The following is a 280,709-nucleotide window of genomic DNA, read 5'->3' as shown; positions in this document are numbered from 1 at the left end:
CATGTCTTTATGCTTCGCTGATTATTGTTTTTCATCAAGTTTTATGTTTTTTGTTGGGCGGTCTTTGAATGCACCATAGTTGTTATGAGACACTAAAGTGGAACCTCTACACTTTTCGGATTTTCCGAAGCGGTGGTGGTGGGCTGCATGGGACTGTCACCGCAAACCAAATTTGACATTTAATTCCAATTTTAAATTTTAAATTTTAAATTTTAAATTTTAAATTTTAAATTTTAAATTTTAAATTTTAAATTTTAAATTTTAAATTTTAAATTTTAAATTTTAAATTTTAAATTTTAAATTTAATTCCAATTTGAAATTTTAAATTTTAAATTTTAAATTTTAAATTTTAAATTTTAAATTTTAAATTTTAAATTTTAAATTTTAAATTTTAAATTTTAAATTTGACATTTGACATTTGACATTTTACATTTAACATTTAACATTTGACAAATAATGAGGATATTGAAAAAATGGTTTGCGGTGACAGTCCCATGCAGCCCACCACCACCGCTTCAGAAAATCCGAAAAGTGTAGAGGTTCCACTTTAGTGTCTCATAACAACTATGGTGCATTCAAAGACCGCCCAACAAAAAACTTAAAACTTGATGAAAAAACATGATCAGCGAAGCATAAAGACATGAACATGCAAAAAAAATGTTCTTTTAAAACAGTGGTACATGTATTTTACCTGTAAATTTTAAATTTTTTCAAAGTAAAAAAAAAACCTCATTATTTATTTACGTTTTTCAACAACCGGCACAGCAGGAACCAAATTGAATCTCAAAGTTTCTGAGAGCACTTAATGCGAGCCAAAAATATTGAGCCCTTTTGTCACCTGACATATTTAGTCCAATTTTAGCCCATGTGACTATTAATACAAAATTAAAATATTTTGTAGTATTTGACAGACTGAAGAGGTAGAGCTATTTTATGTGACATTTAATTCCAGTTTATTAAGTACATCTCCACTCAGTCTGCTTGTCATTAAAAATGGCCGTCACGTAGAACACGTCTATGGTGAACTTCTCATTATAAGCTAGCAATGAGCTCTACGAGTTGAAGTATGATAGCATCGCCGTCTATGAGGAATATTGAGAACATGCAAACTCCAAACACGAATGGGAATCCAGGTCTTCCTGATCTTCTGACGGTTTGTTTACAGTAAAAACATGTTTTGTGTTTTGGATTCCTGGAAAGGATTTTTTTTTTGAGGGATTAAAAATGTGAGATGTGAGGTGGCTTATTTTGGGGCCAGCATGTTGGCCACACAGTCAGGAGACTTGGGTTCGATTCTTAGCTTGGGTATCTCCGGGTACTCCGGTTTCCTCCCACATTCCAAAAACATGCTAGGTTATAATTGGCGACTCCAAATTGTCCATAGGTATGAATGTGAGTGTGAATGGTTGTTTGTCTATATGTGCCCTGTGATTGGCTGGCGACCAGTCCAGGGTGATGGGATGGGATGGCCTCCATCGTGAGGACCGGTGGCATAGAAGATGGATGAGTTTCCTTTCGTTTTTTTCGCAACGACTGCTTCCCTTTGTGCCGTTTTTTGTTTCCCCATAATTCTACCTCTGCTTGGTGTGCTCCATGTTTCTTTATGTCTTACTGAGATTATATAATTAATACAGCAATATGGGTGGTTCTGAACATTATTAAGTCAGTGCCTTAAGGATTTTTACATATGGAGGATTTTAGCTAGAAACACATGAAATCGAAACCTTTTCAACGTAATACGACATGACGAGAATAACCCCTGTGATGTCACCGTGTGTGATTTTTCCTATTCTGCCCAGAATACATTAACATTTTACACGGGGAGTAACATTTCCAAGTCGTGTAATTAGGACGTCCTGTGACTTACTCATCTGTAACGCGGGCGTCGGTGTTGTCAAAATGAGATCTTAACGTTATTACCGAATCCAAGAAGAATTCAAAGATCTGTGTATTGAATGGAGCTAGTTATTAGCGTTCGCAGCTCGGGTAGCCCGTTTATGACGAGTCATGCACCAGCAGCAAGAGACCATTTACGTTTGCTGACTGGGATATTTATTCTTTTGCGGGTCCAGTTGTGGAACCAGTCGGGGAGCCAGATCTTTCATTCAAAACCACATGACGCGTTCATGGTGGAAATTCAATTCCAAGTAGTGTTGACTCACAAAAGTACACCTCTGTTACGATTACTATTTTATAGCAATAATTTATGATTAATTGATTTTTCAATTAATTCACAACTATTATTTTTAAATGTAAAAATTTAAATATATTATTTCAGCCCATCATATTTTTCAGTATTTGTTCCTACTGATTTGGTCCCTCTCAGGCCTAACCGATTACTGGATTAATCGACACAGCAAGCTTCAGATTAATCAACTAAGAAAATAATCATCAGTTTATTAATCCATTCGATCCATCCATTCAGAGGCAACACTCTCGGTAAAGAAGTCCAGACTTGCCGGGTCTCCAACCACCAGTCGCAGTTCCACTGGCAGGATACCAAGACGCCCCCCCCCCCCCCCCCCCCCCCCAGGGCCCTTTAGCAACTAGGCATGCACAGAACACCTCACCGGGCAGGCGTCCAGGAGGCATCCGGGCTCGATGCCCGATTCCGCCTCAACTGGCTCCTCTCCATGTGAAGGAGCAATGGCTCTACTTGGAATGATGGAGCTCCTCACCGTGTTCGTTAAGAGTGAGTCCAGACACTCGTTATCTCTGCTTGTCATTTTTTTGGCCCATAGGTGGGGATGGGAATCGGTACAGCGACCGCATTAATCCGCATTGTCCATCTCACGCTCCAACCATTCCCTTTCTCACAAACAAAACCCTGTGGACTTGAATTTCTCCACCTGGGGCAAGAACTCTCAACCCAAAGGATGGAATTAACCCTATTCCGACTTTGTATCGATTATCATTTTCTGCTCCAATTTTGTGAAATGTCTACTAAATTGTCATTTAATTTTTTGACGTACCGGTTCAAAACTACAAATTTGGCACCAGTATCAGATAATATGGAAACGATAGCCGACCCGAGCCCTCTGGAACAGATTAGGTCACTTCCTGCTCACGTAGCGTTGGTTAGCTGGTATCAATGCGCCCTCGGAAAGAAGTTTTGGTCGTGTTTTAAATCATCAAACTACAACAAGATGATGCAACTATTTACATGTTATCATCAGTTTACGTGTTAATGCATGATCACAGTGTGCATATCAAACGATGCTAAGTTGTTAGCGGTTTACTTTTAAGGACTTTATTGTCAAATGTACGTACGTATCTCAAGGACAGCACCGAAAGCTTGCTGAAATTAGATGGTTTTCGAAAAAGGGATTGTGAAAGATTTTCTAAAAGAAATTGTGGTTTCGCTTTAAGAAACTATGCTATGTATGCTATGCTAGTATGTACGCCAAATTGAAATCACCATTTAAAAAAACAACCTATTATAACCCTATATATTAATAATATATTATATCATAATATTGTGACTTTTTCCCATAATAATATATTCTATTACCGAACCTAATTTTCCAAAAATTCCAATTAAAAAAAAAATTGAGGGCCAATTTCCAATAAAAAAAATAAAAATAAAAAGTTTGTTGGTTTCTCATATTACAACAAAAAAAAAACATTTTTTTATATTTTAATTATTATTGATATTTTTATTTTATTTGTTTCTTTTTGACATTATTTGTCTCATAAAACAACTTTATTCTTAAAATTTTTCCACTAAAAGAGAACTTTTCTTTACTTTTTTCTCTAAATATCTTGTAAAATTACAGCTATGTTTTTATTTCAGATTTTGTTTTTTTCCCAAATATTTCAATTTTTTTTCTAAATTGTCTTCTCGTAAGATTTATTTTATTAACTTAATATTTTACAAAATGTTTCTAACATAACAACTCCATTTGTTCTTCATAATGGTAATGGTTTTATTTCATTTGAACATACATCAGATTACAATTGAGTGCATCCCATAATCAGTTCCCAGTTCCACACGTCCAAAAGGAGTAGGAAGAAGCAAAGCTTATTAAATCCTACCCCTCCATCTGGTACTTTTACAATCAGTAACTGTTACATTTGTTCACTTCCTGCTTTCCATAATACATATGACTCTAAAAAACTGAAATCACCATTTAAAAAAAAAACTATTATAACCCTATATATTAATAATATCATATTATATTATAATATTGTGACTTTTTTCCCATAATAATATATCCTATTACCGAACCTAATTTTCTAAAAATTCCAATTTCAAAAAAAATTTGAGGGCCAATTTCAAATTAAAAAATAAAAAAAAAGTTTGTTGGTTTCCATATTACAACAACAATTTTTTTATTAATATTGATATTTTTGTTTTATTTGTTTCTTTCAATATTTTAATATTGACATTGTTTGTCTCATAAAACAACTTTATTCTTAAAATATTAAAATTCTGACTTTTTCCCACTATAAGAGAACTTTTCTTTACTTTTTTCTCTAAATATCTTGTAAAATTACATCTATGTTTTTATTTCAGATTTTGTTTTTTTCCCAAATATTTCAACTTTTTTTCTAAATTGTCTTCTCGTAAGATTTATTTTATTAACTTAATATTTAAAAAAAATGTCTAACATAACAACTCAATTTGTTCTTCATATTATGGTAATGGTAATGGTAATGGTAATGGTAATGGTTTTATTTCATTTGAACATGCATCAGATTCCAATTGAGTGCATCCCATAATCAGTTCCCAGTTCCACATGTCCAAAAGGAGTAGGAAGAAGCAAAGCTTATTAAATCCTACCCCTCCATTTGGTACTTTTACAAGCAGTAACTTACATTTGTTCACTTCCTGCTTTCCGTAATACATATGACTTTAAAAAAACATCTTTCTTCTTTGATATTTGAACTTCATGCTCCTAAAATGACATTACTTTTCTTTATACTCGTAAAATTACAACCTTTTTTATTCTCTTTTTGTGTTGATATTTTGACTTTAATGTTGAATGTCCAATAAAAAACAGCCACGGGCAGTAAACGGCCCCGGGTCCTCACTTTGGATACCCCTCCATCACTGACACCTGCAGCTCAGATAAAGTGAAAAAAGCGACCTACCGAAGAAGGTGACAGCAAAGCCTTCCACCACGCAGGCCCACTGGCCCAAGAAGAAGTAACCTCTGGCGTTGGTCAGGAAACTTATGAGTCCTCCGGTGATGGAGACCAGGAAGTCAGCAATGGCCAAGTTGACTATGATGTAGTTGAGCGGCTGTCTGAGTTGTTTGAACTTGTAGGTGACGAACATGACCAGGAAGTTCTCGCTGAGGGACAGCGAGGTGACCACAAACATGAGCAGCGCCAAGATGGTGAAGTTCCACGGCGCGATGTTCGTGATGGGTCCGCTGAACGGGTCGTCGGTTGGGCTCAGCTCGGCCGCCACGGTGTGGGACACGGCGTTCACGGAGAGACTTAAAGCCTCCATAGTCCATGACCACGGCGCAGCCTACTTACTTGTTGGCTTAAAGGCGCGCAAAATCCCGCTTTTGGTCATGAGTGTCAACTTTGCTCGCATCCGACTCTCGTCTAATAAAGTTCACATGTGGAGATCCACGCCGAAAACGCATAGTAGAAGAAAAAAGACAAGGAAAAGTTGAGTGACGTGGCGCTGTTAAAAAGCATGTGCGCAAAGCACAGGAGCGGCGAAGCGCAAACCGGACTCGAAGCCTCACAAATTCGCTTGCAGGTAGCAAGCGCATGAGTGAGCGGCCAGTGGCATGTTGGAGGCTCTTTTATAGGCTGATGATGCTCCGCTTCCCCCCACAGGAGAGCACACTGGACCCCTCCTACTTCTTCTCCTCCTCTTCTTGTGCGCCGCTCCAAGATGACATGTTGGCAACACAACTTTACGCACAATCATATGCAACTTCCATTAATCAACTCACCCACCAATGAGGTGATGGAGGTGGGTGGGTGGCTTTGTGGGTGGTAGTTTTTAAATTACCAGGACTTCTGGCCATTCATAGAGCTGCTGTGTGTCAAAATATATTTATATTATATAATGATTAATTTTGGCTTTTAATACATATTGCATCCCCTTCACATATTAAACACATTAAAATATAATAATCAGACTGCACTTCCGGAATAACAAACAAAAACAGACTATGTACATATATTTATACTGTTATTCTGTATATTTTGTATTTTCATATTTTGTATTTCATATTTTGTATTCTCATTCTTTTTTAATAGATGTGTATGCACCTACTACACCAAAACAAATTCCTAGTATGTGTTTGATCATACATGGCAATAAACCTTTTCTGATTCTTCTGATTCTGATAATGTATAGGAACAAGTGGTGTAAAGAAATGAAAATATGATGAGTTGTGACAAGAATAATGAGTCATAAATTCATTAATTCATCACATGAAAAGTGAAAATGAACTGGATCATTTTTCCCTCATCTCTTGCCTCCAAAACAGGCAGGAAAAAAGTTGACAATGGTTCCATTCCTGGATGCTCCATAGAACAATGGCGAACAGAGTGAGACCTCTTGTCAGTCTTAGTCATTTTGTCTCTGTGGGGGTTGGGGGGGGGGGGGGAGTCAGGACGGCTAGCATACAGTACACACACAAGGTAACATCGTGGAAGTTAAGAAGGAAAAATATATTTATTTTCTACCGCTTTTCCTCACAAGAGTTGTGTGGGGGCGTGCTGGAGCCTATCCCAGCTGTCTTTGGGCGAGAGGCAGGGCCAATCACAGGGCACATATAGACAAACATTCAAAATCCACACATCCACGGGGAGAACATGCAAATTCCACACAGAGATGGCTGAGGGTGGAATCGAACCCTGGTCTCCTAGCTGTGAGGTCTGCGCGCCAACCACTTGTGTGCCGTGCCGCCCGGAAAAATATATTCATTCATTCATTCATTCATTTTCTACCGCTTTTTCCTCACGAGGGTCGCGGGGGGTGCTGGAGCCTATCCCAGCTGTCTTCGGGCAAGAGGCGGGGTACACCCTGGACTGGTCGCCAGCCAATCACAGGGCACATATAGACAAACAACCATTCACACTCACATTCATACCTATGGACAATTTGGAATGGCCAATTAACCTAGCATGTTTTTGGAATGTGGGAGGAAACCGGAGTACCCGGAGAAAACCCACGCATGCACGGGGAGAACATGCAAATTCCACACAGAGATGGCCGAGGGTGGAATCAAACCCTGGTCTCCTAGCTGTGAGGTCTGCGCGCCAACCACTCGTGCGCCGTGCCGCCCGGAAAAATATATTTTCAAAGCCAAATATCAAAGCCCCCTTATGGGAATATTAATAATGAGCAAGGTGAGCCCATCAATGCTAACAAGGCATTCGGGGAAAAGAACGACACTTCGAGATGTCGAACCTTCAACCCGACAGTTCAGTAAAAATGAAATGAAATGTTGCTTTTTAATACAGTAAATAAAATTTTATGGCGGACCCGATATCATGCATCATCTCGTCCCATGAGTCGTGTGTTTCGTGACACCCGTAGTAGGTACTATTAGTGTCTCACAGCAACTACGGTGCATTCAAGTACTGTCAAAGAAAGTGGGAAATATCATGTAGTCCCTATATATCCATCTATCAATTTTCTATACCGCTTATTATACCTCACTTGGGTTGCAGGGATATGCTGGAGCCTATCCCAGCTGTCTTTGGGGCGAGAGGCGGGGTCTAACCTCTACGTACGTCGAGAAAAATGAAGTATTTCAACATAATTAATATAATAGAGTATTTCATAGAAGTAGAAGAACAGAATGTTTTAATATAATTACATTTCAGAAGTGCATTCCCATCCATCAATCTATCCATTTTCCTAACTCCACACAAAGATTCCTAAGGTGGGAATCGAACTCAGGTCTCTTGGATGGTCTCCTCCAATTTACTCATTCTTAACTTAAGAAAGTGTTTCAAACAAAGTAAGGAAGAAGGACAAAGAAGCCAAAGACTTACCACTTCCACATGGAATGAGAGGAGAACCTTTTCATTCATTCATTCATTTTCTACCGCTTTTTTTTCCTCACCAGGGTCGCGGGGGTGCTAGAGCCTATCCCAGCTGTCTTCCAAGCCGGACTGGTCGCCAGCCAATCACAGGGCACATATAGACAAACAACCATTCACACTCACATTCATACCTATGGACAATTTGGAGTTGAGTCCCTATATACATTTTACACCTTATTTATTTTTGTCTTTATTTGTTTATTTATGTAATATGACTGTGAGGCATATTATAGAACTTAAAGAGTATAATGGTATTTCATGGATGCGTTCAACAACAATGATCTACTGTAATTTCATTAGATTTATGACTGTGCTTTAGAGGCATTCGGGTGTAAGATTTTAGTTGGGAAAATTGCCTCTTACTAGCCCAGGATAGCCATAGCCTCTGAAAAGTACACCACACCAAAAGGCTGAGAGCTCTTCAGGTTTATTTTGCCAGATAGTCCAGCAGTATTTCCCCCAGCACACACAACAGCCCCCCCCCCCCCCCCCAACAATTCACCCAGCCCATTTTACCAGTGAAAGTCCAACCATAAATCCCCAATGAAAGGGTGAGGCAATTTCTATAAAAGGTATCATTTTTTATATTTTCAACACCCTTCCTTTAGAGTTCAGTCAAGGTGATGATATGCATCTGGCCTGCGCTCATATGGGCATGCCTCATTGCTTGTGCCGCAACCAATCACCTCAAAGAAAGGAGAAACCGATGAGAAATTAAAAACTTCATTCATTCATTCATTTTCTACCGCTTTTCCTCACGAGGGTCGCGGGGGTGCTGGAGCCTAACCCAGCTGTCTTTGGGCGAGAGGCGGGGTACACCCTGGACTGGTCGCCAGCCAATCACAGGGCACATATAGACAAACAACCATTCACACTCACATTCATACCTATGGACAATTTGGAGTCGCCAATTAACCTAGCATGTTTTTTGGAATGTGGGAGGAAACCGGAGTACCCGGAGAAAACCCACGCATGCACGGGGAGAACATGCAAACTCCACACAGAGATGGCCAAGGGTGGGAATTGAACCCTGGTCTCCTAGCTGTGAGGTCTGCGCACTAACCACCAGACCGCCGTGCCGCCCTAAATTAAAAACTTCTATATGAAAAACTAACTAAAGGGCAAACAAATGTGATATAGTAGCTAAAGTACTAACCAGAATGTTTATGTGTAAATAACAGAAAAAAACTACATACACAAATCCAAAACATGACCGTGTTGGTGGGGGGTACGCCTGATCGGTGAGGGAGGATTGGCAGCCCCCCCTCCCTCACAGGGGGCAAGATTGTCCAGTTTCAGCAGATGGCACTGTTTTTCTTGTTTTGTACAATGGAACCACAACTACCACTACTACTACTACTATTACTACTACTACTACTACCACTTATCCTGCTCAGAGTCACAGGAAAGCTGGAATCAATCCCAGTTGACAGTGCATGAAAGGCAGACTCCACACCGGAATGGTTGCCAGTCAATTGCGGGGCCAATTAGAAGAAGCTACCATCCCAACGTAAACCGAACGCCAGCGTCTGCTGCACAACGGAGAACAAGAAGTGAGTCTTCCTTAAACCAGATACAGATAGGTTGTTGCGTACTAAAGTCAGCCGTATGAACGTTCTGGGTAAAAAATACTCCGATAACTATGACAGAAAGTGAGATGTTCTCTTGATGGCTCCTCTTGATGCTGAAGGAGTAGCAGCTCTACTCCGAGCTTTGCCCAGATGACTGAGCTCCTCACCCTGTCTCTTAGGGTAAGTCCAGTCCCCCTGTGGAAGAAACTAATTTCAGCCGCTTGTATCCATAATCTCATTCTTTCAGTCTTGACCCAAAGTTTGAGACCGTAGTTGAAGGTGGGAACATCTCTTCACCACCGTGGTCCGGTACAGCAACCACATTACTGCAGATACTGTACCAATCCACTTGTCGACCTCACACTCCAACCTTCCCTCACTCGAGATACAGGACAGGACCTCAATCCAGCCTTTTGCGACTGAGAACCATGGCCTCGGATTTTGGAGGTGATGAATCCCAGAAGCTTCCCACTCAGATACACACTGAACCAGTAAACGCTGATGGTCACAGCATGACGAGGCCATCCGGACCGTATTATTTGCAAATAGCAGAGAGGACATCTTAAGGCCCCCGAACTGGACTCACTCGAGGCCTTGGATCCATGAAAATTATGACCAGAATCGGTGATGTCAACGTTCACTGGAAACAGGTTCAACTTAGCCAACCAGGCTCCTGCTACGGTTCTACAAGAACCGATTCGGTATTCATTTTGTGGTTTTAGTTTGGTGCTTTTCTTTGTTGGATACATACTTGAATTCCAGTATCAGTTGACTACTACGAGCCCCCCCGTACAGAGTCTAATATAGCAGTTTTCGCACTACAAAGTAATGGTAATGGTAATGGTAATGGTAATGGTAATGGTAATGGTAATGGTAATGGTAATGGTAATGGTAATTGGTAATGGTTTTATTTCATTAGAACATGCATCAGATTCCAATTGAGTGCATCCCATAATCAGTTCCCAGTTCCACATGTCCAAAAGGAGTAGGAAGAAGCAAAGCTTATTAAATCCTACCCCTCCATCTGGTACTTTTACAATCAGTAACTGTTACATTTGTTCACTTCCTGCTTTCCTAATATAGAATACGTTTTTTTGTTTGTTTTTTTTTGTCATGTACCGAAGTATGAGGTGATATGACCATACAATGACATATAAGTAGTAACTGTGAAAAAGAAGTTTGTGTAGAAGTGAAATATAAGCTTGTGAGGACAATCTATTGTGTGTCCTCCATTTTTCCATCCGTGTACTAAGCACTGTGGAATTCTGCTTGTGCGAAGTGGGAATGTGTGTATCCTGAAGGCCCCATGAGAAGTCATTATACTAAAAATGGCGATATAAATGTAATATTAATGATATTTAACAGAAACGAACCCAAGCAAGCTCAGAAAATGTTGGTGATATTTGGAACATTTTTGTTGACTTTACGGTTTATAAAATTGCGTGAAGGTTTTTTCTTTCAATTCCATCAGCCCGATACAGATATAGGGAGATAGTTTTCCTGGAAAGTCGATCGTTGTGTGTCCTAATTTTTTCACATTTTTCACAATTTTAACAATTTTCGTTTTTTCATTCATATTAAAATACCATACCAGTATAGTTATAGTATACTATAATTATTAACGTCAATTCCCAGCAGGTTTTAAATCTCTTGACAATTTTTTGCCAAATGTTGGCTCATCTCAGAGACACCGTTTATTTCACTTTTTCTCCCACGTGAATTTGAAGGTTACAAAACTAAACAGGTTTTTTTTTCCCCCCCCGTTATGAGGTGAATGACCGTCCGCTTGCCCAGTCCTTGATCTTGTTCCCTCAGGTGGAAGCCAACTTGTCACACGTCAGTGACCATCTCCTAAATGAGGATTTATTGTCTATCCTGTCTCTCCAGACCTCCGTATGACTGCATTTGTTTGGCTGGTTTGTCAAGCACCGCTGCCAAGTTCAACCTTGTGATTTGGTCAAGAAGAGTCAAAAGAGCACTTTGGATCAGTTACACTCCAAACTTTTCATCTAACGGGCCCCTCTTTTGCTTCATAAAATCCAAATGAATAAATGAAAGGGCTCAAACTGTGGTAACAAATTTAATTTAGAAAGGTTTTTTTATGCTCTAACAACAAAAGTATTCAATTTATTAATGTTGAATCCTAATTCAGAAATTCACTTATTGCAGTCGGGTCTGGAACCAATTAACCACAAAAAAGGGACAAATGTACTGAGTAAATAAAATGACAAAAGATGTCTGTTATATATAAAAAAGTCATTGTAATTCAATTGGGTGGTATTTTTGACGTAAGAACGTAGACCAGTGCCCCAACTGCCATCCATTTTCTGGACTCCTCATTATGGCTGTGTCTGAGCTGGAGTCTATCCCAGATGACTTAGAGTGAGATGTGGGGTACGTAGTATCATAAATTGAATAATTATTGACTAATCATCCTACAAAGGCATCATCAGTGTGTGTTTGTCTCATTGTGGGGAAATGATGATAAAATGAGAAAAATGGGGAATCAGTCCCCACTTTAAAAAAAATTAAACTTTTTATTATTAATGGAGAAAAAAAATCCAAACCTACATGGTCCTTTGTGAAAAAGTGATTTTGTGCCCTCTTTTGGTAATTTTCTATTAAATAAATTGTCCACAAAAGCAAATTGTTGTTTATTTATTTTAGGACAAAAGCTTTGAAGAAGCAACGTTGTTGTCAATGTTGCCCAAAGACAAAGAGGACACACTGGGTTATATGATGAGAACGTAAAAGCACATACACAAGGGCTTTTCATGCAAAACAGACGCTTCTTCTCCCCAGATAAGGAACAATAAATCAGAACAACTGCCGGCCATATCTAGGGTACCTCCGACTGGCCGAGGTCCCTGCATGACCCTGTCCGCCTCTCAACAGAAACAATAGCGGATACAAGATATAAATATAGAGGTAGTGATTATCATTATTATTATCATTAATTATTATTAATTATTACTTTACAAAAAATAGTAATAATGGACAGCAATGGACATCATTGCTTCAAAAATTGGTTTGAGCACAGACCTAAAACCTTGCTTCCTAATGCACAAGACTAGACACACACAAACGAATAAACACGTCTAAAAACCTCAGGTAGGGTTTAACAAGAAGAAACTGATGTTTGGGTTGGTCACCTGTCCAGACACAGTCTCAAGTTCTTGTTTTTTAATGCACAAGATTAGACACATGCAATACAGTAAATAAGTAAATGTCACAAAAAAGTGGGCTAATAAATTGACACAAAGACTGCAGATTTCAGTAAATAACAGATGAAATCTCTACACTCTACAAGAAGCAATGAAGTCTGTAAAATTAAATAATTACAAATAAAAAATAAAAAATCACAAAATTTTTAACTATAATGATGGTAATGGTAATATAAATAAATAAATATTAATAAAATATAAATTAATATTACCATTTTAAATAAATAAAATGGTAATATTAATGATGATTATAATGATGGTAATAATGATAAAGATTATAATGATAATAATAATAATAATATTACAATGATGATAATAATAACAGGGGAAACAAGACAGTGGCATGAACTTTTGCTTCAGCCTACTCCTTTTGGGCTTGGGATCAGATAGTTGAATACAAATGTAAATAATGGAAAGTTATATTTTGATTGATGTAAGAAAAGCACTGTAATGTTTCACATATTTGCCCAAATAAAGGAAAAATAAAAAAAGATACGTATATGAGGGCTGTTAGACTGTTTAAACTAAACTCTGGAGAGCAAAGAAGACTAAAATGTTAATTTTTCATCACACACCTCCCATTAAACCACAACTGACATTGATTGGGATCCATCAGTCTGGAAATCTTTGGGGCTCCAGCAAACCACAGTGAGAGCCATTATCCACAAATGGTGGATAATGATGTTATTCCATGTTCTCATGTTGACACTTCAGCTGTCACAGTCTCGATTTTACAAAAATGACACGTTTGCCATGTTTGCTGCTAAAGGAAAAGTTGGCGGTGAAAATCGGTAATTGAATAAAGAACGTACTGACACATTTGTCCTTCTTCCGAGACTTCATATGACAGGAGACATAAGCTTTGATGGAGATGTCCACTTTCAAACAGCAAGACAAAGCCTCCGATTTTTCACAAACATTTGGTCAATATTCAGAAATAAGAACAACAAACGTAAAAGCATTGAAATTGTCGGCTACATACAAAAATTGGAATTCTATACTTACTTTCAGATGACTGCTTAATTTTTGGCTAATTTTTGCATTTTTTTATTGCAACATTTACGTGCTTAATATATTTTCCTATATTTTAACGTTAGTAATAACTAATATTATAACTAATAACTAATATTATAAGTTTTTTTTTTTACCAAAATTTGCAAATGTCATTAAATTTTTTAAAATTTTTGTTTAGCTTTAGAAAATAAAAATGTTTTTTCATGGCAAAAAATAAAATAGCATCTTTATGTAATGTAATGTATTTACATTATAATGTATGTCATGTAATGTATTTATGAATTCAATGTTTACTTATATAATAACTGGGCTTTTTCCAAATATTAGGACTTTATTGTAATAAAATTCGAACTTTTAATTTATTCTCCTAATATTCGAACTTTATTATTGAAAAATCTCATTTTTCACCATTTCTATTTTTGCTGTTTGCTTTTTTTAAATTTTCTTTTTTAATTATTTTAATTTAATTCCATTATTTTTAGAATGTGCCACACGCCAATAAAAAACAGGCTAAAGGCTGATTCTAACTGTAGCCACTCATCTTATTATGTGATTTATTAGCGGTGAGTAGCTAGACATTTTATACTTTAAATGTGTTCAAAAAGTATGTGAGGAATATTGAGGGCTGGATTGCAAACCTGGATTGTGGTCACTGGTTCTGGAGCCGAATCCAATCTAATAATTACAACAGTCACTTGCAAATGCAAATGATGATCGGAGGAAAACGTCAACGTCAAGTAAGCAGGGGGGATTTTGAGGGGGGTGGGAGCGAGTTGTGGAAATGGAAACCATTGTGTCAAAAGAACCTTGGCATCCACAAGTGTCCATGTTTTGAATATTCAGTAATATTCAGTATATTCAGAATAACAGTGTCTTTGTCGGTACGGAGAGTTGATGTACGATGTTCCGGACTGCGGGTTTGTGACTTCCTGACAGCGTATTATCATATGAAAGCAAAGACATGAAGGGGCTAGAAATATGCGTTCAGAGATGCGAGCATTGCATCGTTGTGGTGGTGAAAATTGACGCTAGAAAAAAGACGGCAATTTCTTGTCAACGTTGTTCTACGTTTGTGTTGTGCACTTAGCGGTAAAGTACTGGGATAGATGAAGTTTTTAAGTGATCAGAACAAGAATTTTGAAAAGCTTAGGCAGCATATTTATTTTCTTTGAAGCATTTGTGTATTTAAGGGCAGACCACGTACACAAAATACTCATTTCTACATCAAGTCCAAACATATTACATATAATCTCATATGTCACATATATCGCAATGTCAGGACACAGAGTAAAAAAAAATAAAAAATTAAATTTACATCAGAATTTTGCCTCATTGTGGATACGTACGGTTGGTGTGCAATATGGCGCAATATGTGTATTTTTATCACAAAACTAATGTTTTGGGTCACTGTTATTTGTTGTTTTTTTCAACTTTATTCATTAATTTGATCTGTTTTGTCCTGCAAGTTCAAAGTTCATGCCACACACACACACTAATATATTGCGAAAAAACATATTGTGTCTTTGGGAACTGTCACTTTAAGAACCATGTCTTTACAGAAGGTGAAATTAACCTTAAATGTTCATGTATTCTTTTATATAAATGTATTAATATGCATGTAAAAACATTCATTCATTCATTTTCTGCTGCTTTTTCCTCACCCGGGTCGTGGGGGTGCTGGAGCCTATCCCAGCTGTCTTCGGGCTCCCTGGACTGGTCGCCAGCCAATCACAGGGCACATATAGACAAACAACCATTCACACTCACATTCATACCTATGGACAATTTGGAGTCGGCAATTAACCTAGCATGTTTTTGGAATGTGGGAGGAAACCGGAGTACCCGGAGACAACCGGGGGAGAAAATGCAAACTCCACACAGAGATGGCCGAGGGTGGAGTCGAACCCTGGTCCTCCCAGCTGTGAGGTCTGCGCGCTAACCACTCGACCGCCGTGATGTAAAAACATAAAAACGTGTTTTGGTTTTTCTGCAACAAATTAATTTAATTTACATTGCTTGAGATAGCATCCATTTTGGATATTCCGGAATAAATAAATAAATGACACTAACCAAGGTTTACTAACCTGAAACTTGAGTCACATTTGGGAGTTCATACCTGCTCTTAATCTGAGGCACCCAACATGTTTAAAATGATAATCTGGGTTCATTATCTCCCCTAAAGACATAAATAAATCCTTCGTGTCAGGTGACTTTTCTTTAGCGTACAGTTGTCACATCCCTAGTGACATAACAATCAGGCAGATCAATAATCCCCAGCAGCTCCTGTAACTCAGCCGGACAACCTCGGCCATTTTTGTGGCGTCACGTTTTTTTTCCAGGAATGCAACACAAAAGCGGCTTTTGAGTAATGACTTTGTAAAAGCTGTTGTCTTGATTACTCTTGAGGATCCATAGCATGGTTCACTCTCCGAGCGCTCGGGAATCGTATTACCCACACCCACTGATTGCACACAAATCCCCGGGGCGAGTTCTCCCGGTGTTACCTGTGTTCTTTGGGATCATTAAGTGCTTAAAGCGGCACTATCCGGAGGAGGAAAGATGCGCGTCATTGACACTATTTCATCATGTTTGGAAGAGACCATTCATGTTTACCCTGGAAAGCGTTAAATGCCACACTGAAACCCAATAAAAGGCGGCATCAGGAGAAAACGTCTATATAATTAGAGGTCACCTACAGCCATTGATTGTCAGATTAGCTTTTACTGACTTGAAACGTAAAAGTAATTCATTTAGCAGCGGTGATGTTTTATGCGTGTTGTTGTTTTACCAAAAGAAGGTGTGCATTGTTCTAATATGACAAAGACATTGCTGCGTTCAGCATTGTTGGAAAAGAAAATACAAAATACTAAATCTCCTTGCTGGTGTTAGTAGAATGTATTTATTTTTTCACTAAATGAAAAATATTTGTATACATTTGTATGTGAAGTACATGTACTCTATCCTTCTCCGGGCGGAACTGCTAAATGTATTCATTTATTCAGGAGAATAGAAAATATATTTAATGCATCTGACTTGCTCTCCAACTAATGTTGTCAAAAAATGAAATAAAAACTTTTTTAGTATGAGCTTTTTCTGCTTAATTTTGGGCTAATTTTTGCATTTTTTTTATTGCAACATTTACGTGCTTAATATATCTTCCTTTATTTTAACTTGAGTAATAACTAATATTATAACTAATAACTAATATTAGATTTTTTTTACCAAAATTTGCAAATGTCATTACATTTTTTAAAATTTTGGTTTGTTTGTCATAATATGATGGCTTTAGAGAATAAAAACTTTTTTTCATGGCAAAAAATAAAATAGCATCTTTATGTAATGTAATGTATTTACATTATAATGTATGTCATGTAATGTATTTACTTTAATAATTGGGCTTTTTTCCAAATGCTATATAAAAAAGTATAAAAAAGTCGGCTTTTTCTCTCTATGGAAGTACGTCAGTGACAAGCACCCCTTCAGGATAAAACAGGTACTGCAGCACCTCCCAAAATACACATTTCTGTGTATTTTATTGTCGGATTAGCAAGAATAACGATGTCGTAGTTACATTAATGACCTTACACAGGCTGTAGAAGGTCATGGTGTACAATAAACATTTTTGCAAAATTATATTATTAGCAAATAAATGCTGACAAACAGAAAGTGGCTGGTGCATGATGCCATGAAGAGACGCTCACCTTAGGTTTCTGCCCTATATTTGGTCAGGAAATGTGCACATTTTTAATTCCAAAAATGTTAAAAACAAATCATTTGACAAATGTTATTATTTGCAGTATTTTCTGAGATCATTACTATTATTATTTTTCATGATGTCTAAGTGAAGTCTAAGATGTCTAAGTCTGTGTTTTAGACACTAAATTTAGAGAGAAAAACAGATTTGTACGTACATAAGCCACTTTGGACTATAAGCTCCCCAAGTCCACGTCATAAACCTCCTATTGTGGCATGCAGGAGTCCGTGAGGACCAGGCAGCTCTTTATTTGGCGGGAGCCAATCATGAGCGATGACATAACTCATGATGAGCTTGTCGACACATTAGAAATTGGGTCGTTGAGTAATGACTTCTTACGGTTTCCAGTTGGTTGACAAGCACGTCGTGAGTTCACTTTAAGGGAGCTGATCTCGATCAGATCAGAGCCGTAGGTTCGATGCTTATGCACCAGAAATGGCGCTAAGAACTGTTGAATTCAAAGTATTCAAAGTGATGTCAATGTTCATTTATTCATGTCATTTGTGCATAAAACTACAATTATTCTCTCCTAAATGTGTTTTTTGTTTCTATTTATGGGTGTCTGGAACAGATTAATCGCAAATACATGATTTTCATACAAATTGATTTTGACCGGGACCTTTTGGAATGGATTACTAACGCAAACCAAACTACCGCTGTATGGTTCTGCTAAGCTCTTAAGCTTGTAATAGCAACCAAATATGCTCACAGTATGTGTGTTGACAATTACGTGCCCTTTTGTTGTAAACATTGCGGCAAAAGAAGTACATCTGAGAGTCTAATGCAATACATAACAACAGTTACAATATGATTAATGGTGTGCATTTAAAAGGAAAACTGCTCAAAGAAGCAATACTGACATGAGTAATGCTTAGTTTATCGTGACCTCATCGATCACAGACTCAGCAGAACGGTATACCTGGATTTATCCTCACTGTCATCGGTAAAGAATGTTTCACGAAATTGTGTTTGTGTTCCGCGTTATGATCAATGTCATTGAAAGCAACGCGGGCGGCGAGGTTGTGTCGTTTGAGTGTTTGTTTTGAGAATTTAGGGAACTGATTAACAAACACAAGGCAACTATTTCTACTATATTGGAAGGATTTTTATAGTCAAAGAACACAAGACGCCAATATGAGTTTCCTTCATAGGATGGCTGGACTGTAAGAAATAGTGAAAAATAAAGTACTGTCCAGGCTGCACGGTGGACAAATGGTTAGCACTAGGTCTCACAGCTTGGAGACCCGAGTTCAATTCCATTCTCTGGCATCTCTGTGTGAAGTTTGCATGTTCTCCCTGTGCAAGCGTGGGAATTCTCCGGGTACTCCAGTTTCCTCCCACATTCCAAAAACATGCTAGGTTAATTAGCCACTCCAAATTGTCCATAGGTATGAATGTGAGTGTGAATGGTTGTTTGTCTATATGTGCCCTGTGATTGGCTGGCCACAAGTCCGTGACCCTCATGAGGATAAGCGAAGTCGAAGTGAGGAATTTGGTCATCCAGAATCATAGTTAAGCGGTTTTTCATTCACATACAGGGAAACCGGTTGAAATGGTTTGGGCATCTAGTCCGGATCCCTCCTCAATGCCTTCCTAGTGAGGTGTTCAGGGCATGCCTGGGAACAAAGCAGGAAGTGGGCGGGCTTAGGAGACGCTCGGGTGTTTATGTCTCGTAGCTGGCCTGGGAACGCCGTGGTGTTGAGCGATAGTCAGACTCCTTCCCGAACGATCTGGATAGGTGGAAAAAAATGAATACATTTTGGGTTTTTTTTAATCATACTGAAGATCCCTCTCATGCTCACCTTATTGGTCCATTTTTAATTATTTATTAACAGAAATTAGGTTGATTCTCTGCAACAACTGTGGGCACCCCCTTGTAGTCAGAATGATACAATCATGATCTTGATCTGATTTGTATTTTCATTTTTTAATAGATAGTGTCTGCACCTACTTCACCAAAACAAATTCCTAGTATGTGTTTGATCATACCTGGCAATAAACCATTTCTGATTCTGATTCCGATTCCGATTCCGATTCCGATTCTGATTCTGATTCTGATTCTGATTCTAATTCTGATTCTGATTCTGATTCTGATTCTGACATGACATTTGTAAGCTAAAGCGTTGATAGTAGAATCAAACTCCTTCTGTATCGTCACTAGGGTAGCAGAGCTATGCTGGAGCCTATCCCAGCTGACTTTGGGTGAGAGGCGGGGTACATCCTGGACTGGCTGCCAGCCAATCACAGGGCCCATATAGACAAACAACCATTCACACTCACATTCATACCTATGGACAATTCCACACAGAGATGCCCAAGCGGAGATTCGAACCCAGATCTTCCCAATCTCCTGACTGTGTGTTACGACACCGCTATATTAAATTGAAAATAACTTTAAAATTTAAAATTTTGTAAGATTTTCTGCTATTTGTCTTGAAAGTGTTGCAACTTTAGCACGAATCAGTGATATCCAAATCAGACTCGGTGGCATACATCGCCTTTGAAGAAACGCCTAAACTGTTTGTAGGCCTCGGGGATGCGACGGATGACCTATGAGAAAGAGTCAGTATCATTTCTATACCTTCAACCTAAGCTAATTTGTTTCTTCTGCGGTCTTTGAGGGATCAAACGGCCTCAGCGCCGAAGGTGTGTCTGGCCGAGGTAATTTACGTTGCGGTTTGTTTCCATGATAGTCACTCTAGGACCTTTCTTCATATGCCAATCGTCCCAGTGGCATTACACGTTGCTCTCTCCCAGTTCATTTGCCTTCTCGCTTATCTGCCACATGAGAGGACCAGACAACTCCCTCCCATCAGGAGACAAATGAAAAGTGTCAGTGCTTTTTTTTTTTTTTCGTTCCCAGGAAGATGCAAGCACAGGAAATGGACTGGCATTTATCCCCCATCAGTTTATTGGTAGAGCTCGAAGACTGCAAGCTAGGCTTTTGGGTAGCTGAATCTGTAAGACAACCTTAACCTCTACATTTCTTTCACCAATAAATGAACAAAAGGCAAATTGTAAAGTCTTTTCTTCAAGTCATTTTCGTCCCTGTCTCATAATGTCAGCTTGGCCATAAGCGGCGTTGAACGGTGTAATGGATTGTGGCTTTAGTCGAGGTCAGCACATGTGGTTATCTTAATGATGATCCTTGGAACCTATATAAATGCTAATTCAGCTTTTGTAATTGTTCACAATGGGCACAATATTGTTCAATAATCTCATAAAGGTACGTATATACACGGATGAGTATAGTGTTACGTTTGTCGTCTTATACTCCCACTGTTGGTTCTTTTTCATCGAGTGGGATGTTGGTCATCTGATATTCCTGTCAGTGAGAGATTCCTCTGATGATGCTGTGACTTCAGTTTTACAAACAGAGACGTGCTGCATTCAAATGGCAGTCTCAAAGTGGGAATGCAACATTCAAAAACTAGTGCATTTTTGTTACCATCAAAACAATTTCAAAACACCTTATTTTGAACCTCAGGAGAGCATCATATTTTGCCCTTTTTTTTTAGCACTCTCCCTTTTTAATAGATCCCCATACTTTTATTTTCTGGTATAAATGTATAACCCGCCTGCTTCACACCTCCTGCGGCGATGCTCAAAGACAGGACCTTCGGAATGGAAGACCAGAGCGCTAACAGCTCGGCTTTTTCTCAGTCGTAAAAGAATCAGCATTAAACATCATACATCTATTTTGTATGCTGCTGGAGGTTGCTGGAGCCTATCCCAGCTGTCTTTGGGCGGGAGGCGGGATACACCCTGGACTGGTCATCAGCCAATCACAGGGCACATACAGACAAACAACCATTCACACTCACATTCATACCTATGGAAAAATTTGGAGTGGCTAATTAACCTTGCATGTTTTTGGAATGGGGGGAGGAAACCGGAGTATCCGGAGAAAGCCCACGCATGCACAGGGAGAACATGGCCAAGAGTGGAATCGAACTTGGGTCTCCTCGCTGTGAGGCCTTTTCTAACATTCAAGCCTCATCTGTTCTTGTGTGTTTTCTCCAGAACAAAAAGTAGTTGAATATTACTAATATTAAGTCTGTTTAGCTTTACTATCTAATATAATCAATTTTGGTTCCAATATTGATCCCTGGGGTACTCCACAAGATATTTCTAGCTTTGCAAATGTATATTCAGACAGATATGACTCGGTATCCGTAGCATCTGTGTGGGTTTGACCACCATGATTATAATAATGATTGCAATAATGCACCATGCAATAATTCTTTCTCTGTAAGGCCACACTTTGTTATATTGGGTGTTTGTATATTAACAATAGTTTATATATTTGCAACGTGATACTGTTGGTATTAAGTTCAGCCTTCACTGAAGGCACAGGTACCAAAAGCATGGCGCACCCCTGCAAATGGCTTCCATGTCAGTGTCACGGGCTAATGGTGAAAGACTGCCATTACAGGGATGTTTGCCTCCCTTCTGGCTGTGTTGCTAAATGAGCGCTGCCCGAGGTGAAGACTGTTTGGAGCAGCTGTCCGCCTGTTGGGACCTTCAGCGAAATCTCGTCTGGATGCCCTTGATGCATGTCTCAGGCCACAGACACTTCCAAGAAAGTCGCCCAGATTTAACACCCCCACTACCTCCTGCCCACACCCATCTGTGTGTGTGTGTTCATGCTTCATGTAACAGTACATGGATGTCCATGTAAGAAGCATATGGTGCACCTTGCGGTGATGCTGCTGCGGTGGTGTGACTAAGGACCTCCTCTATCATGTTCTGATCAATATAGATGGTCTAATATACATTCACCTAAGCCTTTATGAGGTAAACAACACAATCTGATACAAGAACTGAACCACAATAAGTGATTTTATAAGATAATGTATTTTAGATTTGATGAGATCACTGATTTGAGTGACACATGCCGGTCAAAATCAGGTGAAACACTATGAATTATGCTGATAAAAATGTGATGGATTGGTTTGGAGACACTGTGAACTTAAAAAATAAACACATGTCCTTCTACCTTGCTACATGTTCTTATAAGTGGAGAGGAACAGGAGCTAAGTAATTAATAGACATTAGTGAATGCACACATTTGTTAGCACACACAGATTATGGACGACATTAAACATTAAATGTCCGCATCTAAAATAGAGTCCAGTTGCAGATTGCTGTAAGATATTATTATTATTATCTAATAGCTTTCTTGACACACACACACACACATACATTCACACAGCACAACTGGAGTTGCACAACACCCACAGATAACCCACGGTGCACTCAAGTACTGAGCGCGAAGGCAGTGAACAGCCCCGCAATCAGCATAGTTCCAGTTCGAGCAAACTTAATTTTCACTTTTCAGACACACAAGCTTAAATTTCACTTCCCACAGGGGCATGGCAACTCCTTTCATTCAATTTTTTCCCTCAATGTTCTACATTGATGATAGACTCCAGTGCTGTATCCAAATATAGTGCTCTTATTTTTTACATGTCATTTGAAAAACTTAAAAATTGGCTACTTTTCTGATAGCAACGCTGTCCAAAGAAACAGGAAGAAAGGCTAAAAGAAGCAATAGTCCAGGGAGCCCAGACTTCCCACTGCTATGTTCAGCTTCTATTGGTGGATCCCGAGACCGCCCCAGACCGTTTGAGAGACATAGTCTCTCCGACGTGTCCTGTTGTGAGGATATACATTTTATATCTAAAGAAATATACATTGACCTGCGATTGGCTGGTGACATGTCCAGGGTGTACACCGCCTCTCACCTGAAGACAGCTGGGATAGGCTCCAGCATTTCCTTGTGACCCTAGTAACGATAAGCGATAATAACGATGAATGAATGGATTTATTTTATTTTATTTTATTTTATTTTATTTTATTTTATTTTATTTTATTTTATTTTATTTTATTTTATTTTATTTTATTTTATTTTATTTTATTTTATTTTATTTTATTTTGACTTGACTTGACTTGACTTGACTTGACTTGACCAACAATAATGTTTTGTTGATTTAAGTGCAAAATTAACAATGCAAAAGTCAATGTTTAAATTTTGGAAGTAGGAAATCCCCAAAGGCTCAATTAGGTTTGAGATGGATGGAGTTGTCACTAGGAGTTCAGAACAATCGTGATGCAAACAAATATGAAAAGCGAATAAATCGTAACATAAAATGAATATAATGCAATATACTGGTCAATGTAAAGTATTTCTTTTAATAAATAAATACAAATAGTAAGTCAGATTTGCTTTATTCAAGGTCAAAATGTATATTCAGGTCTAATAATTATCAGCTTCTTCATTCTTCTTAATGCCGGCACAGAATTGCAAATGGAGTATTGTAATTGCAAGGTCACAGGTTCTTCCATTAATCTCGTAATGAGGCATGTAACATGTTACACGTTTGAGATCAAACACTAATCACGTCGAGAGTGACGCTTGAAAAGTGGGGTTAGAAATGTGGGAAATCAGACAGCGCGTCTCAGTCTCAGCTGTTTGCCCGAAGACGCTTCAAAACGTGGGGATGGGGGGGGTTCTGTCTGCACTGTGTAAAAAACGTGTCATTTTCCACACACAACCCTCCCACTGCGGCCACATGGGGACTGGACACACATGATGTTTTTTATATGTCAATTACACAACATGACCCACTTTGACCAGCCGTGTAGACACCGTCCCTCAATAAAACACTGAATACTGAAAAACGGTTGCTTGATTTTCAACCCACAAAACCGAATTGGACATTAGGAAACGTGAAGGTCAAGTAAAATACCGCAGCAACACAACAGATCTCGCCAAGCATCTACTAAGGCGCCATGGGATTTCACACATTGACCGTGCAGGGGCGTCATGCGGTTCCCACTGCAGCAGCAGCACCAAGTTAACATTCTAAACAGTTCTCTTTACAGAGCACTTAGCTAGTTTTTCATACCTGACAGTTTGGAAAGGTAAGAGGCCAAAATCCAGCTTGAAGAACAACATGGCAACAATTACCAAGTTTATTCAAATACAATGTGAATGCATTTGACATTAATTGTTTTTAATTAATGGTTTGTTTATATCAATCACAGTCACACTGATTGAACGTTTGGCTAAAATATTACCGAATCGTTTCGCATCGTGTCATTCTAAATGAATCAATATAGTCCTTGAATCATGATACAACTTGTCTACGACCTACAAATACAGTTTTTAACATTATTAGCGCCCTCCAGCCATGAAACCTTTGCACTCATAATTCCCAGCATAGTAGACGTAACAGAAAATTAGCCATTTAAGACATACAGTACATTTAATGTCAAAGACATTGTGTTCTTTTCTCCCTTTTTTAATGGCAAATATATGTTAGCATTGTGTAACAATTCATCAGGTCAGAACTCATTTAAAGACTTATTGTCCCTTGTTTACAGCGTTTAATTGGTTTCTGACCTGGCCAAGTTATCCAAATGGAATTCAATGTTAATAAATGGGATATTTTGTAGTTAAATTATAGAAAACCTGCTTATTACTTTCTAAATATGTTTTTTTTAACATTATTAGAGCCCTGTAGACATGAAATAACACCCCTATAGTCACTTTTAGAATTGTATTATTCATTGTTTATACCGCGGGAGCGGCACGGTGGTCCAGTGGTTAGCATGCAGACCTCACAGCTAGGAGACCAGGGTTCAATTCCACCCTTGGTCGTCTCTGTGTGGAGTTTGCATGTTCTCCCTGTGCATGCGTGGGTTTTCTCCGGGTACTCCGGTTTCCTCCCACATTCCAAAAAAAACATGCTAGGTTAATTGGCGACTCCAAATTGTCCATAGGTATGAATGTGAGTGTGAATGGTTGTTTGTCTATATGTGCCCTGTGATTGGCTGGCTGGCGACCAGCCCAGGGTGTACCCCGCCTAAAGACAGCTGGGATAGGCTCCAGCACCCCCGCGACCCTCGTGAGAAAAAAGCAGTAGAAAATGAATGAATGAATGAATGAATGAATGAATGAATGAATGAATGAATGAATGAATTAATGAATTGTTTATACCGCATTCTGCAACTCGTACGGTTAGCTAGCTAGCCGGTTAGCCTCAAATTTAATTTCTGTTAAACTTAAGAAGCCAAAAATCACTTCCACATTGAATGGGAAAACATTTTTTCACTTTTTCATGTCGGACAATTGACTTCATGACTTCATGCAGTGTTAAGGTAATGCTATGTAAGGTAATGTCTCATCAATGTTTGGTATGATTACTGCCGCCTATTGACCAGAATACTTCATATCGCTTGTATTTCAATATGTTTTGATTGGCAATAACCATATCCACCACAAAATTTTAATAATTTTTTATTGAAGTAATTTCTGAAAAATCACGATATAGTAAGGGAGTGATAATGAAACTGCAATATTGATAAAAAAATTTTTTTTGTAAAATCAAAAAAAAAAGCTAACAGCATGTTTTTTTCTCCACATTTATTGCTGACCCAGATGATACAGAAAAACCAGGAAGTGGCCTTACGACAGCGAGCAGGTTAGTGACTTGAGGAGAGCAGCTTGAAGGCTGATGAGGCAATCAAGTGAATATCCTCTCCAACAACATGCCAGGAGCCGCTCTCATGTCGGTGCCGAGCTTATCTGAACTGTGGCTGAATTCCTCTTTGGACACGTGTTCTTCTTTAGACTAATGAAGCAGAATAAACCTAATGCTCTGTTGAAAAAGGATGAATATTTCCTAAACATCCATCCACTGCCACACAAGAGCAAGTCAGGTTCCAGTGTGGAAAAAAAGCAGGCTTTTAAAAAATATGATTAATTGAAGGCATCACTAAAGACAGGTACAACTCAAAAAATGACAATATTATGCAAATGTTCCAACATGTTAGAAAGTGAAACCCATATTTTATATTGATTAATTGCACATATGTGATTTTTTTTTATTTTCATAATCATGGCTTATGGATATGGATCCGTTATGTTATGGGACATGACGTTAGATTACATTATCTTTCACTGCATGGAGACTGTCATGCTTGATATCGAGTAAACAAAAGGTTCAATTCCACCCTCTTAATTCTTGTAAAAAATATATATATATATATATAGTTGTTGGTTGTTTTTTTCTTCTTCTTGTAATTTTGACTTTATTGCCATAATATTATGACTTTATTCTTGAACATTCCAACTTTTCTGCAATTTCATTTTCCCCAAATTATAGTAACTTTACTGGCTGTTTTGGTGTCTTGTTTTTCATATTCCATCTTAAAAAATTTTTTTTTTCTTTAATATTTGAACTGGGCTGAGTGGTTAACACGCAGACCTCACAGCTAGGAGACCAGGGTTCAGTTCCACCCTCGGCCATCTATATGTGGAGTTTCCATGTTCTCCCCGTGCATGCGTGAGTTTTCTCCGGGTACTCCGGTTTCCTCCCACATTCCAAAAACATGCTAGGTTAATTGGCGACTCCAAATTGTCCATAGGTATGAATGTGAGTGTGAATGGTTGTTTGTCTATATGTGCCTTGTGATTGGCTGGCAACCAGTCCAGCTTGGAAGACAGCTGGGATAGGCTCTAGCACCCCTTGCGACCCTGGTGAGGAAAAAAAGCGGTAGAAAATGAATGAATGAATGAATGAATGAATGAATGAAAAGGTTCTCCTCTCATTCCATGTGGAAGTGGTAAGTCTTTGGCTTCTTCGTCCTTCTTCCTTACTCTGTTTGAAACACTTTCTTAAGTTTAGAATGAGTACAAAGGAGGAGACCATCCAAGAGACCTGAGTTTGATTCCCCCCTCAGGCATCTCTGGGTGGAGTTTGCATGTTAGGAAAATTGATAGATGGATGGATGGGGATACACTTCTGAAATGTAATTATATTAACACATTCTGTTAACATGCTAGGCTAATTAGCCACTCCAAATTGTCCATAGGTATGAATGCGAGTGTGAATGGTTGTTTGTCTATATGTGCCCTGTGATTGGCTGGCGACCAGTCCGGCTGGGAAGACAGCTGGGATAGGCTCTAGCACCCCTTGCGACCCTGGTGAGGAAAAAGAAGCGGTAGAAAATAAATGAATGAATGAATGAAAAGGTTCTCCTCTCATCCCATGTGGAAGTGGTAAGTCTTTGGTTTCTTTGTCCTTCTTCCTTACTTTGTTTGAAACACTTTCTTAAGTTTAGAATGAGTAAATTGGAGGAGACCATCCAAGAGACCTGAGTTCGATTCCCCCCTCAGGTATCTATGGGTGGAGTTTGCATGTTAGGAAAATGGATAGATTGATGGATGGGGATGCACTTCTGAAATGTAATTATATTAACACATTCTGTTAACATGCTAGGCTAATTAGCCACTCCAAATTGTCCATAGGTATGAATGTGAGTGTGAATGGTTGTTTGTCTATATGTGCCCTGTGATTGGCTGGCCACCAGTCCGGCTGGGAAGACAGCTGGGATAGGCTCTAGCACCTCCCGCGACCCTCGTGAGGAAAAAAAGCGGTAGAAAATGATTGAATGAATGAATGAAAAGGTTCCCCTCTCATTCCATGTGGAAGTGGTAAGTCTTTGGTTTCTTTGTCCTTCTTCCTTACTTTGTTTAAAACACTTTCTTAAGTTTAGAATGAGTACAAAGGAGGAGACCATCCAAGAGACCTGAGTTTGATTCCCCCCTCAGGTATCTCTGTGTGGAGTTTGCATGTTAGGAAAATTGATAGATGGATGGATGGGGATACACTTCTGAAATGTAATTATATTAACACATTCTGTTAACATGCTAGGCTAATTAGCCACTCCAAATTGTCCATAGGTATGAATGTGAGTGTGAATGGTTGTTTGTCTATATGTGCCCTGTGATTGGCTGGCCACCAGTCCGGCTGGGAAGACAGCTGGGATAGGCTCTAGCACCCCTTGCGACCCTGGTGAGGAAAAAAAAGCGGTAGAAAATGAATGAATGAATTAATGAATGAAAAGGTTCTCCTCTCATTCCATGTGGAAGTGGTAAGTCTTTGGCTTCTTCGTCCTTCTTCCTTACTTTGTTTAAAACACTTTCTTAAGTTTAGAATGAGTAAATTGGAGGAGACCATCCAAGAGACCTGAGTTCGATTCCCACCTCAGGCATCTTTGTGTGGAGTTAGGAAAATTGATAGATGGATGGATGGGGATGCACTTCTGAAATTGAATTATATTAAAACATTCTGTTCTTCTACTTCTATGAAATACTCTATTATATTAATTATGTTGAAATACTTCATTTTTCTCGATGTACCTGTAACAGTTAGTCGTTGTTGTCTATGGACTAGCGAATGCACTACACGAACCACAGGGATGTAAACAATCCGTAGTTCCTTCTGTCTTCTGTTTGTGCACTCAGCACTCACTCTGGAGAAGAGACAGGAAGTCAACCAATTTGTTTTTGACTCACACAAAGCCACTAAGCTAGGCTGCACATACAGTCCGTATATACGGATGTTAGCTCACTTATGCAAAGGCGGCCTAATGCATGGAGATAGATTCTGCTTGCCAACGATACAAATGCACAACATACTCCTTTAGTTGATAATATTCAACATGCTCATGTTGACTTTTGCAACATTTTCTGTGCATTTTTCCGTGATTACCGTGAAGGAAAAAAGTCTTCGCCGGAGTTTATCTTGTGAATGTAGGCAGCGTTCCCCGAGCAGGGACAACCACCCAGTTCTCATGTGAATTCATGAGGCCAGAGGAGTGTTAGTGACTCTTCCCTCACGGTGACAGCACTCCTGGTGTGAATCACTAAATGGGCTGTAAGCAGCCGCCCCCGGGGGAGAGTGCTCACGGCCAAGATGCTACACACTTGGAATTGAGAGGGTCACCTGGATGAGAAATCCTGACGTTGTTTTATTGTAAAGCGGCAATAAGCGGGGTTGTTAGATTTGTGGGAGCCCTTAGCAAGATGATGTTTGGGGGGGCCCCTTGTTTGGCTATCTGCAATCAAGGGACGCTTCCAGGCCTGTGGTCCACAATCAGTTACACTTCATGAAGAAAACAGGCTTAGTGTGCATTATTATTCATGCACTGCCTGAATCCAACTGTGTTGCAAATTTATTAACTAATTCATTTCTGAAAAAAAAATGCCATAGAAAATGTGAGGAGCGATAATCGAACCACAATATTGTGAGTGATGACTGTACAGTAAATTATAATACAGTATTTTCCGGACTATAAGTTGCAATTTTTTCCATAGGTTGGCTGTTCCTGCCACTTATACTCCAGAGCGACTTATAAATGAAAAAACTGTTAATGTTCCATAAACACTGGACACCTTTTCTGTTCATGTTTATATTTTTTGTGTAGCTGAATAACCATTGTGTTAGCATATGTTAGCATGTTTTTTTTTGTTTAGCATTCTTTTATTGTTAGAACTTGCCTTCCAAGAGGATGTAATGTCTGTTTTGGTCAAGTAGTTAGGAAAATAAATTACAACTTATACTGGAAATGGAACATTTATGTAGAAAGAGCATTTAAAAAATATTTACAACCTTCTAAATACAAGTTTTAAAGGGGACCTGTTATCATTTTTCCTCTTTTCTGACCTGTAAATGTGGTTTGAATGTTGTATTTTTGTATTCTTAATTCTTATTTATTTTCATCTTGCATTGTCATTCATCAATGGTTTACTTTAAATGTGTTTAATAAATGTGTGAGGTATATTTAGGGTGGATTGCATCACCAGTGAACAACGGCAATTGAAGAGAGAAGGTGATGTTTTGGTCACTTTTTATGCAAATATTGATCCAAAATCGAGGAGAACATCAACATCAAGCCAACAGAAGGGTTTGGGCGGGTGCGAGGATGTGTCCAAAATTGATATTTTAATGAACGTATCAATGACGTGCGTTTTTTTTGCCATTCGATGGTGAAAATCAGAAAATCTGTGATCCACTCTACGCTTGTAATCCTAATGTATTTGTTGCAAATCCCTTCATGTTATGTGGATTTTCAAAAGGTTGAGAAGAAGAGTAAACGTACTGAGTGAATGCCTCACTGTACTGCATATGACTGAGCAATACCTGTGCAGCCTAACTCGCTGGCTTATTGTAGATTCTTCTTTATTACACCGATAATCTGAAGCAAAATGAGTTTCAGACTTTCAGCCGCAATATAATGTTGGTTGTTAAGTAACATCAACGATATAAACTACCTCATTTTGCTTGGCTTGCTCGCACAGCCCTTGATTTGTTCACATAAGATATGCCTTTATTCATAATAAGTACTTGTTCAACCACGTCTCTTGTGGAAAACGAACACAAGAAGGAATAAGTAAGAACCGCGCAAGAAGGAATTGTGCAGCATTTTATGCCTTTTTTGTTCTGCCTTAATCCTAAACCTCTCCAACTAGCACATAGCCTACATAAATGAGCCCTTTGTGAACTATCAAGGCCCCAACAGAAGAATATTTGCTTGTTCAATAAGACTTTTTGAGTGCAAAGTCACAATAAAATTAAGTAAAATAAAGTAAAATAAACAATAAATTTCCCACTACGTATATATGATAATAAGAGTCTTGAACCAGTCATGATGTGCTATACATATCACTATATTGACAGTTATTATATCACCTCGTACTTCGGTATGTGACAAAAATTAAATAAAATTAAAAAAAATTTAAACTATATTATGAAAGCAGGAAGTGAACAAATGTAACAGTTACTGATTGTAAAAGTACCAGATGGAGGGGTAGACCCCAACTTGGGGACAGAAATGTTTTCACGCCCCAGATTTGAATCTCAACTGTACAAATTGTCATCAATTTGTCGTCAAATGTATTTCATATTCTGGAATTTAATACTTAAGATAAGATAAGATATGCCTTTATTCGTCCCTTAGTGGGGGAATTTGCAAAGTTAGTTCATACTGAGATAGACTTGCCACCAGTCCAGGGTGTAATGGTAATGGTAATGGTAATGGTAATGGTAATGGTTTTATTTCATTTGAACATGCATCAGATTACAATTGAGTGCATCCCATAATCAGTTCCCAGTTCCACATGTCCAAAAGGAGTAGGAAGAAGCAAAGCTTATTAAATCCTACCCCTCCATCTGGTACTTTTACAATCACTAACTATTACATTTGTTCACTTCCTGCTTTCCGTAATGTTTTTTTTTTTATTTTGTCATTTTTTGTCCCGTAAGTAGTCCGTCTTTTCTCTCAGGTCAGCTGACATGGATCCAGCTCCCTGCAACCCTGAACAGGACTGAGCGTAGAACACGGATAAATGCATGGAGCAACCTCACTTCCTGTAACTAATGCAAAATAACCTGAATGGAAGCCAGTCCACTGTATTATCCGATGGCAAATATCCAACAAAAACCCGCAAGACTCTATGAGCCGAGGCTATTAATTGGTCTTAATGGCTCCCGCAGTCAAGGTCTTCACACACAATCCCTTATTTGTTCGTGCGTCTTTTGTGTCCGTGGATGTTTACTTGTCTGACTAGAAGCTGCCGTCTCACTTGCAATAACACTGGCCATTTATGCATAATGCACGCAATCTCCACCTTTTCAAAGCCTTTATAGTCATACTTTATATAATGAGATACAGTAATGAGAGTACAAGAAAAGAGCTCTCTTTTTACAGCAGGTCACCGTCATAGCAACCTTTTTTTTTCCGCACCGCACGGTCTTTATTAAGGCCCGCTTGAACAATCGGCAATGACACGGGTGTGTGAAAGCTCATCAGATTACTCAGAAAAGGAATTAGTACTAATGTTGTGGTTACATAACACTGATTTGCGCAGTTTTATCCACAATGTACAATGCATGTTTGGAATCACCGTGACCTCCAGCTGTACTGGACGTGAATGGAGATGGACCAATAGGTTTTCTGCTTTTTTTTCTCTCCCTGCCGGCTAATTTGTCTTCATTGTGAAGACACACATGGGTGTGCAACCAGCCACGCGGTACAGTAAAAATACTGCAAGGTTGCGATGGATGTATGTAATTAATTATGGCCGCAATTGCAGCCAAATGCTTTCTCTTACTTTGTGAAAGCCTCATCCTCTCGACCAGGGGGGGAGCTGTCTCGTTTTCGCTCGGACTGTCCCACCAGTTCATCTCTATTAGGGAGCAAATGAGCTGTCCAGCTGCCCGTAAAAGTGCTTAGACAGCAAAGAATGGAGCTCGGTCCTCAGAGGGGAGGTTCATGTCACTCCTCTATGGACGTATAGCTTCTACTCCTCACACGGAGGCCGTTAAACGATCAATATCCAGGACGCAAATGCTTCTTGCAAGAAAACCTGAGCCTCGTTTGGAATTTAGAGTCTTTTCTGGTCACGTCACGTTTTGAATATGTGATGCTTTCATGTGCATGGAGCTTTTTAAATCGCAGACGTGAATCCACAAAGTTGCCATTTGGGACAATTGACCATCAGGAGCGGTCGTTCAGAGTCGTTCAGTAACAGAAGCACAGAAACCCAAACAGCCACCTTCTCATTTATCTTCAGCCACATATCCTCCTTTGTCCTTCATCTGACTTTCATACTCTCACTTCCTATTTGCCTCCCTCGACAGAAGATATCAACGGCGTCCCTGACAAATGATCACAGAGCCAAAAAAAAATGCAAAAATATTTACAGAAAAATGAAGGAAATTGAAGCGACGGTAGCCTTTGAGACCTTCGTGCTGCGTCAAAGGCTGCGCTGCCCCGGCGGCGGTGACCTTTGCGTGTCAAAGTAATCAATCACCTCGATCCTGCGGGTGCTCCAAAGCTCCCAAACACACGGCCCGTACCCTTGATGTCGGCCTAACGGGAGACATTACATTAATCTCGCCGCTGACACTCATTACACAAGTGTCGCACACCGAGAACTTCCTGGGTGCTACCGTTCAAACTTTGATATTACTTCATCCAAATGACTCAGCAAATGACTCACCAAAAGGACACAGACATCATTCGTTGGAAATCGTTGACAAATGAACTTTCAGAATACTCTCGACCAGGATTTTTTTTCAAGGCATTAGCATTTTAGGAAAAGGTTAATGTTTCATGATTGACACGTATTTCATTCTTAAAAAGGCGAAATGAAAACACACAGAATCCAAAACACATCAAAATCCACCTGAAGACAAATTCCATCATTCCTCAGTGGTCATTTATTAGAAATACAGTAGCCGCTTATCCTTGCTAGGGTTGTAGGGGTGCTGGAGCCAATCCCAGCTGACTTCGAGAGGCGGGGTGCACCAATCAGAGGGCACAGTATATTGTCCTTATTAACGTACCCATAAATATATGAGGTTCAGTGATTCTACTGTAAAGTCGGTACTACCGAACTTGCATACTTGGCCACAATGGATCATTGAGTGACAGTACATTTTCAAATACTTCTACCTTCAAAACTCATCATCAGATTCATGACAGGACTACACTCAATATTCCACGCTCAAAAAATAGTCGGTAGTCCGGTCAGATTTTGAGAAAATGTCTCATGAGCAGTTCTTGAACTCACCATACCGTTATTGTTTGCTGTGACTGGCAACATAGTTTGAGTTTTCGGGCACTCACTGGTGGTCCCAGAAGATAATCCCCTTCCGACACCACTGATGCTGTCCACTTGGAAGGAGTAACCAGTTTAGAGGGTTTATTGTGTCAGAGCCAAAATAACATCTCAGTGTGGGACATGATTTAAGGCCCTGTTCTCCCATGTGCGTATAAGGGAAGGCGTGCAGCTGTACGGATTCTGACTGCGTGGGATCCCCCCCCCCCCTCCCCCCACTATGTAAGTCTGCAACTGCGCACTTTCATTGAAGATAAGCACTTTGAGTGTACCAAAAAAAAACAAAAAAAAAAAACCTAAGGGGTTAGTATGTCGTTTTTTTCTGTTTTTTTCAACTTGCTACTAATGCACTTTTCTGGTCAAAAAAACACAAAAAATCTCACACACACGCATCAGGGGCCCGAGAAGCACCAAAAAATGGCATAAAATGCCAGTGTTTGAAATTGGTGATTTTTGACAAAAAAAAAAAACGTAAGGGGTTAGTATGTCGTTTTTTTCAGTTTTTTTCAACTTGCTACTAATGCACTTTTCTGGTCAAAAAACATGGGAAACCTCACACACATGCACTAGGGGCCCGAGAAGCACCCAAAAATGGCATAAAATGCCAGTGTTTGAAATTGGTGATTTTTGACAAAAAAAAAAAAAACGTAAGGGGTTAGTATGTCGTTTTTTTCAGTTTTTTTCAACTTGCTGCAAATGCACTCTTCTGGTCAAAAAAACACAAAAAATCTCACACACACGCATCAGGGGCCTGAGAAGCACCCAAAATGGCATAAAATGCCAGTGTTTGAATTTGGTGATTTTTGACAAAAAACGTAAGGGGTTAGTATGTCGTTTTTTTCAGTTTTTTTCAACTTGCTGCTAATGCACTTTTCTGGTCAAAAAAACACGGGAAACCTCACACACACACACTAAGGGCCTGAGAAGCACCCAAAAATGGCATTCAATGCCACTGTTTGAATTTGGTGATTTTTGACAAAAAAAAAAAAAAAAACGTAAGGGGTTAGTATGTCGTTTTTTTCAGTTTTTTTCAACTTGCTGCTAATGCACTTTTCTGGTCAAAAAAACACAAAAAATCTCACACACACGCATCAGGGGCCCGAGAAGCACCCAAAAATGGCATTAAATGCCAGTGTTTGAATTTGGTGATTTGTGACAAAAAACGTAAGGGGTTAGTATGTCGTTTTTTCAGTTTTTTTTCAACTTGCTGCTAATGCACTTTTCTGGTCAAAAAAACACGGGAAACCTCACACACACACATCAGGGGCCTGAGAAGCACCCAAAAATGGCATTAAATGCCAGTGTTTGAATTTGGTGATTTTTGACAAAAAACGTAAGGGGTTAGTATGTCGTTTTTTTCAGTTTTTTTCAACTTGCTACTAATGCACTTTTCTGGTCAAAAAACACGGGAAACCTCACACACACACACTAAGGGCCCGAGAAGCACCCAAAAATGGCATAAAATGCCAGTGTTTGAATTTGGTGATTTTTGACAAAAAACGTAAGGGGTTAGTATGTCGTTTTTTTCAGTTTTTTTCAACTTGCTGCTAATGCACTTTTCTGGTAAAAAAAAACACAAAAAAAATCCCACACACGCATCAGGGGCCTGAGAAGCACCCAAAAATGGCATTCAATGCCACTGTTTGAATTTGGTGATTTTTGACAAAAAAAAAAACAAAAACCTAAGGGGTTAGTATGTCGTCTTTTTCAGTTTTTTTCAACTTGCTACTAATGCACTTTTCTGGTCAAAAAACATGGGAAACCTCACACACATGCACTAGGGGCCCGAGAAGCACCCAAAAATGGCATAAAATGCCAGTGTTTGAAATTGGTGATTTTTGACAAAAAAAAACGTAAGGGGTTAGTATGTCGTTTTTTTCAGTTTTTTTCAACTTGCTGCTAATGCACTTTTCTGGTCAAAAAAACACAAAAAAACTCACACACACGCATCAGGGGCCTGAGAAGCACCCAAAATGGCATAAAATGCCAGTGTTTGAAATTGGTGATTTTTGACAAAAAACGTAAGGGGTTAGTATGTCGTTTTTTTCAGTTTTTTTCAACTTGCTGCTAATGCACTTTTCTGGTCAAAAATCACGGGAAACCTCACACACACACACTAAGGGCCTGAGAAGCACCCAAAAATGGCATAAAATGCCAGTGTTTGAATTTGGTGATTTTTGACAAAAAACGTATGGGGTTAGTATGTCGTTTTTTTCAGTTTTTTTCAACTTGCTACTAATGCACTTTTCTGGTCAAAAAAACACAAAAAAAATCACACACACGCATCAGGGGCCTGAGAAGCACCCAAAAATGGCATTCAATGCCACTGTTTGAATTTGGTGATTTTTGACAAAAAAAAAAACAAAAACCTAAGGGGTTAGTATGTCGTTTTTTTCAGTTTTTTTCAACTTGCGACTAATGCACTTTTCTGGTCAAAAAAACACAAAAAATCTCACACACACGCATCAGGGGCCCGAGAAGCACCCAAAAATGGCATAAAATGCCAGTGTTTGAATTTGGTGATTTTTGACAAAAAAACGTAAGGGGTTAGTATGTCGTTTTTTCAGTTTTTTTTCAACTTGCTGCTAATGCACTTTTCTGGTCAAAAAAACACGGGAAACCTCACACACACACATCAGGGGCCTGGGAAGCACCCAAAAATGGCATTAAATGCCAGTGTTTGAATTTGGTGATTTTTGACAAAAAACGTAAGGGGTTAGTATGTCGTTTTTTTCAGTTTTTTTCAACTTGCTGCTAATGCACTTTTCTGGTCAAAAAAAACACGGGAAACCTCACACACACACACACTAAGGGCCTGAGAAGCACCCAAAAATGGCATAAAATGCCAGTGTTTGAATTTGGTGATTTTTGACAAAAAACGTAAGAGGTTAGTATGTCGTTTTTTTCAGTTTTTTTCAACTTGCTGCGAATGCACTTTTCTGGTCAAAAAAACACAAAAAAACTCACACACACGCATCAGGGGCCTGAGAAGCACCCAAAAATGGCATTCAATGCCACTGTTTGAATTTGGTGATTTTTGACAAAAAAAAAAAAAAAAACGTAAGGGGTTAGTATGTCGTTTTTTTCAGTTTTTTTCAACTTGCTACTAATGCACTTTTCTGGTCAAAAAAACACAAAAAATCTCACACACACGCATCAGGGGCCCGAGAAGCACCAAAAAATGGCATTCAATGCCACTGTTTGAATTTGGTGATTTTTGACAAAAAAAAAAAAAAAACGTAAGGGGTTAGTATGTGGTTTTTTTCAGTTTTTTTCAACTTGCTGCTAATGCACTTTTCTGGTCAAAAAAACACGGGAAACCTCACACACACACACTAAGGGCATGAGAAGCACCCAAAAATGGCATAAAATGCCAGTGTTTGAATTTGGTGATTTTTGACAAAAAACGTAAGGGGTTAGTATGTCGTTTTTTTTTGTTTTTTTCAACTTGCTGCTAATGCACTCTTCTGGTCAAAAAAACACAAAAAATCTCACACACACGCATCAGGGGCCTGAGAAGCACCCAAAAATGGCATTAAATGCCAGTGTTTGAATTTGGTGATTTTTGACAAAAAACGTAAGGGGTTAGTATGTCGTTTTTTTCAGTTTTTTTCAACTTGCTGCTAATGCACTTTTCTGGTCAAAAAAACACGGGAAACCTCACACACACACACTAAGGGCCTGAGAAGCACCCAAAAATGGCATAAAATGCCAGTGTTTGAATTTGGTGATTTTTGACAAAAAACGTAAGGGGTTAGTATGTCGTTTTTTTCTGTTTTTTTCAACTTGCTGCTAATGCACTTTTCTGGTCAAAAAACCACAAAAAAACTCACACACACGCATCAGGGGCCTGAGAAGCACCCAAAAATGGCATTCAATGCCACTGTTTGAATTTGGTGATTTTTGACAAAAAAAAAAAAAAACGTAAGGGGTTAGTATGTCGTTTTTTTCAGTTTTTTTCAACTTGCTGCTAATGCACTTTTCTGGTCAAAAAAACACAAAAAATCTCACACACACGCATCAGGGGCCCGAGAAGCACCCAAAAATGGCATAAAATGCCAGTGTTTGAATTTGGTGATTTTTGACAAAAAACGTAAGGGGTTAGTATGTCGTTTTTTTCAGTTTTTTTCAACTTGCTGCTAATGCACTTTTCTGGTCAAAAAAACACGGGAAACCTCACACACACACATCAGGGGCCTGAGAAGCACCCAAAAATGGCATTAAATGCCAGTGTTTGAATTTGGTGATTTTTGACCAAAAAAAAAAAAACGTAAGGGGTTAGTATGTCGTTTTTTTCAGTTTTTTTCAACTTGCTGCTAATGCACTCTTCTGGTCAAAAAAACACAGAAAATCTCACACACACGCATCAGGGGCCCGAGAAGCACCCAAAAATGGCATTAAATGCCAGTGTTTGAATTTGGTGATTTTTGACAAAAAACGTAAGGGGTTAGTATGTCGTTTTTTCAGTTTTTTTTCAACTTGCTGCTAATGCACTTTTCTGGTCAAAAAAACACGGGAAACCTCACACACACACATCAGGGGCCTGAGAAGCACCCAAAAATGGCATTAAATGCCAGTGTTTGAATTTGGTGATTTTTGACAAAAAACGTAAGGGGGTTAGTATGTTGTTTTTTTCTGTTTTTTTCAACTTGCTGCTAATGCACTTTTCTGGTCAAAAAAACACGGGAAACCTCACACACACACACTAAGGGCCTGAGAAGCACCCAAAAATGGCATAAAATGCCAGTCTTTGAATTTGGTGATTTTTGACAAAAAACGTAAGGGGTTAGTATGTCGTTTTTTTCAGTTTTTTTCAACTTGCTGCTAATGCACTCTTCTGGTTAAAAAAACACAAAAAATCTCACACACACGCATCAGGGGCCCGAGAAGCACCCAAAAATGGCATAAAATGCCAGTGTTTGAATTTGGTGATTTTTGACAAAAAACGTAAGGGGTTAGTATGTCGTTTTTTCAGTTTTTTTTCAACTTGCTGCTAATGCACTTTTCTGGTCAAAAAAACACGGGAAACCTCACACACACACATCAGGGGCCTGAGAAGCACCCAAAAATGGCATTAAATGCCAGTGTTTGAATTTGGTGATTTTTGACAAAAAAACGTAAGGGGTTAGTATGTCGTTTTTTCAGTTTTTTTTCAACTTGCTGCTAATGCACTTTTCTGGTCAAAAAAACACGGGAAACCTCACACACACACATCAGGGGCCTGAGAAGCACCCAAAAATGGCATAAAATGCCAGTGTTTGAATTTGGTGATTTTTGACAAAAAACGTAAGGGGTTAGTATGTCGTTTTTTTCAGTTTTTTTCAACTTGCTGCTAATGCACTTTTCTGGTAAAAAAAAAACACGGGAAACCTCACACACACACACTAAGGGCCTGAGAAGCACCCAAAAATGGCATAAAATGCCAGTGTTTGAATTTGGTGATTTTTGACAAAAAACGTAAGGGGTTAGTATGTCGTTTTTTTCAGTTTTTTTCAACTTGCTGCTAATGCACTCTTCTGGTCATAAAAACACAAAAAACTCACACACACGCATCAGGGGCCCGAGAAGCACCCAAAAATGGCATAAAATGCCAGTGTTTGAATTTGGTGATTTTTGACAAAAAACATAAGGGGTTAGTATGTCGTTTTTTTCTGTTTTTTTCAACTTGCTGCTAATGCACTCTTCTGGTCAGAAAAACACAAAAAATCTCACACACACGCATCAGGGGCCTGAGAAGCACCCAAAAATGGCATTAAATGCCAGTGTTTGAATTTGGTGATTTTTGACAAAAAACGTAAGGGGTTAGTATGTCGTTTTTTTCAGTTTTTTTCAACTTGCTGCTAATGCACTTTTCTGGTCAAAAAAACACAAAAAAACCTCACACACACGCATCAGGGGCATGAGAAGCACCCAAAAATGGCATTCAATGCCACTGTTTGAATTTGGTGATTTTTGACAAAAAAAAAAAAAAACGTAAGGGGTTAGTATGTCGTTTTTTTCAGTTTTTTTCAACTTGCTGCTAATGCACTTTTCTGGTCAAAAAAACACGGGAAACCTCACACACACACATCAGGGGCCTGAGAAGCACCCAAAAATGGCATTAAATGCCAGTGTTTGAATTTGGTGATTTTTGACAAAAAACGTAAGGGGTTAGTATGTCGTTTTTTTCAGTTTTTTTCAACTTGCTGCTAATGCACTTTTCTGGTCAAAAAAACACGAAAAAACTCACACACACGCATCAGGGGCCTGAGAAGCACCCAAAAATGGCATTCAATGCCACTGTTTGAATTTGGTGATTTTTGACAAAAAAAAAAAAAACGTAAGGGGTTAGTATGTGGTTTTTTTCAGTTTTTTTCAACTTGCTGCTAATGCACTTTTCTGGTCAAAAAAACACGGGAAACCTCACACACACACACTAAGGGCCTGAGAAGCACCCAAAAATGGCATAAAATGCCAGTGTTTGAATTTGGTGATTTTTGACAAAAAAAAAAACGTAAGGGGTTAGTATGTCGTTTTTTTCAGTTTTTTTCAACTTGCTACTAATGCACTCTTCTGGTCATAAAAACACAAAAAACTCACACACACGCATCAGGGGCCCGAGAAGCACCCAAAAATGGCATAAAATGCCAATGTTTGAATTTGGTGATTTTTGACAAAAAACATAAGGGGTTAGTATGTCGTTTTTTTCTGTTTTTTTCAACTTGCTGCTAATGCACTCTTCTGGTCAGAAAAACACAAAAAATCTCACACACACGCATCAGGGGCCTGAGAAGCACCCAAAAATGGCATTAAATGCCAGTGTTTGAATTTGGTGATTTTTGACAAAAAACGTAAGGGGTTAGTATGTCGTTTTTTTCAGTTTTTTTTCAACTTGCTGCTAATGCACTTTTTTGGTAAAAAAAAAAACAAAAACATGGGAAACCTCACACACATGCACTAGGGGCCCGAGAAGCACCCAAAAATGGCATAAAATGCCAGTGTTTGAATTTGGTGATTTTTGACAAAAAAAAAAAACTGTAAGGGGTTAGTATGTCGTTTTTTTCAGTTTTTTTCAACTTGCTACTAATGTACTCTTCTGGTTATAAAAACACAAAAAACTCACACACACGCATCAGGGGCCCGAGAAGCACCCAAAAATGGCATAAAATGCCAGTGTTTGAATTTGGTGATTTTTGACAAAAAACGTAAGGGGTTAGTATGTCGTTTTTTTCTGTTTTTTTCAACTTGCTGCTAATGCACTTTTCTGGTCAAAAAAACACAAAAAAACTCACACACACGCATCAGGGGCCTGAGAAGCACCCAAAAATGGCATTCAATGCCACTGTTTGAATTTGGTGATTTTTGACAAAAAAAAAAAAAAACGTAAGGGGTTAGTATGTCGTTTTTTTCAGTTTTTTTCAACTTGCTACTAATGCACTTTTCTGGTCAAAAAAACACAAAAAATCTCACACACACGCATCAGGGGCCCGAAAAGCACCCAAAAATGGCATAAAATGCCAGTGTTTGAATTTGGTGATTTTTGACAAAAAACGTAAGGGGTTAGTATGTCGTTTTTTTCAGTTTTTTTCAACTTGCTGCTAATGCACTTTTCTGGTCAAAAAAACACGGGAAACCTCACACACACACACTAAGGGCCTGAGAAGCACCCAAAAATGGCATAAAATACCAGTGTTTGAATTTGGTGATTTTTGACAAAAAACGTAAGGGGTTAGTATGTCGTTTTTTTCTGTTTTTTTCAACTTGCTGCTAATGCACTCTTCTGGTCAAAAAAACACAAAAAATCTCAAACACACGCATCAGGGGCCCGAGAAGCACCCAAAAATGGCATAAAATGCCACTGTTTGAATTTGGTGATTTTTGACAAAAAAAAAAAAAAAACGTAAGGGGTTAGTATGTCGTTTTTTTCAGTTTTTTTCAACTTGCTGCTAATGCACTTTTCTGGTCAAAAAAACACAAAAAAACTCACACACACGCATCAGGGGCCTGAGAAGCACCCAAAAATGGCATTCAATGCCACTGTTTGAATTTGGTGATTTTTGACAAAAAAAAAAAAAAACGTAAGGGGTTAGTATGTCGTTTTTTTCAGTTTTTTTCAACTTGCTACTAATGCACTTTTCTGGTCAAAAAAACACAAAAAATCTCACACACACGCATCAGGGGCCCGAAAAGCACCCAAAAATGGCATAAAATGCCAGTGTTTGAATTTGGTGATTTTTGACAAAAAACGTAAGGGGTTAGTATGTCGTTTTTTTCAGTTTTTTTCAACTTGCTGCTAATGCACTTTTCTGGTCAAAAAAACACAAAAAAACTCACACACACGCATCAGGGGCCTGAGAAGCACCCAAAAATGGCATTCAATGCCACTGTTTGAATTTGGTGATTTTTGACAAAAAAAAAAAAACGTAAGGGGTTAGTATGTCGTTTTTTTCAGTTTTTTTCAACTTGCTGCTAATGCACTTTTCTGGTCAAAAAAACATGGGAAACCTCACACACATGCACTAGGGGCCTGAGAAACACCCAAAAATGGCATAAAATGCCAGTGTTTGAAATTGGTGATTTTTGACAAAAAAAAAACGTAAGGGGTTAGTATGTCGTTTTTTTCAGTTTTTTTCAACTTGCTGCTAATGCACTCTTCTGGTAAAAAAAAACACAAAAAATCTCACACACATGCATCAGGGGCCCGAGAAGCACCCAAAAATGGCATTAAATGCCAGTGTTTGAATTTGGTGATTTTTGACAAAAAACGTAAGGGGTTAGTATGTCGTTTTTTTCTGTTTTTTTCAACTTGCTGCTAATGCACTTTTCTGGTCAAAAAAACACAAAAAAACTCACACACACGCATCAGGGGCCTGAGAAGTACCCAAAAATGGCATTCAATGCCACTGTTTGAATTTGGTGATTTTTGACAAAAAAAAAAAAAAAAAAACATAAGGGGTTAGTATGTCGTTTTTTTCAGTTTTTTTCAACTTGCTACTAATACACTTTTCTGGTCAAAAAAACACAAAAAATCTCACACACATGCATCAGGGGCCCGAAAAGCACCCAAAAATGGCATAAAATGCCAGTGTTTGAATTTGGTGATTTTTGACAAAAAACGTAAGGGGTTAGTATGTCGTTTTTTTCAGTTTTTTTCAACTTGCTGCTAATGCACTTTTCTGGTCAAAAAAAACACGGGAAACCTCACACACACACACACACTAAGGGCCTGAGAAGCACCCAAAAATGGCATTAAATGCCAGTGTTTGAATTTGGTGATTTTTGACAAAAAACGTAAGGGGTTAGTATGTCGTTTTTTTCAGTTTTTTTTCAACTTGCTGCTAATGCACTTTTTTGGTAAAAAAAAAAAACAAAAACATGGGAAACCTCACACACATGCACTAGGGGCCCGAGAAGCACCCAAAAATGGCATAAAATGCCAGTGTTTGAATTTGGTGATTTTTGACAAAAAAAAAAAAAACGTAAGGGGTTAGTATGTCGTTTTTTTCAGTTTTTTTCAACTTGCTACTAATGTACTCTTCTGGTTATAAAAACACAAAAAACTCACACACACGCATCAGGGGCCCGAGAAGCACCCAAAAATGGCATAAAATGCCAGTGTTTGAATTTGGTGATTTTTGACAAAAAAAAAAAAAAAACGTAAGGGGTTAGTATGTCGTTTTTTTCAGTTTTTTTCAACTTGCTGCTAATGCACTTTTCTGGTAAAAAAAAACACGGGAAACCTCACACACACACACTAAGGGCCTGAGAAGCACCCAAAAATGGCATTAAATGCCAGTGTTTGAATTTGGTGATTTTTGACAAAAAACGTAAGGGGTTAGTATGTCGTTTTTTTTCAGTTTTTTTCAACTTGCAGCTAATGCACTTTTCTAGTCAAAAAAACACGAGAAACCTCACACACACACACTAAGGGCCTGAGAAGCACCCAAAAATGGCATAAAATGCCAGTGTTTGAATTTGGTGATTTTTGACAAAAAACGTAAGGGGTTAGTATGTCGTTTTTTTCAGTTTTTTTCAACTTGCTGCTAATGCACTTTTCTGGTCAAAAAAACACAAAAAAACTCACACACACACACTAAGGGCCTGAGAAGCACCCAAAAATGGCATAAAATGCCAGTGTTTGAATTTGGTGATTTTTGACAAAAAACGTAAGGGGTTAGTATGTCGTTTTTTTCAGTTTTTTTCAACTTGCTGCTAATGCACTTTTCTGGTCAAAAAAAACACGGGAAACCTCACACACACACACACTAAGGGCCTGAGAAGCACCCAAAAATGGCATAAAATGCCAGTGTTTGAATTTGGTGATTTTTGACAAAAAACGTAAGGGGTTAGTATGTCGTTTTTTTCAGTTTTTTTCAACTTGCTGCTAATGCACTTTTCTGGTCAAAAAAACACAAAAAAACTCACACACACGCATCAGGGGCATGAGAAGCACCCAAAAATGGCATTCAATGCCACTGTTTGAATTTGGTGATTTTTGACAAAAAAAAAAAAAAACGTAAGGGGTTAGTATGTCGTTTTTTTCAGTTTTTTTCAACTTGCTGCTAATGCACTTTTCTGGTCAAAAAAACACGGGAAACCTCACACACACACATCAGGGGCCTGAGAAGCACCCAAAAATGGCATTAAATGCCAGTGTTTGAATTTGGTGATTTTTGACAAAAAACGTAAGGGGTTAGTATGTCGTTTTTTTCAGTTTTTTTCAACTTGCTGCTAATGCACTTTTCTGGTCAAAAAAACACGAAAAAACTCACACACACGCATCAGGGGCCTGAGAAGCACCCAAAAATGGCATTCAATGCCACTGTTTGAATTTGGTGATTTTTGACAAAAAAAAAAAAAAACGTAAGGGGTTAGTATGTGGTTTTTTTCAGTTTTTTTCAACTTGCTGCTAATGCACTTTTCTGGTCAAAAAAACACGGGAAACCTCACACACACACACTAAGGGCCTGAGAAGCACCCAAAAATGGCATAAAATGCCAGTGTTTGAATTTGGTGATTTTTGACAAAAAAAAAAACGTAAGGGGTTAGTATGTCGTTTTTTTCAGTTTTTTTCAACTTGCTACTAATGCACTCTTCTGGTCATAAAAACACAAAAAACTCACACACACGCATCAGGGGCCCGAGAAGCACCCAAAAATGGCATAAAATGCCAATGTTTGAATTTGGTGATTTTTGACAAAAAACATAAGGGGTTAGTATGTCGTTTTTTTCTGTTTTTTTCAACTTGCTGCTAATGCACTCTTCTGGTCAGAAAAACACAAAAAATCTCACACACACGCATCAGGGGCCTGAGAAGCACCCAAAAATGGCATTAAATGCCAGTGTTTGAATTTGGTGATTTTTGACAAAAAACGTAAGGGGTTAGTATGTCGTTTTTTTCAGTTTTTTTTCAACTTGCTGCTAATGCACTTTTTTGGTAAAAAAAAAAAACAAAAACATGGGAAACCTCACACACATGCACTAGGGGCCCGAGAAGCACCCAAAAATGGCATTCAATGCCACTGTTTGAATTTGGTGATTTTTGACAAAAAAAAAAAAAAAACGTAAGGGGTTAGTATGTCGTTTTTTTCAGTTTTTTTCAACTTGCTGCTAATGCACTTTTCTGGTCAAAAAAACACAGAAAATCTCACACACACGCATCAGGGGCCCGAGAAGCACCCAAAAATGGCATTAAATGCCAGTGTTTGAATTTGGTGATTTTTGACAAAAAACGTAAGGGGTTAGTATGTCGTTTTTTCAGTTTTTTTTCAACTTGCTGCTAATGCACTTTTCTGGTCAAAAAAACACGGGAAACCTCACACACACACATCAGGGGCCTGAGAAGCACCCAAAAATGGCATTAAATGCCAGTGTTTGAATTTGGTGATTTTTGACAAAAAACGTAAGGGGTTAGTATGTCGTTTTTTTCTGTTTTTTTCAACTTGCTGCTAATGCACTTTTCTGGTCAAAAAAACACGGGAAACCTCTCACACACACACTAAGGGCCTGAGAAGCACCCAAAAATGGCATAAAATGCCAGTGTTTGAATTTGGTGATTTTTGACAAAAAACGTAAGGGGTTAGTATGTCGTTTTTTTCATTTTTTTTCAACTTGCTGCTAAGGCACTTTTCTGGTCAAAAAAACACAAAAAAACTCACATCAGGGGCCTGAGAAGCACCCAAAAATGGCATTCAATGCCACTGTTTGAATTTGGTGATTTTTGACAAAAAAAAAAACCTAAGGGGTTAGTATGTCGTTTTTTTCAGTTTTTTTTCAACTTGCTGCTAATGCAGTTTTCTGGTCAAAAAAACACAAAAAAAAACACACACACGCATCAGGGGCCTGAGAAGCACCCAAAAACGGCAAAAAATGCCAGTGTTTGAATTTGGTGATTTTTGACAAAAAACGTAAGGGGTTAGTATGTCGTTTTTTTCAGTTTTTTTCAACTTGCTACTAATGCACTTTTCTGGTCAAAAAAACACAAAAAAAACTCACACACACGCATCAGGGGCCTGAGAAGCACCCAAAAATGGCATTCAATGCCACTGTTTGAATTTGGTGATTTTTGACAAAAAAAAAAAAAAACGTAAGGGGTTAGTATGTCGTTTTTGTCAGTTTTTTTCAACTTGCTGCTAATGCACTTTTCTGGTCAAAAAACATGGGAAACCTCACACACACACACTAAGGGCCTGAGAAGCACCCAAAAATGGCATAAAATGCCAGTGTTTGAATTTGGTGATTTTTGACAAAAAACGTAAGGGGTTAGTATGTCGTTTTTTTCAGTTTTTTTCAACTTGCTGCTAATGCACTTTTCTGGTCAAAAAAACACAAAAAAACTCACACACACGCATCAGGGGCCTGAGAAGCACCCAAAAATGGCATTCAATGCCACTGTTTGAATATGGTGATTTTTGACCAAAAAAAAAAAAACGTAAGGGGTTAGTATGTCGTTTTTTTCAGTTTTTTTCAACTTGCGACTAATGCACTTTTCTGGTCAAAAAAACACAAAAAATCTCACACACACGCATCAGGGGCCCGAGAAGCACCCAAAAATGGCATAAAATGCCAGTGTTTGAATTTGGTGATTTTTGACAAAAAACGTAAGGGGTTAGTATGTCGTTTTTTTCAGTTTTTTTCAACTTGCTGCTAATGCACTCTTCTGGTCAAAAAAACACAGAAAATCTCACACACACGCATCAGGGGCCCGAGAAGCACCCAAAAATGGCATTAAATGCCAGTGTTTGAATTTGGTGATTTTTGACAAAAAACGTAAGGGGTTAGTATGTCGTTTTTTCAGTTTTTTTTCAACTTGCTGCTAATGCACTTTTCTGGTCAAAAAAACACGGGAAACCTCACACACACACATCAGGGGCCTGAGAAGCACCCAAAAATGGCATTAAATGCCAGTGTTTGAATTTGGTGATTTTTGACAAAAAACGTAAGGGGGTTAGTATGTCGTTTTTTTCTGTTTTTTTCAACTTGCTGCTAATGCACTTTTCTGGTCAAAAAAACACGGGAAACCTCACACACACACACTAAGGGCCTGAGAAGCACCCAAAAATGGCATAAAATGCCAGTGTTTGAATTTGGTGATTTTTGACAAAAAAAAAAACGTAAGGGGTTAGTATGTCGTTTTTTTCAGTTTTTTTCAACTTGCTACTAATGCACTCTTCTGGTCATAAAAACACAAAAAACTCACACACACGCATCAGGGGCCCGAGAAGCACCCAAAAATGGCATAAAATGCCAATGTTTGAATTTGGTGATTTTTGACAAAAAACATAAGGGGTTAGTATGTCGTTTTTTTCTGTTTTTTTCAACTTGCTGCTAATGCACTCTTCTGGTCAGAAAAACACAAAAAATCTCACACACACGCATCAGGGGCCTGAGAAGCACCCAAAAATGGCATTAAATGCCAGTGTTTGAATTTGGTGATTTTTGACAAAAAACGTAAGGGGTTAGTATGTCGTTTTTTTCAGTTTTTTTTCAACTTGCTGCTAATGCACTTTTTTGGTAAAAAAAAAAAAAACAAAAACATGGGAAACCTCACACACATGCACTAGGGGCCCGAGAAGCACCCAAAAATGGCATTCAATGCCACTGTTTGAATTTGGTGATTTTTGACAAAAAAAAAAAAAAAACGTAAGGGGTTAGTATGTCGTTTTTTTCAGTTTTTTTCAACTTGCTGCTAATGCACTTTTCTGGTCAAAAAAACACAGAAAATCTCACACACACGCATCAGGGGCCCGAGAAGCACCCAAAAATGGCATTAAATGCCAGTGTTTGAATTTGGTGATTTTTGACAAAAAACGTAAGGGGTTAGTATGTCGTTTTTTCAGTTTTTTTTCAACTTGCTGCTAATGCACTTTTCTGGTCAAAAAAACACGGGAAACCTCACACACACACATCAGGGGCCTGAGAAGCACCCAAAAATGGCATTAAATGCCAGTGTTTGAATTTGGTGATTTTTGACAAAAAACGTAAGGGGTTAGTATGTCGTTTTTTTCTGTTTTTTTCAACTTGCTGCTAATGCACTTTTCTGGTCAAAAAAACACGGGAAACCTCTCACACACACACTAAGGGCCTGAGAAGCACCCAAAAATGGCATAAAATGCCAGTGTTTGAATTTGGTGATTTTTGACAAAAAACGTAAGGGGTTAGTATGTCGTTTTTTTCATTTTTTTTCAACTTGCTGCTAAGGCACTTTTCTGGTCAAAAAAACACAAAAAAACTCACATCAGGGGCCTGAGAAGCACCCAAAAATGGCATTCAATGCCACTGTTTGAATTTGGTGATTTTTGACAAAAAAAAAAACCTAAGGGGTTAGTATGTCGTTTTTTTCAGTTTTTTTTCAACTTGCTGCTAATGCAGTTTTCTGGTCAAAAAAACACAAAAAAAAACACACACACGCATCAGGGGCCTGAGAAGCACCCAAAAACGGCAAAAAATGCCAGTGTTTGAATTTGGTGATTTTTGACAAAAAAAAAAAAAAACGTAAGGGGTTAGTATGTCGTTTTTGTCAGTTTTTTTCAACTTGCTGCTAATGCACTTTTCTGGTCAAAAAACATGGGAAACCTCACACACACACACTAAGGGCCTGAGAAGCACCCAAAAATGGCATAAAATGCCAGTGTTTGAATTTGGTGATTTTTGACAAAAAACGTAAGGGGTTAGTATGTCGTTTTTTTCAGTTTTTTTCAACTTGCGACTAATGCACTTTTCTGGTCAAAAAAACACAAAAAATCTCACACACACGCATCAGGGGCCCGAGAAGCACCCAAAAATGGCATAAAATGCCAGTGTTTGAATTTGGTGATTTTTGACAAAAAACGTAAGGGGTTAGTATGTCGTTTTTTTCAGTTTTTTTCAACTTGCTGCTAATGCACTCTTCTGGTCAAAAAAACACAGAAAATCTCACACACACGCATCAGGGGCCCGAGAAGCACCCAAAAATGGCATTAAATGCCAGTGTTTGAATTTGGTGATTTTTGACAAAAAACGTAAGGGGTTAGTATGTCGTTTTTTCAGTTTTTTTTCAACTTGCTGCTAATGCACTTTTCTGGTCAAAAAAACACGGGAAACCTCACACACACACATCAGGGGCCTGAGAAGCACCCAAAAATGGCATTAAATGCCAGTGTTTGAATTTGGTGATTTTTGACAAAAAACGTAAGGGGGTTAGTATGTCGTTTTTTTCTGTTTTTTTCAACTTGCTGCTAATGCACTTTTCTGGTCAAAAAAACACGGGAAACCTCACACACACACACTAAGGGCCTGAGAAGCACCCAAAAATGGCATAAAATGCCAGTGTTTGAATTTGGTGATTTTTGACAAAATACGTAAGGGGTTAGTATGTCGTTTTTTTCAGTTTTTTTCAACTTGCTGCTAATGCACTTTTCTGGTCAAAAAAACACAAAAAATCTCACACACACGCATCAGGGGCCCGAGAAGCACCCAAAAATGGCATAAAATGCCAGTGTTTGAATTTGGTGATTTTTGACAAAAAAACGTAAGGGGTTAGTATGTCGTTTTTTTCAGTTTTTTTCAACTTGCTGCTAATGCACTTTTCTGGTAAAAAAAACACGGGAAACCTCACACACACACACTAAGGGCCTGAGAAGCACCCAAAAATGGCATAAAATGCCAGTCTTTGAATTTGGTGATTTTTGACAAAAAACGTAAGGGGTTAGTATGTCGTTTTTTTCAGTTTTTTTCAACTTGCTGCTAATGCACTCTTCTGGTTAAAAAAACACAAAAAATCTCACACACACGCATCAGGGGCCCGAGAAGCACCCAAAAATGGCATAAAATGCCAGTGTTTGAATTTGGTGATTTTTGACAAAAAACGTAAGGGGTTAGTATGTCGTTTTTTCAGTTTTTTTTCAACTTGCTGCTAATGCACTTTTCTGGTCAAAAAAACACGGGAAACCTCACACACACACATCAGGGGCCTGAGAAGCACCCAAAAATGGCATTAAATGCCAGTGTTTGAATTTGGTGATTTTTGACAAAAAACGTAAGGGGTTAGTATGTCGTTTTTTCAGTTTTTTTTCAACTTGCTGCTAATGCACTTTTCTGGTCAAAAAAACACGGGAAACCTCACACACACACATCAGGGGCCTGAGAAGCACCCAAAAATGGCATTAAATGCCAGTGTTTGAATTTGGTGATTTTTGACAAAAAACGTAAGGGGTTAGTATGTCGTTTTTTTCAGTTTTTTTCAACTTGCTGCTAATGCACTTTTCTGGTCAAAAAAAACACGGGAAACCTCACACACACACACTAAGGGCCTGAGAAGCACCCAAAAATGGCATAAAATGCCAGTGTTTGAATTTGGTGATTTTTGACAAAAAACGTAAGGGGTTAGTATGTCGTTTTTTTCAGTTTTTTTCAACTTGCTGCTAATGCACTTTTCTGGTCAAAAAAACACAAAAAAACTCACACACACGCATCAGGGGCATGAGAAGCACCCAAAAATGGCATTCAATGCCACTGTTTGAATTTGGTGATTTTTGACAAAAAAAAAAAAAACGTAAGGGGTTAGTATGTCGTTTTTTTCAGTTTTTTTCAACTTGCTGCTAATGCACTTTTCTGGTCAAAAAAACACGGGAAACCTCACACACACACATCAGGGGCCTGAGAAGCACCCAAAAATGGCATTAAATGCCAGTGTTTGAATTTGGTGATTTTTGACAAAAAACGTAAGGGGTTAGTATGTCGTTTTTTTCAGTTTTTTTCAACTTGCTGCTAATGCACTTTTCTGGTCAAAAAAACACGAAAAAACTCACACACACGCATCAGGGGCCTGAGAAGCACCCAAAAATGGCATTCAATGCCACTGTTTGAATTTGGTGATTTTTGACAAAAAAAAAAAAAAACGTAAGGGGTTAGTATGTGGTTTTTTTCAGTTTTTTTCAACTTGCTGCTAATGCACTTTTCTGGTCAAAAAAACACGGGAAACCTCACACACACACACTAAGGGCCTGAGAAGCACCCAAAAATGGCATAAAATGCCAGTGTTTGAATTTGGTGATTTTTGACAAAAAAAAAAACGTAAGGGGTTAGTATGTCGTTTTTTTCAGTTTTTTTCAACTTGCTACTAATGCACTCTTCTGGTCATAAAAACACAAAAAACTCACACACACGCATCAGGGGCCCGAGAAGCACCCAAAAATGGCATAAAATGCCAATGTTTGAATTTGGTGATTTTTGACAAAAAACATAAGGGGTTAGTATGTCGTTTTTTTCTGTTTTTTTCAACTTGCTGCTAATGCACTCTTCTGGTCAGAAAAACACAAAAAATCTCACACACACGCATCAGGGGCCTGAGAAGCACCCAAAAATGGCATTAAATGCCAGTGTTTGAATTTGGTGATTTTTGACAAAAAACGTAAGGGGTTAGTATGTCGTTTTTTTCAGTTTTTTTTCAACTTGCTGCTAATGCACTTTTTTGGTAAAAAAAAAAAAAACAAAAACATGGGAAACCTCACACACATGCACTAGGGGCCCGAGAAGCACCCAAAAATGGCATAAAATGCCAGTGTTTGAATTTGGTGATTTTTGACAAAAAAAAAAAAACTGTAAGGGGTTAGTATGTCGTTTTTTTCAGTTTTTTTCAACTTGCTACTAATGTACTCTTCTGGTTATAAAAACACAAAAAACTCACACACACGCATCAGGGGCCCGAGAAGCACCCAAAAATGGCATAAAATGCCAGTGTTTGAATTTGGTGATTTTTGACAAAAAACGTAAGGGGTTAGTATGTCGTTTTTTTCAGTTTTTTTCAACTTGCTGCTAATGCACTTTTCTGGTCAAAAAAACACGGGAAACCTCACACACACACACTAAGGGCCTGAGAAGCACCCAAAAATGGCATAAAATACCAGTGTTTGAATTTGGTGATTTTTGACAAAAAACGTAAGGGGTTAGTATGTCGTTTTTTTCTGTTTTTTTCAACTTGCTGCTAATGCACTTTTCTGGTCAAAAAAACACAAAAAAACTCACACACACGCATCAGGGGCCTGAGAAGCACCCAAAAATGGCATTCAATGCCACTGTTTGAATTTGGTGATTTTTGACAAAAAAAAAAAAAAAAAAAAACGTAAGGGGTTAGTATGTCGTTTTTTTCAGTTTTTTTCAACTTGCTACTAATGCACTTTTCTGGTCAAAAAAACACAAAAAATCTCACACACACGCATCAGGGGCCCGAAAAGCACCCAAAAATGGCATAAAATGCCAGTGTTTGAATTTGGTGATTTTTGACAAAAAACGTAAGGGGTTAGTATGTCGTTTTTTTCAGTTTTTTTCAACTTGCTGCTAATGCACTTTTCTGGTCAAAAAAACACGGGAAACCTCACACACACACACTAAGGGCCTGAGAAGCACCCAAAAATGGCATAAAATACCAGTGTTTGAATTTGGTGATTTTTGACAAAAAACGTAAGGGGTTAGTATGTCGTTTTTTTCTGTTTTTTTCAACTTGCTGCTAATGCACTCTTCTGGTCAAAAAAACACAAAAAATCTCAAACACACGCATCAGGGGCCCGAGAAGCACCCAAAAATGGCATAAAATGCCACTGTTTGAATTTGGTGATTTTTGACAAAAAAAAAAAAAAAACGTAAGGGGTTAGTATGTCGTTTTTTTCAGTTTTTTTCAACTTGCTGCTAATGCACTTTTCTGGTCAAAAAAACACAAAAAAACTCACACACACGCATCAGGGGCCTGAGAAGCACCCAAAAATGGCATTCAATGCCACTGTTTGAATTTGGTGATTTTTGACAAAAAAAAAAAAAAAAAACGTAAGGGGTTAGTATGTCGTTTTTTTCAGTTTTTTTCAACTTGCTACTAATGCACTTTTCTGGTCAAAAAAACACAAAAAATCTCACACACACGCATCAGGGGCCCGAAAAGCACCCAAAAATGGCATAAAATGCCAGTGTTTGAATTTGGTGATTTTTGACAAAAAACGTAAGGGGTTAGTATGTCGTTTTTTTCAGTTTTTTTCAACTTGCTGCTAATGCACTTTTCTGGTCAAAAAAACACAAAAAAACTCACACACACGCATCAGGGGCCTGAGAAGCACCCAAAAATGGCATTCAATGCCACTGTTTGAATTTGGTGATTTTTGACAAAAAAAAAAAAACGTAAGGGGTTAGTATGTCGTTTTTTTCAGTTTTTTTCAACTTGCTGCTAATGCACTTTTCTGGTCAAAAAAACACGGGAAACCTCACACACACACACTAAGGGCCTGAGAAGCACCCAAAAATGGCATAAAATGCCAGTGTTTGAATTTGGTGATTTTTGACAAAAAACGTAAGGGGTTAGTATGTCGTTTTTTTCAGTTTTTTTCAACTTGCTGCTAATGCACTTTTCTGGTAAAAAAAAAACACGGGAAACCTCACACACACACACTAAGGGCCTGAGAAGCACCCAAAAATGGCATAAAATGCCAGTGTTTGAATTTGGTGATTTTTGACAAAAAACGTAAGGGGTTAGTATGTCGTTTTTTTCAGTTTTTTTCAACTTGCTGCTAATGCACTTTTCTGGTCAAAAAAACACGGGAAACCTCACACACACACACTAAGGGCCTGAGAAGCACCCAAAAATGGCATTCAATGCCACTGTTTGAATTTGGTGATTTTTGACAAAAAAACGTAAGGGGTTAGTATGTCGTTTTTTTCAGTTTTTTTCAACTTGCTGCTAATGCACTTTTCTGGTCAAAAAAACACGGGAAACCTCACACACACACACTAAGGGCCGGAGAAGCACCCAAAAATGGCATTCAATGCCACTGTTTGAATTTGGTGATTTTTGACAAAAAAACGTAAGGGGTTAGTATGTCGTTTTTTTCAGTTTTTTTCAACTTGCTGCTAATGCACTTTTCTGGTCAAAAAAACACAAAAAAACTCACACACACGCATCAGGGGCCTGAGAAGCACCCAAAAATGGCATTCAATGCCACTGTTTGAATTTGGTGATTTTTGACAAAAAAAAAAAGAACGTAAGGGGTTAGTATGTGGTTTTTTTCAGTTTTTTTCAACTTGCTGCTAATGCACTTTTCTGGTCAAAAAAACACGGGAAACCTCACACACACACACTAAGGGCCTGAGAAGCACCCAAAAATGGCATAAAATGCCAGTGTTTGAATTTGGTGATTTTTGACAAAAAAAAAAACGTAAGGGGTTAGTACGTCGTTTTTTTCAGTTTTTTTTTCAACTTGCTGCTAATGCACTTTTTTGGTAAAAAAAAAAACAAAAACATGGGAAACCTCACACACATGCACTAGGGGCCCGAGAAGCACCCAAAAATGGCATAAAATGCCAGTGTTTGAATTTGGTGATTTTTGACAAAAAAAAAAACGTAAGGGGTTAGTATGTCGTTTTTTTCAGTTTTTTTCAACTTGCTACTAATGCACTCTTCTGGTTATAAAAACACAAAAAACTCACACACACGCATCAGGGGCCCGAGAAGCACCCAAAAATGGCATAAAATGCCAGTGTTTGAATTTGGTGATTTTTGACAAAAAACATAAGGGGTTAGTATGTCGTTTTTTTCAGTTTTTTTCAACTTGCTGCTAATGCACTTTTCTGGTCAAAAAAAACACGGGAAACCTCACACACACACACTAAGGGCCTGAGAAGCACCCAAAAATGGCATAAAATGCCAGTGTTTGAATTTGGTGATTTTTGACAAAAAACGTAAGGGGTTAGTATGTCGTTTTTTTCAGTTTTTTTCAACTTGCTGCTAATGCACTTTTCTGGTCAAAAAAACACGGGAAACCTCACACACACACACTAAGGGCCTGAGAAGCACCCAAAAATGGCATAAAATACCAGTGTTTGAATTTGGTGATTTTTGACAAAAAACGTAAGGGGTTAGTATGTCGTTTTTTTCTGTTTTTTTCAACTTGCTGCTAATGCACTCTTCTGGTCAAAAAAACACAAAAAATCTCACACACACGCATCAGGGGCCCGAGAAGCACCCAAAAATGGCATAAAATGCCACTGTTTGAATTTGGTGATTTTTGACAAAAAAAAAAAAAAAACGTAAGGGGTTAGTATGTCGTTTTTTTCAGTTTTTTTCAACTTGCTGCTAATGCACTTTTCTGGTCAAAAAAACACAAAAAAAACTCACACACACGCATCAGGGGCCTGAGAAGCACCCAAAAATGGCATTCAATGCCACTGTTTGAATTTGGTGATTTTTGACAAAAAAAAAAAAAAAAAAAACGTAAGGGGTTAGTATGTCGTTTTTTTCAGTTTTTTTCAACTTGCTACTAATGCACTTTTCTGGTCAAAAAAACACAAAAAATCTCACACACACGCATCAGGGGCCCGAAAAGCACCCAAAAATGGCATAAAATGCCAGTGTTTGAATTTGGTGATTTTTGACAAAAAACGTAAGGGGTTAGTATGTCGTTTTTTTCAGTTTTTTTCAACTTGCTGCTAATGCACTTTTCTGGTCAAAAAAAACACGGGAAACCTCACACACACACACTAAGGGCCTGAGAAGCACCCAAAAATGGCATAAAATAACAGTGTTTGAATTTGGTGATTTTTGACAAAAAACGTAAGGGGTTAGTATGTCGTTTTTTTCAGTTTTTTTCAACTTGCTGCTAATGCACTTTTCTGGTCAAAAAAACACAAAAAAACTCACACACACGCATCAGGGGCCTGAGAAGCACCCAAAAATGGCATTCAATGCCACTGTTTGAATTTGGTGATTTTTGACAAAAAAAAAAAAAAACGTAAGGGGTTAGTATGTCGTTTTTTTCAGTTTTTTTCAACTTGCTGCTAATGCACTTTTCTGGCCAAAAAACACGGGAAACCTCACACACACACACTAAGGGCCTGAGAAGCACCCAAAAATGGCATTCAATGCCACTGTTTGAATTTGGTGATTTTTGACAAAAAAAAAAAAAAAACGTAAGGGGTTAGTATGTCGTTTTTTTCAGTTTTTTTCAACTTGCGACTAATGCACTTTTCTGGTCAAAAAAACACAAAAAATCTCACACACACGCATCAGGGGCCCGAGAAGCACCCAAAAATGGCATAAAATGCCAGTGTTTGAATTTGGTGATTTTTGACAAAAAAACGTAAGGGGTTAGTATGTCGTTTTTTTCAGTTTTTTTCAACTTGCTGCTAATGCACTTTTCTGGTCAAAAAAACACGGGAAACCTCACACACACGCATCAGGGGCCCGAGAAGCACCCAAAAATGGCATTAAATGCCAGTGTTTGAATTTGGTGATTTTTGACAAAAAACGTAAGGGGTTAGTATGTCGTTTTTTTTCAGTTTTTTTCAACTTGCTGCTAATGCACTTTTCTGGTCAAAAAAACACAAAAAAACTCACACACACGCATCAGGGGCCTGAGAAGCACCCAAAAATGGCATTCAATGCCACTGTTTGAATTTGGTGATTTTTGACAAAAAAAAAAAAAAAAAACGTAAGGGGTTAGTATGTCGTTTTTTTCAGTTTTTTTCAACTTGCTGCTAATGCACTTTTCTGGTCAAAAAAACACAAAAAATCTCACACACACGCATCAGTGGCCCGAGAAGCACCCAAAAATGGCATAAAATGCCAGTGTTTGAATTTGGTGATTTTTGACAAAAAACATAAGGGGTTAGTATGTCGTTTTTTTCAGCTTTTTTCAACTTGCTGCTAATGCACTTTTCTGGTCAAAAAAACACAAAAAAACTCACACACACGCATCAGGGGCCTGAGAAGCACCCAAAAATGGCATTAAATGCCAGTGTTTGAATTTGGTGATTTTTGACAAAAAAAAAAAACCTAAGGGGTTAGTATGTCGTTTTTTTCAGTTTTTTTTTCAACTTGCTGCTAATGCAGTTTTCTGGTCAAAAAAACACAAAAAAACTCACACACACGCATCAGGGGCCTGAGAAGCACCCAAAAACGGCAAAAAATGCCAGTGTTTGAATTTGGTGATTTTTGACAAAAAACGTAAGGGGTTAGTATGTCGTTTTTTTCAACTTGCTGCTAATGCACTTTTCTGGTCAAAAAAAACACAAAAAAACTCACACACACGCATCAGGGGCCTGAGAAGCACCCAAAAATGGCATAAAATGCCAGTGTTTGAATTTGGTGATTTTTGACAAAAAACACAAGGGGTTAGTATCTCGTTTTTTTCAGTTTTTTTTCAACTTGCAGTTGAAAAAAATGGTAGTGCATTTATTATGACTTGCACAGACCTTGCATTGACAGTGATGGGAAGAAAAAAAGGTGTCTATATTTCTATAAGTACTGTACATGCGCCTCATATCCATCATCATGCAGTTTCCATGCTCACCACAACCTCCCAGTGTCTTATAGCAAACCACCGGTGTGGATGATAATGTGTAATCTTGAAGACCCCTGCAGTCCTGACCAGTCCAGACACAGTCTCTAGTCAGCCTCCTGGAAGCTCAGCCTAAAACAATGTTTTTCTATTTGTACCACCCAGCACTGTCCCAAATCCCTGTGTTATTACTCCCTGATCTGTGCTGTAATGCAGCTTTCATTGTCTGATTACCAAAAAGCCGCAGAGCATCAGACACACAGAAAAGGAGAACACACTTTGTGTTTTCAACATAAAGAGGACATTTGGGATGAATTGTGAATATTGATAATATATGGACACCTTGTTTATACTTGCATTGGATATAATAAGTCGCCGTGTATACAGTATACACAAAAATACATTAAAAATGCATTTTATAAAATACATAAAAAATTCCCCTTGGAAACACAAAAAATCCCAAATGAATAATACAACACAACATAGTGAGCAAGAGTTCCATATTGGTCTGCAGCTCTAATATGAACACTAACATAGGTTGCCATCTAGCGGTTAGAAATAAAACTTCATGTGTTGATTCATTGCTAATTCAGCAATGAATGACTGTTTATTGTCAGCAGCAGGACAGTTTAAAGCTACTGTAAACATCACATAAACACACACATGAAACATAGACATGAAATAACACCCCTATAGTCACTTTTACACTACTTAGTCTTTGTTTACATCACAAGCGACTGAGCTAACTAACTTTTTTTTCCAATCTCAGCCATGACATGTTATGTAATAGAGTACAGTAATATAACAGACATGTTTTGACCAGTGTTTTTGAATGTGTCTTTAGGGTGCCTTGTAAACTTTTCTTTCGCTACATCATGCTTGAGGAAACAAAAGCTTTCCTCCTATTTTGTGTGGAAGTGGTAACTTTTTTGTAGCATTGGTTTTGCACAATGTGCTGTAAACAAAGAATAATAGGAAAGTAAAGGGGTGTTATTTCATGCGTACTGGGCTCTAATGGTGGTAAAATTAAAAAAATATATATATTTAGAAAGCACTAAATAGGCTTTATATGCTATATAAAAATATTCAACTTAAAATATAAAAAAATAATCCTATTTTGCAGAAATTCACTTATCACAGTTTGGTTTAGAACCAATTAACAAGGGATTACTCTACTTTTATTCATTTCTAAGTGAAACTTTTTAGTGGTTACTATTGTGGTACCCTGTCGACCTTGTTACTTCACAGCCAAAGGTCTGTGGTGTATTCTGCAGTGTATTGAAGACACCAATCGAATAGAATATTAACTTGGCAAGGGGTGGCTACACTGCCCCTATTGGTGAAAAGACGAATAACACTTTCTGTGCAGAACAGTTTCCGAGTTGGTGATTTTATATTATTTTATTTGTATATTCCTTCTTATTAAATTAAATTAAATTAAATTAAATTAAATTAAATTAAATTAAATTAAATTAAATTAAATTAAATTAAATTAAATTAAATTAAATTAAATTAAATTAAATTAAATTAAATTAAATTAAATTAAATTAAATTAAATTAAATTAAATTAAATTAAATTAAATTATCTACTTTATCAACGATTTTTTGAACAATATATATTTACAACAAAAACATCCAGATACCACTCTTCCAACCTCCCTCTATTGAGTTAAATATAATTTATAATGTATGTGTAAATATGTATTAATGTTGGGCAAAAAAATACTGACTTGAAGTTTCAGAAGTCACCACTGGGTGGCGCCACTGACCCATTTTTAAAAGCGTATATGCCTTCAATGGTTATTTTCAGGCATTGGCTTTGGGAGTGTTTACATTAAAGCCGATATACTGTATATATCAATAAATGACTTACATCATCACAAAATATCTGTACTGCATTTTCAATATTTACAGAGTTATGGTAACTGTATTCTGTATCAATTCTTGAAACGATGCACAAAGAGAAAGTCATGTCCTCGAATGCAACATCTGCTTATCTTCCTTTGCTTGCCATCTGTGTCCAGATTACAAACTGATAACTTATCTTTTGCATCTTTATTAACCCCCCCCCCACCCCCCCCCCCCCAATAGACAGACAAAGGCCTCTGATGGTGCTCATTATTACAAATAACAATTCCAATGGTATAAATCTGCCTCATATTTAATTTATCATATTTATCCTCCACACCAGCAACAGGTAGAAATTGTTATTTGATGAAGCTCATTTTCATTTAAATAATTCGTCTATGGATTAGTTATTCTGGCATTAAGATATTAAATAAGATTTGCCATATTAAGGCATGTTCAAATATTAAATTACCCGATGGAAATGCGAGTCATTTATTAAGTTAAAGTGCAATTATAGTTTTATTGTGACGGGCTGGTTGGCAGGGCAGTGTTGGCTGCTGATGAACTGGGAGGGGGGGTGAGGGGGGGGGGAGAAAAAGTGCCATTTTTTTGTCATTGATCTCCTGCTGACTGCTTGATGTAGCTTAGAGATGGAAGCTGGGATTTATATGTGTTTTTTTTCTCTCCCAACGCTTATCTTTAAACGATTATTTCCAAAGGAGGAGGATGCATGAAAAATTGCATGGCTGATATTTGATATTTGCAGGGAAAACATGACAACATGAAGACATAAAGTCTCACAATTGTGAATCACCTCGCGTTGAAAGGACCCTTTTTTAATATTAAATAATAACAATATTTCCTAGGTGAGAAAATGAAAAGCAAGGTGCGTTTTGGTGCCTTTTAAAAATGACAACATGGTCATATTTCACTCTTATAACCTTCTCACATCTCCATGAAATATTACAGCACTCAGAGTGATGACTGGAGACCGACGCTTTGACTTCATACTAGATTTTGTTTATTTTTTGTAATAATAACGCTGTTTTTTTCAACAAGTCTTTCATTGTTTTCTTTAATGAATTATTTAAAAACGTGGAATTAATTTAAAATGACAAATAGTAAACATCTTCTTTATATTCAATAATAATATTTAAAATCTGACAGGTGAAACGAGGAGCTTTATTTGTTAAAAACAAATTTAATGTTAAAAAAAAACAACGCCATATCAAATGATAGTTATGTTGCAAAAACACATAAAATTAACAAATTAAGAAACTGGTTTTTATTCTCTTATAATTATTTTATAAAAATATATGCTCGTTCAAACGCGTTTAATAAAAAAAAATAATAATGTTGTATGTTGTTATACGTCATTAACACTTAATTGGTTTATGCCACATTCAAGTTACCTCTGAATTCGCAACTTCAACACGTTGCATTAGAAAAATGTACGGTGCCGACGCTTTTAAAGCTTTTCTAGATATTAAGTCGTTATTGCGATTAATTCACAAATTACTGATTGTATTTATATTCAAATGAAACGTTTGCGTGCTAAAGTTCGAAAATTACGACGGCGTTGAAGCTAAACGGTATAAAACAATAATGAAAAAAAGTGATAATAATGACATGAACTAGCCTACTTTTAATACGCTGGCCCGCAGTGAAACGTCTCTTAATAAATCCGATTCTTAAGCGAGACGTCCTCTCGGTTCACGTCAACTGGAAGCTCCCTTTTTCGACAGCACGTCGAGGCAGCACCAGCCCGCCAAAGCCTTAAGCGAGTGAACGGCGGGGACTTTGGGTCTCGTCCAATCAGAGCACAGCAGCCCCGAGTCTCGTCCAATGGGAAGGCCGGGCGTGCAGGTGGTTGCGCTGTTATCAGAGGGCTCCTCGTCACTGGCACGGAGAGTCCACGCACGGTTCTCATGAAAAGCTGCGAAAAACATCTCCACACTTCGTGCGACTTTGGCGCCCGGGGAGACATCTTGGAGAAGGAGCGAGAAGAAGTTTCCGGGATAACTCCATTGACTTTTTCTGCTGGTTTGGATCCGAGCGAGAGCGGCGGTTCATGTTGACAAATGTTAGCGGTGGGGCAGATGGAGGCTAACCGGCAGAGTGCTTTCGTCCTGGGCAGCACCCCGCTGGCGGCGTTGCACAACATGACCGAGATGAAGACGTCCCTCTTCCCGTACGCGCTGCAGCAGAGCCCGGCGGCCTTCAAGGCGCCGCCGCTCTCCGGCCTCAACTCGCAGCTCTCCGGGGCCACCCCGCACGGAATAAGCGACATCCTGGGGAGACCCATCGCCACGGCCGGGCAGCTGCTGTCCGGCTTCCCCAGGATCAACGGCCTGGCCACCAGCGCCGCGGCGGCCGCGGCCGGGATGTACTTCGGCCCGGCCGTGTCCCGGTACCCCAAGCCGCTGGCCGAGCTGCCCGGGAGGGCGCCCATCTTCTGGCCGGGGGTGATGCAGGGATCCCCGTGGAGGGACCCGCGTGTGCCGTGTCCGTGTAAGTCCCTTTTTACTCTCTAATTTCAAGTACAATTACTACTTATATAATATAATATAACAAAAATAACAATAATAAAATAGAGCATAAAAAGGGCTGCATTAATTTGTATGGTTGTTTTTTATATATTACATGATAATTTTTTATTTAAATTAATATATTTATATAGGATTGGGTTTAGCTTTTTTTGTTGTGTTTTACTACATTAAAGATATTGAAACGGTCCTTTTATTTTTTTATAATATTAATATAATATGGAAAAAGAAAAATGTTCCATCCAGATGAATTTACACTGCACTTTCATGAAAACATTATTATTATTATTACATTTTCTAACATTAGTTTTAATTTTTTTTAAATTAGACATTATTGTTTTAATTTTTTACATTTGATCCCTGCACATTTGGGTTATTTTTCCATTTTTTACTTTTATTTGGACTTCATTTATTCAATTATTTGCATGCATAATGACTCATCTTTCTCCTGTTTTTTTTTTTTTACAGCTCAGTCGAGTTTAATGGTGGACAAGGATGGCAAGAAGAAACACTCCAGGCCTACTTTTTCTGGACAGCAGATTTTTGCACTGGAAAAAACCTTTGAGCAGACAAAATACCTTGCAGGCCCCGAGAGAGCTCGCTTGGCCTACTCCTTAGGAATGACGGAGAGCCAAGTCAAGGTAAGGACCAAAGACATATGCTTTCCTTTTCCTTTGTTCATTGTGATTATTATGTGGACACGATGAGCATGCTGCGGACTTCCGTTTTTTCCCAGGTCTGGTTCCAGAACCGGAGAACCAAGTGGCGGAAGCGACACGCGGCGGAGATGGCCTCGGCTAAGAAGAAGCACGACTCCGAGACGGAAAAAATGAAGGAGAGTTCGGACAACGAGGAGGACGACGAGTACAACAAACCGCTGGATCCCAACTCGGACGACGAGAAAATCTCGAGACTGTTGAAGAAGCACAAGGCCGGCAGCAATCTGGCGCTGGTCAGCCCCTGTAGCAACAGCTCGGACACTTTGTGATAGCCGCCACCTTTCGAGAAAAGCTACAGTCCGGAGAACTCGCACTCTTTCCGAGCCCATTCCCGCCTGACGTGATCCGGGTGTCCAAGCGCAAGAAGACTCGGACGGACAGACGAGTGGAGTATTACTACGTTTAAAAAAAAACACAAAAAACATTTGTCATTTGCAACGATATGAGCCCGTGTCATTCTGCAGACTTGTTTTCTGGAATATTCATATTCTTTCACGTATGATTTGGACTTAAAAGGACATTTTATGAACGGAACCGACGCTGATCCGGATGTGAATGTTCCATATGTCAGGTGTGAACGGGCTCTGATGCTTTTAAAGCTCAGTTCAAGCAGGGTATCCACTGTCCTAAAAGGCGAGAAAGGAAAAAAAAAAAAAAAAAAAAACATTTAAGGGGTGCGAAAAGTATGATTGTATTGTATATATTTTTTACAGAATAACTTATGTTGGGGGTCAAGACTTTTCTCCCATCCTCCACGCAGCCCTGACGCGCTTACTTCCTGGCAAACACACCCGATGCTTCATTTCTACTCCTGACTGCTATTCCTTTTTCAGTCTGCACACACTTCCGATGCTGTAAATATGCCCTGTAAAAAAAAAAAAACAAACAAATGTAATTGACACTACACTTGGAAGAGTTTTTTTTTTTTGTTGCTTTTAAAGAGTATTATTGCTTTCAGGGAGGTTATAGAGGAAGGAAAAAAAACACTTTGTATAATGAATAAATTATTTAACAAACATTTCTTTTATGGTTTCTGTCTTAATGTATGGGCTTAATATAAATTAAAGACAAATTCATCACATTCCTGAATGTCATTATTAGTGATACACACTTATATTATATTTAATTATTTCCTTTCATAATGTCAACTTTTTAATTTATAGGCTCTTAATCAGGCGGGTTTTTTCACCTCATACAAAAAAAAATCAAAGGCCACTTTAATATTTTTATTATTTTTTTAAAAAATAAACAGCAAAAAAAAAGTTCATATATTAAAAGTCAAAGCTTTGTGTTATTATTAACATTTCAGGTAAAAATTTTAATTTTTAACATTGTGCCTTTTTGCTCAACTTTTCCCAATTTGCGGTTTTTTTTCGTGTGTGTTTAATTTTATTTCAATGACAGCTAATGGCATCTTGGGCCACACTTTGGACACCCTTATCTTAACATGTCTACTTTTAAATGACTATATGTATATACATAATATAAGGTTACGTGTTTGGGGGGGGGAGAAAATGCTAAACTTAACAAAAGCAAATAAAAATGTAATAAAAAAAAACACACTAAAAACATAATTGCAAAACTAATTGATTTAAATGATTAAATAACCATATTTAATACATATTGTTCTATTAATAATAATGCACTCATCATTGATTATATATATATTATATATATACGTATATATGAATATTTTTTTTAAAAAGATGGCATGACTTAAGCGAGGCCTGTTTGTAATGCGCCCCCTCCGTTCGTCAGATGGTACTGCATCTTTTATTCGTCATGTCAAGTGGAGCTTTATGCAACATTTGTAAAGATAATAATTTGAGGACGCCGTGTAAAACACGACATTTTGCATTTCTAGAAATAATATAACACTGCTACTATTATTAGAAAATAAACAAATTGGTATTGTACAGTAATTTCAGCTCTTTTTTTTGTAGTGCAAAGTTAATTTTCTGAATTTTCGTTCACTAAGAAGTTGAATTTTACAATATTTTAAGAATATTAGAACAAAAGAGTACTGACAAAGATGCGTTGAGTTCTAATGTTGTTTATTGCTTGACAACTGCATCACCTATAAAGGCCGGGCCGTCCACAGAGGCTGTACAATAAAATCTCTATTTGCTTTTTAGAAGATGGAGTGAAGGAAAAACTGCGGCTTATATTCCTAAAGTCAACTCACAATGAGCAGCAGGAACAAAACAACAACAACGATAACAACAACAACAAAAAAAAAATAACAACAACCTGTTTGGCTTCTTTCAACACACACAAAAACATCAATTCTGCAGCAGGCACAAAATCATTTTGCTGTGATTTCGATTAAAAAAAAAAACAAAAATGATCATCAGCTGATGTGTAGTGTCGTAAATTCAATCCATAAAAACAAAACAGCCTTTTTCCAGCCATTTTTTTTTTTTTTTGCACTGAAGGCTGCTGCAGGCTACATGGAACGCAAATAAAAGCAAATTCTCTTAGAGTTGTTTTTTTTTTTTTTTAAACACATCCTTATAATTTTCACACTTCATTTCTGTATACTTGGCACCATAATGCAGTAACAAAATCGGCAAAAAAAAAAAAAAAGATATTTTAAAGGATACCCACGCCTATCTAAAATATGACATTCAGAACCATAATATTATTAAGTAGAAATAAGTTAAAGAATAAGGTGAGGGTGCTATATATATATATGTATATATATATATATATATATGAAGTCTTATACACTTTTCATGGTCTATGGCACGGCTTAAAACATTCTTGGCTAGGCAATAAATCACCGCGGCTGGACGCTCTCTCCACCCAAAAGGTCATCATGGTTGCGAGGATCTCCCAAACACACTCCAGCATTTTGGTAAGAAGATTTATAAATTATGTCTTTAAAAAGTACAGCGTACAAAATGGGACTCAAATGATGTGTTAGGCAGAAAAAAAAAAAAATATATATATATAAGACACAAATGAAATGAAAAAAGAAGAGCAGTAAAAGCGGCGCCAACTCTCATGTTATAGAAATAAACTTAACAATATCGACATAAGTTGTTTTGCATTGCACGTATTTGTCTTTAAATTGTCTTATACTGTGTGGACAAGGGATGTAGTATTTAGCAGGACTGTTTTTTTTTTTGTTTTTTTTTTGTGTAGATAATTAGCGTTTCAAGGCCCAATCCCGTGCGTCCATCCTGTTCATTTTGCTTTCTCCAAGTGGAGGTCTTGGGGTTTGGGGATTGGGAGGGGGTTGCATGGCAACGGTGAGGTCAGCGATGTGTGTCTTGTCTGGAGCCGGGCCCTCGCTCTCGGGTGCTGGTCCACATTTCAACAAGTGTTTTATGGAGAGAGAGGGGGGGGGGGGGGGGGGGGAGGAAAAAAAATAGGGTAGTTTGAATTGAATGAGGTGTGGGGACGACTGGTCAGCACTGCTGGAAAGTTTCTATAGGTTCTTCTTCAGTGTACGCTTGTGCAAAGTGTGTGTGTGTTTGTGTGTGTGTGTGTGTTTGTGTGTGTTTCTCCTGGTGTTCTCACAGAGGCGCTTCACAGAATATATTCTCCCCCCTTTGGCAACAATTCCCTGAGGGGCAAAAGAAAGGAAAAATTTCAGCCTTTTTACATGTTTTTTTTTTTTACATGTTGTAAAGAAGTCGTTAATGTACAGTAGTCCCTCGTTAATGGCGAATAACTGGTTCCAGACGCGACCGTAATTAGAGCATAGAAAACATGATTATGACCTTCTAAATATGTTTTTTTTTAACATGATTAGAGGTGTCTATGGACATAAAATAACACCCCATAGTCATATTTAAGCCTTTTTACATGATTTTTTTTACATGTTGTAAAGAAGTCGTTAATATACAGTAGTCCCTCGTTAATGGCGACTAACTGGTTCCAGACTTGACCGTAATTAGTGAATTAGAGCATTAAAAACATGATTAGGACCTTCTAAATATGTTTTTTTGTAACATGATTAGAGGTGTCTATAGACATAAAAAAAACACCCCATAGTCATATTTAAGCCTTTTTACATGTTTTTTTTTTTTACATGTTGTAAAGAAGTCGTTAATGTACAGTAGTCCCTCGTTAATGGCGGCTAACTGGTTCCAGACCCGACCGTAATTAGAGCATAGAAAACATGATTAGGACCTTCTAAATATGTTTTTTTAACATGATTAGAGGTGTCTATGGACATAAAATAACACCCCATAGTCATATTTAAGCCTTTTTACATGATTTTTTTTTTTACATGTTGTAAAGAAGTCGTTAATGTACAGTAGTCTCGTTAATGGCGACTAACTGGTTCCAGACCCGACCGTAATTAGTGAATTAGAGCATAGAAAACATGATTAGGACCTTCTAAATATGTTTTTTTTTAACATGATTAGAGGTGTCTATTGACATAAAATAACACCCCATAGTCATATTTAAGCCTTTTTAAATGTTTGGTTTTTTTTACATGTTGTAAAGAAGTCGTTAATATACAGTAGTCCCTCGTTAATGGTGGCTAACTGGTTCCAGACTCGACCGTAATTAGTGAATTAGAGCATAAAAAACATGATTACGAACTTCTAAATATGTTTTTTTAACATGATTAGAGGTGTCTATAGACATAAAAAAACACCCCATAGTCATATTTAAGCCTTTTTACATGTTTTTTTTTTTACATGTTGTAAAGAAGTCATTAATATACAGTAGTCCCTCGTTAATGGCGGCTAACTGGTTCCAGACCCGACCATAATTAGAGCATAGAAAACATGATTAGGACCTTCTAAATATGTTTTTTTTAAACATGATTAGAGGTGTCTATGGACATAAAATAACACCCCATAGTCATATTTAAGCCTTTTTACATGATTTTTTTTAACATGTTGTAAAGAAGTCGTTAATATACAGTAGTCCCTCGTTAATGGTGACTAACTGGTTCCAGACTTGACCGTAATTAGTGAATTTAGAGCATAGAAAACATGATTAGGACCTTCTAAATATGTTTTTTTTTTTAACATGATTAGAGGTGTCTATGGACATAAAAAAAACACCCCATAGTCATATTTCAGCCTTTTTACATGTTTTTTAAGTCGTTAATATATAGTAGTCCCTCGTTAATTCGCGGCTAACTGGTTCTTCTAAACTTCTAAAGATGTTTTTTTTTTTTTACATGATTAGAGGCGTCTATAGACATAAAATAACACCCCATAATCATATTTACACTTTTATCAGCAAATAGAGTAGACATAATAAAAACAAAACAATAATATTGACTCATCTGTGTTAGCATTGGGAGAGTCAAACCAAGCACGAGTACTTGAACGCATCTTCTGATTGTCTTATAATAATAATAATAATAATAATAATATGACATTGTCAACCACAAAACATTTAAAGGGGACCCGTTATGCTAATTTTCAGCACTTTGCATTGAGTTGTGGGAGCTTTCTAGAGCTTCCAGAATCTGCACCTATTCCAGCTGTTTCATTTATTCCACTCCCGGGTCCCTCATCTATTGGTACGGCAACTCCGCTGTGATTGGTCAAAGAGCTGCAAGGACTTCTGGATACTACTATGTCCGTGTTTACTGAACGCAGGAAATCTTCAGCCCATATAAGGAAGTCCGGATCGCGTCGATGTCAGTTGTCAGTTGACTGTTGTAAAATTGTCACCTTTTTTTCAGAAAATGTAATTTTTTTTTGTAATTTTATTTTTTTTCCCTACTATTTCAGCATTGCCTTTCATAGTACAATGAGTTATTATTTTTTATTCTTTTTTTTTAGTGTTAGCTAAAACGGCGTAAACCTGATTATCTGATGCTTTGGCATCATTTAACACGAGAATACGACATTTTAACAACGTTTATACGTCAGAAAAGTTGAACGCTAGTTCTACGCTAGTAAAATGACATTATTTTTCCTCATATATTATACAGTTGACTGTTGTAAAATTGTCATCTTCTTTTCATAAAATGTACTTTTTTTTGTCATTTTATTTTTTTCCCTACTATTTCAGCATTGCCTTTCATAGTACAATGAGTTATTATTATTATTATTATTTTTTTTAGTGTTAGATAAAACGGCGTAAACCTGATTATCGGATGCTTCGGCATCATTTAACACGAGAATACGACATTCTAACAACGTTTATACGTCAGAAAAGTTGAACGCTAGTTCTACGCTAGTAAAATGACATTATTTTTCCTCATATATTATACAGTTGACTGTTGTAAAATTGTCATCTTTTTTTCATAAAATGTAATTTTTTTTGTCATTTTATTTTTTCCCCCTACTATTTCAGCGTTGTCTCTCGTAGTACAATGATTTATTATTATTATTATTATTTTTTTTTTTTTAGTGTTGGATAAAACGGCGTAAACCTGATTATCTGATGCTTTGGCATCATTTAACACGAGAATACAACATTCTAACTTTATTGTATTTGGAAAAAAATACGCTAAAGTGAAGGCGCATCATCGGAAGCGCAAAGTGACGAGGTGCGCCTGTATACAGATGTGATCATTCAATCATTCAAAACGAGTTGAAGCTCATGTTTGTGAGTAAACGTCTTAAAATGACTGCAGCATTTTAAGCAAATAGCAGACATGACGTGTGAACATGTCACACCATATGGACAAAAGTATTGGAACGCACCCCCATTTATGAGATCACCAATGACAGGACGATTCAAACAGTAAAGTGACGTCTATTGAAATAAATTTTCTGTATGATTCCTATGTTGGAAAAAAAAATACTTTATGTCAATATCACATCAAAATGGCGTCTGAGTTGGATCAATGCCGCTTGCTAGTTTGTTATAATATATGAAATATGATATATTTATTATGCACCGCCGTTTTCTACAGACAATTTAAGACTAACATCGTTATTATTGCTTGAAATTTAATTAGCAGCGGCAGTGCAGTACTGTCCTCATCCTGAAGGGTGCTTGTCACTGCTGTCTTTCCCTTGCAAATAAAAATGAGGCGACGTCACATGACATTTGTAGGGGGGGAGGAGTTAAATATGAACGCCGAAGCATAACAAAACCTTGCCATTGTGTCTCAATTTGCACACTTGCACACTTAAGTGTGCCAAGGGCAGACGCGTCCATGCTTTTGTCCATATAAAGTACGTAGTACACTTCAAATGTGATTAAGTGTGCTCAAAAGTGATAGAAACTCAAACAATGATGAATAATAAAGAAAGAAAGAATGAATATTTACCACGAACGACATCACTGCACCACACAACACTTGTGCTTATTTGCATTAGGTTTACCTGCCCCCGCTGCTATTCGGAAGGACAGGAAGACAGGCTGGCGGGGGGGGGGGGGAGAGACAAATCAGAGTTAGAAAATGTAAAAAAACAGAAGAAAGCAGTTCCTGCAGACTTGATTATTAATGCCCTGCTTGACAAGTGGAAGCCGCCATTGGCGCGGCGCGACACAGAGGTTAAACTCACATACCAGAGGCCGTGTGTTTTGGAGCCCCGGCGCTAAACTATACGGGACATTTTTTTTTTTAAACATAGCCAGCTGGGATTTTAGCACCCGTGTGCGGCTGGGAAGTGAAGGCTGCCGCAGTATGTGCCGGGCGAGCCGGGGGTCACCTCGCACGCACACGCCAGCGCCGATGTCGCACCGAGTCATGATGAAAGACCTGACTTGAGGCGCCTCTCTTTCAGCGCCAGATCCGATGTCTGACACGGCGCACACTGAGGCGACACTGTTTAACGCTTCGTGGGTGGGAGTTGGGGGGGCGGGGCTCATTTGCAATACATTTGTTAGTGATGCTGTACGTGCGTCATCAGCATCATCGCTACCGAGGAACGTTTTCCCACCGAGAGCCACAAGGATGCGCATGTAGATATTCTACATAGAGATGTTTATTTTTCATAATAATGCGATTTAAATGGGATGACTTACAATTTAATAAATTTTTTATTAATCACAGCATTGTTAGTGTACTATAAAAATATTTTTTTTCTTTAATATTTCTACTCTATGCTAATAAAATGACATTATTTTTCCTCATATTATACAGTTGACTCTGGTAAAATTGTCACTTTTTTCTCATAAAGTGTGTTTTTTATCGTTTTATTTTTTTTCCTACTATTTCAGCTTTCCCTCTAATAGTACAATTACTTTATCATCATAATATTTTATATTTTAAATTTTTCTGTGACCTAATTTTTCTAAAACTTTTGTTTTACATTGTATTCTTTTCTATTTTAAACAACAAAAATTACATTTCCTCATATTAAACTAAACTAAATTAAACTAAATTATTATTGTGAAATTATTTATTTTTCCTGCTACGTTACAATTTTTTGTTTTTATATATTTTTATTTATTTATTTATTTATATCAAGAATTTTCTCTTAATATTTTGACTTTATTCTTCTTACACTTTATTCTTACTATACTACACATTTTTCATTTTTTGCTGCTTCTTTTTAATTGATATTTTTGTGCTGCATTATTTATTGATGTATTTATTTATTGATGTATTTATTTATTTATACCAACAATTTTCTCTTAATATTTTGACTTCATTCTTGTAAAGATACTACACATTTTTCATTTTTTTTGCTGCTTCTTTTTAAATGATATTTTTGTGCAGCATTATTTATTAATTTATTTATATCAAGAATTTTCTCTTCATATTTTGACTTTATTCTTGTAAATGTACTACAATTTTTTCATTTTTTTGCTGCTTCTTTTTAAATGATATTTATGTACTGCATTATTTATTTATGTATTTATTTATATCAAGAATTTTCTCTTAATATTTTGACTTTATTATTGTAAATGTACTACACATTTTTCATTGTTTTTGCTGCTTCTTTTTAAATGATATTTTTGTGCTGCATTATTTCTTCATGTATTTATTTCTTTATGTATTTATTTATTTACATCAAGATTTTTCTCCTAATATTTTGACTTTATTCTTGTAAATGTACTACGCATTTTTCATTTTTTTTGCTGCTTCTTTTTAAATGATATTTTTGTGCCGCATTATTTATTAATTTATTTATTTAAAGAATTTTCTCTTAATATTTTGACTTTATTCTTGTAAATGTACTACACATTTTTCATTTTTTTGCTGCTTCTTTTTAAATTATATTTTGTGCTGCATTATTTATTTATGCATTTATTTATTTATATCAAGACTTTTCTCTTAATATTTTGACTTTATTCTTGTAAATGTACTACACATTTTTCATTTTTTTGCTGCTTCATTTTAAATGATATTTTTGTGCTGCATTATTTATTAATTTATTTATATCAAGAATTTTCTCTTAATATTTTGACTTTATTCTTGTAAATGTACTACACATTTTTTTTAATTTTTTTGGTGCTTCTTTTTAAATGATATGTATGTACTGCATTATTTATTTATGTATTTATTTATTTATATCAAGAATTTTCTCTTAATATTTTGACTTTATTATTGTAAATGTACTACAAATTTTCAATTTTTTTGCTGCTTTTTTTTTAAATGATATTTTGTGCTGCAGCCTCACTGGAAGCCCTGAGCTGATCAACAACATGTACGTATACAGTCGGCCATGTAACCATAGCAACCTGGATGCAATTTGTACACTGTAAAATGTAGCAGAAATTCACTATACACAAAAACAGTACTTTTTTTTATTTCCTTTCATTTAAGGCATCGGCCCCAACGGCCATTTTAATAAATCAGTGTTTTATTCCGCCATGAATACGTTTGGACCTTCCAAGTTCGTAGGATAGACGGCAACATAATTTTTTTTGCTGATTTTTTGTCTCCCACAGCGTCCACAGCATCCAAGTGTCACAGTCAACTATGCAAATTAAATGATGACATCATCAAGTGCTCCCAACCTATCACCACAAATACATTGCGGTCCTGTGGGAACCTGTAAATACAAATATAGCTTACCTGCAGGTTGAATATGAAGTTCACACACACTCTAATGAAATAATAACCAATTTCAATATGAAAAGGAGAAGTTACACTAAATTTCTACTCAAAATGTAATACGTTAAATTTACTAAATCATTAAAAAATTGAAAAATATAAGTTTTTGCACCCCCATGAAAGTATCCTTAATAGGAACCCATTTTAAAATGTATTACCGAATCCAACTAAATAAATAGAAAAGAAATAATCTTGGTGCTGTACTCATAATAATAATAATAATCATAATAATAATCTATATATATCATTTTTATTTATGTTTTTATTACACTTAAAAGTCGTAAAAATGGCTTGCTCTATAAAAGCATCTTCACTCTTTAAAGACGTATTGGCTCATGTCCTTGTTCTCCTTGTGTGTTTTTGGGTAGGCTCCAGCATGCCCCCACCCTGAGACCCCAGTGAGGATAAGCGGCCTAGAAAATGCATGTATATGGATGGCTGATGGTGTTTTTGGAGTTTGGTTTTGGATCCTGCAGCAACATTTTAATGATTTAATTATCAAAATGTTCCTGTTGCATGTGTTTTATGGTAGTTTAAGATTATTTCTGTGTTTGGAGTGTTGCATCATATACATGATGTACGCACGCACGGAGTCCACTGGTGTTACCTTGTGGTCCCCCATGCAGACGCTGGGTCCGATGTTATCGTAGATTAGAGACTTCTCCTCGTTTTCTGGCTGCAAACATAAAAAGAAAGAACAGCAGGCGCTTACATGACGATCTGCCTACACGTGTACACACCAAACACAGCAGCCATGTTGTTCTACACGCCATCCGTACGGTCAGCCATTTTGCCAGCGTCATTAAACACAACAATTAACAGGATGAAGTACCTGTTGCTTACCGTTGCCCCAGCGGCGTATCTTATCTTATCTCATACCAGATGCAAGCATTTGGCAGAATATGCATGGTATGGCCTGTATATACGTTGCCATGGTTACACAGCATGTTACCAAAATAAATAGGGCTTCCTCCCCATCAAGACCTACATGACATAATATTAATACAGCAGGACACTACCCACCCAAGATCAACACCTAAATAAAATAAAATAACGAATAATTATTATAATTATATAATTTATTAAATAATAAAAAATAATAAAAATATAATAATAATAATAAAATAACAAATAATTATTATAATTATATAATTTATTAAATACTAAAAAAATAATAAAAATATAATAATAATAATAAAATAAAATAACAAATAATTATTATAATTATATAATTTATTAAATAATAATAATAATAATGTATAATAATAATATACTACTAATTATAATATAATAACATTTTTTATAATAATAAAAATAAAATCAAAAATATAATAATAATAAAATACAAAATAATGTATAATAATAATATACTACTAATAATAATATAATATTTTTTATAATAATAAAAATACAATAAAATAAAATAAAAACGAATAATTATTATAATTATATAATTAATTAAATAATAAATAATAATAACAATATAATAATAATAAAATATAAAATAATGTATAATAATATACTACTAATTATAATATAATAATATTTTTCATAATAATAAAAATAAAATAAAAAATATAATAATAATAATAAAATATAAAATAATGTATAATAATAATATACTACTACTAATAATATATTATTGTTTATAATAATAAAAATACAATAAAATAAAAACTAATAATTATTATAATTATATAATTAATTAAATAATAAATAATAATAACAATATAATACTAATAAAACATAAAATAATGTATAATAATAATATACTAATAATAATAATAATATAATAATATTTTTTATAATAATAAAAATAAAATAAAATAAAAGTATGGGGAATACTAAGGCTTTGCTTGCAGGCCCATATAAATAATAAATTCTGGACACTGGATGAAAAAAAAGCTGTTCAAACTGTCCAAAAAATAGATAAAGCTATCACGCAGGTGATAGTCATATAAAAAAAAAGTTAATAGAACAGATTTACTTCCTCACATAACTTTAAAAACATCAAGTTCTTTGAGTGAAACTCTTGTGGTTGAATCCACTGAGCTGAAAACACCTTTTTTCCGATCCACTTTCAAACCCGTGAAGCGTGATGAAAAGCAGGAGTCATTTATAAAGTGCGTGTTTTGCCTCCAAAGCATCCGAGCGCCTATCTGAGGGAATCTGGTGTTCAAATTTCGCTTTGTGCACACAAAGGAGCCGCTTCCCGTGCAAGACGTCTATCTGCAGCCCGGAGAATAAATCACACTTGTCTGGTCGAACTAAAGAGTTTTTAAATGGCCGACAGTGCCCTCGTACACACACACACACACACGTATGTCGGCACGCACACGCTCCTGCCATGGTGAGCTGCACCGGCGGTTCAGAAGAAAGAGACAGAGAGCTTGAGAATGAACCATAAAGCCAAATCCAAATTAACTTCAGACCAATCCTGCAACGGAGCGGGGTCAGCACGCACAACGGCGCCACCTCCCGCTACCTTTTTCTAGCGGGCCATGCACCGGCACCTCCCTATACGTCTGCGAGCCGGGCCGTGATCCGCTTGCCTCCCGAAGCCCGCCGATACATTCATCAAACGCACACTTGATCATTTACAAAGGCGGTATAAAATTGCGGATTTTCAGGCTGCGTAATCTTTAGACAGATAAACAAATTACCCGAGGCCCTCCAGCAGAGGAGGAGCGCTCGCTCGGCTAAACATTCATTACCGCTGCTCCCGGAGCTGGTGCCGCGCCGCACAGCCAGCAGGCAACCTTTGGCGTGTTAGGGCTCGGCAAGCAGAAAATAACATGATGGCGAGTTAACCGACCGTGCCATGATAGATGACGCCGCACGCCGGCCTGTTTACAAGACCATGTCTCGACAATCTGTAACGCTCAGAGGCGGGCGGCGGGTGCTCAGTGAATCATCGGCCAATCTGTGGACACACTAACTGCCCTCCGCATTACCGGCAATTAGCTTTTGCTCCGAGGACGGAGAGCAAACAGGCGTCCAGATGCGTGGATGCCAATCTTTTAGACCGTTGGTGGCTGCTCTTCGCAGTGGATCCGCGCACTTTGGTGATTCAACGTTGGCTGATTTTTAAAAATACTTCTTTTATTTTGATTTGATTGAGTAAGGAAGTCAAACGATGCACAACGATGAGCCAATTCAAGAAACAATACAAGCAGTTGATGTTTGCTAAATACAAGGATGAAGAGTCTTGAACCAGTCATGATGTGCTATATATATCACTATATTGATACTTACTATGGTACCCATTATGGCATTGGATGCTCATATCACCGAGTACTTCGGTACGGGACAAAAAAAAAAAAAAAAAAATTAAAAACTAAATTTTTTTTAATAAAAATGAAATTAAAATAATTTAATAAATTTATAAATAAAATAAATTTGCTAAATACAACCAGTCATAATGTGCTATATATATATCACTATATTGACACTTACTATGGTACCCATTATGTCATTGGATGCTCATATCACCTCCTACTTTGGTACGTGACAAAAAAAAAAAATTAAAAAAAATTTAAAAACTAAATTTTTTTTAATAAAAATTAAATTAAAACAATTTTATAAATTTATAAATAAAATAAATTTGCTAAATACAAGGATGAAGAGTCTTGAACCAGTCATAATGTGCTATATATCTCTTACTATGGTTACTATGGTACCCATTATGTCATTGGATGCTCATATCACCTCCTACTTTGGTACATGACAAAAAAAAAATCAAATTTAAAAAATAAAAAAATATATATTTAATTTAAAAAACATTCAAAATTAAAAATAAATAAAAATTAATAAAAATGAATTTAAAAAACTTCATACACCTCGTACTTCAGTACGTGACAAAAACTAAAAAAAAACTAAAAAAAAAAAAAAACTTTAACTATATTAGGAAAGCAGGAAGTGAACAAATGTAACAGTTACTGATTGTAAAAGTACCAGATGAAGGGGTAGGATTTAATAAGCTTTGCTTCTTCCTACTCCTTTTGGACATGTGGAACTGGGAACTGATTATGGGATGCACTCAATTGGAATCTGATGCATGTTCAAATGAAATAAAACCATTACCATTACATTACAATTTGAATTTTGGATGTCTAAACGTCCCAAAAAATCAAAGAAAAAACAACCCATTTGAATACAGTATATACTAAGATATTTTATTTGTATTTAAATTAAAAAAATCAGAAAATCCATTATTAGAAAATGAATGCATTCATGCTTCACTGTTCATGTTTCTTCCTGAAAGTGTTGCAATTTCCTTGAACGCATCATGTTTGGATGGAGTGCCTAGCATCAACAGTCGCTTTGTGTGAAAATATAGCCATTTTTGCGGGTGGATCGTTAACGGCAGTCCCTCGTTTTTATTTATTCCTTAATTATAAACAAAATATGTTCATAGAAAAACCTGTTTTTAACCTTTGAAATATGCTTTTAAAGATGACTAGAGCCCTCTAGACATGAAATAACAGCCCTATAGTCACCTCTTTACTTGTTTTACCCAATATAGTAGACATAATAACAGAAAATGATGCTAGCCGTGAATGCGTATATGCTAGCCAAGATGAGTGGGGGTTGGAAGAGGAAGTACTGTAACGTCAAGCTTTCAGAGTTTGTAATTTATATTACAGATTAATGTGCCTGCTGTTTTGGCAGTCAGGTTTGGTGCTTGTGTATCCACCTCACCCAACATTACGGTAAAATGACAAGTGTAGAATACTACGTATGATATATTTAGATTTTTGTGAATTTATGTTCGAAAATGTTGCAAAAAAACAGTGCTACGGTTTGTGGACCAGTTACTCGAGGCTACAGAACGTAACCCCTACAAGAACCGGGGCTCTACTGTACACGACTGTAAGCTAAGTCATTGTTTTAGTGTTGCTTCAGTCACCGGAGGAAGAAAAGCCAGGATGGAATTTGTCATTTGTTGTGAACAAAAGACAGTCAAACTTCCTGAGCGGCTCCCTGCTGGGTGCTGGTCTACAAGCTCTTTCACAGCCCAAAAGCCACCACGGTTGGTTCTCTCCACCCGGATGTGTGCACAGAATGCAACCGCCGGGATCTAAAGCGGCTGGGTTGGATTCTGCTGGTCCACGATTGATTTTGAATGGAAAAACGATCACGTGAGGAAACGAGCCAGTAAACAAATTGAGAGAACAGACTACAGAACAGGTTCAGAGAGGAGGATGCTGTTTGAAGACAAGAGAGGAGGCTGCAAACGATGGTTTTATGAAGAAGACAGGAGGCTGAGGAACTCTATATGTTCTGGGATATATATATACATATACGTACTTGTCCTGGGGACCCCGAGGCTTAGTGCTTCTAAATGAATATTCACAGTCACCTCATCCTACCATCTGTGACGCGATGGAGGGGCAACAGAGTGGATCAAAAACATGGTGCATTTTTTTTTTCTCAAAAAAAAAGAAACAAAAAAACGAAAAAAAACGAAAAAAAATGAAAAAAAAAAACAAAAAAATGAAAAAAAAAACGAAAAAAAAAAAAAAAAAACCCGAAAAAACCGAAAAAAACCCCCCGAAAAAAACGAAAAAAAACCCCCCAAAAAAAAACGAAAAAAAAAAATAAAAATAAAAGAACATCATAGCAACAGTAAAATATTATGGTGGTAGTGTGATGGTCTGGGGCTATATTGCCGCTTCAGGACCTGGAAGACTTGCTGTGATAAATGGAAGCATGAATGTCCGGCCATCTGTTGGTGACCTCAAACTGAACACACCAGCAAGTCCACCTCTGAATGGCTGAAGAAAAACCAAATGAAAAAGAAAAAAACCAAAAAAAACCCATGGTGCAAAGTACCTCCAGTATTTCGAGGTACGATGTGCTCATTAATTGTGCAAAAGGAAATATAAGGAAATATGAAATGAAAAGCTCTGAAGTTGTAAAGAGCTCACCTTTAAGACCAGGTCTCTGGCGGATGAAGACATGAGGATTCGGTCACACCAGGCGGGGCATCTGGTGTTCATGTACTGCTTCCCCTCGTTGCTGTCTTCACTGTACGGGTAACTGTGGTGGGGGGGGGACAAGCCAACACGATGCTTAGTAGACGGTAGAACTACGTTTGTGGGTAGAAGGTGGCAATCAATTGGGTTTTATAGAGAACCGATACACACGGTACACGGTACGGTACTTTAACTCTCAAAATCAGTCAATGTTGTCGCCTTTTGTTCTACGCATTTTATTCCTTGATGTGCAATTTTATATGGATTTGTAACAAAATTTGAACATTTCGGTTACGTGTTTTTGGTGTAATTCTGTGTAAAACGACAAAATTGAACCCCCCCCCTCATAACATGCTTTTGTGCTTGCAAACACTCTCGTCACCCATCCATTGGGGCCCAAAGGTAAGAGCTTGATATTCTGCTAACTTGTTGATGACATAATGATATCATTTTTCCGTACATAATTTTTTTATATACAAGTTGATTGTCTTACAATTCTACTTTTTTTTTCATTACTTATTAGAATACAACTTTTTTTTTTTTTTTTTTTTTACAAGAATGAAGTCCAAATATTATGAGGAAAAAGTTGTTTTCTACAAGTAACGAGAAAAAAGTTACAATTGTAAGACAATCAAAAAATTATGTATGGAAAAATGATGGTTGTTTTTTTTCTTGTAATTTCGACGTCATTTCCATAATATTATGACTATATATATATATATATATATATATATATATATATATATATATATATATATATATATATATATATATATATATATATATATATATATACATACAGTAAACCTCGGATATATCGGATTCAATTGTTCCCACTGGTTTTGTCCGATATAAGCGAAATCCGTTATATGCGTATACCGGAAAATGTCCGTTTTACGCATATATCGGATTTATATCCGGTATATGCGTAAATGGGATTTTATCCGTTATAAAAAGGCACTTCCTTGACTATGTTTCCAATGTACCTGGACGCGCAGGCAACGCTGCAAACGCTGCAAATGACGTCGTATAGCGGCCTGTCACGATTCGGCGAATCGGAGCGCCACGATGCGGCCGTCCGATATATGCGAGGGAAATTTAATGGAAATGCATTGGAACGGGACTGGAGATTTTGTCCGAAATAGGCGAAATCTGTTATAAAAAATCCGATATATGCAATGAATTTTTATTGGAAATGCATTACAGAAAAAATGTTTTTTTTTTATCTGTCCGTTGTGAGCGAATTTCCGATATATCCGAGTCCGATATATCCGAGGTTTACTGTATATATAAATATTATGACAAAATATGTTCACAGTCACAGCACGAAAAACATGTTTACAATCTTCGAAATATGCTTTTAAAGATGACTAGAGCCCTGTAGACATGAAATAACAGCCCTATATCACTTTTTTACCCAATATAGTAGACATAATAACAGAAAATGATGCTAGCCGTGAATGCGTATATGCTAGCGAAGCCGAGTGGAGGGGTCGGAAGAGGAAGTACTGTAACGTGAAGCTTTCAGAGTTTGTAATTTGACTGTTTTGGCAGTCGGGTTTTGGTGCTTGTGTATCCACCTCACCCAACATTACGGTAAAACGAGTGTACAATATTACGTATGATCCCATCTTGAGCCGTTACATGTTACACAACGTTCATGTTGTTGAATGGTGTAAATGTAGTCATGTGATGTTCTTTAATGTTTACTAAATTAACCGCTGCCATTTGTATTATGCAGATAGTGTAAAATTATGACAGGCGCCTGCCTCTCTTATGCTGGCAATAAGAAATCAAGAAAGTCCATTCATTCATTCATTCATTTTCTACCGCTTTTTCCTCACGAGGGTCGCGGGGGGTGCTGGAGCCTATCCCAGCTGTCTTCGGGCGAGAGGCGGGGTCCACCCTGGACTGGTCGCCAGCCAATCACAGGGCACATATAGACAAACAACCATTCATACTCACATTCATACCTATGGACAATTTGGAGCAGGGGTGGGCAAACTTTTTGACTCGCGGGCCGCATTGATATAACAAAATGTCTGGGGGGGGGGGCAGACTATATTTTACACGTAACAGTCCACCTGGTATTATTGTATCTGTAAAATTGTCATGCAATCTGCTATTATTATTTATTATTTTATATTTATATTTAAATATTTTAAAAATAATAAAATATTATAATAATTAAAATAAAAATAAAATAATAATTATTATATTCTTATTATGTAAAATATGCAAATATAACAATATTATTATATATAATTAATATAATAATTAGCATTAATATAATAAATATAATAATCATAATAGTTATAATAATAATATAGGAATTATTATTTTAATTTTTATTATTATTATGTGCTTGTGTCTCTTTTTTCAGGAGCACTTTGTAAACAACAGACCATGTCAAACAACGAAATTGATACAACTCTCAAAAAGGTTGGCTCAGGCCATGATGCCAGGTTGTATGTTGAGTTTAAATTAAATACTTTTGAAAGATTGGGCGGGCCGTATTCAAACACTTGGCGGGACGGATGTGGCCCCCGGGCCGTAGTTTGCCCACCCCTGATTTGGAGTCACCAATTAACCTAGCATGTTTTTGGGAATGTGGGAGGAAACCGGAGTACCCGGAGAAAACCCACGCATGCACGGGGGAGAACATGCAAACTCCACACAGAGATGCCCGAGGGTGGAATTGAACCCTGGTCTCCTAGCTGTGAGGTCTGCGCGCTAACCACTAGACCGCCGTGCCGCCTCAAGAAAGTCCAATGCATATTAAAATTAGCAGGAATCCATTTCAGCTGCCACCTCTCATAAAGAAAGTCATAAATGTTGGTTATATGACCGAACAGAGCAGAAGAATATTGAAAAAAAAAAGTCATCTGCTTTATGTCACAAACAGATGAAAGTATTTTGAAGAAAACACCAAACAGGAGGTCCATTAGCATGACTAGTCATCTGAGTAATCTGTGGAATCAACACATGCAAACATCTTAATCAAAGCGATATTTCTCTGCCAACTGTGCAGGTCGGCGAAGAGACAGCGAGACACGAAGGAGGAGGGAGGGACGAGCGGAATAACAGCGAGAATGCGAGCAATTTAGGGGGGGGGGGGGGGGGAGACTCAGTCGGCGATATGTATGACTACATCCCTACACAGTCATCAAAAACAGATTAGGTGCGGCGGCAAATGGCCAATAGAGATATAGCGCGCGTCTTGGAACAGCGGGGAACGATCACTCGATTTAAGCGACGGCGAGCGGCTGAGCTGATAAAAGATTTACATTGTTGAGAATTCAATTTGCCCGTTGGGCTCATCAGGCCGCTTCAGATTTACACCCCAGCAATCCAATTTGTTTGCAGGCGCTCATCAGGGCGGAAGGGAAGGCTTACACATTCTGTAATAGCAATCCAATTTGCTCCTTCGCTAGCATGTGCGCTAACTGTAGCAGAACACAATGTCGCTCTTTTTCTTTTTCTCCCAGTCTGGTTTTTCTTACAATAAAATAAACACGCTTGATGGTAGCGCTTCCATTTGTCGGAATATCACAAAAGAACAAAAGTTACAAGATTCGAGATCAGCTTCAAAAATCATAAATCAGTTGATTTTACAGCACAGGATGTCATTTTTTAACTGCACCTGGCAACTTAGTCAAGCAGTGCACTTGAACACTACTGCAAACCACAATAATAAACAATAAAAATTATCAATTTTTGACCGTGTCAATCAAAATGGACCATTATTGGCTTTGTAAAGGTAGAATATTTGACCGTTTTTGGAGTTTTTTGATGTTAAAACAAGTTACTCAAATACTGCGTATTTCAGAAAACAACACATGGAATGATACAGCACTGTACAAGAAACAATGAAGTCTGTAAAATTAAATAATAATAAAAAAATCAAAAAATCGTTACAACTATAATGATGAAAATGGTAATATTAACGATGATTATAATAATGGTGATAATAATAACAATAATAATGGTGATAATGATAAAGATTATAACAATAATGATAATAATGATAATAATTACAATGATAATAATAACAGAGGAAATCTTGCAAAAAAGGGGTAGGCATTTATAAGCTTTTTTGCTTCAGCCTACTCCTTTTGGGCTTGTGATCAGATAGTTGAATACAAATGTAAATAATGGAAAGTTATAAGAAATGCACTGTAATGTTTCATATATTTCCCAAATAAAATATAAAAAAAACAAAAAAAAACAGGTCACTAACTACACATATATAGTATACCAAAGACGTACCTAAACGTTGTTATAATCCAATCCCAACAAGGTATTTATTTATTTATTATTATTATTTTTTCTTTATTTCGAATATGAAAAACATCCAAAGCACAACAAAGCAACCAAAATCAATACAAATAAAAAATACCTATGTATAAATAAACATACATATGTTCAAAAGGGAGTGGGAAGAAGTCAAGACTTATCTAGTCCCAGCCCCCCAACCACCCAGATTCCAACCTCATCCCAACAAAACATATATAATTCCTTTTCTACCAGAATAAAAACCCCACATCCAAGCACCCTCACCCAGTTTGAGGCACCCAACTACGTGCCAAGAGCAACCAGTTCGTTATTACCATCGTATCGTACATCGTCCAGTACCAACACTCCAACTAAACAGTCACCACACCAGACATCACAAGCTAACAAGGATATAAAAACATCACTGTTATTGTACAGTAAACCTTGGATATATTGGATTCAATTGTTCCCACTGGTTTTGTCCGATATAAGCGAAATCCGTTATATGCGTATACCGGAAAATGTCCGTTTTACGCATATATCGGATTTATATCCGGTATATGCGTAAATGGGATTTTATCCGTTATAAAAAGGCACTTCCTTGACTATGTTTCCAATGTACCTGGACGCGCAGGCAACGCTGCAAACGCTGCAAATGACGTCGTATAGCGGCCTGTCACGATTCGGCGAATCGGAGCGCCACGATGCGGCCATCCGATATATGCCAGGGAAATTTAATGGAAATGCATTGGAACGGGACTGGAGATTTTGTCCGAAATAGGCGAAATCCGTTATAAAAAATCCGATATATGCAATGAATTTTTATTGGAAATGCATTACAGAAAAATCGGTTCTTCTTTATCTGTCCGTTGTGAGCGAATTTCCGATATATCCGAGTCCGATATATCCGAGGTTTACTGTATGTGAGAGAAAATAAAATGTATTATTATTATTATCGCTTCCCTCTCAACTTTGCCCGGGTATTACCCAATATAGTACACATAAACTCAGAAAATAAGCCATTTAAGACTTGTGTGTTGCTGTAAAAGTGTTCCAGTGCTAGTGGACAGGAAGTGATGTCATATTACAGAAATTAGCAGTAGAACAGTAGCCATGTTTCGGGGGGGGATTATTACGCCTTTCGTGAGATTATTCAAACATGCAATACAAGTCTGGCGATAAAGTCTCGATGCCGCCTAGTGGCCAGTGTGGAATACTACACATCATGTCTGTATCGGAGTTGTCAGAATGCCTTAAATTTGCATTTTAGCTAATTTTTTTCCATTTTTATACGTGAAAATGCACAATTCGAGATTACTGTATATTAATTTTGCAAAACGTAGCGTGACGCGATGATCGCTTGTGCACATTTGTGTGTGGGGTTAAAGCGGGGGCACAAACAGGGTCAACACACACACGTGCATGTGCACGTGGAGCCCCCCCACCAGGTGAACAAACAGACCTGCAGAGTGAGCTCCCTGCCTCCAATTAGCATTAATAGCACTTCAAGCGTGGGGGAAATGCATGAGGGTTTTGCTATGCTAATGAAAAGACTAAAGAAGTGATCCGGGGATAAAAGGGAGCCGGAAGAATGGGATGAGTCAAACGGATAGACAAGGAGGCCGGCAGAGGAGAAGGGCTAAACGGGGATCAGACAGAAAGAGGCTTGGGGAAGGAGGAAAAAGAGCAAAGTCTTCAAAGGGTTGGAGGAGCTCCTTGACTTCAGGGTGGCCTCAATGCCTCCTGCTTCCTGAAAGACAGATCCGGGCCTGTGAACAATCCCCCAATCAGGACTCTCTTATGGCTTTATTGACCAACAAGCCGGGGGGGTCGCTCTGGTGTTTGAAGGAGATTGAGAGAAAATGAAGTTTCTTCAAACAATCAACTTGAAATGAGCTATTAAGTACAAAACTAGAAGTAAAAGCTGATTAAAAATAAACCGCAAAGGTCCTCGGCGGGCCATTCCGTGCACCTGTGTGTGCATATACAGGTAGGTGGGCTTTCTGTACCGCACCCTTCATTGCTTCCCAGCGAGATAGCGAGGCTTAATGCGACGGCAAACAGTGGAACGGCACGCTACGGCTAAAGTGATGGATGTGTCTGATTAGCAGGTTCACAAATCTATCACGGTGGGTAAACGGTCCACCAGGGTGTGTGGGCTGGAGGCCACGGGCCTATCAGACCCTTATTGCCCACACAAAGACTAATTACATTAATTAATAGGCCGAGCTGATAACTAGCAGCTTTGAAACTGGAGGAGGTGATGCAAGTTGTGTTTTCACACACACACACACACACACACACACACACACACGTGCAATGACACTGCAGTCCTATTGTGATAGTGTGTTACAGTTCCGTAACAGTAGTACAACAGGGCCAAACCATTACGTACAGTGCAGGGGTTTCCATAGTGTTCAATTTGTATCCCTCGGCTGTTATGTTAATGGCTCGAATTCGAAAAATGTTATTTAACAAGAATTTAGCAAAAATAAAGTCCAAATATTATGAGAAAAAAGTTAGAGTGTAATGAAAAAAGTCATAATTTTACAAAAATATTGTAATATTATGAGGGGAAAATAACATTTTTGCAGCATAATGTTGAGATAATAAAGAATTATGTATTTTAAAATTGTAATGTGAATAAAATAATAATAATAAAACAGCATGTTGTAAATTTTTGAAAAAAAAATCAATCAAATCAAAATATAAAAAAACAAAATAAATAAAAACATAAATAAATATAAAATATTAAAGATATTAGCCGTATTAATAAAAATATTTAATACATATATTAAACAAAATAAAGTCATAATTACAAGAAGAACATCTACCAGAAGAAAGTTGGAATAGTTGGGGAAATAACTCACAGTAAAAAGCAGAAAAGAAAAAAAAAGTCATATTCTAACAAGAAAAAGTCAACATTTTATGAAGATAAACTCGATATTATGAAACTAAATATTATGACCAGATACAAGGTTGTTTTAGCAACAAAGCTGAAATATTAAAGAAAAAAGTTAGAGTGTAATGACAAAAATATTGTAATATTATGAGGGGAAAATAATATTTTCGCAGCATAAAGTTGAAATATTAAATAATTATGTATTTTAAAGTTGTAATGTGAAAAACAATAAAACAGCATGTTGTAATTTTTTGAAAAAAAAAAAAAATAGAATGACACGGGAATAATCAAAATATTAATAAATAAAGTCATAATTACGAGAAGAACATCTACCAGAAGAAAGTTGAAATAGTTGGGGAAATAACTAACAGTAAAAAGCAGAAAAAAAGTCATATTCTAACAAGAAAAAGTCAACATTTTATGAAGATAAACTCTATATTATGAAACTAAATATTATGACCAGATACAAGGTTGTTTTAGCAACAAAGCTGAAATATAAAAAAAAAGTTAGACTGTAATGACAAAAAGTCATAATTTTACAAAAATATTGTAATATTATGAGGGGGAAAATAACATTTTCGCAACATAAAGTTGAGATATTAAAGAATTATGTATTTTAAAGTTGTAATGTGAAAAACAATAAAACAGCACGTTGTAATTTATTTAATTAAAAAATTATATTTAAAAAATCAAATCAAAATATTAAATAAAAACAAAATATGAATATAAATAAATATAAAATATTTTATATAAAATACAAAATATGAAGAAATATATTAACTATATTAATAAAAATATTGATTCATATTCTAACAACAAAAAGTCAACATCTTATGAAAATAAACTCTATATTATGAAACTAAGTATTATGACCAGATACAAGGTTGTTTTAGAGTTGCTATTATGAGAAACATGTTAGAGTGTAATGAGAAAAAGTCATAATTTTACAAAAATATTGTAATATTATGAGGGGAAAATAACATTTTCGCAGCATAAAGTTGAGACATTAAATAATTATATATTTTAAAGTTGTAATGTGACAAACAATAAAACAGCACGTTGTAATTTTTTGAAAAAACAATAGAATGACACAGGAATAATCAAAATATTAATAAATAAAGTCATAATTACAAGAAGAACATCTACCAGAGTTGAAATAGTTGGGGAAATAACTAACAGTAAAAAGCATAAAAAGTCAACATTTTATGATGATAAACTCTGTATTATGATACCAGATACAAGGTTGTTTTAGCAACAAAGCTGAAATATTAAAGAAAATAAATATTTTTTCAAAGTTGGAATACTATGAGTGACAACTAAAATGAAGTTTGGAAAAATAGTTTGGCCAAAAAGTGCTAAAAATTTTGGGAATAAAGCCAAAATAGACTGAATTGGTTTTGGTGTGGGGGTCACCTTCATAGTTTGTGTTGCGTTTAGGGTCTGATTCATTGAAACAACAAGCTTACTTGGAAAAAAAACAGCATATTCTACATTGAATATACATACACATGTAAAATATGTACTATAAAATGGTAGACATTCATTCATAATCCTATGCTGGGTAAGCTTAGCCTACCACAGTTAATCATTTTCCAGTCATTTACGACACACTTGAACATACCACAATAATAAAGTCATTTGCAAAAGATACGTTATCGAGTACATATTTCCATTTTCTGATTGGTTTGTGTGACCGTTTTTTTTTGTACCATCGACCCATCATCTCAGATGACGCATGAGCGTATGGTTCCATATGGAGAGCGTGGAGGAGCCCATCAAGAGCTCAGTCAATCACGCCTGGTTTGGAGCTTAGTGTGTTGACGCATTACTCATGTTTACTTCTGCTGGTTGTTGTTTTATTGTTTTCAGACAATAAAAGCTACCTGCACGGGGTTTCTAAGGAAAAGGGAGGAAGTCTTCATTCACGAGCAAAACACTGAATTGCAGGGTCCGTTTGCTTTTAAAATTATATTGGATCTTTCTATAAAATATTCCATAAATCTCAAGTTGTGTACAGAATAAATCTGGATTCTTCTCTTTCCAATAAATGTCCAATTCAGGAATAAAAATCAGAGTAATCTTAAAAACACACCAATGTGAACGATGAAAAATGAAAATCAACTATCTAACAAACTAATTTTGGTGATTTTTTGGGGGGTCGGGTTGAAAAACCGAATGAGTACATATTTGCATCCAGACAGGAAGGCAACACCAACACCGCAAACCATAGAAGAAGAAACGATCAATGAAATTCCTTCTAAAACTCATTCATTCATTCATTTTCTACCGCTTTTCCTTGGTCGCCAGCCAATCACAGGGCACATATAGACAAACAACCATTCACACTCACATTCATACCTATGGACAATTTGGAGTGGCTAATTAACCTAGCATGTTTTTGGAATGTGGGAGGAAACCGGAGTACCCGGAGAAAACCCACGCATGCACGGGGAGAACATGCAAACTCCACACAGAGATGCCCGAGGGTGGGATTGAACCCTGGTCTCCTAGCTGTGAGGTCTGCGCGCTAACCCCTAGACCACCGTGCCGCCCCCCCCTTCTAAAACTCATTATGTCAAAAATATCAGTACAATATCGACTGATGTGAGTTGTGTACATCGAGATATTAGCGTCAAAGCTAACTTCTGGTCATGTGACGGCCATGAGGTTGTGATGGCGGTTGTTGTGGGTACGTTATTGTTCTCTTAGCAGCGTTTTAAAATTTTACCCCACCCAGAACGCCGTTTCCGTGTGGATGATAAACCAGAAACGATAAATCTGAAAACGTTTGCGTGTGGATCACGAAAAATGAAAATCAACTATCTGACAAACTAATGTTTTGGGGATTTTTGGGGGGGTCGGGTTGAAAAACCGAATGAGTACATATTAAGGTACCGCAAACCATAGAAGAAGAAACAATCAATGAAATTCCTTCTGAAACTCATTATGTCCAAAATATCAGTACAATATCGACTGAGGTGAGTTGTGTACATCGAGATATTAGCGTAAAAAATTTGCCCCGCCCAGAACGCCCCGTTCCCGTGTGGATGATAAACCAGAAACGATAAATCTGAAATCGTTTGCGTGCGGATCGCCTCTACGAGACGAGACGGTCACCATGGCTCCACACAAGTATGGACAGTTTGGCGATGTCCGAATAAAAATGGCTTCTATGACAACACAAAGCGAAACAGTAGATGACCATCATTCGAAGGTGTTACATCAGGGGTGGGCAAACTACGGCCCGGGGGCCACATGCGGCCCACTAAGCGTTTGAATCCGGCCCGCTAGTTGCTTTCTAACTTTTAACATACGTACATGCTGGCAACATGACTTGCAAGTCGGATGTCTTATTCAGTCAAAAAATAAATTATCATAAAAATAAAAAAATAAAAAAATATATATATATTTTTTTAAATGTAAAATTCAAGTTTGTAGTTTGATGTGATCTGATGTTTAAAGCGTTTGAATCCGGCCCGCCAGTTGCTTTCTAACTTTTAACATACATGCTGGCAACATGACTTGCAAGTCGGATGTCTTATTCAGTAAAAAAAAAAAAACAATAAAAATAATAAAAAAAAAAAAAATTAAAATGTAAAATTCAAGTTTGTAGTTTGATGCGGTTAGATGTTTAAAGTGCTCTGGAAAAAAGGGATATATGGAACATATTTAAAACATATAGCTAATAATCTGACACGTTTACAGATAAAATTATACAAATAAGTAAATAAATAATAAATACATAAAAATATAATATAATTGATATATAATGTAATTAATAATATAATTATAATATATATAATAAATTATATATATAATATGTAGATTAAATATAATATATAATATAATAAATAAAATTAGACAAATAATTCAAGGTGGACTGTTAGAATTATAAGCAAATACAAATATATACAAATATATATATATACAAATAAATAAATAAAATAAATAATAAATATATAAAATATAATATATTAAATATAATATACATAATAATACAATTAATATATATAATATAATTAATCATTATAATATATAATAAATAAATAAAATTGGACAAATAATTCAAGGTGGACTGTTAGAATTATAAGCAAATACAAATATATACAAATATATATATATACAAATAAATAAATAAAATAAATAAATAATAAATATATTAAATATAATATATTAAATATAATATATATATAATAAAATTAATATATATATATATATCATATAATTAATCATTATAATATATAATAAATAAATAAAATTAGACAAATAATTCAAGGTGGACTGTTAGAATTATAAGTGTAAAATAGTGTGTGTTATAAAAAATATATATTCTGGCCCCCCAGACAGTTTTGTTAACTCAATGCGGCCCACGAGTCCAAAAGTCTGCCCACCCCTGTGTTACATTCAAAGACCACTACGTTCAAAAACATGCCAAAAAGTACTTTAGCCTAGAAAAACGCTCCACCCTTGCTTGATGTTGACGTTCTCCTACCACGTCAGATTCACTAAAAAAAATGACCGCTTTCCCTTTTCTCTTCAAGCGCCGCTGCTCACTCAGAAGAAAATGTAGGTCAATCGCTGACAGGTCAAGGTCACGGAAGAGCATCACGGTATGTTGGGATTGTACTCGAGAAGCCGCTATTGGCAAAAACGTCAGATATGAACGACTCACGGTCTCTGCTGCCGTGTTTGTTTGCGTTGTCAGGGGAGGCTTGGCAAAATACGACACAACACACACACACACACAACACACACACACACACACACACACATACACAAAAGATCAGCCAAACGCTATCAATAAAGCGGCGTGTTTGCTTCAGTTTGTCGAGCCGGGAGGCTCGTAGGCACAACATTGGCACAGCGCAGGACAAACAGAGTGAAATGCCATCGCTAGCTCATTGCTCACAGCCTGCTGGGGTTCAGCTATGACATGTCGGGCATTTAGCGTCTCCGCGGGAACACAAGAAGTCACAGATGGCCTCAATTGAATCCTCTCTGTGAGTGATTGTTTTCAACAAAGCCCTCCATTCAGTGGCATCATCTCGGGCAATGACACATGACAGTGGACATTATTCAGCTATTATGGACACAATGGCCCCACGCCGATTCCACGGGCTCCCCAGTAGTTAGAATGATGGATGTGCAGATGATTGTAAACAACGTTTCTGTTCAGCAGATCAGCTGTTCTTCTTTGTGAGCCATACACTGCTTTAACTAAACATTGTTTTAAGTACTTGAACGCCACATCATAAACCAAGACGCCGTGACTCACAGAACAGGAAGCCTCATTTATGATGCGAGTCATACAAACAAGATAAATATCATCTCGGGCAAATACACTCTCGGGTTGGATGACATCATACGAGCGGCTTTGAGATGCCGGGGTAAAGTTAGCTTGGCAGGTGCTACCTTTGAGCTCAAAGACGTTTATTAGGTACGTTTATATAGTTGAATTTATGGCCGTCTATTCCATTCATAACAATACGCATAAACAACTCAAAACACCAGACTAGTGGTTACTGACATGTAATGGTAATGGTAATGGTAATGGTAATGGTTTTATTTCATTTGAACATGCATCATATTCCAATTGAGTGCATCCCATAATCAGTTCCCAGTTCCACATGTCCAAAAGGAGTAGGAAGAAGCAAAGCTTATTAAATCCTACCCCTCCATCTGGTACTTTTACAATCACTAACTGTTACATTTGTTCACTTCCTGCTTTCCTAATATAGTTAAAGTTTTTTTTTTTTTAGTTTTTTTTAGTTTTTGTCACATACTGAATTACGAGGTTTACGAAGTTTTTTTTTAATTCATTTTTATAAATTTTTATTTATTTTTAATTTTAAATGTTTTTTTAAATTAAATATATATTTTTTTATTTTTAGAATTTAATTTTTTTTTGTCCCGTGTCAAAGTAGGAGGTGATATGAGCGTCCAATGCCATAATGGGTACCATAGTAAGTGTCAATATAGTGATATATATAGCACATCATGACTGGTTCAAGACTCTTCATCCTTACATTTAGCAAATTTATTTTATTTATTAATTCATTAATTTATTTTATTAATTTTTATTATTTTTTTTTGTTTTTTTTAATTAAAAAAATATTATTTTTTTGTCACGTACCAAAGTACGAGGTGGTATGACCATACTTGTCTTCATACTGCTTGTATTGTTTCTTGAATTGGCTCATCGTTGTGCATTGTTTGATTTCCTTACTCAATCCATTCCATAGTTTGATTCCACATACTGAAATTCTATGCTAACGCTAACATAGTCCTAGCATAGAAGTGTGGATGACATTTTTAGCTAATTTGTTATTTTTAGCCTTATGCATTATTTTAGCTGTTTTGAAGATGAACTATATCAGCAAGTTGAAGTATTTGTGATTTTACAAATAAGGAGTTAGTATGTTCTCTGTAGGCGGCATTATGAATTATCCTTACTGACCTTTTTTTGCAGTACATTTAGCCAGTGAAGATTGCTTTTATAGTTATTAGCCCATATTTCCACATAATAAGTAAGATATGGTAGAACCAGAGAGCAATAAAGAGTGTGGAGTGAAATTTTGCTTTGTTCAATATTGAAATATTTCTCTGTCACCTTATGTTGAATATTTGTAATATGAGGTTTCCAGCTCATATTTTCATGTATTGTGATCGCCAGTTTTATATACTTGTGTCGACTCATAAGTAACAGTGTTTATTTGTCAAATGTTTGCGTTTTTAATATAAAATTTCTGTCATTTCAAGGAAGTCTGGTTATTGACTCAGATGCCCTTATTAGTAATTATTGAGGACCTGGCAGGCAGCCATTTGTGTGATCAGAATATGTTGTCTTCCTTTCAAAAGGGCAAGGTCATTGTACCTGGAATAGTTTCTGTCTTGTCACAAGCATTGAAAAAAAAAACAAAAAAAAAACAAAGCTAATACGGCAAGGTTGTTTGTTGTTTGTTTAAGTGAGGCTCCTACACCGAGCATCCTCAATGGCATCACCTCGGGACCCGGGAACCACGCTCGGCTCTTTTCCTCCATCCACGTCGAAAACATAAACACAAAAGACTAACTAACGCCATCATTTTGCTTCTCGTGCATTCCCAACAACTAAATGAGAGCTAATTGCAGGTATGCATAAAGAGTACGGGTAGATTCCCACACCGCCTCAGGCTGTGGGTCAATTGGTCAAGCATGGCGGAACCTTGGTTAGCACCATCAATCGGTTCCAGAAGGTCTACCGCTAACCGAAACCAAGGCTAACAGAATCGATTTACGATGATGTTTTTTTACATGAAAGAGATACAAGGACATTTAAAAAGGTACTTTTAGCTTCCTTGAAGATGTGATTCTTGACATGAGGTCAACCACCACCAACTTCCTGTTTTGATATGGGTTGTTTCTTCAATTCAATAGTGTTTCTCACCTCAACAATGTAACCCAAAATGGAGTTAAATTAAGATGCATGTGCCAGCATTTTGATAAAACCGGGAACAAAAAACATTATTGAACATGTTGCTAGTAGACAGCCGGCGAACCGAACCGAACCGAACCGAGAGAACTCCCCCAACAAGGCTTCGTTGTCTTGTATTAGTGAAGCTTTCTTTCACATGCATGTGTGTGGTAACTTTAACATGTGTGTTTAGCATATCGAATGCTAATTTGATACGCTATGCATAGTAATAATTCAGGAACACTGTAACCTCTATAAAGTGCATAGATGGTCACAATAGTTTCCCAAGGGTGATGCATTCAAGAGCAATCACTTTGTCACTAAAACAATCCTTTTTGGAAAAGATGTCTCACATTAACTTTTTAACCATATATATTTTTTACAGTTTTCTTATAAATATAAAAATATATATATATAATATATAAAATATATTTATATTTGATTATTTATTTATTATTATTTATTTATTATTATTATTCATAAAATATTATATAATATATACATTTTTACATATTTAATTAAGAATCCTTTTTGGAAAAGATGTCTCACATTAACTTTTTAACCATATATATTTTTTACAGTTTTCTTATAAATATAAATATATATATATAATATATAAAATATATTGATATTTGATTATTTATTTATTTTCATTTATTTATTATTATTATTCATAAAATATTATATAATATATACATTTTTACATATTTAATTAAGAATCCTTTTTGGAGAAGATGTCTCACATTAACTTTTTAACCATATATATTTTTTTTACAGTTTTCTTATAAATATAAATATATATATATATATAATATATATAAAATATATTGATATTTGATTATTTATTTATTATTATTTATTTATTATTATTATTCATAAAATATTATATAATATATACATTTTTACATATTTAATTAAGAATCCTTTTTGGAGAAGATGTCTCACATTAACTTTTTAACCATATATATTTTTTTACAGTTTTCTTATAAATAAATAAATATATATATATATATATATATATATATATATATATATATATATATATATATATATATATATATATATATATATATATATATATATATATATATATATATATATATATATATATATATATATATATATATATATATATATATATATATATATATATATATATATATATATATATATATATATATATATATACATATAATATAAAATATATTTATATTTGATTATTTTTTATTATTATTTATTTATTATTATTCATAAAATATTATATAATATATACATTTTTACATATTTGATTAAGAATCCTTTTTGGAAAAAATGTCTTACATTAACTTTTTAACCATATATATTTTTTTTACAGTTTTCTTATAAATATAAATATATATAATAATATATAAAATATATTTATATTTACTTATTTATTATTATTTATTTATATTTATTCATATTATATAATATATAAATTTTGACATATTTAATTATCTACTATAAACATATTTAAGCTTTTTAAACCAACTCACAAAATACATAAAACCTACATTGCATGTAGCCAGTCATGATACAGTAAAAAGAAGTCCTCCTATTTCGTGTGGAAGTGGTACGTTTTTGGCTTCCGACTTTCCAAAGTTTAAAATATATAATTTGGAGGCAAACTAGTTAGCTCGCTAGCATGCTATGCAGCAGTCGGCATCTCTTGTGTACCTGCAGTTATCCCATAACCTGTGCATTAGCAGTGTGATGTCTGGAACCGATGAACCACGATAAACTAAGGACGACTGCACATGACAACTCGTGATTATGGATTTCGCTAGCTCCATTGAAACCATGTTCATCCATTTTATAGAGTACGATACACCGACCACTCGGCGACGATTAAAATAGCTGTATTTTAAAATTTGCATAACTTCCAAAGAATTTTTATTCCCTGAAATCACTCATCATTTTTCACTTGTTGATCGATGTCACTCAAAATGACTGGCCAAGCCCACTTTGTGTAACCAAATTACAGACAGAATACATTCCTCCACTGCACTCTCATTGGCCGATGTCTGTTGCTGGCTTCCCGATTCAATTGGTGCATTGATTTTTGTAAAAAAAAATAAAAAAATGATGGCAGGAATACTAAAAGCTTTCCTCTGAATCCATCAAAAAGCATGAATAAGTTAGCGATGCCGGAGCATGTCGGAAGGGACGTCTACTCAAGCAATGTCATTTCAAGTATGGAATCAAAAGTTAGAATAAACCCTCGTCTTGTTTTACAGTAAAAAAAAAAAAAAAACTATGCAAAGTCATTAACCTAGCCGTGTATGGAGGCCATAATGCTTCATAATGCGGCCGTGTGGATGATCAGCGCATGGCAGCAGACTGGCTCCAGGTCCGACTATGACAAGGACCGGGTAAATTCCTCACCTGCGTGTTTAAGCACTTACGCTTGTCAGAGCCAACCTTGACAGACAACTTTTTCAAAGTTAAATATTGTGCATCGTTCTCCGATGTGAGTTCTGCGGGTGTGCAAAGTAAGAATTGATGAATTGAAATATGGAGTGTCACGTTCTCGCCGAAGAGCTCGTCTAAAAGAAGGACGGATATCACAGCCGTGCAGGGATTTTTCTAAAAGTTTGGTTTCTGAATCCAAAAAACGTGCATGCCTGAAAACATTCATTCATTCATTTTCTACCGCTTTTTCCTCACGAGGGTCGCGGGGGGTGCTGGAGCCTATCCCAGCTGTCTTCGGGCGAGAGGCGGGGTACACCCTGGACTGGTCGCCAGCCAATCACAGGGCACATATAGACAAACAACCATTCACACTCACATTCATACCTATGGACAATTTGGAGTCGCTAATTAACCTAGCATGTTTTTGGAATGTGGGAGGAAACCGGAGTACCCGGAGAAAACCCACGCATGCACGGGGAGAACATGCAAACTCCACACAGAGATGCCTGAGGGTGGAATTGAACCCTGGTCTCCTAGCTGTGAGGTCTGCGCACTAACCACTAGACCGCCGTGCCGCTGTCTGAAAACAAATAACACAAATATTTGTTTTATGCATCTGGGTATGGAACCCACCAGTGATTTAATGACTTAAAACTGATCTGAAATGAAAAACATTAGTGGGGAAATGAGTCCTGTTTTACACTCTCACAGTTATTAAAAAATATATTCATAAATCATGCATTGTCGTGGTTCAATATGGTCTATTATTAGTAAATAATGCACATTTTTTTTTTGCCTAAATTAAGTATGCTCAAGTATAAAAATGGCTAAATGAACCAAAATGTATAGACGCTGCAATGATAGGCAGTTTTCTACAGGTGCCAGTAATGTTACTATCATGCTAAGTGAGACACACAAGCACCAGACTTGATCACAATAGGCGCAATGATCCTTAACAAAAGCTTCTCTGACATCACTTCCTGTCCATTCCCCAGTCTTCTCCCCGATCACTGAAACACGTTTACAGCAACACGAAAAAGCAAATGTAATTATTAATTTCTCTAATTATGCCTAATATAAGGTAAAGGTGTAACTATAGTTTTTTTCATCAATTCCACTTCTGTCACCTGCTGTTTTAAAACTAAATGCATTAGTGGGAAGATGCGTCCTGTTTTACACTTTCACAGTTATTCAAAAATATATTCATAAATCATGCTGTGCCATGGTTCAATATGGCCTATTATTAGTAAATAATGCCTAAATTAATTTTGAATGAATAAATGAAGCAAAATGTATAAACGCTGCAATGATATTCAGTTTTCTACATTGGTCACTTGGTGTCAGTAATGTTACTTTAATGTTTAGTGAGATACACAAGCACCAGACTTGATCACAATAGGCGCAATTGTAGGTGCAGATTGACACCTCTGTGTGAGGCCCTGGTTTACTCGTGTCCAATCGATGAGATCCACACAAAGTCCATAAAAAATCCAAAAATTGTTACAACTATAATGATGAAAATGGTAATATTAATGATAATACAAATGTAAATAATGGAAAGTTATATTTTGATTGATGTAAGAAATGCACTGTAATGTTTCATATATTTGCCCAAATAAAAGAAAAAAAAATCCAAAAATTGTTACAACTATAATGATGAAAATGCTAATATTAATGATGATACAAATGTAAATAATGGAAAGTTATATTTTGATTGATGTAAGAAATGCACTGTAATGTTTTATATATTTGCCCAAATAAAATTAAAAAAAAGAAAAAAAAATCAAAAAATTGTTACAACTATAATGATGAAAATGGTAATATTAATGATGATACAAATGTAAATAATGGAAAGTTATATTTTGATTGATGTAAGAAATGCACTGTAATGTTTCATATATTTGCCAAAATAAAAAGAAAAAAAAGAAAAAAAAATCCAAAAATTGTTACAACTATAATGATGGAAATGGTAATATTAATGATGATACAAATGTAAATAATGGAAAGTTATATTTTGATTGATGTAAGAAATGCACTGTAATGTTTCATATATTTGCCCAAATAAAATAAAAAGAAAAAAAAGAAAAAAAAAATCCAAAAATTGTTACAACTATAATGATGAAAATGGTAATATTAATGATAATACAAATGTAAATAATGGAAAGTTATATTTTGATCGATGTAAGAAATGCACTGTAATGTTTCATATATTTGCCCAAATAAAATAAAAAAAGAAAAAAAATCAAAAAATTGTTACAACTATAATGATGAAAATGCTAATATTAACGATGATACATATGTAAATAATGGAAAGTTATATTTTGATCGATGTAAGAAATGCACTGTAATGTTTCATATATTTGCCCAAATAAAATAAAATAATAAATAAAAAATAAAAATTGTTACAACTGTAATGATGAAAATGGTAATAATAATGATAATACAAATGTAAATAATGGAAAGTTATATTTTGATTGATGTAAGAAACGCACTGTAATGTTTCATATATTTGGCCAAATAAAATAATTTTTTTTTTTTTAATCTAAAAATTGTTACAACTATAATGATGAAAATGGTAATATTAATGATAATACAAATGTAAATAATGGAAAGTTATATTTTGATTCATGTAAGAAATGCACTGTAATGTTTCATACATATATTTGCCCAAATAAAATAAAATTAAAAAAAAACTCTGACATCACTTCCTGTCCATCGCCCTCTCTTCTCCTCAATCACTGGAACATATTTACAGCAACACGAAAAAACAAATGTCTTAATTTCTCTAATTATGCCTACTAAATAGGGTAAAGGTGTAATTATGTTTTTTTCACGTCTAGAAGGCTCTCATAATGTTAAAAAAAGCATAATTAGAAGGTTATAAACAGATTTTGTATGCTTTTTTTCCAAAAATATTGTATTCGTAAACAAACTTGCGACTCAATTAACGCTAATAAATGAGGCATTACTGTACATGTATTTTGTATTTTGCATAGAAGCGTGCTATGTAACGTTGCGACTCGGATCCCAACCCAACGGAAGCCAAGAGGATTGGCTTGCATATGAAATGTTTGTGAATAGAATTGATTTATAGATGTGAACAAAAGTGAATCGTGTGTGCGCGCCTCAGTGAGGTTGTCTTCTGATGGCCGCCACTAAAAAGAGTAATTACTTCACAGATGGCGAGGGGCCGGTCCGGAGCAGACTATGTGATGGAGAACAATCATCGAGGCTTGATTGCTCAAGAAGCACAAGGCAGAGCTGACAGGAGGAGGGGTTCCAGGATGTGTGATGATGAGTGTGTGTAATAGAAACGGGAGGGGGGGGGGCAGCGGGGGGGCTGTTTAAGTTTAACTACGCCACTGCGACCCATTACGGGGGTTGACAATGATGTGGTTTGTTACACACACAAGAGTAGATCAAATCAAATTTCATATGCTGCTCCCGGGTTTCATCTATTTGATTCATCATCACCTCAAGTATGAGCCAATCATTTGTATTCCGACGCAGCAGCACGGTCATTCCTGCCCGTGGAGAAATGATGAAGTATTATATGGATAGGTGCAAATGTCAGCTGGTATAAAAGGACAATAAATCCACATGTCACTTATGCAAAGTGATGTAAATGGGGGCCCTGATTAAGACACAGAGTCATTTAAAAAACAGGGACTGGCGGAACCTTGACACACACACACACACACACACACCTAGTCGGTTTCAAGCTCTTATTAATACACACACGTGCACACACACACACAGTAACTATATACACCAGGGGTGGGCAAACTACGGCCCGGGGGCCACATCCGGCCCGCCAAGTGTTTGAATACGGCCCGCCCAATCTTTCCAAAGTATTTAATTTAAACTCAACATACAACCTGGCATCATGGCCTGAGCCAACCTTTTGATGGTTGTATCAATTTCGTTGATTGACATGGTCTGTTGTTTACAAAGTGCTCCTGAAAAAAGAGACACAAGTACATAATAATAATAAAAATTAAAATAATAATTATTATATTATTACTATAACTATTATGATTATTATATTTATTATATTAATGCTAATTATTATATTGATTATATATAATAATATTGTTATATTTGCATATTTTACATAATAATAATATAATAATTATTTTAATTTTATTTTAATTATTATATTTATTATTTTTAAAATACTTAAATATAAATATAAAATAATAAATAATAATAGCAGATTGCATGACAATTTTACAGATACAATAATACCAGGTGGACTGTTACATGTAAAATAGTCTGCCCCCCGGAAATTTTGTTATATCAATGCGGCCCGCGAGTCAAAAAGTTTGCCCACCCCTGATATACACAATCCAACTCTGAGGTTCACACAACACTATTTGATAACTATACATTTTAAGCTCTTACACACACACACAGACACACACACTCACACACACACTCGCACACAAATCCCCCGCAGCCCCGCGCCTGCCACCAGAGCAGTTTATCAAGTAATTATTGTTTGATTACAGCGTTTCATTATCTGCACTGATTGAGTCGCAACCGACGGCAAAGGTCAAGCGCCATTAACACGACGCTCCGGAAACATATTTCCACGCCGACAGCGTGTTTGCCCTCCCTCTCCTCTGAAAGGGCTAATTGCAAATGCATTTGTTTGAGGAAAAGACGAGAGAGGAGCGCACGCTCGCCATCTCCCACAAGTCCCACTGAGACGGAATATTAATTCAATATAGAACATTCACAGGCACGCGCACGCCGGAGGACGCTCAACACGGTCAAACGCAGATAAAACCATTGAAATATTTCATATTACATATAAACATGGGCTGCACGGTGGTCGAGTGGTTAGCGCGCAGACCTCGCAGCTAGGAGACCAGGGTTCAATTCCACCCTCTGCCATCTCTGTGTGGAGTTTGCATGTTCTCCCACATTCCAAAAACATGCTAGGTTAATTGGCGACTCCAAATTGTCCATAGGTATGAATGTGAGTGTGAATGGTTGTTTGTCTATATGTGCCCTGTGATTGGCTGGCCACCAGTCCAGGGTGTACAACAGCCTCTCGCCCCGAAGACAGCTGGGATAGGCTCCAGCACCCACCCCAAGTGGTAGAAAATTGATGAATGACAGCGTGTGTTCTGTGTCCTTGTGGTGTATTAGACTAGTCTATCGGTGCTCTGTTGTATCTGTCTGTTATTGTATTTACTACTGCTACCAGTACATGGTGTACCCCGCCTCTCGCCCCGAAGACAGCTGGGATAGGCTCCAGCACCCCCGCGACCCTTGTGAGGATAAGCGGTAGAAAATGAATGAATGAATGATAGCGTGTGTTCTGCGTCCTTGTGGTGTATTACACTAGTCTATCAGTGCTCTGTTGTATCTGTCTGTTATTGTATTTACTACTGCTACCAGTACAGGGTGTGACGTGAGTTGTTGTTGTTGCTGGAGTACAGATACCCCCCCCCCCCCCCCACACCTGTCTAATTATAGAGCTACAACAGTCCTGTGATTGGCTGGCCACCAGTCTAGGGTGGACCCCGCCTCTCGCCCCGAAGACAGCTGGGATAGGCTCCAGCACCCCCACGACCCTTGTGAGGATAAGCGGTAGAAAATGAATGAATGACAGTGTGTGTTCTGCGTCCTTGTGGTGTATTAGACAAGTCTATCGGTGCTCTGTTGTATCTAACTGTTATTGTATTTACTACTGCTACCAGTACAGGGTGTGACGTGAGCTGTTGCTGTTGGAGTACAGATGCCCCCCCCCCCCCCACCTGTCAGCTGGCTAATTATAGAGCTACAACAGTCCTGTGATTGGCTGGCCACCAGTCCAGGGTGGACCCCGCCTCTCGCCCGAAGACAGCTGGGATAGGCTCCAGCACCCCCCGCGACTCTCGTGAGGATAAGCGGTAGAAAATGAATGAATGAATGAATGACAGTGTGTGTGTTCTGTGTCCTTGTGGTGTATTAGAGAAGTCTATCGGTGCTCTGTTGTAACTGTCTGTTATTGTATTTACTACGGTCTAATTATAGAGCTACAACAGTCCTGTGATTGGCTGGCGACCAGTCCAGGGTGGACCCCGCCTCTCGCCTGAAAACAGCTGGGATACGCTCCAGCACCCCCGCAACCCTCGTGAGGATAAGCGGTAGAAAATGAATGAATGAATGATAGCGTGTGTTCTGCGTCCTTGTGGTGTATTAGACTAGTCTATCAGTGCTCTGTTGTATCTGTCTGTTATTGTATTTACTACTGCTACCAGTACAGGGTGCGACGTGAGCTGTTGCTGTTGGAGTACAGATGCCCCCCCCCCCACACCTGTCTAATTATAGAGCTACAACAGTCCTGTGATTGGCTGGCCACCAGTCCAGGGTGGACCCCGCCTCTCGCCCGAAGACAGCTGGGATAGGCTCCAGCACCCCCCGCGACTCTCGTGAGGATAAGCGGTAGAAAATGAATGAATGAATGAATGACAGCTTGTGTTCTGTGTCCTTGTGGTGTATTAGAGAAGTCTATCGGTGCTCTGTTGTATCTGTCTGTTATTGTATTTACTACGGTCTAATTATAGAGCTACAACAGTCCTGTGATTGGCTGGCCACCAGTCCAGGGTGGACCCCGCCTCTCGCCCCGAAGACAGCTGGGATAGGCTCCAGCACCCCCGCAACCCTTGTGAGGATAAGCGGTAGAAAATGAATGAATGAATGATAGCGTGTGTTCTGCATCCTTGTGGTGTATTACACAAGTCTATCAGTGCTCTGTTGTATCTGTCTGTTATTGTATTTACTACTGCGACCAGTACAGGGTGCGACGTGAGCTGTTGCTGTTGGAGTACAGATGCCCCCCCCCCCCCCCACACCTGTCTAATTATAGAGCTACAACAGTCCTGTGATTGGCTGGCGACCAGTCCAGGGTGGACCCCGCCTCTCGCCCGAAGACAGCTGGGATAGGCTCCAGCACCCCCGCGACTCTCGTGAGGATAAGCGGTAGAAAATGAATGAATGAATGAATGACAGCGTGTGTTCTGTGTCCTTGTGGTGTATTAGACTAGTCGGTGCTCTGTTGTATCTGTTCTTGTGATACCCCTTCATTTTGTGTCCTTGTCCTCGTTCTTAGGCGAATATGTGATTTAATGTGAGTATTAGTCAACACTTACATGCAAATGGATGACAAAAAGTGTACACTCGGTGTGTGTGTGTGTGTGGGGGGGGGGGGGGGGGGGGGGGGGGGGGGGATCCGTACCTGGGTGGGAATGAGATTTCCAATTCGTGCAGTCGATCCTTGAACACTGACAGTTCTTTGTCGAACTCTAAAAGCTGTGAAAATAAGAAGTCATGAATAAAAGAATGAGAGGGAATAATCATCAAGAACTTAATTACACTGGAGTTATACTGTTTTTTTTAATTTAAAATAAATACAAGTACAGCAAATGCATCAATAATAAGAATTGTGTTTTCTCTGAGACGCCTGGTAGGTTCACAGACATTAGGTGACAACTTCCAATATTTATCTTTGACAGCTTTTCTGATAGAAGAGCAGCAATGACATCAACTACTCAATAACAGCAAAATTCACTGGTGACTACTTTGATTGATTACCATCCATCCATTATATCTATCGCTTATCCCTTGCAGGGTCGCAGCGACATGGAAGCTATCCCGGCTGACATAAGGCACAATTGCCTGGCTGACACATTGAGACGCACTCTATCACACGTCTGGATGGTATTTACTGCAGAGAGAAGGCAGCTCAAACTCTTCACAGAAAGGCCCCGAGTCCAAGTTTGAACCCGAGACCTTGATGCAATGAGGCAAAAGACCTAAGTACTACAGTAAACCTCGGATATATCGGACTCGGATATATCGGAAATTCGCTCACAACGGACAGATAAAAAAGAACCGATTTTTCTGTAATGCATTTCCAATAAAAATTCATTGCATATATCGGATTTTTTATAACGGATTTCGCCTATTTCGGACAAAATCTCCAGTCCCGTTCCAATGCATTTCCATTAAATTTCCCTCGCATATATCGGATGGCCGCATCGTGGCGCTCCGATTCGCCGAATCGTGACAGGCCGCTGATTTTTTTTTTAATTTGTGCATTGGTTGACTGTGACTCCAATAGTTACCAATATGGCCGACAACTTTACAACAAAAACTATATTACGTAATAATTGAGGACTGTCACTCCAATATTTACCAATATGGCCGACAACTTTACAACAAAAACTATATTACATAATAATTGAGGACTGTCACTCCAATATTTACCAATATGGCCGACAACTTTACAACAAAAACTATATTACGTAATAATTGAGGACTGTCACTCCAATATTTACCAATATGGCCGAAAACTTTACAACAAAAACTATATTACGTAATAATTGAGGACTGTCACTCCAATATTTACCAATATGGCCGACAACTTTACAACAAAAACTATATTACGTAATAATTGAGGACTGTCACTCCAATATTTACCAATATGGCCGACAACTTTACAACAAAAACTATATTACGTAATAATTGAGGACTGTCACTCCAATAGTTCCAAGATCCAATATGGCCGAAAACTTTCCAACAAAAAACTATATAACATAATAATTGAGAAATTTTACAGCAGATAACAATGCATGTTAATGTGTGTGTGTTGCCCTGTCCTACGAGATGGGGGGGTTTGCGGTGGGGGGGGGGGGGGGGGGGTTCCCCTCTCCCCACAATGCCAGTCCATGGACACGCTCTCCATTAATCATGTCTCCTCACCCAGCTGTACTCACTCACGAGAGTGTATACGCACACGTCCCTCAATTTACCCCCTTTCACAAAAGCCATAAATCATTAGTGAAAAGTGCAATTAGCAGCTTCTTGTACACATTAATTATCTGGGAGATGAACAGGTAGCTGTGGCACCTGCATGGCTGCCTCCCTGAGAGACAGGCGGTGATGTTCCCTTAGCAACCCTCTCTCAGGTCCCTTCGTGAAGGATGGATTTGGGATTTTAGGTTTATTGGTAAAGTGGGTCGTGGTGCATGTCTGCATAGATGAAGAACGGCATTTGTGTATCGTCATGGATTGGCATATTAGCCTTTGTGTTAGCTTTCTGGTATCATCTCTTATGTTAACGGGTCGGTTTTTACTCATGTATTAAATCAGCAATAAAATACACTAAAAACAATAAGTTACCATCAAATTTGCTTCTCATATCTTGGTTACCTTCTTAGACTTCCTCATCCATGAAAATGTTGGTTTTAATTTAACTTTTGGTGTGGGCATGAGGGGCACTATACCTCTCAATGTAAATTTCCAAAAATGGTAAAAATGGTAATGGTTTTATTTCATTTGAACATGCATCAGATTACAATTGAGTACATCCCATAATCAGTTCCCAGTTCCACATGTCCAAAAGAAGTAGGAAGAAGCAAAGCTTATTAAATCCTACCCCTCCATTTGGTACTTTTACAATCAGTAACTGGTACATTTGTTCACTTCCTGCTTTCCATAATACAGTTGAAGGTTTTTTTCGTGTGTTTTTTTAAATAATATACCTCATACCAAAGTACGAGGTGATATGAGCATCCAATGCCATAATGTGTACCATAGTAAGTGTCAATATAGTGATATATATAGCACATCATGACTGGTTCAAGACTCTTCATCCTTGTATTTAGCAAATTTAATATATTTATTTTTTTTTAAATTTTTTCATTTTTTGTCAATTACCAAAGTACAAGGTGATATGACCATACAATGACATAATGGGTAGTAGTAATAGTAGTGTCAATATGGTGATATACATATAGCACATAATGACTGGTTCAAGACACTTCATCTTTGTATTTAGCAAATTTATTTTATTTATTAATTCATTAATTTATTTTATTAATTTTTATTAATTTTTTTTGTTTTTTTAAATTAAATTAAATTTTAATTTTTAATTTTTAAATTTTTAAATTTTTAAATTTTTAAATTTTTAAATTTTTAAATTTTTAAATTTTTAAATTTTTAAATTTTTAAATTTTTAAATTTAATTTTTTTTTTAAATAATGTACCTCGTATTTAATAAGCTTTGCTTCTTCCTACTCCTTTCGGACATGTGGAACTGGGAACTGATTATGGGATGCACTCAATTGTAATCGGATGCATGTTCAAATGAAATAAAACCATTACCATTACCATATTATTATAACCGGGTCGACACCGACCCTAACAATACAGTGGTCATAATTTCAATCAGACCATTTTAAAATTTAGTAAAAATTATTTTTTTTGTTTTATTTTGTTGAAAGTCAAAAGTCCTTGATGCAATAAAGAAATTTTATGTGATTCTTTTTATGCATTAAAATGTAAAACGGGTCGGTCCCAACAAGAGAAGGGTTAAAGCGTAAATGATTAGATTTTTGGAAAATGAAAAAGGAGATTTAGCAATAACCGCAGCTTGCCATAACACATTTATGCTGTGTGACTGTGTTCAAATCCCTGTCAAGTGTCCACATACAGGCTCAACTCCAATATGCGTCTCTGCGATCGCTGTCTTAGTGTTAGTATTTGTGATTATGTGTCAGCCATGTAGAACAGTGCCCATTACTTCCAGCCAGCGGGGCCTCCCAGTCTGAGTCTCTGTGGTTCAGAAGGGCAGATGTGGCGCATTCATCAAACTCACGCTGCCGGGGTCATAGGAGAGACTCACACACTGTGAATGAGGGATGGCGGAGCACGGGATGCAACCCCACGCTCCACTGTCCACCCTGTCTCACCCATCCATCCACTGGGTGGGGTGTCTGTGTGTCAAAATGTTGAGGCGCACGCTACCGATATCACAATAAGAGCTCATAAAAATGTACACATGGTGCCGATAGACTGTCTACTTCAAAATGGCCACTCCATCAAGAGGAGTTTTATTGCTAAAACAAATAATAGCATATTATATATAATATCTATGCATATATGACAAAGAAAAAATAAGCCATAAACAATAAGACATCTGGTTTCAGAGTTGAGTTTTAGCTTGGCGGGACGTCATTCGAACCTGCAATAAAAGCCTGTTGTTCTGTCTGTTATTCGGTCTAGTACTTGTGTGTCTCACCGAATATTACAGTAACATTACAGACACCGAGTGACCGGGACTACGTACTATCACATCTTTAAATGTGTCTTCTGAATGCCTTATATTTGTATTTTAGTTCATGTTGATATTTTTATGCTTGAAAATGTTTAATTTACTCTCGCCCAAAGTCACCGTGACCCTAGTGAGGACAAGCGTCATAAAAAATTGGTGAATGTAAAATGTGCTTAAATATGTATTAAGACAGTAACAAGCAGTAGAAGATAAGTATGTTTCAGTAAAATATAAATTCTGTTTTTTTGTTGTTGTTTTTTTTTACAAATTGAAGAGTCTTGAACCAGTTATGGTATATATTGGTCACTATATTACACTATATTGACAGTTACTATGGTACCGATTATGTCATTGTATGGTCATATGACCTCGGACTTCGGTATGTGACAAAAAATAAAATAAATAAATAAAAAATACAATAAAATTAAAATTAAAATTAAAATTAAAATTAAAATTAAAATTAAAATTAAAATTAAAATTAAAATTAAAATTAAAATTAAAATTAAAATTAAAATTAAAATTAAAATTAAAATTAAAATAAATTAAATAAAATAAAATTAAAATAAAATTAAAATACAAATAAAATTAAATAAAAATAAAATAAAATAAAATAAAATAAAATAAAATAAAATAAAATAAAATAAAATAAAATAAAATAAAATAAAATAAAAATAACATACAAATAAAATAAAAATGACATAAAAATAACATAAAAATAACATAAAAATAAAATAAAAATAAAAATAAAAACCATATTAGGAAAGCAGGAAGTGAACAAATGTAACAGTTACTGATTGTAAAAGTACCAGATGCAGGGGTAGGATTTGATAAGCTTTGCTTCTTCCTACTCCTTTTGGACATGTGGAACTGGGAACTGATTATGGGATACACTCAATTGTAATCATATGCATGTTCAAATGAAATTAAACCATTACCATAACCAAATTCAACACCATTTGCAACTCAAATGAGTGTGCACGCGTATGCAAGTGTTAAAATTCTCCTTCACGCTATACAGCGAGAAGCCTTTTGACTTCCTGGTTGCCGTGACGCATGGACTTCAATGGAAGAGATGCACACCGAGTTCTTATAAAATGCACTGTGGTCATTTTTTTTTTTTTCGACTTAAAAACTGCATCAACATGCTCCTCTTCTATTGTGGAGTTGCATCATCACCTCTTTTTTTTATCATTATTCAGAAAAAATTGTATTTGTTATTATTTCATAAAGATAATACAATTCCATTAACCTACTGGATTTTGTATAATCATGTCAGAATAAGACATGATTTTCGCTTGTAAATCACAATCAAGTACGTAATATAAAACCATAGCACTTAACCACCTACATATATTTTGTGAATTACACATGTATTGTTGTCATAGGGGACGAGGGGGTCGGACAGCGATTGAAGGAAATAGGGTATAATATAAATAATTGAAGTGGGCGGGAGAGCTAATGCAGCAGATGAGTAGCATATGGCCGTGTGTACTCGCCACCTACGTTAAGTGAATGTTGAGTAATTCATTCAGGTGCACGGAAAAGACGGCACGCCAGAATTTCACACTACATTTAATCCAGGGTCAATTAAGCATAATGCTCTGGCGCTGTGGCGGGTGAGTGGTTTAAAAATCAGCTTATATTGGTTCAAGGCCTCTTGACATTATAAAGCCGGCGGTAGTTTGTCAACCAGAAATGACCTTGGAAGTTGCGGAGGAGGCGATGCGAGATGATGCAGCTCAATATCACGCAGGAGGAAGATGAAGAAGCGTCTGGGTAAAAAGTACCTTGTCAGGAGCCGGAATTTCTGACTTTGCTCGGATGAAAAATCGGATCCTAAATCAGGGAGGCGGTGATAGTTAAGATGGGGAGTTGAGGGGTAAAAAACTGGGAATATGAGGTGTCCGCCCCCCCCCCCCCCCCGACTGTCCCTCTCGCCGTACTGGCGAGTTGTCCACCACCTGTAATTGTGCTTTGATTTACGTCTTGTCAAATATCCTCTGTGACAACACCTGCTGCCGTTAAAAGCCATCAATAAACGTTGGGGTGAAAGGTCATTTAATTTGATTTTTACACCTCATACTCGGCTTTCATTGCGGGCGCTATATTTTCCCTCTTTTTATGGGACCTTCATTATTTTGTGTGGAAAAGCGATAAAGTCGCTGACAGGGGGGGGGGGGGGGGTGGCCGATTGGTAGGAGGAGGTGAGCGGGCCAAACAATGCTCACATCCGCAGTGCACCCGTTTCCATCATAAATGAATGTTATGTAATGGTAATGGTAATGGTAATGGTAATGGTAATGGTAATGGTTTTATTTCATTTGAACATGCATCAGATTACAATTAAGTGCATCCCATAATAATAAGTTCCCAGTTCCACATGTCCAAAAGGAGTAGGAAGAAGCAGAGCTTATTAAATCCTACCCCTCCATCTGGTACTTTTACAATCAGTAACTGTTACATTTGTTCACTTCCTGCTTTCCATAATACAGTTTAAGGTTTTTTTTTTTTTTTTTTTTTTAAATAATGCACCTCATACCAAAGTATGATGTGATATGAGGTGATATGACCATACAATGACAAAATGGTAACTGTCAATATAGTATGTGGAGGACCAATACGGTCAAAAATCATTTCTTATATGATTCGGTTTTGAGCAAAAAAAAAAAAAATCAGTTATCGTACATTATATCGTGTATAACAAACGAATCTGTACTGTATCGGCCCATGAAGTCGATAAAAAGTGCGGTGAAAGCGTTGGTGAATCACTTCCATGCGTTGTTTATTAAGGCTGACTGCTAAATAACTCACCATGGGGCCAAAGAAAGTTGCGATTGCTTGGAATTTTATAAAGAAGAGAATGAGAAATTTAACGTGAATTTAAGAAAGTACTGCAAATTGCAAACTACGAAGAAGTCGTCTCTTCGACTTCAACTTCCCTGCTTCTCATCGTCTTCAGTTATCAATAAAAATGATGTTAAATGTTTTTCCATTTCATTCGTCATTTATGATTATTGTGCATGGTTTTATGGATTGAAGAATTATTCTCAAAACATGTAAGGATTGTTTTCATGTTGATTTATCTGAAACTTGTTTTGATGAATCGAGTATCTAGTAAACACTTAGGTCCCGAGACCATGTGTGTCCATACTGTAGCCTGGGGCCATTTTTGGCACATGGCTCATTTTTTAAATTATAACTATATTATTAGATATTTTACTAATTTGTTTTGGAACCTGCAAGATATCAGTTGTCGTCAGATAGCTCAGGATGTATTGTTGGGTTTAGCAGCTTCATTGTTAAAACTACAAAGTGACCCCCATTCAACTTTACGTTTTTATGAATGTGACCCTCAAAAATTTTGGAAAATTTTGACCATACACAAAAAAGTGATTCGGTCCGCAACTGAAATCAATACAATTCCGGATTTGTAAATGGAATATATTCATATTTTCATAGTAGTTGTTCCTGCTTAGGACCGTCCAAAAACGTTTTCTAACAGCCTGGTCTGGTGCTTGTGTGTCTGACTCAACATTACAGTACATTACTGACCCCTAGAGACCAGTGTAACATACTACATATTATTGATATACAGTAAACCTCGGATATATCGGATTCAATTGTTCCCACTGGTTTTGTCCGATATAAGCGAAATCCGTTATATGCGTATACTGGAAAATGTCCGTTTTACGCATATATCGGATTTATATCCGGTATATGCGTAAATGGGATTTTATCCGTTATAAAAAGGCACTTCCTTGACTATGTTTCCAATGTACCTGGACGCGCAGGCAACGCTGCAAACGCTGCAAATGACGTCGTATAGCGGCCTGTCACGATTCGGCGAATCGGAGCGCCACGATGCGGCCATCCGATATATGCGAGGGAAATTTCATGGAAATGCATTGGAACGGGACTGGAGATTTTGTCCGAAATAGGCGAAATCCGTTATAAAAAATCCGATATATGCAATGAATTTTTATTGGAAATGCATTACAGAAAAATCGGTTCTTTTTTATCTGTCCGTTGTGAGCGAATTTCCGATATATCCGAGTCCGATATATCCGAGGTTTACTGTATTTCAAATCAGTTCATTTAGCATTTTTAAGCTACAAAATGCCCAAAACATACATTTGCTTAAATATGCATATATAAAAAAATAAGAATATTAGGCCTAATTCAACCACAAATATATTTCGGAAAAAACGTAATAAAGTGAAGCCATAAGGCTTGACTATATTTACATATTTAAATAAAAATAGTAGTTGTCGATTTATTGTGTAACCAATTAATTATCAATATTTCGCTACAGCACTCATAAAATGTATTTTTTGGGCATCAGGAATTGATTAATTTGATTAAGCTTATTTACTATGGGAAAAATTGCTGTTGTTATCGGACATTTCAGTTATTGTCCAACCTTTTGGAAGAAATTACTAACAAACACCAAGGTACTACTTCACCGGGAAAAGCGACAACCGGAGCGTCCACGCCAAGGTGCTCATGGGAGTGCTAGATCATACGTGAATACATTCAGCTTATTGTCCACGTATGCTAGCGAGGACAAAACACAGGAATCATTCATTTCAATCCGATGCTCTGCTTCTGCGCCGCCACTTGAGAGTTCCGACAAGAAGAAGATGGGAAGCAGCATTATTTGATCTTTTTTTTAAATGTGCCTTTCACGTTAAAGGATTCTCCGGCCTTTAGAGTAATGGCGCGGGCGACGCCGCCAGCATGAAAAAAAAAAAAAAATGAGGCAGGTCAGACAGCGAGGTTCATCACTTACTGGAGCTAGCACCCCGCCGCCTCCTCTCTCGGTCCTCCATCTGCCGACACCACGCTGATAAAGTTACAATAAAGAGATACTGAAACAGAATCAATGTGGACGGAGCACGGGTTCGGCCCTGCGGGTGCGTGCGCCGCGGTGTCTAAGTGGAGACTACACACACACACACATAGGGACGCTCAAACATGAAAAGCACACATACACATGCTTCCATCTCTCTCCACTGGAGCACAGCCCCGCCGTGCCCCTTGACGCCACAAGCGCCCGGAAAATTTAATCTTCCCAAATACTCATCAGGGCTCTCCATCGTCCCGCCGTGACAGCGCGGGGGATAATTAATTATACAATTTCGATGGGAATATCGACTAAACAAACCTATTAATCATAGCAAAAGTCAATAGGCATGGACACATTCAATCATGTCCCGGCCAATGATTACTCCTCTCAAAATACAATAATTATTTTCAAGAGCTGCCTCGAATTAAATTTCTGTCAAGCTGGTACAAGTCTTGCAGTTGATGAAGGGTGCAATGATTTTTTTTTTTTTTTTTTTTTTTTACCCTTCCCAACTGCCGGAGCGCAAGGAGGAATATTTATCCATTTAGAAAGGTAGTTTGTTTTATAAGGATCATTACATGGTGTGTTTAACCAGACCGTGACCGGCAGATTATCTCCGAAGCCGCCATTATGTCATCCGTCTTGTCTCACTTGGCGAGGAGGAGGAGAGAAGAAGAAGAAGATGATGTGAGGAATAACAGGAACCTCCGACAGCAGTCGTGATGCTTGGAGAATAGTTTCTGCGTACGCGAGTGTACGATATGCAGCTTTCGCCCTTTATTCCATTCAACATGGAATACTCGATCCAAAATGTAGGCTATGTTATGTTATGGCGTAAAAATGGCGTATTTACAAGAAGAAAGGGAAGGGTTTTCAGCCAAAAAAAAAAAAAAATCAGTTATCGTACATTATATCGTATATAACAGGGGTGCTCATTAAGTCGATCGCGAGCTACCGGTCGATCGCGGAGGTGGTACTGGTCGATCGCTGGTCGATCGCGGCGTGACATTAAAAAAATATCATCCCAGCATCAATGCCGTCACTTGATTGATATACAGGGCAGCCATTCAGATGACAACTGAATGTTGCCCTTCGGGCGACCAATCAAATCAAACAACGTCTCTAAGTGCAGCAGAACTTACGATGTCAGCCTATCATCCATCCCCGTTACTTGATTGACATACAGGACAACCAGTCAGATGACAACTGAATTTTGACCTTTAGGTCACCGCTCATGCGTAAACAACGATGCAAAGTGCTAAGCTAGTCGGCGAATTGCGAGATTTTAAAGCCCTCGCTAAAGTTTATAGTCACTAAAATGAGTGAAGGAGGTGGACCAAGTAAAAAGGCAAAAACTGGACCAAGTAAAAAGGCAAAAAACATATCACTTCCATACGGATATGGAATATTATACGGATATTGCGATACGGATATTATCCATGACTGATAAACATTTGGAAGTGTGCTTGAGGCTGGCTATCAGCAGCTACTGTCCGGACTATGCATCCCTGGCTGGTTCAATTCAGTGCAAGTCATCAAAGTAAACTCAGGTAATTACAAAAAATGTTAATAGTTAATTATGTGTGTTTTGCAATATTGGCTCATTTGGTTATGTAAGGTACATCAACATACATTGTACGTACAAATAATCCTCAATACATTTGAAAATAAATAGATGTTTTGCATTTTTGTAGTGGGTAGATCATTTTGACTCGGTCATTTTAAAAGTAGCTCGCATGCTGAAAAAGTGTGAGCACCCCTGGTATATAACAAAAAAGTCTGTACTGTATCGGCCCGTGAAATCGTGCGGTGAATGCGTCGGTGAATCACTTCCGTGCATTGTTTATTAAGGGCTACTGCTAAATAACTCACCATGGGGCCAAAGAAAGTTGCTAGGAATTTTATAAAGAAGATTTTAAGAAAATTTAAGAAAGTACTCCAAATTGCAAATTCCGAAGAAGTCGTCTCTTCGCCTCCAACTTCCCTGCTTCTCATCGTCTTCAGTTGTCAATGAAAATTAAGTTAAATGTTTTTCCATTTTATTTGTCATTTATGATTATTGTGCATGGTTTTATGCATTGAAGAATTATTCTCAAAACATGTAAGGATTGTTTTCATGTTGATTTATGTGAAACTTGTTTCGATTAATCGAGTATCGAGTAAACACTTAGGTCCCTAGACCATGTGTGTCCATAGTGTAGCCTGGGGCCATTTTTGGCACATGGCTCATTTTTTTAATTATATCTAGTATATTATTAGATATTTTACTACAGTAAACCTCGGATATATCGGACTCGGATATATCGGAAATTCGCTCACAACGGACAGATAAAAAAGGTTGGACAATAACTGAAATGTCCGATAACAAGAGCAATTTTTCCCATAGTAAATAAGTTTAATCAAATTAATCAATTCCAGATGCCCAAAAAATACATTTTATGAGTGCTGTAGCGAAATATTGATGAATAATTGGTTACACAATAAGTTGACAACTACTATTTTTTATTTAAATATGTAAATATAGTCAAGCCTTATGGCTTCACTTTATTACGTTTTTTCCGAAATATATTTGTGGTTGAATTAGGCCTACTATTCTTATTTTTTTATATACGCATATTGAAGCAAATGTATATTTTTGGTATTTTGTAGCTTAAAAATGCTAAATGAACTGATTTGAAATACAGTAAACCTCGGATATATCGGACTCGGATATATCGGAAATTCGCTCACAACGGACCGATAAAAAAGAACCGATTTTTCTGTAATGCATTTCCAATAAAAATTCATTGCATATATCGGATTTTTTATAACGGATTTCGCCTATTTCGGACAAAATCTCCAGTCCCGTTCCAATGCATTTCCATGAAATTTCCCTCGCATATATCGGATGGCCGCATCGTTATGCTAATCTTGTTGATGTCACTGGCTATTGTCTTTCTCCTGGCTCCAGATTTAGGACAAATATAAAAGTGAGTGACGTCAATAATACTAGCACAGCAGTGAATGAGATCTTAACCTCACTATTGGAAATAACGTAGGCCTGACGGGCGTAACAGGGCCTAGCTTAATTAACAATTTCTTATGCTCAGAGTCCAATAAAGTTAAATTCTCATTACCTTACGTCTCTTTTCATTGCCCAGTCCAGGTACATTGGAAACATAGTCAAGGAAGTGCCTTTTTATAACGGATAAAATCCGATTTACGCATATACCGGATATAAATCCGATATATGCATAAAACGGACATTTTCCGGTATACGCATATAACGGATTTCGCTTATATCGGACAAAACCAGTGGGAACAATTGAATCCGATATATCCGAGGTTTACTGTATATCAATAATATGTAGTATGTTACACTGGTCTCTAGGGGTCAGTAATGTACTGTAATGTTGAGTCAGACACACAAGCACCAGACCAGGCTGTTAGAAACCGTTTTTAGAACCTGTAAGATATCAGTTGTCCCCATTCAACTTTAAGTTTTTATGGATGTGGCCCTCGGAAAATTTTGGAAAATTTTTCCCAAACACAAAAAAATGATTTGGTCCGCAACTGGAATCAGTCCAATTCCGGATTTGTAAATGGAATATATCCATAGTTTCAAAGTGTGGGCTATGTTATGTTATGGCAAAAATGGCGTATTTACAAGAAGAAAGGGAAAAGAGCCAAGGTCATAGTTTTCATCTATGGCACATATAGTAGCTGAAATGCAATTAGCATGTAGCATATTGATCTGTATTGCTTTACAAAATATCAAAATGTCCTTTGCATCATTTTATTTGTTAGTATGTGGCCCTTTGTAGACACTATTTGTAAATAGTATAATGAGTGGTCATTCATGTAACCTGTTATGTTATGTAATTTTGCAGTTATGCTACTTTTGGTCTTTTCATTGTCAAATGCTGTAAACAGCGCCAAAGTTACCAATCTATACCGTACCATCTCAGTCTGGTCTCTCTGACTTTATCTTCAAGGCCTCTAACATGAAATGTCCCTCTGATGTACGATCCTATCCATCTTGGTCACTCCCAATGAGAATTAGATTACCCCAGTCAATAAAAGAAATTAAACCTGTAATAAGTGTCTTGCAATGATGGAACTATGGAGGAATAATGAATATATAAAAGGTTAGATTGACTTACCGAGGTCCCATTGTTTTCCCGGAAAACATCTTGGTTGACATAACTAAAAAGCTTCTTTTCAAGCTGGAGAACAACCTGCATCAGCGGCAAGAAAGAGACCGAGGGCCTTTGATTAATACCAATACTAATGGGACGAGCATTTAGTAATTAGAGCACTAATGAACAGTGGAGCGCTGCAGTGTTAAGTACTTCATTCTACACGTGTCTGTGATATCACATGCCAGGGCAGGGCACTGGATGCTGAACCTCAAACCTCTACAGGTTTTAACAAGTCCAACTTATGAAGTTTTTCTGCCGAAGGTGCAATGTGCATCACATGTTTATAGTATCATGTTATTAATACACTGTGTTTTTAAAGGGGACTTATTATGCTTTTTACACTTTTTTGAGCTATAAATGTAGTTAAAATGTTGTATTCTCACATTAAACGATGCCAATGTTTTAGATTATGAGGTTTGCGCATTTGGAAGTGAGCTCTGAAAGAAGTTTGGGATGGCTCAAAACGCTCGATTTCAAAAGGCGTGGTTAAACTGTTCCTTTGTGATGTCATAGAGGTGCGGACTTCCTTATAGCCGAGTGGGGATGCCCAGAAGCGGACCGTGGGTGGAATAAATTTAAAAAAAGACGCATAAATAGGAAGCATAAATCCAGCTGGAATAGGTGCCGATTCTGCAAAATTTTTCTGTGTGGGTTATTGTGTGTAGCTGCTCTATAGGAGTCCACAATTCAATACAAAGGGTCTAAAAATGAGCATAATAAGTACGTTTTCATGGATTTTTTTAAAAAATCACAAAACTTCCTTGTGTCAGCTAGCTAAAATATGTAAACAGGGAACATAAATTAGCGTCTTTGCTAGTCTATGATGCTAACCAATGTAGGAGAAACATTATTGAATTAAAAAAAAAATACAGGGAACCTTAAATGTTAATTTTTTCCATTCATTCATTATTTATACACATTTATATTAATGCAGATTTACTATAAAAACGTGTTATTGGAGACTAATGGTGAAATGGCAAAAAACTACTAAGTCAGCCATTAATGGCATCACAGACGGGAGAATTCAACTTCCTTAAAAAACGATGTTTTGTGACGGAAATTGCATTTCATTAAGAATATTCAGAACACATTTCACTCACAGTGTATAATAATACAAGATTTGCATCATATTGTACACTAACTGGAAATTGTGCACAAACCGAGGCAAACATTTGAATATATTCTAAATTTATTTTTATTTATATTTTTATACATTTTTTATTTTTATACATTTTTTATTTTTATCAATTTTTTATTTTTATCAATTTTTTATTTTTATACATTTTTTTATTTTTATACATTTTTTATTTATTATTATTATATTTTATTTATTATTATTATTATCTATTTATACACTACCTGTCAAAACACTCCAATTTTTCTGGTGGATACGTCTACATTTGACCTCCCTTCCATTTTTAATTCCTTTTTTTTGTCATTTTTGTAGCAACAAGTTACTTTCTGTAGTACAATGCTGTTCTACTGATGTTCACCAGGGTTAGGGTGGTACCACGGTGTTTCTATGCAGACGGAAGAGGTAGTAAGATCTTGGAACTCATGTAGGAATGAGCCGCACCAACTGGTCTCCATTTCTGTAGAGAAGCTTTAAATTGTTGGCCCATTTTGTGGTTCCAAAAAAAAAAGAAGCCTTTTTTGTAATACACATTCTTTTTCAGTTTTGGGTAATTATTATTGGACTTGATTTCAATAAATAACTTAAAAAATTGTGGTGTAAAACTTTAGACCAGCAGTGTTTATGATGTACCAATACCAAATAAATCCAATGGATGTTGGATTTAATTGTTAAGTTATGGCTTACCTTTCGGTCATTATCGCTTTCTCTGAATATTAACTTGTCGACTTCGTTGGTGTCGGTGGTTCTGACGGTCTGCATGGTGGTGGTGGGGCAGAGACTCTGCAGGTGGGGACAGACAGAAAGGACAATGATATGCTTTGTGATGATACGGACGACTAAAATGTTTCCTCGATTCCTTCGTACAACATACGGCGACTGGAGTTTAAAGTTTAAAGATCCTTCCCACCAAAAAAAAAAAAAAAAAAAAACTCCTCACTGTCCTTTGTCTTTCACTTGTTCGATGTATGTACCGACCCCATGGACTGTGTGTATGGTTCAATTCCCCTTTGTGGACTCTTTTAACAATTAGTTAAACATTGGACCATCTGTGTTTGAAGACAGTTGAATGAGGTAATCCGGGAGCCGGTGGTTCCCATACCACACACGGCCGACACGGGATGACCTGATTGAAATTCAAAGCACAGATGAGATAATCAGGTCAAGCCAATATAGAGCAGAAAAAGGGCCTTTTGGAGGGGAAATGTTGCAAGTTACGAGTTGTGTTTTGGCCTGGGAGAAACAGCAAGAACTGTGTTCTGACTAAAAGTGGAACAACCCACCCCCCCTCCCGACTAACCCAACTCCTATTTCACCATGCGTGCCTCAGTTTACCCACACATGCAATTTTGTAAAACCCTTCCAAACGGCTCCACCTTTCACTCATTAGAGCATCCAAATGGAGGGTCAATATGGTCACCTGTCAGCCAAATGCTAATACGCTTAAGTGTACTTAAGCAGCTTTGTGCAATGAATAGGCCATAGATGAAGCTAGTGAGACGGGTAAGAGATACTTTTCTCCGTTAAAAAGTCATTGTTCCCACATTCAGAAGTCTCTCATGGGCAATGTGTGGAAATATTTTCATGTCGCTAATTTGTGATAAAACATTGTAGAACATTTGAAAAGGGATGAATGGATAATATATTAATAAGAGATGAAATATGAGCATGCGTGCTTTCAGATGCTTGAGAGAATATTAAGATGCAAATCCAAATGAAAAGTAGTCAAAAGTTCACAAGTTCCCATTTAACCATTTAAGGGCTTACTCAATGAAATACTCGGGAATGTAATACTTTAAATACAGAAAAACATTCGAGTATACGTACGCACGACTTTGGAAAACCTTGAAAAAATAATAATGGATATTATTATATTTATGATAATTCTATGGCTATAGAGCAGTGGTTCTCAACTGGTGGGTCACAGATCTAATCTGTTTGGGTCGCAGACAGCGAGTCAAAAATTACATTAACATATGTAATATAAAACCCATGTCTGATATCTGATGTTTGACTTTTTTTTTATAGGAAAAATTTGTCATTATTTTAGTCATCTTCCTGTTTGGTGAACATAAGTGAAATATCTGATTTTTTTTGCTCTTATTTGATGCAATTTTTATATTTACTTTTAATGTTGACATTATTTGTATGTTATGTTCATCCTCATTTCCTTAATAAATTAATAAGACACAAGGTGAAATATGACATAAGCGGTTAATTTTTTTTTTTTTTTGCTTGAATTAAATAAACAACTGACATCCATTCATTTTCTATGCAGCTTGTCCCGATCCCGGTATGCTGGAGCCTATCCCAGCTGACTTGGGGAGAGGCGCGGTTCAACCCTGGACTGGTCATCAGCCAATCGCGGAGAATTCATAAAATAATAATTAAAAAAATAATAAAAAATAAAAAAAAATTACAATGCGATTAATTGATTGTGATTAATCGCATCTTCATGTTGGTGAACATAAGTGAAAAATCAGATTTTTTTTGCTCTTATTTGATGCAATTTTTATATTGACTTTTAATGTTGACATTATTTGTATGCATGCAGTTATGTTCATCCTCATTTCCTTAATAAATTAATAAGACACGACATTACCAATGGTGAAATATGACATAAGCGTTTAAAAAAAAAAACATTTGCTTGAATGAAATAATTAACTGACATCCATTCATTTTCTATGCAGCTTGTCCTGGTCCTGGTATGCTGGAGCCTATCCCAGCTGACTTGGGGAGATGCGCTGTACAACCTTGATTGGTCGTCAGCCAATCGCGGAGAATTCATAATCATAAAGAATAAAAAAAATGACAATGCGATTAATTGATTGCGATTAATCACATGTTCCTGTTTGGTGAACATAAGTGAAATACCTGATTTTTTTGCTCTTATTTGATGCAATTTTTATATTGACTTTTAATGTTGACATTATTTGTATGCATGCAGTTATGTTCATCCTCATTTCCTTAATAAATTAATAAGACACAAGGTGAAATATGACATAAGTGGTTTAAAAAACATTTGCTTGAATGAAATAAATAACTGGCATCCATTCATTTTCTATGCAGCTTGTCCTGGTCCTGGTATGCTGGAGCCTATCCCAGCTGACTTGAGGGGAGGCGCTGTTCAACCCTGGACTGGTCGTCAGCTAATGGCGGAGAATTCATAAAATAATAATTAAAAAAAAAAAAATGACAATGTGATTAATTGATTGCAATTAATCACATCTTCCTGTTTGGTGAACATAAGTGAAATATCTGATTTTTTTTGCTCTTATTTGATGCAATTTTTATATTGACTTTTAATGTTGACATTATTTGTATGCATGCAGTTATGTTCATCCTCATTTCCTTCATAAATTAATAAGACACAACGTTACCAATGGTGAAATATGACATAAGCGGTTAAAAAAACATTTGCTTGAATGAAATATGGTATATATGGTATGCTGGAGCCTATCCCAGCTGACTTGGGGAGAGGCGCTGTTCCCGGTCGGCAGCCAATCGTGGAGAATTAATAAATATAAAGAATAAAAAATGACTGGCTGTCAATCGATTCATTGCGATTAATCACATTTTGTTCACAGTTAACTCGTAATTAATCGCAATAACATTTCAGCTCGCAGCAGACCTATGTCTGGTATCTAATACGTATTTAATCGTTGGGACACTCGTACGCAAAGGTAGTACTGTTGAAGTGACAAGAAGTAGAAGTTCCAAATTACAAAGACGCTTATTGATACGGCGAGGCGAAATCAGTGCACCAACTTTGAAAGAGCAATTTTTATATTTACTTTTAATGTCGACATTATTTGTATGCATGTTCATCCTCATTTCCTTAATAAATTAATAAGACACAAGGTGAAATATGACATAAGCGGTTAAAAAAAAACATTTGCTTGAATTAAATAAATAACTGACATCCATTCATTTTCTATACAGCTTGTCCTGGTATGCTGGAGCCTATCCCAGCTGACTTGGGGAGAGGCGCGGTTCACCCTGGACTGGTCATCAGCCAATCGCGGAGAATTAATAATTATAAAGAATAAAAAAAATGACAATGCAATTAATTGATTGCGATTAATCACATCTTCCTGTTTGGTGAACATAAGTGAAATACCTGATTTTTTTGCTCTTATTTGATGCAATTTTTATATTGACTTTTAATGTTGACATTATTTGTATGCATGCAGTTATGTTCATCCTCATTTCCTTCATAAATTAATAAGACACAAGGTGAAATATGACATAAGCAGTTAAAAAAACATTTGCTTGAATGAAATAAATAACTGTAGCTTGTCCTGATTCTGGTATGCTGGAGCCTATCCCAGCTGACTTGGGGGGAGGCGCGGTTCCCGGTCGGCAGCCAATCGTGGAGAATTAATAAATATAAAGAATAAAAAAAATGACTGGCTGTCAATCGATTCATTGCGATTAATCACATTTTGTTCACAGTTAACTCGTAATTAATCACAATAACATTTCAGCTAGCAGCAGAAAGATGTCTGGTATGTAATACGTATCTCATAGTTGGGACGCTGGTATGTGTAAAGGTAGTACTGTTGAAGTGACAAGAATTAGAAGTTCCAAATTCTCCAAAGACGCTGATTGATACGGCGAGGCGTTTGAATTTGTGAAAAGGGATCATTGGCTCTCTAAAGCCCATTAGATGTACATAGAGGCACTTCCACTTCTCTGCAGAAGCGATATTACCAGTAGAAGGTAAAATGTCTTCACTCATTCGGACCTTTTAAGCGATCCTGTAAAGTGACTGGGCATCGCATGGCTGCATTATGTGTCACAGGTCAACAATGAGTGTTTGTCCAGGGCCAGAAGCGGGGGGCTCGGATGAGGGGTCGCGGAGGAAAGCGCCGGCTTTATGCATCAATGGCGGATAATCTCATGACTGTCGCAGTAGGAAGCGGCTGTTTAAATGAGCTCTCTATTCCAGCTGGTCCTTTTAGTGGAGAGGTTAAAGCAATCTGCCCCACTTCAAAGAGCAGAGACCCGCATGCACACCCGAGCCTTCTGTCTCCGCTGCTTCCAACAGATGGAGGTGATCCACTGTGGTCAACTTAAACACTAAGGGACTCAACCACAACACAGAAACATCTCACGTATTCAAAAGAGGCTCTTTGGGAATCTTTAAAAATGTGTGCAGACAGTAAATTTCAGTTTTTTAGGATGTTTTTCACTTCTAACAGACACAAAAGAAGATAAGTAATAATAAATAATAATATTATTATTTATTATTACTTATCTTCTTTTGTGTCTGTTATTATATGGGAGCCAGGCAACGACATTTCGTTGGCAATTTCACTACTGTGTTTTTGTGCAATGACAATAAAGGAAGTCTATCTATCTATCTATCTATCTATCTATCTATCTATCTATCTATCTATCTATCTATCTATCTATCTATCTATCTATCTATCTATCTATCTATCTATCTATCTATCTATCTATCTATCTATCTATCTATCTATCTATCTATCTATCTATCTATCTATCTATCTACCTCCATGACGGGTTGTTTATTTTACGTGTTTTGGACTAATGAATGAATTAAAGAATTTCACGGATTCACTTCATCATGGCTTTTCATAAATATCTGCCTATTATTTGTTTAAAAAAAATGCAGATTTAAACAAATTGTATTTTTTTTTTTCAAAATCAAGTTATTTACATGCATAAAAGCGACAAAAGGAACTTAAATATATGCCTAATATGGGGTAATTAATATGGGATAAAAACTATAAAAGCAATCTTCACTCGCTAAATGTACTGCAAAAAAGGTCAGTAAGGATGCCGCCTACAGAGAACATTCATTCATTCATTCATTTTCTACCGCTTTTCCTCACGAGGGTCGCGGGGGGTGCTGGAGCCTATCCCAGCTGTCTTCGGGCGAGAGGCGGGGTACACCCTGGACTGGTCGCCAGCCAATCACAGGGCACATATAGACAAACAACCATTCACACTCACATTCATACCTATGGACAATTTGGAGTGGCCAATTAACCTAGCATGTTTTTGGAATGTGGGAGGAAACCGGAGTACCCGGAGAAAACCCACGCATGCACGGGGAGAACATGCAAACTCCACACAGAGATGGCCGAGGGTGGGAATTGAACCATGGTCTCCTAGCTGTGAGGTCTGCGCACTAACCACCAGACCGCCGTGCCGCCCTACAGAGAACATACTAACTCCTTATTTGTAAAATCACAAATACTTCAACTTGCTGATATAGTTCATCTTCAAACAGCTAAATTAATGCATAAGGCTAAAAATCTGTAATCTGATGCATGTTCAAATGAAACAAAAATCATTCCCATTACCAAAAATAGAAATATAAGGCATTCAGAAGATGCATCCAAATTCTGGCAGGCACAATAATCCCTAAGACGAGTTGCTGTTGCAGCCCTAACCGACACTAAGCAAAAACTCAACCGGAACCCCTGATGTCACTTAGTGGCTTATTTTCTGTTATTATGTCTACTATATTGGATAATAAAAGTTAACTTGTGTGTAAATTCATGTCTAATTAATCTATATGCGGAAATTAATCAATTGTGGCATTCCGTCAAAATGCATACTATACTGTATTTATAGGTCTTGCTTTACTTATTATTTAATGTCACCAATTATTGTAACATCTACATCTACTTTCTAATTATTTTGGTTTTTTTATGTTTATTTGAACATTCAAACAAATTACTTCTAATTAGCCACCTTCCATTTTTTTTTTTTTTTTTTGTCAAGCATTGAGATTCCACATTTTGTTCGGTGGAATTTTGAATGCACCATATTTTCTGTGAGACAATCACAATCTAACCTCACGAATTGCGGTGATGTAAACGCGTTGAGCAATTAAAGAGAGAGAGTTCTGGAAACTCAAAGCAATAGGTCAAACAGTCCCTGTAATTGCAAATGTTGATCCAAAATTGGATTAAACCGCCAAAGTCAAGCTAGCAGGATGATTCGGGAGGCATGGAAACCATGTGTTAAAACCAAAAATTTTGCGGGCATAACAATTAAAGCAACAATTATTCGATGAAACAATGATTAATCAATATAAAATAAAAAATAAAAAATATAAAAATATAAAAATATAAAAATATAAAAATATAAAAATATAAAAATATAAAAATATAAAAATATAAAAATATAAAAATATAAAAATATAAAAATATAAAAATATAAAATACAAGGATGAAGAGTCTTGAACCAGTCATGATGTGCTATATATATCACTATATTGACACTTACTATGGTACCCATTATGGCATTGGATGCTCATATCACTGAGTACTTCGGTATGTGACAAAATTAAAATTTTAAAATTTAAATTAAAAAAATTAAAAAATTAAAAAATTAAAAAATTAAAAAATTAAAAAATTAAAAAATTAAAAAATTAAAAAATTAAAAAATTAAAAAATTAAAAAATTAAAAAAGTTTAACATTTTAACATTTTAAAATATTTAAAAAACTTCAACTATATTAGGAAAGCAGGAAGTGAACAAATGCAACAGTTACTGATTGTAAAAGTAGCAGATGGAGGGGTAGGATTTAATAAGCTTTGCTTCTTCCTACTCCTTTTGGACATGTGGAACTGGGAACTGATTATGGGATGCACTCAATTGGAATCTGATGCATGTTCAAATGAAATAAAACCATTACCATGACCATTACCATTACCATTACCATTACCTTGAAAAAACAGTGATGGACATTTTTGTCTGTTTGCGTTTGGCTAATATTGATTTGGTTCATCTCGGGGCTAACTAATGACTCAATTGATCAACTAAGAAAATAATTTTAAATTGCAGCCATAGCGTCATTTACTCACAGAACGCCATTTCCTAGCAGGCGTGGAACCTGTGAAAAGTGAGGCTATATTGTATATTTAAATGGTATTTAAAGGCCAATTAGCTAGGAAAGTCCTGCACCGGACTGTGTAGCATAAGCAAGACAATGAGCTAACTATTCATTCTTCATTAGCAAAGTCAGGAACAGAGGCTCTCGTCGATGTCGGCAAGGCCAGCGCCATTGTCACGACGCGCCATTATTTCCTCGCCGCCACACACGACGGCGCTTGCCAGCTGAGTTAAGGTGTGCCAACGGCGCTGGCAGGTTCAACGCCGATTGCTTAGCACTCTGATCGCTCTTCCCCCGTTTGCGGTCGTTCATCATACCAATCCCCGCATGCATGATCGCGAGGAAAGATGGAGGGTATTCAAAGCGGGCAACAACAAATTTGGCCTTCTGCTTTACAGCGAGCTATTACACCCAAACGCCGGTAAATCAGCGGCGACTCTCCCCACCCGGGCAGGACTGGACACCGGCCAGAGTCATCCACTCTTCTCCCCGCCGTGGCAGGCTAATTTAATGCTTCCAAACAAAGATTCATCACTGACAAACACGACGGGATTGTGATTCAAACGGCGAGGTGAGAGTGGACACATTATCAACAGTAAAGCTAGCCCGAGCGTGACCCGCTTGGTCAACTGTTGACCCTGGTAAGGCTACCCGCCGTCACCCCCGGGGACCGCGAGCGACGCAGTAACTCTCTGCCGTGGCGCGCCGCAGGAGGTCCGCTAACCTGCCACGCCCTCGTCAAAAAACGAGCTTTAAGAGCGGTAAAAAGGGGCATGTGAGATAGCGAGAATCCCTATTTATCTTGTGCATTAGAACATCTGGGAAACTTCTCTAAAAACAATAGCGAGCATTGAGGGTTGCCATTCGGGTTTTTTTTACTTCAGGATCCGGCCCAAAGCATTTGTCCTCTCGGAATAGATAATAGACAGGCCACAAATCATTCCAGACAACAGGACCAAGGGGTTTGTGAGTGTGTGAGAGAAACTCAATGTATGTGTATGTTTTGTATGTGTGTGTGTGTGTGAGTGTGTGTGTGTGTTCCCCCCCGGTATTTAACTTCTCTGCTGCCCCATTCTGCAGGGCCCCACAGGACAAATTGCCCAGCATGGATGTCTTTGAGAGGCAGTGCAGCGCGTAGAGAAAGAGACAGGGCTGAAACACAGGGAACAGGCCTATAAAAATTCATCACTTTGACCCCGTCGACCTCCAGCGAGTGGGGGGTTTCACGTACACACACACACACACACACATATATATATATAAAAATACACAACCCATCCAAAGTTAACACTATTTTAAAATATAACACCGCACACTTGCGCGTATTGAACTCCTAAGTTAACCCCGTCGTCCACGATAAGTGAAATCACACGCGTCTATTTCAGATATTCATGCTGACAAACACAATAGCCGCGAAAAAAAAAAAAAAAAGCTTTCCACACACAGGAAAAAGCCACCAGATGCTTCATTGTGACTCCGTCTTGTGTGTAAAGTAGCGGCAGTAAAAGGAGGGTGGGTTCTTCTTCTGTGGAGCATTAGACCCACTAAGAGGCGGACATTGTCTCCGATGCGGGCCCTTGACACATTACGGCCACCTGTACAAAGAAAACCTAATGACAGATCTCATTGGGGATACCTCCCCTGCCCGCCGCTTATATAGTCAGCATTTTGAAACCAACCGCGGCAGATGTCGGCAAGACTGTTTAACGTACCCGCTCCTCTTCACGCTCTCAATACGACCATACATGCAAAGATTACTCAATAGCCACCTTAATGCGGCGCCCCGTTTCAATTCATTTAGCTGCGTTTGTGACAAAGGAAGCTTTGTTATCGGAGAGAGTAGCCAGCAGCCGAAAGCGCCATTCATGTTTTCTTTTGAACAAAGCCGCCTTAAAAAGAACATTTGTCCCCTTAATGAGAAAACAAATTCATGACCGACTGCGCCGCAGTCATTGAATCGTATTTGAATATAGCCGAGAGAATCGCTATTGACGGAGTATAAACACTTACTAAGCACTTCAAAAACATTGCACTCCTTTAATTCACCGATTCCTCCGTTGCCCGAGATGGGAATCAATTAAAGGAAACAGATAGTGAGGCAATCTGTTGCGGCTGAGTCAATTACTGGATATCGATGAGGCACTCTCTGATTAGTGACTATCCAATAAGAATGCAGAGTCCGGTGGGTTCATTACTCTGCCGTTGGGCAAGCGCATCAGCATCAAATAATTACGAAAGATGTAGAGTTGTTCCCGTGAAAACAAGTCTGATGGCGATTACGCGTTATCGGCGATGGAGCCGACACCCGACGTGTGTATACGCGGCGTTAAACTGGGGGTTCACGAACGCAGCACGACGGAAGCGGTCTGAATTGAATGAACCATATCTGCAAAATCATCGGTTCTAGACCCAGAGTCCTTATTCATAAATGTTACTATATTTTTGTAGTTAAAGACTGTTAACGACCTTCTAAATACGGTTTTAACAAGGGATGCTCTGATTGATCGGTCACTGATCAATATCAGCTGATTTCTGTAAAAAAAAAAAAAAAACCCACATGATCGACATATGCGGATAAATGACGTTCAAACAAGACCAGAAAAAAAAAATATTTGGAACTAACAAAAAACGCACTTTATCCTGTAATGCTACAAGAATTAAAACTAGTCAGTAAAAAAAAAAAAACAATGGCTTCAGTAGGACGCTAGCTTGCCCGCTAACTAAAGTTATCCGTCTAGCTTCTCGTCTTCAAACTCCAAGTGTGACTTCTCACCACAGCTGTTAGTTCTGAGCTAGTTTTTGCCCCACGGGGAAGTGGCTATCATGTTCATGGAGGTAAGTACTAACTTTTAAAGTGTCAATTTTGCTCTCTTGTTGTCATACTACTTACGTCTTATGTTGTTTCATGAACATAAACATGGCGGTCCAGCCTTGTGATGGTGACACCATTCAGTTGATTTTGGGGGAAAAAATATATATATATTATATATATTATAAATATATATATTTTTATATTCGAATATTTCGAACAAACTGTTTCATTGAGATGTTACGCCTCCAAAACATCCATCGAATTAAATTCAGGTTTGTGTCAAATAATACAAAACTGGGCCCCTCGGATTTGTCAAACGGGGCCCCTGGCCTATGACACATTAATAAATGGTCAAATCTACAGTGAATCCAAGTGATTCATGTAGGTATCGATCAATATCGCTGATGAGGATGGTATCGGAATCGGTGGCATAAAACCCTGATTGAAGCATCCCTAGTTTTTCAATTATTAGAGCCTTCTAGGCATGAAATAACACCCCTATAGTCGCATTTAAACTCGTTAAACTGTAGTATACACAATAAGAGCCAAATAAAACCTGTGGGTTCAGAGTTGAGTTTTAGATTGGCGGGTGGAGCCGGTGTTTTTATTCGGGATTTTCATTGGGAATTATTATTGTGCAATAAAAGCCTGTTGTTCGGGCCGTCAAGTCTGGTGTTTGTGTGTGTCACTGAACATTACAGTGACCAGTGACCAGTATAGAATACTACGTACATATCATCGTAATGTCTTTGAATGTGTCTTCTGAATGCCTTATACAGTAAACCTCGGATATATCGGATTCAATTGTTCCCACTGGTTTTGTCCGATATAAGCGAAATCCGTTATATGCGTATACCGGAAAATGTCCGTTTTACGCATATATCGGATTTATATCCGGTATATGCGTAAATGGGATTTTATCCGTTATAAAAAGGCACTTCCTTGACTATGTTTCCAATGTACCTGGACGTGCAGGCAACGCTGCAAACGCTGCAAATGACGTCGTATAGCGGCCTGTCACGATTCGGCGAATCGGAGCGCCACGATGCGGCCATCCGATATATGCGAGGGAAATTTCATGGAAATGCATTGGAACGGGACTGGAGATTTTGTCCGAAATAGGCGAAATCCGTTATAAAAAATCCGATATATGCAATGAATTTTTATTGGAAATGCATTACAGAAAAATTGGTTCTTTTTTATCTGTCCGTTGTGAGCGAATTTCCGATATATCCGATTCCGATATATCCGAGGTTTACTGTATTTGCATTTTAGTTTATTTAGCCATTTTTATGAATTAAAAATTCAAATTAATAATAAGTGAAATAGTAAATTCACTCAAAAAACGGGATGATTTATTATTATATTTATAAAAAGCCATAATAGAAGTGGTGCGGGATGACTATTTTTGCATGTTTATGTAAAAATCATGACAACAGCCACTCTTATCGCAAATGTCATGAGAGATCTCCTGTTTTTCTTCTCTTAATTGCGTCGCTATCAAACAGTTGGTCGCAGACAGGGAGGCGAGCGGCCATCTTTTTCCAGTGTAAAAAGAGGCGAAGACCCCAGCGAGGCATAAAAGTCCATTCTCACACACAAAGACCCGACTTATCCGAGCACCACCCTTTAATTTGTTTGCATCATTTCATCTTAATGACGGGCTCGTCTTCCCGGGTGAGAAAGAGGTGTAATTCAGTGGAGGAAAAGGGAAAGAGGAACTGGAAGAGGGGTGGGATGTTGACACCCCGCAACAGAGCGCTAGGCAACCATCTAGTGGGTGGGCTTTGTGATACATTTTACCAATTTTTCATGCCCATCCCTCTTGATGTGACCCCACTCAGGGCCTTTTATGCTCCTGACAGCTCTGCGCAGGAAAACATGCTGCCGCTCTGATAGCATGAAATCGGGAACAAAGACCCCCAGGGAGAGGGGAAGGGGGTGACTGAGGCCCACTGTGCTTCGGTCCCGCCTGGCTCTGGCCACAAACAGATGTTAGGCCGGCCCCGGCGAAAAGGGAGGCCCTTTAGGAGAAATGGGCCTGAAATGCATTGTTTTGGGCCTCCACTAAGACAAAAATGGGAGCAGCTCCCTGGAAGGGCTGGGCGATACGTCCATCACGGATAAATCACACGAGGAGGACTAAAAGCCCATGAATTCCAAATGTGGCCGTTAATGGACGCTCTTAAATATGATGGCATGGTTGCGTGCAGGTGGGAGTGCGGCTTGGTAACTTAATGTCAGCTTGCGGTGCCAACGCCGACTTTACTGCTGGAACGCAGCCCTCCGCTAATGCGATGACAGTCGCGTACACACCGGGACACAACGCCGTAGAATTGACAATTGTGATATTACAATGAGAGACAATTTATTCATTACTGCTATTATTATCTGCGGTCTTGAATTCAAGCCATTAAAAGCCGTGAGCTGAAAGTTTTGAAGAGGAATTGTGACAGACTTGAGTGAGCAGCCATGTGTAGCCTTTCTTTTACAGACTGCTTCATTGCATATGCATAAGAGCAAAGTCAAATGATTACAATGCCGGGGATGGCAATGCATGGGGCACAGCCCCCCCACAGTCAACACGTTATTTTGGTAGCCTTTTTATGATCGGGAAAACGTGACGACAAGAAATACATGATTTCAAATCTGCTCATACTTTAACTCTTAGATGCACAAGTGGGTCAAAAATGACCCGGTCAGGTTGTTTTCTTGAAATATCTTTGTAATGAAAATTTTTTATCATTTCATATTCCAGGTATTCCTCAAAAAACATGTTTTTGATATCATGCCATTCACCTTTTTAACTTATTTTTTATAGATTTTAAGATTTTTTTTTTGTGTGTTACTACCTCAACCTTCCATAAGTGGGTCAAAAATGACCCGGTCAGGTTGTTTTCTTGAAATATCTTCGTAATAAATTTTTTTTATCATTTCATATTCCAGGTATTCCTCAAAAATATGTTTTTGATATCATGCCATTCACATTTTTAACTTACCTTTTATACATTTTAAGAATTTTTTGTTTTTGTGTTAGTACCCCAACCTTCCACAAGTGGGTAAAAAATGACCCGGTCAGGTTGTTTTCTTGAAATAACTTTGTAATGACATTTTTTTTATCATTTCATATTCCAGGTATTCCTCAAAAAACATGTTTTTGATATCATGCCATTCACATTTTTAACTTTTATACATTTTAAGAAATTTTTGTTTTTGTGTTACTACCTCAATCTTCCATAAGTGGGTCAAAAATGACCCGGTCAGGTTGTTTTCTTGAAATATCTTTGTAATGAAAAATTGGTATCATTTCATATTCCAGGTATTCCTCAAAAAACATGTTTTTGATATCATGCCATTCACATTTTTAACTTACCTTTTATAAATTTTAAGAAATTTTATTTTTTGTGTTACTACCCCAACCTTCCATAAGTGGGTCAAAAATGACCCGGTCAGGTTGTTTTCTTGAAATATATTTGTAATGAAAAATTGTTATCATTTCATATTCCAGGTATTCCTCAAAAATATGTTTTTGATATCATGCCATCACATTTCTAACTTACGTTTATGCAACACACAATGGATCCTCACATTTTCTATTGTTGTACGGGGTCATTTTCTTTTTCAAAGATAGAAAAAAGTGAAAAATGAAGATGTTTCTAACATGAAATGATTCTTGTGTGGTCCTAAATATAATACTAAATATCATACAAGTGATTATTCCTAACCAAAATGGCAAAATTGGCATAAAAAGGCATTGATTCTAGTATGGGTGATTTTTGACCAACTTATGGAAGAGTGTACGGTCCAGTCACTCGTGCATCTAAGGGTTAAATACTTGGACACGTATAGGTTTTTCCGTAATGCTTGATATTTATTTATTCATGTATCTGTACAAACTACTGTATAAGTTGCTGGCACCGGTATTCCAACACTCAAAATAAATGAATACCGGGTTGGTTGAATCCTGTTTGATTAGTGTGAGCCCTCCTGCCACCTAGCTGCAGGATTGTGTTGTGTTCAAGCATCAATACCATGAATGCAGGCGCTGAAGCATCAACCCTGGTTTAAGTCATTGGGAGCATAGGTTGCTAACTAGTAAGACGGATTTAATAGGTCAGGGACACTAAATACCCATATGTAGATAAAAGGTTCTCTGGGTTATTATTAATGTTTTTTTAATTTTTAATTTTTAATTTTTAATGTCAAATTTTTTTATTATTATTTTTTATGTCTAATTTTTTACGTCAATTTTTTATGTCAATTTTTTTATGTCAATTTTTTTATGTACATTTTTTTATGTCAATTTTTTTATGTCAATTTTTTATGTCAATTTTTTATGTCAATTTTTTATGTCAATTTTTTTATGTCAATTTTTTTAATTTATTTAACATTTCGTTGGCAATTTCACTGCTGTCTTATTGTGCAATGAATATGAATATGAATGATTATTCTATTTTTAATAACAAATTAATGGATAGCTTGCATCCTAATGAGAAGTGACAAGCAGACAAGTATTTCGTTTCAATAACAAAAAATATCGTTGGAATATCTTGTTGCATGATCAGATAATATTAAAGTTAAGAACAACTTCACATAGCACAATTTTCCTGTAAATATTTAAGAACAAATACATATGTTTACAAGAAAAAAAAAACGTGATTTTTATAACTGACACGCATTTTATTCCCAGGCATAACATAATGTGTCAGGTCAGAGGCTCGTTTGGAAAATAGACCAATAGACCAATAGACCAATAGACCGAAAGTAACAATAATTGAACTGTACACGACTAAAAATGTTCACTATTGTACCGTACGCAATGATAAATAAGCAGACAATCATTGTAGTCAACCTATGTTGTTGTTTTGTTTACTGCATTACTGTTATTGGAAATTTCAATCATTATCGTTATTATCATTAGAAAGTCCTATCTGTAGTGAGGGTGGGTAGGAGGATGTTCTCATGACACCAAAAAATTTTGAAAAACCAAAATGAAAGCAGTCATACAGCAAAGATAAATAAACAACAATAAGATGACATGTGATTCAGAACCACGGACAGAACTCCAGGATTCGTACTGACACTGTAATATTTAGTTTTTATATTCAGTATAGTTATTCCAGACTCCATTCTGTGTGCAATATCTGATCAACCTCCACGTGCAATATTAAGGCTCGAAATGCAATATATTAAGTATTTCTATAATGCCTCATATTAACTCACTAGCAAGATCTCAGTGTACAGAGTGGTTATATACACTGTAAAGGGCTATATACAGTACATATGTACTGTATTTCTACTGTAACTGTCCGTATCTGGTAAACACGGCGCTGAGCGGTAATATTATTTGCCAACCCAGGGTCCCTCCCAGGCCCCGTTAGTGCCAGGCTCTGCGCTCATCCCCGGCTTGGTAGGTCACACCATCTTGCTGTTGGCATGGTGTTCCCAGCTGCCAGTCACAGAGGCCCACGCCTCCGAGGAGACAATGGCAATAGGCATAAGCAATGGCCGGTGCCGGGCTCAAACGGCCTGTTGTTAATGAGCGAGACCAACAGAAGCCATTGCTTGTTCTCGCTTTGCCAGCGTTTTAATGATATGGACATCACTTCCATCAAAGCTGCTAACGCCCTCGGAGCTCGACTCATCTTTTCTCCGTGTCTTCAGCGCTGTAATCATTAGCATGAAAAGCAAACCCAGAAAGGAGAGGAAGAACAGACAGTGTTGTCTAGAGGGAATAGCCTCCCTCTATATCCAGATGGGTTATCTGTGTTAGAATGGTTCCTCATTGTGATAGATTGGACTGTTCTAGCCTGATAATATGCCTTCATTGTATTGTTACAACCCCCCCACCCTCGTCCCCGTGCGGGCGTCAACTATGAGGCTATAAACAAGCGTGGGTCAAATAGCAGGTGCGAATAACCCTACTTAACTTGCACAGTGCATGAAACGGGCGCGGTTAACGACATTGAAACAATTGAGATGGTGTCAAGATGGCCGTCTTACATGCTAACTACTCATTTGGCGGCAAAGCATCGAAAGGACGCGCAAATATATTCCTCGCCTCACAGCGACTCAGTAGAACACTGCCTGGAATTAGTGTCCTGCGGGCCACATTTGGCCCGCGGGCCGCGTGTTTGAGGCCCCCGCCTTGATATGAAAGTTTAATGTTTTGATATGGATGCTGTATGGTATCATGTACCCAGAAAAAATTATTACTTTTGATTAATGTTCATGTTAAAGGTTAAATAACTGTTAATAGTTATCCTCCCTATCCGTGTGGAAGTGGTAAGTTTTTGGCTATTTAAGTTGAAAGGAAATAACTTGAAGGCTACCGTTTAGGTGGCTAGCTCTCTAGTTTGCGAGTTAGCATGTGTCTCAAGACCCTGCAGTTGCGCAATATGTTGTAAATAAAAAGAGTATAAATGTGACTATAGTCGTTTTTTGTTAAGTTTTTATTATTATTATTATTATATTTATTTATTACTGATTGATTGATTTTCTTTATTCTTGATTTGTTTATTTATTTTTCATCTTATTTTGTGCAGAAAAATAAAAAATTAAGATATTTGAGAACAGTGGAATGTTTTATCAGAGCTTTTATTGTAGAAAATCGGAACCAAAGCACTGAAAATATTTGTATATTTTTCTGTTTTTAATAAATGCGTTTTTTTTTTTTTTGGAAAACCTGATGCGGCCCAGCCTTGGCCAGACCCTAGCTCCAGTGGCCCCCAGGTAAATTGATTTTGAGACCCCTGGCCTAGAGACTAATTTCATTTTCACCCATAGCTAATTCATTCATTCATTTAAAATAATAAAAACAAATAACTTAAACATAAAAATAACTTAAATATACAGTTTATGTACAGTATTTTGCCCAAAGCAGATGACTGACAGTCGTTATCTGAGGTCATCACGCATGTTGCTTAGCCATATTGTTCTACTTCATAAACCAGTGGAGACGAAAGCAACAGAACAGTTTTCGGACATGATTAATAAATCAATTATTTTGAAAAATAAACAATTATTAAGTATTGATCAATCTAATGCCCAATGTGTAAAGAAGTACTATATGTGGTGTATCTATAACTGTGTGTTTTACATTTGAAGAATCGAGGGACATCAAGTGTTGGGGAGGGGCGGGGTCCATAGAATAGAGACCCAATCAGTGCTGGCCGACTGGTTAATGGATGGATGGCCCCCGAAATTAATTAGCCTGACTAATCTAGTGTACACTTAATTACACTTGCCGGCTTTTGATTTATAGCCGGCGTGTTACACACGTGCTCGTCAACAGACAGGCTAAAAGGGAAAATTGCTTACCCGTTACTGGTACAAATTATTTACCCAGGCTGGGTTCAACGGCCACGCCGGCGGCCATAAAGCAGTTCATGAACATGTAGCTAATATTACAGCTAAGTCTGATAAGTCTGCGTGGGCAGTCTGTGGCGGACGTACGCTCGTTAAAGTGACACTTGCAGTATATATACATCAAATTAGCCATGACCCCCCCCCCCCATACTTGATCAATGCATTTCAAAACATGCTGTTTACATTTATGAACGTGTTGAATGATTTCACTGTGTGAAAAATGAACGATCCATCACGTTAGCCCAGGGGTGGGCAAACTACGGCCCGGGGGCCACATGCGGCCCGCCGAGTTTTTCAATGTGGCCCGCCTGTTTTTTCCAAAGTATTTCATTTAAACTCAACACATAACCTGGCATTGTGGCTTGGGCCAACTTTTTGATGGTTGAGGTACTAGCTGCTTTATCAATTTCGTTATTTGATGTGGTCTGTTGTTTACAAAATACTCCTGGAAAAAGGAGCACAAGCACAATAATAGTAATAATAATAATAATGTCAATAATGATAATACTACTTTTATATTAATATTGTTGTTAATAATATTAATATAATAATGGTAGTAATATTACAAAATACTCCTGGAAAAAGGAGCACAAGCACAATAATAGTAATACAAATAATAATAATAATAATAATGTTGTTGTCAACAATGATAATAATACTACTATTATATTAATATTGTTGTTAACAATATTAATATAATAATTGTAGTAATATTATTATTATTAACAAAATAATATAATAATAATAATAACATTATTATAACTAATAATAATAATAATTCTAATAAAAAATAACAATAATAATAATAATACATTGAGAAACACACTTTACATCAAATAAATGATTTCAAAGTGCACATATAGAAGACACTTTTACATGTAAAATATGTGTAAAAATATAGGTGTAAAAATGGACTGTTACATGTAAAATACTACATAATCCCCCCCCCGTCAATTTTGTTAAATTAATGCAGCCCGCGAGTCAAAAAGTGTGCCCACCCCTGCGTTAGCCCGTCATTATAAGGCATTTTACAGCATTCATTAGGAGGGGGGGGGGGGCTCGTCAAGGGCCCCACCTTTAATTTCATGCTACTCAAGCAACAGAAAGGACGCGGGACAAAAGGACGGAAGATTGATGCCCGGTGTGTCCCCATGCAGTTCCAGGAAAAAAAGACAGGCGGTGCTGATTTGAAACTCCGGTTTAAGTCTAATGAAATGTCTCCGTGTAGCAGCGGATCATCGGGACCAATAGGATCAGCCCCAACGCCATGTCATATGGACCGTAGATCAAGTCCGCAATTAACCTTCCTGCTAGCCTCTATCAATCCTTAACTAGGAGAAGGTTTGGCTAAGGCACTCAATCTCTACTGATATTACATTTACGTTTAATTAGGAGGGATTTTAAATATACTACAAGGCTAAGTTTTCTCCGGGTACGGATCGCGAGTGGGGGGCGGAGCTGATCGGCGGACGGGATCGGCATTATGAAGCAAGTATCGGCCCATATCGATACCGTGCAGCACACCCCACATTTGTTTGTCGGTCTGTGAACGCACCATATTTGTGTGCTGAGAGATAAACGTTTGATTGAGGTCGGTAATGCTATTTATATATGATCATAAGTCATTCATGGAATCATGGATCGTTAATTATTCAGTCATGGTGAGAACCCGTTACATGTTATTTAGGTGAACATTGGCAATTGAAGAGAGAAGGGGAGGGTTTTGGAAATGAATCTAATAATTACAATTTTCAATTTTCCTGGAATATAAGCATGCAACAAATGAGGATCTACTGTATTATTAACAATAATACAGTATTAACAATAATACTGTATTATTAAAGTTAATACAGTAGCCATTGGGAACAAATAGACAAACACCCATTCACATTCACATTCAAATCTATGGACAAGCTAGAACAGGGGTGTAAAAAAACAAAACAGAAGAAGAAGGAACAAAAAAAATGACAAAAAAAGCAAAATATAAAGAAAAGAAGATGAAATGTTGACACTAATATGTATTTAGTCTTCAGTCTTTTTACAAAATGTATCTTCTTTTGATCTTCAGTACGATTTAGTCTCCAATGAAGCTGAAACGGAGCAGGAAGACAGCGTGCAATGACAAGAGTTGTTTAGAAGGCGGGACAAACAGGAAGTTGACTGGCGTGACAGTACCGTGTTTGACCTTGGACGTTTCCGCTTTAATCAGAACGAAAAAAGCACAGCAACTTTGTGACCTCCTTAGAAACTGTATTATCAAGTTTTGTATCAAGTTTTGTTCAGTATGGATTACTGTGGCGATGCAACAATTAATCAATCGATTATCTAACTAATCAAGAATTATTTTGGTGTTGGATTAATCGTTTTTATTTTTTTTAAACGTGTAAATATTCTCTAATTTTAGCCTCAAATATAGCGATGGATGGGTGGTCAAAGACACTGTCTGCTAGTTTGGCTGAAATTGTGCAAAAAATGAAGATGGATGCAAACCTCCGAATTCATGGTACCCCGTTTTGAACGGTCTACACTTGACTTTCAACCAACCATGTGGGAAAAAATAAATAAATTATGTCGATCATATGCCAATCTCGAAGCAGCAAACAAATACAACTATAAACTGTGAATACGTTGGTTGATTGAAGATGTGGACTTTACCTGACATTAACGCTAGCATTAGCTAGCAAGTCGGAATCTGAATTGTTTAAATTAAAACGATGCCTAATCTTTGGTAATGGTAATGGTAATGGTAATGGTAATGGTTTTATTTCATTTGAACATGCATCAGATTACAATTGAGTCCATCCCATAATCAGTTCCCAGTTCCACATGTCCAAAAGGAGTAGGAAGAAGCAAAGCTTATTAAATCCTACCCCTCCATCTGGTACTTTTACAATCACTAACTGTTACATTTGTTCACTTCCTGCTTTCCGTAATACAGTTTAAGGATCTCAGTTTAAGTTTTTTTTTTTTTTTTTAAATAATGTACCGCGTATTTAATAAGCTTTGCTTCTTCCTACTCCTTTTGGACATGTGGAACTGTCCAAAACTAAAAAAAACTTAAACTGAGATCCTTAAACTGTATTATGGAAAGCAGGAAGTGAACAAATGTAACAGTTAGTGATTGTAAAAGTACCAGATGGAGGGGTAGGATTTAATAAGCTTTGCTTCTTCCTACTCCTTTCGGACATGTGGAACTGGGAACTGATTATGGGATGCACTCAATTGTAATCTGATCAGTCACTGTTACATTTGTTCAATTCCTGCTTTCCTAATATAGTTTAAGTTTGTATTTTTAATTAATCTATATATTTATGTTTTTTATTTGTCTTTTTTATTATTTATTTTAATTTTATTGAATTTTTTTATTTTTATGTATTTGTTTTATTTTTGTCACTGTTACATTTGTTCACTGCTTCCCTAATATAGTTTTTTTTTTTTTCATTTTTTGTCACGTACCAAAGTACGAGGTGATATGACCATACAATAATAATAATAGTAATCTTTGTCAAACACATAGGACAGTCTCTATCGATTTGAAAATAGGGCTATTATCTTTGTGTATTAGAAAAAAAACACGATATCCACACATCAGCTATGACTTTAAAAACGTTTGGATTGACACGTTTGCCTCTTTTCTCAAATGATGCGGACCACTAACTGTGTTTAGTTCACATTGGTTTGGTCCGTCTTGGACCTAACCGATTCCTCAATTAATTAAAACAACAAGCTTCAGATTAATCGGCAAAAAAAAAAAATCAACAGAATGATTGAAAAGGACCTACAGAGAGAAACCTCAAGAACTTTGAAGAAACGGCTTCAAAAACACTTCCGTTGCTGGTTCCCGTTTCATCAGCACTGTTGCAAAGCATGATCAAGCCAAAGCTGGAGCAGACCCCACGGGAGAGGAGGGTCGCTGGGTCTGGATGGCCTCCAGGCTGCTCAGCCCTAACATTAGTCTCCACGTGGCTGTGTCCTTTGTCTGCCAGTCAAAGGGCCGCTGAATGGAGGTCAATTGAAACCAATTCCCTCTGTCGGACACAATTAATAGGGTTGCCCGGGCTGGGGAGAAAGGGGGTGGGGGCTGCTGTCTTTGGTTACTGATCCCGCCGCACAACCATGCCAGGAATTTGCCACCTGGAATTTACCCTGTGACAATAACAAGCCGGGCGCTTTGCAAAGCCACCTCTGTTTCTGTACACAATGATGCGTTTGAAAATATCCCCTGTTCCGTTCACCCACCCACATGTAAGGCTGGGTGACAGGGGGGTGTCTAATGCTTGTCTGCAGTCAAGTAAACCACAATGAGGCAGAGAAGTGCAGCCGGAGAGAAACGTATTGGAGTATTTTGTTGTTGTCGGTGACTCTGACATAAACCTGACATAAACGCTAGCTTTAGCTAGCAAGTCGGAATCTGAATTGTTCAAATTGAAACGATCGACCTAATCTTTGGTAATGGTAATGGTAATGGTTTTATTTCATTTGAACATGCATCAGATTACATTTGAGTGCATCCCATAATCAGTTCCCAGTTCCACATGTTACATTTGTTCACTTCCTGCTTTCCTAATATAATTTAAGATTTTATTTTTAAATAATTTATTTATTTATTTGTTATTTTTATTTAATTTTTTTATTTTGAAAATATCCCCTGTTCCGTTCACCCACCCACATGTAAGGCTGGGTGACAGGGGGGTGTCTAATGCTTGTCTGCAGTCAAGTAAACCACAATGAGGCAGAGAAGTGCAGCATGTTACATGTTACATTTGTTCACTTCCTGCTTTCCTAATATAATTTAAGTTTTTATTTTTAAATAATTTATTTATTCATGTTATTTTTATTTTATTTTTTTTATTTTGAAAATATCCCCTGTTCCGTTCACCCACCCACATGTAAGGCTGGGTGACAGGGGGGTGTCTAATGCTTGTCTCCAGTCAAGTAAACCACAATGAGGCAGAGAAGTGCAGCCGGAGAGAAACGTATTGGAGTATTTTGTTGTTGTCGGTGACTCTGACATAAACCTGACATAAACGCTAGCTTTAGCTAGCAAGTCGGAATCTGAATTGTTCAAATTGAAACGATCGACCTAATCTTTGGTAATGGTAATGGTAATGGTAATGGTTTTATTTCATTTGAACATTGAGTGCATTCCATAATCAGTTCCCAGTTCCACATGTTACATTTGTTCACTTCCTGCTTTCCTAATATAATTTAAGTTTTTATTTTTAAATAATTTATTTATTTATTTATGTTATTTTTATTTATTTTTTTTATTTTGAAAATATCCCCTGTTCCGTTCACCCACCCACATGTAAGGCTGGGTGACAGGGGGGTGTCTAATGCTTGTCTCCAGTCAAGTAAACCACAATGAGGCAGAGAAGTGCAGCCGGAGAGAAACGTACTGGAGTATTTTGTTGTTGTCGGTGACTCTGACATAAACCTGACATAAACGCTAGCTTTAGCTAGCAAGTCGGAATCTGAATTGTTCAAATTGAAACGATCGACCTAATCTTTGGTAATGGTAATGGTAATGGTAATGGTTTTATTTCATTTGAACATGCATCAGATTACAATTGAGTGCATCCCATAATCAGTTCCCAGTTCCACATGTTACATTTGTTCACTTCCTGCTTTCCTAATATAATTTAAGTTTTTATTTTTAAATAATTTATTTATTTATTTATGTTATTTTTATTTTATTTTGAAAATATCACCTGTTCCGTTCACCCACCCACATGTAATGCTGGGTGACAGGGGGGTGTCTAATGCTTGTCTCCAGTCAAGTAAACCACAATGAGGCAGAGAAGTGCAGCCGGAAAGAAACGTATTGGAGTATTTTGTTGTTGTCGGTGACTCTGCGGATCGTCTGGAAAGCCTTAGCGCTCTAACAAGTCGTGCTTTATTTGCTTGTATCCACTTAATACCGAAAAACAGCCGCCCCATCTGCACAACACGTTTCTATTCGCCGCACAGGAGACGGGAAATGAGACGGAGAGAACGAGAGCCGGCCTCTCGGTGTCAGAATCAATCTTCAGATAAGCACGGGGGAATCGATCCGCCGCCGGCCCATCTACAGTTAAACACTTTGGTGGATGTGCACTAATTGTCCCGTTGACATTAATCGTCATTAAAGGCCTTAAAATGGCCGACCGGATCGGAGTTACATCCCGTGCCAAGGTTGCAACCCATTTGTTTATTGGTGACATCACAGCTCCGCCTTGCGCTAATACGCAGGTCGCGGTTTAATCAGACGAGTCGATTGCCACGTCGGACGGGTTTATTTGGAGCTGGGAGACTCCTTTAATGGCGGATGGATGACATCATCAGTTCTTTTCTTCTTGTGCCGCTAAACGGTGAGCATGTTTGAGGAACGCTCGTTAAGATGGAGAGAAATGATCTGTTTCTAAGTATATTCATACACAACACAACTTCCTTAACCCCCCCCCCCCAACTTAAAATAGGCGAATCAATCAGAGTCATTTGGTCTTAAATTGGTTTCGGTGAGTGTGTGTGTATGCGAATGGAGCACCAAGGTGCATAAGAAAAGAGCAGCGGGGGGGCGGGGGGGGGGGGGGCAGAGATGGACACACACGGATGCGAGCCTTACACATCCCTGGAAAAGGGGTCGTGACCCCCACCGCACTCAAACAGCATGTCAGAGTGGTAGAGACAAGGAGTGGGTTTGTGCTTACCTACCACAGAGCAGCATGGACAACAGAGGACACGCTAGAGGAGAGTTAGCAACATCAGGCTAAGAGTTATCAACATCAGGCTAAGAGTTAGCAACATCAGGCTAGAGGAGAGTTATCAACATCAGGCTAAGAGTTAGCAACATCAGGCTAAGAGTTATCAACATCAGGCTAGAGGAGAGTTATCAACATCAGGCTAAGAGTTAGCAACATCAGGCTAAGAGTTATCAACATCAGGCTAGAGGAGAGTTATCAACATCAGGCTAAGAGTTAGCAACATCAGGCTAAGAGTTATCAACATCAGGCTAGAGGAGAGTTATCAACATCAGGCTAAGAGTTAGCAACATCAGGCTAAGAGTTAGCAACATCAGGCTAAGAGTTAGCAACATCAGGCTAAGAGTTAGCAACATCAGGCTAGAGGAGAGTTAGCAACATCAGGCTAAGAGTTATCAACATCAGGCTAAGAGTTATCAACATCAGGCTAAGAGTTATCCACATCAGGCTAAGAGTTATCAACATCAGGCTAAGAGTTATCAACATCAGGCTAGAGGAGAGTTATCAACATCAGGCTAGAGGAGAGTTATCAACATCAGGCATCAAAAAATAAAAAATAAAAAATAAAAAATAAAAAATAAAAAATAAAAAATAAAAAATAAAAAATAAAAAATAAAAAATAAAAAATAAAAAATAAAAAATAAAAAATAAAAAATAAAAAATAAAAAAATACAAAATAAAAAAATACAAAATAAATAAAAATAAACAAAAGTAAATAAGTAAATTACAAATAAAAACTTTAACTATATCAGTTAGGTCCAAGACGGACGAAACCAATGTGAACTAAACACAGTTAGTGGTCCGCACCATTTGAGAAAAGAGGCAAACATATCAATCCAAGCGTTTTTAAAGTCATAGCTGATGTGTTGATATCATATTTTTTTTCCAAAACACAAAGATAATAGCCCTACTTTCTAATCGATAGAGACTATCCAATGTGTTTGACAAAGATTACTATTGACAGTTACTATGGCACCGATTATGTTGTTGTATGGTCATATCACCGAGTACTTCGGTACAGGACAAAAAAAAATAAAATAAACTTAAATTATATTAGGAAAGCAGGAAGTGAACAAATGTAACAGTTACTGATTGTAAAAGTACCAGATGGAGGGGTAGGATTTAATAAGCTTTGCTTCTTCCTACTCCTTTTGGACATGTGGAACTGGGAACTGATTATGGGATGCACTCAATTGGAATCTGATGCATGTTCAAATGAAATAAAACCATTACCATTACCATAAATTACAGACTTGGAAAGCAAGTGTGAAGCGGTCATGGTATTATTTAGTCCCACAAGATGCCACCTAATAGCATTTATTCTTTTATTCCTGTATTTACAAGTTATAGCAAACAAGCCGGAAAGGGGAAATAAAGTAAAGAGGCAGCTGAGCTGACAGTGTGGGAGAGGGAATTGCTGACCAGAAGACATGGCTTTGGGCATTATGTTCACTTATTAACAGAGCCTCACAAGGAAGATCTAAGAAGCTGCAGAAAATACTTGAAAATTCCCCCTGACTTGCACTAAAAGGTGGGGGAAAGGTTAACCCATTCATGTGGATGAGACGCGCTGATGCGTGCTTTGATATGCTGCATTTATGCTGCATTTATGCTGCATTCATGGCTACTTCATGGAAATGCCATACATTTGAACATTTGCGAACTGGCACATTTCACACATACTTCATACCGATTTAGGACCAGTTTATTCATTATCATGTAATATTGCATGGCACTGTGAGGACAAAGTGTACGGTTTGGTATCAGGCTGCAACTAACCACTATATTTCTTAATTTTCTTTGTTGATTAATCTGAAGCTTGTTAGGCCCCAAACCAGGGGTGGGCGAACTTTTGACTTGCGGTTTGCATTGAGTTAAAAAAAAAAAAAAGTGGGTGGAGGGCCAGACTAAATATATAATTGATACATTACAGTTAGAATTCTAACAGATCACATGGAATTATTTGTTTTATTTGATCTAAAATAACAATATTGTGCTTTGAATAACTAAATTGTCTAAAGTGGCCTGTAGTCAATGACTGGGATTGAATGAGTTAATTGCTATTGTATAGTTTTTTTGTTTCAAACATGCTTAAGAAGTTACACTAAGTGTTTACATTTGCATAGAGCACACATCAATCAGTCAGCTTTGACTTTGGAAAACAAACAGGCGGACATTTTTGCCTCTTTTCTGGAATGTTGTGGACCACAAACCGTTTTTTGGTTCCTATTGATTTGGTCCGTCGAGGGCAGGGGTCTCAAAGACGTGGCCCGCGGGCCAAATGTGGCCCGCAGGACACAAGTTTGAGGCCCCCGCCTTGATATGAAAGTTTAATGTTTGATATGGATGCTGTATGGTATCATGTACCCAGAAAAAATTATTACGTTTGATTCATGTTCATGTTAAAGGTTAAATAACTGTTAATAGTTATCCTCCCTATCCGTGTGGAAGTGGTAAGTTTTTGGCTATTCAAGTTTAAAGGAAATAACTTGAAGGCTACCGTTTAGGTCGCTAGCTCTCTAGTTTGCGAGTTAGCATGTGTCTCAAGACCCTGCAGTTGCGCAATATGTTGTAAATAAAAAGAGTATAAATGTGACTATAGTCGTGTTTTGTCATGTCTACAGGGCTCTAATAATGCTTTGTTCATTTTAATATGAAAAATCATTTGTCTACCCACCAACTATATGTGCTTTCTTAAGTTTTTATTATTATTATTATATTTATTTATTACTGATTGATTGATTTTCTTTATTCTTGATTTGTTTATTTATTTTTCATCTTATTTTGTGCAGAAAAATAAAAATTAAGATATTTGAGAACAGTGGAATGTTTTATCAGAGCTTTTATTGTAGAAAATCGGAACCAAAGCACTGAAAAAGTTTGTATATTTTTCTGTTTTTAATAAATGCGTTTTTTTTATTTGGAAAACCTGATGTGGCCCAGCCTTGCCCAGACCCTAGCTCCAGTGGCCCCCAAGTAAATTGAGTTTGAGACCTCTGGTCTAGGGTCCAACAGATTATTCAAACTTCGACTAAGAAAATAACAGCTGATTACAACGCTAATCGATACTGTTAATATTAATATGGTGGAATTAGAGTCCTTTATCACAGACATATATGATGTAATTTGGCCCATCACTGTTGGGAATCCTTGCCTCGGATTTGTGATCCCCAAAGAAACCCACATCCACATGATCTGTGAGTCGGTGTAACCTAATTACAAAACCAAAACCAAATGCACTCCACAAACTTTAAGGAGATCAATCAACGGCCCAGATGGAGGCTAAAGCAGCAACATGTGACTTTATGCCCACTTGACTGAGCACCAAAGGATCTCAAGGCCTCCTAGCGGCCGCATGATGACACTACAAAAGGCTTTTTTTTCCATGTGTGCCACACAGAGTGAAGTCCTTCCTAAGCCATTTGAGCAAAACCACATCCATCCAGAAAGCGTTCCCTCCTCCTTTCTGTCATGAATGGGCTTCTGCTTGAAACCAACAATGCCCACACCTTGAACAGGCCCACTGATTCCACAGCCATTGTGCCGAGGAGGAGGGAGAGCATGGAGCGACAAGGAGCTCTCCCACTCTGTTACGGACACCCGGAGTCTGCGTTGTGCCTTTATGACTTGTTATGCCGCTAACCCCCTCTTGACTGCACCACCTCGCCCTCATTTGCACCGAGAAAAGGAGAAGGAAGGGAGGGTGCAAGAAAGGAAGGCAGCGAGAAAGAGCAGTGAATGGCGGCATAACATAACAATGCACTTGGAGGCTCGGTTAGCAAACACAGCTGGACCGTCCACAGTGGAGCCTTTAATGAGCCATAACTCCAAGCAGACAGTGGGCCTACTAAAGCTCTTTTACTACTGGAGATTGTGCTCTTTATCTCGCTCGTACACGCACACACACGCTTTGTGGAACAACAATAGCGCATTACATTACATCATATTAAGTATATTATTAGACAGCTGCTCTATATTTCAACATAAGACGGAATCATATCACGCAATTAGCCTGTTGTGTATGTTAACGACGTACACGTTTAACACAATACGAGAACGCTCACCTCAATGACCTGCTTGGAGTCCAACCTGAAGTTAAAATCCCCAAAGACGAAATATGGCAACTTTTCATACCGCTGGTCCGTGATCCTGCAAAACATCAACACAAGCAGCTGAATGAGCTGACAGGCCGGAATGTTGAACGGGAAAACTTGTTGGTTGGAAGGCACCAGGAAGTATATGTGGTTTTTAAGTTGAGCCATTGAATAATCTGTTAGACCAGGGGTCTCAAACTCAATTTACTTGGGGGCCACTGGAGCTAGGGTCTGGGCAAGGCTGGGCCGCATCAGGTTTTCCAAAAAAAAAAAACGCATTTATTAAAAACAGAAAAATATACAAAAATTTTCAGTGCTTTGGTTCTGATTTTCTACAAAAAAAGCTCTGATAAAACATTCCACTGTTCTCAAATATCTTAATTTTTTTTCTGCACAAAATAAGATGAAAAATAAATAAACAAATCAAGAATAAAGAAAATCAATCAGTAATAAATAAATATAATAATAATAATAAAAACTTAAAAACCACATATAGTTGGTGGAAGAAAAACATTTTATACGTTTTTTCCCGTTTCTGTGCTGTACGCCTAGGAGACCAGGGTTCAATCCCACCCTCGGGCATCTCTGTGTGGAGTTTGCATGTTCTCCCCGTGCATGCGTGGGTTTTCTCCGGGTACTCCGGTTTCCTCCCACATTCCAAAAACATGCTAGGTTAATTAGCGACTCCAAATTGTCCATAGGTATGAATGCGAGTGTGAATGGTTGTTTGTCTATATGTGCCCTGTGATTGGCTGGCGACCAGTCCAGGGTGTACCCCGCCTTACGCCCGAAGACAGCTGGGATAGGCTCCAGCACCCCCCGCGACCCTCGTGAGGAAAAGCGGTAGAAAATGAATGAATGAATGAATGTGCTGTACGCCAGGAGAACAGCTAGCATGATGGAGCTAACTATACGTGTCATGAGAATTTATAGTTGAAATAAGTGTGCCCCGTTATGTCCATTGTTAGCTCCCGCATGCTAGCTGTTTTTGTTAAAATTCCCCAAAAAGTGCAGTTTTCCAGTGCAATTAAGAATTATGAAAATCATATTTATTACATAGATACATTCATTACAAAGTGTAATTTTGAATTTACTTTTTTTTTTTTACAACAAAACAGTGTGGGGCTGCACGGTGGACGAGTGGTTAGAACGCAGGCCTCACAGCTAGGAGACCCGAGTTCAATTCCACCCTACTGTAAATGAATTGCCAGTTCACGGAGGACTACAAGGACGAGTAACATAGTACAACAGGAGCAAAATGTTTAACAAGAATACAAAAACGCTACAGCCGAACGAAACGTCAGAGGTGTGAATTGTGAATTGCGTGAGTCGTTAATAATTAATAATTTCAAAATTTGAACTTTGAGAGTGTTTAAATAAGTTTCACTTATTGCAGGCTGCTTTGGGAACACTGTAATTATGTTGTAATATAATGAAAAATATATTATTTTAATGGCACAAAGTTGAAATATTAAATAAAAAAATAATATTTTTTTAAAATGTTTAAATATTATGAGACAATAACAAAACAATACATAAATTTGCAGTCTAATGTGTGGGAAAATACATACATAATATTATGGAAATAAAGTCAAAATTAAGAGAAGAAAATTTAAATTTAAAATTATTTCTTTATTTAAAGCTAAAATAGCTACAAAATTTAATACAAATTAAAATACCAGCTTTTTCTTGATATATATATGTATAAAACTTCTTAGCATATGTACATATGTTGCTTTACAAAATATTAAAGCGGTCCTTTCATTTTTCAGTATGAGGCCCTCAGTGGAAAAAGTTTGGACACCCCTGGTTTAGCAATTAGGTGAAGGTCACAGCACCACCTTGTGGTTACTGATTACTCTGATGATCCCCCCCCCCCCACCACAAGATGCTTTTCTTGTCAGGCTGGATGTCAAAGCATTCTTCGTGTATTGGGGCATAAAATACGGTTAACATTGAAAGATGGAAGACAAGAGAAATATGATATAATAGAAATAATTCAATCTGACTCATAACTGCGAGGTAAATTTATAGAGCTCAAATCCACTGTAATTACTTTGAAAGACCTCTTTACACCAAACCTTTTATAGAGCAGACGTGATAAAAAAGAAAAAGGAAACAATCATTTTTACTGACACTAACGTTAACAATATGTGTAGCATCAAAGATACGTGCTTTTCATATTTTCACCTTTCTTGTTAGTACAGTTAGAAGTAACTTGTTAGAAGGAACTTCAGTACAGTAGATGTTCCTGGACCACCAGCAGATGACAAAAATCTGCAAGTTTCATGGTTCACCTTGTCCGTCACATTCCGCAGCTTCACTGGAAAATATATTTATTAATCAATCTAACTTTTTCGTGGTTGAATACAGCCTATTAGTCAAAACTAAGGCTGTCGATTGATTGAAATATTTGGTGCATAGTTAACCCATAGTTAATCACAATTAAACACAGATATATAGAAGTTTTAGTCTAAGTACGGCTGTAAATTTCTGTGGTGAACGATTCGATACGAACGAACGGAACGATTTGATACGGTTCGATAAGAGTGTAAAAACGATAGGATTCAAGGGTTACATTTGTTGACGTGAACACACTCCCCGAAATAGCTGCCCTCGCCAATGCCTGCCAGTAAATGGAAACTCTGAACCCGAATTTTAGCTTGCAGTTCAAAGGAAAACATCAGCCAACAGTTGGCTTGTTGACTGTAGGGGTGCTATTTCATGTCTAGAGGGCTCTACAAATGGAGTTAGAAGGCTGTAAACAGGATTCTTAAAGTCGAAGCAAAAAAAAAAATCTATTTATAAGTAAGGAAGCCAGCTGGGATAGGCTCCAGCATGCCCGAGACCCTCGTGAGCATTAGTCTTAAATTGGTTATTTTCTGTAACGCTGTCTACTATATTGCGTCATATGAGGGTAAAGGTGACTGTAGGGGTGTTATTTCATGTCTGGAGGGCTCTACAAATGGAGTCAGAAGGCTGCAAACAGGATTCCTAAGGTTTTAGATATATTTATATATATTTTTTTTATGAGTAAAGAAGACAGCTGGGATAGGCTCCAGCATGCTCGTGACCCTTGTGAGGATAGGCGGTACAGAAAATGGATGGATGGGTGGAATCCTACTTCACAAGCATTAGTCTTAAATTGCTTATTTTCTGTAATGCTGTCTACTATATTGGGTCATATGAGGGTAAAGTTGACTGTAGGGGTGTTATTTCATGTCTGGAGGGCTCTACAAATGGAGTTAGAAGGCTGTAAACAGGATTCTTAAAGTCAAAGCAAAAAAAAAAAATCTATTTATAAGTAAAGAAGACAGCTGGGATAGGCTCCAGCATGCCCGTGACCCTCGTGAGGATAGGCGGTACAGAAAATGGATGGATGGGTGGAATCCTACTTCACAAGCATTAGTCTTAAATTGCTTATTTTCCGTAACGCTGTCTACTATATTGCGTCACATGAGGGTAAAGGTGACTGTAGGGGTGTTATTTCATGTCTGGAGGGCTCTACAAATGGAGTTAGAAGGCTGTAAACAGTATTCTTAAAGTCGAAGCAAAAAAAAAAAATCTATTTATAAGTAAGGAACAGAGCTGGGATAGGCTCCAGCATGCCCGTGACCCTTGTGAGGATAGGCGGTACAGAAAATGGATGGATGGGTGGAATCCTACTTCACAAGCATTAGTCTTAAATTGCTTATTTTCTGTCATGCTGTCTACTATATTGCGTCATATGAGGGTAAAGGTGACTGTAGGGGTGTTATTTCATGTCTGGGGGGCTCTACAAATGGAGTTAGAAGGCTGTAAACAGGATTCTTAAAGTCAAAGCAAAAAAATAAATCTATAAGTAAGGAACAGAGCTGGGATAGGCTCCAGCATGCCCGTGACCCTCATGAGGATAGGCGGTACAGAAAATGGATGGATGGATGGAATTCTACTTCACAAGTATTAGTTTTAAATTGCTTAGTTTCTGTCATGCTGTCTACTATATTGCGTCATATGAGGGTAAAGGTGACTGTAGGGGTGTTATTTCATGTCTGGAGGGCTCTACAAATGGAGTTAGAAGGCTGTAAACAGGATTCTTAAAGTCAAAGCAAAAAAAAAAATCTATTTATAAGTAAGGACCAGAGCTGGGATAGGCTCCAGCATGACCGTGACCCTCATGAGGATAGGCGGTACAGAAAATGGATGGATGGGTGGAATCCTACTTCACAAGCATTAGTCTTAAATTGCTTATTTTCTGTCATGCTGTCTACTATATTGCGTCATATGAGAGTAAAGGTGACTGTAGGGGTGTTATTTCATGTCTGGAGGGCTCTACAAATGGAGTTAGAAGGCTGCAAACAGGATTCCTAAGGTTTTTTATATATATTTTTTTATAAGTAAAGAAGACAGCTGGGATAGACTCCAGCATGCCAGTGACCCTCGTGAGGATAGGCGGTACAGAAAATGGATGGATGGGTGGAATCCTACTTCACAAGCATTAGTCTTAAATTGCTTATTTTCTGTAATGCTGTCTACTATATTGCGTCATATGAGGGTAGAGGTGACTGTAGGGGTGTTATTTCATGTCTAGAGGGCTCTACAAATGGAGTTAGAAGGCTGTAAACAGGATTCCTAAAGTTTTAGATATATCTATATATTTTTTTTATGAGTAAAGAAGACAGCTGGGATAGGCTCCAGCATGCCCGTGACCCTCGCGAGGATAGGCGGTACAGAAAATGGATGGATGGGTGGAATCCTACTTCACAAGTATTAGTCTTAAATTGCTTATTTTCTGTAATGATGTCTACTATATTGCGTCACATGAGGGTAAAGGTGACTGTAGGGGTGTTATTTCATGTCTAGAGGGCTCTACAAATGGAGTTAGAAGGCTGTAAACAGGATTCTTAAAGTCAAAGCAAAAAAAAAAATCTATAAGTAAGGAAGAATGGAATCCTACTTCACGAAATTCACTTATCACGGCGGTGTCTGGAGCTAATTGACCACATATGTTTGAATGAAGTCCATGCAGCAGCTCGGCGACCATAGTTCCCATCACCATGCCGTCCCGTACTGGGATCAAGCGTATTTTCTTCATACAAAGTGAAGCCAACACAAACTCAATTCCAACAGTTAATACTCAGCTGACACGCCAATTGAATTAGAAGATCTTGATCACTTTGTTTGATAACCTGCTTTGATGGCAACGCTTGTCAGTTTTGAAGTAAATTGACTTTGAACTAACGAGGAGAAAGCATCGACCTCAAGCGTAAACAGATACGGAGATTCCCAGAATCCAGCAAACTGCCTTTGCCGATTTGTTTCAGAGCGACCCAAAGTTCATAATAGACTCCAAATACAAACAAACAGACAGTAAACATGACAAATGTGTGAGAAAAAGCCTCATCATTGAAAAATGATTAAGTCCAATACCTTGGTAGTTTTTTTCCATGGAAATGAATGCTAACATAGACGGATCTACTGTGTAATTAACGAGCCCAAATGCTTGGCTCTCTATCCCTATACTAATAGTGCAGATAAATCTAGCCATGAACTTCCCAGGCCCGGATAACAATATATTTATGGGGTCGTAAAGAGAGAGGCCACTTCTCGGTGGTGGGTCCGTGTTGTAATGCGCGGTCACTTCCTCTCCGTGAGGCGTAGGTGAAGGAATAAGACAAGAAATACAGCCATAACTTTTACATTACATGATATTAAAATGAAATGACGCTTCCAGGAGGAGTCAAGTGGGTGGCAGGAAGACGAGCAAAATATGACAAAATATGACGCAGTGGCAGCATGTTGACTTTTTACCCAACTCCTGATTTCTGCATGTAAATTTATAATCGTAAAATTTGAAAACTGTGTTTCGTGTTAATGTTTTTGAGACTTGTTGCATAACTGTCTTAGTTGGCAAAGAACTACAAAGTCAACTGCTGATGACATCATGGACAGTATTAGTTATGTATTAGGCTGCTAAAAAGGATGCTTTGTGATGAAAAATATATTAAGGACACAATTGTCCTCACGCAGAGTATAAAAACACAACGTGCGATATTGTATGCTAACCGGAAAATGTAACTCAAATTGATTTGAAAAACTTTGTAACAAGAAGAAAAACTCAATTATTTAATTAATTTATTTATTTAAGAAAATGTAAAAAAAAATTAAAAAAATTAAAAAAATTAAAAAAATTTAAAAAATTAAAAAAAATAATTATTTTAAATTAAAATTATTTTCATGTTTAAAGAAAAAAAAATAAAAAGTATGTTTTTGTGAGATTCCTTTAGTCTAAAAACACCCTTTTAAACATTAAAAACGAGAATGGTGTTCTTAACCCTTAGATGCACGAGTGACTGGACCCTACACTCTTCCATAAGTGGGTCAAAAATGACCCATACTAGAATCAATGCCTTTTTATGACAATTTTGCCATTTTTGTTAGGAATAATCACTTCTATGATATTTAGTATTATATTTAGGACCACACAAGAATCATTTCATGTTAGAAACATCTTCATTTTTCACTTTTTTCCATCTTTGAAAAGGAAAATGACACCGTACAACAATAGAAAATGTGAGGATCCATTGTGTGTTGCATACAGGTAAGTTAAAAATGTGATGGCATGATATCAAAAACATGTTTTTTTAGGAATACCTGGAATATGAAATGATAAAAAATTTTCATGACGAAGATATTTCAAGAAAACAACCTGACCGGGTCATTTTTGACCCACTTATGGAAGGTTGGGGTAGTAACACAATACAAAAATTTCTTAAAATGTATAAAAGGTAAGTTAAAAATGTGAATGGCATGATATCAAAAATATGTTTTTTTTTAGGAATACCTGAAATACGTATGAAATGATACAATTTTTTCATTACGAAGATATTTCAAGAAAACAACCTGACCGGGTCATTTTTGACCCACTTATGGAAGGTTGGGGTAGTAACACAAAAACAAAAATTTCTTAAAATGTATAAAAGGTAAGTTAAAAATGTGAATGGCATGATATCAAAAACGTGTTTTTTTTAGGAATACCTGGAATATGAAATGATACATTTTTTTCATTACAAAGATATTTTAAGAAAACAACCTGACCGGGTCATTTTTGACCCACTTATGGAAGGTTGGGGTAGTAACACAATACAAAAATTTCTTAAAATGTATAAAAGATAGGTTAAAATGTGAACGGCATGATATCAAAAACATGTTTTTTTAGGAATACCTGAAATATGAAATTATACAATTTTTTCATTACGAAGTTATTTCAAGAAAACAACCTGACCGGGTCATTTTTGACCCACTTATGCATCTAAGGGTGAATAGCCTGACATCCTGGTGCGAAGAGACCACAGCTAACCTCAGTTGATACTTTTATCCTAAACGGAGGGCAGTAAAACAGTTTGCTTAGGTTGTCGAAGGTGCAAAAACTTATTTGCCTTCTGCTACAAAAAAAAAAAAGTGAGGTTGGAGTTGTGACAAACGACAAGGATGAGTCGGTAAAGACACGACGAGGAAAAGCGACCGTCGACGTGTACGTTTCGGGGTCTTTCAAGGCCACGTCCCGTATCTTTATCCCGCTAACAGCCATGTCTAATACCCAAAGCCGGCCCGCTTTGTCTGCTGCTCTAAGGTATCAGCCACAGGTCAGAAGGTAACATTCTGTTTACACGATCGTTTCCTAAAGCACTCACGCTGACCCTCTGGTGTGAAAGTTGACTTTTTTTTTTTTCCTCAGCCTTTTGTGCGGCAAGCGAAGAATTGCAACATTAGCTACAGCTACTGGGTGTGAAAAGGCTCTCTGCGAATGGGGGGTCCGGAGAACTCCCCGACCCCCGCCGCCTGACCCTCACACCCTGAGCCGGGGGCCCCATTAGCCTCGTCATCACAGTTCATTCAGGCAAACTGTAACAGTGTCAGTGACATTGCGGCACAAAGACGCACTCCTTTACGCAGTCTATAAACCTGCTTTCTCCTGGACAATTCATCCTGCCGTGACACCCCTCAAAGAGCCTCTTCACAAGGACCGTTCTCACTGAGGTTCGGGCCGGGGCCTTGGTAGGGCCTTCCTTGGGGGGCCACACAAAGACAGGGGTCAGACGCTAATTTATAACACGGCCCCTCGACTCTGCTCCCAGGCTCCTTAAACCACCGGCATTCTCTTACTCTGCATCTAAATTGATCCAACAGTCATACACGAAGACGCCGAGTCAAGTCAAGACATCCGAAAAACACTGAAAAATAAGTGGACAGTACATATATAAAAAGTAGTATAGTACTAGTATAAGTATAAAATCCTTTTTCTGTCTCTACCTCCTGTCAGCATTTACTCCTCACTGACTTCCACCTGGATTATAAGCAGTGATTGACAGCTAAACTGGGCAGTAATAGACAGCCAATATGGGATTAAGAGGGTGCAACCGGGGGGCGATGTCATGACGATATTGACAAGATGACTTACCATAATTTGGGGCAGGCAGATTCAACTTTGCACACAATAGCCGGGTTGTGTGCAGTCATCCATTGTAAGTAAATGTTGAGAATTGGCCAGAATGTTAACATTGTGAAGAATGCGCCCGCCGCCGTCTTTCTCAATAGGTCAGGGGGTGGCCCCGACAGGGCCTTTGACACAGCGGAACGGCCTTCCCCACGTCCCCGTGTTCGCAGCACACAGCTTCTCCCGCAACGCCCACACCTCGCAGTGTGTGTGGGGGGCGTGGGGATGCGGTGACGGTCACACAGAGGTTAGGGAATAAGTCAATCCCAGCGATAGACGCACAATCTCAAGATGCTGGGAGTAACGCTTGAAAATAGGCGGAGACTATGGACTCGATTCCCGTAAATGGGGAGGGACTTCGGTACTGTATTCATGGTAAAATCCAAAAACTACTATGTACGTACTTCCTCATCGTCTCCTTTGTACTTCTTCTACTGTCTTGACGAAGGAGCCTGTTGATTTGTTTGATTACTGCCGCCACCTACCTGGATGCGTGTGTATCGTTTAAGCATGACGACCATGTGCTCTGACAATGCGGACAACGCTACTGATTCCCCTCCCACCCTTGCATCTTATTAATTGGTTAATTGGTTTCAGACCCAACCATGATAAGCAAATTTCTTCAAAGTTCGATATATATTCGAATATACATTCAATATTTTTGAAGTCAGAGCATAGAAAACCTGTTTAAAACCGTCTAGATTATTTAACATTAGAGCCCTCTAGATATGAAATAACACCCCTATAGTCAACTTTACACTGGTATTACCCAATACAGTAGACATAATAACACAAAATTTGTCTTTTCTGTACTTCCTGTTAACTATTGTCTAATTAATGTAACCTGCAACACCTAGAGACCAGAGTAGAATACTCCATGTCGTATTGTTGAATGCATTCTGAATGCCTTATATTTGTATTTTTGTTTATTTAGCCCTTTTATGCTTGATAAGTCACAATTTAGGTGGCCAAAAATAATATGTACAATTTGCTGAAATGTGTTTATTTCATACACTAATAATAGGCCATATTAATTAATTCATTACATAACTTTTTTTGTAAAAAAAATTGCAAAAAATTTAAATAAAAAAATTCAATTGCAAAAAATATTAACTACATAACTTTTTTGCAAAAAAAAAGTGCAAAAAATTTAAATTAAAAAATTCAATTACAAAAAATAATTACATTACTTTTTTTGCAAAAAATTCTAATTCAAAAATTCAATTGCAAAAAAAATTAATTACATTACATTTTTTTGCAAAAAATTCTGATTCAAAAATTCAATTGCAAAAAAAATAATTACATTACATTTTTTTTGCAAAAAATTCAAATTCAAAAATTCAATTGCAAAAAAAATTAATTACATTACATTTTTTTGCAAAAAATTCTGATTCAAAAATTCAATTGCAAAAAAAAATAATTACATTACATTTTTTTTGCAAAAAATTCAAATTCAAAAATTCAATTGCAAAAAAAGTAATTAATTACGTTATAAAAAGTGAAGCCACAAAATTTGGACCGCAGCGTGGCAAGGAACGACTGCAGTCTATTCTATCTCGGCTCAATTACCGCAAGATGACATTATCCATACATCCGTGTTCTACAGTATGCAAGCTGGAGCCTATCCCAGCTACAGAAAACCTCGTGACCACAATACTACATGCAGTAGAACTTGTTTTTCAATATTTCTGGACTTAAAGCAACCATGAAGCAGCAATCACTTAATTTACTAATTTAAAAATGGCGCAACGTTCAATGACTGCATGATGAACACTCATCGGGACGTCCAATTTGCAGACAGAATAGCGGAACTGGTCAATAAAAGCGGAATCTACTGTTAAACGCAGATTCTTGTCAGGAGAAAGAACGTTTGCGTGGGGGTGCGCTAATATTTTTTCCACCGCATGTGGATGCTTTGGATTCCGTAAATGCATTAGAGAAATTACCAGACATGAATATCCTACATCAGCATGTGTAGATATTGGTAGCATAATTCAGATTTGGTCAAATACATACATGAAAATAACCCCCCCCAGAAAGCCGGGATGAATAAATTCATCCCGGCTTTCTGGAGGATCTCCCTGCGATTATCCAGTCCACCCTCTGGCTCCTCCAAATGTCTATTGGCTGAAGACTAGCCGGCCTTTCTCTGCTCTTTCAGCCTGTTGTTCTGGGAAAAGCCGAAAGGGAAACATTTAGGTTGTAGGGCTCTTTGAGACACCGTGACAGTTGACTGATGAGCGTCCATAAAATGACAAAGCATCGCTGTGTGGTAGCCAGTGTGGCCCACTGCCTCCCCATGGGAAACTAATTGCTTTGAATTGTTGGAGGCAACATTATTTTTCTGCCAATCACTGCGTTTCAATGGGCCGAAAATGAGCATGAAACAAGCCTTTTCAGCGAACAAAAACGTTAAATGTCCCCAATGTTGATCAAATTAACTTCAGCTCTGTGACAATGGACTATATTTGTGCCAAAATAATGGCCGGCCACAAAAGGAGGTTTTATGCCACGATTTCACAGTTGTAATGTAAAACTCTTCTCCGATGAATAAGGCTGAGCGGACTGAATAGAGGTGGATGGAAAAAAAGAAAGCAACACACACAATAAGTATTATTTCACCGAAAATGTTGCTTTTTTATCACTTCTAGACTTGGAAAAAAAATCTATTACATTTATTGAAATTCAATATTAAATACTGTATTACAGTATATACAATATACACTGTAAATTCATGTAGTAGTAGTTATAATTATTTGAGTTTGCTCATATTACAGACAATATTTAGGTTTGAAATAAGTACAAAATAGTTGTTTTTTTATTGGCTTGCAGCAGATTCTGAATATATAATTCAGCAAAAAATCTAAAAAAATATATACTAAAAAAGACTAAAGTAGAAATATGGACAGAAAAATGGTAGAGTCGTACTTTTATGACAATAACGCTGCAATATTATGAGGAGAATAAGGTCATTTTAGCAGCATAGAGTGGAAATATTAGACAAAAATGTTATTATAAACAACAATAAACTATAAATAAAAATAAAATAAAATAAAAAAATAAAAAATATATTTTATTTTTAATAAAAATATATTTTTTTTTTTTGGGGGGGGTGGATATTTATAGAACAAAATTTGCAAAATTTGTTGAATTCGTAGTTAAAGCAAAGAAAACCTGTTTATGACTTTCTAAATATACTTCTTAATATTATTAGAGCCTCTAGGTATGGAATAACACCCCTATAGTCACTTTTACACTCATATTACCCCCGTATATAAACGTGTTAGCATATCTGCATATGTGGGTAGGTGCCCTAACCGTGAAAAGTTTGTCCACCCCCGGTTGATCCTTTTCCGTACAGGACAGGATGAAAGCGAAACACACATCAGCGAAAGCTACAGAGCTGCGTGTTGTTGTTTTTTTTATGCGTCTCAATAGCGAGGGCTGCCAAAGCGCTGTTCCTTCTCAGCATTGTTCCCCCGAGGCCTTGAAGCACTTTGGAGATAAACACCGTTTAGCGGTTAAAAGAGGCACAGAGGAAAAGGCTTATCAGATCAGTTCTCAATGGGCCGTAAGCTGCATTATACAGCCTGGGCCCCAGATAAGGTGCGAGCTGATGTTTGATGCCCGGTAGCACAGCTCTGTCCCCTCTGTCTTTCTCCTGTAATGACTCCTTGCGGATCTCAGCTGGCGGTGTGTTCAGGAGCCCACTTTTTTTTTTTTTTCTTCTCTCCTCATCCCGCAATGAGAGATTAGAGTACAGAGAGGGAGGCAGGACGGAGAAGAGAGGAGAGGAAAGGGGAGGGGGTCGGCTTTAGATATTCCCCCTGTCCCCTTTCCTGCTCCGCTTTCTGGGGGTAGGAGTCACATTTGGGACAATAGTCGAAAAGATGGTTCCCAACCAGCGGCTGAATGGGAACACTGTTGGTGGTAGCACTTCATTGAAAGCCCAGCCCGGGCACATTGTCCTCCCAGATCAGCAAAGGAGAATGGAGTTTGCTGGTGGCTGCCAAAAGGTTAGCAGCCTCTGTGAAAGGACCGAGCCATTATTTATTGCCCTTTACAGAGCCCGAGGACCCTTTGTGCTCCTCCTCTCTTCCCTTTGCTTCTACATTGCCGTTTTTTTTTTCTCTCACTCGGGTGATCCGGATCTGTGCACGGCGAGTTCCCCCAAAGTGAGCCACGGAGGCCCAATACCCCGACGTCCCATCCGCATGACCAGAACTACCACTTCACTACAAGTCTGACGCTCCACGATTGACATCTTCTTAGAAGCTGACATTGGAGGAAAAAAAAAAAAAAAAAAAAAAAAGCTGTAATAAAAATGGAGGATTCAATCAAAATAGAATCTTCATCACGCCAGTAAATCCGGCTCGGTAAGGGCATCGTAAAAATGCAGGAAAACATTCCCACATCCTTGTCCGTGAAAAGGTGGGCCATTCTTTCATCAAAGTGAGAATGGTGTAAATAAAATGTGTCTCATAATTCAACGTTGTCACCCATATACGTATAGTTATTCAAAGTGCTTGACAGGCGCACATGTTATGCATTCCGATGCCGTTAATATGGGAAGGGACCCGCCAGGTAGAGGACAACGGCGACATGGAGCACTCTATTATTAAACCGCCCGGTGTGCATCATCATGAGTGCTTAGGGGTGTCGCAGGGAAATGAATATGGATTAAAAACAAAGCAGGGTCGTTTATTTAAATGTACCTGTCTAGAACGTAGCCCAGAGCCTTCTGCCTGGTTCCGGAGTAGATGGAAGGACTCTTCTCCCAGGCCACCAGGTTGGAAGCGTCGTGGAATAGGTGGATGTTAACCAGGTCAAAACAACTGGAACAAAAGAACACAGCGTGAGAGAATTTATTCGAGCTGCAATTATTATCAATTATTAAATTATTAATTCATCCAATTAATCGACAGCTATTTTGTTATTGGATTATTTTTATTTTTATTTTTATTTTTATTTTTATTTTTATTTTTATTTTTATTTTTATTTTTATTTTTATTTTTATTTTTATTTTTATTTTTATTTTTATTTTTATTTTTATTTTTATTTTTATTTACTTTCTTTACAAGTGTCAATTCTGAAACTGAAATGTGTTGAAATCTATTCACCAACTGAGGAGCGAACCAGCAACCATCTCAAACAGCCTCTCTACAACCCGAGCCGCGCCACCGAAATGCATAAATGTGTCAACAATGGCACGAGGGCCGAGGATCGAACCAGCAACTATCTCAAACAGCCTCTCTACAACCCGAGCCGCGCCACCGAAATGCATAAATGTGTCAACAATGGCACGAGGGCCGAGGATCGAACCAGCAACTATCTCAAACAGCCTCTCTACAACCCGAGCCGCGCCACCGAAATGCATAAATGTGTTCAACAATGACATGAGGACCGAGGATCGAACCAGCAACCATCTCAAACTGCCTCTCTACAACCCGAGCCACGTCACCGAAATGCATAAATGTGCTCAACAATGACACGAGGACCGAGGATCGAACCAGCAACCATCTCAAACAGCCTCTAGAACCCGAGCCGCGCCACCGAAATGCATAAATGTGTTCAACAATGACACGAGGGCCGAGGATTGCAATGACACGAGGGCTGAGGATCGAACCAGCAACCATCTCAAACAGCCTCTCTACAACCTGAGCCGTGCCACCGAAATGCATAAATGTGTTCAACAATGGCACGAGGGCCGAGGATTGCAATGACACGAGGGCCGAGGATCGAACCAGCAACCATCTCAAACAGCCTCTCTAGAACCCGAGCCACGCCACCGAAATGCATAAATGTGTTCAACAATGATACGAGGACCGAGGATCGAACCAGCAACCATCTCAAACAGCCTCTCTACAACCCGAGCCGCGCCACCGAAATGCATAAATGTGTTCAACGATGACACGAGGGCATAGGATCGAACCAGCAACCATCACAAACAGCCTCTAGAACCCGAGCCACGCCACCGAAATGCATAAATGTGTTCAACAATGACACAAGGACCGAGGATCGAACCAGCAACCACCTCAAACACCCTCTCTACAACCCGAGCCACGCCATTGAAATGCATTGTGTTCAACAATGACACGAGGGCCGAGGATCGAACCAGCAACCATCTCAAATAGCCTCTCTACAACCCGTGTCGCGCCACAGAAATGCATAAATGTGTTCAACAAGGACATGAGGACCAAGAATCGAACTAGCAACCATCTCCAACAGCCTCTCTAAAACCCGTGTCGCGCCACCGAAATGCATAAATGTGTTCAACAATGACACGAGGACCGAGGATTGAACCAGCAACCATCTCAAACAGCCTCTCTACAACCTGAGCCGTGCCACCGAAATGCATAAATGTGTTCAACAATGGCACGAGGGCCGAGGATTGCAATGACACAAGGACCGAGGATCGAACCAGCAACCATCTCAAACAGCCTCTCTACAACCCGAGCCACGCCACCGAAATACATAAATGTGTTCAACAATGACACGAGGACCGAGGATCGAACCAGCAACCATCTCAAACAGCCTCTCTACAACCCGAGCTACGCCACCAAAATGCATAAATGTGTTCAACAATGACACAAGGATCGAACCAGCAACAATCGGGTTGGGTCATGACCCATCTGCCAAGTAGAGTAATATAAAATTATTTTTCACCAGTCGGGGGCACCGTGCAATTTGTCCATTCATTTTCATCAGACTAAAAACGGTGGGATTCGGAGTCAAACTAGCAACCGCTGGGTTGGGAATCAACCACTCTAGCTCCTGAACCGTATCACCCATTGGAATAAACAAACATGTACAATGATTTTACACTTTCCATTTTCAATGGGAAAAGTCCTGTTAGCCGGTGTTTCCTGAACGAGCTGAACATTTTGAACCTGTATTGGTTTGAATCCGTCGATAAACGAATGAGCAAAAAGAAGTAGAGGAATAAACAGATGAAAAATGGCGCCTGCACTGCCAGCACCAACAGAGGCACGAAGAAACACGCTAATCTGCTTTTATTCAGCTCGTCATGTCAAGATGAAGGCGATAGCTCAATGCATAGTGATGAACATATCCGATGGTATCGGACCGCTGTGTCTGGATCCGAACAAAAGGATCCACGCATGGCCTCCTTTATCTTCATCTATCACTTAAGCAGTCACTCAGTCCTTCTCTCTGCTGCTCTTGTCAAACATCATGCCCCTATTAAATGCATAGCGTTTCAGCTCTTTAGTTCTCGTGTCATACCTCTATTAGATTACTACTCACCCCGACCCGCCCTTCCACCCACAATCCTCTGCTCCGCACGCTGGAAGCCGGTATTTGCATTCCTCCCACACAGGTTCAATTGCATGTAATGTTTTGTGTCATCTGTCATATGCAACTCCTTGACTAACGTGATTATGTCTAATCAAATCCCCTGCTCGCTTGTCCGAAGAGGATTCAGACATGGAACTTCTCCTTCCTTCTGCTGTCTGACACTGCTTCTTCTTCTTCTTCTTCTTCATCTTCTTCTTCTGGAGTGCCAGACATGACTGCCATGATTAGATTTTCATCTCTTTTGGCAGTGAATGACTTGTAATGAGGGTTAAACAATGATAGCATGCATTGTTACTTAGCAAAAAAGACAGAAAAAAAGCACAACAAAAAGACTCACCAGTCAGGCAGGGCCCATCGAGTTCTGATGAATCCCTTTCTGGACCACTTGCACTGCAAAGCACATGAGATTCCCTTAAGAACGATGCAGCAACGTTTTAAAATACAAGCATCAACATCTATGGATGATTAAATATTACACACTCTTGTGGTCCTAACTGCTCGACAGTCACAGCCATCAATAATGATTAAATATAGACTGCTAAAGGGGTCATGGATTCGGTGCGCTGTTACAAAAACATCTGGGAGAAGATCAGGAGTTTATCCTTCCAGAGTGGAAGGTGCAACAAGCACAGAGATGAAAGTAAGAAGTTTTAATCACGGTCACAATCATTTGCATAATCCTTGTACGGTGGAACCTTGGTTTACATACAGTAAACCTTGGTTAGCGTTTTTTTTTTTTTTTTTACTGGAAGGTCGAACAAGTACAGAGATGAAAGCAACGAGTTGTTCTCTTTAATCACGGTTATTATCATTTGCATAATCCTTGTACAGTGGAACCTCGGTTTACATGCAGTACACCTCGGTTAGCGTATTTTTTTTTCTTTTACTGGAAGGTGGAACAAGTACAGAGATGAAAGTAAGGAGTTGTTCTCTTTTAATCACGGTCGCACTCATTTGCACAATCCTTGTACAGTGGAACCTCGGTTTACATACAGTATACCTCGGTTAGCGTATTTTTTTTTTTTTTTTACTGGAAAGTGGAACAAGTACAGATATGAAAGCAACGAGTTGTTCTCTTTAATCACGGTTACAATCATTTAAACAATCCTTGTACAGTGGAACCTCGGTTTACATACAGTACACCTCGGTTAGCGTATTTTTATTATTTTTTTACTGGAAGGTGGAACAAGTACAGATATGAAAGCAACAAGTTCTCTTTTAATCACGGTCAAAATCATTTGCATAATCCTTGTACAGTGGAACCTTGGTTTACATACAGTACACCTCGGTTAGCGTATTTTTTTTTTTTTCTGGAAGGTGGAACAAGTACAGAGATGAAAGTAAGGAGTTGTTCTCTTTTAATCACGGTCACAATCATTTGCATAATATTTGTACAGTGGAACATTGGTTTACATACAGTACACCTCGGTTAGCGTATTTTTTTTTTTTTTTTTTACTGGAAGGTGGAACAAGTACAGAGATGAAAGTAAGGAGTTGTTCTCTTTTAATCACGGTCACAATAATTTGCACCATCTTTGTACAGTGGAACCTCGGTTTACATACAGTAAACCTTGGTTAGCGTTTTGTTTTTTTTTTTACTGGAAGGTGGAACAAGAACAGATATGAAAGCAACGAGTTGTTCTTTTATAATCACGGTCACAATCATTTGCACAATCCTTGTACAGTGGAACCTCGGTTTACATACAGTACACCTCGGTTAGCGTATTTTTATTTTTTTTACTGGAAAGTGGAACAAGTACAGAGATGAAAGCAACGAGTTGTTCTCTTTAATCACGGTTATTATCATTTGCATAATCCTTGTACAGTGGAACCTTGGTTTACATACAGTACACCTCGGTTAGCGTATTTTTATTTTTATTTTTACTGGAAAGTGGAACAAGTACAGATATGAAAGCAACGAGTTGTTCTCTTTAATCACGGTTAGAATCATTTGCATAATCCTTGTACAGTGGAACCTCGGTTTACATACAGTACACCTTGGTTAGCGTTTTTTTTTTTTTTTAACTGGAAGGTGGAACAAGTACAGAGATGAAAGTAAGGAGTTGTTCTCTTTTAATCACGGTCGCAATCATTTGCACAATTCTTGTACAGTGGAACCTCGGTTTACATACAGTATACCTCGGTTAGCGTTTTGTTTTGTTTTTTTACTGGAAGGTGGAACAAGTACAGAGATGAAAGTAAGGAGTTGTTCTCTTTAATCACGGTCACAATCATTTAAACAATCCTTTTACAGTGGAACCTCGGTTTACATACAGTACACCTCGGTTAGCGTATTTTTTTTTTTTTACTGGAAGGTGGAACAAGTACAGAGATGAAAGTAAGGAGTTGTTCTCTTTAATCACGGTCACAATCATTTGCATAATATTTGTACAGTGGAACCTCGGTTTACATACAGTACACCTCGGTTAGCGTTTTTTTGTTTTTTTTACTGGAAGGTGGAACAAGTACAGAGATGAAAGTAAGGAGTTGTTCTCTTTTAATCACGGTCACAATCATTTGCACCATCCGTGTACAGTGGAACCTCGGTTTACATACAGTAAACCTTGGTTAGCGTTTTTTTTTTTTGTTTTTTTTTACTGGAAGATGGAACAAGTACAGAGATGAAAGCAACGAGTTGTTCTCTTTAATCACGGTTGTTATCATTTGCATAATCCTTGTACAGTGGAACCTCGGTTTACATACAGTACACCTCGGTTAGCGTATTTTTTTTTCTTTTACTGGAAGGTGGAACAAGTACAGAGATGAAAGTAAGGAGTTGTTCTCTTTTAATCACGGTCACAATCATTTGCACTATCCTTGTACAGTGGAACCTCGGTTTACATACAGTACACCTCGGTTAGTGTATTTTTTTTTTATTATTACTGGAAGGTGGAACAAGTGCAGAGATGAAAGTAAGGAGTTGTTCTCTTTTAATCACGGTCACAATCATTTGCACCATCTTTGTACAGTGGAACCTCGGTTTACATACAGTAAACCTTGGTTAGCGTTTTTTTTTTTTTTTTCTGGAAGGTGGAACAAGTACAGAGATGAAAGCAACGAGTTGTTCTCTTTAATCACGGTTATTATCATTTGCATAATCCTTGTACAGTGGAACCTCGGTTTACATACAGTACACCTTGGTTAGCGTTTTTTTTTTTTTTTACGTCAATTTGTTGTGTTAATAATACACAACTATGTTCTTCATGAATTTCTATCATGCATGGAAACCGGAAGTGGAAGTCATTGTCACTTACATAATACATAACAATAACAGTCTGTAAAAAATTAATTCAGTTAGAGTATGTTTTGGTTTGAGTCAGATGTCCTGGAATGCATTCATGACGCTTCCACTGTATTTATGTATTGTATTTCATATGTCCTGCATGGTCTGTGTACAGTGTGAGTGACTTGGGAGTAACCTAATTACATTTGATTGATTTATTTATTTAGTAAAAGAACGTTTGATAAAAATAATAACAGGCAGTAATGGGGAAAAAAAAAGCTAGATGAACAGTGTGGGCATTTTTGATTAGGTCCAACCAGTCTTGAGTTAATTATCTAATCACAAGTCTAAAGATCTTTCTCCCAAACAGCACATGATTCCTCATGAAGCTGGATATTAAATTGATATCAAATTAAATAGACAAATTGATGCTGCAAGTGTTCTTGTCTTTGCAATGGATAAATAAGTAGCTTTTCCGCTGTATTTTTTTCCCCCCGTGCAACTCTCTCTGATACTCCTAATGGGGAGTTAATTGTAGTGATGAATAAACTAATTATGGACCAGGTCACATAATTACAAATTGACCAATTTAATTTAAAAAAAAAAAAAACGAAAAAAAAAAAAAAAACTCAGATGCACATTAAAGGGCTAAGAAGTACTTGATTGCGTCTCACATCCTTCAATCTGCATTAGTACAAGATTAACTGTATCAAATTGAATTACATTAGCATACTTGAATTAATCCATACTGTCTCAGGAGGATGTATGGGCCCAATTATGACTTGCTGTCCAAATATTGTGACGTTAAAAGCAGCAAATGGAATTGGATGCAAGTGAAAGATTGACCTTGGACATGAAAAAAAAAGAATATCGACTTGGAAAATATATTTACAACAAGTCCTTATGTATTAAATAACAATAAACGTGCATATATTTACGGGCTGAAGGACTTTGGTGGAGGACTTTCAGTCAACATTTATGAATTTGTCGTATTCTGCATGCAATTTGATTCTTGAATATGTTTGTATGCTTCACTGCTCTCAATTTCGAAAATAATTGAGAACCAGTGGTCTACATCAAGGCTGCACGGTGCAGGAGTGGTTACCGCGGGGGACACACAGCTAAGAGACCTGAGTTCGATTCCACTCTCGGGCACGCGTGGGTTTTCTCTGGGTACTCCGGTTTCCTCCCACATTCCAAAAACATGCTAGGTTAATTAGCGACTCCAAATTGTCCATAGGTATGAATGTGAGTGTGAATGGTTGTTTGTCTATATGTGCCCTGTGATTGGCTGACCACCAGTCCAGTGTGTACCCCGCCTCTCGCCTGAAGACAACTGGGATAGGCTCCAGCATGCCCTCGACTGTCATGAGGATAAGCGGTAGAAAAAGAGTGAATAAATGAATGGTCTACATCAAGGCTGGATGAGTGGTTAGCGCGCAGGCCACACAGCTAGGAGACCCGAGTTCGATTCCACCCTGAGGCATCTCTGTGTCTCTGCGTGGGTTAAACAGAAAAATGAATAAACTTTGCTTTGGTTCTGATTTTCAACAATAAAAGCTCTGATAAAACATTCCACTGTTCTCAAATATTTTACTTTTTATTTTTCTACACAAGATAAGATGAAAAATAAATAAACAAATCAAGAATAAAGAAAGTCAATCAATCAGTAATAAATAAATATAATAATAATAATAAAAACTTAAGAAAGCACATATAGTTGGCGGGTAGACAAATGATTTTTTTCATATTAAAATGAACAAAGCATTATTAGAGCCCTGTAGACATGACAAAACACGACTATAGTCACATTTATACTCTTTTTATTTACAACATATTGCGCAACCGCAGGGTCTTGAGACACATGCTAACTCGCAAACTAGAGAGCTAGCGACCTAAACGGTAGCCTTCAAGTTATTTCCTTTCAACTTAAAAAGCCAAAAACTTACCACTTCCACACGGATAGGGAGGATAACTATTAACAGTTATTTAACCTTTAACATGAACATTAATGAAACGTAATAATTTTTTCTGGGTACATGATACCATACAGCATCCATATCAAAACATTAAACTTTCATATCAAGGCGGGGGCCTAAACTAGCATCCTGCGGCCACATTTGGCCCGCGGGCCGCGTGTTTGAGACCCCTGGTCTACATCAACAATTGTATAATTTGTATTGAATCAATCCGTATCGTTTGTACACTGTATTGAAGCGGAACAAATTGTTTTTTGTTTTTTTTAATGTATATATCATAACTTAAACCATGTATTTCGATGCGTATTTCATTGTTTACCCTACTTATTATAACGCTTCCTTATAATAATTTACATAATATATATATATATCATTATATAATTGTGATTAATTAATTGTGATGGACAAAATGTGATTGAATATTTTAATGGACTGACAGGCCCACCCAAAGTCAAAAAACAATTTCAACTTTCAATAACTATCGGCAGCCATCTCTGGAATCTACCGTTCACGCTTTCCACCGAGAGCCCTTCAGGTAAAGTTGAGGGAAGAAAGTGTGAGAGCGGCGAGGACGACGAGGGACAAGATGAAAAGTGATGTCGGGGGGGGTTGGTCGTGCTCGGCGCCTGTGCAGGCACCGACTGCAGCCAGAGACGTTTAATCTCGATTTAATTTAAAGAGCCATTAACTACAATCACAACATTAAAATCAATCACTTCCCTGACACCTGGCCCCAGATTGCCCCATTTGCTCCGCGTATGACTGATCGGCCCCGCCGCTTCATCTGCTTGCTTATAAACACCGACACGCGCAAAAAAAAACACGCTCAGACGCACACGCAATCTCGGTGTGCGCTGGCACAAACATTCATGTAAAACAAATAAATCACACGTTGCCGTTTCTTTTCCAACAATACAAGCCATTTCGGTTTGGAGCAGAACGCCAGTTAATACGATTATCTAATGCAATCAATCACGGACAGAAGAAGAAAAGCGTCTCTCTATATAGCTTGACATGATGACATCATCATTTGATTGCTGACATTGAAGCGGAAGATGATGACACGGATACTAATCCCCTCCCACAAATACATCTTCTTAAAAATAAGATTCCTTTTGACAATATGCTGTCACTTTTTCCAAAACAGGCGACACAGTCGGATTAAAGGGATAAGTGACATGTAATCATATCATAAATCAGATTTAGTGGCTGTGAAGAGTCGCTGGGCGGGGATGAGGGTGGGAGTCAAAGGGCAATGGTAAAAGGTCGCAAGGCTCGGGGTGACATTGGCTGACCCTCCGCAGGTCAGTGATGGCGTCTACGCCCGTGACAGTGATGAACGGCGGCTGCACGGTGGGTCGCATCCGGGGGGTGCCCGCCCCGCTCACATATACACGGCGACTACAACACACGTACACAAAAAAAACAAATATCTATTTTGGGTGGACCGGTGCAGTGGAACCGTCGGTCACTCGATCCCCGGACCCTGGACCTGACTGCGCTCCCTGTAAAATGTCAAGCAAGGACTTAAGTCCGAACCTCATAGATCCTATTAATGCACAGGAGGCAGGAAAGTGGGGGTACAAAAGCCGCATGACAGGAACGTACTGTGAGTAATGAGTAATACACCCAAATCCAGATTGATTGGAGGCCCACCAGACACTCGCATTTATCTTGAGTCCATCATCCGGTAGGACCAATGAAGAAATAAGAAAGTGCCTAGCAAGGATTTATTGGAATGGACACTTCGGGAGCATGTTTATGTTTGGATGAAGATGTAGCAACGCGAGCGTAATCATTATTATCATTAGCTCAATATATAGTAGTACTGTATACAGATGAGTAGTAATACAGTCAAGGTTAAATAATAAAAGCAGGTCTGTGACATTGAAATTGGTTGTAATTGCAATACAGTAATATCTCACTACTTTGCGCTTTGAATTTCTTGGCTTCAGTCTATCACGTTTTTTTGAAAAATATAATTTTTTTCTTTTATTTTTTATCTTTTTGAAAAATATTCATTTATTTATTTTTTATATATATTTTTTTATTTTATTTTTAAAATATATTTTATTAAATTTTTTTGAAAAATATAATGTTTTTATTTTATTATTTTTTTCTTTCTGAAAAATATTTTTTTATTTTATTTTTTGAAAAATATAATTTTTTTATTTTATTTTTTTAAAAAATATATATTTTTATCTTATTTTATTATTAAAATCTATTTTTTTATTTTATTTTTTTAAATATATAATATTTTTTATTTTATTATCTTTTCTTTTTGAAAAATATTTTTTTATTTTATTTTATTTTTTAAATATAATTTTTTAATTTAATTTTATTTTTAAAATATATTTTATTTTATTTTTTTGAAAAATATAATGTTTTTATTTTATTATTTTTCTATTTGAAAAAAAAAACATTTTTTGGGGGGGGAATATAATTTTTTTATTTTTTTTTAAATATATATATTTTTTATTTTATTATAAAAATATTATTGATTATAAATTATTATATATATATATATATATATATATATATATTTCTTTTTTTAAATATATATATTTTTTATTTTATTATTAAAAATATATATATATATATATTTCTTTTTTTAAATATATATACGTATATTTTTTATTTTATTATATCTCCTTTTTGAAAAATATATTTTTTATTTTATTTTATTTTTTGAAAAATATATTATAATAAATTAATATGATTAATCAATAAATATTATAATAAATCACAAAACCATGGAAACGCTGCTGGTCATAGCTGCTCTATAGGAGTCCACAAAACACTGAAAATGAGCACTACTGTAATTGAAATCCTCTGTTCCAGTGTCAAACTGTGGAAGAAATATTCCAAGTATCATCTCAAGACTATTAAGTGTGATTAAAATGCTATTATTGTTGTAATATGTTCTAACCTTACACTTCGTACACACATATTTCATAACAAACGAGGCGGTAATTAAAGTTATGTCACAGCTGCACCGCCAATTAGCCAACAAAAGCAAAATGTGCCGACTTCCTCCTCGTGTTAAAATACTGTACATGTGACATTTAAGGGAAATTGAATCCAAATGTTATGACCGCCGTGGTGTTCAAAAAGAGGGTTTCGCTTTGAAATGATCGTCACGACATCAACACGGCGCTGACATAACAAGCTCATGGATCACGTCTGACGTGCCGAACGTCGCCATCTGTCACAGGTGACTTGTCGGCTGACCAACGCAGGTAGAATTCCAAAAGCAAAAACATTTCCAGCGACTTCATCTCCATAGCGCAAGCCATCAGACGCCAACGTATCAAAGATATGAATAAGAATATAATAATAATAAAATGGAGGAAGTTTGCAGCGATCAGATTATCTGTATGACGGCGAACAACAGAGGGCACTAAAAGGGTACACGGAATCAAGTCCATGCTTTTATGGGCACGCTTGTGGTGAGAACAACAAATACAAACTCTTATGCGGCTTGATCTACAGCCTGTCGGCCATTTTCTTCCTTTTAATTTTTTTCTCCGCTCGTGTAAAACAATCAATAGCAAGGGCACATTAAGGCCTGGGTCGTATACTTTATTTATATTGGCCAATGACAAATCCTTATGATGCAATGGTTTGTGGAGGCATGTATTACTCATGCAATAAAAAAAATGGGGGGGGGGTAAAAGACTGTCAGGATATCGGAAAACAACAAAACCCATCATGGCTACCTTTCTTTTCTAATGATGTTTGCAAACTTTCTTCATAAATGTTTTAAAGGGGACTTACTATGATCATTTTCAGCCCTTTGTATTGAGTTGTGGACTCCTATAGAGCAGCGACACACAATAACTCACACAGATTTTTTTTTTTTTTTTTGCTCACTCCACCGAGTCACTGTTGTTGTGTCCTTGGGCAGGGCACTTCACCCGCCTTGGTGGTGGTCAGAAAGGACATAGGCGCTAAATTGGCAGCCATATTTCCATCGCCAGGGCCAGGCGGCTGTAACTACAGATATAGAATACCACCAGTGCGTCATTAACGTGTTAATTTTGACAGCCCTAATTAGAACGCATCAGTTTATCAGTACAGATCTTATGACACAAACTACAGAGTCAGAGGTTTTAAAAAGTTTCAATATTAACAGAGACTAACTTATTTTTACACTTTTATGACTGGTTAAAAATAAAGTAACTTAAAAAAAATAATAATAAAAAAAAATAAATAAAGTAACTTTCTTTATTATATGATGGTTAACTTATGCAATCAATGTGATTTTAAGCATTTCCTGCTTGTCGAAAATTGACTGACTCTATAAATCTATCCATCTATCCTATCCAAAGTGTGGCCCGGGGGACTATTTACGGCCCACTGGGTTTTTTGTTTTTATTTTGTATTGACTCTAAATTAAATTTTAAAATGGCATCAAGAAATTAACATGAAATTAATGTTTTTTTTAGTTTTTTTTTTTTTTTTTTACAATTGGCCCTCACGTCATAAAAAATAAAATAAAATACAAGAAAGTTGTCTTAATATTACAAGAAAAAAGTTGTAGAAAACAATTTCAGAAGCATCGAATAAAAAAATTTTAACATTTTTTTTAAAATCACAATATCATGAGAAATAAGCAAAATATAATAATAGGCAGGTTTAGAAAAAAAATATTTTGAGAAAAATGCAAATATTATGGAAAACCATAATTCTTAAAAGTCAAAATACTCAGAGATAAAATATGAGATTAAAGTTGAAATATAATATGTAATATTATTTTTTTATTATTTTTTTTCATTATTTTTTTTATTTTTTTTAAAAATGACCAAAATTAGCAAGAAATACATTTTATCACTACTGTAAATGACTTAGCTACATATGTATGTAAAATATAAGTTGTCCCCAAATCCTCAGATTTTTTTATATGCAAAAGTTTGGATGCCCCTGCACACGTCAGCGGGGGGCCCATCTTCCCGAAAACGGATTGCATGTGAAATCGGCGTTCCCACTGTATTGTACACGCACACACGCACAAACACTAAAGCCTCCCAGCATGATGTCATCAGCATCCCGGCCAATGACATTTTATTGATGGGCAACCATAACGCTCAGACAGATGCATGAGGAAAACATCTGTCTTCCACCGACCGACTCGTTTGTCCGCTATCACTCTCCAGTCTGACGAATAAAAACAGCGGCCGCCATCTTTGTGGAAGTAAATCTCAAGACTTAACTCTGCACCCCCAAAACGAGCCGGAATCAAAGCAACTGGTTTGGGACCGTCGTGTGTGTGTGTGTGTGTGTGTGTGTGTGGCACCGTGTTCGTTCCAAGATCCCCGTGTAATAGGATTCCTCAAAGCCTCAGATGGATGGCAAATGTAGGCAGTTTCATCTACTAAAAGAGGGCATAAATCACGGGCGGAGGAAGCGGGGACGAGGCAGGGGTTATCACCAGTCTGCCTCCCTCATGAGAGCTTTGCATTAAAGCATTAGTGAAATTAATTCATCTTTCATAAGAGGTTTGAGCCGTATCTGTGATCTATGATAACAACCAATTTCTCACTATGGAGGGCTGGAAAGAGGGGGATGAGGGGGAGGGTAAAAAAAAAAAAAAAAAATACTTTGCGACCCTGATAGACTACACAAATGTGCTCTTTTTAAATGGGCTAACATTATCTGGAGCGTCATCCCAGATTCATATCCCAGTCAGGAAAGAAGAATAAATCAGGAAACTTTTCCAACTTTGGTTGCGTTTTTTTGCTGCTTGTCCTTATAAACGGAATAATAACTGGATTTGTGTCTAAATATGTAATTGTTTTTTCATCATATCCAGATTGAGACTGGATATTGATCATATCCAGATCCCCGACACAACCAAGCACGGTTTTCCGACAGTTTGCGAAAGAACATGGAAATTGGGGGGACGTGTGCGAACGGAGTGGAATCCATCTGTTTTGCATATATTTGCAGAGGCGGCTCGTCGGAGCATGGTTGACAGATGAGTGGGGAGTGTGGGGATGACATGCGGGCGGCGGTGCTCTTTATGACTACATCAGCATAGCCCTGCTCGGCGCGCGGCGGCGGCGGCGGCGGCCCTACGAGGGCGCACGCCATCACCGCCATACCGCAAAATTGAACACACAAGAGTCAGCGGAGAGTTTCAACATCGAAGATTTCAATTTGGTTTGTCCCGGAATCAAAAAAAAGCATTTTTTCTAGGACAATAAAAAGCATGAAAATGTATAAAAAAGCATAATAAAGATATTAATCTAGATTATTTCATTACAATTTTAATATATTTAGTAACAACTTCAGATATTTACTTATTATATTCATATTCTAATGCTTTTTCCCACTGGAATATGTGATTGATGAGATTCCTTTTCCACACTGACATTTCCGGACCAAGATAACAACATCCTACTACTCACCTCAGGAAAGTAGTCCTGAGGAAACTTCTCCTTCTCCAGCATGGGTGTGCATTCCAGCATCTCGGAGCAAGTCTCCTTCCCTGCCACCTTGCGGAATTTCTTTGCTGATGAAAACGGGAATAAAAATATGCAACAAAGGTTCATTTTCAAAGACCCCTGGTATGTGATTAATAATCTCTAAAAAGCCATTAGTTTGCACAAGGAGCCGCTTGCCTTTCGCAGGCAATTGCACCACCTGCTGGTCACAAAGCAAAACACTGCAATCACCAGAACCATATTTCATGTCATAGAAAATGTATTTATCCACAAATAGCATGGTCAGATGCTGAAGCTAACACTGAAATGGAAAATATTATTCGTTTTGGGTTATAAAAATGGAACTATGACCTGATATCAGCCTCTCAAATTTAAATATTTTTCATTTCCTTAGTCATCCATCCAAGGAGACCTTTTTTTCCACACATATAGCTTTGACTTTGGAAAACAGCGATGGACATTTTTCTTATATTTTGTGGACCAAACCACTGTTAAACCTACTGTGTTTGGTCTGTTTAGGGCAGGGGGGGGGGGTCAACATTTTTTCCGACGAGGGCCACAACTGAAAAATGTAAGGGGGCCACTTATATTTTACATTTGTTAACCAAAAACCATTATCAATTACACATATCTAATAAATAATATACATTTAAACCTTTCTATTATAGGTGACAAAACATCTCTTAAAACTTTGTTTAGGTAGATTTTGTTCTTAAACTATTTTGCCTCCCCACAACATTTTTACTTTATTATCATGATATTTTTAATTTTTCAAATTTTTCCCAATTTTTCCCATTAATTTTTGTATTAAATGTATTTTTTCTTATTTTTCATAACATGGCCTAAAAATGTATTTGTTGTTTTGCCATCCATTCATTTTCTATGCCGCTTATCCTCACTAGAGTCGAGGGGGCATGCTGGAGCCTATCCCAGCTGTCTTTGGGGCGAGAGGTATGGCACACCCTGGACTGGTGGCCAGCCAATCACAGGGCACATATAGACAAACAACCATTCACACTCACATTCATACCTATGGACAATTTGGAGTGGCTAATTAACCTAGCATGTTTTTGGAATGGGGGAGGAAACCGGAGAAAACCCACGCATGCACGGGTAGAACATGCAAACTCCACACAGAACTTCCCGATATCCTGACTTTGTGGCCAACATGCTAGCCACTAGTCCACCGTGCGGACCCTAATGTTTCATTAAGTTTTCTTGAATATTATTTTTTAATTTAATTAGGTTTTATTTCCTCAATGTGCTAAGGGCCAATTACAAATGGTGGCAAAAATTCTGCTCTTTTTCATTTTTTTTGCTTTTTCTATTATTAATATTATTATTTTTATTATTATAAAAAATTTTATTTAATTTTTTTCATTTTTGTCATTTTTTTTCATTTTATTCATTTTTGTCATTTTTGTCATTTTTTTATTTTGTTCATTTTTTTCATTATTATTTTCATTATTATTATCGTAGTAGTAGTAGTAGTAGTAGTGGGCTATAATTGACCCCCGGGGCACACTTTCGACACCCCTGTTGTACAGCAGCCTAACCAATTATTCAATTAATCAAAACAACAAAGTACAGATTAATCGACTAAGAAAATAATCGTAATTGCATCTGTAGTTAAAAATATTGTAACAAATGGATTTCTTAGATCTGCAAGCATGCATGTTTAATAATATTTAATATTACTGTACTGATCTAACGGCTAACATCAGGTGACGTGTGCAAATATTGGTATCGCCGTGCGAGTTCATGTAATTGAAATTGTAAATGAGATTTGAAAAGCATAAAGCGGGCTGCGGGATGTGGCCTCCTCCCCCGAAGGACCCCCCCCCCCCCCCCCCCCCCCCCCCGCTTTCGCCCTGTCCTTCACTGGGGTAACTGGTGCTAATGCTGACTAGGGTCTAATAGGAAGGAAGGAGCCTCCACATCTATATCCCTTCTTTAATTAGCGTGGCCACAGGACCCCGGGGCCCTCTGACACGGCGGGCTGATGAGAGCGCCGTAACTGTCCAATAACCCGCCGCACACCATTACTGTAAGCCCGAAATCTTATGAATTAAATCCTAATATTAATAATCATGACCAGTCTGTCCCGCTCCTTTTACATTATCCTCAAAGACAATCTTAGCTCGTTGCTTTTGATGGAAGCGGGAATAGCCCGCGTGACGTGCCGGGGTGGGATGAGGGGCCACCACGGGAGGATTTTCATTTTCAAGTCCTTCGCCATGATGGATGCGTGACTCACCTTTGAAATCAAACTGCTGGATGTTTTTCAAAGATTCGTGAATGAAGTAGAAACTTCCCAGCGCCTGCAAGAACGAGACAAAGAACCTGGGAATTAGGTTGGAAAACTACTTTGGAGGAGATATTTAGTATCTTCAATTGGCCTGAAACTATTGATATTTTCTCAGTCCATCAATCCGAAGCTTGTCGTTTCGATTAATTATTAATTATTTCGATTAATAAATTAGACCAAACACAAATCGCAGAAAAGAGGCAGAAAATGTCAATCACTGTTTTCCAACGTCAATGCCGATTCATCCATCCATCCATTTTCTATATCGCTTATCCTGACGGCGGTTGTACACCCTGGACTGGTGGCCAGCCAATCACGGGGCACATACAGACAAACAACCATTCACACTCACATTCATACCTATGGACAATTTGGAGTCACCAATTAACCTAGCATGTTTTTGGAATGTGGGAGGAAACCGGATTATCCGGAGAAAAGGCATGCACGGGGAAAACATGCAAAATCTGCCCAATGTGGGAATCGAACCCAGGTCCCCTAGCTGCACACCGTTCAAATCTGATTCAGTTTTGCCTAAAACAAAAAGATAGCAGGTCTGCTTTCATGGATGAATAATAAAATATGGTAATGGTAATGGTAATGGTAATGGTAATGGTAATGGTTTTATTTCATTTGAACATGCATCAGATTCCAATTGAGTGCATCCCATAACCAGTTCCCAGTTCCACATGTCCAAAAGGAGTAGGAAGAAGCAAAGCTTATTAAATCCTACCCCTCCATCTGGTACTTTTACAATCAGTAACTGTTACATTTGTTCACTTCCTGCTTTCCTAATATAGTTTAAGGTTTGTTTTTTGGTTGTTTTTTTTCTTCATTTTATTTGATTTTTTTTAATCACGTACCGAAGTACGAGGTGAAAACATTCACATTTAAGAGGCTGAAATCAATTAATTAATTTAGTTTTTAGTTTAGTTAATTTTTTTAGTCAAAAAGCGATTAATCGAATAGCAAAATAGCTTTTTGTGAACTGTGGGTCTTGTTAAGATGCAGTAAATGCAGTAGTGCAACAATTAATCCATGGCTAATTGATTAGCCAATGAATTGACAACTGCTTCGGTAAGGCCGCACGGTGGTCTAGTGGTTTGCATGTTGGCCACAGAGTGAACGGTGAACTTTTTTGCTTCTTTTCCGATACGCTGTAGCCCATATTACCAACTGTTTATATTTAGTTTATATTGATTTAGTCCGTCTAATCAAATACTCAATTAAAAAAAAACAATCTTCAAATGAATAGACTAAGAAAATGGTCGTTAATCACATTAATTGTTGTCCACGTTGTGTGGAAATAAACAGACCAACATCACAATGCTATTAAACTTGAGCGGTTCCGAAACACAACAACACGCCAACCGTCCTCGGAACATCGGCTCATAAACCCGAGCTCCCCAAAGGATGCATTCAACTGCACCTATGAACGAATAAAGACGCACTTCAATAGGCTTAAAATCGAAATTTTCCCTGTGAACAATCGTCAAAGTTTCCCAGCGTGTGGAATAACCAATCAAAGTGTGTGGGAAGAAGTGAGAGCGGCAAAAGACGGGGATTTGATGCGGTTCACAGTCCACTACCCTGCTTTCTGTTAGTCCTCTTTACATTTAGGGCAAATGAAGGCAAAGCTCCGGCTCAATCCGAGACGTCTTTCAGACGGCAGACCTTTGCCTGAGGATCATTCCGAGTCCCGAAAAGGGAGGTGAAGGCCAGTGAGTAACTTCTCCCAAAAGGAGGGCACAATTGAATTCAAATACGAGTGAGTCGTTGGGAGTCGTTGGAGTCGTTTATGGCCAAAACGGAAAACAGTGAAGTCGAGGTAGGAGACAGAAACAGGAAACGAAGGACAAATGAAGTGAGGGTTTGAGTACCGGAGCGGATGAAGGAGACAAGACATGGATTTAGTCTTCCTGTATTTTTCTGTTGACAAAAAAAAAAAAAAAAAAAAACCTCGCTCCGACAGGACGGGCGACAGTTTGGACTCAGCCTGCATTATTTATGAGTGCTGGCACATCTTGAGATTAAACATTTGCTGATTTGTCAAAAGCAAAAACATGAGGTCCCGCTCATCTCCTTGACATGGAAGTTCAGCCGACGGAGAAGAAACACTGTCGCACATTTAATTGATGAGGGGAGCGGCTGGTGACCTGTACCTTATGTGTGCGCTCCCCTACTTCCTTTCTCTGATGGAGAACGGGAAAAAGGGGGCGGGGGGGGGCTATAGAGAATAAGACGGGAAAACGGGCAAAGGCAAGACTCAAGGTCAGGGCTTCCCACTCTTCCCGGGATTCCAAGAAAGCTTCACTTATTTGTGTCGATGTGTCTCTTTGGACTTTTTGCTTTATGAACTTTATGAACTATAAAACATTGAATACAAAGCATACTGTATGTAAACATATTTTCTTGTTTTTAATTCACTCTTTGCAACATTAGAAAAAACGTGGAAAGAGCCAAAAATGCTATTTGTGTGTCTCTCAGTAATTTTCCATAAGTCATATTATCAGTTTTGCGCATCATGGAATGTGAATATACGCGTGTCCTAATATATATATATATAGAATCAGCTTTTCAAAAATACTGAAATGAAACTAAACGTTCCCCTCCCGTTCCGTGTGGAAGTGGTAATATTTTGCTTTCTTAAATTTAGAAGAAAAATATCGGGAAATTGCAGGTTTTCCATACCCTATGAAAGTATTTACTTTTATTAACTTTTATTAATTTTATAAATATTATATATATTTACATAATATTTATAAATAAATATCATACACATATATATAATATTTATAATATATATATAATATTTATAAATAAATAAATCATATATATAGTATTTATATATTGTATTATTTTCCATACCCAATGAAATTATTTACTTTTATAAAATTGTATTAATTTCATAAATATATATATATATATATATATATATATATATATATATATATATATATATATATATATATATAATATTTATAAATAAATAAATATCATATATATAATATTTATAAAATATTTATAAATAAATATCATATATAATATTTATACAATTAATAAAAGTTAATAAAAGTAAATATTTTCATAGGGTATGGAAAACCTGCCAGCTACTGATATTTTTCTTCTAAATTTAAGAAAGCAAAACATTACCACTTCCACACGGAACAGGAGGGGAACTTTGTATTATATGTATTATTTTCCATACCCAATGAAAATATTTACTTTTATAAAATTGTATTAATTTCATTAATATTATATATATATATATACATATACACATAAATATCATATATATTTATAAAATATATACATAAAATATTTATAAATAAATAAATATCATATATATAATATTTATAAAATATTTATAAATAAATATCATATGTATAATATTTATACAATTAATAAAAGTTAATAAAAGTAAATATTTCCATAGGGTATGGAAAACCTGCCAGCTACCGATATTTTTCTTCTAAATTTAAGAAAGCAAAACATTACCACTTCCACACGGAACAGGAGGGGAACTTTCATTTTCATTTCAGTATTTTTGAGTAACAGACCATAGTCTATAATTATACTATAATTGAACCGCGATACTGCAAGGGAGAACTGTAACCTCGAACAAATTTTAAAAAGCCCACCAAACGAAAACGTGTTAAATGATGAAAATGGTGAAAATATTCATATCATTTTCATGACCGGAATGAAAGCGGCTCCTTTTAGAAGCCATTCATTAATGCACGAGACGGACTGCTTAATATCCCATCAAACACAAATCCATGTCCAACTCCGTACGCAGCTTTCTGTAGTCTACTTAACCCTCAACCCCAGTAAATATCCATTTGACATCGAGGCTCCAAAAGCAAGCGGCTAGCGGCCTCTCTCTCCTCTCCTCTCCTGTCCTCTCGGCACAAGTCTTCATGAAGAAGCCATTATATTAGCAGGCCACAATTCATCAATTTGTCTCCCGACATGACAGCTTCCAAATATTAATTAGGGCTGGACTGTGCTGACAGGCCGTGCTTATCTTTTACCGGGAGCTTAACAATAGCCCGTGTCAAGCGTATGTTTGTCACGTCTCACTTTACTGATTAGCTGCCAGATAGAGGCAAAATAATTAAAAAGGTATTTTACATATTTATAAACCCTACGGCCAAGGGGACACTTAATTTTCTATTAGAAAAATGCAGTCTATTAAGTGGATGTTGAGCGTTGTGGGGAGGGAACGAGGAAATGAGTAATCACCATAATTGTACAAGCAAAGACAATAACCGCGCCGTAAAAGCTCGGATTTTATGACCGCTTGTGCCAATGCTATCTCTTATCACGACTTGTATTGCAATGTGGCTACCAGATAAGGGCACGCTGAGGCAACAACAGCTCGGATCTATTCTCTCTGTGTGTGTCCATGCAAGTGTGCAGTTGACATTTCTAATACCGGAGCAGATAAGGACCGAACAAGTCCCAATAGACTGCCTGCTAGAAAATAGAGACTTAGACGCCGCAGTACATAGCCTGCATACTTTGCTCCCGTGAATGCTTTATCGATACCGAGGGCTGCAGGAATTAGTTCTGGCCAATGGAGAGAAGCGGGATTTCTGTGACCTCTGAATAGATTTTCTGCATTTAAGGTGAAAAATGGGCCATAAAGCAAACATAAAAGTAATAATTTTTCTTTCAAGGTCTCACCTCCAATCTGTGCGGAGGGAAAAGCGCTCTGTCCCGAGAGAGCTGCCACGTACACACTCCCGTGTCATCACGGTGTCACTGTAAAGCTTCACAGAGTAATATTCTGCTGTCCCACAGCCGCTAACAAAGTGTGGCGGAATGGCTTTGTGGGGCATAGCAATGATGCTATGCTCCACATAGCAGGGAATGCGGGAACTTGAGGTGAGAAACGCTATTAAATTCAAGAAATATCTCATGGCAAAACACGAAGGTGGTGTTTTTGTTTATTCGCTGCCATAATGTGTCCTTCCATTTGTGTGTGTTAATCTCGTCATCAATGTAACCTTCAATGTTTTATCCCTTTCATTTTGAAATGTTTAATGCATGTAAAACTATAGTGTGTGTTTTGTGTTTACATTTTTGAGACTTGTGGCAAAACACACAGGTGGTGTCCATGTTGCCTGTTGGTGTCTTACACTACATAACGGACTACACTACATGCTCAATGAAGGTAAGGGTAACCTTAAAAATGTATTAATTCCTTCCATTTTTAGTTGTTTTCTGCATGTAAATATATGAGTGTAAAACTATAAAAACCAAATTTTACGTAAACATTATAACTTATGAGAATCACTGATTTTGTTACAGTATGTTCCGGATAGAATCGGACCTTCTGGAACAGATTAATGATGCATTAAAGGGATAGTTCTGGACGGTTTTCTTTGTGGAAAAAAACAACACCGTCCAGAACTCATCTCACAAGACGAAGTTGGGGAAAGTCACCTTTGATGTACTACACTGCTTGTGGTAGTGTCATAAAACTTCATGTAAAAAAATATCCCAATTATCCCTTTAATTGTTTTACTGATAACACAATGATGTATAATAATTTCTCTTTCCATCACAGCATCTTTTCCCTCATCAAAGATGTGCATTGATGCAGGGTCTTGGTCAAATAATCACCTTCAAGTGAGCATCTTTGAGCAAATGTCCAATACCGCCCAAACAGCTTCTTTGTCTCCTCATCAATAGAGATGCTGTGCTTTTTCAGCCCACAGATAAAGATGGAGAGGTCTCAGTATTTTTCTACCGCTGCAGAATATGCTACCCCCCCCCACCCCCACCCCCCAACCCCCCGTCCGCCATATGTGTTTGCCAAGGCCCACTTCCTGAGCCATTGATTGAGTATTCACAGTATTGAGCCACAATGTCTATTATTCATCGGCTGGCTGGAAAGCCTGACTGGATACACAGAAAAAAAAACTCTCATTAAAACTTCCTCTATCACTTCCAGTCATTTGAAGGAGGCCCAAGTATTGGGACCATCTGTCTTGGTCTGAATGAAGCCCTTTCTCTAGCGTAGGTGTTTGTAATGGGGTACCCATATGGGGAATACGGCGTTAAACAGATCAAACTGATCAAAGACATTTTAACAAACTAACTTATTCATTTCCCAGTGAAAAGGTTGTGAAAAGGGGCCCAAATACACAATTATTGTGGAACTGTCCAAATGCTAACATGCGTGAGTCAATGTTATTTCTTACCTTATCTTATTATGTCTCCAATGTAAGCGTAAAGTGGACTACCGGAGGCGGAGGGAGGGGTTATTCATGTCTAGAGGGCTCTAATAATGTTTTTTTATATATATTTCGAAGTTTTAAACAGGTTTACTATGCTAACTACAAAAAATTTCTTTTTATAAATAAGAAATCCTACTTTGCAGAAATTCATTTATCACTTACTCACTTATTATTTAATGTCTGGAGGGCTCTAATAATGTTTTTTTTTTTAATATTTCAAGGTTTTAAATAGGTTTACTATGCTAACTACAAAACAATTTCTATTTACAAGAAATTTTCTATTTATAAATAAGGAATCCTACTTTGCAGAAATTCACTTACCACTTATCGACTTCACTTATTATTACATGTCTAGAGGGCTCTAATAATGTTGTTTTTAATATTTTGAAGTTTTAAACAGGTTTACTATGCTAACTACAAAACAATTTCTATTTACAAGAAATTTTCTATTTATAAATAAGGAATCCTACTTTGCAGAAATTCACTTATCACTTATCAAATTCACTTACTATTTCATGTCTTGAGGGCTCTAACAGCGTTTTTTTTATATATTTCAAAGTTTTAAACAGGTTTACTATGCTAACTACAAAACAATTTCTATTTACAAAAAAAATTCTATTTATGAATAAAGAATCCTACTTTGCAGAAATTCACTTATCACTTATCATATTCACTTATTATTACATGTCTAGAGGGCTCTAATAATGTTATTTTTTTTTAAAATATTCCTAGGTTTTAAACAGGTTTACTATGCTAACTACAAAACAATTTCTATTTACAAAAAAATTCTATTTATAAATAAGGAATCCTACTTTGCAGAAATTCACTTATCACTTATCAAATTCACTTATTGTTTCATGTCTAGAGGGCTCTAATAATGTTTTTTTAATATATTTTGAGGTTTTAAACAGGTTTACTATGCTAACTACAAGACAATTTCTATTTACAAAAAGTTCTATTTATAAATAAGGAATCTTACTTTGCAGAAATTCACTTATCAATTATGAAATTCACTTATTATTTCATGTCTAGAGGGCTCTAATAATGTTGTTTTTAATATTTTGAAGTTTTAAACAGGTTTACTATGCTAACTACAAAACAATTTCTATTTACAAAAAAGTTCTATTTATAAATAAGGAATCTTACTTTGCAGAAATTCACTTATCAAATTCACTGATTATGTCATGTCTGGAGGGCTCTAATGTTTTTTTTTTATATTTCGAGGTTTTAAACAGGTTTACTATGCTAACTACAAAACAATTTCTATGTACAAAAAAAATCTATTTATAAATAAGGAATCCTATTTTGCAGAAATTCACTTATCACTTATCAAATTCACTTATTATTTCATGTCTACAGGGCTCTAATAATGTTTTTTTTTTTATATTTCAAGGTTTTAAACAGGTTTACTATGCTAACTACAAAACAATTTCCATTTACAAAAAAATATATTCATAAATAAGGAACCCTACTTTGCAGAAATTCACTTATCACTTATCATATTCATTTATTATTTCATGTCTTGAGGGCTCTAATAATTTTTTTTTAATATTTCAAGGTTTTAAACAGGTTTACGATGCTAACTACAAAACAATTTCTATGTACAAAAAAAATCTATTTATAAATAAGGAATCCTATTTTGCAGAAATTCACTTATCAAATTCACTTATTATTTCATGTCTTGAGGGCTCTAATAGTGTTTTTTTAATATTTCAAAGTTTTAAACAGGTTTACTATGCTAACTACAAAACAATTTCTATTTACAAAAAAAATATATTCATAAATAAGGAATCCTACTTTGCAGAAATTCACTTATCACTTCTCAAATTCACTTATTATTTCATGTCTAGAGGGCTCTAATAATGTTTTTTTAATATATTTCGAGGTTTTAAACAGGTTTACTATGCTAACTACAAAACAATTTCTATTTACCAAAAAAAATCTATTTATAAATAAGGAATCCTACTTTGCAGAAATTCACTTATCACTTCTCAAATTCACTTATGTTTTTTTAATATATTTTGAGGTTTTAAACAGGTTTACTATGCTAACTACAAGACAATTTCTATTTACAAAAAAGTTCTATTTATAAATAAGGAATCTTACTTTGCAGAAATTCACTTATCACTTATCATATTCACTTATTATTTCATGTCTTGAGGGCTCTAATAATGTTTTTTTAATATATTTCGAGGTTTTAAACAGGTTTACTATGCTAACTACAAAAAAATTCCCATTTATAAATAAGGAATGCTACTTTGCAGAAATTCACTTATCACGGTCGAGTGTGAAACCATATAACCATAGCAGGGTTTCACTGTATTGGAATGCTTTAGTGTGATTTCTACCCACTGACAGTCGCTAACTTTAATGCATATACCTATATCTGCATTAAAAAATAAATAAATAAACGAAATCTGCCCACTTATTGATCGTCTCTTTCAGACAATCTCCCATTGCTGGTCTGGTACGATATACGTATTTTATCTTTGTACGCCGTGAAAGCTTTTGGCTTTTGAGTGTTTCCAGGCTTTCACTTCATTATTCTAAAATCTCCCAGAATGCAAAGCGACACACGGCCATGATTGATCTCAAAACCACTGATTTTATTTACGTTTGAGGGAAATATTACGGATGGGGCTAAACAAGGCATAATAGGCCAAACCCACGGCAGCGCCTGACCTGCCAACAATCCAGACCCACTCCCAAGGTTGGCTGCCTCGCTGGGAAATATTGTGCATTAATTTCATTTAGTCTCCCCTCCAACATTCAATGGTAGAAGTTAATTAAATTGCTTGTCCATTGTGTTCATCCACTTACAAAGTTAATGATATTGTGGCGGGGAATTAAAGAGCATTTTATAAAGCGCACGGGATGGGAGCTGGCAGGCACTACATTGCCCAGTTGAACCCTGTCAGTCGGCTGGCTTTTGGACACCCTAATTAGCGGTGAAATGGATGCTTCCATCTGCCAATTTCCTGCCATGCTCATCAGTCGTGCACTCCCTTCCTCTAACCTGCCCGGCGGAGAGGTCTTAAGCAATAAAACTGTCACTGGCATTGACGTCCAACTATAGCACGCATCTATATTCATATCGCTTGGATTTGAAAATTGACTTTTTGTTTATGATCGGCTTCTCCGAGATTCACTAGCTCGGCTCTACTTAAAGCAAAAATGTAATCGAAGGTGTGAATGTTCAGAAGAGGTATTATTTTACGCATGAAATTATGCTCAGAAACGGAATATTCCAACCGCATGTTTGCTGAAATCGAGTTGCTACTTCAGCATCTTTTAACGAGGACATAAAAACAGAAGATCCCAGTAAATGGGATTATACCTCCAGGGGTTAAGCCACAGTTGGTCGCTTAGTCGAGGTGGGGGAAATGGACCTTTGCATGAATGAGCGGGATCAGTAAACTCACCGTAATACATTAAATTGAGCCACGGTGACATTTTATATGTAGTTGCACTTTGGAGGTAAATTGGGTTGCTATCGCTTCCGTATTATCCAATATCAGTATCATAAATCGTTACTTTAGAAATGATACTGGTGTTTAAATGGTGCCCAAATTGGTCCTTAAAAAAACTGCAAGATTTTCCAGTACTTTAAGTGCATACAAAGTCTGCACGATAATTATTAAAACCATAATTTCCGGTCTGATATGAGATGAATATGAATGATATCATACTGATAATCCTTATCAGCCACCTGAGACGCTAGCATCGCTACGCTTGTTGCGTTGCCAGAGACCTCCGTGGCATCCCATCGGCTGCTCGGAGCGTGTGCCCGAAAACAGTGCACCTCGGTGGGTCATGCCGGGTGGCTCCCTCTGCTCTACCTTCTGGTTCTCCTGAGTATGTATTTGATTAGGACGTATTTGATTAGTTTGAGGTGTGCACAAACTATAGTTATCGATTATTGGCATCATATCGGTTTTAAGAAGCAGAAAGTTATTAGTTGGTATCGGTTTGGAAAAAAAATTCCACAATTCCAGCAGAAATTGAGCGATGTCAAGATTATTACTGTAAGTGTTTGATGGTTTATCCTACATGCAAGAGTTGTGTATTGATTGAGCAGTGTAATGTTAAATTCCGGTGTCTGTGAATGCACCACCGCGTGATCGTGAATGGTGGATAATATGGAAAGCGACATGAATAAAATCATTCAATCCCTCATTTATCACTCTTTATTGGTTCCACACTTGACCGTATAAGTGAAGTAAGATCATTTATTGATAATAGAATATTTTCCTAATTATGCTGTAATAGTAGATTGTATGTTTTAATATTATTAGAACACCCTGAACATAAAATAGCACCCCTATAGTCCCTTTTACACTCTTATTACCCGCTATAGTAGACATGATAACAGAAAGTAAATAAGCTGGAGCCTCCTGTATACTCCCAACAGAGATGGGCGAGGGTGGAATCGAACTCTTGTCTTGTAGCTGCGTGGCCTTCACGCTAACCACTCAACCACCGTGCAGCCCATTTATTAACATAATTTTTTTTTTTTTAAACAAGAGAGTTAAGCCAGAAAATTCAAAACATGAAGTAAATAAGCTGGAGCCTATCCCAGCGGTCTTCGAGTGAGAGGCGGGGTACACCCTGGACTGGTGGGCAGCCAATCACAGGGCACATATAGACAAACAACCATTCACAAATTACGTAGCTTAGCATGTTTTTGGAATGTGGGAGGAAACCGAGGAGAACATGTATACTCCAAACAGATATGAATGAAGGTGGAATCGAACTCTGGTATTTTAGCTGTGTGGCGTCACGCTAACCACTCCACCACCGTGCAGCCAATTTATTAACATAATATTTTTTTTTAAAAACAAAAGAGTTAAGCCAGAAAATTCAAAACATGAAGTAAATAAGCTGGAGCCTATCCCAGCGGTCTTCGAGTGAGAGGCGGGGTACACCCTGGACTGGTGGGCAGCCAATCACAGGGCACATATAGACAAACAACCATTCACACATTAGCTTAGCATGTTTTTGGAATGTGGGCGGAAACTGAGGAGAACATGTATACTCCAAACAGATATGAATGAGGGTGGAATCGAACTCTGGTATTTTAGCTGTGTGGCGTCACGCTAACCACTCCAACACCGTGCAGCCCATTTATTAACATAATATTTTTTTTAAAACAAGAGAGTTAAGCCAGAAAATTCAAAACATGAAGTAAATAAGCTGGAGCCCCAAACAGATATGAATGAGGGTGGAATCGAACTCTGGTCTTGTAGCTGTGTGGCGTCACGCTAACCACTCCACCACCGTGCAGCCCATTTATTAACATAATTTTTTTTTTAAAAACAAAAGAGTTAAGCCAGAAAATTCAAAACATGAAGTAAATAAGCTGGAGCCTATCCCAGCGGTCTTCGAGCGAGAGGCGGGGTACACCCTGGACTGGTGGGCAGCCAATCACAGGGCACATATAGACAAACAACCATTCACAAATTAGCTTAGCATGTTTTTGGAATGTGGGCGGAAACTGGGGCGAACATGCATATTCCAAACAGATATGAATGAGGGTGGAATCGAACTCTGGTCTTTTAGCTGCGTGGCTTCACGCTAACCACTACCCCACCGTGCAGCCCATTTATTAACATAATATATATTTTTTTAAAAACAAGAGAGTTAAGCCAGAAAATTCAAAACATGAAGTAAATAAGCTGGAGCCCCAAACAGATATGAATGAGGGTGGAATCGAACTCTGGTCTTGTAGCTGTGTGGCGTCACGCTAACCACTCCCCCACCGTGCAGCCAATTTATTAACATAATATATATTTTTTTTTAAACAAAAGAGTTAAGCCAGAAAATTAAAAACATGAAGTAAATAAGCTGGAGCCTATCCCAGCGGTCTTCGAGCGAGAGGCGGGGTACACCCTGGACTGGTGGGCAGCCAATCACAGGGCACATATAGACAAACAACCATTCACACATTAGCTTAGCATGTTTTTGGAAAGTGGGCGGAAACTGGGGAGAACATGTATACTCCCAACAGAGATGGCCGAGGGTGGAATCGAACTCTGGTCTTGTAGCTGCGTGGCGTCACGCTAACCACTCCACCACCGTGCAGCCAATGTATTAACATAATATATATTTTTTTAAAAACAAAAGAGTTAAACCAGAAAATTCAAAACAGGAAGTGGCGAAGGATTACTGTAATATCAAACGAGCGATACGAGTGACATATTGTAGTCGATACGGCAGAGGTAATAATAAGTATGGCAACCCGGCTTGAAAAATATCATCATATTAAAAGCGGACATGAAGATGATGGATATTTGCCTTATTAGATTCAACTGAAAAGTCAGAACAATTCAGCTAATTAAAGCGACATTACATCCTGTCTATAATCTCTGGCCAGCGCCGGGTTGCCATAGCCATTATTCAATTGTTTCTTTTGCCGGGAGATAAAAATGCCTTTAATACACTTATCCTCATTAATGTAAATCATATTTGGCTATGGATGTCCAATAATCAGAAAGAATATTTCAACTTGTAATTCCCATCTGAAAGGCGCAGCCATTAAGGGAAGAGGCCTGTGCAAATGACAGCTCTTCAAATTCATCGATTTTTTTTTTTTTTTTTTTTTTTTTTCCATCTGCAATCTGGAGAGGCTGCTAATGCTGTCATGGACTGTTCATCAATCTATATTCTTAAGCCATTTGATATTGCGCCTATTCATGCGGCCTGGTATGTGACAGCATTGATTGGATTACGGGCGTACGGACTGCGGGGAAATAGAAGCAAACTCGTTTAGCCAAGTTGCTGTGGAAAGTTAGCGGCAAAGTGTTTGGCGTGGGTGTCTGGCGTGCACGCACAGGCGCACGTCCACACCTGGACTAAAGGTGACAGCAGGACATTAAATGTCAAATAATTTGTATTGAGCAAACCCGACTGGGGGGGGGGGGGGGGGGGGGGGGCGCGAATGTCGTGTGGTGTCAGCTGGAAAAAGTCATCAGTCAGCCCCGTGTCTCCAGATGGCTCTGATTCTCCACCTGTCCACTCGGGCTGTGGATGCGTCACGAGGCCTTGGAATGACAAAGTGGCATCCTTGGAACGCCGATGACGTACAGCTGGGATACGTACGCTTACGTTGGAATATATAAGAAACAAGTACTGCTTATTAGTTTGCTGCATCTTAGCAGATCAATTTATAGAGGAGGTCTTCATTGCTCAACATTAAGTGCCCTTCCGCCTCTAAATTAGGTGTCCAAAGTGCAGCCCGGGGGTCATTTTACGACACATATCATCTAAATATATAATTTAACAAGAAACAAACAAAAAAAAACAGTACAACTGGAAAAATCTGCATAAAAAAAGTGATGTTTTCATAATAATGTTCGAATATTAGAAGGAAAAATTGTGTTATTTTAGTAGCATACAGTTAAAATAAAAAAAAAATGTTATTTTAACTTTGTAATATTAAGAAAAACAATCCGACAAATCAAGATTCTTGGACAATTACATCACAGACAAAATTATTAAATTAATTTAATTATTAAAATTATATTGTCATGAAAGTTAAGTCGAATATTATCATATTTACAGGAAGAAAGATGAAAGTTTTTCTTTAATTTTTTTAATTAATTTAAAAAAAATTCTTTAATAGCATCATCAGAAATGGAAAAGGCTGCTGTCATAATTTGAGAATCATTAAAAAAAAGTTGGATTCTAATGAGAAAAATGTTGCAATGTTATGAGAGGAAAAATTGTACTACATATCATCTAAACATATCATTTAACCAAAAAACAAAACAAAACAGTAAAACTGGAAAAATCTGCAGTAAAAAAGAGATGTTTTTATAATAATGTTCGAATATTAGAAGGAAAAATGTTGTTATTTTAGTCGCATAAGTATGTCATTTTAAATTTGTAATATTAAGAAAAACAATCCAACAAATCAAGATGTGATTCTTGGACAATTACATCACAGAAAAAATATACTGTCATGAAAGTTATGTCAAATATTATCATATTTACAAGAAGAAAGATGAAACTGTTTTTCTTGATTTTTTTTATTAATTTTAAAATTTTCTTATTTTCTTTAATAGCATCATCAGAAATGGAAAAGGCTGCTGTCATAATTTGAGTATCATATTTAAAAAGTTGGATTCTAATGAGAAAAATGTTGCAATGTTATGAGAGGAAAAATTGTACTACATATCATCTAAACATATCATTTAACCAAAAAAAAAAAACACAATAAAACTGGAAAATTCTGCAGTAAAAAAGTGATGTTTTCATAATAATGTTCGAATATTAGAAGGAAAAATGTTGTTATTTTAGTCGCATACGTATGTCATTTTAAATTTGTAATATTAAGAAAAACAATCCAACAAATCAAGATGTGATTCTTGTACAATTACATATTATTATCATATTTACAACAGTTTTTCTTTAATTTTTTTAATTAATTTTCTTATTTTCTTTAATATTATCATCAGAAATGGAAAAGGCTCCTGTCATAATTTGAGAATCAAATTTAAAAAGTTGGATTCTAATGAGAAAAATTTTGCAATGTTATGAGAGGAAAAATTGTACTTTAGTAGCACGGTGTTTTAATATAAATATATATATTTTTTTATAGTTGTATATAATCAGAAATAAACAAAAAAAGTTGTAATTTTAATTAATTTTTGTAATAAATTAGGTTAGGAAAATATTACAGAAATAAAGTACAAACATTATGGGAATGATGTTATGATATTATGAGAAGAAAATGTATGAATATTAATAAAATAATTTAAAAAGTTGACATTTTTTTATTTTTTTAACAGCAAAAATTGGAAAAAAAGTGCAGTTTTCTTGACCTAAATAGTAATAATTTCTCCCTTGCACCCTTTCATTTTTAACCACGTGGCCCCCAGTGGAACGTTTAGACCCCCCTTGCTCTTAATGAACGCTCACGAGCGTGAAACATGGATAAAATATGACATCTTCATCAGCACAGGAACAATCAATAGCACTTCATCTCCTCCGTCCTCCACGTTTGGACGGCGGTGAAGATTTCATATAAATAAATAAGCCAAAGCGTTTGATTCGGCTACGTATTAAAAAAATAAGCAGCTTTCTGTCGGGGGTACGAGCAGAGGCGTTCTCCGTGCACAACGGTGACCACAGGAGCGTGAAGCTTTAGAGGACTCTGCAAAACGTAGGCAGCAGCTCGTCTGAGGCTAAGAAGCCCGTGCAGTGGTTCTTTGTGGCCCGCTTTGTCTTTATGTAAAAAGCAATGTTGGCCAATGATGTGTTATGTAAAATTCCCAGAGGCTTGATCGAAACGCTTGGATATCCTTCATGCTAGCTTAGTTATACTCCACTGCATTGCCACTAAAAGCGCATGGACGCCGCGTGAAAAGCAAATGTAAATGCAGTCCCGGGTTTCTTACATATCAAGAAATTATGTCATAGGTCTATTTTCTCTTATTGTATCGTTATGATAATAAATTTTAAAAAGGCAACAACAGACGACTTTTCTTACGCAGATGTTTCTTTTCATGCGTACACTCGCAGCATCCGGCCTTTTTTGCGTGATCCCGCTTAAGACTTAAGAGCTTTGGGACGTGAGCGAGCCTCAGACCTGTGCCAGGGGGCAAAAGTGGCAGCAAAGCCACATCGATGGTGCGTGTACGCGCAAATACATGTGGGAAGAAAAGAGGATTTGAAGGGGCGCCGGCAAAGTCTCAGCTGAGCAGGTGCTACTGTATTTTACTGTAGCTCATTAGTATGCGTGGCGGCGGCAGAGAACGGTGATAGCCGTTTGCCGTCGATCGGACGGACCTGGTCAGTCAAAGAACAGTCCGTCAGAGCAGCCAACTTTGCGACTCTGCTGGCGAGGAATCAGTTAGCGAGGAATTCCAAACTTTTTGGAATTATTATATCTGTAAAAAGTGTCATGCTATCTGCTATATGCGTTCCTGTCCCTTTTTGTAAACAACGGACCACATCAAATAACCAAACTGATAGCTACTTAAACCATCAAAAGGTTGTCTGAAGTCATGATCCCAGCTTGTATATTAAGTTTAAATTGAATACTTTGGAAAAAAAAAGGGCGAGCCGGATGTGGCCCCCGGGCCGTAGTTTGCCCACCCCTGCCCTAAACGGACCAAATAAGTACGAACCAAACACATAGAATTAGTGTCTGGGTCTGCAACACATCAGAAAAAGCGGCACAAATGTCGATCACTGTTTTCCAAAAGAGTGTGAATATCTTGTTTTGCATGAAACACAAATATTAGACGTTATTATGAATAATTGCGGCACTACTCAAGATACTCTGGCAACAAATCTAGTCATGCCACTTTTGGCTAAAATGCGAGTTAGAATGTTTGACTATTTTATTCGGAGCAGTGTGATCATCAACCTTGGGGTGAAATCATCGGAAAATGTCATGTAATGGTAATGGTAATGGTAATGGTAATGGTAATGGTAATGGTAATGGTAATGGTAATGGTAATGGTAATGGTTTTATTTCATTTGAACATGCATCAGATTCCAATTGAGTGCATCCCATAATCAGTTCCCAGTTCCACATGTCCAAAAGGAGTAGGAAGAAGCAAAGCTTATTAAATCCTACCCCTCCATCTGGTACTTTTACAATCAGTAACTGTTACATTTGTTCACTTCCTGCTTTCCTAATATACATTTTTTAAACTTTTTTTATTATTTTTTTATTATTTTTTTATTATTTTTTTATTATTTTTTGTATTTTATTTTTTTTATTTATTTTTTTTATTATTTTATTTAATTTTAATTTAATTTTATTTTATTTTATCTTGTTTTATTTTATCTTATCTTATCTTATCTTATCTTATCTTTAATTTTAATTATTTATTTTTATTTATTTATTTAATTTTAATTTTAATTTTAATTTTAATTTTAATTTTAATTTTAATTTTAATTTTAATTTTAATTTTAATTTTAATTTTAATTTTAATTTTAATTTTAATTTTAATTTTAATTTTAATTTTAATTTTAATTTTAATTTTAATTTTAATTTTAATTTTAATTTTGATTTTGATTTTGATTCCCGTACCAAAGTACTCGGTGATATGAGCATCCAATGCCATAATGGGTACCATAGTAAGTGTCAATATAGTGATATATATAGCACATCATGACTGGTTCAAGACTCTTCATCCTTGTATTTAGCAAACATCAACTGCTTGTATTGTTTCTTGAATTGTGATCATGCATTGAAGAGCGTAGAACAACGGCATTTATGGCGTGAGCCCTTTAATCATGTGTATAAGAGTGTAACATAATAGAAATTTAATAGGCGGTTTGCATATATTTTTTCTTGTACTTTTATTAAAAACAATGTTAAAGTTTTGCCTCGTAAACACAAGCTTGTGTCTCGTCTCGTCGGAGTGTCAGGTTGTTGTTTCCAAGTCATGTTGTTCCTCCAGCTGCCACGTTTATTTCTTTTAGCCTCATTTCTTTGAGGTGGAAAAAGTTATTTGCTGTCATTAGCTGTCAGAATCAGAGTCTAAAATCACATTCAACTCTTAAAATCCTTCCTCAAATGAAAGAAAAGATAAAATAAAGAACCGACTCATGTCTCGGCATTCCATGACATTCATTCATTTTCTCCCGCTTATCCTCATATCGTAGTTAATTCCCCAAACAGTTCCTGTTGCAAAGCACACAAATGTAATTAGGAAGTTAAAACTAAGAGTTTGAATTTATTGAAAAGAGCACAACATCTAATCCAATAAGAGCTATTTTAATGACTTGGATATTAGCGACAGATGGTGCATTCAGGGTGCCTCTGTGGCATGAACTTTCTTGGTGACTGAGGCGCCCTTTGTGTTAGATTGGTTGCCGCTTGGGAAGTATTACTAGCGCAAATATAGTTTGGGTTTACACCATTAATTATGCTGGTTTATGCTTTATGACAGAGTCATATGTTTGTGTTACTACCCCAACCTTCCATAAGTGGGGCAAAAATTACCCGGTCAGGTTGTTTTCTTGAAATATCTTCGTAACGAAAATTTTTTCCCCAGGTATCCCTAAAAAAAACATGTTTTTAATATCATGCCATTCACATTTTTAACTTATCTTTTATACATTTTAAGAAATTTTTCTTAATAAGTGGGTCAAAAATGACCTGGTCAGGTTGTTTTCTTGAAATATCTTTGTAATAAAAAATTTTTATCATTTCATATTCCAGGTATTCCTCAAAAATACATATTTTTGATATCATGCCATTCACATTTTTAACTTTTATACATTTTAAGAATTTTTTGTTTTTGTGTTACTACCCCAACCTTCCATAAGTGGGTCAAAAATGACCCGGTCAGGTTGTTTTCTTGAAATATCTTAATAATGAAAATGGTTATCATTTCATATTCCAGGTATTCCAAAAAAACACGTTTTTGATATCATACCATTCACATTTTTAACTTACCTTTTATATATTTTAAGAAATTTTTGTTTCGTGTTACTACCCCAACCTTCCATAAGTTGGTCAAAAATGACCCGGTCAGGTTGTTTTCTTGAAATATCTTTGTAATGAAAAATTGTTATTTCATATTCCAGGTATTCCTCAAAAAACACGTTTTTGATATCATGCCATTCACATTTTTAATTTTAATACATTTTAAGAAATTTTAGTTTTTGTGTTACTACCCCAACCTTCCATAAGTGGGTCAAAAATGACCCGGTCAGGTTGTTTTCTTGAAATATCTTTGTAATGAAAAATTGTTCGCATTTCATATTCCAGGTATTCCTCAAAAAATATGTTTTTGATGTTATGCCATTCACATTTTTAACTTATCTTTTATAGATTTTAAGATTTTTGTTTTTGTGTTACTACCCCAACCTTCCATAAGTGAGTCAAAAATGACCCGGTCAGGTTGTTTTCTTGAAATATCTTTGTAATGAAAAATTGTTATTTCATATTCCATATTCCAAAAAACACGTTTTTGATATCATGCCATTCACATTTTTAACTTTTATACATTTTAAGATTTTTTTTGTTTTTGTGTTACTACCCCACCCTTCCATAAGTGGGTCATCAGGTTGTTTTGTTGAAATATCTTCATAATGATAAATTGTTATTTCATATTCCAGGTATTCTTCAAAAACATATTTTTGATATCATGTCATTCACATTTTTAACTTTTATAGATTTTAGGAAATTTCTGTTTTTGTGTTACTACCCCAACCTTCCATAAGTGGGTCAAAAATGACCTGGTCAGGTTTTTTTCTTGAAATATTTTTGTAATGAAATTTTTTTATCATTTCATATTCCAGGTATTCCTCAAAAAAACATATTTTTGATATCATGCCATTCACATTTTTAACTTACCTTTTATACATTTTAAGAATTTTTTGTTTTTGTGTTACTACCCCAACCTTCCATAAGTGGGTCAAAAATGACCCGGTCCTAAATATACTACTAAATATCATACAAGTGATTATTCCTAACCAAAATGGCAAAATTGTCATAAAAAGGCATTGATTCTAGTATGGGTCATTTTTGACCCACTTATGGAAGAGTGTAGGGTCCAGTCACTCGTGCATCTAAGGGTTAAGTATATTTTCCACGTTAAGGTAAAATCATACGCTAATAATTCCCTTATCGTTGAATTGCTTGTCGTGTAAACAAACACATACAAACACTACATGTTGCAGCTTACAATGTATAGTAAATGACAAAACAGGCTAATATAGCATGATTACATAAATGTGTAATTCAATTATGACAGTCGGGTGGAATAAAAAGTAGCTCATATTCATAAGGTAAAGCCAGGATCAAATGAAGAAAATATGAATCCCTGTTTGCTTTAAGTATGTGTCAAGAAAACTAGATAAATATCCAACATAAAGCAAGGGCAACAATCCCAAGCAGCATGGCCGTGATTGAGTACATTCAATAAATAGGCCTGCGCGGTGTCTTGGTCAATCATACGAGATGTATTTTGGGTATGAAACAACACAGTGACAATTCATCATGAGCTATGGCGTTCTCCGCCCTAAAACATGTCCGCAGGAAGTTTCATCAAGCCGGCTCCGGAGATCCCGTACTTGCTTGTTTGCCCAGCACCGCCCCTCATCTGCTCAAAGCCGTCTCGCTCTGACCCCCCGCAACCTTACAGCGACTACATTAATTTTCCGAAGAAAAATCAATTGGCCAAGGAATAGGACAAAGAAGAAGCCGCTTATTAATACACAAGGCAGGACACACCCTCAGCCTGGGAGTTTATGGCTGTTTTTATCCGTAATAGTTTAACAGCGGGTGGCAGTCGGGGGACAAAGGGATGGCTCATTTCCTCCGACCCCTGAGATGAGTCCCTCGGAATAAAGCCATACTCGCCGCGTTTAATATGGTTAGAAACTACGCCGTAAGATCATATTCAAGCTATTTTATGTGTTGTTTCCGAATCACAAGGGGAAGCATATGAGACAAATTTGTTTGTAATATGACGGCATCGGACTGCAGGGAAATAACGTCAACACAATACTGTCGTATTGTCGTTTTTGTTTGTCAATTTATGAGCTAACATTATTGGAAATGAGATTAGGCAAATATGCCTTTTATAACCGACGGCCTGTTTTCCAATTTGGTAATGAGGATAAAGTAAGAAAGAATATGATTGAGCCAAATTGACACAAAATAAGATCAAGAATGAAGAAAATAATTCAATCAGTAATAAATAAATATAATAATAATAATAAAAACTTCTTGAGACACACGCTAACTCGCAAACTAGAGAGCTAGCGACCTAAAAAGGTAGCCTTCAAGTTATTTCCTTTAAACTTAAATAGTTTAATTAAATTAAACTTACCACTTCCACACGGATAGGGAGGATAACTATTAACAGTTATTTAACTTTTAACATGAACATTAATCAAACGTAATAATTTTTTCTGGGTACATGATACCATACAGCATCCATATCAAACTTTAACATTAAACTTTCATATCAAGGCGGGGGCCTCAAACTAGTGTCCTGCGGGCCACATTTGGCCCGCGGGCCGCGCATTTGAGACCCCTGCTGTATGGTATCATGTACCCAGAAAAAATTATGACGTTTGATTAATGTTCATGTTAAAGGTTAAATAACTGCTAATAGTTATCCTCCCTATCCGTGTGGAAGTGGTACGTTTTTGGCGATTTAAGTTGAAAGGAAATAACTTGAAGGCTACCGTTTAGGTCGCTAGCTCTCTAGTTTGCGAGTTAGCATGTGTCTCAAGACCCTGCAGTTGCGCAATATGTTGTAAATAAAAAAGTATAAATGTGACTATAGTCATGTTTTGGATTCCAAATGTGGCCCGCAGGACACTAGTTTGAGGCCCCCCGCCTTGATATGAAAGTTTAATGCTAGTGCGGCCCGCGCAAGTTTGATATGGATGCTGTATGGTATCATGTACCCAGAAAAAATTATGACGTTTGATTCATGTTCATGTTAAAGGTTAAATAACTGTTAATAGTTATCCTCCCTATCCGTGTGGAAGTGGTAAGTTTTTGGCGATTTAAGTTGAAAGGAAACAACTTGAAGGCTACCGTTTAGGTCGCTAGCTCTCTAGTTTGCGAGTTAGCATGTGTCTCAAGACCCTGCGGTTGCGCAATATGTTGTAAATAAAAAGAGTATAAATGTGACTATAGTCGTGTTTTGTCATGTCTACAGGGCTCTAATAATGCTTTGTTCATTTTAATATGAAAAAAAATAATTTGTCTACCCACCAACTATATGTGGTTTCTTAAGTTTTTATTATTATTATTATTATTATATTTATTACTGATTGATTGATTTTCTTTATTCTTGATTTGTTTATTTATTTTTCATCTTATTTTGTGCAGAAAAATAAAAATTAAGATATTTGAGAACAGTGGAATGTTTTATCAGAGCTTTTATTGTCGAAAATCGGAACCAAAGCACTGAAAAAGTTTGTATATTTTTCTGTTTTTAATATATATTTTTTTTTTTGTGGAAAACCTGATCCGGCCCAGCCTTGCCCAGACCCTAGCTCCAGTGGCCCCCAGGTAAATTGAGTTTGAGACCCCTGTGATAGATTCAGTACCACTATGACAACCATGGAGGCATCATTGGCTGAGTGACTAAGTGTGAGTGTTTAAAATGCTCTATGTGTTTAAAATGTGCTACACAATACCTCCTAATTCTATTAAGTGCTTCTGTGGTACAGCGGTGCGGTTTTTGGGTTGATGTAAATGGCAGGGCCGCTTGACTAAACAATGCAATAGCATTAGAATAAGGTGATTGGATGACAGAGTGGAGTAGACGGCCTCCAGCCGAGCCTGCCCGGACCTTGCCAAGTCCATTATGTGTATTGGAGACAACTTGACATCCGTCATGGTGAGCTGCCGGCCTGAAGAGAAGAGACGAGACGAGAGGCGGCTGTTTTGTTTCGCCTTCACTGTCAAGATGGCTTCCACCCAGCAACATCGGGGGATAGATAACGCAATCAAATGAAGACCGATCCGAACTGGGAACTTTGTGTTGGTGGGAAAGCATTTTAGGCTGAAGGACATGCATGGACTTGAGTTATGTAACGACATGAGCGTTTCACGATGGGAGTTTGTTATCGGGACATTTTATCACATAGAAGATTCTTCATACAAGGATGAAGAGTCTTGAACCAGTCATGATGTGCTATATATATCACTATATTGACACGCACTATGGTACCCATTATGGCATTGGATGCTCATATCACCGAGTACTTCGGTACAAGGTACATTATTTAAAAAAAATAAATAAATAAAATAAAAAATAAAACCTTAAACTGTATTATGGAAAGCAGGAAGTGAACAAATGTAAAATTAAAATTAAAATAAAAAAATTATATTAGGAAAGCAGGAAGTGAACAAAATTAAAATTAAAATTAAAATTAAAATTAAAATTAAAAATAAAATTAAAATTAAAATTAAAATTAAAATTAAAATTAAAATTAAAATTAAAATTAAAATTAAAATTAAATATTATTATTATTAATTAATTATATTAGGAAAAGCAGGAAGTGAACAAATGTAACAGTTACTGATTGTAAAAGTACCAGATAAATAAATAAAAAAAATTAAAAAAAATAAAACCTTAAACTGTATTATGGAAAGTAGGAAGTGAACAAAATTAAAATTAAAATTAAAATTAAAATTAAAATTAAAATTAAAATTAAAATTAAAATTAAAATTAAAATTAAAATTAAAATTAAAATTAAAATTAAAATTAAAATTAAAATTAAAATTAAAATTAAAATTAATTATATTAGGAAAGCAGGAAGTGAACAAATGTAACAGTTACTGATTGTAAAAGTACCAGATAAATAAATAAAAAAATTAAAAAAAAATAAAACCTTAAACTGTATTATGGAAAGTAGGAAGTGAACAGAATAAAAATAAAAATAAAAATAAAAATAAAAATAAAAATAAAAATAAAAATAAAAATAAAAATAAAAATAAAAATAAAAATAAAAATAAAAATAAAAATAAAAATAAAAATAAAAATAAAAATAAAAATAAAAATAAAAATAAAAATAAAAATAAAAATAAAAATAAAAATAAAAATAAAAATAAAAATAACAATAAAAATAAAAATAAAAATAAAAATAAAAATAAGGAAAGCAGGAAGTGAACAAATGTAACAGTTACTGATTGTAAAAGTACCAGATGGAGGGGTAGGATTTAATAGGCTTTGCTCTTCTCGCTAGCAGATGTACATAGTGGTGTAGAAGTATATCCACAAATGGTTGCTCCGCAGATAATAGATCTTTTTGTAAATTGCATTTTGCCGCGCGGCTATGAAGACGGCGACCTTTGACACAGCAGTACTTGATAGGGATTCAATAAGAATTGAATTGGCAATTGTAAAAGTAACCTTTGCTTGAATGTATTGTAGCGTATATGTAGTAGTACCATAAAGTCACATCAGGCGCACTCTGGGACAGAAAGACAGACATTTATCCCATTTGTGTGCAAAGCCTCGGCTTTATTCCGACGCTGTTTACTCGGGCGGAGGTAGTCAAAAAAAAAAAACGTGCGACGGTTTGAGTGTTGGTGATGTGTGTTCATCTGAGACAGGTGTCAGGAGGTTGTTTCAACTGCAATAATTACTCGGCAACGCAGACGCTTACCAACAGACAAGCCGCGGCCCTTCTCCAAACGAGGAAGAAATTGCTTGGATTTAATGTAACGATTTCCCCCCCCCTCCGCTGATTATAACAGGTTGTGCGTGACACTGAGCTCGAGTGAGGAGATCAATTCCCCGGGAAAGTGTTGTCTTCTTCAGACAGGCCGATGAGCCGGGATGAGAGGAGGAATCACGGACCGCCGCCTTCACCGGGTCTAACCTCGTTGTTCTATACGTGATACCTGGATGTGGCTGAGGGGCTCCCCTCGGACCGACCCACTGACCATCCATACATCCATCTAGCCAATAATATATATATTTATATATATATATATATATATATACACCGCAAAGGCAGGAAAAAGGTCAGGCGGGCTGAATGTGGCTGGCAAACAGGCGGTGGGGGGTCTGGTGGGGGGTCCGGTGGCCCTGGGTTGAATCACAAGAGAATTGGTGCATGGCAGTGAATGAATAACCCGCCATACCCCCCCCCCCCCCCCAAACCCCATTATTTCCCTCCTTCTCCAACAGGGCCTGAAATTCATGTCCGCGCATGCTGCCAGTTCATTAGGGGGAGGATGTCATCCCTCTTCTGGCTGCTGCAGGACAGGCCGGGCTGGCCCCAGGAGGACCCGGCTCTGTTTAATTCCACATCAAGCGCTCCGCTGAGGGCCTTAATCTCTGCTTGTGTGATCAATACTATATCAGTGTAAATTAAAATGACAATTTTAAAGTAATTAAGCCTGTTAATGCTCGATTCAAATGTCATTATTTGCACAAGGAGAATCAGAGGGGAACTCGGCTGCAGGGGTGTCTGTGTGCGGTCGGGGGGGGGGGGGGGTGTACACAGTGACAGGTAAAACGCTTTAACTAGAACAGCACATTTATGCGGCTGTAGTCACAAAAAGGAGGGTTTAACAAAAGCAGATTAACTCTCCACCCATGCCGGCCCTGAGACCTCTCCAATTTCAGAGGAGGGTAACCCAATTGCTGAAATCTGATTTGTACAAGGAAACCCAATTATGGCCATATTAGATGAGAAGTGGCAGGGAGAGAATGCTTGCAGAGGGAATCAGGGAAAATAATAGGGGGGGGGTGACTGAAGAGGGGAAAAAAAGAAATGTTACACAATAAAAATGCACTTAAGTATAGAATGAAGCCCAGCAGTAATTGCGTGATTAGATTATTTGCGTCCCCCCCCCCTCACTATGCTTTTGAAAGGCTATTTGGAGTCATTGTGATGGTTGGAGTGAAATAAATGGGGCCCGACGCTAACCTTGTCCCCGTGTGTGTCCTCCCTCACGTGAGCTGAGGTGATGTGTAAGTGAAAAGGAAATGAAATGATCACATTGTTGTTTGTTATTATGACAGGCTCACAGCCCATAGCCGGCGACCCGCTACTCCTCATAGAGCGCATCCACCAATTACGTCCGGTCACACTATTTGGGGGGGGGGGGGGGGGGGGGGGGGGCACGTTGGGACTGATAACAATTGCGCGACTGTCCCGCTGAAATACGTCACGTTGAAAATGTGACCGAAAGCTTAAAGTTCACTTCACATAAGTATATTAATAAGTCACTGCTGTTTAGTGGTTCAACACGTCCTATTTTTATTTTATTTTTAGTCCATTAAAGCACAGTTTTTATCAACATTTTCAAGCACAAAAATGGATAAATGAACAAAAATCCAAATTTAAGGCATTCAGAGGACGCATTCAAGGACGTTGTGAAGACATGTAATATTCTACACTGCCCACTAGGTGTCAGTAATGTTACTGTAATTTTCAACGAGACACACAAGCACCAGACGTGGGCACCAGGCTTTCATTGCAGGTTTGAATAATCTGATCTCATAATAATAATAATAATAATAATAATAATAATAATAATAATAATGATAATGATAATGATAATGATAATGATAATGATAATGATAATGATAATGATAATGATAATAATGATAATGATAATGATAATAATAATAATAATAGTAATGCCTAATAAAATCGTAAGCACAGTTTTTATCCAAATTTTCAAGCACAAAAATGGAGACACACAAGCACCAGACGTGGGCACCTGGCTTTCATTGCAGGTTTGAATAATCTGATCTCATAATAATAATAATAATAATAATAATAATAATAATAATGATAATGATAATGATAATGATAATGATAATGATAATGATAATGATAATAATAATAATAATAATAATGATAATGATAATGATAATAATAATGATAATGCCTAATAAAATCATAAGCACAGTTTTTTATCAAAATTTTCAAGCATAAAAATGGATAAATGAACAAAAATCCAAATATAAGGCATTCAGAAGATGCATTCAAGGACATTGTGAAGACATGTAATATTCTACACTGCTCACTAGGTGTCAGTAATGTCACTGTAATTTTCGATGAGACACACAAGCACCAGACGTCGGCACCAGGCTTTCATTGCGGGTTTGAATAATCTGATCTCATAATAATAATAATAATAATGCTGAATAAAATCGTAAGCACAGTTTTTATCCAAATTTTCAAGCACAAAAATTAACAATAACAATAAATTAACAATAATAAATAATAAATTATTATTAATTTTTAATAATATTTGTAATAATAATTTTCAATAATTATTAATTATTAATAATAAATAAATTTACAAAAATCCAAATTTAAGGCATTCTGAAGACGCATTCAAGGACGTTGTGAAGACATGTAATATTCTACACTACTCAATAGGTGTCAGTAATGTTACTGTCATTTTCGATGAGACACACAAGTACCAGACGTCGGCACCAGGCTTTCATTGCGGGTTTCAATAATCTGATCTAATAATAATAATAATATTAATAATAATAATAATAATAAAAACACAAGCTACTGTTGAGGACATGACCTCTGGACCATCAAGGTTGTGTACAATGTTGCGTAATACGAGTGTAATTAGGTGACTATAATTAACTATAATTATGGAACTATTCCATTTATAAATAAGAAATCTTATTTCTCTGCAGAAATTCACTCATCACGGTCGGTTTCAAACCAATTAACGCTAATAAACAAGAGATTATTGTATTTCAATATATTTTTTATACATATATACACATTTCCAGCTCCCAATGAAAATGTGAGCAGCTCTCATGTTGAGGAGGTCGTACAGGGGATAAAGAAAAACCAATAACCCGGACGAAAAGATCAATCATGAATGTGTACAGTCTGTCGATGCTCAGCTCTTTAAGCAAAATACACACACCGCAAAACAGATAAGTCTGTTGGATAAGGTCAGTGCAGATGAATTTCATTTTAAATAGCAGTTACTTGTCAACTTCATTAGGAATGCTTCACCATGCTCAAATTACCTTTATGAGAACTGGAATACAGTAGATACCCGCTTTGGTAAATGGTGAAAAATGCAGTAATTGAGTCCATAAGGACTCATAAAGACTATTTGTAGAACTGCAATGATGAATTGATGTTTTACCCAATTATATTTTATACTATTGTAATGGAAACTATTAAAGTTTTATTTGTTTATTCACAATGAAACCCAATCTAATGGTAATGGTTTTATTTCATTTGAACATGCATCAGATTACAATTGAGTGTATCCCATAATCAGTTCCCAGTTCCACATGTCCGAAAGGAGTAGGAAGAAGCAAAGCTTATTAAATCCTACCCCTCCATCTGGTACTTTTACAATCACTAACTGTTACATTTGTTCACTTCCTGCTTTCCTAATTTCATTTTAAATTTAAATTTAAAATTTAAAAAATTAAATTACTCCATTTAAATTTAAATTACTCCATTTAAATTTAAATTACTCAATTAAAATTACTCAATTAAAATTACTCAATTAAAATTAAAATTAAAATTAAAATTAAAATTAAAAATTAAAAATTAAAAATTAAAATTAAAATTAAAATTAAAATTAAAATTAAAATTAAAATTAAAATTAAAATTAAAATTAAAATTAAAATTAAAATTAAAATTAAAATTAAAATTAAAATTAAAATTAAAATTAAAATTATATATATATAAACTATTCCATAAACTATTTTATGGAAAGCAGGAAGTGAACAAAATTTAAATTTAAATTTAAATTTAAATGTAAATTTTGTTCACTTCCTGCTTTCCATAAAATAGTTTAAGGTGTTTTTTTTTAAGCTTTGATCTAAGCTTTGATAAATTCATACTCTTAAGGGCCATGGGGAGCTGGAGCCTATCCCACTCACAACCCTAATGTGAAACATGAATACAAATTTCTTGCCCTATTCTGCACGTTGTAGAGACAGAAAAACAGGTAACATGCTTAGACGGGTGTGTCCCATTATGTGCCTTGTTAGCTCCCACATGCTAGCTGTTTGTGTCTTTTTAGAAAGCACAGAAAAGAGCCGTGTGGTCGCGTGGTAAAAAAAAAAAAAAAGTGCATGATACTATTATAGACAGACAACTATTAACACCAGGAACACTAGGAAGTGAATCCACCACTAAACTATGTGTGACCCTGAGCTGCAGCAATACTACCCAAATCCCAAGCACTATCCAAAGTGATGCAGCGGCATGAATAATTAAATGCGTGCCAATACACAACAGATAGGAAGCATCCCTGCTGAAAAAACAAGGGCAACCTGTGTGTATTTAATTAGCGGGGTGGGTGTTCTCGTGCATGCCTGATCAAGCAGGCCAAAAGACACCCAGGGGCTTTCCACGGGGCCCAAGAAACCTGGCGTTGTATTGGTTTGCATCCAAGATGTCCGATCCATCAAGCTGTCTGCTGACTGGAGTTTGAGGGCCCAACCCTTATTAATTATCAGCTCATTTGGAGGAGGGGGTGACAAGAGTGTTAGAAATGGGAGAGTGGAGCAATTGATCAATTGAAGCAATCGCTCCCAGAAACACAGTTGATGGTGATTACGGTCACTTTGGTTGTTTGTTCCAGGAGAGGAGAAGGTTGCTGTAGACGTGCGGGTGAGGATGCTAACGATGACTAACAATGATATTGGGTAAATGTTCGTACTTTTACATCACTTTAAGCTATTTCAAGACAAAATAGCCAACAGTGTTATGGTTGTTTGTCAGGTAAACAATACAGAACGGGTCTATACTCTGTCATTTTAGTCAACAAATAACGTAAATAACCTTTTTTCTTTACTTATTTACGCCAATGCATGTCATTTCTGCCTCTACCTTTCTAATTTGCCGTCTATCAAGCTATTGTATTCATTAAATGATACATCGTTATACCGACTCTGTGGATCCATTTTGTGTCTGGTTTCTATTTCTGAGTTTCTGAGTTGAAATATTTTTGTAGTTACAAATAATAATTTGGACTCGCTAATTAACCTAGCATGTTTTTGTAATGTGGGAGTTAACCAGAGTACCACGTATGCACAGGGAGAACATGCAAACTCCACAGGGTGGAATCGAACTTGGGTCTGCTAGCTGTGTGACCTGCGCGCTAACCACTCGACAGCCGTGCAGCCGACTCCCGATTTATAAATAAAATATCAAACCTTTTTTTGACTTTCTAAATGCGATATTTAACATTATTAGAGCCCTCCAAAAATGAAATAACACCCCTATATTCACATTTCTGCACATATTACCATATATATTGGGAATAACCTGAGAAAATAAGACATTTCAGACATAAATAAGACTTGTGTTTGTGTGCGTTTCCACAAATGTCTTCTGGATGTGTGGGCAGGAATTCAGCATTGAGTGTTATTATTGTTATTATTATTATTATTATCATTATTATTATTATCATTATTATCATTATTATCATAATTATCATTATTATCATTATTATCATTATTATTATTATGACTAATATATCATGATCATTTTTATTATTAGCATAATTCTTATATTATTGTTGTGCCTGTTGTGAGGTTTAGAATTACAATATCATAAAAGTCTTTCATTGGCAATAAAGTCTGGTGTTACTAGTGACACCTACTGGCCAGTGCAGTACAGTACATCATGTGTTTGTATTTTTGTATATTTTTTAACATTTTAAAATGTGTAAATTTGGCTTAAATATGCATTTTTTTGGAAGAATAATGATGTATGAGTTCTTTACAAATTGAATATTTTCATAACGTTCTAAATAAAGTTTAACATTATTAGAGCCCTCTAGACATGAAATAACACCCCTATAGTCACCTTTACATGTGTATTATCTAATATAGTGGACATAATAACAGAAAATTAAAGACATAAATAAGACTTGTGGTTGTGTGTGTTTATGTAAATGTGTTCCGGTACGAGGGAAGCTGAGTGGGGGAGCAGACAGGAAGTGATGTTGGGAATTGAAAGATGAGTTTTAGCTTGATGTGAGTTACAGTAGATTGTCGGTAGTTTTTTTTTTTTTTTTTTTAGGACTTTAGCCTCTTGTGAATTAATTCAAACCTAATATTTGCTTGAACTATTTTTTTTTATAGGTGGCACAGCATGATGTAATCATTAATATATTTTTACATATTTTATAAAAATATTTTTGCATATTAATATATTTTTTATATATTTACATACCTGACTTTAAATATCAAAATGTAAGGAGCGGAACACAATTTTGAACCACCATGTAAAGCAGGGGTGGGCAAACTACGGCCCGGGGGCCACATCCGGCCCGCCAAGTGTTTCAATATGGCCCGCCTGTTCTTTCCAAAATATTTCATTGAAACTCAACGTACAACCTGGCATCATGGCTTGAGCCAACCTTTTGATGGTCGAAGTAGCTGTTTTATCAATTTCGTTATTTGATGTGGTCTGATGTTTACAAAATGCTCCTGAAAAAAGGGACACAAGCACATAATAATAATAATAATAATAATAATAATAATAATAATAATAATAATAATAATAATAATACATTCATTTTTTACCACTTATCCTCATGAGGGTCGCAGGGGGTGCTGGAGCCTATCCCAGCTGTCTTGGGGCGAGAGGCGGGGTACACCCTGGACTGGTCGTAATAATAATAATAATAATAATAATAATAATAATAATAATAATAATAATAATAATAATAATAATAATAATAATAATAATAATAATAATAATAATAATAATAATAATAATAATAATAATAATAATTCATTCATTCATTCATTTTCTACCGCTTTTCTTCACGAGGGTCACGGGGGTGCTGGAGCCTATCCCAGCTGTCTTGGGGCGAGAGGCGGGGTACACCATGGACTGGCCGTAATAATAATAATAATAATAATAATAATAATAAAATTATAATGCACTTTACATCAAATAAATTATCTCAAAGTGCACGTATAGCAGACTGCATGACACGTTTATGTGTAAAATATGTGTAAAAATATATGTGTACAAATGGACTGTCACGTGTAAAATACTATATATTCGCCCCCCAAGTCAATTTTATTAAATCAATGCGGCCCGCGAGTCAAAAAGTTTGCCCACCCCTGATGTAAAGGATATTGTGTGGATGATTTATCAGTAATAAATAAGAAGAAAAGGTACTACTTCCTATACCTTTTGAGACCACGTGATGTTCTCTAATGTAAACGATGAAGTGTCTGAAAGAAATAAACCATACCATACTCGGCAGTACAGATTTGTGAAAGCTGTGTTACCCATATGACCTTATATTTGTCCCAATAAATGTCAATAATAAATGCTAATGGAACATCAGCGACCTTAGAAGGTAAATGCTTGCTTGGGGATATGATGCATACTGATTATATTAAAGTCAAGTAACTTGGGTGGGGGGGCGCTGGGGGAGGGTCTTTTTTTTTTTTTTTTTTTTCTCCTTGGAGAGAGATGACTGTGAAAGCTGTGAGGGCTCTCAATAGAAGGAGGATTATGGAAATCAAAGAGATTAGCTAATGGGAATATAATGGCCAGCAACTGCCCGGGTCAGCTGGGCCATGCAAATGAAGCGGCGATAGCCACTGGCGAAGGAAGGATCGATACGTATGGGCAAAGTGGTGGCTAATGATAGTCCTATATCAGATGTGTGAGACGGACATACGTGGACTGCAGTCCTCCACGTGCACACACACACACACACACAGAGTCAGCGTGAGGGCCTGATGCCAAAAGACAGGAGTGAGCTTTCAGAAGGAGCTCATTCGGGAAACAGGAGATCTCGCCAGCTTTGTCTTTCCGATGTCAACAGGCAGCGTGCGCTCGCCCCGGCCTTCATCGGTACTGACACGGCACTGAGAGGCAGATACCGCTCCGGCCCTTATTCTCCACGCTCCATCAAATATCTATTCATCCTGACTTGGCCTCCAAACACAACAAACGTCCTTGTGGACAATCAATAGTAGCGCAGGCCTGCTTGCCAAGTTGCTACGACGGGATTTAGACTCACTAAATCAGGGGTGGGCAAACTACGGCCCGGGGGCCACATCCGGCCCGCCAAGTGTTTGAATGCGGCCCGCCCAATCTTTCCAAAGTATTTAATTTAAACTCAACATACAACCTGGCATCATGGCCTGAGCCAACCTTTTGATGGTTGTATCAATTTCGTTTTTTCTGTTGTTTACAAAGTGCTCCTGAAAAAAGGGACACAAGCACATTATAATACTAATTATTATTAGATTATTATAATTATTATTACAACTATTATGATTATTATAATTATTATATTAATGCTAATTATTATATTAATTATATATAATATTATTGTTATATTTGCATATTTTACATAATAATAATATAATAATTATTATTGTAATTTTATTGTAATTATTATAATATTTTATTATTTTTTAAAATATTTAAATATAAATATTAAATAATAATAGCAGATTGCATGACAATTTTACAGATACAATAATACCAGGTGGACTGTTACGTGTAAAATATATAGTCTGCCCCCCCCCGTAAATTTTGTCATATCAATGCGGCCCGCGAGTCAAAAAGTTTGCCCACCCCTGCACTAAATAGTTGATTTTCCTACGGCCTGTGTTCAATATGACATCCTCCATTGAGGCGACGCGGGTATTAACCTTCCTGGGCTGTATGAGGTAAAGCCATATCCAACGCAACTGTCTGGGACGCATGAAAGCTTTTATCGTCAAAATAATTGCAACATCACTTCCCTTATATGTCGCAATACCAATTTTGTGCATGTCAGAAAAATTTCAATTCCAGGTGCGGGGTGGGGTGGGGTGGCGGGACCGGCGTGCCGCGCTTGGCCTCTTTCCCCTCTCATTTTCATTCCCGCCCGCTCTGCACCGCCATTCATCAGGACCCGGGCAGAGGACACCTCCCGCCTGCTCACAAATGCATGGAGCGAGCAATAAAATTAACCTTGTGGCAATTGTTTTGCCACCCGTTTGATGCCCCCGTGTCATATCATTAATTAAAGCAGAGAGAATGTGCAAAAAATTATGACTGGAAGCAAATGACCTGTACTTGAATAAAAAGGAACTAATGCCAGATTATTGGCTCTAATCAATCTGGGGTAGGGAAGATGGCCGCTTGTTGATTTAAACCTGAACGATATACGGAAGGGGTTGTTCCACAAGCCTCACAACAGGCACAACAATAACATAATAATGATGATAATAATAAAAAATTATAATGACAATATTATCATATTAATAATAACACTATGTAAAAATATATTAATGATTACCTCATGCTCTTTCATGGTTGAGTACCACCTATTAGTAAAAAAAAAAAGATAAAATCAAGCAAATATTAGGTTTGAATTATCTAACAAGAGGCTAAAGTCCTAAAAAATACAAAAAAAAACAAAAAACTCATCTTTCAATTCCCAACATCACTTCCTGTCTGCCCCCCCACTCAGCTTCCCTCGTACAGGAACACATGTACATAAACACACACAAGCACAAGTCTTATTTTTGTCTTTAATTTTCTGTTATTATGTCTACTATATTAGGTAATACACATGTAAAGGTGATTATAGGGGTGTTATTTCATGTCTAGAGGGCTCTAATAATGTTAAATGTTAATGTAGTTAGAAGGTCATAAAAATATTACATTTGTAAAGAACTCATACATCGTTATTCTTCCAAATTTTACACATTCTAAAATGTTTTGCATGAACAAAAATACAAACACATGACATCGATGTACTGTACTGCACCTACTGGCCAGTAGGTGTCACTAGTAACACCAGACTTTATTGCCAATGAAAGACTTTTATTATATTGTAATTCTAAACCTCATAACAGGCACAACAATAATATAATAATGGTGATAATAATAATAATAAATATTTTTATATTAATTTATATTATAATTATTATATTATATTATAAAATTTATATTATAAATAAATTTATATTAATTAATTTATATTAATTATTATAAAAAAATATTAGTCATCATCATCATCATAATAATAACACAGGCTACTGTCCGGGCCATACTGCATTTAACACTGAATGCTGAATTCCTGCCCACACGTCTAGAAGACATTTGTGGAAGCGCACACAAACACAAGTCTTATTTATGTCTGAAATTTCATATTTTCTCAGGTTATTCCTAATATATATGGTAATATGAGCGGAAATGTGACTATAGGGGTGTTATTTCATTTCTAGAGGGCTCTAACAATGTTAAATATCGCATTTAGAAAGTCATAAAAAGGTTTGATATTTTCTAACTACAAAAATATTTTATTTATAAATCAGGAGTCGGCTGCACGGCTGTCGAGTGGTCAGCATGCAGGTCACACACCTAGGAGACCAGAGTTCGATTCCACCCTGCGGAGTTTGCATGTTCTTCTCGGTTAATTGTCGACTCCAAATTGTCCATAGGTATGAATGTGAGTGTGAATGGTTGTTTGTCTATGTGTGACCCTGTGATTGGCTGGCCACCAGTCCAGGGTGAACAGGTGGGATAGGCTCCAGCATGCCCAGCGGTGTGGAAAATAGATGGATATTTAGCCAAAGTATCGAAACAGTATAACAATAAAATGACACAAATATGGTTGTTATGCAGTAAATATAACAAATATAACCCCATGAAGTATTTATAGTTTTCGTATTTGGAACTAAACAGTTCGTGTGCACGCATTAAAATTTGGGTTCCACAAAAATTGGCTATTTTTTGAGGGGAAAAAAGGCGAAAAACCTGAACGGTGACTGGCACTGTGCAGGGATCCAATGTGTAGCCCACATCAACATGGAGCCGGTTGGATGTTTTTAAAGCCCAGCCGCCCGCCATCCCCGACCCGACCCATTTCACTGGGCTGGTGGATGGGGGTGCAAAAGGAGGGAGGAATAAAAAGCCTTCACATGCTGTTTATTTGCTCTCAACCGCTCCACACCAATCAATATTTTTAATTTGGGTTGGAGTTATTATTTTTCACATCACTGTGTCCGGGTGCAGCGTAAAGTGGCTCATATTTTAGCACTAAAAAGATCGATATGACAGGCTCACCTTCACTCTGCACCCTCGGTGGCTGGAGGCCACACATCATAATGCACGGTGGCGAGGAACAACCCGGGCGGCCCGCCTCATGCTCAAATAACATCATTATCTGGGGACTTTGGTATGCGCCTTTGCAGACGTCGCCTTGCTAAAGTGTATAAGGGACTAGCTCACGTCGCGGCCGTGATGATCCGCCGAGGCCAAAGGCTTCATTTTCCATATCCAACTTCCTGTAATGAATGCGGTTCTCCGCTTCTATACCCAATCCATGAATTATATACACATTTTTATATACATTTTACACATTATTCCTGGAGCCCTTTCTCCTTAGATCAGGGGTCTCAAACTCAATTTACCTGGAGGCCACCGGAGCTAGGTTCTGGGTGAAGCCGGGCCGCATCAGGTTTAAAAAATAAAAAAAAACAAAAAAAAAAAAACGCATTTATTAAAAACTGGAAAAAAATCAATAAAAAAAGAAACTATCTTCAATGTTTTTGCAAAATATCTGATAAAACATTCCACTGTTCTCAAATATTAAAAAAAAATTAAAAATTAATTAATTAATTAATTAAAAATTAATTTTTATTTTTCTATACACAAAATAAGATAAAAAAATAATAAATAAAGACAATAAATCAATCAATCAGTAATAAATAAGTAAAATAATAATAAAACAGCAAATAAGTAAATAAATAAAAACGTAAGAAACCACATACAGTTGGCAGAGAAATTAATTTTTTCAGATTCAAATGTACAGTATTAACAGTTATTTAGCCTTTAACATGAACATTAATGAAACTTCATAATTTGACCCAATTAGCAAGTTAGCATCGTACTCAGTTCCATCTGGGAGCAGCGTGGTAACTTTAACAACATGTTTGATGAGATGCTTTATCTTCACGTGGATTTTATTCGTTTTATTCCAAATCATTTCCTGCATTTATTTGTACCCAGCGTCATAAGCCTTTAGCTTCATTGCTAATCCAATGAAAGTTTAATGTTTTGATATGGATGCTGTATGGTATCATGTACCCAGAAAAAAATATTACGTTTGATTCATGTTCATGTTAAAGGTTAAATAACTGTTAATAGTTATCCTCCCTATCCGTGTGGAAGTGGTAAGTTTTTGGCTATTGAAGTTGAAAGGAAATAACTTGAAGGCTACCGTTTAGGTCGCTAGCTCTCTAGTTTGCGAGTTAGCATGTGTCTCAAGACTGCGGTTGCGCAATATGTTGTAAATAAAAAGAGTATAAATGTGACTATAGTCGTGTTTTGTCATGTCTACAAGGCTCTAATAATGCTTTGTTCATTTTAATATGAAAAAAATCATTTGTCTATCCATCAACTATATGTGCTTTCTTAAGTTTTTATTATTATTATTATATTTATTTATTACTGATTGATTGATTTTCTTTATTCTTGATTTGTTTATTTATTTTTCATCTTATTTTGTGCAGAAAAATAAAAATGAAGATATTTGAGAACAGTGAAATGTTTTATCAGAGCTTTTCTGTTTTTAATAAATGCGTTTTTTTTTGTTTTTTTTTTTGGAAAACCTGAGGCGGCCCAGCCTTGCCCAGACCCTAGCTGCAGTGGCCCCCAGGTAAATTGAGTTTGAGACCCCTAGGGTAGCGTAACAGTATGGGCGGAGCAAAATCATTTAAGCTGTCATTTCAACATTAAACTTTGGTATCAAGGTGTGGGGCCTCAAACTTGCGTTTCGCGGGCCGTATTTGGCACGCGGGCCGCAAGTTTGAGACCCCTGTCTTAGATCATAACTCACGATTTATGGCAGATTGATTGATTGTCGCTGAAAAAGTGCCATGAGTGGATGTGAGATTGCGTGCCTGTTTGCATTTGTGTTTATTCAACTTTGACACTGTGTGTGTGTGTGTGTGTGTGTGTGTGTCTGTGTGTGTGTATGCACTTATGTCCGGCCTAAGAGTATGAGTGATGGTCATGGAGAATTATTGCCTCACAATATTACAGCGCTGACACCTACTCCATTGAAGTGGCCTCAGCTGGTGCCGTACTTCTCACCATATTGAAATAAGAGCCGACTGAGATTTAGTTTGCAATATTTTAACCTACTTATAAGGGTGGGGGGATGGGGGGGGGGGGGGTTGCACCGCACCCGCTAGTTAACCTCTGTGTGTAAAACCAACAGACTGTACACGGGGACCCTTACCTCTTTGACCCCACTTTCCTGCTGCTCTATATAATCTCTATATGCAAGGCAGTTTTGTTTCCCCATAAAAATCCAACAGGGGGTGGGGGGGGGGGGTGATATAAGATGTTTAAAAAGGTGATAAATGCAAGTGACACGCATTTCTGAGCCATACTGTAAACACACGCCGGGGCCCCCGTCGGCACCGAGGGACGCTAAGTGTTCATAAATTCCTAGCTGACCAAAGCGGTCCTCATGATTGCATTACAACATGGCGCCTGGAGAAGAATTAAGGACTCGCCTCCGGAGCGCCGTGAGGCTGAGCCGCGGGCTTCTGCTGACGAGGCTGCTTATTGAAGCGGAGATCATCCTACTCACCGAGCAATCAAATAAAAAAAAAATCCTTTAAATAATAATAATAATAATATGTTCAAATCCAACATGTGCATGCTAGCTACTCATTTGCCGTATGTTTTACTGCAGGGTGCTGGAGCCTATCCCAGCTGACTTCGGACAAAATGCATACGACTCATATAGACTCATTTAGACTAACGACTATTCACACCATTTCCGCTAATTAGGATTCCTTATTTATATATGGAATATTTTCATAGAGCATAGGGCATTTTCCCAAAGGTCTTGGCCAGTTTTTGATGGAGTGGGCCAAAATTCCTCCACAGCGCTGTAAGAGACTCATTGCAAGTTATTACAAACACTTGATTGCAGCTGTTGCTGCTAAGGGTGGCCCAACCAGTGATTAGGTTTCACTTTTTCACATATATGGTAATGGTAATGGTAATGGTAATGGTTTTATTTCATTTGAACATGTGTCAGATTACAATTGAGTGCATCCCATAATAAGTTCACAGTTCCACATGTCCGAAAGGAGTAGGAAGAAGCAAAGCTTATTAAATCCTACCCCTCCATCTGGTACTTTTACAATCAGTAACTGTTACATTTGTTCACTTCCTGCTTTCCATAATACAGTTTAAGGTTTTTTGTTTTTTTTTATGAGGAAAAAGCAGTAGAAAATGAATGAATTAATGAATTATTTTTATTTTTTATTTTTTTTATTTTTATTTTGGCATGCATCAGATTCCAATTGAGTGCATTAAATAATCAGTTCCCAGTTCCACATGTCCGAAAGGAGTAGGAAGAAGCAAAGCTTATTAAATCCTACCCCTCCATCTGGTACTTTTACAATCAGTAACTGTTACATTTGTTCACTTCCTGCTTTCCATAATATAGTTTTTTTCATTTATTTATTTTTTTTGTATTTTTATTTATTGATTTATTTATACGTTTTGTGTTTTGTTTTTTTTATTTTATTTTTGTCACATACCGAAGTACGAGGTGATATGACCATACAATGATATAATAGTAATAGTGCCATAGTAAGTGTCAATATAGTGATATACAGTAAACCTCGGATATATCGGACTCGGATATATCGGAAATTCGCTCACAACGGACAGATAAAAAAGAACCGATTTTTCTGTAATGCATTTCCAATAAAAATTCATTGCATATATCGGATTTTTTATAACGGATTTCGCCTATTTCGGACAAAATCTCCAGTCCCGTTCCAATGCATTTCCAAGAAATTTCCCTCGCATATATCGGATGGCCGCATCGTGGCGCTCCGATTCGCCGAATCGTGACAGGCCGCTATACGACGTCATTTGCAGCGTTTGCAGCGTTGCCTGCGCGTCCAGGTACATTGGAAACATAGTCAAGGAAGTGCCTTTTTATAACGGATAAAATCCGATTTACGCATATACCGGATATAAATCCAATATATGCGTAAAACGGACATTTTCCGGTATACGCATATAACGGATTTCGCTTATATCGGACGAAACCAGTGGGAACAATTGAATCCGATATATCTGAGGTTTACTGTATATATAGCACAACATGGCTGGTTCAAGACTCTTCATCCTTGCATTTAGCAAATTTATTTTATTCATTAATTTATTTTATTGAATTTTATAAAAAAAAAAAGTTTTTTAATTTTTTTTTCATTTTTTATTTTTTGTCCCGTACCAAAGTAGGAGGTGATATGAGCATCCATAGTAAGTGTCAATATAGTGATATATATAGCACATCATGACTGGTTCAAGACTCTTCATCCTTGTATTTAGCAAATTTATTTTATTTATTAATTTATTTTATTGAATTTTATTTTAAAAAAATTGTTTTTAAATTTTTTTTTACATTTTTTATTTTTCGTCCCGTACCAAAGTAGGAGGTGATATGAGCATCCATAGTAAGTGTCAATATAGTGATATATATAGCACAACATGACTGGTTCAAGACTCTTCATCCTTGTATTTAGAAAATTTATTTTATTCATTAATTTATTTTATTGAATTTTATAAAAAAAATTGTTTTTAAATTTTTTTTTACATTTTTTATTTTTTTGTCCCGTACCAAAGTAGGAGGTGATATGAGCATCCATAGTAAGTGTCAATATAGTGATATATATAGCACAACATGACTGGTTCAAGACTCTTCATCCTTGTATTTAGAAAATTTATTTTATTTATTAATTTATTTTATAATTTTTTTGTTGTTTTTACATTTTTTTTTATATATTTTTTTGTCACGTACCAACCAAAGTACTCGGTGATATGAGCATCCAATGCCATAATGGGTACCATAGTAAGTGTCAATATAGTGATATATATAGCACATCATGACTGGTTCAAGACTCTTCATCCTTGTATTTAGCAAACATCAACTGCTTGTATTGTTTCTTGAATTGGCTCATCGTTGTGCATTGTTTGATTCCCTTACTCAATCCAACCCTGACCTTAACTGAGCCAAGTGAGGCCTGCAGTTCTTTGGATGTTGTTGTTGCTTATAGGGGCTCCTGTAAAATTGTAAATCTCGTTCTTGTTCACCCAAAAGCTACTGTCGTATACAACGTGGGGTCGTCTACATCTTCTACACCGAAGTCATCAAACCATGATTTTAAGGGCTTTGGTCTGTGCGGTCCGGCACCAAAACAGGCCATTCCAGACTGTCCCTGCACAAAGCTGAGTCATCTTGGACAATCAAGTGTCAGGTTGATTTATCATCGGTCGCTGCTCTCATTCCCGTCCCGTGGACCACGGACGAGGGATTCCTTGAATTTCCCATTAAAATCCTTGGGAACAAGGAAGCGTTGAGTACTGCCGTGCGTCGCCATGTCCGTGTATGTAGCCGCGCTTGATTAGACGGCATCAGTGTGTTGTTTATGCATGTCCAAGGTTGTTGGCGTGTCTCGGCAGCCCTTCAAACGTGGCGGTAATATGCGCGTGTCAGAAAGCGGGAACGGGAGCGGACATTAGAGGCACATCATTCCAGATGACACCAGCCGCAGTTCCAGGGCCGGGCCCATGATAAATATTAATGGCCAAGAACAAGTGGATTGGGAGTTGAGTTATCAGGGCGGGCCTTCCTAATTGACATTTTACCTGCTGTATACCTTAACGGGGCCGTAAAGTACCTGCACACACCCGTAGGGGTGACATGTCACTCAAGCATCAAGTAGCCACATGTCGAATTATAAGATAATGTACTCAAATAGAAGAAAAATTGTCTCAATTACTGTGTATGTACTGTATGCATATTTATATAATGTTCATAATGATACATTTACACATACCGAATATAAATGTATACAGGGGATCCCTACATGATTGATCAGGATCGGGCATTCACGGCCAGGTAAAGTTGCAGATTTTTATAATAGAAAAAACAAAAAATTCCCCCCACAGAAAACTGCTCATTCTGCCCAAAATCGGGAATATTTTATAAATATGGGATAATATAAAATGTACAGCATATGCACGCTACCTTTAAACATTTTTTATATCATTTGTGACTTGCTTCACTGCTAATGTTTTTTAAAAAAAATTTTGTCAGACGTTGATATTTCCCACTTTGTTAAGGGGTTCTTGAACGCACCACGTGAGACACAAAAGTGAAACTTCCCTATACAGTATTTAGTAAATTAGTGGTGAGTACTTTAGTACTGCATTTTAGACTTTACATGCATTGAAGTGTGTGAGGCATATTTAAAACCTTGTGACTTTAAGTGCAAATGTTGATCCAAAATCAGAGGAGAATGTCAACGTCAAGCGAGCAGCTTGGTATCCTGTGTCAAAAATAGACATTTTTAAAAGAGACGTGTCAATTGTATAAGTTTTTCCCCACTTTCTGCTGTCCCTGAATGCATCACCAGCTAAAAGCAGACATCTACAGTAACCCCTTGCTAATAAACGATTACATTTTGCGGCTTCATGACATCATCATTTTTCAAAAACATATTAATTAATACATTTTTATGTTTTGTGATTATTATTTGTTTAAAAATATATATCTTTAAGCAAATCGTACACATTTATGGCCTAAATGACATACATTTTCAAGCTACATTAACTAAAATACAAATATAAGGAATTCAGAATTCTACACCGGTCACCAGGAGACACACAAGCACCAGACCCAATGAAAGAAGACTTGGTTAAATGTGGTCAATTATTTGTTTAGAAATATCTATATCTTTAAGCAAATCGTACACATTTATGGCCTAAATTACATAAATTTTCAAGCTACATTAACTAAAGTACAAATGTAAGGAATTCAGAATTCTACAGCGATCACCAGGAGACACACAAGCACCAGACCCAATGAAAGAAGACTTGGTTAAATGTGGTCAATTATTTGTTTAGAAATATCTATATCTTTAAGCAAATCATACACATTTATGGCCTTTACAATTACATACATTTTCAAGCTACATTAACTAAAATACAAATGTAAGGAATTCAGAATTCTACAGCGGTCAACAGGAGACACACAAGCACCAGACCCAATGAAAGAAGACTTGGTTAAATGTGGTCAATTATTTGTTTAGAACAGGGGTGCTCATTAAGTCGATCGCGATCTACCGGTCGATCGCGGAGGTGGTACTGGTCGATCGCTGGTCGATCGCGGCGTGACATTAAAAAAATATCATCCCAGCATCAATGCCGTCACTTGATTGATATACAGGGCAGCCATTCAGATGACAACTGAATGTTGCCCTTCGGGCGACCAATCAAATCAAACAACGTCTCTAAGTGCAGCAGAACTTACGATGTCAGCCTATCATCCATCCCCGTTACTTGATTGACATACAGGACAACCAGTCAGATGACAACTGAATTTTGACCTTTAGGTCACCGCTCATGCGTAAACAACGATGCAAAGTGCTAAGCTAGTCGGCGAATTGCGAGATTTTAAGCCCTCGCTAAAGTTTATGGTCACTAAAATGAGTGAAGGAGCTGGACCAAGTAAAAAGGCAAAAACTGGACCAAGTAAAAAGGCAAAAAACATATCACTTCCATACGGATATGGAATATTATACGGATATTATGATACGGATATTATCCATGACTGATAAACATTTGGAAGTGTGCTTGAGGCTGGCTATCAGCAGCTACTGTCCGGACTATGCATCCCTGGCTGGTTCAATTCAGTGCAAGTCATCAAAGTAAACTCAGGTAATTACAAAAAATGTTAATAGTTAATTATGTGTGTTTTGCAATATTGGCTCATTTGGTTATGTAAGGTACATCAACATACATTGTACGTACAAATAATCCTCAATACATTTGAAAATAAATAGATGTTTTGCATTTTTGTAGTGGGTAGATCATTTTGACTCGGTCATTTTAAAAGTAGCTCGCATGCTGAAAAAGTGTGAGCACCCCTGCTTTAGAAATATCTATATCTTTAAGCAAACCGTACACATTTATGGCCTAAATGACATACATTTTCAAGCTACATTAGCTAAAATACAAATATAAGGAATTCAGAATTATACGCCGGTCACAAGGAGACACACAAGCACCAGACTCAATGAAAGAAGAGTCTGTTGCAACCCCGCCTAAACTCGACTCTGAACCCTCGACGTCAGCACAGGTCTTATTTATGTCTACCATGTTGAGTAATAGGAGTGTGCTCTTATGATGGTAAAAATAATATTTAGAAAACATCTTGTATAATTTCCACAGAAATAAGACGGTCATCACAAATAAATGTGTATTTCCATAATACGGAAGTCAAAATGTACTTTCGCTCGCTAGCTTGCTTGCACACACAGTGCAAATAAACAAGCTGACCTTTACTTTAACATACACTCCCCTGCATTACCATATTCCCACTCAATCAGACCATTCACTTGCACTTCCTGAGACACTAAGCAACCACATGCATCGCACAACAACACACACACACACACACACACAAGCCTCGGAGCCGTGGAAAGTCTTCCCACTTACATTATCTGAGAATTGACAGGTGGCGTGGACAACAAACAATTATCCCCGCAGCACGGGGAAAAGAAATCGAAGATTGGGACAACAAATATGAGGCATGTCATCAAAGCTAAATGGCAAGCCGGGCGTGAGGCGGACTCAAGGAGTCTCTTCATATTTACCGTCGCCAACATTTCAAAATGAACGTCACGGAAAGGACGGCGGATGTTTCTCTTTCCGCAGACGGATTCGCCAAGACGAGCGCAAAACTGTGATGTCTATTTGATGAGAATAGAAATACAACAAAAAAGGTTAATCTATACACAAACGCTATTAAATACATAGCTCATAATGCCAAGATATGAAACGGCAGATAATTACATTTTCCAAAAGGCCAGCGTTTGTAATATTCTTTTAAAGAGCATACGTGAGTCGGCGGCTGCTGTGATTTATGAGCATTTGTGGAGATGCATTGGAGCGTGGTGGAAATGCTGAAAACGGGTTGGGGGAACAACGATGGACACAACTCAACAAACACACACACACACATTGTGACCTCGCACTGATTTCATATCACTGAGGTGTTACGTGTGGCTATATATATATATATATATATATATATATATATATATATATATATATATATATATATTTTTTTTTTTTTTTTTGCACATAATGTTGCGAAGATGGTGCACCACATCGGTGGTCTGCGCCTGGAAAAGTAACAGACTATAAAACCGCTTCTTGAAGCTATAATACCTCAAGTATGGTGGATGCAGTATGGCTTAAAAAGCCTCCGTCACACAAGGTTTGAGTCTCTGGCTCCACCAAGAGGACAGGCTGCTCATTAAAAAAAAATTAAATAAATTAAAAAAAATAGCTAAATAAAAAACAGACTAAGTGATTATAATAAAACACACAAAAAAAATGCATTTGTATTTTTTTTATATATTTTTACTATACAATTAATAACATTTATGATAATATGAAAATATGCATTGTATTTATTTTGTGGTTTATAATTGTTTTTTTCTACTCATGTTTTGCTTTGAGAATATTTTGTTATTTATACATATAAAGTACATATAACTTTTTTTTTTTTTTTTTTTTTTTTGCACATAATGTTGCAGAAATGTAGCAAAGATGGTGCACCACATCGGTGGTCTGCACCTTGAAAAGTAACAGACTATAAAACCGCTTCTTGAAGCTATAATAGCTCAACTATGGTGGATGCAGTATGGCTTAAAAAGCCTCCGTCACACAAGGTTTGAGTCTTTGGCTCCACCAAGAGGACAGGCTGCTCATTAAAAAAAAATTAAATAAATTAAAAAAAATAGCTAAATAAAAAACAGACTAAGTCATTATAATAAAACACACAAAAAAATGCATTTGTATTTTTTTTTGAATATTTTTACTATACAATTAATAACATTTATGATAATATGAAAATATGCATTGTATTTATTTTGTGGTTTATAATTATTTTTTTCTGATCATGTTTTCCTTTGAGAATATTTTGTTATTTATACATATAAAGTACATATAACTTTTTTTTTTTTTTTTTTTTTTTTTTTTACAGTTTTGGTCAAGACTTTAAATATGATGAAATATTCCGTGTGAATGCGATGTTTGTCTGCTGTAATGTGTGGGATTATTTACCGGGCTGTGATTTTGGGTATGTCAAACAAGTCATGATCTTGTGTATATATACACACACAGGTACAGCATGTAAGTGTATACTGCAAATACTGTTGTGTATGTCAGTGTGTATAATGTTCAATATGTCAAAACATGTAATAACAGCGGGTTGTCTGCCAAGCGTACATCGATTTATGCGTATTCTTTTACTTTTTTGGAAGTTGATTTCACATCTTATTCTTGCTGTACTGAATATCATCTTACCCTCAGTGACTACAGATGAAAATTAGCCGCTGGCAGTAATCTTGTGATTGTTGATTAATGTTGATGAATATGTACATAAATCGCCAATCATACATTCCAGCTAACTGCAAATTGTCCTGGAAATTAAAATAAGTTGACAAAAACGCACACGACACACACTTGAATAATGTGTCCAAAACTCATCTTGACAGCCATGTTTGACGACACGTCTGCAATACAATTTGAGCAAGTAGGTCTTCAAATCGATATGGATCGGCTAATGAATGAAGTGAAGTGCATTTTGGAACAAACCCAACAAAATAAATAAATAAATAATAACTATTTCTTCACAGTCAACACATAGTTTGTGATAAAATAACTTCCAAATGTCAGGATCGTGTTATTATCACATGCCAAAGCAGTAGCGACAGAAAGTCAGTAATGTTTTTTTTTGCCTTTGCTAGTATTGTAGTATTTCTTGTGTAAAGTGGAGTGGTTATGACAAAAAAAAACAAAGTTTTCCTGCAGCCAGAAAATAAAAAGCAACAATGAAAAAGGTCAAGGCAGGCTTGCTAAATATATTGCCGAACCTCTACTGCCATCTGGTGGTTGTATGACATTACTACATACTGGGTGACAACACTGCAACCTGTTACTAAGAGTGTTAGTTTTATCAGGTGATATAAATTTTAAAAAATTATAATTTATTAAATTGAATTAATGTGTTTAAATTGGAATTCAACCACAAATGACTTATCACATTAGAAGTTGAAAGCTGCTGCAAAAACTAGCATGTATGCATGTGTATGTGTATAACCATGAAATAACTCATGTGAACAGGAACTTACAGTGAAGTGCTCCTGGGACTTGTAGTTCTCATCGAGGTAGACGCGGGCTCTGCTGTACTCCTTCATAGCATCGCTGGACAACAGCTCTCTGGTGAAAACACACACAAACACACAAACACACTCCTGTGATGCAACCGACGCAAGTAGGACCGTCCTGCGAAATCGGCCATTAAAGCAACAAGGTCCCTGCTGCACGCTTCCGCTTACCTGACAAAACTATCCACGTGTGACATGGACGCCTCGTAGTTCTTGCCACCCACTTCCTGACAGTGCACAGCTAAGAAATGTGGCTTATGCGACTGAACTGTCTGGAAGGGAGAAAAGAAAAACATTCAAGTCAAAACAAGTAGTGCACTTTGAACTGGAACGACTAAGGGAATTCACCAAATATTCATACACAAAAACAAATTCATTTGTATTTTTTTTTTTATATTTTTATTATACAATTAAAAACAACATTTATGATAATAATATGAAAATATGCATTATATTTATTTTGTGGTTTATAATTATTTTTTCTGCTTATGTTTAGCTTTGAGAATATTTTGTTATTTATACATATAAAGTACACATAATAATATTCCATTATAATAATAATAATATTAAAATATAATATTTAAAAATATTTAAAAATATTAAAAAAATATTCTGTGTGAATGTGGCGTTTGTCTGCTCTAATGTGCACTTCTGCTAAGAAATGTGGCTTATGCGACTGAACTGTCTGTAAGGGAGAAGAGAAAAACATTCAAGTCAAAACAAGTAGTCCTAATATAGTTTAAGATTTTGTTTTTTGTTTGTTTGTTTTTAAATTATTTAATTAATTTGTATTTTATTTATTTAAATTTTTTTTATTTGTTATTTATTTATTTTTTAATTTTTTGTCCTGTACCAAAGTACAAGGTGATATGAGCATACAATGCCATAATGGGTACCATAGTGCATGTCAATATAGTGATATATATAGCACATCATGACTGGTTCAAGACTCTTCATCCTTGTATTTAGCAAATTTATATTATTTATTAATTTATTTTATGAATTTTTATAAATTTTTTTGTAGTTTTCAAATTTTTTTTTTACATTTTTTATTTTTTGTCCTGTACCGAAGTAGGAGGTGATATGAGCATCCAATGACATAATGGGTACCATAGTAAGTGTCAATATAGTGATATATATATATAGCACATCAACTTTGAACTGGAACGATGAAGGGAATTCACCAAATATTCACATTTGAGAGGCTGAAATCGGAAGATATTTCTAAATTTGTAATTTTTTTTTAATGATTAAACCAAATACCAGGATATTGTCGATTAATTGTTGCAGCTCTATTAATAAGACGTGAAATGTTTGACATGTTTTATGACACAAACCTCAACAAACACACACACACACACGACTGTGACCTAGCACCGATTTCATATCACTGAGGTGTTACGTGTGGCTATATATATATATATATATATATATATATTTTTTTTTTTTTTGGTCGGTCGTCTGCACCTCGAAAAGTAATTCACAGACTATAAAACCGCTGTTGAAGCTATGATAGCTCAAGTATGGTGGATGCAGGATGGCTTAAAAAGCCTCCGTCACACAAGGTTTGAATCTTTGGCTCCACCAAGAGGACAGGCTGCTCATTAAAAAAGAAAAATATTTTTTTTTTTAAAAAGAGTGAAAAAAAAGTGATTATAATAAAATACAAAAACAAATGCATTTGTATTTTTTTATTATTATTTCTTATTTATTATACAATTAATAAAAACATTTATGATAATAATATGAAAATATGCATTATATTTATTTTGTGGTTTATAACCTCCTTTGTGCTGAAGTTTATACTAACAAAACAGATGTGTACATACAAGACAACCACGTCCCTTAATAACGGCAGCAAAATGTACTTATAAGCTTGTTCCACAAACACAACACGGGTCCTTGACTTATGCGTCACTTAGGGATGTGCCTCTAGTGCTACATTCATGTACACGAGGGTGTGACAGACGCTCACGTCAATATTTGTTCTGACGAATGGCTCTCTATACCAACAACTGCCGCAACTGCAAAAAAAAGATGGCGGCAATGTGAAGCAGAATGCGGCCGATTCCGGTTCTGCAACTTGTTTTTCGAATGACATTGCAAAACACTTCGCAGGCGATTTACTCGGTTAGTGCACATCGTGCGGTAAAGATCCGCTCACGGCGACAAACACTCGAGTCCGATCGCCTTACGTTTCAAGGTGTTTGTGATAACCCTGTCAGAGGTGTTCAGACAGGCTGACCTCTAATGGAAAATCGATACAGACGGGTGATTTACAGCGCTCGGGCACTCACAAGGTCACCCGATGGGTGGCAGGCAGAAGCTATACATCAGTGTCAATGAGTATTATGGGAGGGGGGGGGGGGGCGCTGCAGGAGCTACAAATGGTCGGCGGGGCTCTAACCCGGCACTGTTACTTGACTAGCAGCCCGCCCCAGCGATGCATTATGCTCACTGCAGGCCCAATCAAATAAAAGTAATGTATGGCAATAACGGTATGGATTTTCCATCAACCTATGGCTTGTCACTTATCTCAAATGACCCAAGAACCAGCGGGGGCCTAAAGCAGCTCAAACTTGGAAAGATTGGTGGACCCATCAGCTCCGAGTGGAAAAAGGGCAGATTCTCGACAAGATTGCAACTATTAGTAAGATAGAATGTGTCCCGTGTGAGTGGATTTGCGTGTGCGTGTACTTGTGTTATTCGGCGGCGCTTGTTTGTCTTTCCGAGACGTAAATTTAGCACAGCTTTGGCAAACACGCACTTTAAACAGCAGCCGTTTCCACGTCAGAATAACCGCTATGTCCACTTCCAAAACCTACATCATCAAATACGGTAGTTACCGTATTCATAACATGCTGTTGTAGCATATTTTTAAAAACACAGTACATTATTTTAATATGTGGTTGAAACATCCAATAATTGTAATGAATTTAATCCAGCATTCTGGTATTATGTAAATAATATACAGAGTTGAAACAACCAACAATTTTAATTATATAATAATACTGACCCAGAATTTGGGTGAAATATTTTAACTCATACGTTGGGTTAAAAAGGACCAACAACAATGTTAGTTGTTGGACTGGTGCTATAGTAACCCATTGGATGGGTTCAAGTTGGGTTATTTTTAACTCTGTGCAGTATATATTTATAGTGAGTGTTTCCCATACATTTATTTGTGGCAATAAAGGCACAAATAAATGTGGATGGTAATTGTGGCGGTACATTAATGCATTAATCAACAGACACTTGAATTTCACAGAAAACTCTATCACATTTTTTTTCCCCAAAAATATATGGTAATGGTAATGGTTTTCATTTCATGGTTTTCATTTCATTTGAATATGCATCAGATTCCAATTGAGTGCATCCCATAATCAGTTCCCAGTTCCACATGTCCAAAAGGAGTAGGAAGAAGCAAAGCTTATTAAATCCTACCCCTCCATCTGGTACTTTTACAATCAGTAACTGTTACATTTGTTCACTTCCTGCTTTCCTAATATAATTAATTTTAATCTTAATTTCAATTGATTTTAATCTTAATTTTAATCTTAATTTTAATCTTGATTTTAATCTTAATTTTAATCTTAATTTTAATCTTAATTTTAATCTTAATTTTAATCTTAATTTTAATCTTAATTTTAATCTTAATTTTAATCTTGCTCTTAATCTTGCTCTTAATCTTGCTCTTAATCTTGCTCTTAATCTTAATCTTAATCTTAATCTTAATCTTAATCTTAATCTTAATTTTAATCTTAATTTTAATTTTAATCTTAATCTTAATCTTAATTTTATTCTTAATTTTAATCTTAATTTTAATCTTAATTTTAATTTTAATCTTAATTTAATTTTTTTATTTTACATTTGTTCACTTCCTGCTTTCCATAATACAGTTTTTATTTTTTTTATTTTATTTTTTTTTTTTGTACCTTGTGTACGAGGTGATATGAGCATCCAATGACATAATGGGTACCATAGTAAGTGTCAATATAGTGATATATATAGCACATCATGACTGGTTCAAGACTCTTCATCCTTGTATTTAGCAATTTAGCATCCTTGTATATAGTAATAAATCAAGCTGTTTTGTGGTTGAATACATCCTATTATTAGTCAAAACATGTGCATATTTAAGCTAACTGTAAAGATCAGTGGCCTAAATGAAGGATATGAACTAAAATCTGAATATAAGGCATTCATAAGACGTTGTGATGGTATGTTGTATTCTATACTGTATTCTCACCAGGTGAGCAGCGAGACACACAAGCACCAGACTTGATCGCCATTCTCAATGATCCAGTCTGGCATGAGATGGACATCACGTGATGTTCCAATGTAAGCTTTGTGTATCACACGGCTTTCTATACAAAATAATAAATCTGACGTGTAAATGCGGACGTGCCAAACGACACCGCGTCAGATAACCATATAACGACCTTCAAAACATCTCTCTTCAGTTTACAAGTCACAAGGCTGGATGTGGAGACAAATGTGCAGACAATTTTCCAATGCAAATGTAGCTGTGTGACTATTCAAGAGTGCGGTGCAATGCAAATGGGTATTTATGTACACCGCCACACCAGTGCCGGATCCCCATTGGATCCCCTTTTACCCAAAGCCGGTGTATCGGAGGCCCACGGAAAAACCTCTGCTTTGCTTTCAAATATACACGACTCCTTGCTACGGACCAAATCTTGAACTGTGCTTGGTTTAGGGCTGCAACTAATGATCACTTGAAGTAATCGTTCAATTAGTGTTTAAATGTCCACCCCTTTATTCAGAAATAGAAGAGTTCAAATAACTGCACAAACACCAGGTTTCCACGTGCATATTCTTTAAAAATAATGTTCAATAATACAAAAACACAGTCATAATCTTTTTCTTAGTCGATTAATGTGAAGCTTGCTTTGTTTCAATTTAGGGAGTAAAGATTTATAGATGGACCAAATTAAGCAAACACAGACATAAAAGAGGCAAAAATATCCATCACTGTTTTCAAAAAGTCAAAACAAAATATCTTGTTTTGGCTAAAACACAACGATAATAGCTCTTCTTTCGTGGATGACGAAAGAAATTAGGATATTTGCAGGATGTTTACATATTTACCATATTTTCTGGACTATAAGTCGCTCTGGAGTATAAGTCGCACAAGGCCAAAAATGCATAATTAGGTAGAAAAAAAACATACATAAGTCGCACTGGAGTGTAAGTCGCATTTTTTTATTTTTTATTTAAATTAATTTTACAAACTACTTGACCAAAACAGACATTACGTCATCTTGGAAGGCAAGTTCTAACATTAATAAAAGAATAAAAGACTAGAGAAAAGGCTGAATAAGTGTAAGATATGCTAACACGATGCTTATTCAGCTACACAAAAAATAAACAGCTACAAATAAAATAAACAAAAATAAACAGAAAAGGTGTCCAGTGTTTATGTAACATAAACAGTTTTTTTCATTTATAAGTCGCTCTGGAGTATAAGTCACAGGAACAGCCAACCTATGAAAAAAAAAGTGTGACTTATAGTCCGGAAAATACGCTAAATGAAAACGATTAATTGATTATCAACATTGTTGTTTAATTGATTAATTTGATTAACTGGTCGTCGATTAACCATTAATTCATCGATTAATTGCTGCAGTTTGATTCATACTGGTTTCGTCCGTCTTGGGCCTAACCAATTACTCGATTAATTAATACTCGATTAAGCTTCAGATTAATTCATCAGTTAAGACTCGACACAAGCGGGTTCCACTTAAACGGGTCTGACTGTAGATGATAAAATAGAGTTCCACCCGGCAGCCATTGTTTTGGTATGTTCCACTACACCATTAGCGCCATAAATGATACACAATAATAAATCTAAACAATCTCTTCTGCCGGGGTTAGCGCACAGACCTCACAGCTAGGAGACCAGGGTTCAATTCCACCCTCGGGCATCTCTGTGTGGAGTTTGCATGTTCTCCCCGTGCATGCGTGGGTTTTCTCCGGGTACTCCGGTTTCCTCCCACGTTCCAAAAAACATGCTAGGTTAATTGGTGACTCCAAATTGTCCATAGGTATGAATGTGAGTGTGAATGGTTGTTTGTCTATATGTGCCCTGTGATTGGCTGGCGACCAGTCTAGGGTGTACCCCGCCTTACGCCCGAAGACAGCTGGGATAGGCTCCAGCACCCCCCGCGACCCTCGTGAGGAAAAGCGGTAGAAAATGAATGAATGAATGAATCTCTTCTGCATCATGGCGTTAAAGGTTAAAGGTTAAAGGTTAAAGCAGGGGTGGGCAAACTTTTTGACTCATGGGCCGCATTGAGTTAACAAAATTGTGCGGGGGGCCAGAATATATATTTAACACACATGATTTTACGCTTATAATTTTAATAATTTTAATGATTTTTAATATTTTAAAAATATTTTTAATAATTTTTAAACAATTTTTTTTATAATTTTTTATAATTTTTAAACAATTTTTAAATAATTTTTAAACAATTTTTTTATAATTTTTTATAATTTTTTATAATTTTTTATAATTTTTTATAATTTTTTATAATTTTTTATAATTTTTTATAATTTTACGCCTTGAATTATTTGTCTAATTTTAATTGTCATACTATCAGCTATATGTTCTTGTTTCCTTTTTTCAGGAGCACTTTAAACATCAGACCACATCAAACTACGATTTTTTTTTTTTTTTTTACTGAATAAGACATCCGACTTGAAAGTCATGTTGCCAGCTGGTATGTTAAAAGTTGAAATACTTAAAAGCAACTGGCGGGCCGGATTCAAACGTTTGGTGGGCCGCATGTGGCCCCCGGGCCGTAGTTTGCCCACCCCTGGGTTAAAGGAACGGTGGCGAGATGTTGGTTGGATGCTGCAGAAATGCTGCAGCCGCTGCACAAGTGGCATTGATCGGCGATCAAGGTGTGTCGTGAAATGATTGATTCCATTTCTCAGAGGAATTCCCTTAGAGTTTATACACGTGGGCGTGTAGCCAGACTAAAGTATATGAAGGTGTGGGGGGGTGGGGGGGGGGGGCGGAGGCTTGAACAAGGTGGCACGCTGACCTTTGTTACAAGTTGATAAAGCTGACTTTAACAGCTTGTTTATTTTCTAGGATGTCGCAGAGGAACATGACAGGACGCATACTAAATGAATCTGCCTGTCCTTAAAGGTCACCAGGTCGGCGTCTGTCAGCCGCATCCAGCCATCATCATCATCATCATCATCATCATGCAGTTTTGCTTCACAATCAGCGTATTATGCATACGTGATTTAGCAAGGCGTGACTGATTTTTAGTGAACTTGAGACGTCACCGATGCTCGTTCCTGGCCTCCACTCACAAGTTCAGACTCTGACACTTTTTTCCATGACGTCAGCTGGCAGCGGCACAGAGCTGGCATACAGGGCGGCCTGGTTCACGCAGGCCACACCCTCACGCTCTCCCCCCGCATGCATCTCACTCCCTCTCTCTCCTGCTATGCAAACACAAGTTGTACGGTAAGATGTGGAGGAGCGTGTTTCAACACACTGGCTTCAGAAGCGGGAGGGAATCAAGCATCGAACATGTTTTGGCACGCTGGTGTGAGAAGTAATTACACTTTGCTCTTCTTTTACTGTGCATCCTTACATCAGGAAGCATTACAACGACAAAAATGCTAAGAAGGTCTACCTGAGCTCCTGTTAGTCAGCAACTTTATGGTGTAAATGTTTGCCAATAAATGTAGTTGCACCCTCATGAAACGTAGCATAGTATTTATTTTGCAGTACCAGTAACAGTAACATTGTACTACTGTACATAAAGGAGCTTAAAAAGTGATGTAGATATAATAATATGAAATCTTATTCCTCTACTGAAGTGTCAGACATTTGTAGTAATGAGGTGTTGTGTATGTATGTATGTGTGTGTATATATACTGTATTTTCTGGACTATAAGTCGCTCCAGAGTATAAGTCGCACAAGGCCAAAAATTCATAATTAGGTAGAAAAAAAACATACATAAGTCGCATTTTTTGCGGGTAATTAATTTTACATACATAAGTCGCACTGGAGTATAAGTCGCAGGAACAGCCAACCTATGAAAAAAAGTTTGACTTATAGTCCGGGAAAATACAGTATACAGTAAACCTCGGATATATCGGACTCGGATATATCGGAAATTTGCTCACAACGGACAGATAAAAAAGAACCAATTTTTCTATAATGCATTTCCAATAAAAATTCATTGCATATATCGGATTTTTTATAACGGATTTCGCCTATTTCGGACAAAATCTCCAGTCCCGTTCCAATGCATTTCCATGAAATTTCCCTGGCATATATCGGATGGCCGCATCGTGGCGTTCCGATTCGCCGAATCGTGACAGGCCGCTATACGACGTCATTTGCAGCGTTTGCAGCGTTGCCTGCGCGTCCAGGTACATTGGAAACATAGTCAAGGAAGTGCCTTTTTATAACGGATAAAATCCCATTTACGCATATACCGGATATAAATCCGATATATGCGTAAAACGGACATTTTCCGGTATACGCATATAACGGATTTCACTTATATCGGACAAAACCAGTGGGAAAAATTGAATCCGATATATCCGAGGTTTACTGTATATGTATATATGTGTATGTATATGTATGAATATGTTTGTATGCTGCATGTATATATATGTATATATGTAAGTATATAAATATAAATAGATATTGTAAGTGTATTGTATTGTAAGTGTATATGTGAGATACATTAATGTAACATAGTATGCATGTCTGAAATAAATTAAGAAGAAGAAGAAGACGTGTATTATGAATAAATTTTCGGTACGAGTCCACGAGTCCAATCGTTTAACATTGTTTCGTTAAAAAAAAAAAAAAAAAAAAAAATCGCTGAATTTGCACTTTTCCTAATCAGTTTGCAGTCACAATTATTCACCACGATGAGCTCTACTACAAATGTACAAAGACGTCACACACGGGCAATTGATTTTTGAGTTGCTGCCATTTAAAAATGTTTTGTTATTAGCTAAGATTATATGTAATTCTTTTTTGCCCAACTTTATTTTAGCTATTTTTGGATAAGATTTGCATCTTGCTGAAGCTTTAAAATGTCAATCCTCGTGTTAAGTATTTCTTTTTAATAAAACTTGACACTAATAATTGGCTTTGATTTTGTCTAAACTCACTTTTTTTTTTAATAAAAGTGAATTATTATTTTATACCTGTACTATGGTATTCGTCAGGAATGACATCCGGAATATAAAGTGCCTATGCGGATCAAAAGATCTGCTGTGGCGACTCCAAAATCAGGAAAACGCCAAAAGAAACAAACATTTACATAAAAAAACAGCAAAGACTAGGCATGCTGGAGCCTATCCCAGCTGTCTTCGGGCGAGAGGCGGGGTACACCCTGGACTAGTGGCCAGCCAATCACAGGGCACATATAGACAAACAACCATTCACACTCACATTCATACCTATGGACAATTTGGAGTAGCCAATTAACCTAGCATGTTTTTGGAATGTGGGAGGAAACCGGAGTACCCGGAGAAAACCCACACAGAGACACGGAGATGCCCGAGGGTGGAATCGAACTCTCTGTCTCCTATCTGTGTAGCCTGCGCGCTAGCCACTAGAACACCGTGCAACCTCATTCTTTCATTCATTCATTCATTTATTTTCTACCGCTTTTCCTCACGAGGGTCGCGGGGGTGCTGGAGCCTATCCCAGCTGTCTTCGGGCGTAAGGCGGGGTACACCCTGGACTGGTCGCCAGCCAATCACAGGGCACACATAGACAAACAACCATTCACACTCACATTCATACCTATGGACAATTTGGAGTAGCCAATTAACCTAGCATGTTTTTGGAATGTGGGAGGAAACCGGAGTACCCGGAGAAAACCCACGCATGCACGGGGAGAACATGCAAACTCCACACAGAGATGCCCGAGGGTGGAATTGAACCCTGGTCTCCTAGCTGTGAGGTCTGTGCGCTAACCCCTAGACCACCGTGCAACCTCATTCTTTCATGATAAGTGATAATTTCCTTCATATTTATTTTACACTTTCTGGTCATTATTCACCAATATTTGACTAAAATTATTGCAGTTAGTAAATATTGAGGCTCTTCCAGAAGTCATAATCTAAATGTTCTAAATGTTCTAAATGTTCTGGTGGCTTGAGGGCGTCTCCTCAGAACGACATAATGTTAGCTTGACATGCATCTAATGTTATGGCAATGTAATAATCTTGATAACTAAAAACAATCTGCATGTCAAAACCAAATCCCGACTGGAGTTCAATTTAAATGATGTCATGTGACTTTATACGAGTAGTACGATATGTAACTCAGTATGTAGTACTAGTTTTAAAAAAAAAAAAAAAAAAAAAAAGGTCACCTGATTGTGTCAATATGTTTTAGATCACATGTATATTTATTATTTATTTCCCTCTGGCAATATTTGGATATGCGAGAGACGGTATTCTTGTATAGACACTTAAGGCAAAACAGACTGACGTCAGTCAAGCGCAGTGTGTGTTCAGGGTGAGTCTGGAATACTGTCTTTCCCAATCAGTGAGGTCTTTATGAAAGCACAGAACTCACTACACCAGGGGTGCTCACACTTTTTCAGCATGCGAGCTACTTTTAAAATGACCGAGTCAAAATGATCTACCAACTACAAAAATGCAAAACATCTATTTATTTTCAAATGTATTGAGGATTATTTGTACGTACAATGTATGTTGATGTACCTTACATAACCAAATGAGCCAATATTGCAAAACACACATAATTAACTATTAACATTTTTTGTAATTACCTGAGTTTACTTTGATGACTTGCACTGAATTGAACCAGCCAGGGATGCATAGTCCGGACAGTAGCTGCTGATAGCCAGCCTCAAGCACACTTCCAAATGTTTATCAGTCATGGATAATATCCGTATCACAATATCCGTATAATATTCCATATCCGTATGGAAGTGATATGTTTTTTGCCTTTTTACTTGGTCCAGCTCCTTCACTCATTTTAGTGACCATAAACTTTAGCGAGGGCTTAAAATCTGACGCAATTCGCCGACTAGCTTAGCACTTTGCATCGTTGTTTACGCATGAGCGGTGACCTAAAGGTCAAAATTCAGTTGTCATCTGACTGGTTGTCCTGTATGTCAATCAAGTAACGGGGATGGATGATAGGCTGACATCGTAAGTTCTGCTGCACTTAGAGACGTTGTTTGATTTGATTGGTCGCCCGAAGGGCAACATTCAGTTGTCATCTGAATGGCTGCCCTGTATGTCAATCAAGTGACGGCATTGATGCGAGGATGGTATTTTTTTAATGTCACGCCGCGATCGACCAGTACCACCTCCGCGATCGACCGGTAGATCGCGATCGACTTAATGAGCACCCCTGCACTACACCATGACACTTTTGGGTGTTTCTGAAAGCGTCAAAGTTATTATTTCTATGTGAACAATAATAATGGTTATGGTGCCCAATGTGGAAGTATGGAAATAATGTTGTAGTTTGAGGGAAAATAACGTCATTTTTAGAGTTTCAGTAGATCAATTTGTGTTTTTATGTGACTGCCAACATTTAAATTGTACTTTATTTACAAAGCACATTAAATACAGGTGTCTTGTTTGAATAGGACACTCATAAAATACTACAACTGTACACATTAGCGTCTCTGTGTGGAGTTTGCATGTTCTCCCCGTGCATGCGTGGCTTTTCTCCGGGTATTCCCGTTTTCCTCCCACATTGCAAAAACATGCTAGGTTAATTGGGCGAGTCCGAAGTGTGCATAGGTATGAATGTGAGCGCCCAAAGTGTACACCACCTCTCGCCCAAAGTCAGCTGGGGTAGGCTCCAACACATCCCCGCAATCCCAGTGAGGTTAAGCAGCATAGAAAACGTATGGATGGAAAAATACAACTGCAAAAATTGGAAAAAAAAAAAAAGACTGAAGTTTGTACTAATAATACATTTTTTCGCCTATATCTTAAGATGCAGGATTTTTTTAATATATATACAGTAAACCTCGGATATATCGGATTCAATTGTTCCCACTGGTTTTGTCCGATATAAGCGAAATCCGTTATATGCGCATACCGGAAAAAGTCCGTTTTACGCATATATCGGATTGTATCCGTTATAAAAAGGCACTTCCTTGACTATGTTTCCAATGTACCTGGACTGGGCAATGAAAAAAGACGTAAGGTAATGAGAATTTAACTTTATTGGATTCTGAGCATAACAAATTGTTAATTAAGCTAGGCCCTGGCAACGCTGCAAATGACGTCGTATAGCGGCCTGTCACGATTCGGCGAATCGGAGCGCCACGATGCGGCCATCCGATATATGCGAGGGAAATTTAATGGAAATGCATTGGAACGGGACTGGAGATTTTGTCCGAAATAGGCGAAATCCGTTATAAAAAAATCCGATATATGCAATGAATTTTTATTGGAAATGCATTACAGAAAAATCGGTTCTTTTTTATCTGTCCGTTGTGAGCGAATTTCCGATATATCCGAGTCCGATATATCCGAGGTTTACTGTATATAACATCATAGCATATCTTGCATCCTTTCATGTTTCAGCATGTCCTGGTCCTCTGTGTCAATAATTACAATGTAAAGTCGTGGTAGTCTCTGCGAAGCTTAGAGCGAATGGTTCGGTCTCAGTCAAACCAACGTAAAAGTTTGGGTGCACAACTTAAATGTTTAAACCAGGGGTGGGCAAACTTTTGGACTCGTGGGCCGCACTGAGTTAACAAAACTGTGCGGGGGGCCAGAATATATATTTTTTATAACACACACATTATTTTACACTTATAATTCTAACAGTCCACCTTGAATTATTTGTCTAATTTTATATATTTATTATAAAATTTGGTTTTATTATATTACATATATTAATTGTATTATTATATATATATATTATATTTAATATATGATATTATATTTTTATTATATATTTATTTATTTTATTTACTTATTTGTATATATTATTTGTATGTATTTGTATAACAGTCCACCTAGAATTATTTGTCTAATTTTATTTATTTATTATATATTATATTTAATCTACATATTATATATATATAATTTATTATATATATTATAATATATTATTATTAATTACATTATGTATAAATTATTATATTTTTATACATTTATTATTTATTTTATTTATGTACTTATTTGTATAATTCTATCTGTAAACGTGTCAGATTATTAGCTATATGTTTTAAATATGTTCCATATATCCCTTTTTTCCAGAGCACTTTAAACATCAAACCACATCAAACTTGAATTTTACATAAAAAATTATTTTTTATTATTTTTATTGTTATTTTTTTTACTGAAGAAGACATCCGACTTGCAAGTCATGTCGCCAGCATGTATGTTAAAAGTTAGAAAGCAACTGGCGGGCCGGATTCAAACACTTAGTGGGCCACATGTGGCCCCCGAGCCGTAGTTTGCCCACCCTTGGTTTAAACGCTTAATGGAAACACAAATCAGTTTGGCTTAGTTTTATTGGGCACGGACAAATAATCCTCCTACATAGTAACCCTGCCCTGGACACAGTGCTGTTGACATACTACATATCCAAACCCACGGCAAAAACAGCACATCCGGTTTTGAAAAAAAAAAAAAACCTGCCTAAACATGCAGCAGGACTCTAACTAGCCGCCTGAATCGTCCTGTGCATGTACAGCATTGGGCGATAACCATTATCAAGAGTTTGCTAACTCATTAAAAATATTTACCATCAATTAGTATCAAGCCTAGGGCCAGACCATATGGACCTTCATTCATATCACAATATATTTAGGTTAAATATCAATATATGATATGTATTAAGATATTTTTTCCACGTAGTAGGTTTTTTAACACACAAATAAATATGCTTTACAATTTGATTTCATGATATAGCGTAAGGTTTGTATACAAAACTTGGCTAAATTAAAATTTTACATCGTTCTATATCATCATATTGTGATACATGCTCAAGTCCATATCGCCCAACTAATTAGCATAAATATGTAAATATAGCGCCACCCAGATAAAAAAACTTATCCCCATAAGCCATTCAACACAACATTGATTTGTATCCAGTGGAAGGAGTTGCGGTTAGTCACAAGTTTGTATGCAGATGTGAGATATCAACATCACGCCTGCGAACTCTCAATAAGGGAATTGACTGTGAATTGGCCAAATATTCTTCCATGACAGTTTGATTGGGAAAATATTGAATAACACACACACTTACATATGCTATAAAAATAGCATTCTTCTGAGGTTATCTTTCAAAAGACAAAGTCACTAGAAAAGCTTCACTTTACTCAGAAGAACGTTCAAATCTAAGGTTTCTTGGACTGAGGCCTTTGGTGTGCTAACAGTCCCATGACAGCACCTGAAGCTGTAGGAACAAAGAGCATGCTTGTTCATACAATATCACAATCTACATATTTAGTTATTAACTGGAGTTCATTTTGACGCTTAGTGCCCATTGTTTGCTAAGGTGTGAACATAGTAACTGGACGTGGGTGTGCATCAAATTAATCGGTTCAAGACCATCCAGAAGAAGAGGTCATGGTATAAATGAAATGGGTATCCCATCCTTGTTCTACTCCGAATTAACAACTCAGGTAAGACGGAAAAAAATGGCAACATGTACAGACAGTAAGAAGCAAGTGGGTTAGTGAACATGTCTGTGGTTTAGCATGTATGTATGGTACAGTAGAACCTTGTTTAGGCCAAAAATGTAGTATGTATAAAATTAGCCTCGGTTTATTAACTCATTCAGTCCAATTTTCGAAGGACAACCCCTTCAGTATCGGGCCTTTCAAATGATTTTGATGATTTTTCAGATGATTTTTCAAGGCACACAAAATATTGGGTTCCACGGTTAAATAAACATTGAGCCTACCGAAAATAAGAGTAGACTGCCATCTTCCGTTCTTTAGTAATAAGCAGGATAACATAGGTAAGTTTCAGGAAAATATTAGTTCCCAACTAGAAACGGGAAAAAAAAAACAGCTTTTTGCGAAAATATTTATTTCAAGCGTAGCTTTCACTTTGAAACTAATATTTTTTGCTTTTGTGACAGCTCCAAATTTCTGTCATGAAGCAAGTCCATCCATTTTGGTATGCTGGAGCCTATCCCAAGCATTCACACTTCCATTCATACCTATGGAAAATTTGGAGTCGCCTATTAACCTAGCACAGGGGTCTCAAACACGCGGCCCGCGGGCCACATGTGGCCCGCAGGACACCAGTTTGAGGCCCCCGCCTTTATATGAAAGTTTAATGTTATTAATGTTGCAAGTTTGATATGGATGCTGTATGGTATCATGTACCCAGAAAAAAATATTACGTTTGATTCATGTTCATGTTAAAGGTTAAATAACTGTTAATAGTTATCCTCCCTATCCGTGTGGAAGTGGTACGTTTTTGGCTTTTTAAGTTTAAAGGAAATAACTTGGAGGCTACCGTTTAGGTCGGAGGCTCTCTAGTTTGCGAGTTAGCATGTGTCTCAAGACCCTGCAGTTGCGCAATATGTTGTAAATAAAGAGTATAAATATGACTATAGTTGTGTTTTCTCGTGTCTACAGGGCTCTAATAATGCTTTGTTCATTTTAATCTGATATTAATATAATTATAATTATTATAATCTGATTATAATAAGATATTTGAGAACAGTGGTATGTTTTATCAGAGCTTTTCTTGTAGAAAATCGGAACCAAAGCAAAGTTTATTCATTTTTCTGTTTTTAATAAATGCATTTTTTTTTTTTTTGATGCGGGTCAGCCTCGCTCAGACCGTAGCTCCAGTGGCCCCCAGGTAAATTCAGTTTGAGACCCCTGACCTAGCATGTTTTTGGAATGTGGGAGGAAACCGGAGTACCCGGAGAAAACCCACGCATTCACGGGGAGAACATGACGCACAGATTCTGCAATTTTTTTTTTTAATTTCTGTGCAGGTTATTGTGTGTAGCGGCTCTATAGGAGACCACAACTCAATACAAAGGGTCAAAAATTAGCATAATGTTCTCCAATTTATTGTTTTTACTATAACTTGCCTTTCAAAATCTATGATTTTAAAATTAATTTCAGCCAAAAAAAAATGTGACTGAAGTCCAGAAACACAAAATACTTACACAGACCTGAAACTAACATGAAGCTAACCATTCCTCTCCATTGCCAAACATGATTTTATGGCTTGTCAGACAAAAAAATCTAACATAACCAAGGCCAGACATACATACCTGGTATAACTCCCTCAGCCACGTTTTCTGTAGATTTTCAGGCTGCAATGAGAAAAGACAAGTTGTTAGTGATGGATAATATCACCTTGTATGTACTACTGCTTTTCCTACAACTTATTAGCGCAATAAAATGAGTACACCGACCAAAACAAAGTTTCTGAAATTAGAATACACTGTCCTGCTATGGTTACTGCCATTTTTAAGGGTCTCTACACAAGTTAGGGCATCATCAACCTCCCTACTACCATCTATTTTACCTTATTTTGCTGTGCCTGTATCATCATCCCCCCCCCTCCACTTTAAAAGGCTATTCTGAGACCTGGACTTCATTTCCGCGGGAAAAGAGACAGGGCCCTGAGCAGTCTACCATTTAAGGAGAGATCTCCTTATGTCGATAACTAGGTCTGATGAGCATGCATGAGTATGAGTATGCGTATGCGTGTCCTAAAATGTCACGTCCATTAAAATCATACAATGCTGTGTTGGTAACTACGACATTTAATAAAGTAGTAGCCATAAACTTGGACGTCATCCCAGCAAAAAGCCCACCCAGGATATCCTATTATCTTTACTGTGGAATAAATAGTGTGATTATTTGCTTGTGTCAACATACCACTTGGCTCAAGTAGTAGAGTCATGTTACGTCTTTTGGAATAATCTGAATCGGGCGCTCGGTAAAGATGAAATAAAGCTAAAGTACAAACGTCTAAACAGACGGCTCACAAAGGTTGTATAAGATAGAAGGTAAATGGATGTTTAAGGGTGGAGATATAGTACTTGCTTTGAAGTAAAAGTATACTTGGACGTGATGGCTGCCTCGCGTATGCTGTGTTAAGGTTTCATGATGCTACAACGTCACGTTGTCGCCATTGGAAAATAATCTCTGTGGAATTTACTACGGAAAACTGTCAATACTTTATGGTGGTACTTTTGTAAATAAATCATTTTCATGTAAAACAAACATTTTTGTGTGTTATTTAGTTGTGTAGATATTTTTGGCAACGGTAAATTTGTGTCAAAAGTGAAATTTTTCTTTTTTCAGGTGAGCAAATCAAGTGCTTTCTAAATTTCCTGAGCTCGCCTGTAAACAAATATTCACCCTATCAAAAAACCTGAAAATGCCAGCATCGCTATGACAACCGGGGCTTGAAACATGCACAAAGTTTGACAGAGACCCGTGTGGCGTCACACCGGCTGCTCGGAACATGTACCCGAATACAGTACACCCCATGCAGGCGGCTTTCTTCGCTCTATACACTGGTTCTGATGGTACTGATGTTATAGTAGTAATATCATCATATTTAATGAGGACAAATCAGCAGGTTTTTAGCAATTTTTAATTAAGTTCTGGACTTGATGAGTAACCAGTGAAGCTGCCGCAGGATGGGGGGGGTGAAGGGGTTCTAGCGATAACGTGGGCACCTGAATTCTGGACCATTTTTCACTGTACAGTTTGAGCAAACTTGAGGTGAGCCATGAGGTGATGGAGGAGGAACATGGCTGGAAAGAATCGGGTTTGTTTGAGCAGTAGAGCTGGGTGTCATCCGCAAAGCAATAAAAATGGACTCCAAATAAAGAAGAAAGGAGAGAAACACCAAAGAACAAGAAGACGGGCCACTGTGTGTAAGATGAGTCGAATTGGCTTATGTGTCTATGGAGGATGGTACTGGAGTTATAATGAATGCCATGTTGTGACGTAATGCTATTTTGTATAGTGTATAAACCAGGGGTGGGCAAACTACAGCCCGGGGGCCATATCCGGCCCGCCAAGTGTTTGAATACGGCCCGTCCGTTCTTTCCAAAGTATTTCATTTAAACTCAACATACGAACTGGCATCATGGCTTGAGCCAACCTTTTGATGGTTTTATCAATTTTGTTATTTGATGTGGTCTGTTGTTTACAAAGTGCTCCTGAAAAAAGGGACACAAGCATAATGATGATGATAATACTAATAATACTAATACTAATAATACTAATAATAATAATAATAATAATAATAATAATAATAATAATAATAATTTTTAAAATATTTAAATATAAAATATTTAAATATAAAATAATTAAATATAAAATATTTAAATATAAAATAATTAAATATAAAATATTTAAATATAAAATAATTAAATATAAAATATTTAAATATTAAATATTTAAATATAAATATAAAATAATAAATAATAATAGCAGATTGCATGACACTTTTACAGATACAATAATACCAGGTGGACTGTTACGTGTAAAATAAATAGTCTGCCCCCCCCCCCCCCCCGTTTTGTTAAATCAATGCGGCCCGCGAGTCAAAAAGTTTGCCCACCCCTGGTATAAACCAATGCTTAACTTAAAGGAAAGATGACAATGACTGGCTTTCACAATAAAAGAGCTTCACTATTACATTCCGTCTCATAAAGTGGCTCCCAAAACGTCACAATAAAAGCACCATTGGTACAATCCTGCAGCCCGGAGAGAAGATTATCACATGAATAAACTTGACGCCGAACAAAATACAAATGCTACCACTCGACAGAGACATAATAACATCATCAATGCTCACCATTGTGCATTCACACACATCATCGGCATTTAGAAACAACAATGGATGACAAAAACATAAGTCTATTTGCGGCAGCAAATAATCCTGTCACATTACTGTATGATGATACCGATTAAGTTGTTAGGTGCGATGACAGGCCGGTATATGCAGATCTAAAAGTAAATATTGAATATTGAATATTGAATGATCGTGCACAACAGTCAACAGATGCGAATCACGTGATGTGATTTCATAAGGTGTTTATGATGCCACCAAAGAGGCCTTCCAGAAGCTAAGCTAGGGACAGAAACAGCGTAGCTACAAAACATTGTTGAAGTATTTATTAGTAATACAGTGAAAATGAAAGGAAATGTGAATGTAAATATTAAGTTAGGGCCCAATGTGCTATTACAACTAGTTGAACCGGGCGTTCAACTAAAATTAGCACTTTCCACTTGGGCTACACCAACATTAATAAAGGCGTCTTGCATTTTTATCCCTGATATGTGGACATTTTCAGAGGGCACGGCAACAAAAACGTCTCGAGACTTAGGAGGTCTGTTTGTGCGTGCATGCACCATCGGCCCAGCTTCAGCCAGATCCGACAGCACATCGGTCTATATAAGGACATGAGCGCTGGACCTTGTCATTAGTCACATGAACAGAGGAAGAGAAAATGAGGGAGAGACCGAGACACACATGGAGAGCAACGGAAAAGGTAGAATGAGAGAATAAGGTCTTATTATTATTATCAAAGTCAAGGATGTAAGTCAGCGCTAAGTCACCGCATGATGCGTGCGGATCAAGAAAGCAACCCAGATGGGTGACTATAGCAATGAGACCATAAAACCACACTGGTGACAGTCGGTCTTATAAACAGGTCTTTGACCATCTGGGCAATATGTATCCCAGATCACGTCAACATGGACGTGAGAGTGGAAAGAAAAAAAAAAGCTACTGCAGATGATTTTCCGTCACTTCCAAAGTTCTCAAATGAAGTCTGACCCAGCTGTGGTGGGCTGTCGTTCTGGGGAATAGATGTTGACCTTGCCAGGGAGGCTCAGAGAAAACCGGTAGGTACGGAGTCCTCGGAGAGCTTTACCTGTAGCATCAACCAGAGCTTATCAGAATTTAATTTGCAGTTAATTAGAGAGTGGGCCCAGACATAAAAATAAACCTATACTGTCCCCAGCCTCGTCACCGTATATACCTCCACTTCCTCCTCTGGTGCGCTCAGTCGCCTAGTTCTCTCCGCCTCCTCTCTTGTTAACGTCCCTGACTTGATGGCCTACTTAAAAGACAGGAAATAAGCGATGCTGCATGGATTTTGGTTAATTTTCTCTTATACCACACTAGTCTTTTGTACCTGTTGTGTATAAAACGCCATCCGATGGTAACTGTATAGAGTAAAAACAGTCTTGTTTGGATTGTGTTGCGATTAAGCGATTCAGTGACGTAATGACATGAAAATATCATGATATCCTGCACGATCTTGTTTTTGCGTGCAGAAGAAGTCAACTCGGTCTCATTCACGGCGGTCTGCTACTTCTGCATTTTAAGTCCGTCAACGCCGTTTCACGCCGGACTGTTTTGCGAACACGTGCCGCTATGCAGCTGGACTAGCCGACAAAATTGCTGAAGCCCGACTGCTTTCCAACGTTACTCGGTCATGGGGTAGAGTCAAAAGAGCAAGCAGTAGATAACAATACAATACAACAATTAGTGGCCACCATTACCGATGCTGTAGAAGGCTACAATGCTAAAATGCTAAAGCTACGTACCATTGAGAGATGTCTATTTTCTTACCAAGCACCTTCCTCTGCCACGGCGGGTGGCCATTGTACTTGCTTCGTTCATTGTAGTCTTAAAACAGGGGTCTCAAACTTGCGGCCCGCGGGCCAAATGCGGCCCGCAGGATGCTAGTTTGAGGCCCCCGCCTAGTTTGATATGGATGCCATATGGTTTCATGAACCCAGAAATGACAGCTTAAAGCTGTGTGCACACCGCACACAATTGACGCGATTTTGCCCCGCCCATACGCAAGCGAACGAGCCCGCCTGTTTTGCTTTTTCTCTCATCATCCATGACTGAGATCAAAACACTGAAAAAGTGTTTTGTTTTTTTTTTGAAAACCTGATGCGGCCCAGCCTCACCCAGACCCTACCTCCAGTGACCCCCAAGTAAACTTTGAGATCCCGGTCTTAAAGCTTTGTCTTTTGGAGAAAAAAACAAAACTTACAGTAGTCGACAAGCTAGCGTTTGTTTACAGTCCTGCTTGTCTAAGAAGCTCAGACCCAAAATGGTGGCCGCCACGTACAAGTTTTACTAATTTAAAATTTGCTTTCAAATACGAACATAGAACATAATTACAAACAATATAGAACATATTTAAGGAAAGTTTAAAAATCATGTTAGTGACCCTTGAGTGACCCCATCGGTACTCCGTCTCCCTGGTGACCAGAACCGCTACTGTCACAATCCTCTGGGATTCACACAACATGTTCAATGCTAGAAAAACTAGCAAAAAGTCATCATGGCTGACAGGAAGGGGCTGTCAAGCTAAAGATATTTCAATGTTTGTATGTGATGTAGCTTGTAAAGATATTCAATATTTACATACTGTATGTTTTCTATTTTTTTGTGGAACCCTGATCAGTATTTGCTTTTTACACATCTAAATTGACTGTATTGTTGGTACAGTATTCATATTACACAGATGTATTTAACTTCACAGAAAGTACATACGTAACATTTGTCCTTGAATAGCAAAGACCTGCTTTTTGACTCCCGAGCGAGGCATTTATCATTGATTGGTAGGAAGCATCGCCTGACCCAGTTGTGTATGAAAGCAGGCCAACTAAATTTGGTTTGGTGTGAAATCACATCCAAGGACTGGACTAGAAACACAAAAGGACTAGGAACACATGACAACCACATGAATGAATTTTTGAATGTTTCTCATTCTGTAATTAAACTATGCCCCATTTTCTCTGTGGCAGTCTTTCAATTAAAATGATCGCACATTTTCTTGATTATGCCTGGTTTGTGTCAGGAAGTCATACATATCATTTATGGAAAAGGATAAGTATGGATCTATATCATTTTTAATGGAACAGTGGCATGGACCACAGTGGAAAACTGCCAAACGACGCAATATTCTGATAATAAAAACCTTCTGCATATTCATATTGGCGTCTCTTTCAATGATCTTGACATAAATGCTTTTATCAGCCATGACAGACCAACTAGTTTGCATAATGCAAACTGTTTTGTCCGTGTTGTTAAATCTATGGGAGCAATCGGGGGAACTATGCTGCTGCCCAACATCAGTGATGTTATAGTGTAATGTTGTTATAATGTTATATACAATTATTCATTCATTCATTCATTCATTTTCTACCGCTTTTTCCTCACGAGGGTCGCGGGGGGTGCTGGAGCCTATCCCAGCTGTCTTCGGGCGTAAGGCGGGGTACACCCTGGACTGGTCGCCAGCCAATCACAGGGCACATATACGTAGACAAACAACCATTCACACTCACATTCATACCTATGGACAATTTGGAGTCGCCAATTAACCTAGCATGTTTTTGGAATGTGGGAGGAAACCGGAGTACCATGCACGGGGAGAACATGCAAACTCCACACAGAGATGCCCGAGGGTGGGATTGAACCCTGGTCTCCTAGCTGTGAGGTCTGCGCGCTAACCCCTAGACCACCGTGCCGCCCTATATACAATTAATCAATGATTCATCGATTATCCAATAAATCCACAACTATTTTGGTATTCAATAATTTTCACATTTAAATTTACATCCTGTAATTTCTTTAGTCGGATGTTTTCCTTGTCAAAGAGTGACGATGCACACTCAGGTTCTTATCGTTTCGGTCCGTTACACCAACAAAGAAAATAATCATTAGTTGCAACCACAGTGATTGTAACTGCAGAGGATAGACTAAGTCCCGATTATCTTAAATTCTGAGGAAGAAGTTGCATTTCACGTCAACATTGCGAAAATAATTTATTTCAATCAACTAAATCTGGCCCCGCCTTCTTGAAAGTCACCATCAATATTATTAAATAACGCCCTTCAATCATATCTTCAAACGTAATTTCATTGAATTGACAAGTTGTGTCTCGGATGAAACAATAAAACTAATGCGTTTCCTTTACGGCCTCACCATTAGCCATGTGATCAACGTCTGCATGCGGACCGCATGTTGTGAATGCCGACAGACTTTTTGAAACAAGGTCATTGCTTTCAGAAGAGTAGGTAGCTACCTAAAAATACTCTGCCAAGATTGGCAGGACAAGACACGGACTGATGGAGGGAATTAAGAAATGAGGCCAGCTGGTGGATCAGCAGAGGAATATGATGATTGGTTGCTCGGCTGTTTATGACAGGTCAGTATTTGTAACAGGAATGATTAATCCGTTTATTCTAAAATGACAAACCGAATAGCAATATCAACAAAATTGTCACGTTCTATCGCAGTCGTGAAGACCTACTGACACTTGAAATTATGGCTGTACTGCTAAGGTATGAGGGCGACTTCTGAGATTTTCTAAAGATGAACAAAGTTCTGAGTTAACCCAGGATTAATAACATGCAGATTCTGTTCTGTTTAACTTAAATACAATGTTGTTTTTTTTGTAATATTATTTTAGCTTAGCATATATTAACCTATGTTGGATTGGTTTTAGCATCTTGGGCCAGGTCTACACGAATACCGATACAGCGGAATCTCGATTAGCGTCATTAATCTGTTCCACGGGGTAATCTGTTCCAACCGAAATTTACTCTAACCAAATCAGCACATTGCACATAATTCATATAGTCTCTTTGTCTTGGTGGGCAGAGGCGGGTCCAGTAGCGTACACACAGAGTGCAGAGTGTAATTGTAATTTTATTTTTTTTATCTTGTCTCGTTGACCCGATCTCATTTATCTTCTCATCTCATGAACTAAGCACAAAATATATCAATATGGTCACGACACAGCTTCGTTTTTCTGTATGCGGTCCTCTGTGGGGAAAAATGTAGACACTCCTGGAATAAAATGTATATAAACATAACAAATATTTTCCGCAAAACTTAAACTGTAGGCTACAGAATTGAAAAGCAACTTTGTCAGAGAAAGCCCTGTTTTTCCAAATCAGCACATTGCACATAATTCATATAGTCTTTGTCTTGGTGGGCAGAGGCGGGTCCAGTAGCGTACACACAGAGTGCAGAGTGTAATTGTAATTTTATTTTTTTTATCTTGTCTCGTTGACCCGATCTCATTTATCTTCTCATCTCATGAACTAAGCACAAAATATATCAATATGGTCACGACACAGCTTCGTTTTTCTGTATGCGGTCCTCTGTGGGAAAAATGTAGACACTCCTGGATTAAAATGTATATAAACGTAACAAATATTTTCCGCAAAACGGAAAAGCCTCATAGTGCAACTTTGTCAGAGAAAGCCCTGTTTTTCGACACATTGTTCTTTGAATGAGTTTGAACACCGTAGAAAAACGGCAACGCACGATGCTTCACTCGCTGTGTGCGTCGTGAAGAAATGGCATCAGTGAGTCAATGTGGCAGTAAAGTACTTCACACAAACAGTTTTACGCCTTTTAGTGTGAATCAACACAGCAATCAGTTGGGATCCGTGCAGATTTAACGTCTTTAGAATGAAATAACAAACAGCCACAACAAAGCTGTGTGTGGGTTGAAAGCCTCGTTCTCTCGGGTGGAAGACTCAAGTGCACACTAATATTTAAAAATATACAAGACACCTTAGAAATGGACCAATGGATGGTCTGTGTGTGTGTCTCATACTTATTTGATGGATTTCATATCTAAAGATTAGGCGGTTTTCCAGATAAGATCAAACGATATGTACTGTAAATGATCTAAACAGTAAAAGTGTGTTTGTTGTGCAACACACAGTAGGATTGAAAAGTCAGTGCAATAGTATCTGAATAGTGTGAGCTCTCCCACTCACACCTCTGCCGTGTGTTACTCAACACAGACATCATACTCCTTCAGATGCACAGCTAGTCCACTGTGCTCTCGAGCAATACTTACCATACAGTAGTCAATAAGACTGCTACTGAACATGACTTTCTTAGCACATTAACTCATTAGTACCCCTTTTAGTATCAACCATTTTTGACAATTTGGACTGATTTTTCAAGGCACACAGAACATTATGTTCTATAGCTAAACATAAAAACATATACCTAATAAAAGAAATATTAGACCTCTCATCTTTCGCCAGAAAAACAAATCTGTTACAGTACCATGGATTGTTTATCATTTTAGGCTGCATGGTGGGAAAAGAGGGTAGTGTGCAGGCCTCGCAACTAGGAGTCCCAAGTTTGATTCCACCCTCGGGCATCTCTGTGCAAAGTTTGCATGTGGGTTTTCTCCGGGTTCCTCCCACATTCCAAAAACATGCTAGGTTAATTGGCGACTCCAAATTGTCCATAGGTATGAATGTGAGTGTGAATGGTTGTTTGTCTATGAAGTTTAATACAAGATAATTCATTCATTCATTCATTTTCTACCGCTTTTCCTCACGAGGGTCGCGGGGGTGCTGGAGCCTATCCCAACTGTCTTCGGGCGTAAGGCGGGGTACACCAGCCAATCACAGGGCACATAAAGACAAACAACCATTCACACTCACATTCATACCTATGGACAATTTGGAGTCGCCAATTAACCTAGCATGTTTTTTGGAATGTGGGAGGAAACCAGAGTACCCGGAGAAAACCCACGCATGCACGGGGAGAACATGCAAACTCCACAGAGAGATGCCCAAGGGTGGGATTGAACCCTGGTCTCCTAGCTGTGAGGTCTGCGCGCTAACCCCTAGACCACCGTGCCGCCCAATACAAGATAATATGATATTATAATTTAATATATGAAGACCACCGCCAATGGCTGGCGGGTGTTCCTTGCCTCTTGCCCGAAGACAGCTGGGGTAGGCTCCAGCACGCCCGTGACCCTCATGAGGATAAATGCTATGAATGAATGAATGAATGACTATAAAGAACAATACTAATAATACACTTTTGATACAGTTTTCTTTTAATATACATATAGTATAATATATATATAGTGGTTTCCAAAATAAAGTTTTTCTAAAGCCAAAGTTGATGTGTGTAGTATCCTGCCTAAAACGCATCTTTCACAGACAACTAAGGATAATTTAAAATATTCACATTTGAAAGACAAAAATCAGACAATATTTACATTGTTACATCAAAAAATGATTCATGGAATACCAAAGTGTTGTCAATTAATTGGATAAATCATCAAATTATTGACTAATTGTTGACAAAGGCTACCATTCCAAAGTTGAGGCTACAAATATATTTGTTTTTCAAAGAAAGACATTCAATCAACATTTGTCTTTGTTTGATGAAAGAACAACACTAAAATGACCTCTAAGTTTATTACAGCAATAATTCATTAGGAAATGGCCCATTGTTTTACCTTAGCATAAAAATGTAGCAGTAATAGCTACAAAGACATACTGTAACTCATTATTAAAAATAAAGTGAGGTGCATACAACAAACATTCCTCAGTTTGATCATTCAAAAAAATGTTTTTTTAATACAGTTTTGACTCCTGTAGAACTTACTTAAGTTTACTTCCACTGACAGTCACTGGGCTCCACCCTTGGTGAACTTTGCCCCACAAAACCATTGGTAAATTCTACTTTCGTTTTGGGGAGACATTTCATTGATAGCCTAATGAATTGGCCACAAACACAAACACACACACACACACACACACACACACACACAGAAGGATGCCCTTGTTTTTTCATGGCTTGCACACTAAACCAGATAATACCTTATTATTAAGCGCAAATACATTTGTATGACTGTGTGTTTGCATGAATGGACAAAACTAATTCTTAATATTATGTATGTCCTTGTTGTTTCTTTGACAAGGATTTCTGGGAATATTGCTGGAATTCAAAAAAGGCAAAAATGTCAAGCAAAAGCAATCAGATCAGTTCTTTTTAGAGAGCAGATCTCTTTTACAAGTTGAATCACGTTACGGTAGCAGTTGAATTAATCTGCATGAATCATTCTGTGAATTCATTAAGTGCCTAATGTCTGAGAGTTGTGATTTTTAACCACAACCCCCCCCCCCCCCCCCCCCCCCCCGCCCATGTCGCTACTGAACCTTGAGTTGATCCTGGTGTATCAATACGTCAATAGACAGACTCAAAGTACTTGAAGTACCTAGAAGGGAGAATATTACTACTAGTCATGTATATAAAGTCAGACTGTCTGACAATGATTTAACCGTGAGAAATAAGTGCAGGTTTTTTAAAGAACTAAATAAATTAGTTTAACTTAATTTAATTATTGTATTTTCTATATGACACCAAATCATAAAAGTCATTTCAGGAGACCTTTTCTGTAGAACAGGTCTACAGTTTGTCTTTTTCATAAATCAAGCAAATAACCTTAATGTTCTTAAGCTAACACTCCGGGGATGTGTATTTTTTTTTTTTTTTGGTTGGAAAAAAAAAAATCACTAAATTGACACATCCAGACAGGAACGTGTCACTCGGTGCAAAGGATCAAATACCTCAGGCACACCCACCTGCGGCACTGTAAACTGACACAGACAAAACCATGTTACTCACTAAAACGATAGAAGTTAAGAATGCATACAGTCCCTCGTTTTCCACTTTCCACTTTAAGACGATATCATGCCAGTCAAAATATTCAGATATATGGGCGTATCGACAGCGCTCACTTCTTCTTACAGTGACATCATCGCTTTCGGAAAGTAGCAGTTTGCTTGTCTACATGGTAGGAAAAGCCTACATTAGCATATTTTTCCACTGTGGAAGCCGGTTTCAAAAAAACTCGGACAGCCGTTGCAGTTTAGATGAAGGACTGAAACAATAAAAAAAAAAAAAAACGATGCCGTTTCAACCTGAAAACGTTCCCAAGCGAACACCCCTCACTTTGTTTACGTTTGATTCCCACAGTAGACCATTGCCACAGCATACTAGTCTTTAAGAACCACCTGTACAGTATTGGAAATCCCGTTATTTTTGCATTGAAGAGCTGCTTAGCATGTTAGCATAGCACAGTTGGTAATTTGAGTGTTCAAATGGGCATCTATGTGTGTAGTATTCATTTTCCCACCAGTGTGCTTCTGTCTATGTGTACCCTGAAATTAGCTAGGGAAGAATCCAGGGTGTACCCAAAGTTAACTGCGTGGAATAGGCTCCAGCATACACATGACCCAAATGACAAGTGGAATTGAAAATGGATAGAAATGGTTTAACTGAATTCAACATGCGTACAAGCTACAATGGAATACGTCACATAGTATAATTTGCAGTTCCACGTATCCAGAAGGAGTAGGAATACCCAATGGTTGAATTGCATGGTTAAATTGAAGTTTGCAGGGAGACAACAAAGATCATGTATAACATGGGATAACAGACAAAAATCCAAAACTGAGACGCCCATTGTTCTTAAGTCTCATACATTAAGAAAGCATCAACTGTGCACGTAAGGAAGTGTTCCCTGAGGGCTAATTGTAATACTTTCAGACAACAATGACACAACCGCCGAAGCAAGTTTTAAACAAATTAACAGTCAATTTCACCTGCTCGTTTTATTTTTAGCATCCATAGTTTATCACCACATCACCAGATGTTGACATTTTGTTTAGCTATGCTTTATCTCTGGTTCACAACAAGCCACACTTGTTTAGATGTTTTTTCCCCACCATAAATGCAAATGTCGACCATTGGCATCATAATGACTTAATTTTTATGCAGCTTCCCAATAATCAATCCGACATGAGGAAAGAAGGTTGGCTCACACTGTAAAAATCACATCTGTAAAAACAGACAGACTTGGGAACTCGTGCATTATTTAGCTAGGAAGTGAAAGTGGCATAAAACTAGGTTGTCATATATTCGACATAAAAAGCCTGCTCTACTTCGTCGAGCTTTTGAAGAGCGCTTCCCATCTCGGGAGGCCCCAAACTCCAACGTGTGGTGACGATGGAAAGGGTTTTTTAGTTCAGCTTTCATGCTGCTCCGTGTTTATGCACCGGTCCAGCTCAATACAAACACTCATATGGATCATATGGAAATGGTTTTGTATGCCATTTAACCTCTATGCATTTACAGAAAACAAGGCTCAAAAACTTATAGAACTCATCTACTAATTGACTCACTTTGGATTTGGGTAAAATGACAGACCACAGATGAATTTGGACCACCACAGATTGACTTTTGCATCACTCTGGCTCACAGACACATTATAATGATCTGACTGAATGAATGGCGGCGGCACGGTGGTCTAGGGGTTAGCGCGCAGACCTCACAGCTAGGAGACCAGGGTTCAATTCCACCCTCGGGCATCTCTGTGTGGAAATTGCATGTTCTCCCCGTGCATGCGTGGGTTTTCTCCGGGTACTCCGGTTTCCTCCCACATTCCAAAAACATGCTAGGTTAATTGGTGACTCTAAATTGTCCATAGGTATGAATGTGAGTGTGAATGGTTGTTTGTCTATATGTGCCCTGTGATTGGCTGGCGACCAGTCTAGGGTGTACCCCGCCTTACGCCCGAAGACAGCTGGGATAGGCTCCAGCACCCCCGCGACCCTCGTGAGGAAAAAGCGGTAGAAAATGAATGAATGGCGCGTCGTTACAACTCTGTACAGTCCCAAGAATGTACAATAAAAAGAGCAACCAACATTGTTCTTTAGTTCCTTGCTAACACATCATGTGGTCAATTGTCTACAACTTAAAAAGTTCAATGCCCTGACTTGCAATGAGGATGTCCCACATTAATATAAAACAATCTAATAGTTTTCCTCTTTAAAAGCCAGAAGCACTAAAGCAAATGCCAGACCTTGTAAAAACTCTCCTGTTTTGCATCTGTCAGTTTTATGTGAATTGGAGCGCTTGAAATGGTTTCCTAGTACATTACATCTTCTGTGCCGCCACAGCGCTTCCATGGTACAGTAACGATGGGTGTTTCTACAATGCCAACATATTAAAAAAAAAAAAGGGCTTGGGGAGGAACATACTAAGACTTTTACACAAGACCTTTAACAAGGTTTCTACTGGTAATGCAGGATGAAGGATGCTTGGCAACAGGCAGTAAATAGGAGGCTTTGCGCGGGGAGTACTTTCTAGGACCACCAGCAAATTATATGGAATAGTAGTTCACGCGGCTATAAAAATGTCTATTTTTAGACACAGAGCCCTCTCCTGGACCAACATTTGCAATAAAAGTGAACTATTTTTGTCTTTTAGGCAAAACGACATTCACACAGATTTGAATGTGGAACACAGTGATGGATATTTTGGCCTGTGTTCTGATACTTTGCAGACCAAATCAGCTAATTATGTGTTAGGTTCATATTGATTTGGTCCATGTTGTGCATCGTAGGTGTCAGGTAATCTCATTTGGCCTAGAGAATTGTTGGAAAATATGAGATGGCTCACATCGAGGACCTCAACAAAAAAATCTGACGTCACAAATGTCAAAGTGGCCGCAATATTATACTCAAGCACAAACTGCACAACCATTCTTACTAAAAAACAACAATTTCACTGCACAGGAATTAAAAACAATAAAAACTATTCCAATCAGTCTATACAAAATAACAACAAAGGCGTAAGGCATCATTTTAACTTCAACAAAGTATGCCGGAAAACTCGTAATCTGTCAATTTGACAGCTGAACTGTCCCAGTTTGGCCTGGAACCCCATGTGCAATTTAATTTGACACTGATATCAATTACCAGATTACTCGAAACAACTAGCTTCATATTAATCAACTAAGAAACTAATCATTAGCTGCAACCCCAATTAGGTAGAAAGTCACAGTGTAGCCTTCAACCTGGTTGTCAGGCAGGCTAGAAAAGGTGTTTCCTCAAGTCGGGTCAACATATTACACTCTTTTTGTCTATAGCAGGGGTCAGCAACCCGCGGCTCCAGAGCCGCATGTGGCTCTCCAGCCTCTTTGTTGCGGCTCCCTTTGCAATGCTTGAATATTTTTTAGCACCCGTGTGGTGAAAATGCACGTCTTTGTTATGAGTTTACAAAAATCCAACTTTGTGTGAGACCATGAATGCATCCTGACTGAGTTCTGACTGGTGACTGAATGAGCAGACAGGATGCTATCCAGTTCTCTCTGACAGGTTAACATGAAGGGAAATGAGTAATACTTTGAGTTATTTGAGTTATTAATTATTATTAATGAGTTATTTGACGATTCTAAAAAATAAATTAGAGCTCATTTAAAAACAAAAGTTTATCTCCAGTACTAGCGAGAGTACTCCAACTCGTCTTTTTTTTCCCTCCAATGTTGTTTTAAACATACAACGTTTTGCGGCTCCAGGCTATTTTTCTTTAGTGGGCAAGTGGGTGAAATGGCTCTTTTCATAGTAAAGGTTGCCGACCCCTGGTCTATAGTAATTCCAGCACTGAAGAAGGTAAATCTTAAAATAAGAGATGACCTGAACATTGTCAGTGTTGGTGGTAATGTAGGCTTACACCCCTATTGTCAAAGTTCATCAGGCTGCAGACAATGGAATCATTTTCCCGACAGCACTGCGAATATGTCGTAGGATGTCTAAGACAAAGATATCGTATGGTCCTAGCAGATATCTATAAATAGCCGTTTTGAGGAGATGGAGTGTCAAACAGAGGGTTTGTATTGTCTTGAGTTGTCCGCAGGGGAAACTTTATTGTTGGTGGTGGAAGCCCCAGTGATAACCGTCTGCAAAGGGCAGTGGAGCTAAGACAGTGAGAGGAACCCCCGCACACATGAATGCACGTAATCGCACACAATATTATTCATGGGATTCAATGAATATTTCAGTGACCTACTTCATTTTTTTTTTTTTTTAGAATGAATGCTGGAATATATGAGAATGCAAAAAAATGTCACAAACTCTTTATCAGTTGTACAAACACACCTAGTGTGAATCCCTGCATACTCAAAATTCAGCATGCATCGCATTCACTCCAAGATGGTTATAATTTTTAATAATGAGTGCTAATATAGGTAAATGTCCAGTTCAGGGTGTACCCTGCCTCTTGCCCTCAGACAGCTGGGATAGGCTCTAGCATACCCGCAACCCTAGTAAGGATAAGTGGCATGGAAAATATTTTGATGGATGGATGGATGGATTTGATGATTCATCATTCAAAACTATTTTGTTATTTTTTGTTTTTTTTTCATTTTGGTGCTTAAGATCCGAAGTCTTAAGCTCCTGGCTGTGGCTTCGGTTTCAGTGCCAACAAATTAAACAAAGTCACTGGAAAAAAAGGTGCTATATAGCAATGGACTGGCTTAGCAGTAACACGTTTCTACAGTAAACCTCGGATATATCGGATTCAATTGTTCCCATTGGTTTTGTCCGATATAAGCGAAATCCGTTATATGCGTATACCGGAAAATGTCCGTTTTACGCATATATCGGATTTATATCCGGTATATGCGTAAATGGGATTTTATCCGTTATAAAAAGGCACTTCCTTGACTATGTTTCCAATGTACCTGGACGCGCAGGCAACGCTGCAAACGCTGCAAATGACGTCGTATAGCGGCCTGTCACGATTCGGCGAATCGGAGCGCCACAATGCGGCCATCCGATATATGCCAGGGAAATTTAATGGAAATGCATTGGAACGGGACTGGAGATTTTGTCCGAAATAGGCGAAATCCGTTATAAAAAATCCGATATATGCAATGAATTTTTATTGGAAATGCATTACAGAAAAATCGGTTCTTTTTTATCTGTCCGTTGTGAGCGAATTTCCGATATATCCGAGTCCGATATATGCGAGGTTTACTGTATAAGCAGCACTATAAGGTCAGTGAAGGCACCATAGGCGTGACTAGGTGTGACATTAATGTGTGAATGGTAAAAAAAAAAAACAAGAAAGTATGCACTGTGTTTGCCGTACATGTAGCAAAAGCCCTGTACGCAGCCACTCTCATGGCCCGCATTTGCAATAATATCTTAAAACAAACAGTTTCAAGTATAAACAGCCGTAGTACAAAATAAGTGACACAGTTTTGTAGTTTTTTTGTTTATGTTTGACAAACAGTGACACTATTTTAAACTCATTCCGCAAGCATCTCATTTTCTTACGCCTGTTTGGAAGACAGTAAGCCAGTGAGAACACCAAAATGTCCTCATCAGTTGATCTTTGTTTCATAAGCTTTTCCATTCCTGCAGCAACATACTGAAAAAGTATTTGGCAAAGAAACGAAAACATAATTTAACATGTCATACAAAGCATTTAGTTACAGTTTTAAGTCTTTAAGTCAGTTGAGTGTTTTATAAACAGGCGCTAACGGTGTTGTAGGCAAACTATGACTGGGAAAATCCATGAATCCATCTTCTGATGTGCGCCGCTTGTCCTCGCTAGGTAGCATCATCGCTGGCTTTTTGCACATTTAGCGTGTTCCTACATATAGGCCACCAACAAATCCCATTCAACCTGTTGTGTCGCAGTCAAGATGTGGGGCAAAGTGGACTCAAGTGTAGGGAAGCAACAGGGGCAATGGTGGAATGCTGCTCGAAAAGGGTTTCATAGTACCTGGCAACACAAATAGAAGGCTGGGAACTAAATACACAGACTAATTACTAAATTAATTACACAACAGGACACACCTGGGCTCGACAAAAGATCATCATTACAAACATACTTCTAAATATTATTATTCAAAATAAGAGCTGCAATAGCAGTATAGGATCATTCATTCATACATTTTCTATACAGTTTATCCTCATGAGGGTCGCGGGCGTGCTGGAGCCTATCCTAGCTGTCTTCAGGCGAGAGGCGGGGTACACCCTGGACTGGTGGCCAGCCAATCACAGGACACATACGTATAAACAAACAACCATTCACACTCACATTCATACCTATGGACAATTTGGAGTCGCTAACTATAACCTAGCATGTTTTTGGAATGTGGGAGGAAACCGGAGTACCCGGAGAAAACTCCACACAGAGAAGGGCAGAGGGTGGAATCGAACCCGGGTCCCCTAGCTGTGTGGCCTGCGCGCTAACCACTCGAACACCGTGCAGCAACAACAACACAAGTCAAGTTTGTTTCAGAAAACACAATCTTGAGGCTTTTTTTTGAGGCGCATTCAATCCATAACTTTTCATATTTCAGTTTAGGAAAAGTGCTAAAAATAACTATGACATCATGGAAGGAACTTCAAGAGCAAAGTGTGCAATGCAGATGTTTAGGCATGGAAATGTCAGTAGTATGTGTATTTCTAAACGCTGAGCATTCGGTGGTTTCAGAAAGCTTAGACCAGGGGTGGGCAAACTACGGCCCGGGGGCCACATCCGGCCCGCCAAGTGTTTGAATACGTCCCGCCCAATCTTTCAAAAGTATTTAATTTAAAGTCAACATACAACCTGGCATCATGGCCTGAGCCAACCTTTTGATGGTTGTATCAATTTCGTTGTTTGACATGGTCTGTTGTTTACAAAGTGCTCCTGAAAAAAGAGACACAATCACATAATAATAATAAAAATTAAAATAATAATTATTATATTATTATTATAACTATTATGATATATTTATTATATTAATGCTAATTATTATATTAATTATATATAAGTTATATTTGCATATTTAACATAATAATATAATAATTATTATTTTAATTTTATTTTAATTATTATAATATTTTATTATTTTTTAAATATTTAAATATAAATATAAAATAATAAATAATAATAGCAGATTGCATGACAATTTTACAGATACAATAATACCAGGTGGACTGTTACGTGTAAAATATATAGTCTGCCCCCCCCCCGGAAATTTTGTTATATCAATGCGGCCCGCGAGTCAAAAAGTTTGCCCACCCCTGGCTTAGACTAAACCTGACACTAAACGTATTGATCGGTCCTTGTTTAACATTGCTCCAGGGCATCAAAGTTATTTCCTGCAGCAAATGAATACGGTCAGCGTGGTACTTTCTTGTCCAAACACAGCACTGCTCCATCTTAAAAGGTGGATGTTTACATTTTTATGACGGTAAACACGGACAAGCATCATTCCCAATGTACACATTAAACAATTCAAATTCCATTTGAAGAGCCAACCAAATTCAGTAGCCACACGGCTTCCATATTGCATCTTTGAGACCAGGGTCTCTCACATGACACTTCTCAACGGCAGACCTAAATTTAGAATCCCAGTCACAAAGACTTCATTCAACTGCAACTTACGGGGTACCGACACAGGAAGCTACGAACACAAGCACACTCACTAGTGCCAGTAAGAAGGAGCAACACAAACAAACATTCTCATGGACAATTTGCCCGAGCCTGTTCAAAGTCTGGGGGAGAAAAATCCATGAGACATCCAACGCTGTGTTGAGAGGCAGGATATTTATAGGCCAGAGAAGGAGAGCTCTTCCCTTGTGTGGCAAAAGGGAACACTCGGTGAGCGCAACACTGAAAGTGACACTAAGAGTTTCAAGCATTTGACAAAATACTACTTACTGCTAAGATTTAGTGTAATTGGGTTGTCAAGACGCGAAAGACCGAAAGAAGACAGGATGTCACTATATTAATTATTTTCTTTGTCGATTAATCTGAAGCTTGTTGTTTTGATTAATCAGTTTTTTAATTAATTAAAAACCAGGGGTGGGCAAATATTTTGACTCGTGGGCCGCATTGAGTTAACAAAATTGTCCGGTACACACACACACTATTTTATGCTTATAATTTTCCTTGAATTATTTGTCTAATTTTATCTGTAAAAGTGTTATACTATCAGCTATACTATTTAATTTTAAAGTTTTGTTTTTTTGTTTTTTTTACTAAATAAGACATCCGACTTGCAAGTCATGTTGTCAGTTTGTCTGTTAAACATTGAAATACTAAGCAACTGGCGGGCCGGATGCAAGCGCTTAGTGGGCCGCATGTGGCTCCCGAGCCGTAGTTTGCCCACCCCTGCCCTCGACGGACCAAATCACGATGAGCCAAACATTAACAGTGAGTGGTTTGATCTGCAACATACCCGAAAAAATGTTGATCTCTTTTTTTCCAAAGTCAAAGCTCATGTGCTTGAATATCTTTTTTGATAATCAATAATAACTTAAAAAAGTGAAAATATGGAACAAAGACACCAGTTCAATTATGGATTATTATGCCAACACTCAAAAGGACATATTTTAGTCTTTAATATTCAAATTTCTTTCTCTTATTTTGGCTTTAATCTTAATATTTCGTCCTTATGGTTGTAAAAGTACTGCTCTTTTTCCATTTTTTTGATTTAATTGTCTTGTTTTAATCAAATTTTTAGAATGTGACACGGCCTATAAAAAAAACGTGTGCTATAAATATCCCCTAGTACTCACTTTGGACACCCCTGGTTTAAATGGTGGACGTTACAAGATACATTACATTAGCATTCATGTTTAATACCATACATAACTCTATTGGTTAACACACCTCATACACACCTGTTCTGAAAGAGAAAGAAGATGTAGCAGAAAGGATGAGTGTTGCCAACGTAGCGACATTGTCGCAATATTTAGTGAGTAATCAGACCCCACTAGATAATCATTTTTCAAGAAAGCGATGAACAAATCTAGTCAACAGACTTTTGGAGACTGAAACCAAGATGACTTCAAAAGGGTTGACGTCTCCTGACGTTAAATGGCTTAGACCGGCAAAGAATGTGTGTCAACAATACAACGGTTTGTCTTATATTTGGTGGATTTATTCAACTGTGGCAGCAGAAAGTTATGTTTTGTGTCACTTTTGCGTCTCATAGCACATGACTGTGATGCATTCAAGGACCAGGATCAGTAATAATTTACAAATACAGTACGTGATAATACAAGTCAAATATATTAGGGATGCTCGGATCAGGGATTTATGCTGCCGATTCTGATAACGATCATCTTGAAACTTACCGAGGATGAGACACGTTCCTTAAGGAGACTTTCTCCTCCGATGAATTCAATTATTTTTCAGGTTACACATACGGGCGAGTGTTGGCCGCATGGCTAGGTTAGCTGCTGTTTGACTAATGATCACACCACAACACATATTTTGTCACCTGTTTGTTCTTCAAATACCCTTTAGAATCTATTCAACATGCTAATTTTTAACGGCCATAGTTAAGTTCCACACAGCAGATCATTATTGTTTTGAAGGAAAGTGAGGGGATGATGTTGCCCAAGACGTTAGTTAGGGCAAAACACCACACTGCATGAAAGGATCGCTGCGGGCTAGTAATAGTAATAGTACCGGCCATAGGCGATTGATCGGCTTTTGGGATCAGCACGGAAAAGCATTTATCAGCATATGCATGATTTTTCACAGAAATCGTCCGATACTGTTGGGTGGCTGATACTGTACACAGTAATCCCTCGTTTTTGTCGGTTAATTGGTTTGAGACCCAAGCGTGATAAGTGAATTTCTGCCGATTCTTTCGGATTCTTTATTTGTTAATGGACTATTTTCATACAGCATAGAAAACCTGTTTACGACCTTCTAAATATGGATCTTAATCTTATTAGAGCCCTCTAGACATGAAATAGCATCCCATAGCAACCTTTTCACTCATATTACCCAATATAGTAAACATGATAAGAGACAATAAGTCCTATTAGACATAAAAAGAACGTACTATGGACGTTATTAGAGTTATTTTTTTCTGCAGTGGCTATTGTATCATCATTGCTGACACAGAGTGGCCATTGTAGCTAAAAAAAAAAGCTAGCTAGTTAAATGAGTCTTCTGAGTGTCGTATTTCTATTTTCATTCATGTAGCCATTCATTTAGCACCCAATATTGTTTTTTTTTTCAACAGGCATGAAGTTTCACACTTTGTTCAGCGGTCCTTGAATGCACCATATTTGTGTCGTGCTTGGATCATCTAACATTATCCTTTATTAGTGGATAGTACATATAAATCCATACTGTATGTGGAAGTCATTTGACATATGACGTGACATATGTTGGTTGAATTCCGAATTGTTCCATCTGAGAGGCATTCTACTTTGGAAGTACCATGGTTGTTCTTAATCTCAGGACACACCACCACTTTGCAGTATGTTTCACTGTGAGTTGCACAAAAGTCATATTGTGTAATGCTGCTTGGAAGTTAGCACAATATCAGCGGAGAACACTTCATGCCTGTGTAGGCTTAGGTTTAGGTTTAGGTTTAGGTTTGCTGTGATGAGGAGGAGTTCGGGCTGACTACCAGACAACGTGGGCCTGTGTTGATCGTAGTAGATCGACTAGATCACACTTATTCATAATTAATACAGAGCAGAGCCGCAATGCACGGGGTAAAGTGGGTCATAGAATACACAACAGGAAACTGCGCGTATGCTCGTGCTCAACGTGACAGCCTCGCGTGTTTATGCGCGAGACTGTTGCTGTTTAGGCTACCGCGCGCGACTTGAAACGCGCAAGTCGTGACAAGATGGAACGTTGAAGGAATAGCGCGTTAAAAAAAACAACAACATTTCCAAACGTCAAATACGCAAGATTCACCAGCGCCGCGCTGGTGAAGAAACCCCACAAACGGAGGAACTCACATCCTCGAAGAGGGAGCCAACGTTGGCTGTCACCAGCAGTATTCCGGTGCCTTGCGCTGCTGTCATCTTCCCAGCCATTCTCTCCCGCAGGTGAGTCGAGGACTTGGACGGCGAACTTGACAGGTAAGAAGCAGGGTGGGGGGCTAAACCAGGGAATGCAAGCGAACGTCTCAGAAAACTGCTTAAAAGACGGGGAATTCGCGACTGAAGCCGGGGCTGAGGCGGCTCGGTCGGAGCATATTTTTCAGCAGCAGCCGTGCATCTACGAGGAGTTGCTCTGCAGTACAAGGTCCGTCGGCGACGGCGGTTCGGGTGCTGGCTCTTTGCGCTACTTTCTTGCTTCCATCTTAAAAAGTTTCCGATTTAATCCGCGGCGGGAGCCTGTGGGGTCTGGTTCATTTCAACCACGAGAGCCTCTCCTCGCGTGGAACAGTGTAAAAGTGTCCCTCGTGAAGCAGGACTCCAACCACGACCATTGCCTTCAGTGTTCACGAGCTATAGGCTGGAGTCCCGCACTGCTCTGACGTCACGGTGCCAATGAGAAACTCGGGGCTTTCTTAAAGGGCCAGCGCACCATAAACACAGCTGTTCAATTTTCAATTGGTCTATTGGTTGTTATTGGTAATACAGTATACGCAGGGAAGCATCATGAGAATGGAAATTGACTCAAATAAATACACTTTTATCACATTTAATCTGTTCAAAATCTAATCTGATGATCCATGATGAACAAAAATAGCATAACAGAGAGTAAAGCTCAAATTGATTAAATTGATTCTGACCTTCCAGCCAATAACAAGACCACTACACTGCTTAGTTATTACTGTCGCTTTCATACTTGAAGATGCATAAACATGCTGAAGAATACAATAACTATTCTTAATGATGGTTGCGCCAAACAGGTTAGTGCGGTTGGTGGGTGTTTCTCCTGAATGTTCATTTTCACCTCCATGGTGATGACCTGCCTTACACTCGGGAGACATATTCAAGTGCAAAAAGTCAACTCATAAGCAATATTATTCACTTGGTGTAGCTGTGAATGAGGCAATACTTGCTGCATGTATTCATTCACCGCACGTGCCGTAACTAGTTCTCAAGGGAGTTTAGTATTTATGGATGAAAATGTACGATTTGAATTCATTTGTAGGAGCGCATTTGCAACATCTGAACCACATAACCCGAGAAGCACCTGTATTTGGATACTGACAAATAGACTTACATTTATAACATCTGTGCTTTCAATCAGCTGCTCTATTGTTGCAGCTGCCCCATATATATACAAGACGTTGATACAGCTCTGTTACTATTTCCACGGCCGGCTAATCAGCCAAACATTCTGTTTCCGTCTGTGTGTGTAGCTATTTTCCACCAACACCACTTTTTTTTTTACATTTTTTTTTATGAATTTATGATGATGAGGACACTTACCACGTCATGTTCAAGCTGTTTCAACAGACAGTGGAATGAGCCTGATCTGATGTGCTTGTTTTAACATGTTGGGCTGCAGGATGAAAACTATAATTGAGCTTTCATTTGCTTGAACAACCTTTCCATAGACCCAAAACATAAGACTGGCAGTCTTTGAAGGTGTAAACATTATTATTATAAAACATAAAACATAAAATTTCTAGTCAATGCATCAATGTTTTTGTTTTGGCTTAAAACAGCACCAATCTTGATGCTATTGTGAAGTTGCATTATCACCTCTTTGTGCAAAAAGATGTATAAAAAAACATAAAAAAAACGGGATAAAATAATGGAGTGGGGTCCCCCCCTCGCCACACACACCAGTTCTGGGCCCCCCCTCATGTGTGGGCCCAGGACAAGATACCCCTTTCTCCCACCCCTGTCAACGGCCCTGCCAATATCCCTGACTTATTACTGCTAGTAACTTTCAGCAACGAGAGGTTAGCGTGCAGGCCACGCAGCTAGGAGACCCGAGTTCGATTCCACATTCGGGCATCTCTGTGTAGAGTTTGCATGTGTGGGTTTTCTCCGTGTACTCCGGTTTCCTACATTCCTCCACATTCCAAAAACATGCTAGGTTAATTAGCCACTCCAAATTGTCCATAGGTATGAATGTGAGTGTGAATGGTTGTTTGTCTATATCTGCCCTGTGATTGGCTGGCGACCAGTCCAGGGTGTACCCCGCCTCTCGCCAGAAGACAGCTGGGATAGGCTGCAGCACCACAGCAACCCTCGTGAGGATAAGCGATAAAAAATGAGTATTTCAGTATCGATCAACACATCACTAGTGATTAGGCCAGCAGAGAAGGCCTTGCTGGCCCTGAATGCACACCATTGCTGAAACCATTTCCTGTAGTTATTACATGTTTTATGATGACAGGTTAAACCCTAGAACAGATTCTTTCATTTACATATTCTTAATGACAACTAGTTATTTAAAAAAAAAACACTACTATAAACTGGAGCATGACATGTTTTGGAACAGATTGGGTTCAATCTTAGAGGGTTTACAGTACATGGTTGAATATTTCAAATAACCCTAACCCTAGTTCTCGGGCCTCACGTCACCATTTGCACGTGAACCTCAACATGTGGCGTCATTCAAAGACCATCAGACATGCTTTTCATGCAGACTCATCAGAGCTCCCCTGGTGATTCTAAGGAAGCTCGGAACCAAAAATAACCCACTTCAAGCTAAAGGTAGCTGGAGGTCAACCGCTTAAGGCAGGAATATGACACACCGGATGCCAGCACAATGAGCTCCCGATGAGGACGGATGAGGTCAACAGAGATATTGAGCTCTCGGTATTGATTAAGTCTGATGGAGTCGTCGTGTTTTGGTTTCCAATGATGCAGTGGAATGAGATGTACATTACAAGCATTATAGTGTTTAATTTGAATCTACGTATTTGTTACGTCACATCCACACGTGCTCATGGATTTGTTACGGTAATAGCATCATTATTTGTGTGCATGCAATCAGGCATCAAGGAAGGGGAGTACCTCAGCAATTACTACCAAAGCGTGTACTCACAGCTGTCTCTGGCATTGGAGTGTGTGTGTGTGTGTGTGTGTGTGTGTGTGTGTGTGCGCACGTGTGACTGACTGCGACTGAGACGCTTGAAAATGATGTATTATGCAAATTCGATACAGAAAAAAACGTTCACAAGGTGAAAACCGGCTGCCTCTTCAGTGTTGTAGCTCTACAAGGTTTTGGGGGGCAGGTCTGGCTTCCTTTTGATCCCACCTGTCTGCAGGACACCTACCTACCTGCTAAAGGGAAGTCGTGCTCTATTACGCTTGGAACCGGTTCCGGTTTCATCAATCATATTTCCCGTGTTTAATTTAGCGAAATAACATGATAACTGCAAAACAAAAAAATTGTTATTTCCTTAATTAAGGTTATGAAAAGTCCACACAGAGATGCCTGATTGTGGAATTGAACTCCGGTCTCCTGCGCGCTAACCACTCGGCCGCCATGCCCCTACATAAAGTACAAAAATCAATCAAGAAATTGACTCACTTCGAGTCTCAATGTCTCCCTTCTTCTGCACTCGACCACTGTTGTTCACATGAGACATTCAGGAACATCATGTAACTCTCAGTATTCAATGCTAATGTAGTTTTTCATTTTTTTGGGGGGGGGGGTACGTGGACCTCAGCTTGGGGACCTAGGCTGTAGAGTACAGTTGTCCCTCGACACATCACTCTCTATCATGGTGTTTTAAAAATAAAAATAAAAATAAAAATAAAAATAAAAATAAAAATAAAAATAAAAATAAAAATAAAAATAAAAATAAAAATAAAAATAAAAATAAAAATAAAAATAAAAATAAAAATAAAAATAAAAATAAAAATAAAAATAAAAATAAAAATAAAAATAAAAATAAAAATATTTAAAAATGTGTCCATCCACTCGGCCGCCATGCCCCTACATAAAGTACAAAAATCAATCAAGAAATTGACTCACTTCGAGTCTCAATGTCTCCCTTCTTCTGCACTCGACCACTGTTGTTCACATGAGACATTCAGGAACATCATGTAACTCTCAGTATTCAATGCTAATGTAGTTTTTCATTTTTTTTTTTGGGTACGTGGACCTCAGTTTGGGGACCTAGGCTGTAGAGTACAGTTGTCCCTCGACACAACACTCTCTATCATGGTGTTTAAAAATTAAAATTAAAATTAAAATTAAAATTAAAATTAAAATTAAAATTAAAATTAAAATTAAAATTAAAATTAAAATTAAAATTAAAATTAAAATTAAAATTAAATAAAATAAAATAAAATAAAATAAAATAAAATAAAATAAAATAAAATAAAATAAAAATAAAAATAAAAAAAATTAAAAAATTTGTCCATCAATCCAATACAGAAACAATAAATATTGTATAGCAGTAAACAGAGGCTGACAGGAGTCCAATAGCCATTTTCTGTAACCAAACTTCAGTGTTCGATGACTTCCTGCAGTCTGTTTCGGCAGCATAACTTGCTAACCTGCTTTTTTTCAATGCCAGCCCGGCAGGATGATCGGAATCACGAGAGGGGAAACCCGTCCACAAATTCAAATTGTACTTCTGACTTGATAATCGTCATCGAGTCCTTTTGACTTCACCAGGGATCCCGGCCAGCCAGTTTGTCTGTTGCCAAGTCTAGCATACCGCCACTGTACTACTTTCATTCCCAGTAATTAAATAGCTCGAAGGCAGAACAAGAGGAAATAGACCTAAAAAATAACAGATGACAAATATGTGTGGAAGTCTGTGCACAGAGATAACAACGAAGGCTCCTTGAGGGTCAGTAAATACACACCATTAGTTGCAGGCAGGATATCCCAGAGGGAAATGTGTGTGTGTGTGTGTGTGTTGTGTGTGTTGATAAAGAGGTTCTACACACAGGCCATAGCTCCGCCTTCTTCACTCTGGGAAATGGAAAGCATTTTTTTGTTGGAATTCCTGACTGCAAGCAAGTGTGAACTTTGACCCCCAATGTCACCAGTACTTAAAAAGACTTGTCTAAAAATAGCAAAACCTGGAAAATAATCTTGCATTCTTGTGTTGCGTTTGGAAGCAGCTGTGAGATGGTCAACACGGGCTTTCATCTGCTGTTCTACTCGAGAATCAGAATAAGACTCGCATAGACCACATGGACTCGGTACTTTAAAAGAGGAGAGGAGTACTCTCAGATGCAGTATTTCCATACTATTTGAATACAAACAATTACACACCCCGTGGAATTTGTATTTCCCTTTTCAGGAACGCATTTCTTGTCTGTATTACTCAAGTGACCTTCAAATGAATTCCCAGCGTGTCTCCTGTTCATTTTGGAACGTCAGAAGATTTCCCAATGGAACTCAGGTGTTATTTTCCTTGTTCACCTCAGTTTTCCACAGAAGCAAAAACTAGGTGGTATTTCTATGTCAGAACAAGAATGAAGCCGTGCTTCGACCAAGATATTTTATTTGCATGTTCTCCCGCTAAACCTGTCTCTCCCTCCTTTGCAACGCCCCTTCCAGTGTGCAAGATAACCACAGATAGAAGAGAAAGAAGTTGAACAAAAACAAAGCAGCCAATGTGACACGACATTCATTCATTCATTTTGTACCGCTTATCCTCACGAGGGTCGCGGGGGTGCTGGAGCCTATCCCAGCTGTCTTCGGGCGTGAGGCAGGGGGAACACCCTGGACTGGTCGGCAGCCAATCACAGGGCACATATTTAATTTTAAAATTTAATTTAATTTAATTTAATTTAATTTAATTTAATTTAATTTTATTTTATTTTATTTTATTTTATTTTATTTTATTTTATTTTATTTTATTTTATTTTATTTTATTTTATTTTATTTTATTTTATTTTATTTTATTTTATTTTATTTTATTTTATTTTATTTTATTTTATTTTATTTTATTTTATTTTCAAGTTCCTCCTGGCCTTGTGCATCATCGAACTTGAAAAAGGGGCTGAGTAGCGCAGCGCAGAAAAGTCCACACAGAGATGCCTGAGGTTGGAATTGAACTCTTGGTCTTGGTCTCCTGCGCGCTAACCACTCGGCCACCATGCCCCTACATAAAGTACAGAAATCACAAAAGAAATTGACTCACTTCGCTGTACAGCGCAGCAGAGCGCAGCGCAGCACAGCGCAGCAAAGTCGTGCTCGATTACGCTTCAAATGAATTCCCAGCGTGTCTCCTGTTCATTTTGGAATGTCAGAAGATTTCCCAACGGAACTCGGGTGTTATTTTCCTTGTTCACCTCAGTATTCCACTTGTTGGCCCTTGTTGTACATACAAGGGCGTAGTATTGTACGTAGTATTACCGACTTAGGTGTTAATTTAGGTATCATTTAGGTACAAGATCTGACTTCATCTAGAACTCAGCTTACAACGCGGTCTTCAGAACGGAACCCATTCAAGGTCCTCCGCGGAACAAGAAAATGAAGTTTACCAGCGACTCATGCGGACCACCAAATCCAGTATCTTAGTCGCACTGACATATGGGGAACTCATAGTGCCCACCCAGCTGAGACCCAAATACACACATGGGTATCAAAGGTTAGAAACATCCCAAGATGAGGCCTTCACTTCATTCCGTTCTGCTATTTCTGTTGGGTCACTCGACCAAGATAGTCTTTCCTGCAATCTCTGACATATTTCTCCTCCACTCCCCCCAGCCAAAGTGAATCCCACTGCGATGAGGCCTATTTTGGAGTTCCCACCGGGTGTTTTATAATATCGGCCGGACTCATTTAATCCTCCCTTACCAATTAATTGGGAGCATATTTTTCTTCTGGTACAAAGGTCAGTTATTTTCTGAACGAGGTTGCTGATAGCCTAACCCATTTTACTGCAAGGGAAAGATCCTTGCTTAAACTTACAGCTTTTTTTTTAGAATGTAAAATACTAAATCAAAATAAAAAAGTTAGGCCAAGCAAACGTAAACAACATTATTATTGTTAGAAATCAAGTAGGTAGAAATAAAGCGAGCTTTAAAAAGGTTTGCGACTGTCAAGCAGAGGTTTCCTTCTGTATAGTGTAGGGATTCTCAACTGGCGGGTCGCAACCATACAAGTGTGCCACAGAGCTGTTTTCAGAGGGTCACGGGTCTATGCATGAGCAAAAAATAATAATGTGATGGTCCAAGGTCCATGAACGCGTCTTGATGTCTTGTCTGTGCTGCGCCCCCCACGAAGTGTGCCATGTTTATGGGCCCAGTTTATGTGCTATCCGTCTGACACACAGCTGCTGATATCCGCTGGAGAAGCTCATGTTGTGTGGCCCTTTAAAAATCTGATATTTGCGAATTTTGAGTTGAAAAAAAAATCCACATTTTGGGTCTTAGCTTGTCATTGACGGGTGATGGTGGGTCCCAAAGACAAACCAGTTGAGAACCAGGGGTCTCAAACTCAATTTACCTGGGGGCCACTGGAGCTAGGGTCTGGGTGAGACTGGGCCACATCAGGTTTTCAAAAAAAAATTTTTTTTTATTAAAAACAGAAAAATATACAAACTTTTTCAGTGCTTTGGTTCCGATTTTCTACAAGAAAAGCTCTGATCAAACATTCCACTGTTCTCAAATATCTTAATTTTTATTTTTCTGCACAAAATAAGATGAAAAATAAACAAATCAAGAACAAAGAAAATTAATCAATCAGTAATAAATAAATATAATAATAATAAGAATAAAACGGCAAATAATAAAAACTTAAGAAAGCACATATAGTTGGTGGGTAGACAAATTATTTTTTTCAGATTAAAATTAAAGCATTATTAGAGCCCTGTAGACATGACAAAACACGACTATAGTCACATTTATACTCTTTTTATTTACAACATATTGCGCAACTGCAGGGTCTTGAGACACATGCTAACTCGCAAACTAGAGAGCTAGCGACCTAAACGGTAGCCTCCAAGTTATTTCCTTTCAACTTAAATAGCCAAAAACTTACCACTTCCACACGGATAGGGAGGATAACTATTAACAGTTATTTAACCTTTAACATGAACATTAACCAAACGTAATAATTTTTTCTGGGTACATGATACCATACCGCGGGCCGCACTAACATTAAACTTTCATATCAAGGCAGGGGCCTCAAACTAGTGTCCTGCGGGCCACATTTGGCCCGCGGGCCGCGTGTTTGAGACCCCTGGTTTATTGGTTTTAGCCTGATAAAGGACATCAAAGTGACGTCATCGTAACGTAAAACTGCGGTTATTGGTGTCCATACACAAACACACATCAGATTTTACTACAAATACACAGTTTTGAAAACCTTAGTTTATAGTACAAAATATCTTCATATCTTAAAAATACTTTTGTTGAATGAGATATTTGAGAAGCTCAAATACATTTTGATCAGGCGGGTCCTGTTCAGACACGGTTTAGCCCAAATCTGTCATTACTACCAAGGACTTGTCCTTCATTGGGTCACTAGCGGTGACACGCTAATTACACAGAACGCTTTATTGCTGTTATACACGGAAGTACCATGGGGAGACTGGTCATAAACAAAAAGCTTTTTATAAAACTAAATCTCCAGGGTATACGGCAAAAAAACCAGGCTTTAGACTCAACAAAGCCAAACCTCGGTTCAGGTTGCCCTGCACAAGGCCAAGCGACATCTCACTCGCTCCTCAATTCATTAAAACCATAACTGGCAATAAGTCAAGCGAGCGACCCTGGGTGTCGCACTTTAATGAGAGGTCTGTACTAAATATAAACTCAGAGGATTAGCTTGTTTTTTTTTTGCTTCACGTTAAAGCTAATGAAGGTGCTGAAAACAGGCCGGAGTGTATCTAGGAAACGTGCGGTGCCAGAATGGAAAACAAGCCGGGCTCTGTGCTGCGCTCTCCGCAGCCTTATGTAAATGTCCCAAAAGAAAAGAGCTTTATAATTGGCATGAAGCGGTGCCACGGCCCAACTGAAGATGACAAAGTTGTTCCACCTTGGGCTCAGCAGATGTTTACTCGTAGAGAATCACAACTGAATCGTCTTTTGTGGAAACTCTCCGAGAAACAAACGCTGTGGTACAGCAAAAACACATATTGTATGCAAGATGGTTGACTAAAATACGTGTAATATGCCTCAAAATATACAAAAATACATCAAATGCATTGGAAATATGTTTTTAGGGCATCACAAATCACTGTACAGTATTCTGAAATAAAAAAAAATCCAGCTTTCTTGGGGCGAGAGGCGGGGTACACCCTGGACTGGTGGCCAGCCAATCACAGGGCACATATAGACAAACAACCATTCACACTCACATTCATACCTATGGACAATTTGGAGTCGCCGATTAACCTAGCATGTTTTTGGAATGTGGAGGAATGTAGGAAACCGGAGTACCCGGAGAAAACCCACACATGCAAACTCTACACAGAGATGCCCGAATGTGGAATCGAACTCGGGTTTCCTAGCTGCGTGGCCTGCACGCTAACCTCTCGGCCGCCGTGCAGCCTATGCTGAAAGTTACTAGCAGTAATAAGTCAGTATCTTGTCCTGGGTCCACGCATGAGGGGCGGTCCAGAACTGGTGTGTGTGGTGAGGGGGGGACCCCACTCCATTATTTTATCCCGGGCACATATAGACAAACAACCATTCACACTCACATTCATACCTATGGACAATTTGGAGTCGCTAATTAACCTAGCATGTTTTTGGAATGCGGGAGGAAACCCGGATAAAACCAGGGGAGAACATGCAAACTCCACACAGAGATAGCCGAGGGTGGAATTGAACGCCGGTTCCCTAGGTGTGTGGCCTGCGCGCTAACCACAGCCTAGATTGAATACATTATACCAGTAATACTGAATAGTACTAGTAGTACAGACATAAAAGCAGGTCACAGTGCCATCCTGGTTGGGTTGCTCCTTTAAACTACTTGTTTGTTTTTAAACTTGTGCTCTAAGATGAATATTGTGATGTATATTTATTTTTGTTGACTTGGCTTGATGTGACATTTTGAAAAGTGGATGTGATGTGAACAAGGGTGGCACCGGGGATTCTGAACCAAAAAAAAAAAAAAATTAATCATGTTTTGCTCCCCCAGGAGGCTGTGGTATTTATTTCAGTGCTAGGCACCACAACATTGTAGACTGGCTCCTACAAAGCAGCACTATTGCACTTGCAGTCTTGCTTTATTCCAGTAGAGGGCAGCAGAGTTCAATTGCTTTGTGATGAAGTGCATGCAATTCATCTTACAGCCACAAAGAAGAACTCTACCAGACCTTTGTATTTTTTTGTATAAGCGATGGGAAACAGAGGTATTGTTGGTGGAAAAACTGTAATATCACTAATTTCTTGACGTGACAATATTCACTAATATGCTGTGGGAGGAAATGACAAGAAAGGAACCAAAATCCTAATTTCCGTTTCATTGAGTTCAGTACGGAATGCATTTTATTGCATTCCCACTGAGAATTTTATCTAAATATCAAACTCATTTCCCACTTATCAGTGCTCTTTTGTCCTAGTAAGTATGTTCACCTGCAAAACAAAAACAAAAACAAAGGAATTGTGGCATGACTTCTGTTGAAACCAGCTAACCAGCTGTTTATTCCTAATTTAGTGGGGTGTCTTTTTTCCGTTTTAGCTGTGGAACTTAAACGTTTCACCAGCCTGTTGTAACGACTCGGTGGAGCTGTTGAATGCGTGACAAAGGCAACAAAAATAAAAAATAAATGCCAATAAAAATATTGTAATAACAAAAAGATACTCACAAAAAATGTCAAAGACCTTCGCTGTGAAGACGCTGGACTTTTAAACCGCATTAATTACAATTGCAAAGAGATACAGCTGCGACTTCCTCCCAGCAGGAAGTGGAATATTCCAAAATAAGAGCGCAGGACCGGAAGTTATAATTCCTGTCTTACAAACAAGGCAGTATTCTCCCATTTAACGTGTTCAGGGTCACAGGTCACCTGTCAATCACAGTTGACTCTCTCTAGACTGAATTTATTTGACAACCCAAGAACGATAAATGAGTGTTGGAGATCGCGATGAAAAAAACAGTTACCTTACTGATTAACTTTTGCCACTAGATGGCAGTGTTTGACTTATTTTACTATAGTGGACAAGATATTACTTTAAAATTGTATTAAAATTAAAAAGCTTGCTCTATTTAGATATGCTAACATTTCCAGCATCATTTGACTTATATTTTAAGGCAGATATTTTGTAGTAAACAGGAAATAATTTACTAATGAGTGCAACCTATTCCCCTGTTGTACATGTACATAATATAAATAATTGTAATAATAATTATAATGGCCCCACAGTGTCCAGTGGGCCCATCAGCCAGTCCAGATGAGGGGGCCAGATAACACGGTGAGTGACAGCTCTGTGGCAGCTGTGCGGTGAGGGTGCTCCGACCCCCATCCACCTCCCAACCCCAACCCAACCCTTGTCCCTGAATGTCTACTCACAAAGAGAAGAGAATGTTAGTGTGACAGCTGTCACAGCCCCCCCACCCCCACCCCCCCCCGACCCCCCTCGTCTTCACCCCTTCCTCCTTCACAGCTTTCCACATCATTATGTCTAAGCAGAACCTGCTGTGTCTTTAAACCTAACACCATCCATCCATTTTCTAACCTTTATACTGTTCAGGGTCGCAGGAAGCTGGAGCCTATCCCAGCTGATCACTTTGGACTGTTGGTCAGTCAATCACAGGATACGCACAGACAGGCGAGTCGCCCACTAGACTGGAGACTAAACCCTACACAAATCATCAAACAGATACAACCAGTGCCGGTTTTAAACCAGTTTTAGCGATGAGCCACATGGGGCAACTTCCTGTAGGGCGGTATTCTTAAGATGGAGGGGAGGAAAACAGCATCATGTTTGTGTTTATATATGATGATCACACAAGTTCATGATTTGATCTGACAAATCTTAAGTAAGTTTGATCAGATGTGGAATTACTACAGTTTCTGCTTTGATGCTTAGACTCTAAAATCTCTAAATTTCTAAAATGACAAATACTTCAACTTGCTGATATAGTTCATCTTCAAACAGCTAAAATAATGCATAAGGCTAAAAATAACCAATTAGCTAAAAATGTCATCCAATAGAAATATGATCTAAGTACATTTGAAACACTTCTATGCTAGGACTACGTTATGCTAGCCATAGCATTTCAGTATGTGGAATCAAACTATGGAATGGATTGAGTAAGGAACTCAAACAATTTCATCCCAGCAAGCCTTCCAGGGCCAAAAGTAGCAAAACAGCCCCAGACCATCACACTACCACCACGGTATTTTACTGTTGGTATGATGTTGTTTTTATTAAATTCTGTGTCACTTTTATGTCAGATGTAATGGGACAAATACTTTCCCAAAACTTCAACTTTTTGGTAAAATTGAGAGACAAGTCTCGATGTTTTTTTTTTTTGTCTAGCAGTGGTTTTGTTTTTAGAACTACTAATAATTTTGCCAGTTGTTGTGGGGTCTTTTGTGACCTCTTGGATGAGTCGTCACTGTATTATCGGGGTAATTTTGTTCAGCCAGCCACTCCTAGGAAGGTTCACCGCTGTTCCATGTTGTCGCCATTTGTGGAAAATGGCTCTCGCTGTGGTTTCCTGGAGTCCTAAAGCTTTAGAAATTGCTTTATAACATTTTCCATTTAATTACTTTCTTCCTTTTTCACACCGCTGTACATTTAGAAAAAAACAGGCCAAATTTATGGATCTATTTCATTAATTCGCATGAATCCAAATGAATAATGCAAATGTTTGGATATGAAATGGTGGTACACTTTGTAATAATCTGCAATGGTATCTCCCAACATTGTAATTTTGGGGAAACCTTCTGTAAAACTGCACCAATTGTAAACATACATATTTTTTTAACCTACAGGTGACACATTACCTTCATTAATTATCATTATCGTCCATCTTTATAAGCCATGTTTCTATTCTTTTGTTTCTACTTTACGAGAGTCAGCAATGAGACATTTTTACAAGCTTAAGACGTTTTTAAACGCTTCCACCGCAGGCTGCATCTGCTCTGTGGGAGTCTTTCCCGTAAATGGACAACGTCTGTCTAATTGCAAACATGGAATCCTCCTCCTGCCTTCCACATGCACAGAATAGACTTTCAATCCCTTAACGACTGCCGATGCTATTCAGCAGAACGCGAGTGAACCCGGTGACATCGTGACCTGGCTCCAAAAAAAGGCCAAACTAGTTCATGTTTACCGAAGAGAAAAAAATGAGAATAAACTTCAATTATTCCTGAAATTTAGTTGTAATTTTTTAAAAAGAAAGACCATTTGCCCTGCAAGTACAGTGTTGGTGGGATACCGGTGAGCATTGCTGCCTTCCAAGCAGTTGACCCAGGTTCGATTCCCGGCTAATGCATTCCTTTAGGCCGCACAGGGTGAAAGTGGTTAGCATGTTGGCCACACAGTCAGAAGATTTGAATGTTTCTTGGACATCTTCATGCGGAGCGTGCATGTTCCCAACGTGCGGACATGGGTTTCATGATAGGTTCATCGACCACTTTAAATTGCCCTTTGTTTTTTTTGTTTTTTTTTTAGGAATAAAATTTTAAAATATATCTTTTTTTAATTAAATAAAAAAATGTTTTAATCAAAAAATAATAATTCATTAAATGTAACATTTTTTTAATGAAAAAAAAAAAATAAAAAAAAAAAAATAAATTGCCCATTAGTGTGAATGGTTGTTTGTCCATATGTGCCCTGTAATTGGCTGGCGACCAGCACCCCCCCCCCCCCCCCGCCACCCCGACCCTCGTGACGATAAGCGGTAGAAAATGAATGAATGAATGAATGAAAAAATATTTTTAATTAATTTTTTTTAAAAATCATTAAATGTAACATTTTTTTGATGAAAAAAATCATTTCAAAAATAAAATAAAATAACAAATTGGCCATTGGTGTGAATGGTTGTTTGTCTATATGTGCCTTGTGATTGGCTGGCCACCAGTCCAGGGTGTACCCCGCCTCTCGCCTAAAGACAGCTGGGATAGGCTCCAGCACCCCCTGCACACCTCGTGAGGAAAAGCGGAAGAAAATGAATGAAAAAAAAGTTTTTTTAATTAAATAAAAAAAATTAAATTAAAAAAAATTACATTAAATTTAACATTTTTTAATGAAAAAAAAAATAAAAAATAAAATTAAAAAATAAATTGCCCATTGATGTGAATGGTTGTTTGTCTATATAGGCCCTGTGATTGGCTGGCCACCAGTCCAGGGTGTACCCCGCCTCTCCCAAAGACAGCTGGGATAGGCTCCAGCACCCCCAGCGCACCTCGTGAGGAAAAGCGTAAGAAAATGAATGAATGAGAAAAAAACAATTTTAAATGAAATAAAAAAAATAATTAATTTAAAAAAAACATTAAATTTAACATTTTTAATGAAAATAAAAATAAAAAAAATAAAATTAAAAAATAAATTGCACATTGGTGTGAATGCTTGTTTGTCTATATAGGCCCTGTGATTGGCTGGCAGACTTAATGAGGATTAAGCGGCATAGAAAATAAATAACTGAATGACTTTTCCATGGAGACACACCCGGTCAACCCACAAAGAATAAAAGGAGCAAAATCTGAGATTTGTGCTTTTCTGTGCCTTCATTCACAACAACAACAATAATTGTCAAATGTGATCTTATTTTTTATTATATTCATTTAATATATAATGATATATGTATATATATACATATATATCCTATTTTTCATTATTCATCTGTGTTCCTGGTGCCTCTGTGTCGTAAATTCCAGTCTGCATGACTCACCCAGCTGGCATCAGGTTAGTCTGAATCCGATTCTGGTCACCGGGTTACGCCATCGTGAATCAGAGCCCGGATTGTTTGAATTGTGAGCTCATGACACACGACTGTATTTGCAGCTGAACGTGCGTTCGTGTCACATTTCGGTACGAGCGTACGAGCAACAGCCTGTGCACTGCAGGGCTTTTCATTATAATAATCTATTTTGCACCTTAATCATTTCCGATTGCGCCACATTTAATTAGCAGGTCATTCATTTCTGCATTTTTGAAGGTGAACCCCACACGTTTCATGAATGAAATATTATATATCGTGTCAGACCCGACAAGGCGTGCATCACACTCATATGGTTATTGGTTTTAAGTTTGCTCTCTGGATATTCATTGTGCTGGTTAGAATAAGAATAAAGACTTCATGTTCTTTGCGATGCCACATTGGATCATGTTGGGGTCACCAATGGTGTCCATCATATTATCATTGTCATAAAATCAGTCATTTGTTGATTTCTGCGTGTGTAGGTGTTTGTGTGTGAGTCCCTCATATTTGAGCTGGCAGCGTGGAAATCCTGTACGAGGATGAGGGAGCTGTTAGACAGAGATATTACCGCTGGGAATGGTGGGTGTGAAACATGTTGCCTCTCTGCTGGATGTCACCATTTTAGAGTAAGGTGATGATCGATGGCTTTGTCTGAAAAGAACAACAAACGAGCAGCTTATCTATATTTTTTTAACCAACCCTTATGAGGAAAAAGCGGTAGAAATTTGTATTTTATTTTTTATATAAAAATTTAAAAATTTTTAAAAATTTAAAAATTTAAAAATTTAAAAATTTAAAAATTTTAAAATTTTAAAATTTAAACATTTTAAAATTTAAAAAATTAAAAATTTAAACATTTAAACATTTAAAAATTTTAAAATTTTAAAATTTTAAAATTTTAAAATTTTAAAATTTTAAAATTTTAAAATTTTAAAATTTTTTAAAAATTTTAAATTTAAAAGATATATTAAATTAAAATTTAAAATTTTAAAATTTAATTTAATATGTCTTTGGTCCCTCGTTTATAGCGGTGTATAAACTTTTAAATAATTTTAATTTAAAATTTTAAAATTAAATTTTAAATTTTTTTAATTTAGATAATTTAGATAATAGATAATTTAAAATTTTAAAATTAAATTTTAAATTTTTTTAATTTAAAATTATTTAAAAGTTTATACACCGCTATAAACGAGGGATCAAAGACATATTAAATTAATCTCGTTGATATAGGATTCAATGTTAATAAATAGAATATTTTCATAGTTAGAGTACAAAAAGCTCTTTAAATATATTTTTTAAAAAATTAAAAAATTTAAAAATTAAGTTAAAAAATAAAATAAAAACAAACCTTAAATAATATTAGGAAAGCAGGAAGTGAACAAATGTAGCAGTTGCGAACGGAGATTCCACTGTAATTAGTTACACACACCGCTATAAACGAGGGACCAAAGACATGTTAAATGAATCTTATTGATATAGGATTCAATGTTAATAAATAGAATATTTTCATAGTTAAAGTACAAAAAAGCTCTTTAAATATATATTTTTTAACATTTTTAGAGCACTGTAGACATGAAATTACAACCCTATAGTCGACATTATTTAAAAAAAAAAAAAACTTAAAACTGTATTATGGAAAGCAGGAAGTGAACAAATGTAACAGTTACTGATTGTAAAAGTACCAGATGGAGGGGTAGGATTTAATAAGCTTTGCTTCTTCCTACTCCTTTTGGACATGTGGAACTGGGAACTGATTATGGGATGCACTCAATTGGAATCTGATGCATGTTCAAATGAAATAAAACCATTAGCATTAGCGTTAGCATTAGCATTAGCATTAGCATTACAAGATAAAGATAAAGCAACAGAATCAGAAAAGGTATGTACAAATTGTGGTACATGCATACTACATATTTAACCTGTGTAATGAAGTCGTTAGTATAAAATACTGCAAAGTGAGGGTGAAAGGTTATGTTGAATATGTCAATAAAATAGCATACTCACTATTTAGCGAGTGTAATTTAGTGCTACATAAGCAAAAATGCTTCCAAGTTGAAGAATGACATAAGCAGCTTCTCTTCACTGCAGTGTGGTGTGGTGGGGGTGGTGGGGGTGGGTGGTAGGGTGGGGGGGCATAGAGGTCTCAGCAAGCTCCACTTATTATTATTCTCCCGTGGAGCAACATCTGATGCTGATCTACCATACAAGGCCAAAGAATGTCAAATATGAGGGAGGGCAGGGACGGCTTCAAGCTAGCTTCCTTTCTTTTTGCTTCACGGGATGATGAAGACGTTCGCTGTGCGTAGCTGGGAGAAATCAAGGATGAAAACAGGAATTGACTTGTGCACACACACACACACACACACACACACACACACACACGGTGCAATATTGAAGAATCAACAGTTCCCAGGCTTCAGCTGTGCTAGCTCAGATGCAATCTGGCTTATAGAAAGCAAGAAAGCTCCATAGTCGAACAACAACTTCAACATATTTATATATTTATGTTTTTATTTCCCTTCATGATCGTTGAATTCCTTTGCCAACATTACACCTCTTAAAACAGCAAAGTAAAAGTACGCACAAATGCATATACCAGGGGTCTCAAACTCAATTTACTTGGGGGCCACTGGAGCTAGGGTCTGGGTGAGACTGGGTCGCATCAGGTTTTCAAAAAAAAAAAAAAACGCATTTATTAAAAACTGAAAAATGAATTTTGCTTTGATTCCGATTTTCTACAAGAAAAGCTCTGATAAAACATTCCACTGTTCTCAAATATCTTCATTTTTATTTTTCTACACAAAATAAGATGAAAAATAAACAAATCAAGAATAAAGAAAATCAATCAATCAGTAATAAATAAATATAATAATAATAATAATAAAACGGCAAATAATAAAAACTTAAGAAAGCACATATAGTTGGTGGGTAGACAAATGATTTTTTTCATATTAAAATGAACAAAGCATTATTAGAGCCCTGTAGACATGACAAAACACGACTATAGTCACATTAATACTCTTTTTATTTACAACATATTGCGCAACTGCAGGGTCTTGAGACACATGCTAACTCGCAAACTAGAGAGCTAGCGACCTAAACGGTAGCCTTCAAGTTATTTCCTTTCAACTTAAATAGCCAAAAACTTACCACTTCCACACGGATAGGGAGGATAACTATTAACAGTTATTTAACCTTTAACATGAACATGAATCAAACGTAATAATTTATTTCTGGGTACATGATACCATACAGCATCCATATCAAAACATTAAACTTTCATATCAAGGCGGGGGCCTCAAACTAGTGTCCTGCGGGCCACATTTGGCCCGCGGGCCGCGTGTTTGAGATCTCATAGTGTATAGACTGGTCATATATTTCATCTCATTTCATATTATCTATTTTTATAACTCTGTTAAAATGTAGTAAAATTGTTGATTTGTTAATACTTGGGTTGTTTATATTGTTTATTTCTTTATATTGTGTATTTTGTACTGCTTAACTGATTCTATTCTTATCCATACATTTTCTATGCCGCTTAACATGAATGACTAATTGATACGCTCATTCACACTTGAGCTAGCTTTAGCCTTTAATAAATATACTACAGGTAGATGCATCATAAAAGCCACATACACACTTAGTATCTTTGTGCAATATTTTGGATATTGTGTTTTTTGTGTTGTTTCCTGAACTTTTGTCCCATTATGATGGACTAGCTTAGCAATAGTGTGAAGTACTAGTGTGAAGTATGTGTGTAAGTATATGTTTGTAAAACCTTACTCCAGAATAATTAATAAATGATCGATGTTTCTTGGTTGGTTATGGCCTACAATTTATCGAAAATATTGAAAGACAACTTATATGTAGTATTCTGATCGATTCTGATCGATTGTAACGATAGATTACAAGGCTGGTGACAAGCAGAACTGTCATGGCTGAGAGCCACTGGAACCAAAAAAAAAAAGGTTCTCCTCTCATTCAGTGTGGAAGTGGTAAGTTTCTGGCTTCTTTGTCCTTCTTCCCCACGTAAGAGGTTTTTCTTAAGGTTTCTTAAAACTGGTATTGAGAAAGTCACACAGGTTTTCTATGTTCTCACTACAAAAATATTCAGTTTCGAACTGCTTGGCGGAAATTCAGTCCGGACCAGTTAACCAGTTGCCAAATTGCATTTTTAGAAGCCGTGATGTCTGATTTAAAACCATGTGTCGTGGTTTTAGTGATACTAGAACGTGTTTAGTCCACACCGGAAGTGAATATAATCATATTTGACACCAGATGTTTTGATTTTTTCACGTAAAATGATGAAAATATGACTTCAATGTTCACATAATTTCTAATGCATCGCATGAACCATCTCAGTGTGATTTCCGTCGAGGCAACTTTGGCACGGACGCCAGCCAAGGGCCGAGTCTATTTTCAACAGGCGCTAATCCACCAGATCCTGTTAACCTCACACACATGCACCCTTCTTGCCCCCCCCCCCCCCCCCCCTTCCGCATTTCTTCAGGCTTAATTAGATTGCAGTCTCTTTGCTAGCGAGAGTTTCTGAAGCCTTTTGCAGCTCGGCTACGCGTTGCTAGCGGCGTTGTTAATAGTGCTGGATTAGCGAGACAATGGCGGCGACGCAGGGGTCAAGCTGTACGCACACGTAGCGACAGGGTTTGGAAAATGACTTTTGAAAAGTACAGCAGGACCTTGGTTAGCGACATTAGTCTGTTCCGGAAGGTCGGACTCTAACCAAAACGTAC

The 280,709-nt window shown here is 37.4% G+C and overlaps 3 protein-coding genes across 5 annotated transcripts in view; 1 reads left to right on the top strand and 2 right to left on the bottom strand.

Annotated features, from left to right (window-relative positions):
* The window catches only part of valopa (vertebrate ancient long opsin a), a 19,725-nt gene extending 14,017 nt beyond the window's left edge, over positions 1-5,708 (bottom strand). The window contains exon 1 of the mRNA XM_058049779.1: positions 5,095-5,708. Within this exon, the coding sequence (XP_057905762.1) occupies positions 5,095-5,458 (364 nt within the window). The 5' untranslated portion in view covers positions 5,459-5,708. The remainder of the gene's footprint in view (positions 1-5,094) is intronic.
* A 55,859-nt stretch (positions 5,709-61,567) lies between these two features.
* nkx6.2 (NK6 homeobox 2) lies at positions 61,568-63,999 on the top strand. Its single transcript, XM_058049792.1, has 3 exons — positions 61,568-62,201; positions 62,705-62,877; positions 62,973-63,999. Exons 1-3 carry the CDS (start codon positions 61,772-61,774, stop codon positions 63,222-63,224), a joined length of 855 nt encoding a protein of 284 aa, XP_057905775.1. The 5' UTR covers positions 61,568-61,771; the 3' UTR covers positions 63,225-63,999.
* A 940-nt stretch (positions 64,000-64,939) lies between these two features.
* Positions 64,940-271,992, bottom strand: LOC131103432 (inositol polyphosphate-5-phosphatase A-like). Of its 3 annotated transcripts, none has more exons than XM_058049737.1 (16): positions 271,892-271,992; positions 239,078-239,119; positions 222,978-223,078; positions 222,771-222,858; positions 175,793-175,856; positions 173,500-173,603; positions 162,225-162,277; positions 159,286-159,405; positions 146,065-146,149; positions 117,893-117,988; positions 116,035-116,109; positions 103,168-103,241; positions 78,829-78,940; positions 73,506-73,574; positions 70,215-70,251; positions 64,940-66,526 (listed from the first exon to the last, which is right to left on the bottom strand). In XM_058049737.1, exons 1-16 carry the CDS (start codon positions 271,940-271,942, stop codon positions 66,477-66,479), a joined length of 1,221 nt encoding a protein of 406 aa, XP_057905720.1. In that variant the 5' UTR covers positions 271,943-271,992; the 3' UTR covers positions 64,940-66,476. The 3 variants fall into 3 exon arrangements, with proteins under 3 accessions (XP_057905720.1, XP_057905705.1, XP_057905712.1); XM_058049722.1 differs by lacking the exon at positions 271,892-271,992 and adding an exon at positions 261,204-261,724 and having other exon boundaries at positions 64,959-66,526; XM_058049729.1 differs by lacking the exon at positions 271,892-271,992 and adding an exon at positions 261,204-261,724 and having other exon boundaries at positions 64,960-66,526; positions 70,160-70,251.
* Positions 271,993-280,709: the final 8,717 nt, after the last annotated feature.

Source organism: Doryrhamphus excisus, chromosome 2 (assembly GCF_030265055.1).
Source record: "Doryrhamphus excisus isolate RoL2022-K1 chromosome 2, RoL_Dexc_1.0, whole genome shotgun sequence".
Taxonomy (NCBI): Eukaryota; Metazoa; Chordata; class Actinopteri; order Syngnathiformes; family Syngnathidae; genus Doryrhamphus; species Doryrhamphus excisus.
The sequence above is the reverse complement of the archived record's forward strand: the minus strand, read 5'-3'. Positions and strand labels throughout refer to the sequence as shown.

What these genes read in the sequence shown, in the direction of transcription:
- nkx6.2 (XM_058049792.1), top strand. Translation starts at nt 61,772, where the DNA reads ATGTTAGCGGTGGGGCAGATGGAGGCTAACCGGCAGAGTGCTTTCGTC. An exon ending in CCCGCGTGTGCCGTGTCCGT is followed by an intron (nt 62,202 to 62,704) that starts GTAAGTCCCTTT and finishes TTTTTTTTACAG; the next exon opens with CTCAGTCGAGTTTAATGGTG. An exon ending in TGACGGAGAGCCAAGTCAAG is followed by an intron (nt 62,878 to 62,972) that starts GTAAGGACCAAA and finishes GTTTTTTCCCAG; the next exon opens with GTCTGGTTCCAGAACCGGAG.
- LOC131103432 (XM_058049722.1), bottom strand. Translation starts at nt 261,281, where the DNA reads ATGGCTGGGAAGATGACAGCAGCGCAAGGCACCGGAATACTGCTGGTG. An exon ending in CTCAGGACTACTTTCCTGAG is followed by an intron (nt 162,278 to 173,499) that starts GTGAGTAGTAGG and finishes TGTGCTTTGCAG; the next exon opens with TGCAAGTGGTCCAGAAAGGG. An exon ending in CCAGAGACCTGGTCTTAAAG is followed by an intron (nt 73,575 to 78,828) that starts GTGAGCTCTTTA and finishes TTATGTTTGCAG; the next exon opens with CCAGAAAACGAGGAGAAGTC.